Source organism: Amblyomma maculatum, chromosome 1 (genome assembly GCF_055883805.1).
Source record: "Amblyomma maculatum isolate TAMU_Amacu chromosome 1, ASM5588380v1, whole genome shotgun sequence".
Taxonomy (NCBI): domain Eukaryota; kingdom Metazoa; phylum Arthropoda; class Arachnida; order Ixodida; family Ixodidae; genus Amblyomma; species Amblyomma maculatum.
The window spans coordinates 406,206,294-406,468,962 of record NC_139344.1 but is presented as its reverse complement, the minus strand read 5'-3'; the positions used below and the strand labels follow the sequence as shown (position 1 = coordinate 406,468,962).

The following is a 262,669-nucleotide window of genomic DNA, read 5'->3' as shown; positions in this document are numbered from 1 at the left end:
AGGATGTCAAAGTATGCAAAGGATTAAGACAAGGCTGTCCTCTATCACCGGTGTTGTTCATGCTTTATATGATAAACCTGGAACGGAAGATACAAGACAGTAACCTAGGTTTTAACGTGTGATATAGATTAGGTGGAAAGGCGGTAGAGCAGCGCCTCCCCGGTTTGATGTATGCAGACAATATTGTGCTGCTAGCTGAGAGTATGGAAGAATTGCAAACTCTAGTTAAGTATTGCGGAGACGAAGGGGACGCTCTAGGCTTCAGTTTCAGCGCAGTTAAGTCGGGTATGATGATTTTCAACGGCTCAACTGATCAGGGTCTTAAAATACAAGGCCTTGAAATACCTAGAGTAGCAGAATATAAATATCTGGGGGTATCGGTAAACAAAGGATTGGCATACATTGGAAAGCATGAGCAATCACGTAAGGCCAAAGGGCGAAGGAATGCCGGGATAATGAAGCATAAGGCATTGTGGGGATACAATAGGTATGAGGATTTGAGGGGTATTTGGAAAGGAATTATGGTGCCCGGACTTACTTTCGGAAATGCGGTTTTGTGCCTAAAATCAGAGGTACAGTCGACACTAGAAACAAATCAGAGATCCGTTGGACGATTAGCACTAGGTGCCCACGGCAAAACTACAAATGAGGCGGTACAGGGAGATATGGGCTGGGCATCTTTGGAAGTGCGGGAAGCTCAGAGTAAAATATTATATGAGGAACGCCTGAGGAAATTGGACAGTAACAGATGGGCAGCTAAAGTATTTAAATACCTGTACATAAAAAGCGTTGACTCACAATGGAGGAAAAGAACTAGGAAACTAACTAGTAAGTATGCTAGTAACAAGGACGGAGAAATAAAGAGCATTAAGCAACAGGTGAAAAATACAGAAGGTAAAAATTGGATAAATTCGATGGAAAAGAAACAGAGTGTGGAATTATACCGAAAGTGGAAAATGCAGATCAGGAAGGAAGATTTCTTTGATAACTCAAGAGGCAGTGCCCTACTTTTTGAAGCTAGATCAGGGTGCCTGAGAACACGCAGCTAAAAAAAGAAATTTAACAGTGGAGATGACGCATGTGCTGTATGTGGAAACTACAGTGAAACAATTGCCCATATTATACTCGAGTGTAATGGTGTCCATCCGGAAGTTGGTGTAGGCGCAATCACTGTTCCTGAAGCTCTGGGGTTCCGAGATAACAGTGGCCGGGTGAATAAACCGGCGGTGGAAACTAGCAAAAAACGACTGGAAGATTGGTGGCTTAAAAGCAGAGAAGTGACATAATGTTAGTAATGTAGGAACAAAATTTAATAAATAGAATGATGGTTTAGTTAACCATTCTAAATCAATAATAAAGATATAGGAAGAAAAATGAGCATGATAGCTACTGCTACCACCCCGTTTCAAAGGGGACGCTCCTATATTCCATCCATCCATCCATCCATCCATCCATCCATCCATCCATCCATCCATCCATCCATCCATCCATCCATCCATCCATCCATCCATCCATCCATCCATCCATCCATCCATCCATCCATCCATCCATCCATCCATCCATCCATCCATCCATCCATCCATCCATCCATCCATCCATCCATCCATCCATCAATCAATCCATCCATCCATCCATCCATCCATCCACCCACCCACCCACTTACCCACCCACCCACCCATCCATCCATCCATCCATCCATCCATCCATCCATCCATCCATCCATCCATCCATCCATCCATCCATCCATCCATCCATCCATCCATCCATCCATCCATCCATCCATCCATCCATCCATCCATCCATCCATCCATCCATCCATCCATCCATCCGTGAATAAAGCGATGGTAGTGCCCACTTAAACTTTCGTCGACAGGGCGTGCTTTATTGTGCAATAGCAGCCTTGAGTGTGAAATTGAAAAGGACGTCCTCTAAGCAAACAATGCCTAAATACTGTCTGGCGAGTGAAATTTATATTTGTTTTCAGTACATCTTTTCGTCGACCACCAGTAGTCATCGCGGTCACTGCTCATGGTTTCCAGCAGAGGGCTACATAAAAACGGGCGCATGCACGGATCGAAAAATTTTCGGTAAAAAGTTTTCTATGGCGTTTCTACCAAACCAACAGATTAGAATGACGTTGCACGAAAAAATTTTGGGGGTAGCCACCGACACCATTCGCAGCCGCTTAGTGCCATCACGAGGCTTGTATTCATGGTAACTCCGGATATGTACCTCAGATGGTGCATTATTTCAGCCTTGAGTACGAAGCTACCAAGCGCATCTTTCAAGCCGCCTTACCTGGGTATGTAGATTCCCTAGACAAGTGCAAAATTCTGTCGATGTACACCACCGCAGCTGGCGAGAGTGACATGCACGTATCTTCTGCCACCGCAGCAAAACAATAAAAAGATTGCCTTTCAGTTCAGTTCCGTCGTTCAGTCGTGTCTGACTCTTCGTGACCTTATGGACCATGTCACGCCACGCTTTCCGGTCTTTTCACTATCTTCCTAACATCACATAACTTCATCTGCAGCGCCTCGAGGATGCCATCTAACCATCGCGTTCGCTGCCTACCCCTTCTCCGGCGATCCTCAACCTTTAACAACATCAAATCTTTCTCCAGCGACTCATCTCTTCTTATCAGATGACCAAAGTAGCTGAGCTTTAACTTTAGAATTTGATTTCATTACTAACAACTCGCAAGTAAGTGCTCCAAAAGAATGTTTCAATGTAGCCACTAGCCAGCATATAAAGGACTGAGCCAAAGCAAAATTTAAATCGCAGACAGTGCTGTACCTTAGCTAATTTGTCACAGGATGGCCACCAACGGCAACCATCGGACTAAGTAGCAAGATAGGCTGGGCTCACTATCCGCAACAGACTATGATTATGGTAGCACCTAAATTTTCGTTGCGAGATCGAGCATGTTATTCTACATTCTGCCGCTGGGCTGCGTGATACGCGGCATATCAACTCGTAGGCGAGAAATTGCGCGCTCGTGTAAAGAAAATGCAAGGGCGAACTTCGGAGTCTGTCACTCGTTTCGCTGAGCGGGCGCCAGCAGCTGGCAGTTTCAACAATGCACATTTAAACCGCGTTTATTATGCGCTTATTCATTCACTCAAGTGACGATGGAAACATGCTCTTTCATTACTGGTGCATATGGCAGTAAAGGAAGGTAGAGAGACAGAAGACCTTCAATGGGAAAACGAAGAATTTACACGGCGTTTGCATTCGCAGTAATAAGTGTGCCTATGTAGGCACGTTGTCACTCCGGTATTACTCTCGTTTTAGGACCCTCTACAAATGTAGCGGAAAGAGCAACTATCAGATCTCTTTTTTTTTTTATCTAGAGACAAAAAAGAAGCTTATATGCAGTTCTTTCTGGCCGAGCACAGTCAACTCCAATTTCACTTTTTTTTTTATGCAGAGAAAAAAACAGAAAGACGCGCACAAAAAAGATATAAACTAAATAACAAATAAGCCCGGAGAACAAGCTAGAACATCTAAAAAGAACAAAGTATACATAGGAAGCAAAAACAGGTTATTCTGCTTGCTTTAAACTAAGTAACAAAGAAAGCAACGAGCACGTTTTTTTTTTCTTCAGATAATAATAAACGGAGCAAATTGCTACTGGGCTTCCTTGGCTCAGCAGAACACAAAAGTCTATAGGACTTATTTGAAGTTGCAGGGAGGCACGGCTAATGAAAACGCGAGAATAACACTCATTTTCATAACGACATTTCGGTTACCCACGAGTGTGGCGGCGCTGCTGTCGCCGAAGAGAACGATGCTGCGTGGCTCTGCGTGCCATGTCCTATTATAATCACCATCGTCTGCAGAAGTGAACCCACACAAATCGAACATCCAAATCGAACCTCAACGACGGCAGAAACACTGCTATGGGAATCTCGGAGTATGTTGTTCTACCGCGGCGCCCTGTGTTACTGGCGCTGGCAGCCGCCGGTGCCGTGGCCCTGCTTGTGCTCTACGTACGACGAAAGCGGCGGCTGCTCGAGGCCGACGTGCTGCTGCTCAACAGCCGTACCTTCTACACCGTCGTCCTTCATGAGCGGCAGTCGCTTACGCACAACGTGCGCCTCCTGCGCTTCTCCCTACCTATTCCATCACAGGTAAGCACCGGCCTCATTCGTTATCGCGACCAGCGCTCTGTATCGTCTTTTCGATGGAGGTGAAAAGCAAGGCGCCCGTTTGCTGTGCGATGTCAGTGCACGGTAAAGAACCCCAGGTGGTCGAAATTTCCGGAGTCCTCCACTACGGCGTCTCTCATAGTCTGATTCGCTTTGGGACGTTAAACCCCACAAACCAAACCAGACCAAACCTTTCCTCGATTGACATAGTAACGGTTGCAGCTGGTGCCTTATTCATTCTATTTTACAGCGGCAATGTAAGGCTGGCAGTCATGAGCTTTGCGTTGATATAGTGGCAGTATATACTCAGCATAAGCGGAGCGTGATTGCCATGGGAGCTACTGGGAAGAGTTACCGCGATGGCAGGAGAGTATGACGAGTAAAGGGATGCGAAAGCAACGTGTCATCACTCGATGACCTACTCTTAACGTAGCTACTATGTGTAAACTATTCAGCAGCCGCTGGTTGGTGCATCCTTCGAGTGAATCCCTGAATGGCGCCGTCAAAGGCTTTTGGAGGGAGTGTACTCGAAGCGCGCGAGATAGCGCAGGACCGTGTTGCGATCAAAAAGCGTCTCAATTTCGTACGACAAAGTGCTGTTTCCTGTATCTACTTCCACGTGTGACTGTCAAAAATGTTTTTTTGCTCAACTATCCTTTCCGGAACTATCGACAGCAAACTTCAGTGTTTACAGATTGAATATGAGATATATATTGCCGAATGAATTGTGAATTTCCAAGTACGGCTGAGCTTCGTATCGACAATATAAAGAAACGTTCCAAGCTAAAGGCGACAGCGATAACGAATACTGTGGCAATTCTGCCTGTGCATGATCGCGTTTCACTCACTAGTACCCACCAAGGTAATGGCATTACGGTGTGAGACTTGTTGAACGTCCTTAAGGTAATGGACTATATAATGAAAAAAAAAATTGCCGACGAATACGTTACTTTCTAATGCGCCCACAAACCCGCCCCACAGCTCCGTAAAGCCGGTTTCATCGAAGCTCTTGAAATGTCTATACGCTCGTGGTTTATCGTGGCCACAGTGACGCGCAACGTAACGAGAATACCCCACCCATAACAAGTAGGAAGGGCGTCACGAGTGCGCCAAGGGTCCTTCAAAGAATGGGGCTGCTGCCTGGGATGGAAGGAGATTGCCGCAGAGAGCGGAATGGTACAAACCTGTTGGACAGGGGTCTCCTGAACGTGTAGGCCTACGTGAGCAGCAGCGGAATAGAAGCATTTAGCCCAAGAGGTGGCAGTAGTTAAGAAATTTGCCCTCGAATCGCAGACTGACAGTAGGACCAGGTAGGTGGAGCTCTTTGAAGCCTTTCAACAAGGGAAAGTTGTCGGAACCCCTCCTCGCGCATTAAATCTGTAATCTGGTCCAACAGCGACCTGCTGGTGACCGATACAGCGACGCTGGACAGCGCGTCAGACTGCACGGAAGGTGGCTGAACAAGAATGATTGGACAAAGGGTGGATATATTGGCGATGTCGATGGTATGGCTACGGGCGACAGCAATATGCAATGTGTCAGGCTTGATAACTTCAAACCCTGTTTGGTCTGGTCCACCTCTGGCACGGACCTATCTACACGCGTACGAAGATTCCTGGTGTCATCGATATATGCTTCATGAAGTATAACCCAGAAGACGGCCCGTTTCTTTGAAGTTCTACGTCCTCGCCCTTTTCGCTGTTGCAACGTACATGATAATCCAATTTGCCCGCAACTTGACTCTTGTAATCTTTCATACACGTGGTGAAGGAATCAGCTTGAAGCTGTTTTCGTCTACCAGCGCCCAACTGTAGCACAGGTTCGAATATGTCAGAAAAGTTGCATTATAAGGCAGACTAGCTCATTAAGCCTGTTTCTCACCGCTTCTGTACTGGAAGTTGACAAGGTCGGTCAGGCAAGAAACCACGTTCTTCAATTTTAGGGCGTCGTCACACCCCTTGCACTGCTTAGCCGCTCATGAGAAGTCAGCCAATCCTACACATTATGGTAAGGGGACAACAACTTTTCACTGTGAGGCACGAGCGCTGGCCTTGCTAGAAAAACTCTACAAGGGACGCACGATGTAGTACCTGCAGCAGCAATTCTCAGATTTTCGCATTTCTCCAGTGCAGACTCTGCAGTGCTCTCGGAAGTTGCTATTCAGGAAACCCTTTTATTTTTGTTTGGCTCGGCTTATGAGTGGCGTTCCCTGAAAGGGACTCTCCGCAGAATGCGCGACCACAAGACAGATTCAAAACCAATAAACGCAATCCACGTAAGTCAGATAAGAAAAATACCGAATCCAGTCATCACTAATCGGGTATAACGCCTGAATAGCCCAACATAACGACTAGCCACATTACACACAGCCCGCATTCGAGCCACATTCAAGAATGCAATCCAGAATTTATATAACAAGCCAATACGAAATCCTGTCATGATTAATTGACTTAATGGCTGAATGACATTGCATATTGACTAGCCACATTAGTCACAGCCCGATTCTAAGCCATTAGCTAATAATTCAGTCTAGAATCCACATAGCAAGCCAATACCGAATCCAGTCATGATTAATTCGCTATAACGCCTAAACGCCAATGCATAACGGCTTGCAACATTAGTCGCGTTCCGAATCCATGTCATAGCCAAGAATCTAATCCAGAATCTGCATAACAAGTCAACCAAACCCCAACACAAGACCCCCTGTGTGCTTTCGCATTACCGCACGTAAGGATACTTATAAGTGCACCTCTTGAAATTTTCGTGTGTCATCGCGCATCGCTGTGCGCAAAGTTTGTCCCATTTTTGCAACGCGAATGTTGTTAGCACCGCATTAAAAGTAGGCTAACCATCTCTCCAAGTGTCTGGAGGTACACTTTCCTGTAGAAAGCTTTTGTGCAGATATGATTGCGCGCCTATTTAAATACCACTGAGTGCATAATTCATAAACGAACTAAATAACAAAAATAAGGCTCAACTAAACAATACGTTTCGGAAAGTGCGAAGCTGGTGCTAAAATCGATGGATCCCATTGAATTTACAAAAATCGACCGTTGTGACGGTGTCAAGAGAAGAATTGTTAGTGACACGACACTAAAGGCTGTTGAGAAATATACGTACAAGGAATCTCTTCGAAATTAAAGAGCGATAGAGTAACATAACCACGTTACACATGTAATAACCGAGTATTCCCATTACGATCAGTTATTGAATACAACATACTATGCTGCTTTCGTTCACAAAGGTAAATAGATATTCAAATTTAAAGGCACGGAACGCAAGGCTACCAGATTTCCTTTTTAAAAATATCGCCGCCACGGTTGCTGCTCAGACCTCTTACCACTAACACTGACGCTTTTAGTGCCAATGCAAAGAATACCGGCATGAAATCTTTTATTTTCCTTTTCGGAGCCTTAAACATGCACTCCTCAGCACCACTGATTGCTTCAACAACTCAAATACAACATTCGAAGCATCTTTTTTTTTTTTAAACCGACATACCAGAAAGAGCTTAGGCTCTCGGTTTTACGGCAAGCGATTGGGGATTTGAATTTATTCCCTGATTATACTAACTGTTGAAAACAGAATGTATAGGCTTTGCAGTTTACCCATGTCCATAGCAAGCATAGTTTTTTTTTATTTTTCTGTTGCTTCGCTCTTTTTGCTTGTGTACTTTTTCGCTTTCAAAAGAACATGTGTCAATCGTGCATATTGTTATTCTTCGTTCTTTATGTCGCGTTGTGAGACATTTTCGTGTTCCAGGTACTAATACTAAGCTTTCCAAACTGCCGTCTTAGCGTTTATAACCTCTATGTATATACATAAGCAATTTTATGCATGTTTGTATTTCTTTCTTCGCCCAGTCCTGGAACAGCCTCGTGCATGAACCTAGCAGTATGTATAAATAATTAAATAAATAATGCGGAGGAAACTCACCCTGGGACTAGACTTAGGCGCACGCTAAACCAATATATACTTGTTGCTGCCGTGGACAGAGGCCTATAAGCGGAATCGGCGAGACCGAAGAGCCGCGGGCGACTAAGAGAAGAGCTCGCCTCAGTGAAAGCACTACTGATGACAACGCGTAGACCCAAGAAGCATAGGCCATCGGCCAAATATTGGATTTTGATCTAAGTGCACCGGTCCATGCAGGGCCGGACATTGCAAACCTACTACCAGTACTGACTGTTCGTGTTGTAGGTGCGCATTGTTTGTTCTGCCTTGCGAGGAGAGCCTTCGAGTTTGGGATCTACTGTCTGGGAAAAGGTTATTGTTGGAAAGGCCGCGCTAGGGTGACAACATCAAGCAGCTGTAGCGAATTCTTTTTTTCATTTGCGGTTTACTTGCGACACCAGCATTCCACAGTTATTTTATGAAATCTTGAGGGATTCGGTGCACAGAAATGAAATAAGTCGTTACAGGATGGAGTCTTTTTTTTAATTGCTATCAATAAATGTATTTATGAGCAGGATTGTCATTCACAGTCAACTTTGGAACGCCACTATAAGGGTAACATGCACCACTTAGATATTTGATGTCTATAAGGGTAACATACACCACGCTGGTATTTAACGTGCAAGAACTGTTTGCCTTCGACGTTCTTTTAAAAGGCAGCTTTCTCAGCACTACAATATACGCTAATTCTACATAAAGAGCATTTAGCCACACAGGAAAACTTGATTCTTATAAGAATCCAATTACGGTAGAATAGCTACTCATGGAGTACCCTATTATTTTAGTAGTTTCCGAGCAGACGCGATTAATGCTTTAACACGATAATAATGTTCCTCGGAGATTGACTAGTGTTAAGTATAAAGCTATGTTTCGTAAGTGCGTACCTGCCGCAATTACTCGAGATACGGCCGCTTTTCGATGGAGGCGAAAAGCAAGGCGCCCGTGTACTCTGCGATGACAGCGCACGCTAAAGAACCCCAGGTGGTCGAAATTTCCGAAGTCCTTCACTACGGCGTCTCTCATAGCCTGAGTCGCTTTAGGATGTTAAACCCCACAAACCAAACCAACCAAATGTTCAGCACACCTGTCCTTTCGCATTCCTTCAAACACCCCCCATTTTGCATCATCCCGGCTTGTTTTAATGCTCTAGCACTTATGCTTCGAATCTATAAAAAGCACATTGCCGAAGTGTGTGAGGCATCTCACCTTGAAATAAGTATGGCAGGAAACAGGCCGCAACTAGGTAATTATTACCCGCGGCAGTGCGACGGACTCCACATCGCCACTCCACCAGAGCACTGTGCTATCTCCACTTATTTGTTTGCCCCACTAACATTAGTGGGGAGGTTTGCACGTGGAGATGTGTCGCCAAAGGCGGTTTCAAGTTGTCGTTAGAACTTTTTAAATATCAGACTGCACACAAAATTTTTAAAGCAGACTCGAAAACTCAACAAGACCGCCTCTGGGGGTTTCTTACATTAGAATTTTACTGCAAGCAGGAATTCAATGCCCCTTTGGAGCCTTGACATATATTGTGAGCTACCAGTAAGGTCCTCAGTTTCCAATTTCGCCAATCGTTGCCTGAATACTGACCTTAAACTCTGGATTAAACCCGAAAGCAAAATTAAACGTTTCATGCTAGCGCACACACTTCGTATTAGGCCTACTCAGCTAAACGGGTTTTACTTTTTTTTTTTTGGCTCGTTTTTGTACACCGCAGTCAACTCTGCCGAAGGCACAGAAGTATTACGGTGGGAAATACAAAAAAAAAAAAATGGCCATACACCGCCTGCCGTCGTGGCTCAATGGTACGAAATGCGGGTCTATTTGTTAAATTTACGACTGTCTGAGATTCGACTGTCAGCCTGGCTATTTTTTCTTGTATTTTTGTTTATTTTTGTGTAAACGACTTCTTAAGTTCAAACTCAAAATGCGAGCTATATATAGCTGCCTATTTGTCATGAAACTGAAATTGCGGCTTTGAAAACCCCAGCGCTGTTTCTTTCTGAGGGCAAATGCAGTGCAGTTTTTTCACGACTTGGCTTTTTTGTGTGCTGCACTCAATGAATTATTATATGGGTACGTATAGAATTCGATATGACGTCGATTATTAAGAGCAGCCTCGGCAGGCAGATACGCGGCGTTGATTGGTGACGTGTGTATGTACTAGATGGCTTTGAAATTAGCGGCGTCTGATTCGAGAGATCTACTCTTTGAGGTGTTGCCTTGTCACACATGAAATTCGTTTAAGAGCTCCCCATCGTAATAACGTTTCTATTAGATGTCAGATTCAGTGTGTTATTGAAGTCAGCTAATGCTCTGAGATGGCGATTGCTTTGCCTTTAGGCCCTGAGCAGTGATTTTGCATGAGAGGCTATCGAATGCAACAATTTAAGTGCATGCTATTGTATGTTAGTGTATTTGTTGCTGTATATTGATACTGTGAGGAGATAACGACGATCTACCGTGGTTTGTGAAGAGGGCGAGTAAAGAGATTGATCAATCTCGCTGTTCATCCTCCTGAGAAGCCACGGTACTTTCTCTTCGTCTTCTTGCGGTAACATTATAAACAATTAAGAATTCGGGCTTCGTCTTGGGCCCCAGTCGTCTTGCCCACGATTGCTAGATCTCCACGCAGAGTCTTCTAAACAAAGCGCTCTCGTATGCTCGCGTTGACGTTGATAACTACCAGCTTGCAGTCACAAAACCTTGTGATACTTCAGCTTTGCAAATAGGCCAGCATGAGGTGTTTTTGAAATAGCGGGGGTGAAGAAAACAAGCGATTAGGAATTAGCAGTGCCATTTTCGCAGACTCTAAAATCAAAGCAAAGAACTGGCCAACCGGCCTAACGGGAAGTCCCTGATACAGGAGGAACCGGATAGAACCAGAATACTAAGGTGCTGTGATGTACATGATGAGCTGCCAACTTGGGTAGCGCTTTTCCGATGGGGTTCAAACTTATAGGAAGGAAGCCTTGCATCGCGAGTGTGACAGGCGACATTTGTTCCATGGAGGCACGGTCTTACCGCTATGGTAAAACTGGGGTTCATTTTATAGCTTGTGGACTGCAGGGATCCTAACGGGTGTGCACTGCAGGGACACCAAAGTGAGATTAGAAAACAGCGCACCTGATTTGCATTTTCCCCAACCACGCTAAACTGCACTGTTTTCATTTTTAGGCTTTAAACCCGGTGTCTCGCTTTGTTTTATGCATATTGTGCTGGTTATGCTTTTTTTCTGTGGTATCAACCGACATTATTTGTTACGAGTCCTGACACAATGCACTGAATTTACGTTTGCCATGCTTGATATCTCACGCGCTATTGAAATTGAATTTATTTTGAATAATTTATGCAGTGCATAACGATTTCCTTAGTGGCCAGGTTGTACAGACAAGCGTACTATTTTATCTCGTTCGGTACTTTTTTGTGACATATGTGACTGCCATGTCCCCCATACAAATCCCGCCGCTTAAACATGCTGGCCTTCAAATATTTGTAAAAACGGCCAATAAATAACTAATCTATTCATTTTTTTTCTGCCGAACGACAGATGCCAATGCAAGATTACCAATGCAATTCAAATTCATGCGCGGATCAGGTACTAGTAGAACAACGCACAACAGAGTCGGAAAGCCGCTTTAACAAAATATACTGCACGGACGTGTCTATGGGGTCTAGTATTAGCATCTCAGAGAGTTTTGTTCCGATCTCAAAAGAGCTGCTCGAGATGACAGCCCCTGTTAACTCGGCCATGTCATGTCGTCTTGTGATGCCACACAAAGTACTAACCAATCAGTGCCACGCCAGTCCACGCCATATGCCAGCTACCACCTTCCAGAGGCACAGCGCTGACCCCGGTACCGGATGCTACCGAGAACGAGGCCTTACTCATACCACGCAAAAGGTTTCATGATCAAGCGAGTGCTAGGCCCATGGATTTTGTTGGGTGCCCATGATGTAGTGTAATAGCCACAAGAGACAATCGAAGCCTCCTCTCAGCTCTGCATCCGTCTCCGCGCACTGTATACGCTAAAGCTTTGGTTTTGTGATGCAGCGCCTGGGCCTCCGTACCTGCCAGCATGTGTACCTCCACGCGCACGTGGCGGGCCGCGTTGTTGTGCGCCCCTACACTCCGGTTAGCCCCTGCAAGCAGCGCGGCACCTTTGACCTTGTAGTGAAGGTGTACGCGGCACACTCTTCGCCTGCATTCCCCAGTGGAGGCACCATGTCCCAGTACCTGGACCAATTGGTTCCGGGAGACGAAATACAGGTATGATAAATGCTGGTAGTACCAGCGAAATATGTCTTCATTGCGCGGAGTTAAAAGAGTATCTTACACCTGGATTGCTCGGTAGATCAGACGTTAGCCGTCATACCAATGTGACGGATTGAAAGCCTGCGATGAGTATTTTGTGGCACAGTTAAACGCGGGCTTGCATTTGAGTAAATGTGTGTCAGTTCTGCATTACGTCAGTCATGCTACTACCATGCGCTGCGCGAGGAGCTGGCGCAAACCGAAAGAAAATAATCTTGAGGCGGATCCAACAGCTATCTACATCAAGTAACGGAGGCATTTTACCTCGATATTCACCGATGTATTCCGGATATATTTGAAAAAGTGCAGCAGAGAGAAAAAGTAGTGTAGTGTTTGTTGACGAGAATAGCATTTATCCTCCTCCACGAATAGTTGAGCAGAAAGGTTTGTACATAGGAAAACCGACTAATGTATGAAATGGAATTCATACGTGATACCACTTCTGTACTTTTCTGCTATGAACACACACGGTCATTGCAAGAACGCAGCCGTTTATTAGATTTCATGGTATTGAAAGTGGCAGGTATCATCTCGATTTGGTCTCAAGCTATCAGAAGTTGAAAAAACCTAGCGCCATTTTCAGCAGCACCGTTTTGGACGCTCTAAAACAGCAATGAAGGACATTTGAGTGCGAAATACAGAGGCGACTTGCTGCTGTCTTTAAGATATTATTCATTTTACAATATTTGCAATCGCCAAAGCCTTAATGACGGAAGCTGCATTGAAAAGGTAATAGAGCCAAAAAAAACTAATACGCGGCGACATCGGTTATAACACTGAGCTTCCGCGAAGCATCTTGGTAGAAGACCATCGAGCTCTATGCTCAAGACTTTAGAAAGAGCAATAGTTATAATTAAACGAAAACAATGTTTGAATGTGCAATCAACAACCATTAGAAAGCACCGCAAATTATAATTTAAACACGGTAATATCTGCCATACATTCGCCAATATATTCCAATTTTGGGATTGTTGTAATTCTGAACCCATTCCCTTTTGTTCACAAATCAGTTCCAAGCTGTATCATGAAACATATGGCGTGTATAAACCAGTGCATAGCGCAGGCGCACCACCTAATCGCATCAAAATAAACAAATAAAAGATTATACCTGACATACTGACACATTCGCAAACTCATTCTTTCTTAAGACGGTACGTAAGTGGACTCCGCTCCCATCCAGCGATGTGGAATGCCAAACTATTGAATCGTTCGTGCAGTCCCCTCTAATACACCTAAAGGTGCGACATGAATGCATAAATGAAGATATGCAAGTTTAGGAAAAAGAGATAGTCAGTGATATCAACAAAATATCGAAATTTTGAACCATCGATGAAGACATGAAAACGTGTTATTGAAAGGAATAAGGTAGAGAGATTTATGGGAAGGTTGGTCGGATCCTCGGTCTGGAACTCCGTCGGCTAAGGCCGCTATTCTCGCTCTTTTCACGAGGACTCGCTGGTCCTCGAGGTTCGAGCTGGAGAGGGATGCCTCCCATACCTCCCACGTTGGATTTTTTTATATTGACAAAGGCTTTTCAGGCCCATACCGTATGGTACAAATCTGCTTTCCGCCTGCAAAATTTACATTCCACGGGGAAAAATTATCGCCCGATAGCGTGCAGCTTTATTGGATTGGTAAATCACATGGTTTGTAATCGGTGTAAATTACAATGATCTGCTTTTCTAATCTTTTGGCTGGGCACGGGAACTTAATTAGCGTAAGTGGTGTACACAGTGGCATCTGGAGCTGGATACTTAAGGGGAGAGGAAGAGGTCTCCGGGGGAGAAAAGCTCGGGCAGCGGCGCGTGCACGCTCACTTTATACTGATGATCTGGTACCCAAACAAGCTATTTGCGCGATGCACAAACTTCTGACTGTTTCGAGGTCTTTCTAGCAGCCTTGTGGCGCAATTTTGTCCCGCATATAATGCCTTCTAAAATTTAACAGAATTCACTAAACTTGCGCTCTGGAGTCCAATGAAGAAAACATTTTGGTTGAAATGGGTGGAAATTTGAGCGAATCGGTAATTGTGATCCATCACAAGAACTAGTGTGTAGCTCAAAAGGAGGAGGGATACAGAAAAGGTACACAATACAGGCTCCTACAGAAAGAAAGTAAGGCGACCAAGGCGAAACGTGGCACGTAAAACGGGCACATGCGTCCACAAAAACCACTGAAAAAACCACTGAAAAAACACACGAAAAAACCGCTCAGTGATTAACGTTTCTTAAGGATGCCAGCTCACGTTTGGACAGGGAGATATACGGCTTGCTGACACATTTATTGGTCTAAGCAGGGATATGCGCTGCTTCTATAATATCACGGGTTAACTGATCTCGGTCTTTAGTCACAGTCAAGCATTTGTCCAAAAAACGGTACACAACCACACCGCTTGCAGTGTCATCATCATCATCATTATCATCAGCCAGGCTATACCCACTGCAGGGCGAAGGCCTCTCCCATATTTCTCCACTTAACCCGGTTCTGTGCTAGCTGCATCCACTTGACCCCTGCGAACTTCTTAATCTCATCCGCCCACCTAACTTTCTGCCGCCCCCTGCTACGCTTTCCTTCCCTTGGAATCCAGTTTGTTACCCTCAGCGACCATCGGTTATCCTCTCAGTGTAGAGTCATATTACTGCCATTAATTGTATTCATGTTGTTTGCGTTCGCGAAGCCTTTCATTTAAGCAACGCCCGGATTGACCAACGTACTGTTTGCCACAGGAAAGTGGGATGTTGTAAAAAATGCCCTCAGTATATTCGAGAAATTTTGTTCGGTGCTAGTTGCTGCATAGTAGCTTATGCGGTTGTTTATCAATGGATAAGGTTTTTTTTGTTTTTTTTTTTGCACAGGGTAAAACGTTTCAGAAGTGCTGAAAAACCCACGCGAACACTCGTTTTCTTTCCAATTTTCTTAAGATTCTGCGACAGGCAATGAATGCAAGGAATGACGGCAATTTCGCCTTTCGTTCTTTCTGGGAGCACAGACGGCAGTTGCTGTTCTTGACACTTCTTTTTCATTGTTTTCGGAGACAGAAACACACATGTCAGCTGGATAGCCTGCTTCGAAGAACCTTACGACTTGCTCATGAAACCTTTGGCTCATGAGGTGGGGCCACGACTTTTTGAGGGCATTTTTCAGGCACACATTGATAATGCCTTGTTTTACGAGATTTCAATGCGCTGATTTGTTAAGGAGCAGAGGTTTGTTTTCCTCCTTTCCGGCTTGCTTTCGGTAAAATATATGTCTATTGTTGGAGACATAGCAACCGCGACTTGCCTTTTGCATTGGTACATTTGTACAGAATAAATTTGCAACGTTCGCTCTTTTTTTTTTAAAAGCATCTCACTTCTATCCAAGTGCCCATTAAATAGCTCAGCGACAGATAGGGCTGCGCTTGTTTTACAGCCCTTTTATGCTTTTCACATCTTATGCAGGATGCATGTATCGCGTGCTCACAAGTGTAATATTGCACTCGGAATGGCTAGGAAAGCGGAAGAACATAAATTTTTGAAGCAGTTTGTGACCACTGCTGTCTCAGAAGAACAATGCTTGAATATTGGTACGAACAACTTTGTAACAAGACCTAAATTTTGTATGCATACCATACCACAATTTTCCTACGCATAGAAGTTCATCAAAACTGCACATTGCTTCACGAAGTAGTAAGATGCAACCTGACTGTTAAAAAGGGTAAAATAATTCCTAAATTGTAGGCTTTTTTTTTGTTTTTTGTTTCTTTGATATTTAGGAGGCTCAGCATACAAAAATGTGCTGCACGAGGGCTCCACGGTTCTTTTGCTTGTAGTTGAAACTAGTTGGAAAAATGCGGCAGGTGCGTCCTGCAGAACCTGGAATAAAACCTGTTCAATCTCTACAGTCTAGCTTTATATATCGTGAGATCTTTAACCATTGCACCAAAAGCTACTAAGATATGAGCGGTCAGAGCAAGCTTCTGTTGCGGTGGATACTCATTGACGATGTCATCATCATCATCATCAGCCTGATTATACCCACTGCAGGGCGAAGGCCTCTCCCATATTTCTTCACTTAACCCGGCTCTGTGCTAGCTGCATCCACGTGACCCCTGCGAAATTCTTAATCTCATCCGCCCACCTAACTTTCTGCCGCCCCCTGCTACGCTTTCCTTCCCTTGGAATCCAGTTTGTTACCCTCAGCGACTATCGGTTATCCTCTCTTCGCACTACATGTTCTGCCCATGTCCATTTCTTCTTCTTAATTTCCACTAGAATGTCGGTAACTTGAGTTATTTCTCTGACCCACTCTGCACGCTTTCTATCTCTTAATGTTACCCCAACCATTTTGCGTACCATAGCCGTCTGGATTGTCCTCAACTTAAGTAGAACTCTCTTGGTTAGCCTCCACGTTTCAGCCCCATAGGTGAGTACAGGCAAGATGCAACTGTTGTATACTTTCCTCTTGAGCGATACCGGTAAGCTGCTAGTCATAATCTGCGAGTGCTTGCCAAATGCGCTCCATCCCAATCTTATTCTTCTTGTTATTTCCTTTTCATGGTCCGGATCTGCGGTTACTACCTGTCCTAAGTAGACATATTCGCCTACCACTTCCAGTATTTCGCTACCTAATATAAACTGCTGTTCCTTCCCGAGGCTGTTGAACATTACCTTAGTCTTCTGCATATTGATTTTCAAGCCTACCTTTCTACGTTTTCTGTCTAGGTCATCAATCATTATTTGCAGTTCATCCCCCGAGTTGCTTAGCAAGGCAATGTCATCGGCAAATCGCGGATTGCCGAGGTATTCTCCATCTACACTTATCCCTAACTGCTCCCATTCCAAGTCTCTGAATACTTCCTCTAAACAAGCTGTGAATAGTACTGGGGAGATTGTGTCTCCTGGCCTAACACCTTTCTTTATGGGAATTTTGTTGCTTTTTTTATGCAGAACTACGGTTGCTGTTCAGCCACTATATATATCTTCCAGCACTTTCACGTACGGCTCGTCTACCCCCTGATTTCGCAATGCCTGGATCACCGCCGACGTTTCAACTGAGTCAAATGCTTTGTCGTAATCAATGAATGCTATGTATAAGGGCTGGTTATATTCCGAGCATTTTTCTATCACCTGATTGATGGTATGAATATGATCGATAGTAGAGTACCACTTCCGAAACCCTGCTTGAACCTTTGCTTGATTGCAGTCTAAGGTTGTCCTTATTCTATTAGCGATTACCTTAGTAAATACCTTATACGTAACAGACAGTAAGCTGACTGGTCTGTAATTTTTAAGGTCCTTACAGTCCCCTTTCTTGTGAATGAGGATAATGTTTGCATTCTTCCATGGTTCCGGTACCGTCGATGACACCAGGCACTGCGTATACAAGGTGGCCAGTTTTTCTAGCACGATATCTCCCCCGTCCTTCAGCAAATCTGTAGTTATCTGATCCTCTCCAGCTGATTTCCCCCTTTTCATAGTTTCTAGTGCTCTCTTGATCTCGTCCTTCGTCACTGGTGGAACGTCTGACGGTTTTTTCCTACCGCCAATCTCATTACGGTCCTGACTACTTTGGCTACTGTAGAGATCTGTATAGAACTCCTCGGCTACTGTGACTATCTTGTCCATATTAGCGATGACATTGCCCGCCTTGTCCCTTATCGCACACATCTGGTTTTTGCCTATGCCAAATTTCTTCTTTACCGCTTTAAGGCTTTTCCCGTTCTTTACAGCATGCTCAATTTTCTCCATGTTATACTTCCTTATATCGGCCACCTTGCGCTTATTGATTAGCTTTGATATCTCGGCCAATTCGATCTGGTCTGTTGGATTGGAAGCTTTCATACTCTGGCGTTTCTTAATCAAATCTTTCGTCTCCTTAGACAGCTTACCGGTATCCTCTCTAACTATCCTACCGCCTACTTCTACCGCGCACTCAGTAATGATATCTCTGAAATTATTGTTCTTTGCCTCTAGGGTAATGTCGCCATCCTCAGTTAGAGCTGAATACCTATTCTGTAGCGAGATCCTGAACTCTTCTGCCCTCCCCCTCACCGCTAATTCATTGATGGGTTTCTTTCTTACTAATCTATTGCGTTCCTTCTTCAGATTTAGGCTAATTCGGGACCTCACCATCCTGTGGTCACTGCATCGCACTTCCCGATTACCTCTACATCCTGCACAATGGCGGGGGTTGAACACATTATGCAGTCTATTCCATTTTTAGTCTCTCCGTGAGGACTTTTCCATGTCCATTTCCGGTTCTTCCGTTTGCTGAAGAAGGTATTCATGATTCGTAAGTTACTCCGCTCTGCAAACTCAACTAGTAACTCTCCCCTGCTATTCCTAGAACCAATGCCATAGTCACCTACTGCCTTGTCTCCTGCCTGCTTTTTCCCTACCTTAGCATTGAAGTCGCCCATTAGTACAGTATACTGCGTCTTTACTTTTCGCATTGCCAATTCTACATCTTAATAGAAGCTTTCAACTGCCTGGTCATCGTAACTACATGTAGGTGCATAGGCCTGTACAACCTTCAGTTTATATCGCTTATTAAGCCTAATTACGATGCCTGCAACCCTCTCATTAATACTATAGAATTCATCTATATTACCCGCTATATACGTATTGACAAGGAAACCTACTCCTAGTTGTCGTCTCTCTGGTAAACCTCGATAACACAGTACATGCCCATCCTTCAGTACAGTATATGCCTCATTCGGCCTCCTAACCTCACTAAGCCCTATGACATCCCATTTCATGCCCTTTAGTTCCTCTAACAGCACTGCTAAGCTAGCTTAACTAGCTAGGGTTCTAACGTTAAACGTGTCCAGGGTCATTTTCCAATGGTGGCCTGTCCAGCGGAGCCAGGCTTTCTTAGCCCCCCCTGCTGCGTCACAGGTCTGACCGCCGCCGTGGTCAGTTGTTCCGCAGCCGCTGGTGACTGAGGGCCGGGGTTTTATGGAGCTTATCATAGGAGGTTTGGGCCAATTACTGCACCAGGGTGGCCAACTCCTGTTCTGGTGTGAGAGTGGGTTGCCGGAGGTGTTCAACGGCATCAGGTCGCACCCCAAACCTGTGTATGCAATTCCATCGACACGCGGATTTTTTTTTTTTCATCCAGTGGAGAATTGCGCGCCACCGGGATTTGAACCCCGGTCCTCTTGCATGTGAGGCGGATGTTCTACCGCTACGCCACCGCTTCCACGTCATTGACGAAATAGGCGGTGATAAAACCGGATTAAGAGTTCCTATCAAAATTAATCACATATTAGAGCATGTACGCTGCCAAAAGTGATATCAATGGCCGGCTAGACAGGGCTAGGACTTTGTTCAAGCATTACGTCAGAGCTGTTATATTGATCTCCCTCTCCACGGCAGCATACCTTCGTTGTTTCCTCCATCTCTTCTTTCTATAGTCTTCTGCCGCTTGTCTCGCTTCGCCTGATTCTGGATTTTCCTTAACGTGGAATCACCACCATCTACTTAGGTGTGAAACGAAGGCAGGACAAGTAAATCCAAGGATGATTGCTCCCTTTATGAGGTTTAGTATCCCAAAGCGACACAGGCTATGACGGACGCCGTAGTGCAGGGTTAGGGAAATCTCGACCACCCGGGTTCTTTACCGTGCACTGTCATCGCACAGCACACGGAAGAACTACCAATATAACAGGTATCTATGAGACGATGACTCAGTGTGGGATCGCAGTAACAGGTCTCGTTCTAAGAGAATGCTTAAAAGCCTTGTGTTCAGCAGGGACTGTCTTTGAGACGAGTTGCTGGGGATGTCCTCTTCTACGCAGGTTCAGGGCCCTAAGGGCCGCTTTGTGTACGAGGGCCGCGGCCAGTTCTCACTGAGCGACGGCCGTCAGCTCCCTCTGATCACGCAGCTCGGCTTGATAGCGGCCGGAAGCGGAATAACACCCATTCTGCAGCTGCTGCGACACTTGGTCGCCGACGAGGGTGACCGCACCGACGTCGTGCTGGTGGACGTCAACACCACAGAGGAGGACATCATCCTGCGAGACGAGCTTGACGGATACGCCGACCGGATGAAGTAAGCATCTTATGAAACGTGAAAGCAGCAGAGTTTCACACACAAATGCCGTAGGTGACGTTCTCCGGACCGCTTGTCAATAATTTGTGTGCTGGAGTAATCGGAAGAGCCCCTGCCTTCAAATGAGTTACAGACGTGCAGTCAGAGATGTATTAATGGCGCCGAAAACCAACATATGATACATGCAACAATGTGCTTAAGACATGAATTCCTGTAAATAACAGCCTTGATGGGCGGACGGCAAAGCCTACTTCATTGTAGTCTAGAAAGCAATGCGGCGCTTTCCAGTCCGGGCACACTATTTGATAGCTTTCTGTGGCAATATACCCAAAGCAAGACATCCGAATGGCAAAGCCAGTAAGTGTGGCGGCGTAGACGAGTATTTCTGTTCCCAACATGTTTTACAAACATTTTTTAAAACTTCTGTTTGTCAACGTTTCGCTCACATGAGATCATTGTAACGATGTGCATTTTTTATGTGGCTATCGCACTCACGTATGACCAGGCTGGCTTGCAGGAGTAGGGCCAATGCTTCCAGATTAACCAGGTGCCCGAAGCAGGCTCTGTACGGAATGTTCTTTCTGGAAACAGCTTGGCTTGCCGAATGCATGTCTTTCGAAGTGCTTCCATTTTCAAGGGCACTTGTTTACTTTCCAAGGGGACTTGTTCAACAGTAAGAAATGAAGGGAAGGAGTAGCCAGGCTCGCAAAAGACCTCAACCCAAATAAACAGCGCTCATTTCTAAGCAGGGTTACCCAGCGCGTTTGGAGTGAGAGAAATGAGCCTGTGCTTTCCGGCCTTTCCCAGATTATCAAGCGAGCAGTTGTAGCGAGCTGTCTAAATGCAGCAGGGGGAAAAATGTTCAAGTACAAAATTGCATACAGAGCTCAGTGTCAAATCGAGTTGTTTAACGCAAAATATTTAGGTACCCTACACAAGATTCCCATTGCTTGTGGTAAACCTCCCAGAAATCAAACTTCGACGGCGCGGATAGGATGACAGGGAAGAAAGAATAGTGACTGATCGCTGTTTTACCTTGTAGTCACCACCTATCACACCTTCTAAAGAATACGCCTAATAGATAAACAGTCGACGTTGGTGAATCTGCATTTTGCAATGGTGGTGTTTACAAGAAAAGGAACGGCACTCAGACAACACCGCAAAAATGAAGATAGTCTTCCATACTGAGCACGCCAACGATGTCGTATCGTAAGCTCTGCCTCCAAGAATTGTGGCCGCTAATATATTCGTCAAACACGTTACCAGGTGCTGCAAACATCTCAAGCAAGGACACCATGTATAGGTTAGGTAGGCTTCTCTGTCCGTTTCGCATAAAGAACATAGTTTTCTCTAAAGGATTTTTGCAGAGTAGGTTTTCCCTGCTCACTGCGCACCGCAAGAGTATTGTCTCTATGAGGCACTCTAGAGTCTTTCGCTTGTGCGGTTTCCAAGGTGCTCCAAAGTCTCTGTTTAGAAAGATAACTTTAACTCTAAATTATTGCTTGTCATCTCTTATTTGCTTTGTCTCTGGTTTATTGCGCCGATAGATTCTATGCAAACCTACTTTTGATAATTCTGGGTCCCATATTATGCACAAGCAGTTTTCGTATAGGTGGTCCAGGTCCTCTGATTAAATCTTCATTAAAACTTCCTGTTGGGCGAGTTGGTAGTTCATCTTTACGGGTTTTAGAGCGCAAACAAAAGCAAGGACCAGAGAGGCGACACACGCACACAAGCGCTAACTATCAACTGGCTTTGTTGGCAGAAGACAACACCTTATATAGGGCGAAGGATGAGAGAGAATGATGACAAAGCGAATAACAGTGAAAAAGAAAACAAGGGAATCAATTAATGAAATAAGCCAGCAAAGGAGGGGGTCCGTGAAACAACGTGACTGCCTGAAAAAGCATGACAAGCCGTTCGCAAAGTGTTCCAGTGGAGTGGTTTATTCCATTGCCATGTCTTGTAGAAAGTATTACATCGACCAAACTGGACGTCGTGTCAATGACCGTCTGGGTAAACATGCCCGAAACTTCGAAAATAAATATGACAACTATAGCATCTAGTGCTCAATTAAGTAAATGTCATGCAAGTGTGGCCCGGTTTGACGAGAAGAAGGTTCTTGGAAAAAGTGAAGACAGGACGGCGCAGGTTAGCCTAGAAGCCTACCACATTAAGAAACTTGGCAGCGAGTGCATCAGCGAAACCTCTTTATCTCTGTTCGTGGCTAAGATTGACTTGCAACTACCTTTTCACTCTCTGGTAAAAGTGTCCTTTCATGTGTTAAACACACACGCCCACACACACATGCGCCCTGCTTTTCTGGCTTTTTTTCAAGCTTTGCTTTCTTTGTTTTCTTGTTCATTGTTATTCGCTTTGTCTTCATTCTCTCCCACCCTTTGGCCTACATAAGGTGTTACCTTCCGCAAGTAAAGTCAGTTGTTAGTTAGCGCCTGTGTGTATGTGTCGCCTCTCTTGTCCTTGTCTTTGCTTTATAAAACTCTTAGATAGGGTTTGCCGGCATAGGGTTACTAACAATCTCTCATTGGAAGCCTACTGGAGGCATTCTCGTGAGTTATCAAATGGTCTTGGCCGACGCCGCCGGTGACCATGGACAATTTTTTTTCGACTTGGGATAACTCTTCTGCGTTAATAATAGCATTAAAAATGAATGAATCTCGCCTGCAAGTTTCACAACAACGCAAGTGTTGGCATTCAGTCTGGGCCAGCATACTGATGGCACAGCGCCAGCATGCATGTTGGCTGCGCCGAGTTTTGGTTTAGCTTGGTTTATAGAGTTTAACGTCCCAAAGCGGTTCATGCTATGAAAGACGCCGCAGTAGTGAGCTGCAGAAATTTCTACCTCCTGGGGCTTCTTAACGTGCGCTGACGACGTACAGTTCACGGGAGCCTTGTTTTTCGCCTTCATCGAAAAGTGCATCGAAAGCCTTCATCCCTCATTCTTGGGCACAACAATCGAGCGCACTAACCACTCCAAACCGGCAGAACTATTACCTTTTAGGTAGCATTTCACGGTGGTACTGATCTAATATCACGATTTACATTGTTTTCACACGCGCAGAGAAGAAAATCAAATGTTGGGGTACCTCACCATCAAGGATCATACTTACGTGCTGCAAGTTCCAGGGGAATTTCGGAGCCACGACCTTTGAATGGGTGTTCCGTGATCTATTTAGAGGGCATGTTATTCACATACAGAGCACGAGGCTGGAAGTCTTAAATCTCCTGTGCTGCGTGGCTCAACGCAGGTCAAATGAAACTTCGTTCGTCTGGTGGCTTAATTTTCATAAACGCTCTTCCCCTACCCCAAAGGCAGTTTCAGTATACACACTTATGTGTCATGTGCAATGGACCACATATCATTTTAGGAAACAACTTTAATTCAGTCCCCACTATTCGCCCAGCGAAGAAGCTGCTTGCGCATGACTTCGGGGAAAAAGAAACTGGGCATGCCGCGAGCTTGCTCTGTCACTGTCACGTAAAAGAAAGTAAGACTACGCACGATCGACACACTGCACAGTGAAGACAGTGATCGTTCTATATAGCATAGGTGTAACTGCTTTTTAATCACTTTGAGAAGCGTCTTTAATTTGCGAAGATCACATTGTTCTTTTTTTTTAGAGGGGGGGGGGGCGGCATTTTAAATATTGTTGTCAACACTTGTGACGTAGTTGCTTGATGCAAGTCCAAAACTCCGGCTGGCCGCTACCGCAATCCCTCCCACCTCCAACCTTCCGACTTTTTTTATTCAGAATGCAACCCTTTATGCCACCGACGCTAAACCTGCGTGTGAAAAAAAATGCATATCCGCAGTTTCACCCTCTGTAAATGTTAATTGCCCACTGGAGGAAAGAAACACGCAGCGTTAGCAAGGCATAATGAGAAGCTGCAAGCTCTGAACAAGTATATACGTTTGTAACTTACTCGGTTCCTTTTTAACTGGCTCTTAAATCAGCGCCGACAGAGCTTACTGCCGCCCAGTCGCTTACCTTTACCGGTTTGCAGAAGAATGCGCTCTCTGGTCCACAAGAGTCGGGGCGGATTAACATTCCATCTTTTGAATACGCCTGTATAAGCAGCAAGCTTATGCGTATGTTGGACTCAGACGCGTCGGTTGTGTTCGCAGAGCAGAATATTACTGGAAAAACAGCGCATAAAAGACTGGAGACCTGAAAAAAGGTGGACACAGGTAAACATAGATAGACAAGGTAGACACAGTTCGCATGCATCGTTGACACTGCCCGCACTGCACTCACTGTTTCCTTGATTCTTTGTCATCTGTCTAGAGTTGCTTCACTCTTTATTTAAGCGAGCTTTTCGTTTCTCTCTATTATAACTCTTGTCACAGTTGAAGCGAGGACTGTAAAGCTCTTGAGCGTTTGTTTTCGGGTGAGTCGGTTTAAAGAGCGAAAGCAGAGGGGTATAGACAGCGAGCGTGTCATTTCTTTGCGTTCCGTGTTTTTCGTAAAGTCATTTGAGGGTTTCTGTGTCGCGTTAAAATCGGATGGCGAGCGTTTTTGAAAATAGCATCTGCTTATTCTGATAATTGTACTTGCTTGCGCTACCGTGCGCACTTTATTTAACTTATTTCTTTTTAAGCATGAAGTGCTTTGATTTCATCACATAATTCTTTGCTTGCGTGACTGCTACGGTTGAAGCTTTTGATGATAAAACACTGCCCATTGTGCGCCAATGTTGTTGATAGCGGTGACATACCTCCTAATCCTGCGTGCGTCGTAGCCAGTTTTGTGAAATGGCTGTGGTTTAACTCTGGCCAAGCTAAAGATTTGCGGGAGCAATGTTTGGTTTAGCTTCGTTTATCGACGTAGACAGACTGTATCTTATGTAGTTACTTTATTCCAGTGAATACGCTCTTTTGATACACGCAAGCGAGTGGCAAGGGTAAAACTTGGTCATATGAAGAGCAACGTTGAAGGACAGGGGCTCTGTGCAGGATATGGCACGTGCTGAGCAAGATGCCGACGTCCGGCACGCCGGCCAACTTCCTCCAGGGCCGACTCACCAAGGAGATTCTGGCCGCTCGTCTGCCGTCTCCAGGCCCCGGAACTCTTATTCTCTGCTGCGGTCCCCCGCGACTCATCAGCGGGCTTTGCAAGCCGGCGCTCAAGGAAATTGGACACGACGCAGACCGAGTGATGCTTTTTTGATGTCCCGCTGCAGCCCACCGACCTCAGTTCATAATGGGCAATAACGGAAGCGCGGTGCAGTATAAGAAATTCGTAATAAATTTGGTACGTGTGATCTGTTCTGTGTAGTTCTACTTTATTTATTGAATCCTCAAAGGCCCCATGTAAGGGTTATTATAGGGTTATTATAAGAGCGATGGGCTGGAAGTACGGTAGATATAACAAAAAAAAATTATTTTGGACGGCAGTCTTTAAATGTTGAATATTGGTTAGTATGGTGATGTGGCCGGGAAGGTCATTCCAATGTATGGTAGAGCACTGAAAAATGATTTTTGGAATGCTGTCGTATGGGCGCACCGGGGCGTGATTGCATACGACGTATTGTCGATTGCTCCGAAACAAAGGTTGTAGACCTTTGTTAGCGGCACGTTGATAAAATATTTGTGGGAAGACAAAATGTAGCCATAGTATTTACTGCTCTTGATGCTTTACGTTAATAAAATCCATCAACCAATAATCAAAATCATTACACTCTGTCCAGCAAGCTGGTAGCGTTGTTGCTCGTTAAATGAGAACTGTCCAGCAGGCGCCAAGGAGTGAATGTCGAGGAGCACTTTGATAGTAGGAATACCTGCTAGTTTACGGGATTCCACCAATAATTTTTTTTAGTAGACGCTTTTGTGTTTAAAAAGGTGTTTTTCCTAAGGTGAATGTTAGTGCTTGCGGATATCAACAAAATCTGAATGAGGGTTATTAGCAAGCCGACTGACTACTACAAGCCAGCAAAAAGGGATCGCAACTTTGCTAAATTTAAAGGACAGCAGCGTACATGAAGAAAACTTTCAGATCAACCCAACACAGTATATCATTAATATATTTGAATGCCTCCTGGTGCATGTACATAATTTAATTAAAAATATACATAGTTTGATGTCAATTACTGGGGTTTTCCCAATACGCAGGCAGACCGCGAAAATCATCTTAATGTTAAAACCTGACGACTATAGCATCCAGTAAAACTGCATGTCTAATACTATTTGTATTATTTTTTCTCGAAGCCAATATTGCCAATTCCCGATCGAAAAACGTGCTTACTAGGCTTTATTTAACGATTCTAGTATAACGACTAATTTCCAGAACTGCGCTACCAAAAAAAAAAAAAAGAAGTAATTATGAAATATTGATTCCGAAACATTTTAATGTTAGAAATTTAAGTAGATGTGTGTAAGCTAGGCGTTGGATTCCTTGAAACAGGAAATGCTGCTTGTTAAATTACCCTCATGTAATATACGCGGGTAGCCTTGGACCTCACGGCATCTTACCTGGACCGCCGCGAACAATACTTGGTAGTTGATAACTTCTTGGTGGTTTCCTATTATAATATAAAAGTATTAAAATAGGTCGAAGAGAAGGAATGGCGGGAAGGTTAACCGGGAAACGATAGCGGTTTGCTACCCTTCGATGGGAGAATGGCGTGAATGGATATAAACGTGAAGGAGAAAAGCGAACACAAGGGGAAAAAAAGATTCACTAGGGGAATAGTGCTTACAGCTAGTTAGTTACAGAATAGTGGAATAGTTACAGCTTGTCGTATTAAAGCAAGATTGCCTCAAAGCAGAGTACTAATGTAATCTTTGTTTATAATATATACCGAGTGTCCCAGCTAAATATAACCAAGGTTTTAAACAATATAGTAAACGATAGGGCAGTGAAATATATTAGGAGCTGTTCAGAGTCGCCTATGCTAACATGGTATACTATTTTAGTTCAATAAAGTTAATTAGTAAAGGCTAATTAACTATTTTTTCTTGAGAGAAAAAGTGTCAGTGCAAAAGTTGTAGGTGCCAAAAAACAGATGGCTACGTTGTTTCGATCACGCTACGACTAACGCCGCCCTATTTATGCGCCTTCAAAGAATGCTGTCACGTGACCTACTGTTATTTTAAACCATGTGCCCAGTGCGTGCAACCTGTTTCATCGCACAGAGCACGGCCCAGAAATTCGGATTTTGTTATCTCGGATGCGCAGAGTGATGCCGCAGTCACGAGGGAGCTTCATTTTTTTTTTTGAGCCAGACGTCGTTTCGGCTCGAAAATATAATAAAAAAGCTGGTTTGATAGAAAAAATATAGCTAGCTGTTTTTCGAGAAGATCAACTTTTGCACTGACAATTGTTCTCTCAAGCCAATACTTAAAAATACCTAATTATTTCTTACTAATTAACTAACTTTAGTGAACTAAAAATTGTACAACTGATTATAATAGGCAATTGTGAACATCTCTTAATTGGTATGACTTCGCTATAGGCCACCAATACTTATATATATAGGATGGCAGCGAACCGGGAGATTTCCGGCCCATTACTGTGCGTTTATTTCACAAGATTTCGGCTACCCGACTGCAAACTGCCGTACGCCTGGACGTGCGGCAGCGCGCGTTCATTCCCATCGAAGGGAGCGCAGGGAATGTATACCTGTTGGCGGGGGTGTTTTTTGAAGCGCGGCTCCATTACAGACCATTATATATGGCTACATTAGATATCACGAAGCCTTTTGACAGAGTCACTGCGGATGCTATTCTCATGGGTATGCATGGAAAGGGTCCCGATTAGCCATTTCCAATTTCTAAGATACATAAAGGACATCAACTCAATAGTTTAGGAGCTTTCCTGGCATCACAAGGCTTGGAGATCAATGCCTCTAAGAACTTGACGGTGGCTATAATAGCGGACGCTACATTCCAAAGAAAGGCAGTGCCAAAGATTATTCCAACTACCACACGATCGCGCTTATTTCGCATGCTAGCAAGGTGATGTTGAAAATCCTCCAAGGAAGGCTGCAGCAGTATGTGGATCGGGAGCTTCCGGACGTGCAAGCTGGGTTTCGCAAGGGCAGATGAACTAGAGACCAAATTGCCAACCTTCGCTGGATCATGGAAAAAGCAAGAGAGTTCCAGAAACCCATCTACTTCTGCTTTATTGATTATGCGAAAGCGCTTGACTGCGTAGATCACAGCAGATTGTGGCAAGCTCTCCAAGAGATGGGAGTTCTAATTCACCTCATCTGTCTCCTCAGGAACCTGTATGAAGGACAAGAGGCCACAGTCAGAACTGGGCATGGTCTTACTGATTGGTTTCCGATTGAGAAAGGAGTGAGGCAAGGCTGCATACTGTCGCCCTGCCTATTTAACCTATATGCAGAGTGCATCATGAAGAAGGCCGGTCTGGACGAGTCTTCAGCTGGAGTGAAGATTGCTGGAAAACGTATCAACAACCTTAGATATGCGGATGATACCACTTTAATGGCAGAAAGTGAAGTGGAACTCAAGAGACTTCTGATGCGCGTACAGGAAGAGAGTGAGAAGTTTGGGCTTAAACTGAACATTAAAAAGAAAGATCATGGCGTCTTGCCCTATCAAGTCCTGGAGCATCAATGGACAAGAAGTGGAAGCTGTGACAGACTTTCTCTTCTTGGGCTCCAATATTACATCGGAAGGAGACTGCAGCCATGAAATTAGGAGACGCCTGCTTCTAGGAAAGAGAGCAATGGTTAGCCTTGACCGCCTAGTAAAGAGCAGAGACATTAGTCTGCCAACCAAGATCCGTATAACTCGTGCTATGGTCTTTCCAGTTGTGATGTATGGATGCGAGAGTTGGACTGTGAAAAAGGCTGACCGCCGAAGAATTGACGCGTTTGAATCGTGGTGCTGGCGATGACTCTTGAGAGTTCCTTGGACTGCCAGAAGATCAAATCAGTCGATATTGTCGGCCATAAACCCTGACTGCTCATTGTAGGGTCAAATTCTAAAGTTAAAGCTCAGCTACTTTGATCATCTGATGAGAAGAGAGGAGTCGCTGGAGAAAGATTTGATGTTGGGAACGGTTGAGGGTCGCCGGAGAAGGGGTAGGCAGCGAACGCGATGGTTATATGGCATCCTCGAGGCACTGCAGATGAAGTTATGTGATGTTAGGAAGATAGAGACCGGAAAGCGTGGCGTGACATGGTCCATATGGTCACGAAGAGTCGGACACGACTGAACGACTGAACTGAACTGAAGAGAAAAATATCTAAAGGGGACATTGAATCTAAATTCACGATTGGAGGGGAGGTGGTTCCTACAGCGTCTGCTGAGACGACATGGCGGTATCTGGGCCTTACATTCTCGCCACGGGGAATGGTCCCATCAAAGATCCCAACGGAACTAAAAACTTCCATCGTGTCAGTAAAGACTGAAGCCTCAACAGCGGCTAGTAGTATTGAGAACTTATTTGTTGCCACGATTCATACATTAAGTTGTACTCGGACCAACATCCGGACGTATATTGAGTAACCTGGACAAAGCAGTTAGAGCCGCCGTGCGGCGCTGGCTTCGTCTGCCACACGGCGCGGCCCCTCCCATCTTTCACGCCGCTGTGAGTGATGGAGGGCTCGGGATTTCTTCTTGCGTTGAACTATACCAGCCCTGCGACTAAAGCGCATAGAAACTTAGCAGAGCTCTCAAAATGTGGCTTACAGGGAGCTGAGCATCATGGACTATATCACACCGGAAAGATAAAAAACGGAGTGGTTGTGAAGATACAATGAAGTCACGATGGATAGCACGAAACTGTCGAGAGGATTCTGGAAAAGTGAACAATATGCAAGTGCTGATAGGGTAATGAAACTGAACACGCACTTCCTCTTGAACACTCAGCCATAACTTCCTCTTCTACTCCCAAGTACATCACACTCGCACACCTCTTTTTTCCCAAGCAGACGTCTAGCCAACAATAAATGTTAGGAAGTGCGTGTTCAGTTTCATATTAAACTTGGTAGTGTGCACCTGTGCTGTGTTTCTTTCCACGTGCTAGTGTAACGTTACGCCGCAGTTCTGGGTGCTATGTAGCACCAAATTGTCCCTCAAGATGTTTTTCTGAGATGCATTGACAAAATATTTAGATTACACAGAATGTTAACACAAGCGGGGCTATAACATCAGTAACAACTACATAATGTAGGCAAAGTATGCCAATACTCTTCACTCCAGACCTATTGCAGAGAAAAAAAGAAAAAAAAGTCACCGTCACCTTTGAAAGCTAGTAACTTCTGCCAGGCTGAGTACTCTGTCGTACAACGAACTAGACTTGTATGGAAGAGCCCCGCAAGCCGACCCATCGTTTAGACAAGTGGACTGGCTTGACTTGCGAGCTGAGGCTTCCCCTCTACCCTTGTTCAGTGCTCTTTCATCTGTGTGTAGTCATCTTCTTTCTCTTGTTTAACTAGCTAGGCGGTGTCTCTAAAGTAACGAAATTACAGGCGGTAATGTCCTGTGCGAATTCATGCAAACGCTTCAAGTTGTGCCTGTTTCAGCAGTGTGCCACGTTAGACAAGGAAAAAGGGTTGGTCTATGCCGTTATTAGCTAAAGAGCTTGCAAGTGAAAAACAAAATCAAATACATAGGCGCAGTCAGAGTAAACACTATATAACGAGATGTATCCCTGCAAAAGAATAAAGGTATTTTACCTCTCGGTGAAGGCAAGGTTGCTCCACTTGCTTTGGCAAAGTGGTGGTGGTGGTGGTGGTGACTATGGTTTATTTTTTGGGGAGGGGATACTGGCCACGTCTTATGTTGGTCATCTTTGTGGCATCACTCTTGGTGACCAGGGGGAAGGGGAAGTTGGAATTAGGGGAAGGTTGGGGAGGGGAAGGTTGCTGACGCCGTATATGTCGCCGCCATTTTCGCATGAAGCACTATAGGCCCATGCAGGCCTACAGAACAGAGCTGAGGCCAGACTCCTCCAGATAAATCAGGAGGAGCCGGTGAGCAGAAAGTTGGTTCCGAGCTGGGAAGAGCAATTGCCCTTCCGTATCAGCAGGGAGACCACGATTCCGATAGCCATTCAGAAGTTTCTGGCGATGGCCAGCGGAGGCTGGACACACGAGGAGCAAGTGTCCCAGTGTGCCAGTATTGCCGCAAGAGGGACAGGCTGGGCTGGGAGCTCGGCCACAGGCATACATGCGGGACGGAGTCCACGTGCAGCCTATTCGAAGTCGTAGGAGGAGGGATTTGTCCTTCCGTGGAAGTTTGTCAGAGAGCCGTTGGAGATGTTCACCAGCGGTAATACGGCGGTCAGGATGGAAAGACCTTATCGACCTTCTCAAGAGGGGTCTTGAAAAGTCAAAAGGTGTGACAGCCTCAGTGACTGGGGCGCCGTTGTCGTGCGCCGCTTTGGCCAGGGCATCCGCCTCTTCATTGCCCTGGATTCCAGTATGTCCTGGAACCCAATGTAGGGCCAGTTGATACCCCGAGTCCTGAAGGGCTAGGAGACGGGCTCGGAGAATGTTCACCGAGAGGTTGGTGCCTTGGTAGATAGTCAGGAGCTGCAGAGCAGATCTGGAGTCGCACAGAACATTCACAGGTCCAGGAGGGACACTGGAAGCGATGAACTGTGCGGCTAGATGTAGACCGGCCAGCTCAGCAGCTGTTGAACTGGCAGGGAATGACAGGCGGCAGGACCTAGACTGGTCTAGCTGCGGTGCTGTCATAGCAGCAGCTGCTTGCAAGGTAGCTGGTCGAACCGAGCCATCCGTAAAGAGGAGTGTAGATCCTCTACACTCCTCAAGGAGGGCTGCAGTTGTCTGCTGGAAGGCAGCTGCAGGGGTGTGACGTTTGGTGTGACCATCCGTATCCAAAAAGACAGGAATTGGGGGTCGATTGGGTGGAGGGGGTAGGACTGAGAAACCTGGGACAGGACCGATGATTTCTCTGTACACTGTATACAGCTTACCCATACGAGAATGGGATTTGCTGTGCAGCCGTGCTAGGAGTGAGGCACCATCTGGAGCATGGCTGAGGCGATCAATGTGGGTCAGTCCCCTCTGGGCGAGTCGAAGATCCAGAGGATCGATACCAGCTTCCGCAAGGGTAGCGGGAATCTGTGAGGATTGAGGGACTCCGAGGAATCTTCTAATCCAGCGCCTTCGAATCGTGTCGAGACGAATGACTCGAGTCGACCGAAGGGAGACGAAGGGAAGGGTATATAGGATGACCGATGTCGCCGCTGCCTCGAAGAGCTTGATTGCCCAAGTGGAAGAACAACCATTGCCATTTGCAAGGAGACGCTGGACTGCTCTTCCCACACAATCAAGATGGGGAATGAGGGCTTTGTCAGCTGGGATCCAGGTGAGACGGTCGTCAATTGTGAGACCTAGGTATCTCACCTGGCGTTTCCATAGAAAAGGGGTTCCTTCGATATGCAAAGTTGCAAGACGGCGGGAACTCCGTGCTCCTCTGGGATGGTAGACGAGGGCCTCAGACTTAGTAGCCGAGAGGGTCAATCCCTTGGATGATAGGAAGTACTGGACGCCGTCCAGTGCCTGTTGCATAGCCTTCCTAGCGGAGACAAAACGTCTCTTTGGAGCTCGGATCCAGAGGGCTATGTCATCTGCATAGATGGAGCAGGAAACTTTGTGGATTCTGATCTGCTGAACGAAGTTCGGTAGGCCAGCTAGGACGAGGTTGAACAGCCAAGGACTGAGGACTGATCCTTGGGGAACCCCAGATGTAACAGGACGAGGAGAGCTAAGTGTTTGCCCAACTCGAACTTGGAAGGAGCGATTGGAGAGGAATGCCGAGACAAAGCGACGCAGTTTCCCAGACACTCCAAGAGCATCCAGAGCCTGCTCAATGATGATATGGGGCAGGTTGTCAAAAGCGGACTGGACATCCAGAAGAACCAGGAAGACAACGTCGACCGCATATTTGGCTTCCTCAAGGGTGGAGACCACATCCGCTATAGAGTCTGCAGTACAGCAGTGCTTCCGAAATCATGTCTGCATCTCTGGAAGGAAGTTGGTTGCTCTGGCGATCCATGAGAGTCGTTCCAGGGCAATGAACTCCATAGTCTTGCAGGCTGCAGATGTGAGAGATACAGGACGGTAGGAGGATAGTTGTTTAGCCGGCTTACGGGGCTTAAGGATGGGAACAACGATGGCATTTCTCCAGTTGTCCGGTAGTATGCTGCTGTCCCATGTGTCGTTGAAGACTGCGAGGAGGCGCTTCTTCTCCGGGGCATCCAGATTACGGAGCATCTGGAGTGTAAGTCCGTCAGCGCCAGGAGCTGATTTCTTCTTCGAGCGGTTGAGGGCACGGTGAAGCTCATGAGGGGCAATGGGTTCATTGCAGAGGGCAGAGATGGTCTGTGCCAAAGCTGCTGGTGGTGAAGGGGTAGCCCGAAGGGGCGAAGGGGGATTCGCCACTGGAAGTCCAGCGGATGGGGGGGGCGTGACTGACTTGGAAAGGAAGTCGGCAAGTTGCTCTGCCAAGTTTTGAAAGGAAATGCCTCTGGCGATGGCTGCTCCCAGGACAGGTTGTCGATTGGAGGCAACCTGCAAAAGGGATTTGAGGATGCGCCAGGCAGCAGAGGACTGTCTGGCTGACTGTATGGACCGGCAAATGCTGGGACAGCTTTCCCGGGAACGACGATTGGCCTGATGACGGCAGCAAGCATCGATCCTGCGGAAGGCCTTCCGATGTTCGGGATGGTGGGTGCCACTCGGCCACTCGCTCAGCCCTTCGTCTAGAGGCCCTAAGTCCGAGTAGACGTACGTCCGGGACTGGTGCATGTAGTGGTACTGCGCAGGTTATTGTGGAGTTCTTGGCGCAACGTCCAAGAAAATCCAGGAAGTCACCTGCAAGTGGGATGTCTTTCACTCGTTCTCTGAACTCGGCCCATTTGGTAATGGGGTAGAGCTTTTCCCTGCTCCTACCCCTCACAGAGGGGTTAAGGAAGATGGGAAAATGATCCGAGCCCAAAGAGTCAGGTGCTCTGGCCCACGAATAGTGGCAGGCATCAGAGATGAGAGCCAGGTCGATGAAAGAAGATCGTCCTGGCCGAATGAAGGTTGGGGAGGTAGGCTGTAGGAAACGAAGGCCAGCCGCGTTGCTGGCGTCCAAGAGCTTTTTGCCTCGGGTGGTGCTGGATTGGTTGCCCCATGCCCTGTGGTGGGAGTTGAAATCCCCGCAGATAAGGACATCCTTACCTAGACGGGAATGAAGGGCAATGAGGCAGCAGGGGTCCCAAGGAACTCCTGGAGGGACATATACTGAAGCAACTGTAGTGTCCGTGTCACCCATATGGACGCGCACGGCACAGATCTCCAGTTGTCCTAGGTCAGGTTGGGCAACATCCATCAGTGTGTGGGGTATGTCACTCCTCACATAGATGGCTGTGCGGGGCCTGTGTTGTGGATGCGAAGGATTCAGGCAGGGGGCATCATTACAGTCCTGGTTGGAGCAGCATGAGCGGCCAGAGTACCCGGTGAATCCTGGTAGTCGGAGGTTCTCCGCTGGGACTCGGGTCTCCTGTAAAGCAAAGACATCAAATTCCAGAGATTTCTGGAGGATTAGATCTTTGAGGTCCGCGTGTCGTACTCGCAGGGAGTTGGTATTCCACTGCAAGACACGCGGTCTCCTGGGAACAGGGTTGCGTCTGTTCCTACGTCTGGCCATGATGGCGAGTGGTAGGGCTCCCAGTAATGAGAGCAGCAGCTTCTCCCAATCGGCGAGCGCCAGAGTTGGGTGGGAGCTGGGTCATGAGCGCTTGGACAGCAAGTCGTAGCGCTTCGGTTACCGAAGTGAGTGTGGCTTGGATATCCACCGCCACAGGTTGCTGAGGGGGCGCCCAAGCTGGTTCGCTGGGGTGCTTGGGGGCTCCGTGACTGGAGGGCCTTTGAGTAGGATTCGAACTGGGTAGACCCAGACCCAGTGGGCTGAAGAGGGCGGAGCTCGTTGAGCACTTCCCGCCGATCTTCAGGTGTTGTTGTCTTGCGGAGAGCCATGGTTAGCTGCTGTTGGTGTCGCCACTTGGGACACGAGGGATCAGCGGCCCGGTGCCGACCTCCGCAATGAAAACACTTGGGAGTGCTAGAAGTACACTTCCGAGTGTGGTGTGATCCGCCGCAGATGGAGCAACGATCAGGCCTGGTGCAAGCGGCGGAGACATGATTAAAGGCTCCACAGCGGGTGCACTGGAGGGGACGAGCTTTCAGTGGTCGAACAGCAAACTTCATCCCATTGATGTAGACATGGTCAGGTGGAGGGGCAGCGAAGCGGACGGAGACAGGGTGAGTCACGAAATATGCGACGGCCAAAACGCACTCTCCCGCCATACCGAGGCAAGGGCCTGCATCTCTTGCTACAGCTCAGGGGAGAGGCGATTTGTAATCTTACCGAACACGAGAAGAGCGTGTGCAAGCTGAAATTCTACAGATAGCAGACTGCGCGACTTAAGTCCGCAGTGCGCTAAAATTCTGGTTCCCTTGAACGTCTTGTTTCCAGTACTACCCCATTGCACTTACGCGTTCAAGTACAAGTCCATGAATTCGGCATTCCGACGAACATAGTCGCCTGCGATGAGTCCGTGGAGCGTTAGTTTGGTATCCCATTCCTGCCAAGTTTGGTGTTGCACGATCCGCGGAATGCAAAAGAAGCCGGGCAGGTTAGTAGGATATGGGTCAGCGTTCCTTTACGAGTTTGACAGTGGTGCAGGTTGGTGGTATTGGTTAATGAGACAATTAATAAGGACGGGGCTGTACTCGTTTGGAGTCGTCGCCAGAGGTGCTGTTCTTTGATGGGGTCAGTTCGGCGCCGAAGTGTGCGGTGAACTCAGCGAAGGCAAGCATGCGCTCCTTCGAGAAATCCCGCTCGCCCACCCCGCCATCCCTATTGCCACCTGTGCCCGATTTCTCGAATCTCAGGCCAAGTGTGAGTGGCCTCGTTGGCTGAGTTTCCCTAGTGCCCAGGCTACTGAGATTAGCGCATCGGTGTAGGTGGTGTGGCTAGTATACTCTGCTTCCAGCGTGATTCAAGCTTGCAGTATCGAAGTCAGTGATAATATAGGTGGCACTGAGGTGTGTCACGGTCACGGCGATGGCGGTGTCTTCAGTCCATTCTTCAGTGGTTCCAGATGGCAAATCGGTCGATACTGAGGGGGCCATATCGTTGTGGCGCAGTACGGGCATAGCTCTCCGATCGTCTAGAGCTGCGTCTACCCATAGACACTTTTATCATAGCGTTAGGACCTACTGCTACCTCGAGACTTCAATACGCATGCGCACATCGCCTTGAAGGCGCTACATGGCGTCCTGTGCTCGCCATATGCCGGCGGAACCGGCACGATGGAGCCCGTCAAAGCTTACGTCGCTGACGGCACGCGGTGGCAATAGACGGTAGTGGCAAACGGTAGCGCTGTGTCAAAAGTACACCTTTATTATCTAGGGCGTATCGATCCGCCCCACTGGCACAATGCTTTCACCCGCACAGTGCTGCGGCCCCGATTCCGTGCAGGTGAATGATTCGGGGTAGCTGTTTGTCTTAGAGAAATACGCTGAAATGGGGAGGGAGCTTACCTTGTTGTAGATCGCAGGCAGAAATCCGGATGTTAAAGGGCAACTCCGGAGGTTTTTTGACACACATATTCCGGTAAAAATTTTACTGCAAGTGTTCTTTTCGCTCTGACGCACTGTACGAAATTTGAACGCCGTACGAGTTTTGACGATTTCTGCGGGCCACATTGCGTTTGTGACGTCACCAACATTATGCCCACATTGTTGTCCGCCCCTCGCTTGATCATAAAGTTTTGAAACATTTATTAGGCTATCTCGGGCGTTTTATGTAGTGCGTAATGATTTCCTGATTTTATTTCCGTCACCCGAAGCTCGTACGAGTGTTTTTTTTTTTTCAATCCTGTATATGCGCCATCGTTTCGTCAACAAGAACGTCGTTTCTGGCCATGGAACTAGTTTCGGCTCAATTCGCTATTCTTCTATTTTGAAACTAGTTCTACTTGGAATTTCGAAAGGCGGTTTTGTGTCGGAGTCAGGACACACTGAGGAGTGTATGCAATCAATAACTCGAAATGATGAAATAACCATCGTAGTTGCTCCTTAAGTTTGTGATTATCTAGCTATGAGCGTGGCCGCAAAGCGTATGTGTTGGGCTGAAGATGTGCTGCACATAATTTGCGATTTTCCAGCGGCAATGCGAGCAGTTTTTCATTTCTGGTATATTCTAGAAAGTAAAGCGCAGTTCTCCATCGCCAAATCACGGCGTCAGGCTGCTGCATTCCGCCTTTGGTGGTTTAGAGCCCCGTCAGGAGGCAGGCCCCCAACCTGTAAAATGTCATCATCACCACCAGCAGCAGTCAGACTATACCCACTGCCGAGTGATTAAACCGGTCCTGTGCTAGTTGTATCCATGTGATCCTTCAAAAACTCAACCTCATCCACTCATCTTCAAATATGGACTCAACCAAAGGTTATTTTCTATTTGCGAGCTAACCCGGAGCCCGAGCATTCACGGCACACTGCTCTTGTCTGTTATTAATTTTTCGCCGTTCTCATCGTTCAGGAGAGGGTGCTGCTACAGTGGTTAGGGGTCCCACAGCGGATATATGAAAATGTGTGGGCGTGGAGAACGCATAGTGTATACCACCTTCTCGGAGTACATGCGTCCTCCCTGTGATTACTTTTATGAGTTGAGCGGTTGCGGCGAGAGGTAGTTTTGAGCATTTCAGTGTCGTTTTGTTATTCCTGCCAGTCTGCAACACAAACTCGAGCGTACGTTGGGCGTGTACATGCGGGACACGTCTAGCCTGGATGTGTGTTTCAATGTTTATGTAGTAGATACCATCCTTCGCAGGCAAGAGTGGGAGCAGCGTTTTTTCTTGAGAACATATTCGAGGCCGATGGTGTGTGCGAGTGACAATATCTACAGTTCCTACAGCGTTTTGTACGTTATTAACGCGATAAAGGCCCCATTTCCCAGAATCTCCAGTACGGCGCTGGCGTCAAAAGCGAAAAATCACGAGCATGCGTTGTCATGAGGTATAGCTGACGCTGACAAGACCATGTGCTGAGTGAAAGTCTAGGTAGTCTTACGTTACGTATGGCAGGGGCTGTCAACTCGTGCCTCTTCTTTCATATAAGGGGGTGATACCGAAAGCAACCCGCCAGGATACTTGCATTGACGGTACCCCTAGGCCACGCAGTCCCGTTCATACGGCTTGCTTAAAGCGGGACTATAGATGCGGGGTGGCAACTACGTGATCATGTCCTGCCCTTAAAGGCACAGTTTAAATCTCCCATAATGTTTTGTACTTGTCCTCTGAAGCCATGTGCTACAAAGGCAGTAATATCGTCAGCATGTAGTATGCGGATGAGTTGGAGGTTTGATAGTAGTCTATTTTGAAGCGGGCTATATTAGAAAGGAAAGGGGCTGGACTGAGGCTTGTGGTATTCTGGAGGACGGAAAACTGGGCGAGTTGGTTTGCGTTCAAATTAGACATAGTATATAGCGCGAGTACCAATGACAAAAAGAAGTGAGATAACACAACGCGGTTGTCTGATTTGTCAGTGTTGTTCGCGCTGTTAAACTATATCTCATTCCTTGTGATATTCTTAAGTAGGCCAGGGTTTGCGGCTGTGTTGATAGTTTCGACGTGTAGAGCGGCTGTTCAGTTTTGTAAGAATGCCTTTAAATACCATGCATCCTGCTGCCTAGGTTGGGTGCCACTGGGATGGATGGATGGAATATAGGAGCGTCCCCTTTGCAACGGGGTGGTAGCAGTAGCTATCATGCTCATTTTTCTTCCCATACCTTAATTATTGTTTTAGATTGGTTAACTATGCCAACGTTCTATTAAATTTTTGTTTCTACATTAGTAACATTATGTCACTTTTATGCTCTTAAGCCACCAATCTTCCAGTCGTTTTTTGCAAGCTTCCACCGCCGGTTTATTCCCCCGGCCACTGGTATCTCTAAACCCCAGAGCTTCAGGAACAGTGACTGCGCACTAAAGCAACACTAAAGCGCCACTAGTGGCACCTTGACCAAACACAGCAGTACCGACTGTTAACTCCGTGATGATGTACTCATCCATTGACGGCGGCAAGGCACAGCGCAGTCTTCACTTTGCACGTTGCATCAACTGGTCGCGCGTTCACGTTTCTGTGCTTTGTGAAAAAGCTACTGCGGGCAGAAAATCAGGTTTCTTAATGCGCGCCTGAGTAAGCACTTCAAATTGTTGAGGGGAACGAAACATTTGATTTGGATTTGCACAGCCATCCGTCAGACGCAAATAGAACGACGGCTAGCCTGTTCTTACCCCTGAGCTCTCTGATATTTCGGGTGTATAAAATCTATGAACAAAACTGCTGAGTGAGAGTTAATGTCTGCTACACCTCTATTGCAATATCCACATGTTCCACAAAGCTAATGTTAAAATGGGTTAAAATTTTGAAGAGCTGGCTTCTGTCGATGTGCTGGTGAAACGATGAGTGTCCCTTGATGTCAGCACTTTCACTAGCTTGGGTCATGTGCATGGGACTTCTTTCTACACGCCTTTTGTTTTGCTTTTTTCTTTAATGAAATTTCAGTTGTTGGTCAAGCTCCTGTCTTGTTTGCATCTCGTTCTCTATGTTGCATCTTTTCAGCTGGTTCTAAGATGAATATGGTTTAATTTGACACTAAGGCATAGGCCGTTTTATGGAAACACTTAAGTTCCATTGCGGCGGATCTTATTGCCTGCGTAATTGTGGTATGAGTGAGCAATATGTATGAAAAGCTTAGGTTTAAAAATGCTTTGCCACGGTGCCTAGAACACAGTTTGAATTGCCCCATAAAGTTAAAGGCAATAAAAAGTCAGTACACTGGCCCCGGGTCCTTCACGTTTCACTGGCTTACTTCTGCTGTAGTATAATATACACGTAAACGAAAACCGAGAGCTGATGACAACAGCGGCGCTAGACTGGCACTCTCCATTGAAGGCTATGCAGTGCAGCTTTAATCATGATTTCTTCCGCTATTCTGCACTATAGTTACACGCATTCTGATTTTTTGCCTCCTTAGTATAAGTGTTAGCACAGAGATTTTTGAATCTTATAAAAAAACATAACTAAAAAATAATGACCTAGAAGTAGTGTGTTTAATGTCTGCTTTTTTACGTACAGCCTTTCATGGAAATTTGGATGTCAGCCTGCATCCCCATGTGGCATTCTAATCTGGGACACCATACCAACACGGAGTTGCTAAGAGGGGATTTGCGACTCTCAACACGCCGACAACGACATATGTCGAGAAATGTAGTTAATTATATAAAACACAAGTAGCAGTTCTCTTTAACGACTCAGCATTTCCAATTTCAAGAAATATACAATCACGGAGTGTATACTACACACATAACCACACAGTGCAACTTGGAAACGCAAAAAATAAAAAGCGAATTTAGAACTTAGTGCACAAAACTCAAAGTGGGAGTGTTGCTTTTATGTGTTCCGTTCAAGAGAAGAAGGAATTTCACCACATGAGTTCATGTACCTAATACTGTTTCTTTTATTTTCATCAAAATGTTGGCCAACAGAAGGCTCATTTACATTCGCGTGATCAATGTGGCATGACAAAGGTCACCGGTTGGTCGACCTACTCGCACTATCAAAATGCAATATACAAATAGTTTTAAAATATAACACTCTCATGAAATGAATATTGTTCTGCAATTATTTAAAATTAATGCACACTTCTTCCCTGGAAACGAGGCAGCCTATGATTCAGCAGTAGACCACCCCTTCCTGAAAACGGCAGTGGCTCCAACTAGGAACTTCCTGTTTCCTACTATGAAAATACACATTAGTATCACCTTCTGTGAGGTCCCTTTCCCCTACACACAAATCCCTCACTAAACACCAAAATGAACCTTTGAGGTGCCTCCAAACTCAACCCCCTACTTTTTTCTTTATGAATTCACATATTCTGCCTTTCCCATGGCCCCTCGCCCTATTCTGTAAGCATTGGAGAAAACCAGCCACTCTGTCACATATGGTTTTTTTCATGCCTCAGAATCCCCCTCTGGAAACACCTGCAGATCTCGTGAGCAGCAGCCGAATGCGCTGCTCAGCCGGCCGAGCAGCTCAAACCCGTACCACAAAGCAAGCCATTGGCTCACCAAAGAACATGCCACACCTCAGATAACTAATAAGCAAAATTATGTTCTCATTACCTTCCTCCTCTGCAACATTTAGGAACATTGTGGAATCCTAGCCTAAATTATATTTTAAATTGGACAACGTAGTCACAAACATGTCGGAAAAGTACCAGGTCATGTAACATACGGCCCGGTAACCTAAAAATACACACCGAATAAAACTCCCATCACACAGAGTCGTATCACAGGTGAGTGTTTAAAACGATATTCGCTGAGATGAGTATTCACAGTGCGGGCCGCGGCGTCTTGTAGCAAATGCCGCAGGCAGATGAAGCACAAGGAATTCCCGATTCGCGCACATGGGAAAGTTTTAAACGGGTCTAACAACGTATTATGTGCGGGTATATATATATCAAGACATTTAACTATCATCTAAAAATACTAGACGAGCGACTATCCGAAATGCACATGTATGTTGTGTGAACACGGTGCATTCTCTCAATCGCCTCAGCTGCCTGCCACTAATGAATGCTCCCAACGTGCACATTCGACAATAATATTTTCATCACCTCCACTTGCGCAGCCTGCCATAAAGTGTGGTCTGAGGCCATTAGAGCCTGAAAAGTGCAATATGTACTTTCGCAAAGGCGTAACTAAGTACAGCGGGTAAAATATACAGCCATATAGGCAGCGCAGTTTTTGCATGACAGAACGATATCTTTGTGGGTCAGCTAACTTCGAAATACTGTGCCGATTATGACTACATTTCTCGAGCATCATTAACTATATATCTTTTAGCAACAGTCTTTAGAAAATGTTCTGTTCTGACCTCTATATTCATCTCATACTGTACCTGCAAATGAACATAAAATGAATCAGATGTCGCAGATTGCAGCGCGTACGTGCCGCACAGACCACTGGCACTCCCGAAATTCTAAATGTTTACGAACATTTCTCGGTCACACAACGTCGGTGCAGTGGTCTTGCACGAGGAAGTGGCGGAAACGTTCAAGTTGAGCAGTCCCTACTGCAAGTACCAAACAGGCCAAGAAGTATCATACAATCGACTTGCTCGTTATAAGAGTATTTGCTTCACCAAGCACAGGCTGGACACATCTGACGGCCGGGAATTTTACGCCGTCGTTGAACATTTCTTGTTTCATAAGATCGCTTCAGAGCAGAGCCAAGAGCGCGAAGACTGCGGCCAGAAGGCATCCTCCGAGCAGATCACCGAGGGCAGTGAGGAAAGGAATGGCCGCGTTATCTGGGTCCACGCCGCGCCTCCACAACGTGTACACGAGCACTCGGGCCACGTGTAGCAAGATGCATACCTGCATTGAAAAGGTGACAAAGCCATTCACTCGACATGCTGGCTTCGCTGCAGAATACGTCACCTACGTCGCCGCTGCCCGCGAGCGCTTGGCATCGCGATGGCACTCAGAATGAACAATCTCTCCGCAGACAGAGTATACAAATTAAACAGCGCCTAAATATAATATACGCAGTCAGTTGCTCTTAGCTCCTTCGTGACTTTCACGCTGCTGGTGTCAGCGTCCGCATGACTACCATCTCCCTAGGTACGAGCCCAGCCCCTCTCATTTCCGAACTCCCAGTAACCCCGCGCCGATCGACAATTCCATGCCTCCACCTATCCAAAATGCGAGGTGATGTGCATGAGATGCCCCTCAACTTCGTCCAAGACACCTCGGTCGACATGAGTGGCACATCTGCGGTACAACTGTAAAATAAACTCTTGGTCGCCTTTAACTATTTCAAGCCCGACGGGAAAGCTTAGGAAGCTGCTTATAAGGCTAAACTTCTAGGCGAGATGGTGAATTGTACCGAGCTTCCAGGTCAGCGCAGTTCAATTACAGATACACGGACGTAGAAAATATTTAGGGTGCACTAAAGTTTGTTAAGGTGCAGTAATTCGAAAGCATTTTGAGTTATGTCATGCCACTTGGTAGATTCACCTCACTTGGCCGCACTCGTCTAGACGGCTTATGTGCATGACATGTTTACATGGATAAAATGCAGGGGCGGGCAAATAGAAACGAAGTAAGAGGCGCAGATGCACGAAAACAATGATCACTGCACAGCACAATAGTTATAGTAGGAACTTCATGATGACGACGATGCTTCCTGCTCAGCGAGATAGTGTATTGCAGTTTTACATGAGGCGTGATTAACTGCAGTGATAGTAGCGCTGTCGAGCCTGTGTCAATGCAGCTGATCTGTTGATCTGTTCGTACCGGTGCGGGCTCTTTACTGACAGTTCGTGCGGATCCGCTCTGTTCATGCATCTTGTTCACAAGTGCAAATTCCGTTCATGCCACTCATTACGCAAGAAATGGGTTCGCACTAAAACGTTGTACTACGGCGCGCTTGGTGTCCTGCGTCCTTTCTACTTTTCTATCTTTGAATTCCGCTCGACGCTGTTCGAGGATACATTTTACGTCGATGAGATGTTGTTGCCCCACAGTTTATATCCCAAGCCACCATTGTTACCATTCCACCATTGTTACAACTCCAGACCGACTGTTCCCAAGGACGCGGGATCGAAGCCCGGCCTCGGCGGCAGCTTTTCGGTGGAGGCGAAAAGCAAGGCGCCCGTGTGCTGTGCGATGTCAGTGCACGTTAAAGAACCCCAGGTGGTCGAAATTACCGGAGTCCTCCACTACGGCGTCTCTCATAGCCTGAATTGCTTTGGGACGTTAAACCCCACAAACCAACCAACAAATAACGTTTATAAAAGCTTCCTCGCATTACAAGACATTGCAGACTGCATTAATAACCTGCAGTCGTCCAGTGAATTATTAAAAGGCAGGTGAGCAAAGGCCACACACAATCGACACGGCCAAAAGCTTTCATTCGTGTTTCTTGCCCTTTAGGCAACGTTAGATAACGAAGAAAAGGTCTCGAAAAAAATACAAGATTGTCCCAGACTTAAGATCGAACCCAACTTAACATTGTATCCGTATCATGTAACACACTCGGCAACTCACGCCCCTTAATGTGTATTATTCAGTATACCAGTGCCACAGATGCCAATTCCGTGCCCATTCTATTGTCGTTTCCCAATCGCGGTTAGCTCTTGCTTTAAATTTCGCTAAAAACTCATGCTCGCGTCCACGATGTAAAAGTTTCACATCCGCTTCCTGTGTATTTATTTAATCATAACTAGCAAAAATCAACTTCAATTTATTACAAAAACACAGATACTCATCTCGCGAGCTTATGAAGGACACTAGCGACAACAGAAAACCCCTGTCTATGTGTCATCGTTGGGGCAGCATTACGGGCGACATTGTTCTTATCCGCACTGCTTTAGGCTTTGTCGAGCTGAGTGCACATTAAGTTTTCTTTGCCAAGTTCTTGCTTTCTATGTGCTAGGGAATGCAGAATACTAACCCGTTGATGCGTTGATTAATGCAACGGCGACCCTTTTGTCCCCAGCAGCAGCGCTAGCAGTCAGGTTGCCTATATCAGTACAGTCGTCATCATTATCGTCCTCGCAATATCCATTGCTAAGACCGCTCCCTTGTTTTTCCGCCTAACACCACGCTTATCAGGAACAGTCGCCTGAAGCCCAAATAAACATTTTCTCAACTGCCCACAAATTAACAGTACAGTACAGCTAAGGAACAATCACAGTAGTAATTTGGAAAGTGGCGGAATCTACCTGGCAGAACGCAGCTGCCAGGTAGAGGCCAACAAAGGGTCCCTGAAAAGCTCCGCCGGATCCTTCGACGTTGTCGATGACGGCCACGAAAAGCAGCTGACCTGGAATCAAGAGCAGCAGCAGTAGACGTGCCGTCCTGGCGTGCGGGCCTGCGGAAAGGAGAGGAAACAATACAGACACGCTTTGGCTCCCAATGAAAGTGAGTTCCGCAGCAGCGCCCTGCCCCATTCAGAACAAACTGTCGGCCCAATATTGGAGCACGTTGGCAAGGTACTGCTCCTATACCTGTTTCGTTGTACTTAACATTGCCAATATTGGGCCAATGGTTGGAGCTGCCCGTGGCATGGCCAACACAAGGCATGCTATTTGCTTCTCGCAAAATGTGAAGGTGTTTGTTTAAGCGCAGTTGTCACATGTCTGCCACAGAATGTGATCTGCGGCGGAGCATCCTCACTGCTGCGTCATTTTTAAATAAAATGCATTACGGCAAAGCACTAGCGGGAAACCGTGAGCGCTATTAACACGGCAATGATGAGTGAGTCGCAACCGAGTTTGAGATGTCAAAGAGAAAGCCTTCAAGAGTTCTGAGGGAGAATTTTACCTCAGACGCGAAATTAGCAAACTTGCATGCATGCTCGATGAGCGAGAACTCTATCAACGCATTGACAGCTTAGGGAGTTTCTCTTGACGACGACACTATCCCTCGAGAAGACTTATTCCGGGAATGGCTATAAAAATTACCAAGGCGGATATAATAGCGCGTCATCGAATGCTCACTTTATAGTTTGAAAAATAAAATACTGAGTGCCGAATGAATCTAAGAAAGTCAGAAAACCTTTTTGTATTTTTTGAAAGTCCCATATTTAACTGAGAACACCACTGTTCTTCACATATGAAGACCGCAGCTAACCAAACGTAAATAAATATCTAGTTTCTCTTTAGATACAAATTATAGCTGCTAAAACTGTGATAATGATTCATTATACACATGAAATGCGGGGAAAATAAGCAACCGCAAAGTCTACTGAGCAAATAGAGCGGCTCCGCAGTCGTTCACTAAGCATTCCTTGGAGAAGTTACGAAAGCACGATATTGCGAGCATTCTGTTCCGCATCTATGTCGCAGGCTGGGTGCTGGCCTTTCACTCACACCCCTTCCATCGGTACAAAGCACTTTTTAGAGAAATGAAGCTGCTAAATTACTGCATCACAAGTAACAAATAATGTGTGCGTTTAAGGCTGTAAACATACACGTTCCGAAGAAGACTCCCATGGGCCCCACACAGCGCCGTTCACCATCGGGCAGACCGGGCCTCTCCGAGTTCAGATGCAGGTATGTGGATATTCTGCTAGCCTGAACAGCCACCAGGTTTCCACCAACGCCTGCGCAAGGTACAGCAAGCAGAAGTTAAAAGTTGCCACGTTCTGCAGGTCTCGAATGCCGCAAGCAACCACAGTCGCGAGTTCCGGTATGTTCTGGTCGTTATTGTCACCAGCAAATTTCGTAATAAAAGTAATATAAAAAGAAATATTTTCTGCACCTGCATATAGGCTCAAGCTTGATTGGCAAGTTTACTACCTAGGTGATTGTAGAGGGTCCGTTCTTTCTTTGAAAGGAAACTTGCCTCATATTTCTATTGGCCGTAATGTTGTAATCATTGGCTGGGACGAACGCCACGAAACAGGCAGAATGCTTTAATTAAAATGCTAAATTAAATCTTCTGTCAAATTCCTACTTGTTCCCGGGGGGCATCTCTTCCTGCGAACATTTTTAAGAGCCATTTTTTTTTTTATTTTAAGAGCCGTGATGAAAAATGCAGGATTTAATTTTGTTGCTCTAGCTATAACGCACACGAATGTCACGCCTATAGGCGGCTTCACACCGTAACACAACTCCGACCCGCGACACTCAATATTATTGGTACACATTTTCTTCGCGTTTCCTAGCGGCCGGCACCACCTTTCTGAAGGATATATCACAGGTTATGCGGCACTAGCCGCTACGGGACCGCGTTCAATCATGTGTTATGCAAGAGCACAAAGTCCTCATTAGCCTCACTTAAAGCGTTAGACTTGGGGTCGTTGGGAAAAGGAAGCCCAGCGCAAGAGGTTCGCCAGAGGCGTCTTTCAATTTCAGGGCCTTTATGTCCCACGATCGAGCAGCGACAGATAATGATCGTGTTCTTCTTGGGTACACTTTTATGTAAAATACTCAAACATCTCCAGAACAAGTTATGTAAGACGAAAATGTTAGGCTGAGCAGGAGAAAAGATGTCCAAAATGTTTAGGGAAAACGAGCTGTGCATCTCCAAATCTATCTCTGGTGTGCTCGATGATTGCGAGATACCCTAACGTAAACAAGAAGCTCTATATTACCCGGACCGCCAGGTCTCCCTGAATAAGCTCATAGCACGAACGGAAAAGATCAAATTGGTACAGTCTTCGACAAAAGTTCCGAAGCTAAAACATTTTCTTCTAGGTCGCAAAATGGAAAAGTCACGCTATCATTATACGCTAAAGGGCATTTAAAATGCAAGGAAAATATTTCTTATCATAGAAAGGAACTGTATCAAAAGCATTTTATGGTCCTTTTTTATGTAATGCTGCCAAGAAGGCTTCATTTTACGGCTTAGACCAATTTTTATTGGCTTCAGGACTTTTGACCAAGATTGTACATAAGAATATTCCTAGTAAATTTTTGTCGCGAGCAGTAAAATCCAGTAGCTTAAGTCGTAACGATATGCACACATATGTTGTCTATTTTAATGTTCAGGGGCGAACTCCATAAAACGAAGCACTCTGTTCGGTTATAAAACCAATCAATCCTACCCTGTCAGGAATGAAAAAAAACACCCATCAGAATTTGCAGAATAATCCGCTATCCAGGCGAATATAAAAACTACCAAGTTGAAGTCCGCAGTATGTGAAAAATATCGGGAAGAAAAAGGAACTTTTCCTTTATTCAGCCGCGATAGGCGCCAAATAGAAAACAGCACCAATAAGGTTGATTAGAAAAAACAATTTGCTATGCTCTATTATTTTCTCCCCGAACCTCGGGAGCCGGTTAAAAGCGGTTTGAACAACCGAATCTCGGAATAAACAGAAAGCCAGAACTTAACTCGGAAACAAGGAACCGAACGTGAAGAACCATCGGGACGTTCTAGTTCCCGTGAGCCTTTAGGTTTGCGTCTAGTTTAGGTTTAGCGAGAGATGAAAAGAATGAGTTTGGAAAGAAGTAACGACTTCGTGGCATCGAAATCTGCAGATTGAGGGACAAGTTCAAAAAGCGCGGATTATGAACAAAGTCTTATTTTCAAGCAGAAAAGCATTCACCTGCTCAAAGTTCGCGGATGATGTATTCTTCCACTGCCTGTTTTGCTTCTTCAACTCATTTATTTATTTACATATTCTGCAATGACTACACGGTGATTTTAGCAGTGCGTGACTACAATGGTTCAAAGCAATGGCATGTACAGAAAATAGCCCTGAGTACTGGTTATGCAATGGAAAGCAAAGTACACATGGCGCCATTTAGCTTAAGCAAAATTCAATATATATAAAGCATTTGACAAAACGAGTTAATTCCACATGCGAGTATACATAGGAGCAAGAAGAAATGGACATAAGCAAGGCATGTAGTGCGAAGAGAGAATAACAGATGGTCGCTTACGGTAACAAACTGGACTCTAAGGGAAGGAATGCATAGAAAGGGCAACAGAAAGTTAGGTGGGCGGATGAGGCTACGAAGTTCGCAGTGGTCTAAGGGATGCAGTAGCACAGGATATGGTTAATTGGAGGAATATGGCAGAGGCCTTCGCCTTGTAGTGGGTGTAACCCTGCTGCTGCTGATGATGATTACACACACAAGGTTACATAAAAAAAGCAAAAGAAAAGAGCGGCAAGTACGTTGGGTACGAGAAGAGGTGCTCGAGCTGAGAGGTGTCTCTTCTCAGCCCTCTGTTTTCGTTTTCTTTCATCTGTTCTCTGCCAGTTTGTCAGAGTGGGGCACTGCCCTCCCGCCAACGAAAAGCAATGACACCCCTCTGGAGAGATTACCAGCAAGTTGGGACAGTTCTCGCGCGAAAACTCAGTGCATATTCCAGCCGCCTGCTATCTTTAGCTTGGCGCTGATGAACTAGTTCACGCTGCACGCCTTTGGTATGAATGTATCATCGCTGGCAGGCCAGCGGCCGCTTGCGATCTCCACGTCGATGAAAGTTTCTGTGTCTGCAGACTTGCCCCTTGGAAAGTTTTCCGACGCTACAGCTTCGGCGTGTGATATGGAACTGGACCACCATCTTCGTGCCTCTCGCCCTAAACGCCCCCGAGGGCTGAGCGATGTCAGTGCACGTTAAATAAATCTAGCTGGTTGAAATTACTCCACTACGGCGCCTTTTATAACCCGATTCCCTTTGAGACATTAAACTTCATAAACCAAACCATCAAAGAATGGTGTCTAATGCCGGGCTGTCTTCCTTCCCAAAGCCAACTGCACTGACTGAGCGCCTGCCATTTCAGTAGGTCCCCCTCACGAGAGCGCCTGAAGTACACTCCCACCAGCTCCAGAATTATACCGCGTAATCATTAATGCGATTTCACGCAATTGGCATCCTTCGCCCTTATAATGTTCTGCTCTAATCTATATACTGTGCATTTGCCGGCCACCGCCATTCCAACACCATCGCGGCGATTGTTACCGGCCGCTGAGAACCAAGGGGTTTACATGAGCGAGCCCAACAAAGTCGGGTCGGGTGGGCCTGTCGGCCTGTAAACTGGCCGTCGAGCTTATGTATACGCTAGGGGTCGAGATAGACGACCATGGGATCGGACTACGTCCGCTCGACTGCAAGGGGCAGATTTCTCGACCCTACCCGCCGGGCAAGGAGCGTATACACGCTGACGCGTCGGGCCGGCGCCTCCCCTTTTTCCTCCTTGCTAGAGACGGGACCGTGAGCTGTTCGTCTGAGCATTCCTCCTCTTCTTCCTCCCGACCTGCCCCTGGTTCACTTTCGACGCAAGGTGTAGCAGTGACCTCTGCTCGACAGAAACGAGTTCATGTAAACCTGGACGGGTCGGGCTGGCTCAGCCAGACAATCGTCTCCCTTCTACTCAACCCGCTTGCGTCGGGCTCATGTATACAAGGCGAAATTGTGCACTGTTATAAATGTACCCCTGGACTCAAGTAAATATGTACATCCACAACCATACTTCGCATCCAGCCCTGACACCATCAAAAGCATCATCTATCATGTAGAGAACACTTGTCCTACTGCAGAAGCCAGTATCCGCTATTCAACACGCGCAGTACTCCATGCTTGGCCTATGGTAGCCAGAAGGAAACTTCTTCGCGCTGCAAGGCCCATCAGCAACCTGGAGGAGACTAGTTTACAGTAACAGCTTGCTGCATTCCCCTTCTTGAGTACGATTTCTGTCCTCATAGTGGTTCGGAGGTCTGCTTTTTCATTTCGGTTGCAGACGTATTATTCTTGACACATACAACTTGTTCGCACTGTGGTTCAACAAGCATCAGAAGGGCAATCAAACCCCTCATTCTGCACTTCAATCAGTCATTAACGATTTGTCGCCAGCATCAGGTTCCCCTCCCAATTCAGTTCTTTAACAAGCTGAACCTTCAATGTATGTGTCCCTTCCAACCGACGAATGCTCCGGAGCTCCATATTCATGCTACATTAGCTAACATAGTCCTGGTTTCTTTTGTCCAAGACCTAGAAAACTCACATTGTATTGGCGTCCTTTCGTATGTAGATGGTATAACATTGCCTCCTGTTACAGAGATGCGTCTGTACAATAGTCGACTATGCAGCAAACGCAAGATGCCTTAACGTTACGCCTCCCACCTATAGGTACAACCCTATCGTGTACTATACCATCTCTTAACTACAAACAATTCTGGCTTGCGAAGAACAGCCTCTGTTTTATGGCAAATAGGTTTTCCAATGTTTAAGCAGAATGTGTTCGTTCGATAAGCCTTCATCATATATCTGAGACGAGTATGGCGGGGCTGAACACAACCGGTAAATGTGCTCACGCTACACTCGGTCTCATTCGCCCAATAGCTACATGCTCTGGCGGTGCGCGTTCTGGTACTGCCTGTCAGCTTGTATGGGGCATCATCCTGTCATGGACAGTATGCCAGGATCGATTATTCGCCTCAACCACTGACAGTGGGACTTTCTTAAAGCAATGAATCGTGAAGCTATACGTGCATAACTTATCTCCCTCGTCATGCGCTCTTATCCGTCCTTGAAGAGTGAGCCCAAATAATAGAGCTACTATACACATGGACCAGAATAAGGCTAAAAGAGCATGCGGACTGGTTCATCAACTGCATCATTGAAACTCTTTCCTCCGCAATAATACTCGCAGCCCATAGACAACCGTTCCTCTCCTTCGCTTATCTGCCGCGCGTCTGCCTATAGGGAGCATAAGGTTCAGCGATGCATCATCCACAACACTACGCGGAGTTAACGCTGTTACAGACCCTCTAGTCTTCATCTTAAGTCCCGCATAACACATGCGTAGACAGTAAGGTGCCCCTTTGCCTCGCAGCTCCAAGCAAACCACAATGCAACTGCTTCCCTTCCGCACGTAAAAGCATTCAATATAGTTCACATTTGTATTGACTGCCTCTTTGGCCTCAAAAAGCTTCAAGCTGTTTACTGCACATTCCAAATTACACAACCCATTCATGCCCTTTGCACGAAGTATTCATGTCTTGTACGCTTGTGCGCGTATGTACAGATGTCGATTTAGAGACTGGATTCACAACCATGCTCATCATACATCGCATTTAGCAGACAGGGGTAATATCCCTAGTGAAAAAAGCCGCATGAGTCACAATAACCTCATACAGATTTCTCATACTAAACTCATACAAATGTCAACAATCTCATATATTTCTCATAAGTTGAATGAGATTTGTATGAGATGATATGAGATTTGTACGAGTTAAGTATGAGAACTTGTATGAGGTTATTGTGACTCATGGGGGTTTTTTCACTAGGGATTAACCGCTCTCAGGCTCCCTCCCCCTCTTGCATCCATGGTCTGTGCTCAGTGACCTGTCGTATGACTATCCGAGAGCTTAAAAAACGGGAACCTGCAATTTGCCCCTTTTCCACCACAAATGCATAAGGACGCCAGTAGGTTCTGAAAAGCCGTGTCTTAGCATTTTTAATTCTAATTGGCGGTCTTGTAGTGAAATTCATTTCCCAACCTGAAAGTCTTTCCTCGAATGTTTTCGTTAAACTGTGCAGGCGGCTGCACAAACAGGGCCATGACCTCCTACAGATCCGGATATAATACTGTACTAAGGGGACAGGTTATACAAAAGATCTAAAAAAGTCAATTTTTCCTTTCTAAATATGAAAGTGCATTCTTTTCTGAATTTTTTCCTGTATCGCACTTCATCCTGTGCAATAGATCAAACTAAAAAAGTGGTCTGAATGTAAAGCGGTCAGCGATACACCCCCTTTACGAACGGTGTTTTCTGGTTGCCAGTAAAAATCAACAAAACACGAAAGTTCCCTGAAGTTAGCTGAAAGAGAAGACCCTCTGGCAACAATCCAAATTATTCACATCTTGTTGCAATCCAATCTTGGGATTCAAGGTTGTTCCAATCCAGTCATAGAATTGGAGGCTTTATTTGCTTTTGAATAAGCTTGTCCGAAACAAGATCATTAAGGCGAAAGCCTTTAACAACTCATGAGTGGCGTCCGCAGACAATGTGCGCAGAAACTGTATGCAAGATCTGTGCGCGGGATTCCGCGCGATTCCGGAAGATATAGGTGGGGTTCTGGTATATATGCGACCAATAGTTATTAGTGGTAAGGACAGTCAGTGATGAGAGAGAGAAAATCTCCCGTCTCCTCCAACCACATTCTCTCCTCTGCTCTCCATCCCCTTCTTCATCTCTCCTCTCCATCACTCTCCAATCTCCACCCCTCCCCTTCTTCCTTCCCATCCTCTCCCGCTATAACTCTCTCTCTCTAGAGTGAGAAGCTCTCTTGCTCTCTCTCTTTCTCGCGAGGAATAAGGAGTTCCAAACATTGCAGCAGGGTGGCCAAACGTTTTCGCCTTGCTGCACATATAGGTAAACCAAGTGCTCCCCTAAAATTGTTTTTTGATACAGGCGCAAAACAAAATAAGCATAAATGTTGCACTGTCAGCAGATGAGATCTTGTGTGGTTATTGTGAGAAAGACAGCGAACTTGCTTATTTTATTGCAAGACAGATGCCGAGCTGAAGATTTTCATTAGCGCATTTGCATTAGAGTTTTAACGGAAATAAACTGAATTTGAATTTGAATATATTTCTGATCTGAATCACCATAGGTCTTTGCATCCACTTACGCTGGCATTTTTGCTGATGCTGCGCGATTGTGAATCGACGAGTAAGTATACGTTGTGGTTGGTTTTTATAGTCTGTGTGTGTTTTCCTTTCTGTGTAGGCGATTAGAAAAATTTAAGGGGCACTTTGACGATCTCAAGTGCGTAGAGGCGAAATCCTTTAACCACCACTGCCGCTGGCCTTTCTTTCGCCACTGCTTGGCCCCGTTGTGACTTGCTGCTGACTCTGGCACATTCTAGGTGCGACACAGGGCCTAACATCCTTGCGTCGCTGCGCTGGAAGGCTTTAAACAGACCTGTTTGAGAATTTCTTGACAAGTATCTATTAGAAGACGACGTTTGGGGTTGACATCTGCAACCACTCTTTTGTGGTCCGAGAAGTGGTTGGAGATGTACTCCACTCCGCATGCACAGGGCGTGCGTTTAATATGTATCAAAGCTTACGAAATAATTATTTATCATTGACTAATTAACTAAATTGTATTGTTAATTAACTCATTATCAGTGAATCATTAACTCATTCGCATTTGCTACTCACTAATCATCATTCAATAATTAACGAATTATCGTTAACTAACGTTATACACCTACAACTACTACATCATTGATTAATTACCTACCAGTACTGAACCCATCCCAATCCTTCTCTGATGGTTGACAGCTGCTGCAGACGCACGAACGGAAACGCCTGCGAGTCATGAGCCATAAAAGTCTTCGCCTAATAGAACGTCAGCAAGTCAGTGCCGTGAGGCATCCTTGTTGTCCCGTCTATAAAAATGATGCTTTCAGCTTGGAGCCATAAGAGCAGTGGGTCTGACAAAAAGCGAGCCGGCTTGGCATGCTTTGTTCTTCACTCTAACGTTCAGCGTGCCGGGAAAAACTGTCAGACAGTATGACCGGCAAGAATCACTGGCGCCTGAATGAACCAGCGACTGCGCTTCCTTCAGAATCTGGTGGAAAAACAAGTATGGCTGCATTCTTTATTGTTAGCCGCGGGAAGTACCCATAAGAGGATAGGCCTCGTTTCATTCTCATGTGAAGATGAAAAGGAGTTACAGCAATGCACTCAAGTCTGCTTAAGTTCAGAAATGCGAAAGCATTGCAATTTGCATGCCCAGTTCCGTTATGATTTCTGTGTTTCGTTCCTCAGCACCGTTCCTTACTTGCTGACACTTTGCCGTCATATTGTTCACGAAGTCAAATTTAGTCGGTCAAGAGACCAAATTTTGGAGGTTGCCCACAGATTTTTGGAAGTCATCATTGACTGGCTATATTCAAATTTAATTAGCTGCCAATTTTGGTTAAAGTCGAAGATTCGGGGGTCCAGAGAGGCCAAATTTCGGGGCTGCCAACCTAAGCGGAGGTTATCACTGAATTGGTCGCACTCGACTCCAAGTATGGAGGTTAGATATCGATTTTGGTTCTATTCCGATGAGGTCGAATTTTGAGGACCCAGGTCCCCCAATTTGGGGAAGGCCCATCTGAATTTAGATATCACCAGAGTACGGGCCATACTAGAATTAGGTCAGACATCAATCTTGGTAACATTCTGGCCAACACAAACATTTGGGGCCCGTGGTCCAAATTTTCGATGTGGCCCAGGCTAATTTGGAGGACACCACTGAATTGAACATGCTCGAATTGAACATCTCTTCTGGTCAAATTCTTACAAGCTCAAATTTTGAGGGTTCAATGAACCAGATATTGGGGGTGGCCTGTCCAATTGTTTAGGTGACTACTGAATTGACCGTACACAAATTAGATTAGACGTCGATATTGGTCAAATCCTGACGAGTCAAATTTGAAGAGCCCCAGGGGCAAATCATAATCTAAGAAAGGCTCTCGCCATAAAACCTGTCTAACGTTAGTATATGCTTCTCAGCCACGATAGCTATCCGTCGAAGAAACAGTTTGCCCATTCTGCTCGAGCTCAAGCCGCAACCGCAGCTGCGGAGACACCACTGCTTCTTTGCCGTCAGTCGCGGGATAGGAGCAATTTGTCATACTATGTCAATCTAGCTTGCATTGCTAAAGCTTAGGCTAGCGCAGGACTCTGCGCATAATGCACATATAGCAGCTTCCCCCATGTAACGGGGGTATTACAACGCTTACAATATAAGCCAGTATGAAACTGCACATACCTACAATCAATAAGAAAGCTTTGAGCTGTTACCGTTTTCCAAAGAAGAGAGAGAATACCGAGTGGAAATGTTCTGCAGCCCACATAACATTCAGCTCTCCATACCACGCCATGCAGCAGAATACGGTACGGGAATAATATAGAGAAGAGGATTCTGGAAAGCGGATAATATGATTATTCGCTTTACAATTAGAGCGTCATATACACCATTCCAGCTTGCAAGTTATATGGTATGTTTGGGTATGTTTGCAGAAAAATGTTCGAAAGGGCTGACCGTTTATTACTGGCTGGTAAGCTGCGAGGCCCTCGTACTTGCTGGCGAACTCCAGGATGTAGCCGCCCCCACTGAGCGAAAGGAAGAAAGAAAGAAGCTTCCGTTAACGACGGTAACTGCTTTTAGCGCTGCAGCTGCTGCTTAGTCTGCAGTTAGACTGCAGACTGCTGAGATTGCACTTAACGCATACACGCGGATTGAAGAGAAATGCAAGGACGTATATAACCTCCTAATGAATAGACAATTAGGAGGACGCTTAAGGTCCGTCTGAATAGTAGACGAGAAAGCGTGCGCACTCTCTGCCTCACTTTTGATGCTCCTACCTCGGCATCCCTCCTTCGCTAGATGCCTCATACCGAGCGTTCTCCGCCTCCTCGGCATCAGCTTACGAAGTCTTACCACACTCACGAGATGACACATCTTTAAACAAAGGCTCCACACTATTACACGCATCCGGTGTAATGACAGATGACTCTTCCGCACTGTACTAGGTACAGGATACATCACACGTGTTCAAGCTCAGCGACATATACACGAGATTATTCGTCTGCACCACACTGGTTTCATTCAATGTTCACCAATCACTACCCACTGATCATTCAATCAATCAATCACTATCAACCATCCCGCATCATGCGTATATACTCCATACAAGGCGTCCATCCTCTCCGCAGGTATTTCGTCCGTGCGTAGGCGCCATCTGTTGCCAAATGCGTAACAGGTATTGGAATCAGGTGACTGGGGCATGCCCGCCACCGGCGCCACCCAAATATTGGAGCCGACAACGTTTCTCTCGGCTAGAGTACTAAACTCGGCCTGGAAAGCTACTCTGAAACTGCATTAAATCTGTTTCTTTTTGGCACAGCGAACAAAATGGTAAAATTTTTAACACGCAATAAAAAAAAAGTTACAAACCTCCTGCTTCCAATACGCAGACCTAAAGCTGCGATAACGCAGTGGCCGAATGTTAGAGCGCGGAAAAACGTTAATCGGTGGTTTAAACCAGCTAAGCGCGAATGTACAGGCAGAAACAATGTTTAGCACTAGTTTAGCACACTTTTCTTTGTTTAACTTGGTTTGTTTCTTTCACCTCACCGTCATTATCACAAACCCCAGTAGGAACAGTAGAATAGCGACGACAATGAGGATCGTACGACTGCATTGCTAAAATGTTCCTCCTGTCCATGTGCGCCCCAGTTTTATAAGTGAACTGTTCTCGCGAGAAATCCGCATCAAATCATGAAATCAGAAACCGCTCACACATTCAAGCAAGGAGAAGACTGCTTTAGCAGTCCCTCAATAGCTTTAACAAAACATCGCTTAAATTATTTGAGAGAGATCCCATTTAAGTGTTTTGGCCTTGCCGCTCTAATTTTGACGCTTTATGATTTCAGGTCTCTGATTTTATCCTTATCTTAATTCTCATTAGCTTTTTTGGCCGCGTAAATTATTTTACTCACTACCGATTTAATGTCCTTTTAACACCCCATTTCGATATTTTATTGCAACTTGTTTTTATGAAGTTGCTGCATTATGTAAGCCATGTTTCTGTTCCATTCGTCATCATCGTCATCAGTCGGACTGTACTCAATGCAGGACAAAGGCCTCTCTCAATTATCCAAATAACCCGGTTCCGTTCTAGCTGCATCCACTTGACCCCTGTGAACTTAACCTCATCTATCCACCTAATTTTCTGCTGCCCCCTGCTACGCTTTCCCTCCCTTGGAATCCTATTGGTTACTCTTAAAGGCCCACTGTCCACCCTCCGGTCGAAAATATTTTCTTCCCCGGTGACTGTGAGACTTCGCCCCTGGAACGCAAGGCCGCAAAATGTTTTTGAAAAGAGTAACTAATAACGCAGTTACAGCCACCTCAATCACCCGATTCTATCCTGCCTCTCTCCTTCCGTTCCCTCGCAAAGGTTTTTCCCTCTCCTGCCCGAGGTCGTCTAGCCTCCGCAATACAAATTCCCCTTCCTCCTCCGCGTTTGGCGGGAGGTGGGGCGTGGCTCTCCGCGAGCGCGAAAAAAAAAACGGTCGAGGGAGCGCGCGCCGCTGGATTCAGTCTGGCCGTGGCGAGGGAAAAGCGCGCTGCGAGCGGTAGACACCCATCCTTCTCCCGTCAGTCAGCGAGACGGACCAATGGACGTCGTTCACGGTACGTACGTCATTATCGGGGCCCGTCGGGCCAGCGCAGGAAGCGGTGAAGCTGGCTTCTCAAAGGAGAGCATGAGAGAGCTTTGAATTGTATTTTCGATGCTTTGCGGCGCGCGTGTCGCTGTAGAATTTTGCACAGACTATCTCCGGTACCTCATTGAGACACTGGGCTCCTTTGCCTAAAAGGGCCTTCCCTGGACAGTGGCCCTTTAAAGACCACCGGCTATCCTCTCTTCGCACTACATGTCCTGCCCATGACCATTTCTTAGTTTTGCTGTCTACTGGAATGCCAGTAACTCGAGGTATTTCTCTGACTTACTCTGCACGCATCCTATCCCTTAACGTTACACCGACCATTTTTCATTCCATAGCCATCTGCGGTTTCCTCAACTTGCCTTTAACCCTTTTCGTTAGCCACCATGTTTCAGCCCATAGGTAAGTACAGGTAAGATGTAACTGTTATAGGCTGCTCTCTTGAGCGATACCGATATTCTGCTAGTCACAATCTGCGAATACCTTCCAAATGAGGTCAATCCTAATCATATCTTCCTACTTATTTCCCTTTAGTAATGCAGATCTGCGGTTACTATACCTATCCTAAGCAGACATATTCGGCTACCATTTCCACCGCTTGGCTACCTATATATTAAACTGTTGTTTGTTTGCAAGCTTGTTCAATATTACCTTAGTTTTTTGCATAATAATATTTAGGCCCACCTCTCTGCTTCTCCTGTCTAGGTTGATCATTTGTTGCAATTGGTCCCATGAGTTGCTTGACAAGGCAATGTCACCAGCGAATCGCAGTTTAATTGAAAAACACGTATCAATATTCTTCCTCAGACCTCATGCCTAACTACTCCCATTCCATGCATTTGCATACGACTTCTAAGCACTGGGGAGATCGTGTTAAAAATGAAGCTTGGGCACGTTGTTAATTCATTGTGTAGAACAGCGCGAAAAAATGACAGGGACGAAGGAAGACAACAAGACGAGCGCTGACTTTTAACTGACAAGTTTACTGCATGCGTGCATCCATATATATGAGCAAGTTCACACAATAAAAGAAGCAAGAACAAATAAACAATAAACCAGAAATCGTAAGATTTGCAAAAGAAACAAGTGTCATCCAGAATTTCACAACACATCATTTTCTCGTGTTCAAAAAATCTTGCTTCACGTTTCGATAACGCTATAGACGGGCTGCTGATACAAGTTTCCTTTATCTTGTTGATTTCTTTTGCTTCTAAAATTTCCCTAACTGTCTGGTCGTGTCTCCTTGCTAACACCTTCATTAATTGATATTTTATTACTTTTTTTTTAATGCAGAACTATGGTTGCTTGACGCCGTGCCGTTATTCCATTCTGTTCTGATATTAGCCATTTTCTAGAAAACGCTTTGCCCTATTGTCCCGCCGTTGCATTTTTGCTTGTGAGCAAGTGCAGCATTGTTACCTGGGCTCGAATTTCAAGTTTACGTCATTTTCAGCAGTGTCGACGCTGTCGCACTCATCTCGAGTGACCTGTTCGCTGGAAACACCATAGCCGGAAGTCAATTCGGTTGCCACTGCTTCCGGTTCCGTCGTTTCCACCATTCAAATGGTGGAGACAACGGCGAGAACGACACTTCTGAAAACGACACTAATAAGAAATACGGGCCCTGCGGTGTCTTTTCATTTCAACTTTGTTGCTTTGTGCCATGCAGCAGACTCAGCAGCTACTCCCTGTGCTTTCCCCGCCCATTTATCTTATATATAACGTTTGTCTCAGCACTGTAATTCCTTCGTTCATTTCCTTAAGTTTCCCTGTTTCTTAGCAGTCATGATTTACAAATTAGCCCGTTTATGCAAGCTTAAAAGATGACTAAGTTACTGACCAGCGGGGCGATGAATCAACACAAGAATTATATCAAACCGCACTGTTTTTCCACGCCTTGCCATTGTGATCTAAGTATTGAACGGGTGGGTTAAGCTTATAATTCAATGAAGGCAGTGTAATTACTGTCTTTCTGAAAACTCTGGTAAAGGAGATGAAAAAGATGAGAACGACATCCGAAGAGAAAAGTCGAAGACTGGCAGCATCCAAAGGCACGAAAACAATAACGACTGGTAGTATAGCACGTGCAAAAACCAGCTGTCAAGACCACACAGTGGTCGAACGTAGTGGTCAGCGAAGTCGATCTCTTCACCTCGGGCTTGGTTCGAAGCCTACTGGCAGCCAGGTTTATTAAGGCTGCGATTTGGCCGAGTTTGTACTAATTCATAGTGAAAACAGCGAGGGAAAACGACTCGTTTTCTCGCGCTTTTTTTCACTATGAACCAGGTTTCTACGGGAGAGCTTGAAGAGCTCATTCTGCGCCATCGTTGACTATCGTCTTCCGTCAGCCGGATAAAAATGGCAGTTTTAAACAAGGCTAACAACACTCAATGCATAATGTCAGAAGAAGCTTTTTTCAGACGTAGTATTTATGTTTACGAAACTATGCTTATCAAGGGCTATATATACAGGATACTTACAAAACAATGAGCCATTGTTCAGCTGCGCTCTCATGACAGAAGAAACTTGATCGGCAGAAATAAACGCCTTGTAAAAAGCGGATGCCAGTCTCGTTTATAGTTATTTTTCATATAAATGTCCTTCCGTTGGAGCATGATTCGGCTGACTTCTAGGTGAAACAACAGATTCAGCGTTGTTCTGCAATATCAACTTTAGTAAAGGTGATTTAAAGCCCTCGCCAGAAGGCATCGAACACTGCATGAATTTGAAACACAATCTCTTTTTGAGGTTTCTACAACACGCCTCAAAGAGAACGGCGTTTTAGCAACTAATCACAACGTGTTAACTCGTTACAGGTACACCGCCCAGTGGGTGGTTAATAGAGGTTAAATTTGTTTTTCCTCTGGAGCCGATTAGTGTTGTATTACAGAAGACTGTCTCTGTGGAAGACGAAATGGTCGTTTTTCAACATTTCCGTGTTCTGGTAAATTGCTTTCCTGTACGTTTACTTCTCCACCCTGACGCAATCTACAAACATTGTGCGCTGTGACATAATCCATTCGTGCGCAAATCAATTTTAAAATTTGCAATTTTCGTGGGAGTAGCTCCGAAAATTCCTGAGGACAACGCTGCGTCTGTATAGGCTACTTCAGGCATTTGATGAATTGCGTCATAATTTCCAGCCTTTATTTCCACCACGCTACAAGCATGCGAGTGTTTTTCTGATACTGTTTGTGACGCCATCGATTCGTGCACTGGAAGGCAATATCTGGCCATGAAACCATCTGCGATTTCCCGTTTCTTTTTTTTTTTGCTATTAAAAACACTTCTAGTTGCAATTTCAAAAAACGGTGTGTTGTTTCGGATTCACGACACACCGAAATATGCAATCAGTAATAAAAACGATCAAAAAACCACACTAGTTAAGTTTACAAAACGGTACAGCAATTGCGGGAATAGATTCTTTATCAATTGTCTGCAAAAACTAATCCATAAAACAGGTAATTTCTCATTCGAAAATCTAGCTGTTAAAACATTACCGAAGCAGAAACATCCTGCATAGATCATGGTGAACAGGGGAGATCAGTAAATCTGAATAAACCACTAAGTCGGAAAGCATGGGCATAAAGTGAACTTGCAAAAAAACTCGAGTGTGAATGATCGTGATGAAAAGCTGGCAAAAAAAATGCCTCAGATGGTAATGCACTATGGCCAACCCCACTACACAAACAAGACTCAATGTGTTATCACGCGGCATCGACTCAAATCTTCATGAACATATGAATGACGGAAATATTAGGTGAAAACGCTAGATGTTAATGTATAGCGCAACTGCAACCTAGAGTACATACCACACTTTTGTCGTCAGAAATATGTTGCAGGCCTGGACCCCACAAAACATTGAAAGCCAACAAGGGACAAGGTGTGCGAACAACGCTCAGCGACTGGAGCCCGCTTCCTTCTATAATTTTCCCTTGACTTAAATGCACGAAGATGGAAGCCTAGATATTTAAGGGGCGCACATGACCATTCTACGCTTGCATATACGGGAGGTGTTGAGCTCCATGAAAGCAACAGGAACTTTTGGAGCGATTAATTTGAGCACTACAGAGTATGGAAAAGTGTTCTACGCAGATACAATTAGTCAGTGCTGGGGTTGTGAACTCACAAAAAAGCAAGATCATTAGTATGTGCAAGCACGTTGACCGAGCAAAGCAGCGATGGGGGCAATTAGCGTGCACGGCAGGACAACTAACGTACACAGGGCAAGCGCTTGTTCTGTGTACGTTCGTTGTCTTGCTTCTGTCGCAGCGCACTATTTTACCAAAACATTGAGCTAATTCCACAGAACCGGGAAGCCAAGGATATTGCTACTGTGCAAAACACTCGAAGAAAGTATCTCGAGGTAAAGGAAAAAACAGCGGGGCCTCTTGTAGCATTGTTTGACTAAGGCTGTCCAGGCTTGGGAGATGACCATTTACAATCAGATAAGTCGAACAGTTTCCATACCAAAGTGGCACCCCTTTTAGTATGATGCTCTCAGGATTGGCTGGCTCTAGAAGCAAAACGACAATCAGTGGCGATCACGGCCAAATGCTTTTGCAAGGTCGGCCTGAAGCAAATAACCTGCTCTTGAGAGATGGGATATGACGAGGACTGTGCGCGCGACGCGTACAGTACCATTGCGATGACATCTAGCATGATAGGCGTGAGAGTAAGTTTCAAGCCTGTGTACAATTTTCACGAAATCTTAAAAATCCTATCACGACCAGTCATTTTTGAGAGAAGTAATCTAGCGCTACCTCCTGCTGCGAGAAATAGCCGTCAATAACGGAACAATCCTGTTCTGGTAAAGCCATCATCTGGAATGTGAAACGTGCGATACTCTCCTCGGAAACAACTAATTTATGCCAAGGAATACGTCACACACACTGGCATCACTTAATGTAGCACTCCTCGCCAGTTTGGCATCGGATATCATTCCGGGACTTAGATTTGCAGTAGCTTGACGTCACTCACTAGGCAAATCTTGTCAGGCGCTTGCAGTCCTAGCCGCGCTTGGTACGATATCAAGCGAGGGCACCACTGCATCATTGCGCATTGTGCCCTTTTAACTCACATTTCACAGCGCCTGCGTGATTGGTGGCACCTCCGTTGGTGGCGCGCACATCAGCCCGCTCAGGAGCCAGAGCTGCAAACCCAACACGCAGTAGCTCAGTGCGCAGCAGAATATAGTCCCTCAAAAAAATTAGCGGGCCTAGATCTGAAATATTTATACAGTTACGGAATTGGTCACATATTACATCAGAATTATATTACAATCGTAGCTAACACAGACATGATATCGATCACTTTAACGTTAGTGCGCATGCCGATCACTGCGCTGACTGTTGGGAACCTCCCGAAGCGTAGGTGCGGCCTGTCTGCTTCATATCCCCACCGGTTTCAGCGCGATTTCGCAATGCGTTTATTTTTACAACGTACGTCGTATGGGTAATTGATTAGTCGCAACTTCACTTTCACGTGCCCCTTCAGAAGTGTAAGGAAGTATATTTCTAGGTAACTGGTAATTCTATGTAAAGACAGAGCTGAATCTGAAACTATAAATGACAACGAACATCCCTGGACTATTTGCAATAGTAACATTGTGAAAGAAGCTCCGCCCCCGTAGCCTTGGCTGTACAACTGCAAAAAGCTGCCTGGAATATAGAAGCTGTCTGTCTGTCTCAGGATCCAAAGATATCCCGGCTTCGGTTCCCCTATCAACTTCCCATCTGAGAGCTACCGAGTTAGTAGCTGAACGTCTGCGTAGCAATTTTACCCCCTCCTTGCATGCAATTCGCGCGGTTTTCCCTCCCCCACGTCAGAGGCGTGCTGGTGACTTTTCATTCAAAACACCCTCTGCGGTGGCGGCTTCATTTAGTTTCGCCCACCAGGGGATTTGTAACTTGCACTGGCATCGCATGGCACATGGACGCCTCTTCGTTTCGCCTCTATCGAAACGCAGCCAGTGTTGTTGTTGTGGCTGTAGGAAGAAGGCAAATAAAATGCACGGGCCTGCTACTGGCTCTGTAGCTGAGCCACCTCCGCAGCCACTGTCGTTTCGGTTCGAAACCGGGTACTCCGGAACACTAGTCGGGCTCCTTAACCTCTGCGTCACTGTGGCGGGTCTTGAAGTTGGATTTTAAGGCGAAAGCCTTTAATGGCTCATGCTGTCGTGGACAAAATGTGTCCCGCTTTTGAGGTGGCTCTGATTGGGCGAGGCGGGATGACGTCGTAGAGGTCTCGACCAATTACAGAGCACCACCACAGTATGCGCGATTGCGTGCCTTATATGGCCATATGCCAATCAATCATCAATCACTAATTAATGCCTAATCAGATAAGTAATTACTAATTATGACTAATAATTGGGTAGTGAGTGTATAATTGATAATTAGGTAATTCAATATTTACCTAATCAGTGACTAATCAGTGTAATTAACGAATTCATTTTTAATTCCTAAGTAATTAATCATCATTTAATAATTCAATAATTAATTACTAATTGATGCCAGATGCGTACCAGAATGGGGCACTCATGATTTCGCCTTTCACTACTTTAGTCGCTAAGTCCCTCGCAGTTTGTGAGGAAATCGAGGCGCCTTTTACTTTGGAGTGGACACCGTGGAATGAATGATGATGAAGATGAAAACGTTTTATTGGATGAAGAAATTTATTTGAAGGATGGTCCTGGAGGTCTGAGCTGGACAAGGCTGCCTCCCATTCTTCCCACGTTGGACGCGCTATGGTGACTAAGGCATTGTTATGCTGGCAGCTCCATACCATATGCTACCAATCTGCAAAATCTACATTCAGCTCAGAATGATTCTTACTCGATAGCGTGAAGATTTATAGAGAGACTAAAGAGAAAAATGAATTGGGCTTGCTTGATAGAATGCCAATTCCTGATTACAAAAATCTACTCTTGCTGAAAACAGAGCCGTTAAAGGTAGTAAAGAGGAAGAACAGAAATACAGGTATCGCCGCCACAGCAGAAATGGCCGAAACGCGCAACTGCAAATCACGTGACGCGCTAGGGATGCTGGAGGCTGAGAAATGTGAATTACGTTGCCCGTTTGAATGCGGTAATGGGTTTTGTCTCGAATATGATAACCTGCTTTTATCATACGTAAACAACGGCATAAATACAACGTAAACGTTGCAAGGCAAATACAAAAATATACTTGGAGGCACCACAAGCGCCCACTTCAGTTTCGGTTATGTTCCGGCTCGGGCACTTCGTGTGTGCTCGGATAGTTTCATTTTGGACCTGGGGGCGCCTGAAATACGAGCTTGGAGCAGCAGATGCGCCTGGCTCGTTCACATGTGAGCATCCGGAGGCGCGAGCGAGCAAAATCCGCTGCCGCCGACACGTTCCTTCGTTCACACTTCTGAGCCAACATATCGCCGCCGTCGCCACTTCTACTGCGAGCTCCCGTTAACCCTGACCTGACCGCTCGACTGCACTTATGTACGTCACGAAAAGCATACATATGCTAAGTGCCGAAGGAAAAACGCATTATCGTTCAATTGTTCACTAAATCATGGCACATGTGACAAACATACTGTGGCAACAAGAGCTTCAACGTGCTATTTGCAGGCATCGTACAAAAAGGGGGCAGACATGCCGCTCCATACCAAGCAGAGCGTCGATCTGAATTAAAATGTCATTGTTCCCCTATTGCATCCTTTCCTATTGCTCTGGTCGCCCGGCGAAAAAAGGGCCTCGGATAAAAAGTAAAAACTAAAACATAACGAAACACCACAAATACATTAAAAAGGTAAAAACATCAATGTCGAAAAAATAAAGCGACACCACCAGAGGAATTCGAACGCACTACTACTCCGTAAGGTTCCGCGCTAACCACTCGGCCACGCCGAGACATAGGAAGCCGGGAAATATTTCTGTATATTATTTCATGACCGCATTTATAATGTAACTTCTTGCTTCGAGGTGTACAGGCCATTGCTGCCGGTCTACAAATTACAACTTTTTAACTGTCGGAGCATGTTGCCTGCTCTCGCGCCTTGCACTAATGTTCTGGATGCCTATGCGCACTATACTGTGCACTGGAATCATTTTAACATCTGGAATGTCACAGCGCTGGCAAATTTAGGAGCGCCGGCTTGTCGTTCATTCCCTGCTACAGTGTACGTAATTTTCGCTGAACACGGAGCTGTAGCACAAACCTTCAAGGAAAAAGTGCGACGAGGCTTTAAAACTGACAAGCGCAGCAGCGAGGACATTATTTTGCTGGTAACTAAATCTTATTTGTATGTAAACATTTCTGGAAGCACTGCGATGACCGAGGGCTCGGTTTATTTATACGCAGTGCAAGAAGGAGCGCGGGAGGTTGAAAAACACGTAAAGTATTATGCATTACATACGCTATGTTTTTTTCTTCATTTATGGGCCCATCGTTCAGTAAATTTCTCTCTTCATCGTTTTATTTATTTCGGCTGTGGGCATCCTTATTGTGAGCCGATGGTCGATTGCGAGTACGCTGTCGCCATGTTGGCCCCTGAGGGATGCTAACCGGTCGACGCCGCGAGCCTCACCTGCTCGCCAGCAATCACGAAGTCGCCTCTTTCGTCATAGTGTGCGTGTTTTCTCCTACTACTACGTAGTAGGAGAAAACATTTTTGAATTCGACTAGCGGGAACAAAAAAAACGTAAACTTCTTATCACAATATCTCAGCAGTAATTCGATTTTTTGCTGCCGGATATGCGGCAGCAATGTCACGAAATGCCGTTTATTAGATTTTGATAGTATATTTGGGTGTCTTTAGTGTCCCTTTAATGGATTGTTAAATGACATAGTAAATTGCTCTTCTGCCTTATTTAGTCCCTTGGCTGGGCACGGGAACTTTTCTCGATAAGCGCAAGTGCTTTAATAAGCCAGGATATGTTAACAATGGGATTAGGAAATCATGACTTGAGAGAGGGGGAGGAACCCCAGGGTGGAAGGGGTGGGGGGGAGAGAAAAGCTCTAGGGCGGAGTGTGCACGCGCATTTCCCTCTACACTCTGCTGACATCATACCCAAACACGCTCTGAGCGATTCACGAACTCCACACTGTTTCAGGATTTGCAGGCTAGCAGCGTGATTTTGCCCCGCACATAATTTCTATATATACACTGCCTCTGAATCAATGATATACTTTGAAATAGGATGAGAAGCTGTTATGGCAATCGCCACCTCTTCAATTTTCCCGTGCCAACCTACACATAACCAGGTCAAGGACATATCTTGTAATCTGTACATTGGTTTACAAGAATGGAAATGCGTCGTAACTGTCAACGTCACTTGCAGGTCAAATTATCAGCCGCGCGAAACGCGGCTCTGCATAGCGTAGTGAAGCTTTCGCTTGAAAAAAACTCTCCAATAAATGCAGAGGGTTATAACGTCCAAGATAAGCCATGTGTGAGGCTACAGCCAGATAGTCGGTGGCCGTTCCGTCCTGAAACTTCCGCCCCGAAGCCGAGGACGATCGAGACCGCAAAAAAGCCTGGCCTACCTGTGTGTTCTGCCGAAAAAGTAATTTACCACCCTGCATCGATCACTACTGCAGTGGAACATAAATTTATTTATCTGGAGATTCTACCATGTCTGAGCACTCATACCCCTAGCGGAACCTTGCGCATTCCACTACCATCATGGAAAACCTCCATGTCTCAGGTTCCGCGCCAACCAGTCAGAGAAACGGCCACGTGAAATTCTCTATGCAGACATATCCGCGTCGGCCGATGCGAGCGAGAAACGTGTCTCGTATGCGGAATCGCGTTCGCCAAATGCGAGTTTAAAGAGGAAAGCCACACTTGACTAGCGGATAAAAGACGCCTGTATGATACACCGGGGAGGTCTCCCCCGAACATCCGGATACGATGTGAAGAAAATGACTAGCCGTAGAAAGGATCCCCGAGCAGTCGAGAACCTTAATTCCGCCCAGACGCCGAGGACCATCGAGACCACGAAAAAGCCTGGCCCACCTGTGCGTTCTGCCGAACAAGTAATTTACCGCCTTGCATCGACCACTACTGCAGTGGAACATCTCAGCCTTCGAAGTGAGAATCTTCACCCGAAACAGTGTCAACCTATAGAAACCGCTCAAACGAACCTCAGCCCCCTAGGGTGAGCCGCACCGGAACCACTAGCTTGAGTAATTAGTTACTAAACAAACTTATTCATGTTACCGCCTCTGCCTCTTCGCCTGTCACTCTGCGTGGACCCCCATATGAAAGTGTGATCCCATTAATGGGCGCACAGTATACACTTATCTTTGTGGGTTCGTAATCACCTGCCAGGAAGGAGGGTTGCATGACGCCCATGGCGGCTCCATTCTAATGGAGCCTAAGCTGCCGTCACACATGATGGCTTTATATGTGATGCCAGCGCGAAATAAAGAAAATCACATAGGTGAAGGCAATCCAGGTGATGTTCTAAACCTGCAGCTTTGGTTTAGAAAGCAACACATACGGCCTATTCACCCTCTGAAGCAAAGTCTAAGGATTTAGGCTGAACTGCAAGGACATAGTGCCATGGTTAGTGGCATGAGTGGGACATACTGCTGCATTTAACTTCGCCGCCTATTGCACTTGCTGAAATTGGTAACTTTAAACAATGGAGCGGAACACACCTTTTTACGCTATTCAGGGCATTTCTGGGCAAGTAAAGTCATTCAGAACATGGACAAAGGAGTGCACTGCTCTTTCAGAATTGTTTTTTTTTTTAGTCAGCTGAAGGAAAGAGTAGTTCAAAACATTACGAGACACCAAGCCTTACGGAGCGATAGCGGAAGCGCGTTGGGCAAGATGCCGCCCTCGTCTCGCACTGACCATACTCATTATTAGCGGCATTATCGCAGTTTAGCACCATCAACATTGTGAGTGAAATCAGCAGCTGTATGCGAACGATGACATCCATTCATGTATTTCAGGTCGGCCAGAGATGACACAAGCTTACCCTAAAGAATTCACTGCTTTCGAGGCCTCTCTGATGGCACCGAGCATGTCCTGAAATATGGCACGCCACCAGCATTATAGAGTTGCCACACTAGCAGTGTCATTTTTATTCATGTATTATACAATTTTGACAACCTTTTCAAATTTTGCATATCCTTAGTTTTTCTCTGTACAAGCTGTTTATTGTACTTTTTCAGTAGTTAAAAATGGGTTAGTTTAGGTAAACCACGATGTTCTCCAAAACGCAAAATAATAATTGAAAACATTTTGTACCCACGCCGCCATGAAACATCCTGTATTCATGCGGAATAAAAACGTTAACACGTTTTTAAACCCCCCAGGGTGATCCCGGACGTTTGCTTACATAATTGCCCAGATGATTTCAAATATCGTCTAGAGAAGTTGAGAGCAACGTTGACCGTCGATGTACGCTGCCTATATTACAAGGGTATTGAATCCCTTTTCTGAATCGTGCAACAAACAACCGAAAATTACAGGCTGCATCAACATCGCAGTCCGCACCTGTTGCTACAAATAATGATGAACGCGCACAACGGTACGCTTGCATTCCCACTCTTAGCCCCCCGGCACTCCGAAACGCTCAGTGGAACTGGACCTAACATGACCATGTTCATGTTCATATAATGAAACAAAGCTTACGTTTTCAGACAGTTGCCTCTTAAGGTATGGTCTATTTAAGCAGTGTTCAAGTATTTCGAAGATCCACGCCAGCCTTGAAGAGTGGATCCAGCGGACCATTCTCATCTTGTCCAGGATTGCGACCATAGTCTCAAATTACGTTGCGCCAACTATACGCGCTAAGTGCGCAGCTAGTGCTCCTACCTGGAGACGACGATGGCGAGTAGAATGGGCAGCCAGCCTTGGCTCAGAACTTCGCGTGTGTAGACGTTGCGGTGTGCCAGAAACGCCCACAGGGGAGCCAGCAGGACCACCACCCCCAGCAATGTGGCCGCCACCCACTGATGTTCTCCTACGAAATAACAGGAAGCAATCAATGGCCAACACTGTGCCATCTAATCGGATCCTTCTAAAGCAAATCCTATGTTTCAGTACGGTTTTATGGGCACTTTGCCATGTGGGATGACACACAAAGATTTGACTGGCATCTCTTCAACGCAATGACCCCTCAAAGAGGAAGACAACAAAGACCGACACATCGGGTCTCAAGTATAGAATTATAGAGCTTAAAAACAGCAGGTGCTATATATAGGCCATCGAAGTGGCGGAGTGAAGATTATGAGTGCTGTTTCATTGGGCAACGTGCTCATTAAACCATGTGGCAAAATAAGCTTTGCTTTCGAAGCATCCAGCTATGGCAGGACACAACTCAAATGCTGTGACTGTCACATCCAATTCTTCCATGACACAAACAAGGTCACTGTTACAGCTTTCCTGCTTACCTAAATAAAGTGGTATTCCGCTGAACACTAAACAAATTCAGTTTGAAATTTTGCCGTGCCGAACAAGCCAGGGGCATCGAATTCTCGCGCTGATAATTTGATCAGATGCTTAGCATTCTATTTAGGTAAACAGAAAAGCTGTAACAGAGAGCTAGTTTGTGTCATGGAGGAATTGCGTGTGACGGTCACAGTATTTGAGTTGTGTCTTGCTATAGGTGGATCCTTCGAAAGTGAAGCTTATTGCAAAATGGTTTCATGAGCCCACTCCCCAGTGAAACGACACTCATAAGCCCCACTAGGCACCTCTTCATCGAAAATGAGCCTTCACAAATAAATTCAAAAACCGACGCAAGGACGTCTCATCTAGCCGCATTCATCGAAAGTAACGCCCATACATAGGTAGCTTCAAAGGTAGACTGTCATGCGTAAGGCCACTAATTTCGTTAGGCATCTCTTCATCGCTAAATACCTTCAATTTAACGCATTCCATCATGATGTGCACTTCGTAGACAAAACATAGTGAACGCTGACTGTAACGCATGTAATCAGATTAAATTTTTCATGGAATCTAACTCAGTACGCATTTGTGCTGAAGGTTGTTCCCCTGCCTAATCTAAAATAACGTATGAAATTGGTGAACGCTGATTATGGCGCTCTCCGCTGTTTCTAAATCGCATCAACGGGCAGCGTAATTTCCACACCACAAAATGAGATGGCTTCTAGTAGCCAAAAGTGTAAATTAAAATTAATTCCCATAATAACCTCACTGATGACCACCATATATTTTATGTCAAAGTACTTCTGTAACGGAATGACTCTGACGATTTTCTGATGTCGCTGAGTTCACGAGCGGTTGCATAGCTGATTCCGCAATACCTGGCTTCATTCTTTGTATTACGCAAACACCTTTCAATAAGCAAAATCTCTGATTTAAATCCAACTGCCGCACAAGGCCTGGAGGCCTGCTTTAGTGACGTCAGTGATGGCGCAAAAATGCGTCAGCCGCATGTGCCCTCCGCCGCCTTGCCGCGCTGCGCGAAACATGAATCGCTGTCGAAGCATTACCTCGAAGGATTTATCCAAACATTAGGGGGATGCTTAAGCTTCGCCGTTAATGGTATAACGCGAAAGCGTTTTGCACACACACAGACGATGCTTATTACATTTTCACTTTTATACACCAATACTTAGCATCAGCAAACACTGGCTTTCCATTCTGAGCAGTGTGACGCTTTTGAACGCATTTTCATTTCTAATTATTCGAAACAATTAGCATTACATAATACTCTGAAGTATCATTCTGAGCATTTTTGTTTTTCATTTTACACTTATTTCCGTTAATGAATTGGTCAATTACACATCCTGTTTTCACAATTACAAAAATCAAGTATTACCTTTTCAATCTGGGCATTTTGCCCAACATATTTCATTATTAAAATTATGTCACTTGTGTAACTGATGAATTACAACATCTAATATTTTATAATTAGCAGACTCAAGCAATGCTTTTTCATTCTGAGCATTTTGATACCTTTGAGCCTCCCTTTTCCGATATTTCAATTTTCATTTTTTTTCAATAAATTCACCAATGAAAGCAAAATCATTTTAATTAATATATTCAAGAATTTGCTTTTCATTCTAAGCGTTTTTACAGCTCTGAGCCCACACTTTCCAATTTTTCTTTTCATAGAGTTATTTCACTTAATAGATCAACTACACACTCTACATTTTCCTGACTAGTATTGTCAAGCTATTTAAGATTTTTTTACGCATTTGATCCAATTTTAGGAATATTTCATTCTTTTTCAATTCTTAAGGTCATCATTTAAATTGATTTCATTAACCTGTCATCGCGTATCGCACTTCAATGTATTGTCAATTACTAGAACCGCGACTTACCATACGATGTTTTTCAAGCAGATTATTTCCAACAAGTGGTGCCGACAACTACTATTACTACTACGAGGCCGACGGCTTCTCGGCCGAATAAGCTGTATAGTTATCGCTTAAAATGTGTGAATCGCATTCAGTGCCATTGGGAGGGCCAACATTTAGCTTCAAAGCAAGCGACTGCTCATTTCCCGTCGACCCGGCGCCTCGGCAGGTGTACGATAGTAGCTACGCCGCGCAAATGCAGCGCTGCGGGCAGTAACATGACCTTAACATGACCTGCGAAGGTCAAACCACCAGGTGTCAGGAAATCGGCGCACATTTTCGTCAAGTCAGCGCGGTGCGCGCGCGGCATCAGCGCATTATGTTCCAGATCATTGGAGAAACGTCTTTTCCTCGCGAGGAGGGCGCCTAGCCTTGCGCGCATCGGCGCCACCTCTCCTCACCCGACAACTCACTCGACGACTCACCCGGCCAAGCAAGTGCCGGATTTCTCCAGAAAGTTTTGTCGCGTCTAGCCAATGACGACGCGCGTCTTCGGCCCTCGGCCGGAGGAGAGGGGGGATGCATGCAGAGCAAACTTTACATGCATGTGCGCGCCGGTCTTGGCGCGTTGTAATAAACAGACGCGGCGTGCCCTATTTATTGAGGCCGCGTCGCTTCTCAAGACAACCAGTCAGCCAGTGTTAGAGCCTGTGTTGCTGCACGTTAACCCTTTGATGCCCAACGTTGCTCTCGGGCAACAATTCAAACATTTTTTTTTTTTTCTGTTGCGCATCTTGCGCTTTTGGTATGGCAGCGCCATCTAGTGTGTCTATACAGAAGCATTTGCTTCTGTAGCTAAAAAACAGAGGGCAGCACTCATCCAGTAGCTACAACAGCAGACAAGTTTTTGGACTCCGAGGAGCAACGTGTACATTGCTACGCGAGGTGAGATATTTTTATTTTGATCAGCAACTAGGCGCTATTTGCAAACTTTATAGTATGTGAAGCTCATCGATTATGAGACGGGAACTGTTTGTGCGCAATCAAATCGATAGAAAAGTTTAGAGTGGCCTGGCGCAAGGCGTGCAAACTATTATGTTGCTCAGGAGCAACATCGGGCACGTGTGGGTGGCATGTAATAATGAGCAAGCTTAGGGCGCCGAGCTCTTGCAATTGACGAACTGCTCACAGGGGGCAGAATTTCATTGGATTTGCCTTTTTTTGTGCTTGCATGAAGTGAGAGAAAAGAATAATGCCTTTATATTCAGATGGAGAAATCAAGACGACGGGCCCTCACGGACGAGGAGATCCAGGAGATAATTTTTTTGCCTGATGGAGAAGTGTCTGATATAGACATAGACAGCGACCCCGATGATCCAGACTACGAACCAACTAAAGAAGATTCTTTTCTTCATAACTGCCCTTTGGAATTTGTCACCAACCTTCGGAGCGACAATGCACCAGAAGGCGAAAACAACGAAGTTCCAAGCGCGTCCCCTGAGGCTCTGTCAAGCACCGCTCAAAAACCTAGGGGCACTAAGAAGCCAAAATAAAAGAAGCCAACGCGGAATTGGCAACGCAAAGACTTGCCACTCATGGATATTTCATGGAAAGGTGAGCTGCCACCCCCACCTGCTGATGTGCTGACTCCTTACGAGTACTTTTCAGCATTCTTTGACGCCCGAATGGTGGATTCTTTGTGCTTCCAAACGAATTTGTTCTCTACACAAAAGAATGGTACTTCTATTGGCGTCACACCCGAGGAGATGCGGAAGTATTTGTCAATCCTTGTGATATCGGGAACAGTACGCATGCCCCACTTCCGCATGTTCTGGCAGAACGGAACCCGTTTTGCTGTGGTGGCTGACTTGATGTCAAGAAATCGCTTCGAGGCCATTCACCAGAGTTTGCACATGAATGACAACTTTCTAGCGAAGCCGAGAGATGCAGAGGGCTACGATCGTCTGTACAAGGTGCGCCCCATTGTAGACCTTCTGAAACAAAATATGAAAAGGTGGCACCAGAAGAGCGCCAAAGTATTGACGAACAAATTATCCCTTTCAAAGGAAGATCCCCTCTAAAACAATACATGAAATCAAAACCCCACAAGTGGGGATACAAAGTCTTCACGCGCGCAGGTTCCTCTGGAATTATTCACGACTTCCGAATTTATGAAGGTAAAACCACAACGAATGAACATGGATTCGGCATATCTGGAGATATCGTAATCGACTTGGTACAGGACTTGGAACCGCATGTCAATCATAAATTATATTTTGATAATTGGTTCAGCAGTCTGCGGCTTGTGGAGGAGTTGAAGTCGAGAGGATTTCACAGCGTTGGAACAGTACGAGCTGACCGGACAGAGAAATGCCCTCTTGCCGCCGAAGCAACACTGAAGAGCCAAGGCAGAGGATCCGTCGATTTCCGGACAGACTCCAAAACAGAGATTGAAGTCACAAAATGGTATGACAACAGCTCTGTTACCCTCGTGTCGAGCTACGCAGGGGTTCAGCCGACCGACACATGCAAACGATGGAGCGCCAAGGAAAAACGCACCATTGAGGTTCCTCGACCTTTTTCAGTCAAAGAATACAACGCCTTTATGGGTGGTGTGGACCTTGCTGACATGCTTATAGAACTGTACCGCACCGACCACAAATCAAAAAAATGGTACATGAGGATATTTTTCTGGTTCATAGGCGTCTCCATTGTGAATGGGTGGCTTCTCTACAAGCGGCACTGCATGCAATTGGGCATCAAGAAGAGACTGCCTCTGCTCGCCTTCCGCGGACACATTGGGCAAGCCCTGGTTCAAATAAACACAAAGCCTCTGAAAAGAAAGTCCAGCATGGCAGCAGGAAGTCAACATGCACCTCCGAAGCCAATCACGCGACCTCTGGCACCACGGCCAGTAGCGGATGTCCGTTACGATGGTACGCACCATTGGCCTCAGTACGGCAAAAAGAAGAACAGGTGCAAGTTTTGCAAAACAGGCTACACCTACCTCTTCTGTGAGAAGTGCAGGATGCATTTGTGCCTGCTACCGACAAGGAATTGCTTCCACTCCTTCCACTCCAAGTAGAACCGCAAATGCCCGATGTTGCCCAGGAGCAACAATTCATTACGAAGTAATGAATAAAGAAATATTTTTTCTTTCACCTGTTTCGTGCTTTTGTATGCTATTTTAACTTGTATTAGCAAAATCAGCAGCCTGAATTGCGTGCAAGTTTTGCAAAACAGGCTACACCTACCTCTTCTGTGAGAAGTGCAGGATGCATTTGTGCCTGCTACCGACAAGGAATTGCTTCCACTCCTTCCACTCCAAGTAGAACCGCAAATGCCCGATGTTGCCCAGGAGCAACAATTCATTACGAAGTAATGAATAAAGAAATATTTTTTCTTTCACCTGTTTCGTGCTTTTGGATGCTATTTTAACTTGTATTAGCAAAATCAGCAGCCTGAATTGCGTGCAAGTTTTGCAAAACAGGCTACACCTACCTCTTCTGTGAGAAGTGCAGGATGCATTTGTGCCTGCTACCGACAAGGAATTGCTTCCACTCCTTCCACTCCAAGTAGAACCGCAAATGCCCGATGTTGCCCAGGAGCAACAATTCATTACGAAGTAATGAATAAAGAAATATTTTTTCTTTCACCTGTTTCATGCTTTTGGATGCTATTTTAACTTGTATTAGCAAAACCAGCAGCCTGAATTGCGAATTGCAAGTTTGGGCATCAAAGGGTTTTAACAAGCGCTACTGCTCGGCTCCCGGGGTCATCCCGCTGCTCAGCAAGCCCACTGATCTGCGAGGGAGCGGAGCTCGTCTACAGGTCGGCCACATCGTGACTCTCCAGATGTCGGTCTGTGACAGTGCGCGGTGAACAATTTGGTGCATATTTGTTCTGACTCTCCCGTGTATTGTTCAGTGTTATAAAGCATCTGTGTATATTGAGAGCCTGTTTAGTTGCATGCTTTGGATTGCCTTTCTGTGAACCTCTTGTCCGAGTACTTCATGTGAGCGTTCCTGTGAGTTCATCTCTATCGTCTGTTGCAGTATAAAGTTTGTTTTGCTTGTTAATTCAGACTCCGACCCTTACTCTTGCTTGAATCGGCGAAAGCTGAGCACCAAACGTCCACCCCCTTCTGTAGTTGCAGGTAGCTCAATTTCGGCTCAGCTAGCCACGCAAATCGAGGGCATCTCCTTTGAGATTGGAACAGCTACCTCCACGCACCCCACACAAAGGTGTATGGGAATGTGGGCACCAATAGTGGCGCATCGTTAATAAATTATAAACTCCGATTATGTAACGGCCAAAGGAGTATATCGTTAAATTCTGCACTGTAGCTGTTGTGCAGCTTGTAACGATTGCCGTCGCCAAGAAATAGAGCACTGTTTTGTCTGCTAAACATCGCTGTGTGCTGGCCGCGATCATTTGCATCCGTCAACACCGACGGCACCAGTTGTTGTGCGCTGACCGCTGCAACTAAAATACTGCTGCAGGAAGCATTCGATTATATTTGCGAAGCCATTTACGCTCTACGGCACTTTGATTCGAGAAGCATATTTAGTAAAACAACGATGCTGTGATTGTCAAAGACAAAAGATCACTTCCAGCCCACAATTCTTTTAGCTTGTTGATATCACCTGAACCGCAGTAGCGCAAGCGGATTAGGCGAAATCCTTTTATGTCCCACGAGAATGCAAAGCCCGCACCGGAAGTTTATGCATGATGTTCGCCGGAAGTTGGGGTCCCAAAAGATCACATTGCGTTGAACGAAGGAGTATGTCATCCTATCTGTCATACATCTTTCTTAGTAGTGTAATGCTCTCATAGAGCGTAACACTCAGTCATATACATTATAGGAAGTCAAATAATCATGACTAATCACGTGATGCCAAACTATAAAGCTCACAAAATGGCTGAAACTTTTGATCTAGCAACACGTGAGTAATATGCAACTTCATGCTAACCATGTAACGTCATAACTCAGCCATGATAACACATGATTCAGAAGTGAATGAAAAAGTTATGGCGCCACAGCGGAGTCATGTGACAAAGTCTCATGTGATTCACAATGACGGCGATACTACTGAGTACGAGCTCCAATTCTGCAAATACATCGTAGTCCCTAAAGTGAAAACGTTTAACCGCAAATTAACGTCTAGGTAATTAGGAAAACTAATTAGCAGACCAACTGAATCAGATTGCCTTTTACCTTAAGCCCACCGTAGCCTTCAATTTTGCCCCAGCAATAAGATAAACTTAATAGTCATTTGCCCTAAAATGTTGAACCTTTTAAAGAAACACCCCGTATAGTATGGCATATATACTTAATAAAGCCTAAGGCAGCGCTTTCGTAAACAGCTGAGGCAAATAATATCCGTCTACCGCTGCATGAAGTCCCAATCGTGACTGAAAGTAGGGCAGCCATTTCTGGCATTTGTTTTGATTTCCCGCCTCCTGTGTCACGTTCCCGCGTATGTCTGTTCGGAAGCGGCTATTGGTCGCATACTTTTGGACGTCACGCGGCTTCCGTAGCCCTGGACAAATAGACGCGTCGCGCCGGTGCGCCGGGAAGCTCCGCCGCACGGGGAATTCCCGCTCCCCTCGGCAGCCCAGCTGTATGGCATTATGGGTAGGACTACGTAAAAAGGTACAGCCTCGGCCTGGAAGCCAGAAAAAGTGCGCAGAAAACGTAAAATGCGCGAAGACATAGAAATCCATTATTTGCTTGCTGATAACAAATCGGCTCCAAGACGCATTACAGAAACTCATGCTTCAGGATATGTGTGGAACAGATCCCATGTAGGTTGCAAGTTCACTGAGTAGCGTTACAGGGACCGCCTAAACCGAATCCTCTAAGAATATTTCATCGCCTCCGATCAAGTACCACACAGTTAGCATTGTCGCGGACGTCAGCTTGGAGAAATAACAGGAAGAAATATGGCGCTTGCATATAATCGACGAGGAAGAAGTGTTCGAAAGCTTGGTCCTCGTTGTTTTGTTTCTTGGCTCTCGCTCCCTGCATATATTTTAGGTAAGCTTTTGTAAATACATCTCTTTCTTTTAAATCATTGGTGGAGGTGCTGGGTTACACTACAGCCAGCTTCAGTGAGCAAAGTTCCATGCGTCAGTCGCTGCTGTATTCTTTAACGGCTGATGAAGCAAAGTATATTTTTGAAGCACAATGTATTACGACAAGCAACAGTTAAGTTAACCGCAGATATGGAAGCCAGTTCGTAGCATCGAATTGCATGGTGAAGCATTCCGTGCGAATCCCTTCCCATTACTGTACGCGTGCTGCGCTTTTAAGATCAACACGGCCGGTAGTTAGGAATGGTTTCCGCTCCCTATTCCACCTTGTCAGAGTGTTCACGAGCAGTGCCAAAACATGGTGAGAACCGGCGCGCGGGTAGCCCACCCAGACGAGTTTTTGAGGCGCAAATATAGTGCTGCGCGTGTTCGATTATGCTGAAAACGCAATAGCATATCTCACCAATATAAAGTTTGTGTTTACCCGAATGGAACTATAAAGGCTCAAAATATTTGGTCGTTAACAGTAGTTTTCAAAACTTTATATATCTGCCTCGCCCCAGTGCCGCAGTGGTTAGAAGCCCTACTACTGCACCCGGGTTCAAACCCGGCGGCTGCCAAACGAAGAGGCATCCGTGTGCTGTGCGATGCCAGTGTAAGTTGAAGAACCCCAGGTGGTCGAAATTTCCTGAGCACTCTACAACAGCGTCTCTCATGGCCAGGGTTCCATGGCGGTCTTGGAACGTAAACCACAGCATCTTGAGCGCACAAGCATGATGTAGAAGGAATGGCGCAGTATCTGTCATATATATCTTTCACATGTGAACATAAACTGACGTCCGGGAAGAGAAAAATTTAGTTGGGACGAAATTAGCCCAAAAATACTGTCATATTGGGCTACATGTATTAGAAATGTATGTGTCGGTCAGAGCTGCTTCTGCTGTTTTTTAGCGCCGCCGCAGAGCCTGAAATGTGCAATGGTGGCCAGCCATCACAGTTCGTTAGACAATATCGACCACTAGAAACCATGATATATACAATGTTGGGATGCCATCAAAGCTGATGGGACAATATTGACCATTCTATGTCAAGATATATTCAATGTTGACAAGCCATTCATATTGGCAGAACATTATTGCCCAACCTATGCCATTAGGGTGCAATGCTGGCTAGCCATCACAGTCTATCCAACAATATTGAACAATATAATGCGATATGTATACATTGTTCGCAGGCCGCCATGACAGGCGGGTCACTATTGACCAATATATGCCATGATTTATTTATTGCTGACAAAACAAGCATAATGGCCGGGCAATATTAACCTATTTTATGCCATTATATGTGCAATGCTGGCCAGCCATCAAACCTCATTAGGCAATATTGACCGCTATAATCCAAGATATATACAATGTTAGGATGCCACCACAGCTGGTGGGGCAATATTGACCAATGTATATGCCAAGATATATTCAATGTTGACGAGACAACCATAATGGTCGGAAAATATTATCCAAGCTATGCCATTATATGCGCGATGCTGGCTAGCCATCAAGGCTCATTAGACAATATTGACCACTAGAAACCAAGATATTACAATGTTAAGAAGCCGCCAGTTGGTTGGACTATATTGACCACTGTATGTCTAGATATATTCAATATTGAGAAGCCGTTGTTATTGACCCCACAATTGTTACCAGGTTATACCATGGTGTGGAAGATATCGGCAAACCATTGCAGCTGGTTGGCCAATAATGACCAGGTAGCCCCAATGTGTATACAATAATGGCAAGCTGTTCAATATGCACGGGCATTACTGACCGCTGTTAGCCGGTTGAATGCCAATAACAGATATGGGTGAAGTTTCCTGGGCCAATAATGGTTGTGGCATAGCGTGGCTGCACATTATTAGTAGCTCAATGGCACCATTGGGCCACTTGTGGCCCAGTAATCTCCAATCAATCCCCATTATTGGGCCGATGGAATGTACTGCCTGGGACTTCTGAGTGGACATCTGAACAACATCGTAAGAGAAGAGAGGAAGATAGGGGGAAAATGGAATAAAGTGGTTTTATAGAGAAGGGCTGCGGAATAAGTTCGACCCCCTTGGGATCTTTAACGTGCACCGACATCGCACAGCACACGAGCGCATTTGCGTTTCGCTGGAGCCGAAACGCAAAGGCGTCAAAGCAACCTAAATGTGCAGACCGACGTTAGTGGACGTAAAAGGAAACTGTCGTTTTGGACAAACTGCAATTACTGGCTGGTCTGCGCACTTACCATATCTTATAGCCATTCTATTGAAGGTTAAGACACATGCAATTCTGAAACACCACTTCTTGCAATATTTTTGACTAAAATTTATATTCCTGCTGTCGGTAGCGGTGCGGCCCATCATGCTCAGAGCGCTCATGGCGGCTTTAAGTGTTCTTGAAGACACTCCCGTGGACATTGGCGCCCATGCTCTCCACAGGTGCATCGCATTTTTGCAATTCTATCCTTTTCGCTCAGCTTGGAAGACCTCTTACTCAATGACACGTGGAGCAGCGTTGCCAGTCCTGCCAGCAGCGCCAGGGTGGTGATGTCTCCCAGCGAGGCGGCCACGGGCGTTGCGACGTTGTCCGGATTCACCCGCAACCTCTGACAGATCACGATCACCAGCACCATCACGCTCGCTGCAACAAAGAGCAGATAGCGTAAGCACCACTGTAAAATCATAAATTACTTAACGGACGTCTCACCGATACTCAACTGAAGCCATGCCGATAAACTTTTGATATTTCCTGGAAAGGGGCTACAATATATGCGTAATGCTTTCACACGTATTGTATAGCTTCGCGATTTCAATTAATAAATTCGGAGATCTTCTTTCGGACGAGTTCTGATTATGTAATTATTTTCAAAAATGCACCCCATTGCTTTTATCAGGCAGGCATAACTGCCCGTTATGACAGCAGGATAAATTCCATAAAAACCGCTAGTTGAAACCATTTATATCAATATGTTTGTACAAATATCTTTAAATATTAATGAATCACCTCATGAAATTGTTTAAAGATCCAGCCCATTGGTCTTTAATATGGCTATCATAATTACTGATTGAAAGCGCAAGGTAAACTACAGAAGCGAGCTTTCGGGGCGCTGGCGGCGGCACCGCATTACTGATGTAGCAAAGGTAATTGGTGAAGCACACGTCCTCTGCGCGGGTTAGTGCTGCGCGTAGAGTTCGCGGAACACAAACCACAGAAATACGATGTCCTACCATTTTCCTACCATTGTCCTACGTCCTCTGCGCGGGCGTGTGCCCGCGCAGAGGACGTAGGACAATGGTAGGAAAATGGTAGGACATCGTACTTCTGTGGTTTGTGTTCCGCGAACTCTACGCGCAGCACTAACGAACAGTGAGTCGGTTGCGAATACGGATGCCTCGGAAGTACCAGGGTTCCATGGCGGTTCCGTTAACCGCTTGAGTGACTCTGTCAGGCGTGACTACAAGGGATGACGGAGCAGTCAATCAAAAGAAGTCGGATGTTTTTACTACATGCGGCGACGGCGAAGCAAAAGAAACCATCGCCCCAACGCTAACACCAGAAGCGACATCTTGTAGTTTCCCCCAACTCTCACAACAAAACAAGAGGCACCGGAAGATGGGATGGATGGATGGAATATAGGAGCGTCCTCTTTTCAATGGGGTGGTAGCAGTAGCTATTATGCTCATTTTTCTCCCTATATCTTAATTATTGTTTTAGATTGGTTTATTGTTGTTTTAGATATAGATCGTTTTATTTACAAATTTTTTTGTTTCTACATTACTAACATTATGTCACTTTTCTGCTTTTAAGCCAACAATCTTTAAGCAAAAGAAACCATCGCCCCAACGCTAACACCAGTAGCGAAATCTTGTGCTGTTTCCTTCAACTCTGTCACAACAAAACAAGAGGCACCGGAAGATGGGATGGATGGATGGAGTATAGGAGCGTCCTCTTTTCAATGGGGTGGTAGCAGTAGCTATTATGCTCATTTTTCTCCCTATATCTTAATTATTGTTTTAGATTGGTTTATTGTTGTTTTAGATTTAGATCGTTTTATTTACAAATTTTTCTGTTTCTACATTACTAACATTATGTCACTTTTCTGCTTTTAAGCCAACAATCTTCCAGTAGTTTTTTTGCTACCTTCCACCGCCAGTTTGTTCACCCGGCCACTGGTATCTCTAAACCCAAGAGCTTCAGGAACAGTGACTGCGCCTACATCGACTTCCGGATGGATACCCTTACATTCTAGTATAATATGGTCAATTGTTTCAGTGGAGTTACCACATGCTGCACATGCGTCATCTTCATTGTTAAATTTTTACAGATTGTCTTGCAAAGCTGTCGAAAGACCAGCTTCGGCTGATTGAACGGGCCAGCAGGGCGGCAAAGGCCGCGGTAGTCCTGGACTGAGGACCCAAACACGGGAGCTCTAGATTATTTTTCTTTTTTGCATTATATAAAATTTTCTCTCTCTCTCTCTCTCTCTCTCTCTCTTGCAGATGCAGCGTTTTTCATTACTCACGCCGTGTTCACAGCCTGAGACGCACAAAACGCTCCAATGATCCTGCAAGCCTAGTAAAATTTAATAGAGCAAAGGAGGAGCTTCGAGTGCTAACTGAAAACCAATCTCCGCACATTTTTGCAATACGTTTTGCCCTAACAGTATGCACCTCATCTTTCATCGTCAACAATGAAGCCACTAACGATCCATAAAAATAGCTAATACATTAAATGCTTATTTTCGGTCTGTATTCACACCGACGAAGAAGTTCCTTCCTTTTGTCCTGCTTACACGGCAACCTCGATTGGCGATATCACAGTCAGCGAAGAGGGCGTCTTTACCTAATAATAAAGCTGAACACAAAAAAAAAGTCAACCAATTTATTTCTCGTTGGGTATTCATTATGGACTGCTCGATATCTAACCATCATCTTTCGATAATCACTAATCTCTGGCGTCATAGAATTGTCCTGGAATTTATGCGAAGGTATTTCAATTGTTCAAATCTGATACCAAGCAGCTTTTACCGAATTACAGACCTATCTCATTAACATCGTATTCATGTAAAATGCTGGAGCACAAATCCACACACATATAACAGAATTTTTGGAATGTAATAACATGTTATTTCGTTTTCAACACTGATTCAGACAAGATTTCAGCATCGTAACACAAATAATTGAATTTTCGCAAGACCTTTCCTGTACCCTGGATATTGGAGCCTAGGTCTATTCTATATTTATATATTTTTCTAACACTTTTGACACTGTACTACAGTCTAATCTCCTATGGAAACGAAACGCTATTTAAAAAATCTTCACTTGGTTGACTGGATTGTTAATTTTCTTTCGCAGCACTCACAGTTATTTTCTCATATTTCAGTTAGTTCCTGTACTTAAAATATATCACCTGGTGTTGCTCAAGGTTCAGTGCTGGCCCCTTTTTTATTTCTAATATGCATTAATAACTTACCTCGCAATACTACGTCCCAAATACGCCTATATGCGGATGACTGTGTTCTACATCACGTAATTAATACACCCAAAGATCATTTGCAACCAAAAGCCTCATTTGTTAGTTTTTGTGCTCGGTGTAATACCTGGAAAATGAAATTAAATTTTACGAAAACTGTAGTGATGTCTTTTACTAACAGCACGTCCCCTTCAGTGTTTAATTATGCTTTCAAACAACTCACCATTGCTCAGGACTTCCGAATACAAGTATCTATGTGTTATATTTACTGCTAACTTGTCCTGGTCAAAGCATATTAATTTCGTTTGCTCTAAAGCACTCAAATCACTTGGGTATTTGAGAAGAACTTTGCTTAATGCTCCAAAAGGGACTACGCTACTAATATATACATCGTTAAATCGTCCGGTACTTGAATACGCATCTATAGTCTGGAATCCTCATAAGCATTGTGAAATTGACATAATCGAGAACATTCAAAGCAAAGCAATCAGGTTCATATATCATCGGTGCGATTGCCATTTCTCATCTTGTGCCGCGCCCAATTTGAATATACCCACCCTGCCCGTGCGCCGTTACGTGGATTGATTAAGGCTATTGCATTGCATCGGTAATTCAGTTTACCATTTAACACCTATAATGTGTACCTTGACCCATATATTCTCCGATCAACCAGGAGTCATCCTTTAACCTAAAGCCATACTTTGCACGAACTAATATTTTCAAATACAGCTTTATCCACAGGACAACTGAAAACTAAAAAACAATTCCAGCCACAGAGCGGTCTTTTCCATTCTGAACATTTCTATCAGCCATCGATGCCACATGATTATTTTGTGTGTGTGCGTGTGCGTGTGTGCGTGTGCGTGTGCGTGTGTGTGTGTGTGTGTGTGTGTGTTGGCTCATTCTCTTTTTCAATTTTTTCTTTGTCTGTACCATATTATATCCACTATGTAAGTTAATATGCTAGCTACGTTTATTTTGAAACTTGCTATTTATGTATTTTTATTAAGCCTCACTCCTGCAAGAGCCTCAGTAGGGGCTCCAGTGTGTACAAATAAGTCATCGGCTAAGCAACCGGTCAAAGCCATTTCAAGTCAGAGAAACTGTGACTGTTTGCATTTCATGCTTGGTATCACTGCTGCTTGTGTGTATGTTCACGGACAGATAGCTAGGCCGACTTGCGCGCGGTGCAGAGGGTAAAGTTTGCTGGAATCACACCGAGTGCCATGGCTTGCCCTCGCCGGCGACGCGCGACGTGGTGAGGCAGTAAAGCGGAAGCTTTCCTACCTCTCCTCGAGCGAACAGCCAAAAGGTTCGCTGAAGAGCACTGCTCTACCCTCTCCATGCCGTCCCCCCCCTCCCTCCCCACAATCCCCTGAAAACACACACACACACACACACACACACACACACACACACACACACACACACACACACACACACACACACACACGCGCGCACTAGAGTCGAGCGCGCCCTCCACCACGACGCCATGAGTCCAGCCAAGAACGGAGAGGGAAGACGGAGACCTACGACTAGAGCACATAAGGTAATATGCCTTCCGCGTTCCCCCTTTGTTGTCGTGAGCTTGCGCCGTCAGTCGCATGACCAAGCCAGCAAGCCAGACGGCGAGGCCTCGTGTGTCATGTATCCTGAGCGAAGCCAAATAAACAGGAGAGTCTTCTTTCCACGCTCGCAAAAGAGACGTTCGTAAGGGCGATCCGCCCGGCACGGGATGCACGGTGTGAATCGAGTGGCGACGCGGAAACGGCGCCCAGAATAGAACAGAACAGTCAACATATGGTGGACCAGTTTGGAGTACTAACGACAAAGCAGGCGGGCGTGAAGAATCATTACAATCGCACTGCAAACAATGCCAGTGTGAGCCAGTGCTAAGTGGTATGTACAACTATCCCAGGGGTCACTTGTCAGGCCTCCCTGTTTAAAAAATAATACATAATTGCTCTTAGAAGAAGCTCTTAGAAGAAACTAAATTGAAGTTCTTTCTTTTTTCTTGTCTGGTAGTAACCTGGACGCTGCCCAGCTAACCTCCCCGCTTTTCCGTTCTGTAGTCTCTCTCTCTCTCTGTCCATTCTTGATATCTCTTGTTACACCTTCAGATAACATCGAGATAAGGCAAATGCAAAAAGCCTAGAACATGCTAGATTATGGGAAACAACAATTAGGTTACAGAATCTACTGCGTTAAAATAAAATGCAGCATGATGTCGACTTGAACAAAATATCGACAGTAGGTCGATAAAGACGCTGGTCACCCAGAAAAATATCGCTACGAATCACGTCCATTTTTTTTTTCAAGTGCACGTAAACAGTGCCATCAGCTCATTTACTAGGCTTAAAGTGACCTTGCCTCTTTCTGACTTGTCTCTCGATATGACTGAGACTGTTTTTTTTTCACCCATTTTCTGTATATAGCAATAGGCCTACTATGCATACTTCAGAATGTTTTTTTTTTTTTTTTTTTTTTTTGTGCGCGTAATGCATAACAGACTGCAGAACCCAGAGCTGCGCGCTCTTACAGTACTCGCTTTATCAACGACTGCATTTTCCTCATATTACGCATGCTGCCGAAACTGTATGTTTGGTTTGGTTTGTGGGGTTTAACGTCCCAAAGCGACTCAGGCTATGAGAGACGCCGTAGTGGAGGACTCCGGAACTTTCGACCACCTGGGGTTCTTTAATCTGCACTGACATCGCACAGCACACGGTCGCCTTGCTTTTCGCCTCCATCGAAAAGCGGCCGTCAAGGCCGGGATGCGAGCCCGCGTCTTTGGTAACAGTATAGTCTAGCGCCGTAACCACTGCGCCACCCCGGCGGGTATGTGAAGGAAACACGTTATCGGTAGTGATGCAAAACTATTTATAGTACTTATCGATACTATCGATAGTTGGGTCACTATCGAACTATCGATTGTAAAGAAAACTATCGATAGCGCTATCGACAGTACTATCGGTAGTAATTTTTGTAGTGCTATCGGTAGAATAATATCAACCGTGAGAACTCATTGCAGCAAAACTTGATTACCTGAGTGCATGGTATGATGGCGGAGGTAAATATGACAAGACTCTCCATTATCGCAGCCTACGCATCACCGAGATCTGCTGATGTGCAGTCGAGTTGAAAAAAAAAAAAACATTAGCACTAGTGACGTGTTTCCGAAGCGGCTGACGACAACGCTCGGCGCCGATAACAAAATTGCCAATCCTGCTCGCAAAGCACGGTGCAGTGCCAGCCGCGCCAGCGCGCGGTGCAAGTTTCGCCGCTCTGGTTACGTAATGTTATTAATCTTTTTTTCAACACATCTGTACCCTAGGTAGAGTTGCGGGATAGTGTTAAGTGTCACAAATTTCCTAGTTGTGCTGGCAGCAAGCACCCGAGACGCACCATTTGGCGTGTCTGCTTCTGAGCCGAAATCGGTTGAAATTAACAATTCAGCGGGTATGCTTGCCAATCATGAAAAACTTTTGTTGCCGAGATCCGTGCTCTCTGTAGCATAGCTTCTGCTTTCAAAAAAGTAGCAACTGCACACTGTGCCAGGTAAGCTTGTACAGAATGTTCAGCGTTTCGACGCAGACTATGTCGATTACGGTAGTGTAATAATTGCCAACTCTTCAGAACTCGTAAAAGCAGCATTTTTAAAAACCGATTCTATTTTCATAGTCGACATTTTTGCCTGTGTTGTTCTGGGGCGGTTCAAAATTACGAGATTCCTCAAAAATAAGTAATCGATATGCAGAATGCAGTTCGAGTAATTTTTTCGCTGGATGAGGCTGGCAGCACCCGAACGCATGCTACTTCGACTCGGGTGAAGTAAGAAAAAAAAATATGTTGATAGGAAAATTTTGGTACGATCAGTAGTGGTGCGTGAGAGGCGATTTTTTTCTTTTTATTTCTTCTTGGAGCATCAGTGCACTCTAAAGACATTATGTTCATCGATACATCTATGTCTATGTCTAGTTTTTTGTCTAAGAGACTTGAGAAGCATACGCATGTTAAAAGCCACACCGCGGTCGTCTTCCACGAGCTTGATTACTTGTGCAATCGAGACTGGCAACTTTGTTACAGCTCGCAACAAACTGCTTTCTTTGTTTTTTGTTTCTATCGTATATAGTGACATTCTCCGCCGGTGTACCAAATTAATAAATTTTAATAGATAGTAAATTATTAAAGTATAAAAACTGCATAAGTATTGACAGCACTATCGATAGCGTGCAATCGATAGTACTATCGATAGTACTATCGACTGCACTACCGATAGTTTAAAAAAAAAGCTATTGATACCATTGATAGTCAATTTACCGATAGTTCTGCATCACTACTTATCGGGCTCGAAGCCTGCAGCTTTCTCATCACTTCTTTCCTGTGCATGGAATCAACAAACCTCTAAAACCAATAGTCGTCGCCGGCTGTTCTTCAGGTGCGGGACTACAACAGGTTGGTTGCCTGTTTTTTTTTTTTTCTTTTTTTGCTTTTGCTGAAATGACGATTTCTTTCTTTTTTTTTACATCTTTTACAGCTTTGCTGCTAAAGCTTTGTGCGGCATTGGTTTCTCCTAGAGATTTATACTAGTTTATGTGCGTAAAATATTCAGTTTTTTAATCGCTGAGGATGACATGATTCCTAATCAGGGTCAGTGTATTTTTTTTTTTTTTTTGCAGTATAGGTTAAAGTGTTATCGTGTTTCCCGCTTGCTTGTGGGCGATTTAGTGATAAATCAGCCATGAGCTCGAAGTTGGTGCCCATATCGCAGCATGCCCTATTTCTGCGAAGTTAGGAGCTGGTAGTTTACGCTAATGTTGTGTTTCTAGTGCTGTTTTCGTTGCGTCGCCTTCTCTAGCATCAAGCGTCTCCTTGACCCTTGATGCTTTGAGATGACGCTTACAGTGTGCATTTCAAGACGACGTTCACTTTACTAGCTAACGTAATGCACCGTGAGCGGGATCACACTGAGAGGCCCCATGCATTTCAGCCGCATTTAATGAGCACCACAAGGAAACCATGTAACCTTAACCGCTTTTAAATAATTCTTCGCAAAACTTCAACAAGTATATCTTTCAAGATGTAGCGTTATTAGCGAATAGTCTGGCCACGAGCAGTAATCCCGTAAGTAAGGGAGAGACAGTCCAGCAAGGCTCACCGAGCAAGATGCTGGCTAGCTCAGCCGTGAGCACAGCGCTGGCGGCGAGTGTGAGGACGTGGCCACCATGCACGCTGCCTTCGGAAGCCAGCGACTTGATGATTGCCAGCAGAGCCGCCACCAGACCGGCCACGATGGCCTGGCACTGCGCACCACAATGACTGAAAATGAGTGAAGCCATTCTAGGCACCTTTCGCTCTCGTGCCATCAACCTATGGCAGGACACAACCGGTGACAACGGTGACAAGGTTATCGAACACGGACGCCACCCAAGCGTCAGAAGCGGCCAATTTGCATAGAGAGTACAAGTGGTAAATACGCTGAGGAGATCCCAGTGTATCGTCCAGAAGTTATGTTTTTAGTTTGTAGCAAATGAAAATATTTGTTTTGTAATTTCATTAGTGCCATGAAGTCGGCAAATGTCTGGGTCTCGGCAAGCTGCATCAAAGTAAAATGCAATAAAACTTATTGTTTTGTTGAGGAACTCCACGACGAAAAGCCCTCGTCTTCCTATCCAACTTTGTAGCTCTTAAAAATCGCGGCAACAAATAGCGGACCCTACCGACGTAGATTTGACCGCGCAGTACATTACATTAAGGGACAGGCGGCCACCAAATAAAAACAGAATTATCCGAAAATGTTCTACCAAGCTTAGAGCCAGCAAGTTGAGAGCGCCAAAGAATGGCTGTACCTGAATCAAAGCGAGGTTCCCACCGGCAATAGTCAGCTGCTCCGATCGAGTATTCATGTTGCCGAGGTTCGCCTGTTAAGGTAAACAAAAATTAAGTTACACAACACATCTTGTTTAAAGGAGTTGACAGTCTACGAGTCCAAAACAAACGTTGGTTTTTTTTTATGTTTTGTTGCTGGTATTTGACAAGAATTGTTCTTATATGGTGATTATCGGGATAAAGAATATTAAATGCAAAGCGGAAGGAAAAACAACGCGCCGATGGTGGCGCGTTGGTATTTGGTATTGGTGGTTGTTGGTATTTGACAATTCTTGTCAAATACCAACAACAAAACATTAAAAAAACCAACGTTTGTTTTGGACTCGTAGACTGTCAACTCGCTTAAATTCTGTAATAACGAGCCCCTCATTTCCCTTTCAATTGTCTGCATAACAACACATCTTGAAGGTAGACAGAAAACAAATATCTCAAGAAGGCGAAAAGCTCTGCGCATCCTGCTGCTTTAATCGAGCAGTTTGGAACCTTTTTACGCGAACAAAAATTGCCGTTTTCCACAAGATTACTCGGCCCTCTCTAAATACATGCTTGATAAATGACATAATTTCAAAGAGGCACCTTAAGAGCATAATTCCGGACTCTAACTTTCCGACTTGTGTTGTCCTCTATTGAGCCCTAAAAAACGACGGTCTGGCATTTTAGTCTGCACCACAGCGCAGTTGCAGCGGTCAGTATCGCAACATATGCTGGGCAGCAAAGCAGGAAGAAAAGCTTGGCAGGGTTAATCTCTTTTAAACCAGTTATACTTTCAAGAACGGGATTTTTCCTCGTCGTACTTGTTTTGCATAGTGTAATTGCTGTTTTTTACGCGTACTGCTGTCTGTTGGCCTAGTGCGCTGCAGTTTCAGCTCTTTATGTGGCGCCATCTGGCAGCCGCCACGTCAAATGGCGGAGGTTTGACGGAGGCCTCCGCGATAAGCTCATAAGCAATGACGGGTTTGATCGCGAAGGTCACGGGCTTAAACCTACTTCTGACGCCATCTGGGATCCGGCGCTCCAATTCGCGAAGCTTTAACCTAGTCTAAACCTGCAGTTTAACAAGCCAAAGCACCCACCTGGAGGATTTGCGGTTAAGCTGCTTGGCTACCTGAATACCTGCATTCAACCCTGACCCTTTAGAATCCGCTGCGGTATTTGTTTTTTGTTTTTTTTTTTAGTTTTTTTAGTTTGAAAGCGCCACAACAAGCTAGTCACCGGCTTCATCATTCTCTCTGTTGGCTGGCGAACTTGGAAAAACCCGCCGGGAAGACTCGCGCGTTGAAGCCACTATACCGAACCTAATTTGAATTTCCAGCATTATTTCGCTAGCATGAGACCACCTGATTGCAACCTCGGTAAACAGCTTAACTGATCACAACGACGGCACAAACAAGGTCGGACGAAATTTTGGTCGGTGTGATGGTAAGCGTACGTGTGTTCCGCACAAAAGCTCGACTCGCGCTGGACTAAACTGCAGAATTGCTTCAGGTGCAGACAGATTTTCCAAACGGATGCGGGGCAGTGTGCTTTTGGTAGCGTACAATATGTTAAATATCTAAAGAAACAGAACTGTGCTGGAAGACAGGACCGAGGAGACATGACATGAGCAGATTTTCCAGAGACATTGAAAAACAACATTATTTCGCTAGCATGCGCATTCTTTTTTTATAGCCACAGAAAACCGTTAAAAAAATATACAGGGTGCAGAAGGCGCAATGGCACATTTATAGATTGAAATCTGAACCTCTAAAATTATTCTCCCTCCCTGTCTCTGGCTGACATTTATAAGAACAAGCACACGTGTTCTCTTTAATAGCCATTGACCACATGTGCTGAATGCTGCATCCGCTGCAGCCAGATTCGCACCACGATCAGAGGTCAAACTGTTCTCGAGCTCACGGAGACGATTACATAGACAAACACTGGGCTTATCCATATAACGAATTTTTTACAGAAAGGAAGTTCTGGGGCGTACCTATTGTTTGTCATTTAGGGCACAGGATACAGTGCTTCGGGTTCTTACAGTTTCCTTCCGAAAATGCATCGTCAATTGCCCGCGGAACGTACTACGTTTCAGAGTTCTTCAGCACAGGAATGGGTTCTTCGAACATATCAAACAAGCACTGTTTTGCAATAGGACGCAAATATTATCGTTACATTAAACACTATAATCAAAGACTCAGTCACAAATATATTTGGAAAACCGAGTTTTCTACACACTTTCGGTTGAACGACCGACCACACCCTGTCCTAAATTACGGATACATTTTAGACGGCGCGTGGAAAAATAACCGCACATCTTCTGCAATTCTTGATGAAAGCTGAATCTTTCAAAGCCTCCTGCACGGAACGCAAAATGCAGGACTGTAAGACGTTTTGTTATGTCGAGAGGCGGAATTGGGCTGGATTGCCTGGGAGCTGCGGCAGCAATGCCCAGACTGTTGAGAGCTTTTCCCGTTCACCAGTGTTCAGAAAGATCACATTAACCCACAAAAGCTGCGCCATGAAAGCTTTATCACTGACTTAGCCGCAATCCAATGCGAAAAATTTTTAATGGGACTGCAGACTATGCCTGCTGCAGCAAAAAAAAAAAAAAAAAAAAATGAAAGCAGAAGAAAACCGCTACGCGTCTCACCTGCGTGGACATGCGGCACGCCAGCGTCATCTCGAGGTTTCCCTTGAGTCCCAGAAGCGGAGGAACCATTACTATCAGCTCGGGAATCTCCATGAAGGCTGGCCACCTCTGCGCAAAGAAAGGACCAAAAAAAAGTTTATGGTGACAGCGCTGCAGTACTGTCCTAAGTCCCCCAACCACCACGACTGAAGACTGCCAGTAGCGTTGGAGGCAGAAGAGGAACAGTGAGTTACCACAAGAGCGAGACGGCGCGAGTGAGGTTGGGGAAGGAGAAATGAACCGCGTATCCGTGCAGGCGAAAAGAATAAAGCCAGTTTGGAGAATTTTACGCGGCCTACTCATACGCTTGACTCACCATCCAGTAACGCCTAATGGCTAGCGCCTCTGCCGTTCCCTTCTTGCATGAATGTTTTGCTGCAAAATCTTCCAACCAAAAGGAACGTGTTGTGTTTCCTTCTGAGCACAGACACTACTGGCTTCCGACTTAAGGGAAGATCCGGTTGTGCCTCACAGTCAACTGGCCGACGAAAACAGAACAAATCGGCTGTTTAATTCGTGCTATACCAACAATAACCCACTGCAAGAATTTTGGGTGTTCAACGTCCTCATCCATATCATCCGCAAGGAATGTCACAAAGAAGGCTTTCATTAAAGCAATCTTTGTGAACGCTTTCATTTCGCCCATTGTAATTACCGACGCACAGCAGCAATGACGCAGCGTGTAGCGAATAGCATCATCGCCAATTAGCATTTCTGTCCAAGCATTCATCTTTTTTAATGTCTTTTTTTTTTTGCTATGCAATTGTGTCACGTGTTCCAAGTGGGGTATGTCCTGCCGGATGCAAGCAATGAGGAGAGTGCAGGTACAGCACGGGCTACGTATAGACATTTTATGCACGCGGCAGACTACTCAGAGAGCAATACGCTTTTATTCGGAGCCAGAGAGAACTCTTCGGACTACAGGTGGGCAGCCACCTAAAAAGCCGTGAGCCCGACTCTCCTCCCGAGTCCGGCCGCTTAGACAACGCTAATCATTCAGGCTGAGGTTCAGCTAACCGTGCACACGGAAACAATAACACCCAGAAAACACATGCGGCCGCTGCGGTCCCGTGAGAGAGCGGAAAAGAACGTACGGAAGGGAGGCTATGAGCGCGTTCCGATATGCAACAAAGAACGCATTATAAAGGCACCCTGAGCATTTCACTATGATACGTTTCCTAGAAATTTCTGTTTTTTAACATCTCGTAAAAATACACTGTAATCGCAAAAGTATGAAATCTTTATATCCTACGGTGTCTACCAATGCTGGATTATGATTTAAACGCATTTGATTTATCGGTGCCATCCCATTCGCAGCGCGCTTTCACTAGGTTCACCATTTGCTGATCTTGAACCAGCGAGCTTCTGTGAAAAAACAGTTCCATGTCCGGCCTAGAATCAGAAAGTCTAAGGTTTAATATTTACCAAAATTAAGGCCACTGTCTGTTCAGCTCAGTTATTTTCATTTGGCTACATGAACCATGCTTAGAAAGTTGGTGTTCAAATATTTTATTGCAGGGGCATTACTACCGGCATTAGATTTTTCCGACCTGGCTGCGGAGCGTCTTTAGCGAAACCGTATGGAAACTTTACCGCTAGTGGATTTGGAACCCAGACCGGGACAAAGCGAGCAGTTTTGCTGGCTGCTGGGTTTCACCAATATGTCAACATGATTTTACATGCCTACATTTTTATCAAGGGAACCGTGGCGGAGATAAGACCAATCTTATACTTTTGATTAGGATTCTCACTGCCGTTATTTATTGGAAAGATATTCAATACCGTCTTGATGGCACATTCGGCACTCAAATGCGACTCCTTCATAGCAGCCATGATTAATTTGCTGGTTTAATCCGGATTACAACGTACAACGGTGCAATCGGAAGACCGCATACCGCGGCTAACAATTCTGCCGAAAATAGCGAAACTCACATATGGTACCAGCTTGCACTTCGCTGGAGTGTTGTCGCTGTCGGTCGTTTAATTAGGAAAAGTTCCGTCCGCACAGTGAAACTGTTGCCACGTGAGAGCGCAACATTATGAACTACACCCCTGACGCAAAATTACCACACGATGACATATGTGATGCAATAGGCATTAGTTTACGTGGCTTCCAAACTTGCTGGGAACCATATTCACACTCGCCCCTTGCCGTAAACACATGACATGGCCGCACATGTGCGTCACCTAAATTTCCCTTGAGAAGCTGTTTTCAACACTACCAATGGCAAGGGCGGCACAAGCACATCCTGCGTAAATACTCACAGTACCCGCTCAGTAGTAGATGATTGAAATAAAGGGGACAATAAAGGACTTACATAGTATTAATTCAAAGGAATTCAGCATCACTGACACAAACTATCAGTATCACTATCGTGAACATGGACACCTAATTGTAACTAATTATAGATTAGCCGTTCATGGATGATTGTTTTATAAATAATCATTCACTCCTGTATAGTGACGTTAAACTCAGTCGCCACATTTGCTGCAACGCTGTCATTTTAGTGACGCCGCGTTTTGTTCCCAAGGAACAGCTGACGCTACCGCATTGAAAAATCATTAAAGAAATGTAAAAATGTTCTCGAGTAACAATTCGAAAATATTACTATGTGTGGCTGCAGTTTCAATGCAAATGTTCATAAATTAATTAATCTTTCTTACAACGTGTTTGCTTGTTTGTTTGTTTGTTGTTGTTGTTTTTTTGCACACCTGAACGGCAATGTTCGGACCTTGGTGTTACACAGCGACGATAATCTCCTAGTTTGGACGGCCTGGCAACAAGGCGTAGTCGAAATGCATTAGAGAATTTATCTTTGTTTATTTAATGCAGTGACTGAGTGCGTCAGGACCTGTCATCGCCTGTCAGTGTGTAACGCGCAGTCACCGTGCTCCCTGGTTGCATTCGATTATGTTATCAGTACGCATCGCAAATTTTTACGTAAGGCATACGTACCAAATACGTCACGCACAACAACAGTCCCTTTAACGCGCTTCAACCAACCATCTTTCATGACCTATGCGTTGCGTACCCACCCGCCGCGCAGGAGGCCTGGTTCGAACCCCAATTACGGCTAATTTGTTTTACTGAATTACTGTATACTTTCCCACCGTCCCACTCATTGCAATATTTATGGGTACCATCGAGTGTTAACAGCACCAAGTGGAACAACAACGCCAGACCGAATTTCACAAATTGAGCCTCGTAGTTATTTCAGATTAAAAACTCAAATTATCTAGGTGCGCCAATCTCAACGCGGCGATAGGTTAGGCATAGAAGTTTTTAATCATCAACCGGTCATATAGACGGGGGCCCTGTGGCTCCCCGCGTGCCTGCATGGCTGCGTCGTCCACGTACACAAAAGTTTCAGGCAGAACGAGCACGAGCGCTTGAGATCGCTCTTGGACATATGTGGTCCGACTGGACACTATCGCCGCCCCTCCTGCGATCGCTACATCGGCTAGCCCTCAGTGAAAGTGGCCGTGGTCGCCTCTCACAGGCTTCCTGCATGCACACCTCCACGTAGTTGTGGGCTGCCGGTGACAGGGGACGAGCGGCTCGGACTCGAGGACAGAGACTACACCTGGGCCCGTATTCTGAGTTTGCGTCGTTATCGAAGTGTCTATCTCACGTGACCTCGAGTGATCTGATTGGTCGAAAAGCCGGAAACACTACAGAACCGAAAGAGGTGGCAGCATCATTCTCCGGCGTTTCCACCGATCAGATGGCTCGAGGTCGGGGACATAGCGACACTTTCGATAACGACGCAAACTTGTAATACGGACCCTGGTCGTAACCTGGGATCTCCGCCGTGGAATCCGTGGCTAGTAGGGCCCGAGGCTGACCCAAAGACTGAGGTTTCACATTTGATGAGTGCGGAATCCAAGGAATTTGGCACTGCCGAAGCCGCCAATTGAACTGGATCAGGTGTTTGGAGGACATTGCATGCCGTGGTCGTCTGAAGCCGATAGTCATTTTCGGCCTCGCAGCCCGCCTGCTCCGTCATTTCCGCCTTGCTGCCGGGAGTTTGTGCGGTGTCTGCGCGCCTGGGCCTCCACTGGAGCCGTAGGTGTACTGCGGACTCCTCAGTGATGGACACCAATCTCATGCGATTGCTCATCCACGACTTATCCGCAAGCACAGGCATCGGCCATGAAGGAAGAAGCACAGATATGCCCTGGCACGGCAGTCAGCATCTTCGACAGTAGAGCTAAGTGTGCGGATTTCAGCGTGTTCCTGACACCTCCACGGCCAAGGCGAGTGTGCTACCGAACCGTCAACACCCTCCTAGAACTTTCAGGTCGCAACCTTTCAGGCAATGCACACACTCGACATCAGCCCTATACGAAGGTCTATACGAAGGCGGCGTGAATATGAGCCGAGCAGGGCGGTTTCGTGGCGTCTGCGCGGCTAAGGGCACCTCGCTGCGTAGGGAAGCGGGGCAGGTTCCTGGACCGCATCGAGGGGTAACCAAATGAGCTCCATGATGGTAGACGCCAGCTAGCAAGCGCGTAGCATGCAAGCGACGTGCCGGAGAAGTGGCGATGAAAGCCGGATACTGTTCACTGTTTCCTGCCAATAGTCGTGAGGGTTGAAGCACTCAGGGCTCACTTGTGCTGCGTGCTCGCTGCCATGATTCTTCTATTTTAGCCGGAATGTCGACGCAAAGTAGAAATCTTCGCCGCTCGTGCGGCGAAGCGGCTCGACGCCGCTAAGATGATGAGGACTACGCAAACACGAATGGCGTAGACGATGTCAGGGCAAAATTTCAGCAGTCATTTGCAACGCTCACAATTTTCAGTCCGCTCGTGCCATTTCTCTTTATGTCGTGCAGGCAGATTATCGATCTCCATACAACACAAGAAAAAACGCGCCACGTAGCTAGCTGGAAGATTACAGCGGAGCTCTTAGTCCGGCTGCGACTCGACTTTTATCGTAGGCCCGCTCGTTTCTGCATAAAGCATCACGTTTGAGGTCGCATATGTGCACTGGTCTGTCGGTCGGCTTTAATTGCATGTCCTCGAGCGGTACAGGCCACTTTGGCTCTAACGATGCCACAAACTATTCGCTGGCGGCGGTGAGCAGTTGCCGTCGTCAAAGCAGTAGACCGCCCACTTCTTTCTGAACTGCCTGATGAGAACGGTTGTAGTTAGCGCTTTCTAGTGAGCTCTGACAGTGTTCAGGTTACGGCCAGCCTTGCGTATGGCTTAAGTCCTATTCACGCGCAACTGCGTCGCGTACTCTGAGTGCTGAGGAACCCAATTGGGTTCATGAGCATGTGACATATTTTAGCTGGCATGCCCCTGCGAGATGTTACCAAATACTGTTACGTACAATTGGCAGAATGGCTACCTTTCGGGTGCGTGAACAATATTTGTTTGAAAAGTGCTTCATGAGCTCGCAATCAGTTGTTATAACTGCAACAAAACAACGGGCTCGGTGTGTTTTAAATAATTGTCACATAGGTTTCATCCACAAGTCTATAAAACCCAATAGGGCTGTTCCCGTTAACAGCGATGTGGCTGTCTTCAGCGTAAAACCCTCCAGTATTGGTGATATGACCACCTTGAATGATTCGCATGAGTCCATCTCGGAGGGGATGTAGCTGAGCGGATCGCCAGCAAATAAGAATTCGCCAACCTCACAGCAGCACCAGCTCTTTTCTAAAGCTCTTGCACTGCCAGCACTACCAACTGTATCCATGCGGCTGAAGCGCCACGCTGCTTCCAGGACCATAAAAAAACTTTCCTACGAAATATATTGTTACGTTGTGGCAGAGCCTTCAGCAGCTCTTTTCTGCTGAAACATGATCTCCGGAACTAAATTAGACCACATGGTTCACTCCTTTGTCAAAGGTCAACTGTCGGTCGGCTTCCCTTTTTAGAATAATCGGTACATAACTCTCGCCAGCTGCGATACGGTCGGTCGTGTGACCTTCGTCACTCTGGACTGGCGCTCGCGAGATTACATCGGCCGAACCATTGTTTTCGTAGCAATCCATCAGTCGCAGCCCGCGATTAAGTGGTAAGGCAGCAGTAGTAATATTTATCGTGCTAGGCGGGAGCTATAGCTTCGCAATGCAAAAAGTAGCCTTCCCTCTCTGTCACTGAAAAACGAACAATACTCGAACGCCACTGGACAGAAATCACTCCGTTCCCCTGAAGTAATATTGTTCCTGGGCTCAGACCGCTTGTCTCTATTTGAATTGCAGGTGCTCTATTGAAGTCATAAAACTGGAAGTGAGCTATGTCAGCCGACTTAGGCGGGGCTGCGTTGGGGTCCCTCCTGTTCGTGGCTCCGATTCCCATGCTCCCATTTTTCGTAATGTTTGGCAAAGGGCCCTGCAACGCTGTGCAGTATGCTTTGGTTTATAGGGTTAAGCATCCCAATGCGGCTGACGCCGTAGTGAAGGACGCCGGAAATTTTGACCACCTGGGGTTCTTTAACGTGGAGTATGGGATGAACTGTTTATAAGAACACCGGCCATAGAAAGCGTTTAACGCGCCTAAGTCTGTCGGCGATGTTTTACTTCAGCAAACTTCGCGGGGTTAACCTAGCACAGTCAAAGACGGCGGTTGTCGATCGTGAACCCGAATGATGCTATTCCGATTGCTGCCATCTACACCTTCTTTGCATTCAATGCGCCTCTTGCAGACCTCAGCCACTATAGAACGTTCTTGAGGTAGCCAACGTGTTCTGATACTGCTTGGAATTTCATAGTATTCAGATCGTTTAGGTGCTAATCAGCGGATGCTCCAATTAAACCTAACTGTATACACTCTTTTGAGCTACAATAACTCTCTCTCATAACTGAAAGCAGTTTTCCATTTTATGTGTTCGTGAATTTTCACTCTAAAGTATCCCTGACAGGCACAGAACATCGCAAAGTACTTCGATTCGCCAAGGGTAGAGCAAATATATTAATCGCGGGAGTATGCGTATTTCTTAGTAAATCCATTTATTCGGCAGTAGCCTATAAAAACGCTATGCGTATCGTTTTCATGCAAAACTACCGGGAAGCACCACATGCAGTTGGACTTCTCAACAATTCCTTCGTCAATGAGTTCGTCTAAAGCTCTCTCCAGTGCCCTATTAGCCAAGGGATTGCACTTTCAGAGCAAAGCATCGCCGGTATCAATTCTGTCCCCGACTAAAACAGCAAAACCAGGGCCCGCTTGCACAAAACAATCTTAAGACTGTCTTAGCTAAGTCCAGACTTAACTGGAGTCTAAAGAATAGGCCACTAGCATGGCCGCTTAAGACTGGAGTCAAGACTGGGCTTCAGTCCTGACTTGAATAAGTCGCTTGTATGATTACGACTCTAGTGCTGTCTTGGTTAAGACACAAGGACGCCAGGTGTCTAAGTAGAGAAATTAGGGAAATACAGGGATGCGCTGGCACTGTCCCTGCTGTAAGATGTACACATTCCGTCAATTTTGCGTTGAGTAAAATCTGTTCCATTGCTTTTTGCGGCTTAAGGTTGTGTTACGAGGAAAAATGCCCCAAGTGGTAGCTGAGGCCGTTCTGGGAAGCCACTCTGGTGAACTTGAACCCGAAGCGTTCGGCATTCGGAACACAAGCCGTCTTAAATAAGCTTGGTCTTTCTAAAGACACCATATAAGTCTGGACTTAGCTCGGACTTTATCGTGCAAGCCGGCCCAGGACAATCCGTAAGCATCGTGTTGTAGTCGTGCAACAGTGACGACAGTCTTGCTTTTCTACGGTCAAGCACACGCAGAAATACTCATTATAACACGGGCTATAAGTTTATCAATCTGAATTGATAAGAAAGTGTGCAAACCACACATGGAATTTTTTTCCGAAACCGCCAACACACGTGCCATTTCATATCTTCGATGGTTACTTTCTGTTCTTTTTTTTTCAATGCAACAGGTTATCTTATTTTGACACTATCATAGCAAAACTCAACGCGTGCTCTAAAATAGTGGCTACTGTCTGCGTCGCTGCTTTAATTGTACATTGGTTGATTTCCTGCGTGCAAGTGTTGAGCAGCGTATGTGCGGCAGGCATAGATAATAGCTTATGTGCCATCATTCAAGGTAGAAACGGTTTTGGAAGGATGCGTAATTATTAATTAAATCTAAATCAGAATACATTTTCACACTAGCTTTGAAGAAAAGCTTTGCCAAAGATTTGACAGCAAATCAATTTCGCCGTTAAGAGAACCAAAAAGATCAATGCTTACAGTTACTTGGTTGAGTAGGACGCCGGCAGCAACCATGCCAAGCCCAGCCAGAATGAAAGGAATGAAGACTTGAGTGAGCATGGTCAATGGTGTTTCCACAACAGACTCCTCCTCCACCTTATCTACCACTGTCGGCTTTGCGGGTGGTGGCGGCGGAATGCCTCCAATGACAGCGACGACCTTCGCCTCCTCGGCCTCTATCAAAGTGGGTAGCACGGGCGGCTGCAAATCCTGAATCACCTCGAAGAGGGAGCCACGGGGACAGAAGCTCAGTCGGCGGGAGCCCCGCCGACGCCAGTATTCTTCGGGAGGTTCACTGACGGACACTGTGCGGGGCTGGCGAGCGATCCGAGGCCTCGAACTCTCGACCATGGTGACCGACCGCTGAATCGGCGGCCGAGTCCTATCCGAAGAACTGGGCGGGACCGAATCTGTCGAGTAGCGCCGGTCTGGCACGCTAGAGTCCTCGACCATGGCTGTAGCCTCGAAGGCCCCGTTGGAGAAACAGTTTTCAGCCGCCGTGACACCGGCACCCATCGCAGGCAGGCTTTGCCTCCTGGTTCCCGGTGCGCCTTGAGACATGCTGACGCGCACCGCTGGCCGTGGCTCGTGTGTTGCTTGCTGCGGCAGGGCGGCTCAGGCTGCGGGGCTGTCCACCTGACGGCGGCTCGCAGCCGCGCTGCTGACCGCTGCTGCTCCAGCCCAGTTCGCAGCGGCAAACCTTTGATGGTAATGTCTTCCAAGCGAGCCCTGCAGCGATGCAACACGAATAAGGTAAAAACATTGCTTAGGGTTGCTGGTTATTAACTGGTCAAAAACAACCGTTGGAAGCGGGAAAAGAAAGGGATATACAGGTGAAAGAAGGGAGCTTACTGTCTCCCTCTTTTTTTTTTTTTTTTAAACCAGCGCAATATATACCAACACTGGACCATGCGGGTATTAGGCATCAAAATGAGACAATGTACAGAGAAATGCGTCAGCATATTTACCAGTCGAAAATCAAACCATAAAAAATTGCATAAGCGAACAAAGTAGCAGGCGCGAACAGACATAAATTCTAGGTAAAGGGGAAATCTTTAAACCGGGTGGTGTAGGCGAAACCAAGTTTGAGCACAGATAAGAAAATTACCTATTTTAGGACATTGTGTTTAGGAACCTTCTTCCTAGAACACTGAATTTAAAGTATAGTCCTTAGATGACAATGAAGCTTTTCCCCATACGAGGAGCGGTTAATGAAACCTTGACACAAGGAGTAGTGGAATACAGGTATCATTTTTAAAACCGCAATTAGCCGACTTACCTAAGAGGCGGAGAAGTTGCCTATACGCCATGGTGTCGAGCGTAAAGAGAACATGGTTTATTATCTACCTGGGCAAAATAGTAAGGTTCCTTTAGTTATAATTGTATCACGTAGTTTAATTTCAAGTGGGCGCCTAGTTTTGTTATTTGGTGTATCAGTCTATGTAAAGCAAGGGGGGTGGAAATCTAGGCTACTAGGTGAAGATCAATTATGAAGCAGCACAGGACCGAAAATCGAAATGAATGAACAGGGCTAAGTGAGAAAGAGAGAGAGAGGAAAATCTTTTAGTTAAAAACAGTTAATTTAGCCGGCGTTCGAAATTTCCTGCCATGGTACTATGCGCATAGGAATGGGAATTGGAGAGACAAAGGTTTAAATACCGCGGTGTGTTAAAAAAGCACAAATAAATAACCGAAGGGATAAGGTGCGGCCATTATAATGAGTAATAAGGTGTTCAAAGAGTAATTTTATGACATGAAATGATGAAGCATAGTCGGGTGAAGTGCTTTGCTTCTTCTTAAGACTGATAGTCAAAGAAAGAACTGATGAAAAAGTAGACATCGTCAGCATGGGTCACCAAATGTTCGTCGGGCATGCAAGCACGAACGCGATCGATGTGAACCTCGAGGGCTTTTCTTTCTTCTGCGCGATGCCAAGATCGTCACAGTGCTGAGCGTTCTTGGACGTTAGGTAAGTTAGAAAAATGCGAGCACGTTTCATGTTAAATGATACGTAGCTACTGGTAAGCAAACCTTCGCGGAATCATTGCATGACGCTGCAAGCTGAAATGGTTCCCTGTGGCTTAGCTTCCGGCCGTTGTCAGCACGAATTCCAATCCGCCTTTTGCGCGAGTTTTCTGCGCATGCGCGAAGTCGTAGCGGCGACCGGTGGAAACACATTGGACGACGTCGACGCCGTTCCTCGGCGCCGCCAGTGCACGGGGGCTGGCGGCACCGGGAAGCACGGTGACCGTCACAGGCCTGGCAAAGCGATGGCAACCACATCTGCCGCGTACGGTTGCCGCTCTCTAGGTGTGCCGGGATGCAAGACGCGGTTTTTCAGGTTTCCTTCGGCGAGCCAACAAAGCGTGACCAACAACGACGTGAAGCTTGAATTAAGACCACCAAGCGTCAAGATGTGAATGGCCGACCTTAGCAATCGACTGCGTACTCTCGACTGTGCTAAAAACACTTCGTTACAGGTATGTATGCATCTAAAGAAAATGTGTATGATGAAAAGTATCTAATGGAGTTTTCATCAAGCCTGTAACTCACCAGTGATAGCCGTAATGAACATTTGTTCGGCGCGTGTTCACTTTATGTGCGACGGAGCCTGGTGGCGCTGTATTTTGTCGTTTGTTTTCTTTATGTACGAAGGGACCAGATAGCGCAGATATCACAGGTGGCTGTGTGCGCTAGACCGTAATATTTAGCATGTTTTATCGCGACTGCCGCCTGACTAAAAAGAACAAAAAATTGGGCGTTTGTTGTGATGCACCGCCGTTCGCGGGCCGAATGGTTGAGCTGGTCATGAGGCTCGCGAATGGCAGTGCATTAAAACGCCGTATTTATTTTTTCTTGTTGGTGAGGTGGCAGTCACGATAAAACATGCTAAATATTACGCCCTAGCGCACACAGCCGCCTGTGATATCTAAGCTACCTAGCCCTTTCGCACATAAAGAAAAGAAACGAGAAAATACATCGCCTTCAGGCCCCGGTGCAACTGAAGCAATCACGCACCGAAGAAATCCTCATTGCAGCTATCACTGGTGCGCTACAGCCTGGGTGCAAACTCCAGTAAGTACTTTTCATCATGCATATTTCCTTTAGATGCATACATACCTGTAGTATCTATGTTTTTGCCGCTCGGAGCATATATGACACACTTGACAGCTTTGCACGACGCACAGTATTGTTTTTTACCTTAAAGGCTCGCCTTTGTGCACGCCAAAGCATTCGGATTTTGTTCCTTCGCAATCAGATGCACTTCGTTAGAGAGCTTGATAATCGTCTTCGTCCATCTGTTTGCAACGGCAAGGAAACCGCCCGGCACAGATGAGTCTCCTGGAGGGTTAATGCTCGTTCACTTGCAGAGTGGATCGCTTTGGACATAGAACAGCGTTGGTTCCGGACCGAGATGCGCATCCGATATGTAGGAGATGCACATGTGTCACCTAGTCGTTGATTCCGCAGAAATCACAGCGGAGGCAGAAAGGTTATGGATCCTTTCACAACAGAATGACCATTCTCTGTGCACAGAGAACCTTTTCACCACTGCGACCACACCCGTTCGGACTAGAGCAGAAACCGGCTACCGGCTGAATCATCGGTTGCCAGAAAAATGCCGCTCGTTTCCTGGAGGTGTGCATTCCGGCCGGGACAATGCCCTTTTCAGGGGGTGTGTATAAGTGCCTCTCTGCCGAGCTTCGTGGATGAAATCCTATAGCTGCACGCTTGTAGATGACGCGAGGAAGAAGCAACGCCCATTGCACCATGCCGCGGTGACCGCATTGGCCGCTGCGCGGTTGCTTTTTAGACCCGCTCCGCAAGTGCGCGGGCGCACGTTTTCTGTCCGCTTGCAGACGTGGTGCGGAAGGGGTGTTGTACGATCGTTTTGCTGACTGCCGTTCAGCCGGACGGTTCCAGCGTCCCGATTGGCGCGCCCGGGCATCGCCTTCGGTCCAATAGCATGCTCCCTCAAATGACATTCAAAGCTGGCGCTCAACCCGTGTTGTGGGGTGCCATCGATTTCGGCACCTAGGCGCTATTCGCTTGCCTCAGGATCACCATGGCGTGCTTTTTCTGTGATCATGGGCTCTCGTCAGCTGCCAAATGAGTAGCGCTTCACTACAGTTCTTGAGTGCTTACATGGCCACCACTGTCAATTTGAATTGACCTTTGCTCGCACGGTTCGTAGCCGCCGCATCGCCTGTCCATTTTTCTGACTTTTCTAGTATGCCTTCGCTGATCTCTTTAGATGTTTCTACGCCGAATTTAAATTGAGCACTGTCGAATGAACGTGCATTCATAGTTCGACGACCGATGAGCAGATTGCTACTATTGATGAAGCCGTTTTGTTTTGTGGGCCCAAGTCAGCCCAGTATATATATATATATATATATATATATATATATATATATATATATATATATGCCAATGTATATGCGTGCACTAGGGATAAAAGACGAGAATCTGCTATGGCGACATTCACTAGGCGTTAAAATCACAAATGCTGAAAGAAAAATTCAAAAAGGGATGATATGGTCGACGGTTCCAGCATACAGCTAAAAAAAAATGTAGTGAAGACTGAACCAGCGCAACCCAGGAAAGATACCAATTATGGAATAGGATCTAACATTGAATAGCCTCTAGTATGAACAAATGCAAGCTTTCTTACGACTCCCACCCAATCCTCCTAAAGCAAAATTAAAATGAAATATGGGACACAGGTGTGAAAAGGAAATGGAGACTCAACGGCATTACCTGAAGAGAAAAACAGCTCACTCACAACTGATTGATTTCGGCATGAAACATATGTAGCTATTGCTATGTGGGACTAAAGCCGGGGTAATTATTTCCCAGGATGGCAGTTAATGTATTTACATTAGCTGCAGTTCGCCGTTGTTACTACTTGTTACTAGATGTTTGTTCCAAAGAGCTCTCTTAGTGCTGCTGCTTTATGAAAGCATTGATGTGTGCAATAGAATACATTCTTTTAATCATAGAGTTCCGGAAACCAGATCCTAGCATATTGTGTTATGTACTTTAAAGCATTTACTTTGTTTGCCATTTATCGCTCAACAACAAAGCGCATGGTATTGTTTGACAAATAGAAAAGTAAACAAGGAAATTGTTGCTATTCTTTTTGGGTTAAAAGGAAGCCCTTTTGCTCCCCCTAGAACCAAACCCTGGGGCTGTCACCACGTGATATGCAAAAGATTGATTACTCCGCACATATTATATTACATGTTCTGCATGTCATGGACCATGTCATGCTCAGCCAGGTCATTTTTACTTGAGGTGTAGCTTTAAGGTTGCTATGCAAGGAAAACAAATGTTCACTTTGGTCACATTGAACATTAGAAACACATACAACAACATGTAACAATGTTCTCCTGAACAAACTAGCAGAAATTCTGCAACCTTTTCATCTACGACAGAACCTTTGCTTCCGGCATCTGCTTCCACTCTAGAGAGAGGCCTCAAAAACTGCCTTCATCAGCATTACTGTTTAGAATTTTGTTCAATATGCCTCTTCAGTGATGTGAAGAATGTATATTGCATTTGTCATTGCTGTTACATGGATTCAAGCTATCTCTAGAAATCTACTGCACAACATACATTGTGCCCAATATGAAACGAAGTGCCATCTTTGATTGCCAATGTAACACATTCTTTATACAGGTTGGCAATGCATTGAGACTGTACATTGTGCTCAATATGAAATGAAGTGCCATTCTTAACTGCCAATGTAATGTATTCTTTATGCAGGTTGGTAATGCATTGAGACTACATAAGTAGAGGCAGTATAAATGATGTGTGTGTCATATGCAATGCTCAAATAGTCGTGTAGTCTCTTATCAGATGCTTTGCATTGGAAGGGGGTGCATGCTTTTGAGGTCATGATGAGAATAAGCAGCACTTTGAGGGCAATGTATATGAGGTGGCTAACTACAGTGTGCATAACAAGTACACATATGCATGCTTCCTGTACTTTGTCTTGTTGCCATTTTGTGTAAACTCTAAAAAGCTTGATCCGAGTGCACTGTAGAGATAGCTTGTGGAAAAAGAAAAGAGGAAACTGCATGAAGGAACAAGAACAAGAAATGCTACCTAGTACAATGGCATTTATTCTTTCCTACTGTCCTTGTCCTTTAGCAGTGTTTTTTCAAGCTCCACAAAACCCATTTTAATGTTAAAAGTTTTAAGAGCAGGTTAAGCCGACATATTTTCCACTCATCACATTTTTTTTTTCCATGAAACACAGTATTGTAATTATCTTGCACACACGTTCCAGACAGAAATGTCCTTCTTGAGTCCGACAGTTTAAAAACACAAAGCCTGGCTGTTTGTGTCATTACCATGACTAAAAAATAAATAGGTTAACATATACAGCAATGCCTCGTTAATATGGACCCTGTTAATAGTATGGACATGTACGACTTATATTGCAAAAACATTTTCTGCAGATGAGCCTTGCAATGCCTTTACACTTCATTGACATGGAAGTTTGGTACTTGGACAATAAACAAGAGCATATTGGAGCCTTGTGACCCATGTATTCTTCATTAATATGCACGGCAATGCTTGCAAATAAAATCGGCAATGTGGTAGTGAGGTTCATATTGTAGAGTGTGTGGTCTTTCAATGCTCTTTTGTTTCAGTAGGAAAGTAAAACAGAAGGAATCACATTGGCTGTTACTCTGTGAAACTGCCATCATACCGTTCCACTATGGACAATATTTTTGTGAACCCATGAACTGTACTCACCTATGGGGCTGAAACGTGGAGGCTAACCAAGAGAGTTCTACTTAAGTTGAGGACAACCCAGAGGGCTATGGGACGAAAAATGGTAGGGGTAACATTAAGAGATAGAAAGCGTGCAGAGTGGGTCAGAGAAATAACTCAAGTTACCGACATCCTAGTGGAAATTAAGAAATGGACATGGGCAGGACATGTAGCGCGAAGAGAGGATACCCGATGGTCGCTGAGGGTAACAAACTGGATTCCAAGGGAAGGAAAGCGTAGCAGGGGGCGGCAGAAAGTTAGGTGGGTGGATGAGATTAAGAAGTTCGCAGGGGTCAAGTGGATGCAGCTAGCACAGAACCGGGTTAAGTGGAGAAACATGGGAGAGGCCTTCGCCCTGCAGTGGGTATAATCAGGCTGATGATGACAAACTGTGAGGCACACTGAATCCTTCCAATTACACTGTCTGGCTCCCGAATCATTTCTCACCTAGGCACAGTTCGCTTGCCTCGGGATCACTATGGCGTGGTTTTTGTTGTGCTCATGGGGTCTCGTCAGCTACAAAATGAGTAGCGCTTCAGTAGAGTTCTTGAGTGCTTACATGGCCACCACAGTAAATTTGAATTGACCTTTGCTCGCACGGTTCGTAGCTGCCGCCGCATCGTCTGTCCACTTTTCTGACGTTTTTAGTATGCCTTCGCTGATTTATTTAGATGTTTCTACGTCCAATTTAAATTGAGCACTGTCGAATGAACGTACATTTATGGTTCGATGACCGATGAGCACGATTGCTACTATTGACGACGCAGTTTTGCTTTATTGTTTTGTGGGCGCAAGTCAGCCAATAAAGAGCTATTAGTTGCAAAAGTAGCACGCACCGGTCCCTTTGATGCCAAGGTATATGTGTGCAGTGAGGATAAAAGACGAGAATCTGCAATGGCAACATTCACCAGGCGTTAAAGTCATGAATGCCGAAAGAAACATTCAAAAAGGAATGATATGACAGTATGGGCATGTATACAATATAAAAAAGGCTAAAAAAAATCTAGTGGAGCCTGAAGTAGCGCAACACGGGAAAGATAACAATTATGGAAGAGGATCTACTAATGATTAGCCTCAAACAAATGCAAGCTCTCATTTGCCTTCTACCACAGTCCCCTAAAGGAAAATTAAAATGAAATATGGGACAGATGTGTGAAAAGCAAATGGAGACTCAAGGCGTTGTCTGAAGAGAAAAACAGCTCACTCACAACCGATTGATTTCTTGGATGCAGTTCAGTGCTGTAACATGCGAACTAAAGCATGAGGATTTCGGCACGAAACATGTAGAGCTATTGGTGATTGCTATGTGGGGATAGAATGCCAGGGTAATTAGTGCCCAGGACGGCAAGTATTTACATTAGCTGCAGTTTGCCATGTTACTACATGTTTGTTCCACAGGGCTCTCTTTGTGCTGCTGCTTTATGAAAGCATTGATGTTGGGTGAATGTAATTTATTTTCATTTGAGAAATGTTTGTGCAATAAAACTCATTATTTTAATCCTACAGTCCCTGAAATCAGTACTTAGCATATTGTGTGATGTACTTAAAACAGAAGGTGGCTATGACATTAAAACAACTAAAGAAAAAAAAAGATCATCATGCAGTGTGTTATATACCAGGTGTCCTAGCTTTCAGAAAATCGATGTGCCCTAGCCCAGTGAATTAATCCAGCTGCGGGCTGTTGAAAGTTGCCTGGCCTAGGCTGGTGTTTCATTATTCACCCTTATAATGATTAAGGCTATATAGTTAACATTTCAATTAGTGGCTTCAAGAAAAATTAGTATCAATAAGCAAGTAGTAAACTGTCTTCCAAAACAGCTGACAGAAATGTTTGCACAAAGGTGCCTTCTATTTTGCTTTTTTTTTCTCTGTCTTGAACGGCAACAAACTCAATAAATAAAGTGTCTGCGTGACAGCAATTCCTCTTCAATGTCCCAAAACGTGGCTCAGACAATGAAATCGGCTTTTGTCTGAAGTGCTCTCCATGGTGTGACTTTGCATGATGTGGGTGAGAGATATGTGTGAGCAGCTAGTCATATGGTAGCTCGATTTGGAAGCCAGCTATGGAAATCATACCATGAAGCAAACATTGCGGGTAGCTGTTTTTCAGCACTATCTACAACTTTAGAACTAATGCTTTGCTCCTGGGGCCAATAAATAAGTCACTAAATAGTCTTTACTACCTGCAGAAAAACCATGGCAAATGGAAAGCCACTGGAGACTAGGGCAATCAACTCTGAATAGTTTTCGGTTGGTTTCACTAGCCTAGACCACTCTACCTAATTTAAGGTTTGATTAAATTTAGCCGGGATACTTGGTATGCATGGTTTGCTGGCATATCTTGTGGTCAGCTTCAAATGAAACAGTCGTGACGCAGCTGTGGTTTTAACTGATATGGTGGAAGCTGTCTTGTAGTCTCTTATCAGATGCTTTGCATTGGAAGGGGGTGCATGCTTCTGGGATCATGATGAGAATAAGCAGCACTTTAAGGCCCAAGGTTTGATTTGGTTTGTGGGGTTCAACGCCCCAAAGCAATTTGGGCTATGAGAGATGCCGTAGAGGAGGACTCCGGAAATTGAGACCACCTGGGGTTCTGTGACGTGCACTGATATCGCCCAGCACACGGGTGCCTTTCTTTTCGCCTCCATCCAAAAGCGGCTGCCAAGGCCGGGATTCGATTCCGCATCCTTGGGAACAGCAGTCGAGCGCCGTAACTACTGCGCCACCCCTGCGGGGACTTTGAGGCCAATGTATATGAGATGTCTAAGTATAATGTGCATTACAAGTACACATACACACTGCTTCCTGTACTTTCTCCTGTCGCGACTTTGAGTAAATTCTAAAGGGCTTGATCCCAGTGCACTGTGGGGATAGCTTGTGGGAAAAAAGAGGAAACTGCATGAAGAAACAAGGAGAACAAGAATTGCTACATAGTACAATTGCATTTATCCTTTCCTACTGTTCTTGTCCTTTAGCAGTGTTTTTACCAGCTCCACAAGACGCATTTTAATGTGTTGTGTAAAAGTTTTAAGAGCAAGTTAAGCCGACATATTTTCCGCTGAACAAATTTTTGTTCCATGAAACACAGTGTTGTAAACATCTTGCGCACTTTCCAAAGAGAAATGTCCTTCTTGAGTCCCACAGTTTAAAAACACACAGCCTGGCTGTTTGTGTCATTACTGTAACTAAAAAAGAAATAAGTTCACATATACAGCTACACCTTGTTAAAATGTATTTTTGTGACCCATGTATTTTTCATTAATAAGCACAGCAATGCTTACAAACAAAACTGCCACTGTGGTACCGTGGTTTATATTACAGTGTGTGAGGGCTTCTAAGGCTCTTTGTATTTGCGTAGGAAAGTAAAACAGACTGAATTACATGGCTGCTACTCTGTGAAACTGCCATCATACCGTTCATTGCACTGTGTACAATATTTTTGTGAATTCATGAATTGTGAAGCACACTGAGACCTTCAGCTCACACACTCTGCTTCCCAAATCACTCTTTCTTATGTTGAAATAGTTAGCAGTTAGTCGCCACTGCAAGGCTTGGCAGCTCATTTGCTAGTCATTGCACAAAATGAATTAAGCTGCCCGCTTAGATTGTAACCATTTTGTTATGACCTTATCCTGCAAAGCTAAGGTAACACTCTTCATAGATGCAAAGCAGAGTAGTGAATCTGTGAATGCAAGCAGCATATCCAATCCAAGCAGAAAAGGAATGAATTCAGGTTAAGTTACATGTGACCTCAGTGTCAACAAGTCAGGTGTTACATCCATGCCTCAGAGCTTTCATAGTGGATCAACATCAGCATTATAGAACCAATACCCATGTGATAATGCCTAACACACGATGAAAAGATAAGGTAATTAATCTTTGCAAATGTGGTATGAGACCATGCACAGTGGTGGTCATACAGCAAATGTAAACTGATATGTGAGAAAACCCAGTTGATCACTTTGCAAGGTGCAAAAAAGTTTAGGCGAGCAGCAAATGTAACAAGGACTAAAAAAATCTGTAATGCATCCTTCATTGTTGAAAGGTTCACACACATACATTATTGATATCACTCAGTAGAAAAGTAATCATGGGCTTCACAGCAAAATGAAAGCAGCAAATAGGCACGGACATGAGCATCGACAACATCTGATTCTGATGCCATCGGAAATATCTCAATTGGTACCCCTTAGCAAAGAAATGCAGCTGAATAGATGCTTAATACAATGAAATCGAGTTGTCATACAGTCTGGCGAGAGTACAGCTGTCAAAGCAACAAGTATGGGATGTAATGTGTGCAACTCCATAACAGCATCATGTCAGTATAAAGCCTATATACATCATTTGTCTAAGCAGTTGTCCAATGAACTTAACTCACCCAAGTTATGCAGGAAGAAAGCAGACTGTAATCACAATAATTTCTTCAATTGTTTTCTTTCTTTTTAACCAAATATGTTTTCATGCTCAACATGCCTTAGGTACACCAAAGTGTCCATATCATGAGGCACAGTTGCATATGGTGTGCCTTTTTTTCATAAGCATAACCTCCCGCCATACTGTACTTTTTTTTGGCATCGCGTCTAAATGTTTTGTTTGTTTTTTTAAGACCTGATGTGGTGATAAAGTGTTTAGCCCATCACATGCAGAAGTGTTCAGTCGACCGATTCATCGCACAGATACTTATTGCAGACATAGGTGCACATAGCTAGCAGGAAATAAAAATAATCAGGAAGATACTCTCAAAGTGACAGCTGCTGTGAAAGTACACGATATTTTCACAGTCTGCACAGTGCCGTCGAGCACCCATATCAGCACAAAGCGCAAACCGCGGCATATAGTGACATATTAGTAGCCCAAAAGCCGTGCAGCTAACGTCGTCGAAGGGCTCGGCGCTCGCACGGGAAGGGCTCGGCAAGCGCAGCACACGCACGGACCGCGACCAACACAGGCGATCGACACATCGAGGAAACAACGTCGTGTTCTCGTTTCTGTTGCGGTCACTGCGACCAGCGGAACGGGTGCCAGACTAGCTGTCACCAAGTTAATTTCAGCATTAGGAAAACACAGTGTGTGACGAACTTTGCAAACATGGACAGTCCTCTTCCTTGCTAGGTGGCAGTCGCTCAAGTCGTAAACACTTTCGCAACACACGCACGGACACTTTTCGATGCGCTGAGGAGCCAATTCCTGTGCATGAAAATCACCGTGAACTACTGTTGCTGGCTGTCGGCCGTGAAGATCCTCGCGGATAGCGATAATCACAAACACATCGTGACACCGGTGCGACCTAGTACACTTCGCTGGTTGGAAGATCACTGCCTTCAGCTCAGCGCAGATAACAGTGGCGCGTATGATCAGACTTGAGGGGAAATCACAGTCGATAGCAACACTAGTATTAGCAATGCGCGCTAAGTATATCGGTTTTTGCGGCAGAGCAACAACTACCATCTACGCCTCGCTCGTCGCTTTGCTTCACACCGCTGGCGGCCATGTTGCCTGGCAAGATCGAGGAGGAGGAGCCAGAGGCGTCGCCTACAGCGCAACCAATAGCTGCAATCCGGTCGCCTTGCTGATCAGCACGTGCGGGCAAAAAGTTGAGATTGAGTCAGCTTTTCTGCGGACGAAGGATGCGGGTGTGCGCTATTGTATGCCCCTCCGAACCGGTAGTCTCGGTGCGGCCGCATGCGTGCGGAACGGGTCTAAAAAGCAACCGTACAGCGGCCGTAACTCAAGACACCCGCGCATATGCGCCGCTCGTAAGTCACAGGAGACGATTCCACCTAGCTCTGCAGCATCAACAAACCCCTGGCGGCTTTGCCCTTTGAGATCCCTCTCTCTCTATCTCTCTCTCAGGGGGTTTACATGAGACCGACAAAAGCCTTGTATACATGAGCCCGACGCAAGCGGGTCGGGTAGGGGGGAGCCGGTTGTCGAGCTGAGCCAGCCCGACCCGTCCGGGTTTACATGAGCTCGTTTCTGTCGGGCAAAGATCGCTGCTACACCGCGTGTCGAGCAAGAGAACCAGGCGCAGGCAGGAGAGGAGGAAAAAGAGGAATGCTCAGACGAACAGCTCACGGTCCCGTCCCCGACCAGCAAGGAGGCAAGAGAGGAGGCGCCTGCCCGACGCGTCAGAGTATACATGCCCCTCGCCCATCGGGTAGGGTCGAGCCAACCCACCCCCTGCAGTCGGGCTGGCGGGACCCGACCCGACGGTCCTTTAGGTCGACCCCCTAGTGTATACATGAGCCCGATAGCCGGTTTTTAGCCCGACAGGCCTCCCCGACCCGACTTTGTCGGTCTCATGTAAACCCCCTGAAAGTCGGGTCGGGGAGGCCTGTCGGGCTAAAAACCGGCTATCGGGCTCATGTATACGCTAGGGGGTCGAGCTAAAGGACCGTCGGGTCGGGTCCCGCCAGCCCGACTGCAGGGGGTGGGTTGGCTCGACCCTACCCGATGGGCGAGGGGTCCTCCTCTCTTGCCTCCTTGCTGGTCGGGGACGGGACCGTGAGCTGTTCGTCTGAGCATTCCTCTTTTTCCTCCTCTCCTGCCTGCGCCTGGTTCTCTTGCTCGACGCACGGTGTAGCAGCGATCTTTGCCCGACAGAAACGAGCTCATGTAAACCCGGACGGGTCGGGCTGGCTCAGCTCGACAACTGGCTCCCCCCTACCCGACCCGTTTGCGTCGGGCTCATCTATACAAGGCTTCTGTGTAAAGAATATATAAAGAAAAACAAGAAATGTCGAGCTCTTGCTCCCGAAAGAGCAGCCAGCAAAAGTCAGCGCGTTCCTAGGTATCAAGTTACAAACCGAAGACGGCATGGTCCACTTTCCCGGAACGACCGGGGAACGCGCGATTGGGAACAAGGGTCGGCGTGGCACCCCGCTGAGGAGAAGGAGGAGCCTGGGCCGGCGACGAGGAGGATGTGCGCACCTGCGGGGTGCGAGTGCTGCTGGGAACGACTGGCCGAGAGAGAAGAGGAGACGAGACAGTGTGGAACGCACCCTTCGTCGGAGAAAGACGCGTGTAAACTTAACTGAATATATCCAGTGTTTTTGTTACCGTTAAAGAGTATTTGTCCGCGTGTGATTTCATCACTTTTATTCGAATCCCCTAAAGTTCAAAGTTGTAGTAACAAAGTTCAGTCTAATATCAAATCAACAACTATTACACTCTGCCTCCGCGCTCTCCTGTCTGCCGAAAATCTGCATGCTGAGAGCGTCTCATTCTGTCACGTCGAATACGGCCCGCGCTACACGACTTTACAATACGAAGATAGTATATGCGTGCGTTATGAGTGAATTGTGAAAACGCTGTAACATTCCCCCGTACTACCTGAACATGATATACTGCAATCACTGTCACTACTTTCCGCCCCGAGGCGAAAAAAAGGGGGAGCTTTCGCTTTCTACCTGCGTTGGCGTGGCCGTTTCGTACGGTGCGCTTTCGCGTCGTCTGCTACACTGCCGTCCAATGTGTTTCTCGCCCGCTCCCGCATGATGGCGCCACATCCTCCTGAAAAAGGCGGATTGAGGAAGCTGAACCCCAGTATCGCTTACGCTTGCCAAGCAACGTCGTTGGGATCTTCTGCTTTCGACTGCCGGCAACGTAATTCCGGCTCTTATAAAGTTCCCGTGCGGCGTGTAAAACTAGCTTCGCGATGGGTTGGGTTCACCTGTATTGCCGTTTTAACTTTTTTGTTTTTCTTTGTCGAGAGCTCTTGCTCACGCTCCTCTCTGAAGCTGCGGTCTCATCGCTTTGATGTTTCATTAACCGGTACGTGTAACATCGGTGCTTGGGAGAAGCAAACACCAGCTCTTAATTTTAATATGCAGAAAAAACAACAAATTGCGCATTAAATGCAGGTTTCTTTGCGAAAGGGTAGAATTTCGCCAGTGTAACGGTAGCGTCACAGCTTCGACTATTGGAATTAGCCATGCCTAGTACCCTAGTCCTTCCAACAAAAGAAACAATAACATACCAACCATTGCTTGCCAAGAATAAAGAGGCCGTCTCTCAAAAAATACAACGAACCCAGAACCACGGGCACCGTGACTAATCTGCCTATACGCGATGTGTGCTTTCAAAGCTGCTTCCTCTTAGGACTTCCGGAAGCGAGCAAATGATTGATACCACTCCGTTTTGATACCTCTTTGACGTACGAATAGGCACGAACCATAGAGATAAAAACGTTTTAGCGGGCGAAACTGTTGGCTTTCACGGCTTTCGAAGGTGGTTCGAAAAAGACTCAAAGGAAAGAAAGAAAAGACTCCGGTTTCCGTTGTGTTTAAGAGAGTTTAACAAATGCCTTCACTGCGACGCCTCCGATGAGCGCGCTATTTTAATATTGCTGGCAGATCGAATACTATCACGAAAGGAAAAGTCAAGCTGTTTTGCTTATCTCTCCTCTTGCGCCTTAATTGCATGGGCACCGCAGGAGCAAGGCAGTGAAGTGAAACCACAATATTAATGCAAAAACGTTTATCGTCTCATGACTGGCGCGTATACATCGAGTTGTCACCACAGCATGCCCTCAAAAACAAAATAGGAAAATTAAGTGAGTCGCACCCATAACAAGAATCGAACTACCAGCTTTCCGTTCCCAAGTCACGGGCGCGAACCCCTGGTCTACGCCTAACTTCCTGAGAGTCAGTCCATAATTATCCTTATTTAGCAAAAGGACGCCGGAGGACCCTGATGCAAAGGGCTATAGCGGCTATACGTACAAAATTGAAATGAAATAATAAAACAAATCAAAAGGCAACAAAAATGAAAGAGAGAGGAATAAAATTAACGAAAAATAAATAAAAAGAAAATGCAAGAACAGTAAACAGACAAGCAGATAAACACAAGTAAATTTGCAGACTTCTCAAAACCAACCAAACGCAACGCGACCTCATAAAGGAACTATTGGCATGGACCTCACAATGCTTTCGTATTTCCGCTCGTAAGGAGACTTGACTGCATCCGTGTAATTATTTTCTTCTAGAATTTCATGTTAGGCGCTATTGATGCTGCGAGTGGCTTGCAGTGGTCCTACCAAAACAGAGCATGTGCACTGAATAGATGGAACAACGAACTCTAAAGCGAGGTTTAGTAGGCTATAATACCTGTACTGCACACCCGCCGCACATTTTGAGAACTGCGTTTGAGGCTGGCTTTCAGGAACTGGAGAAGTGCGCACAGGTCACGGACTGTAGATAAATAATTATTACTCACTTTTCAGCGCACACAAAAACATGTTTCCAAATAAATATGGTGCAATGGAGGAATTTAAAAATAAAGAAAATGGAAGAAAGTTACTTCAGAAAATAAGCCTGACCTAAAAACGTTGTAATTAGCAGATTAACCTTCAGCAGGCTGAATCATTTAGCTTGCTACAAGGAAATGCCGTGTCCCGCGTTAATATTACGCACCAGTGTTTGCAGACGCATCTAATAATATCCTACATATCAAATTTCTCTGAGCAATTATGTCGCTGTCTATGTACGCCTGTGTTTCTTGCTACATACACAGATATCTGACGCAGTGATGTGCGTCACATTCTGCCCTTTAGCTTCACTACCTACGAAAAAGGCCCCAGTGCCTTATTGACGTCAGATTACTCCTTTTACAAGCGTAAATACTCAAGACAGTTCAACGAACCATAACGCGGTTGGTGAAGAAAATAGAATTGGGCAAAAAAGGCAACGGCCTTATTTTATATATACTACATGGTTTATCCCTTGCTATTATTTTTCGACAGCTCTGTCTATAGTTGGCCATTATAGGAAGATTGCGCGTTCTTTATTAAGGTAATAAACTAAACTGAACTGAACTTTGTGCACTACGCCGCCTTGTATGTGACTAACAGGTGGCTGCCGTTGTATTTCCATTTTTCTCGAGAATATTTCTCCTCTTGCAGGCGAAAGCTACGTTCTTCCCTGCACTCTCGTGTAGCAAGCTGTTGTACGATCACTGACATGGGGGTATACACCGAAAGACAGGACGAGGTGTCTGAAGAGGCTGTCGGTTCACCTCACGCACTGGAGCTCGTTCCTGTAACTGCTGTTACCTTGGATACGGGATTTTTATAATGGTCGGACATTCTGGCCACAAAATTAAAAGCGGATATTTTATCCTGCCAAGCGGCACGACCAGATTACCAGCTATTTTATTAAAAACATTACGAGGGACTTTAGCGACTATTTTAGTGAAAGGCGAAAGCCTGAGTGCCGCATTCTACTACGCAACTGGCACTAATTAGTAGGCAATTATTACGTCATTAAGTAGGTAATAATATTCGTGTAATTAATTAAGCATTATTAAAGAATTACTTATTTAGCTATCAGTTAGCGATTGATTAATTAGTCATTAATTAGCACGTGATCATTGATTGACATGTGGCCATATAAGGCAAGCATTCGCGCATAATGTGGTGGTGCTCTGTGATTGGTCGGGACCTTTATGACGTCATCCCACCTCGGCCAATCAGAGCCGCCGCAAAAGCGCGACACATTTTGTCCACGACAGCATGAGCTATTAAAGGCTTTCGCCTTAGTAATTCCAACCGCTTTTTGGTAACCAACGGCTAGTTACAACGATGCGCATCGTTATATGCATTGCGATCTTAATAAAAGTTCAAAAAAGATGAGAACAAAAAATGTGCTACGAACTATGTTACTAGAGGAAACGTGGGTGCAAATTAATCACGAATGAGAAAACTACCCTTGTAAAAAGGACATGGCAACAGGTAATAAAGAATCGATTTTTCAAGCACACTACCTTACCCGCAAGCCCATTGTATTAGAGCGCCGTTAGAGTCGATGAAAAAACTGATAAGTAAAGCACTGAGGCATGTTTTGTTCCCTGCTTTTAGGAGTAATATGTTAGATTGCCTGAAGTAATAAAAATGCACTTGTTTTAATTTTTGACAGCACTGCCTCACATCCCGACCTCACATCAACTCGGCGTATTAATGATGTAAGTGCGTCTTCTATACGCATTAAAAATAAATCAAGTGCTTCCGTTTGTCAGTATCTGACACGATGTATGTATGCTTGGGAAGTGTGATTTCCAGACGACATCTCCAAATACCAGTATATGGTCGTATTAGTCCAATGCATATATAATGTGTTAACGTTGTTTTACTTAAGCAGTATTTTGAGACAGTTGCCGGTCTGCCACCTTTGAACCTGTGTGCCCATCAAGTGAGCTCCAACATAGGTTAATGTTAAAAACTGTATTCCCAGATATTTGCATTCGTTTACAGGGCTAATAGCTCCGTCGATAATTGTATTTGTATACTGAGAAAAACATTTGCTGCAGGCTATCCATTTTTGAAAACTCAGAGCTTCTCATGACGTCAGCGCTGCCTGACATCACTTGGCAATATGCGGCAAGTAGTGGCTCAACATGAAATGGACCTCGTGTTTTTGAATAAGTAGGTATTTATAACAGTCGTCTCTAAACAACGGCAGCGCCGTAGCATTTGAGAGTCAATTCATGCGTACAAAATAGCAGCCAGCAAAGCACGGCGCCCTGGGGGACTTATGGAAGAGCTGGAACTGATAACCGGAAATCCGGTTGTACTGGTTTCGTACATAAGAACCATAATCAATAGGCGCTGGACAAGGGGCCGATTTTTCTCTATATGTCGGAGTTTTAACATCACCTTACAGTACAAAATGAGATGAAAGCATTTCGCGAAATCTAGGAATAGTGTGTCTAGATAAGGGCAACTAGCTCTCATTTAGAAACCAAATATTCACCGGTCGAATCAATTAGTACAGTCAAGACCAACAATCTACGTCGAAATCCGTGCTGGCTTATAGAAAATATTGCCTACTTTCCACTGAAGGGACTCGAATTCTCGAAAATGAAATGCAGCCTAACCTTACCGGAAGTGCGCGAAAGCGAAACGCGCGTAAAGTTGATAAATCAGAGTTTGCTACTGTATTTGTGAATGGCGACTACCTCTAGAACTCCCAGTCAGCTGTAACTTCTCAGTTTTGAAGGCTTTCAGTTTAAATATTGAGAGGGTACTAAAGGGAACCATTACGCGCAGTGGGAAATAAATGTATCCTTGAAGCCGTGTAGGTCCAGAGACCTCATTTGTTTAAATTAGGTAGATCAGCAACCAATCCTTCCGCAGATATTAATACGTTCGCCAAGTTAAGGGATGGCGCCTACACTAAATTCCGTGACTGTGGTGTGAGTTGAAAATACAGAAGGAATGTAATCAGGTATAAATTATGTAATACAATACAAATCATTTATTTCACTTTAGTTCGAAGAACGTTTACTAATTGGGTCATTCGGCTATGTTAGGTATGACCACCTATGGTCGTTCATTGAGAAAAATGTTACTCATTTGTAACCCCGGACACATTTTGAGCTTAGTGAAACCGGCCAAAGAATCACATCAAGCATCGGCAGTACTGAAACCTGAGGGTTCCTACAACATTTGCACGCGGCGTTGCCTTAATGGCTTAAACTTGGCATTATATAGCGTCCCACCACTGCAATATGCCCCATAACCAAAATAAAACGAATTGGTTTCTATTTCCTCCCAGAGTGTAAAGAGGGGCTGCAGTACTCGCTCACCAATGTGCAAACTTCCGCCAGATGGAAGAAAAATGTCGGCGACGTCTAGTAAGCGCAGCAGTCCAACTTGGAGAGCACCTCCGAATCCATTCTGTTTCCGGCTGCGCACGCGTATCGAGTCAAATGAGGGCTTTGCGATACATTTCTACTTATCAGTCGCTGTTATCGGCCACTGCTTTCGTGACGCAATTCTGGCATGCCGAGCAGCGCGGGAAACCACAAGCTGGAAAGGCCACGGGGGGAAACCCGCACAACTATAGCGCACATCTGGACGAACCCAAACGCGACTACTGTACACAGCAGTCCCGATCGCCGAGGCCGATTGTTCTTCGAGAGGACGGGCGGAAATCGCTGGCGGCGACGGGATAGATAACCTTCTCGACGATACACCGTGCCGGTTCTCTTGAGGTCGAACAATAGAAGACTACGCTCGTGATTTACGTCACAGAACTGAGCAGACGTTTACAGTGCACTCTGCCTTGAACTGCTGAGCAGCTGGGCAATTTTTTTCGAACTGAGAAGGATCAACGAACTACAACAGACGTGAGGCAGCTCCCATTGACAGTGCAACAGCTGAAAACGTTTTTCTTCTGCTTACAACGTTTAACGAACAAAGTAAACTTTATCAACTACCAAGTATCGCAAGTCTATAGACAGCAATACTAAATTAACAATGACACACAGCAAGCTTCCAAAATGTTGCATATGGCGAAGACAAAAGGTCCCCGTCAAGACCACTGAACACAGCGATGTCGTGTTAGTGAAGCGCAAATGGCAAAATGTATACTAGCTATACGAGTCCAGCGCTAGTCAGAAGAAGCAGGGCGAAATAACCTAGATTCCTCCTCTACTATGCCCTCTCGAAGCCTATGTGCATACTACACGTCATAGGACCCTCGATAACGGCCTTAGTCAAGGGATTTTAAGAGTAAATGATCAAATATGGAATAGCAGTAAAAATGGCAAGCATCGATATTGCCATGTGGTGATGGCAAAGTCGGTGACACAAATGAAGAGTCTTGGAGTACAGTGAAGAAACTTTTTATTGAGCTGACTTGCGCCCGCAAAAGAACTAAGCAACTCGGCGGTGGCGATAGCAACGAACGTGCTCGTCAATGGTCGAACTAAGAATGCCCGTTACACTTGTAAGCACTGAATTTAAAGGCGGCGAGCAAAGATCCAGATAAAGCCGCAAACGGTACTACCATGACCTGGAACATTGTAGAAACACACGCGAGCGGCTGGAATCTTCTAGATAAGTCCCGACACATCTTTCGCGACATGGATGAATGAAATATAGGAGCGTCCCCTTTGAAACGGTGTGGTATCAGTTGCTATCATGCTCATTTTTCCCCCTATATCTTAATTATTGTTTTAAATTGGTTAACTATACCATCATTCTATTTATTGAATCTTTGTTTCTACATTACTAGCATAAAGTCACTTTTCTGCTTTTCAGCCACAATCTTCCAGTCGTTTTTTGCTAGCTTCCACCGCTGCTTTATTCACCCACCCACTGGTATCTTTACACTTCCGAGCTTCAGGAAGAGTGACTGCGCCTGCATAGATTTCCGGATGGATACCATTACATTCGAGTATAATATGGTCAATTGTTTCAGTGGAGTTACCACATACTGCACATGCGTAATCTTCATTTCTTTTTGTAGCTGCGTGTTCTAAGGCACTCTGATCTAGCTTCAGAAAGTCGGGAACTGCCTCTTGAGTTATCAAAAAAAGCTTCCTTTCTGATCTGCCTTTTCCACTTTAGGTATAGTTCCACACTCTGTTTCTTTTCCATCGAATTTATCCAATTTTTACCTTCTATGTTTTTCACCTGTTGCTTAACGCTATTTATTTCTTCGTCCTTGTGACCAGCATACTTACTGGTTAGTTTCCTAGTTCTTTTCCTCCATTGTGGGTCAACACTTTTTAGGTATAGGTATTTAAATACTTTAGCTGCCCATCTCTTACTGTCCAATTTCCTCAGGCGTTCTTCATACAATATTTTACTCTGATCTTCCCGTACTTCGAAAGATGCCCAGCCTATATCTCCCTGTACCGCCTCATTTGTGGTTTTGCCGTGGGCACCCAGTGCTGATCGTTCGACGGCTCTCTGATTTATTTCTAATGTCGACTGTACCTCCGATTCCAGGCACAAAACCGTATCTCCGAAAGTAAGCCCGGGCACTATAATTCCTTTCCAAATACCTTTCAAAACATCCTACCTGCTGTGTCCCTACAATTCCCTATGCTTCATTATCCCGGCATTTCTTCGCCCTTTTGCCTTAAGTGATTGCTCATGGTTTCCAATGTATGCATATCCTTCGTTTACCCATACCCAGAGATATTGATATTCTGCCACTATGGGTACTTCATGGCCTTGTATTTTAAGGCCCTGATCCGTTGAGCCGTTGAAAATCATCAAACCCGACATCACCAGAAATCATCATCAGAAATCATCATCAGAAAGAAAAGGATAAAGCGTCGTCTCGCGACAAAGAGCATGAATAAACACGGAATACAAAATCGATAAGCGCGCTAGAATCACAATGATAAGGCCGCATGCCAGCGGCTGTCGCATAAGAACAAATAAAGATTTAAATAGTTGGCGGCAATATCAGCAAAAATTTTAATGAAGATAGTGTTGGGCACTTTCATATATTAAAAGTCGCAAATTAAGAAGAGTAATTTAGTACCCGTGTCAGTAATGTACAGTGGTGAGCAGCCTTGTCTAGAGCGCGCCGATGGCGCTCTGCGGAGCAAGTCAGCGACATCTAGCGTTAGGCTCTGGCAAATAAGAGGGATGCCTGCTCGTCGCTTCCTTGTCCAGCCAACGCGTTGCGAGTACCGTTATGCCGCTAATGCCGCGCTGCCTTTATTTTTGAGGCTGTGACGGTGGCCAGAGCTTCGCGATGCCGCCATCTTTACCGAGTGAAACGAGACGGTCAACCAAGCAAGCACGAGCGATAGCGGATTAACGCGCGTTCGTGCATTCGCACCACTCGCCTCCCCTGTGCTTTCGCGTGGAGGGAGTCAAGTTCTTATATCTGTACGGATGTGAAATGCAGTGTCCATTGTAGCTGATAATCCAGCGCTGACACGCCATCAAACAATATGCCTGCAATGCGTGATGCGTGGTGGTAACCTAATATGGACAAGAAGAAAACAGAAACTAAACAGCCAACTTGGCCCCATTCTCGCACTCTTAGATTGGGGCCTGCTTGAAAGATGCGATCACCCAATATCACTTGCTCTTGCTTCTGAACCGAGCGGTGACCCGATATCACCTGCACTTAGTTGGCTAACCACTTGGTGATTAGCGCGAAAAGCACTAGTTTTCCTGTCATTAAGCTCGCATCTGGCGACATGAAGCGCAAGCACTGAGCGGAAATGAGGCCGAGAACCAAGTGAGCAGGCATGAGGGATAGGGGAGGAACGATTCTGTAGCTGCACCGATGTAGTAATTGTAAGGGGTCGTTGTAACTTTTTGTAACGTTCAATTTTGTATGTATTTTTAGGTGGTCTGCCCCTAGCAAAGGGGTTCAGAAGCTAAACTCGAATATATTCACCCAGATTCGAAAGCACACATTTAAATTTTGTATCCTGTCTAATAACACGTCCCCTGCGCACCGGCTATCGTTTATTGTCGAGTCTTGACTCTGTCGAGCCTGTGTGAACTATGCATCACAGTTTTTGTGTTCGCAGTAAATTTTCTTTTCGCGTAGGCGAACGTAACCTGCCTCAACGCACCTGTTTTATTAAATATTGTCCTTTTTGGGTCTGATCTTTTCAACGTTTTCCTCTCAGTACGTGGCAGGGAAAGTGGTCTTGCCGATATGTCGTTCCCTCGCAGTGTGGGCAGTCGGTCGAACAAAGGAAGATAACCATGATGTAGATAAGGGCGTTCCTGCATCAAAGCCCAAAGTGAGCTCAGTATGAAAGATCCAAATTCGTTCAGAATTAGAACGATATTCTCCTAGCCTCTCCAAAGAAGGAAGACCTGGGGATATTGGTGAGTTGCTATCATTCGTCCCATATCCTGCTGGAAAAGGACCAGGCAATGGCAGTTTTTTTCGCGTGCCCCATTAGTAACTTTTTTCTCTCTTAGATCATAAAAACCTTGGTTCTGTTGTTTCTACTGGGATATGTCATTGCTACAAAGAATGTCCCGCACGCTTGATTGTAAATCGTCGCGTTTTACAAACAGCCATCATCCAGTCATCTGTAATAGTAGTGTGCCCGCCGTCCCCGCTCTTGTTCACTCTGTGCTTGGAGCCACATTGCGCAAATCTATAAACAGCACAGCAATCAATCGTTTACATACAATTATCATAAACTGAAGGTATTAGCATATGCGGACGACCTCGCGTATTTCCGTTATAACAATTCGTTCTAATTGTTCAAAAGAGGACTACGGTTCAGTATCAGATTCCCAGATTAATCGTTCCAGGAGTTGCGGTCTATCGTTTGGCATGTGGGGGTCGATAGCTGTTGAATATCCTGGTGTGGTATGGGCATCTAGGCTACAGTCCCTCTGAGCGTCTAAACTGTAGTGCGCATTACTCAAAGATCATGTGTCAAGTCTTCAGCGCTACGTACAGATGTTTGACCTTATGGTTTCCCTAGTTTTTGCTGGGCAACTCACAAAAAATGTACTAGTTTCTCCAAATAATTCATTGCACAGGGCTTTATGTCCAGCGTTTCCACAGTGTTCGATACTTTTGTGTATGATACGTATTTAGAATCTAAGAGGCTTGTAACCTTTTGTGGCCTGTAAGCGCAAGTGGCTTAACCACCTGTCCAATAGTTTCGCGTTTCATGCTTTTCCGTGACAGTTCCCACCCATATTTCACGCATTTTTGCAAGAAAATGTATTTCATGTTTTACCTAATTCGTGATCTAATGTTCTAATGTTCGTGATCGTCCCTATTGATGGAGTGTAATGCATAAGGTGCATGTAGCTGCTCGATTCCTACTGATTCGATTTTCCCCTTAGTTCCTACTTTCAATGTTAAGGTAAGGTTTCGACCATAATTTAGCTTATATCCTCTTCGCGCTACCCATGTATCGTAATTTGTATTTTGGTTTCCCCGGACATGATTTACTTCAAAGAGTACGAAAAATAACTATCACGTCAATAAGACTTTACAAGCTGAGACTGCCCGTTATAATATGGTTAGGAAAGAAGGGCATTTTTGTAACGACGGTAAACTGCCCCCTTTGTGATTCTCCAGAAGTAATTGAGGATTGTTTCATTGATTACAAAATTGTTATACAGTTCTTGGATGTTATGCAACGAACATAGCAATAAAGGTCAATTTCACACTACATTTTGTACGATATCTCAGTACGACATCTCGCCGCTACTTTCTTCACGTACATGCTATCCACTCTTTCGATAGTGCCTGTGGCAGGCATTATCCACTAGCGCAATCATTTACCTGTTTTCACTATAACCCGCTCCGTGCTAATGCTATAGGTTTTGTTACGGTGACATTGGGAGTTTGACGGCCCAACGTGCTCAGCTCCTTATACACGATTGGTGAGTCTCCGCAACCCATCTACACAATGAAAGCCCGTAACCTCTTGACGCCACCACTCACGCGATTGTTTGATTAGTGTATGTCCATATGACGCAAGATAATTTTAAGTTCAAATGTGAATATCAATGCACAAAGGTCAGGTTGAGCGATCAATGTCAAAGTCTAAAGGTCAAGGTCAGATATCGAAGTCAGGGCTCAGCACTGATGCTAGCGTGGTCTGACATCGAAAATTCACCTGCGGGTTGGCTGAGGTTGAAACTGCCCAGAGACATCAAAACAGGGCTCTTGCGTTTAGCAGAGCTACGTCTTTAAAACATGAATACAGCAGTTTATCTAGGCAGCTGCATCGGCATTAATACTCAATTCTTACGGAACTGACAGTAATGTTGCTCCGAAACTTATTTGGTTCTGTGCGGTTACTCTGGGTGAACATGGCTTTCCTCCGGAAGTGGTCCTCGCTCTGCACACATTTCCATCGCATGAAGGCGGCGCTTGAAGTTGCACTCGTAACAACATCCACCGTCAAGTGCGCATTTTGTTCTTTTCTGGCATTCTTTCTCGGCCATTTCTCTTTCCCTTTTTTTGCTCCCTTCTCTCATGTGTTGGAAGCCGTTGTACCACGTACGCTGTGAGCGACCAGCGGGTAACCCTCCAACCAACTTCGTTCGTGCTGCAGGAGCTAGCTGAAAATCTCTTCAAATCTTCGTATGTGCATCAACATGTAGGCTGAGCTTTACAAACGCCCTGCTTTAATATTCGAGTTGGTGACAATATCCAAAAGAAAATAAAAAGCAATATACCTGGTTTTGCTGGTGCTCATTGTACATATGTCCCTCTTGTACAACGAACATTGCATCTGCGTGAGACGTTTTTATACTCAAGCTTGTCTTTTTCGTTGCTTTTCTACGTTGAGTTTTAAATATAATTTTATAAACTTTGTATTGCTGCTATCACCACCGCCACCGATTTTTTGTTTTTTTTTTCTTGCTGGGGCAAGTGAGCTCATTGAAGCTTCGCTTTAAAAAGCGTTTTGTTGTTTTCTCGAGTGCTTCACTAACTTTGCAACTATGTGAAAACATGGCCTTGCAATAGCATTATCATGAATAAGAAATGCAATCTTTCCGAGAGCTCAACCTTGTGCACTCTCGCCGGGTCTGTGAACCACGCTTCTCAACTTGCACATATATATAGCGTATTTAAGCCGTGTTCAAATGAATTCGATTTTATGAAATGTTTATTAGGGTGACGTGGACCTTTTGTGGTCACTTATTATGAACCATTTTATAAAGGTCTTGACATCGTCCAAAATCAAGCATCGTTATTTTTTTTGTTATAATCACAACTAAATATTTATCACAATTTCATTTTTTCATTTACAAACACTGCGGTGTCAGAGACAACGAAGGTGGGCAGAGTGCACGGAACAAGAGATGACGTGTATTAAAAAGCACCTAATATGCAAGAAAGAGCTGTAAACGATGCCAAACCCGAGGTGATTGCAATTTGATTCCTTTCAGAAATGCCAACTGCCGGTCGACTATGTAGCTAGCACAAGGAAACCAGGCAGCAGTAGAAATAACAAAAGTAGATTTGAATAAATAATGGGAGCACTCCTCCAGTATGACGAAAGAGTTGACAGGGAATGAATTCATGCATATTTTACGCCTGGCTGAAATGCTCGGGGAACACCCTTAAGCGTACGCAGAACTCCAACACTGCTGCCATAGTGCTGCCTACTACGATGTAGTGGCTTTATGGCTTCTGTCATACATTTTGCACGGGTTCAAGGACAACTGGGCACCCATATAATATAATGTTTGAAATCGTTTTTATGCATTAGTGACGCGTTGGATAAATTTACGACAGATGGCTTCTACGTTTCAACCCAGCCGCTGCGGCCGTATTTTGATGGACGGGAAATAAATTTAAAAAACGCAAGCTTTCGTTAAAAGAACGCCTGACAGTTTAAGAAAACTGCGAGTACTTCACTACGGCGTCCCTCAAAGTCCATATACAACTGCCAACGTTAAGCAGCTCGCATCATACAGTTTACCCAAGGAGCGCAGATGCATGGTAAACCAAAAGAATGATATCAGGTTGCAGATTAGGAGCACGAGACTGATAAGTAGGAGGATGCGCGGTGCGTAGATTAGACCTTTGTTAATGGCTCTGCTTTACCTATGAAGCGCAGCTGTAGGAAGGCATCGAGCATGACGGAAATTTCACTTTTTATGCGGCAGGCAAACATATATGGAAATCGAGTGACTCGTGAAAGAGACACGAAGGAATCCACTAGCCACTTAAAAAAAGGAAAGCACGGGAGATTATTGTGCTTCTGTGTTGATCAATGCGCAACAATAACGTATGTACGGAGTTATCAGATTAGAAAGTAGAACAAAAATAACCACGTGCCGTCGGCGGGACATAAGGTAGCGCAGCGGTCTTGCCACAGGTGAGCTGTTCACAGTGTTTACGACGGCTGTGTTCGCCTTCGTTTGCTTCACCCACTTGCTGCACGCACCGTAATGTTTGGTCAATTTTTTTGCCCCTCCTTTCTTTTCTAGGTGAAGAATGTCATTGACTAAAGAAAGATCGCAATCGTTTCACCCGGGAGCTCATAATAAAGCGGCAGCGCCTATGTTCCGAAGTGATCGTTCTGCGCATGTTCCGAAGAGAGCAGCCGATGGCGCGCAGAGAATATAGAGAAGGAGGGGAGAGGGCACTGCAAGAGAAAACGAAACAGGACAGACGACATCATGCTGCAGGTCGTCTGGCGACGCTCATCACAGGAGGAAGCGTGGGAATCGGGCGTAGCAACGCGAGAGAGCTTTAGCCGTCTTAGACATAGCCGGCGTAAATATCTCGAAACTTTTGTTTAACATTGATTCACAGCAACCAAAAAAAAAAATCCCCTATGTTTTTTCTAGTGCAGGCGGCTGTTGGCTGCCTTCGTACTGTTTCCAGCGCACTCATTTGTCCCACGATGGCAACACCGTTCCACGGCAAACAAAACAAAAAACAAAAACAGAAAATGTGTCGCTGGCAACATATTCAGAAGCCATGGGAAAACGCGATTAAAAATACTACACACAAGTGAAGGACACAGAACAGCACGTGCGCAGATGATCACACCCGACAATTCTGGTTACAGCGCATCCAGTTTGTGAATTTAGTCGCAGGTTACACCTGGAAGCTGCTGCATAGTGATAAACGTATACGGTGGCCGCTGGCCGAACATTCGAGAGTCAATTCTGGATCGTTAGCTACCCGGACGAATGGCATAAAGTAGGTACTCACTCGTGAATTGTGAATCATGTCCAGAGAAGCTACTTCCCACGCGTGTGCACTATAGGAAACATCGAGACTCGGCAAAGGTATTATATTCTCCTCAGCATCGGCCGCGAAACGCACAGTAATGTACAGCAACTGTGGCCAACTAGATCTGCACTGCGACGACGGAAGCCAACTGGGCGACAGTGCAGTCACCAAGGTTGCAATGGTTGCGGACGCCGCGCATCATTCCAAAACCGGAAAGCTACCACTTGTATTCGGGGGTCGTCGAAAACGACATCCTGTGGCATACTACGTTTCATTCCTTTTTATTTATTTAGGCCCATTTTCAGTAAATGGTCGGGATCAAGATAACAACTGATTGTTTGCAGCTTGAGGGGTCCTTGGCCTCATTTAAAAATTGGCGAACAGCTGACAGAGAAACGCATTAGACAAGAAAAATAAGAAAATATAGATATATTTCCACGTTAGCATTATAATTTAAGCAATAGATTTCACAAGGAAAATGAGCTCCGATGGTGTTAATGTATGACTGTCTATGCCGGTCTGTAGGTAGGAATTTCAATCATTTGATGGCCATATTGGTAATCGAAATAGGGTTGAACCATTTTTGATGGCTTCGCGTATTATATTTTTGAGTAGCCTGACATAAGCTTGGTGTATCTGTTTATAAATTATTCGTACGTTGTTCTATATAAAAATAGCAGGAACGTAAGAGATTTCGATTGTACACATGATTACTTCTCGGAATGTTGTACTTGATGAAAACTTTCGGTGTGTGAGGTGCAAAGCATGTTTGCAATAACACTTTTTTTTCCTTTGCAACAATAGTAGTAGATTCAGCACAGGTATTTCGCCCACATTCAGGACTGCTACAAACAACTCGACTTTCAGGAGAAACAAAATTGTGTTGGTAAAGCTTTTCTAGTAACTTGCACAACAAGGCAAAAATAATTCGAAATTATAAGCTCAGGAACTCTGAGCATCTCTCTCGTTTCTCTAGCCAAGCATTCAGTAATTTATTTCACTTGCTGTTGCGTCAGCAGTAGTACGGGACAGTGTGGACTAATGCCCATTGTAACAATTTGCTGTTTCTTTACTTTTCACCCTATTATATTTGCGTCATCCAGCCGAACCCAAGATAACTTGCCGCGTGCCGAGAATTGGATAACAACAGGCCTTTGGCAACAGAGTACAGCGATAGAAGCAAGTAAGTAGAACGCGTCATGGTGGCGCTCGTTTCGTCGTAGAAAAACAAAGCTTCAGTTCAGAATATTACCGAATTGTGGAATTACAGTCAACATGAGATTTCAGAGTGAAAGACTAAACTCTTTTTGGCGGAGGACTTCTAACAACAACGTCAACTTGGACTAGTTATTTAATGCCGGATGCTTATTATCTTGAACATTTCTATTTTTGTTCAGGCGAAGAAGACATCAGTTTGTATTTGCGCAGATTAGGCGGCATGGGCCATTTTTCACACCATATTACAATCGCTCTCATGTCATTTCGTAGCGTAATGATGCGTTCAGGGGGCATGGATTATAATATAGACAATGCAGTCGTGCGCAAAAAGACTGGCTTTGTTTTTTTGTTTCATTTCGAGACCGTTTTGTAGAATAATAGCAGCAGTGCTATGCTACGTCTCTGTGACGAACACATGATGTAATATCAGTATGTCATCATCATTATCATCATGAGCCTGACTATACCCATTGCAGGGCAAAGGCCTCTCCCATATTTCTCCACTTAACCCGGTTCTGTGCTAGCTGCATTCACTTGACCCCTGCGAACTTCTTCATCTCATCCGCCCACCTAACTTTCTGCCGCCCCCTGCTACGCTTTCCTTCCCTTGGAATCTAGTTTGTTACCCTAAGCGACCATCGGTTATCCTCTCTTCGCACTACATGTCCTGCCCATGTCCATTTCTTCTTCTTAATTTCCACTAGAATGCCGGTAACTTGAGTTATTTCTCTTACCCACTCTGCACGCTTCCTATCTCTTAATGTTACCCCTACCATTTTTCGTTCCATAGCGCTCTGGGTTGTCCTCAACTTAAGTAGAACTCTCTTGGTTAGACTCCATGTTTCAGCCCCATAGGTGAGTACACGTAAGATGCAACTGTTGCATACTTTCCTCTTGAACGATACCGGTAAGCTGCTAGTCATAATCTGCGAGTGCTTGCCAAATGCGCTCCATCCCAATCTTATTCTTGTTATTTCCTTTTCATGGTCCGGATCTGCGGTTACTACCTGTCCTAAGTAGACATCAGTATGTGGTGAGCTGAAATAGTTGGCAAAAGCAAACTGAACGCGCGGCCTCTTGAAAATACCTGAGCGGGATAAGTAAGGTTCACGAGATTCAACGCGCGACACGTTTAGCTAGCAGATGATTATGCGGCACCCCATCCAGGACCTCGGAAACGTCGAGAAATATGGCATCATCAGCTCGCATCGAACTTACGTCATGAAAGGCGGAGGGCATTGTCTGCGGGCGGTATTGTCAGTATGGCGGAAATCAAAAACTGATTTTGTAGCTCTCTATAGCACACAGACTCACGCGCAGTTAAATGTCATCTTCACGGCAGATGTGCAATGATACGCGGCTATTAAAAGCTAAAGACACGCCTCAGCTTTTGCAGAGCCTATGGCGGCAATATGCCGGATGTTTCTGCAAAAATTAGAGATTTAAAAAACAAGGATTGGTAACTTCAGCTAGGATGTTGGTTCTTCCATAGTAGTTTTGTGCACGTGTCGGCCAATAATTGTGTCACAAAGCAATAATATTTAAATTCATTAGTAAAAAAATGCTGAAATTCACTTCTACACTTTTGGTTTGGGCTGGCTATTGTCGGCATCATCATCAGCAGCAGCAGGACTACACCCACTGCAGGGCGAAGGTCGCTTCCATATTTCTCTAATTAACCCGGTCCTGTCCTAACTGTATCCACTTAAACCCTGCGAACTTCTTAACCTCGTCCCCCCCCCCCCCCCCCCTAACTTCATGCCGCCCCTGCTGCGCTTTCCTTCCCTTAATCCAGTTTGTTACCCTAAGCAGGAATCTATTTATAGATGGCTATTTATACACATGACTAACACGCTCTCTCCATATTCAGCACGGTGCTTATAAAAAGAACGAGGAAAAATAGCACCCGATGTATGCTGCTGCATTTCGCGTGTCTGGGCATCAACAAATTGAACCTGAACGTGTAAACAGCTCTGACTAGCACTGCGATAAATGTAATACTCTTATCAAGGGCCTAGTGATAATTCTGCTCCATAAAATAATGTAGTCGATTCAGCGACACTTCCAAGAGTAATGCTAGCAGGCGCCAGCGAGCTGTACTGGGCATCAACAGCAAACAAGCAGCGGTGGGATCAACTTTCCTTATGCGACATTTATCACTTTTGCATGCGACTCGATATTAAATCAACGATCCTCAACGATGACTTCTTTTTCATGCCTTCGTATCCCATGGCTTACTACTTTCGCAAATAACAAATTTTAGCAGGTTTTTTTTTTTTTCTACTCACGCTGGCTGTCGCGGTCAACGCAGGTTTCGCTTGGACACCTTGGTTATGAATATTACTGGGCCTAAACATAAACAGCCTTCATAAATGCAGCATGCGTATGCAATGACCCCGTTGCGATATCTCGGTCGTAGTGCACTATTTCTTCTGTCTAAAGGAGCGCCAAAGGCTTCCCCCTGCTTGCCTTGCGGGTTCGAAACTTGTGCACGCTTGTAGAAATCTGCGTTGCGCGCTCGCAAGGTATTCTGGGATTAGCACGAAAGAGGTCTTTTGTCTATTCTACCTAGGAGCCTTCAGCCGCGAAGGTTTTCTGTACGAAATTATAAACAAGTACTCCCTCACACTACAAGTCCAAAATATTCGAGAAATTATTGCGTGAGAGGAGCATTATGAATCTTTGGACGTCGGTATATTAGCATTATAAACATGATGCAATTGAAATAATAAACACGCACTTAAATATTAGAAAATTTCTACGCTGAATAAACGCCGTTTACAGACTTCCTTTACTGATTACTCCTGTTCGTAGAGTGGGAACAAAAATTTATGAAATTGCAGTTTTCGAATTCAGCTTATTGAACTTAAATTTCCGCTTGTGAGCTTAGCGGGAGGATAATGACCGTGCATTTCAAAAATTATAACAAGTGCTTAACATAAGTGTACAGTGTGATTTCCTCCGCATCAAATTTCTTGACGAACTACTTTTTACACTCCGTGATGGTATCGATAATAGCATGCGTTTTATGCAAAATAAGGCATCACCAATTTTAAAAGCTTCAAGAACAAAATTATGTAAAAGCGGCGGATTAAAAACCGGTTGTTAAAGAAGCTATCGCTGCAACACTCACAGCTTTCCTTCTATCAATAGGTTCAAGCCATGCTTGAGCCCCCACAATTTTTTTTTTTCATTTACATGAACGAAAAGGGTGTAATGTGGAATCTACACTGCAGAAATGCGAAAGCCTAAGCGCTGCTGGTGCACACGGTGCTTCACCTTTGCTCTCATTATTATAATAACGAAGTGCACCGCCATAATCATCGCTAATGTCATCATTGTCATTATCACTAATTGCAGCGTCATTTTCATCGCTACTACCATCCTTACTGTAGACAAAGAGAATTATGATGTGTTTTTCGGTTGATGACATCATTTGATTGACAGCTTAGTGGGACAGGACGCCGGACGCCGTGAGTATGAGCCATTAAATTCTCTTGCCTAAAAGAAAGAAAAAAAAAGCTAAAGCCCTAACATTTACGCCGGCAAGCATTTTCCGTTCGTGAATGCGTGACACCGCGCCGAGTAGAAAAGTCCATGAAATTGCCAATCGAGATCATTTATGTGTTTCTCCCCGTTTGCAGCAGCCGATCGAATGTCTGCACGGCGCTCCTTCGACTTTGCCCAGACGAACGGCGCAACGAACTCAACACGAAGGGAGCAATACAACACTGGCGCACACTACCGACTGTAATACAAAACGGAACGCAAACTTCCTCTTTCACACTCAGCCACAAGAGGAAGTTTTTATTCCGTTTTGTATTACAGTTGGCAGTGTGCGCCGGTACTGTATTGCTCCCTTCGTGTTGTCTTCGTTCCGCCGCTCTTCTGGATATCACGCACCAACTCGCCCCAGAAGCCGTTATTCTTCGATTTTTCCTCCAGGAAGGCGCTAGAAGCTTATTATGATCTTCATTTTAAATAATCTCAGCATGCCAGTTTGGCTACTACATAAAGCGCCCCTTCCTTTTTTACTACCAATTTTTTCACGAGCGCAGAAGAGTACTTTTTCGCCACCGGTCTATTAAAACACGTATTAAAAATCCTAGATTCCAACGTGACGGAAGCACCTTTTCTCATAAACCTCCTTGCTCATCATAGCTTCAGCTCTACGAAGGTGGCACAATCCGCGAGTGGAGAGTGAACCTCATGCTTTAACCTCGGACATTGATGGTGAGGTCCTCACCAAATGCGTTCCGGGCAGTGTATAAAATGAATCAGTGTGAAAACACCAAATCACAGCATACATTGTGAAAATAGGGTGTCTCTTTGAAGTCTCGACGTTTGAGCTTTGGCGCTTCAGGGGCAGACAATTCAATTTGCCACACGCTAAAAATTCGTGATTAGTTTTTTTTGAGATGGCAGGGTGCCATCGGAATGCAACATATTCCAGGACCTTTCATAGCCGAATCACACATGCACCGCAAGCACGCTTGTATGGTTTGGTTAAAGCGGGGCTTTATATCCATAGAGTTTCTTACTACAATTAAAGGCAAAACAGGCGGCTCCACCCTTCATTCACCATGGACACCCAGGGCACGCTGAGACGACATGGATTCGGATGTGGCTTGTTCACTGTCCTACGGATTGGAATGTTTTGATTCTTCAGCTTCATTTTAACCTCTATTAGTGCGATTTGGCGTCATGTGGTTACGCACCCACGCACGGAGGTGATTTAAGATCCAAAGCATTAGATGGCTGTAGTGATCACCATAAAGAATGCGCAGGTCCACTAACTGTTCTGCGTGGTAACATTTGGAGAGGGAATCTAATTTCGCTGTGATGACTGTTAGTGATTTCACGTCATGTCGCGTCCACATGTTCTGTACATCGATCCAGGCAGCAACCGAGGATTAAAGAGCGACATCGCTTTATCGTACTGCGTATGTGCACCGACATGCCATCGCAATGGAGAGCGGACTTAACAGCGGCTCTGGATAATCACCGGAAATCAGCGGTCTTGTGAACTGTATTCCACGTCGTTCCTTTCAGCCCACAGGGCGAAAACACGGTTCATGAGGCGTGAGCCTGGCTAGAAGACGATACCAGTGAAACGTTTCTACTTTTTACACTGACAAAAAGTGCACTATTTTAGACGCTAACACAATTTTTAACAGAATATCTAATATCATTTGGCGACATGAAGTAAAAATTTTTCGTATTTGCTTTCAAGCTCATATATTGCAAAGGACAGTAGGAAAATTTGACTTAAGCATCTTCTAATGGTGAAACAACTTTTTCGTGAAATGTCCGTTTTACAAGTACTTATATTTTTTCAATCGTAATTATGGTTTAGGGTCAAGCCAAGTACCGGCATTTCAGCGGCAGATGAGGTGCCCTCTTAAGAAACTCGCATGAAGATGGTTCCAGCTTTCTCTCTGGGTAATGTTTAGAAACTTTATGTGACCATCAACATCGGGTGGCCTTTAATATATTCTAGTGAACTGGGCTAATTATTATGCATGCGATAATGAAAAGTTGTTCGATCCCGACAGCCGGCGGCTGCATTTCTATGAAGGCGAAACGAAGGGGCATCCGTGTGCTGTGCGATGCGTTTAAAGATCCCCAGGTGGTCGAAATTACTCCGTAGCCCTCCACTACCAGCACCCTTTTCTCTGTTTCCACTTTTACGCCCACCGTCCTCCCTTCACTTCCGGCGCAGTTCAGGTGTCCACAAAAGGTGTGACAGATACTGCGTCTTTCTTTTCTCGTGAACTTTCAACCCCCCAGCTCAGCCCCCCTCTTTCTGCGTGGCGGCGAGAGTGCTCTCCGATTGCCGAAACGCCGGATCGCTATCAGCAATCACGGTGCGTGCATCCCATGCCGAAACGCAGAGTCCCGTTCTCTTCACTCGCTAGCCGCGTCCGTCAGTCGCTGCTATCTGTTCGTCGCGCAACGTTCCTATGGGCCCATGCGCTGCCCCCCGCAACCTCCCGATAACATAATTCCTCTCTTCGTTTCTCCGACCCCAAAGTTTCTTTCATGACAGCCAAGAGCTGTTCGTGGAATGTTTCTTGAAGTTGTCTGTAATTTTACATACGTGTCTTGGTTGAAATCTTTGACTCAATCTATCGAAAAAGGGGAAACAGCTGATGAGCTGCGCTCAAATTTCGCATTAGTAAGTAACGTAATCGTCGGCTATTTTTTTATTTCCACAACACAAGCACTTGGATTCTTACAAAAAAGGTCAGTTTATATTGTTCTTATTTGGCACTTATATACTTCAGGTGCTCATTTGCCTGAAGGTCAATTCTATTGTCAGATATCGCAGCCTTGAGTTGTGGTTTATCCCAAGACACACACAGTTCTACAGCTGATGTGGCTAGCGCAGCGCGGATGAGAGGGAAACTTTTCAGAGGTATGAACAACAGATGATTGAGACTTGTTCGCCTTACACGAAGAATGTTTTCCTCGACAACTTAGTTTGGCGTGTCCCGGTGGAAATCAAAGAACCAAACATTCTCTGAATCTGCATTGAGTTGAAATGGGCAAAGCTGGCGAATGAATTGCTCGGGAACAAATGTAAAGCTCATTTTACTTGCTCCTGGATTTCTGCTCCCGCATTACAACCCACTCACGCGTCCTGGTATGGGCACTTTACCTCCTCCTAATGCTTATATACAGAAGCATTAACACATGCATCCACAGAAATATTCATTTGAATATTATAGCCGGTTAATAGTATTTCAATGTCGATAGATAATGAGCAGAACTAGAAAGGCTCATGACATACTACCTGATGCAAATTAGGCCCCAACACCACTTGGCGGATGAGCAGTGCACATAATTTTGAATTTATGCGAAGAAATCGAAACAAAAATGGCAATTGTTTCAGACTACCCTCGTACCACCTTCAAAGGCACTGCTTGGCCCTCAAAATAAAATTCTAGTCCTTATGCGCGGAGTAACCGCAAGGGTGACATACGCTCCATCGCTGCCCAGAAGCATGTTGTCGAGAGTAGGAACGCTAAGAAGTACGCGGAGATGTGATGCTAGACAGGCAGTAATTCAACAAGGTGTCTAACGATATCCACCGTTGGAGGTAAGCTATCGCATTCATACACGGGTGCCTTCAAAGTAGCAAAAAATGGATGTCGGAAATGATTTCTGCGAAATGACGACGCCTATAGAGCAGTCACTTTTCAAAATGACTCTGGAATTTCTGCAGACCATTTTAAAAATTTACTGCTAATTTATCTTCAGTCCACCTATGCAGAACGGCAAGGGCGCGTTTTCATTCAAAAGAATTGTCATATGAACTTGTAGTGTTCCGCTGGGTCGTTTCGTTGCCCAGCTACATCTTTCTAGCAGAGCTTGACAGTACACTCGTCTCATGGGTTCAAACGTTACAAGAGTGTTCCGGTTTGTAGATTACATTACGATTGATGATTACGCAGAGAGCTATGGAACGAAAAATGGTAGGGGTAACATTAAGAGATAGGAAGCGTGCACAGTGGGTCAGAGAAATAACTCAAGTTACTGGCATGCTAGTGGAAATCAAGAAGAAGAAATGGCATGGGCAGGACATTTAGAGCGAAGAGAGGATAACCGATGGTCGCTCAGGGTAACAAACTGGATTCCAAGGGAAGGAAAGCGTAGCACGGGGCGGCAGAAAGTTAGGTAGGCGGATGAGATTAAGAAGTTCTCAGGGGTCAAGTGGATGCCGCTATCACAGAACCGGGTTAATTAGAGAAATATGGGAGAGTCCTTCGCCCAGCAGTGGGTATGATGATGATAATATTGTACTCAAATATGATTCGAATAGTCTTGGTACAGAAGTGAATGGCCCTTGATCTACATTTTTTTCTGACTTCCTTTCGCGATTAGAAATGACACAGGAAGTACATCACAGTACAACAAATGACACAGTTCAAGACAACATCAAGTTCCTTGGCCTGACATCCTATTTAGCTGCTTTTGATGTATGCTGATAATTTGACCTTCGAAGTAAGAAGAGGTTGCTTCCTTACAGCTGAGCCCACTAGAAACTCGTGAAAAGGGGCATTGCGTCTTGAAAAAAAATTATGTACAGTTACTGGTGCCTACAGTATTTTACTCACAGGTTCATAAGATAGCTAGCAGATGAAGGATTCCTCTTCGTATTTTTACACCTAAAGTAGAAGGGAGGCTAAAAACTGAAGGTTCGCAATCCAGCCGACCATTATTACAAATAAAGGAAGCTGACAATAAAACCTTACACCCGCGTGCTGTCACATAATTCGAAGATAATACGAAAGAAGGCTGTAGTTGATGTGTTTCGTGAAACTATGATATTGTGGGTTGTACGCGTGGGCAAATGGTCACGAAAAAATCTTGAAACTGTTCCCCAGTGCAAGATAAACAATCGGGAAAAGTATGTGCCCGACTAAGATAACGTAGTCTATCCAATCCCTTTGTCTCACAGTGGTTCATATATCGGTCAAACGGTCTTTGTCTGAGCGACTGGGTTAAAGAGGGTCGCAACATGTCAAGAATTCTTCCGCAACATCGGTATTCACTACCGCAATCGATCTTCTTTGCCCGAAAGTAGCCTGCATGGTTGCCCCTAATCACAAAGATCAATTCACTAAAAAATTAATAAAGGCATATGATGTCATGAAGCTGGATGCGAAAGCACAATTACCTGCTTTTCGACAATCGCTGTACTCACAAAACATCTGCTTGCTTAGAGTGATAGGGTGTGACCTACTTTTAACTTTTTCATTTTTCTATTTTTTTATGCTAGAGCATATGCGGCAATAGCGCCATGAATGAACTTCTGTTGTCAGTACAGCCCTATTTTTGTCCCTTTGTCTCCTCTAGGCCTCAGGCAATTCCACTGTTTCACTTGTGAACAGTGACATATATACTGGCCCGGAGCTTCAGACATTGGTTCTTAACATTTTCGCTCGACTTTTTTTTTCTCTCTGCACATATGTGAGTGATTAAAGCTAGGCTATATACATCTGTTGAAATGCTGCGTGGTAAGATCTATACAAAAGCAACTGGTTGCTCCTCAAAAGCTATTAGTTAGGACCATCCCCAACTCACGTTTCCTAAAGTGCACTGAGAATGACTCCATCAAAACCATGATCAAAACAGTAAAACACTTTTCGGGGCATGTTGGTGCATTGCTTCTAATAATTCAAGCACAACGACGTCCTGTAGTTTCTCTATCTGTTTGCAGTCGTTGCATGCGCTTGAAATATTAGAAGAATCCATCAAAGCGGTTCTTTCAGCGAAAATGTATTCTATTACTACTTCTGCCTGCGTTCGCATTTCTAAACAGTTCCTGTTGGGCTCATTGGCCTTTCGTGATATCAGATACCAGCGCTTCTGTCTGCGTCGTTCTCGTTGATACTCGTTCATTATCTTTTTCGCGCTTACTTATATTAGAGAATGTTTACATTTATGGAAAGATTCAAACTCATGGCACAAACATCGGATTCAAAGACCTTCCCGACAGTCGATTCAACGGTGTATGAAAGCTAAGAGTCGCCATCATTTTGATGTGAACGACGGTGTTAGGATTCGCATCCCAATATCGCTATATTGACGTCAGCAATTTGCGTGCGAAATCGATCGGTGATGTTGACGCCTGCATTTAGTCTTTCTTTTTCTTTTGTCTTTTCTAGCCTACAGAAGCTGAGACTTCGATGGGAGTGGCATCTTTGTGACTACAATGCGGCACCCTTTCGACGCGGGCCAAGTTTTTTGGGGGGCTCAGTTTCATTTTACGTTTCGTTAAAGGCGGCTGAAACCGCTGCTCGAGCTCTCTCATCCAAGGACCTTTGGGCTGCGAAGTCGAAGGTGGATAAGGCAGCCTCGCCATCCGCACAAGTTCGGATGTGGTCTGGTTGCCGTGGTAAACCGACACCATCGAAAAGTTGCCTGTGGGAACCTCGGCCTTCGTCTTTCTTCCACGCCACAAAGACTGGTTGGTTCGAGCAGAATGAAGCTGGATCTAGCAAATGCGCGATTCAGTCAGTTTTCATAATAAGTGATAGTGAACAAGAAAAAAAACTAACGACAGTCACGACGAGACACTAAATTCACTGTAAGTGGCCTATTTCGCTCCAAGTCAACATGAAAAATAATTGCGTCCTTTGAGTCTATTTTTCAAACTTTTATGTGGCCAGCACTTCTGATTTATTAACACACAAGACGCATGCTGTTAGTGCAGGTATTGCTTTTTTGAGCGTTCGGTGAGACAGTTGCGGTCATATTACCATTTGGACGCCTGAATCTGGCAGATTTTGCTTGTTTATTGAAATCGAGCTTGTCAATGCTTTTTTTTTTTCTTCTTTCTGCGCACGTAACGCTGCAAGACCTCCGCCCACTTGAACGGCTTTCCCTTCTCAACTGCGTACTAAATAAGGTTGACACACTAGATTGCTCTATGGTCCACTTAACCCATGACGTGTTTTGAGCCACTTACGGATCACGTAGTATTCCTACTATATTCTAGGAAAGAAATGAAATAATTTATTGTTTCAGTTACACACATCATTGTAAGGCTTCGATCAGGCGTTTATTAAATTTTACACTCGAGTTAGTGCTTTACTAACTTCCTGATCCTTTCAACAGCTGAGCCCCGCCAATCAAGCGTGGGTTTAGTTTGAACAGGGTTTTATATGTAGCTTTGTTTCGGTCTAAATAACCAAAGTGATGATACGCAACTGTTTATTGAAACACTATACAAAACAGAGAATAAAAGCCAATCGAAACCGCCACTTCCTTTAGAATGAGTTTTTTCCATCACGGACTATTACGCGTATATTTGTCTGACGCTACACCTTTAAGTCGGCGGCGACCATTTTCACGAGCTTCGCACTGAAGTCACGCAGTGCGAAACTTTTGCTCTAACCACATGTTTCTTAATTTAACTATCAAAACATCACAAACTTTTTTCTCTTGAATTTCTAGGTGAGTTAAGAATGACTTAGCTGCTGCAGTGTAGTCCGCCTTAGCCCGCAAACCGCTAATATGCTTTGATTACGGGGCACTTTCGCCAGTCGACATATTCAGCATTGCTGGAGCTGATCGGGGCGCGGGCCTACTAGCGCGAAATTCGTTGTTTCTTCCAACGAATGCCGAGTATCGGTTACCTGCTACACGGAAGCAGAGGGTATCTCTAGGGAGGAACGTTTAGTTAGACGCATCGAGATCCGTGGGTGAACATCAGGTCTAACATTAGTCTGCCTCAGTACGCGTGCCGGCGCGGAGAGCATGGAAATCGCTGCACCCTGCGTCGCCTTTCTTCGGTCCCAAAACGGATCGAAGAGTTTGCTGGAACCTCTTTTGCAAAAAGCCACTCACTCTGTTGTCTTCTGGCCTGCTTTCCCAACGTCACCACAACCGAATGAAATCAGAGGTGGTGTAAAAGCAGGGAGGCCAAGTGCGCCGAATCAGAATGCACTGCAAGCGGACAATCCGGCAAGGGCAACACACAGCTATTGGGCACCGATTGCGAGGTGAGAGCCAAAATGCGTAAGCAGGTGTGCCACGCTAGTCTAGCATCTTGCGCAACCTATCCGAATAGCCCTTGTCCGTCTCTTCCTTCCGTCCTTCGTGTACTTTTTCGCGCTTTTTTCCATCATGATCATTATATCCGACGTACCCTTCGCATCGTATTGTCGAGAAACTTGACGTTGCATCAAAAGGCCCTTTCCATCTCCCCTGCTCAGCCTAATGTGAGGCCGCATCTTGTGGCTTGCACTTGATCTACTGCCGCTAGTGCTACACGTGGACTTGCACCGAAGAAAATTCAGTGCGAACCTCCATCAGAGTGAGCAGTGCCGGTGAGCGGGATATCCGCGACAATGGCGCTGCTTCGGGCATTTACTCACCGCCAGGATGAGCCCCACTGTACGTAGTTAGTGGACCTGCGGCGTGTGTAGAGCGGGTTGTGGTGCGAACCTTCCGGCGATAAAAATGAAAGACGTTGCGCCCGCGACTCGCAGATAGGAGGCCGCCGTCTCTCGCGTGTGGCACGTCCGCCGGTGCGTCGCTTCCGGCGTTCTGATTACACCCACGCAGGTCACGAGCCTCTCTACATTTACTCTATCCTCTTTTCTAAAGCCGCAATCGCGCTGCGATGCACCTTGACGTCTTTGCCGCATAAAGTTCATGTTAGCAGAAACGTCTACAACTCCCGAACGCCCTTTTATTTCGCCAAACACGTTAACTCTAAAGTATTGGGCTAGCACGGGAGCCAACCCGTGCGAGGCATTTGCCAAGCCAGTGCAGTGAATTATGCACAACTGGCTCTCCGGCAGCGCACAGTCTTGGTTGAGGCGAGAGAGATCTCTGTGTAGGGCGTGTAGGAGAGTATCCACAGTCCAGCCGGTAAGTGGGGCAGGTGGGTGATTTGTCTCTCTCGGTGTAGGTTATCAGGGTTTCGAAGGGGACAAAAGGCCGGTTCTGTAGAATGCTGGCCGGGACGACGACACAGCGCTGACAGATGAGCCGGCAGAGAAGACAGGCACATATGTGCTGGCTAGCAACGATGTGATTTATTAATGCGAAAGCCTAATATGTCTCGCGAGAATGAAAACCCGTCAGTAAAAGTGGTCCGAAAAGGTCACAGGACGTAGTACGAAGGTGCATGTCCTGTCACCAGTCATATATCATCGTTAGCAGTGTAATGCTAAGTCATATAGCTTAATACTCAGTAATATGACGCTATAACAGGTTGTGTGATCAAGATTAGACATTCGAAGTCATTACATGATGCACAAAAATAGCGAAATGGCCTGTGTAGCATAATGTCGCGTATATGTAACTTCATAACATTATGTGACCTCAAAAGTAATTATAGGATGTCACATGTAAATCAGGAGGAAAAAGAAGTGTCACGTAATTCAGAATGATTTTCAAAACTGATAACATTACACCGGAGTCACAAGAAACAAGTGTCACGTGATTAAGGGTGATGCCGTCACGTTGGAGTCACGTAAAAGAAAGCGTCTCGTGATTTGGGATGACTGACAAAAGGGGAGGACATCACGCAGCAATTACGTGACGGTTTATCATGTTGTTCGGGATGATTTACAAAAGTCAGAATGCCACACCATAGACACGGACAGTGTCACATGGTTCAGGATGACCTGCAAAAAGCGATGTCGTCAACCCGCAGTCACGTGGCAGTCTCATGTGCTTCATGATGACTTGCAAGAGCGACGTGACGTCGGAGTTACGTCACAAAACGTGATGTGATTTAGGATGGCTAGCAACAACAGCTCGTAGTATCACAGTCACGTAACAATATCACGGAGTTATTGAGGGCCTGGTTAATTGGAGGAATATGAACAGGCCTTTGCCCTGTAGTGGGCATAGTCCGGCTGATCATGAATGTATCGGATTATTATCAAAAATTGATGATGCCTTAGAGGAGTCACATAACAAAACCTCATGTCATTCATAATGATTTGAAAAAATGATGACGCCATGCCAAAGCTGGAGTCATGGAACTAAGTGTGACGCAATTGAAGATAATCAGCCAGCAGCAACAAATGCTAATGCTTTCGTATTTCCCCACTTAAGCAGAGATCAGAGCGCTCAAAATTTTTGCAAAGCAAAGTTCAGCAATAAAAAGGAGTCGGGAGAGCAAAAACACAAATGGGAAACGAACTGGAACGCAGTCATGATCGGAACATCAACAATGGAGTTATCAAACACTGACACTGATTAAGGAAAGCCAGGTTGGCTGACGCATGTGTCACCAAAATTGTCTGTCAAATGCTTCAGAAAGCAGCCGTGAGGCTTGAATTTTATATTTGGTGACTAAAATGGCCCGGCTCGAAAACGCCTCAGTCTTTGCAATTAAAACAATAGGTGACTATGTTGGTTCGGCGTGAGTGGACTTCGGTTCGCCTAGTCGTTCACTGGTGCAACGAGAGTTGAATGCCACTAAACACCACAACAGCACCTAGCAAATCTGTTCCCTGTTTCTTGCCACAGGGTTTTTGTTTATTGAATTACTTCTATGCATACCACCTTAAGTCATCTTTACTGGCATTTTTTTTTTCAGATTATACCAGACTGTGCACTTAGAGCATACACTCAGTGCTCTACTTATTGGGTGGTTGCTCAGCACTGCTGAGCGCAGTCTACTGAATTGTACTGCTACGTCTTACAACACCTTCATCGGGTAGCCTGAAGCAGATAGCCTTCTTCCCTGCGCGTGAAAGCTGTCTCAGGGTTTTATGCACAGATAACCTATACAAAGCGGCTTTCATACAAAGCTTTGCCACCCCGCGCTTGAATATTTTTGAGTGAACTAAGTGGAATGGAAGAACGCTCTTCCGGGAGCGCCGGGAGCACTACCAAAACATTTGGTAGTTGTAAAGCACAAGTTCCAGATCTAAAAAGCTCGGTACATTGTTAACAATGTGTTTTATCCTCAAGTGTTCGTGAAAACACATTTTACCAAATGAATGAAACTATTTACTATGTTCACAATAGTATTTATTTAATTAAGCAGCTGTGAATCTGTCTTGCGACATAAAAAATCATCCGCGCGTTTTGTGCAAGGATTATAGATAATATTTCAGCTGTTGGCCATTAAATAATTGTGCAGGAATTTTACCTCTTTAAGCCTGCATTTTATTTGCTTCCTCTTTTTAAGTACATTACAAGATTTCATTTGGTATTACCAGGAAGAGTATTATTTGCTTGCAATTATTTTTGACATTGTGTATGCTCCGCCTTTAAGGATGTGGTACTACAGCAATAATGGGTCACGTCAAAGGTTCCTCTTGTCTACGAAGACACGGAAGCTCTCTTTTTTTCTCAATCACAATTACTACGTAAAAGCCCACAATACTTACACATAAATCACAGCATTAATCGCGCCATACGAATGCGACCCCGGGGCCTAGAAGCAGCCTGTCCCGTACCCAAGGTCAAGGGATCCAATCACGACTAATTATCCTAATTTTCTTTCCAGTTCATTTCGTCCACTTTACATACATGCCTTAATGACACATAAGTCATGCTACAACCTTCCAATCACCAGTTGTTGTTTTTTTAATCTCTGAATTACTTTTCGACCAATCGCTTCTGTATTTTTACTTGGGCAACTTCATTGCAGAATTTAAAGATTAATAGGCTGCGAATTGCATCTTAAAGCAAGTTTGAAATAGTTTTCATTCAAATATCTCCTTCAAACCGAGTTCAAACAATTTTATCACGTAGAAAATATACCGGACAGCCGACGATGCATTTCATAATTCGCGGTTCTCTTGCACCGCTTATGAATAAATGATCAATATTGCATTTATTAATGAGGAAGTCTAACTTGGCTCATGGCTGATGCGTGCATACAGACCAGTAAGTAACAACAAAGATAAATGTATAACGTAATTTCGTACAAAAATGATGACGTAACAGTTTGTTGTGCCGCGTTTACGCTCGTGTCATACAATTACGCTGTCCATTCTGAATCTATTTCCAAGTCATGTTGGAAGCTAGCAGTCTTAAGCGTCTATATCAAATTTTCCAGCAGTTTCCCCCTGGCATCTGTTGCGTAGAGATCTCACTCCAATAATGTTAAAAGTGTTACTCGGAACCATGAAACCTATCGTTAGCTCTTTCGTTGACGCTCACTGCTCAAGAAATGAAAAGCTTTAAGAAGAAAAAAACGAAGCTTACAAGTTGCCGACATAACAAAGATCAGGAAGGTAGCTGAAGCGCCGTTGTACTCCTTCTGTCTCAAAACTAAAAAAATAAGACTCAGCTTTGCATTTGTGATTAAACTTTGTCTTGTTAATAGCGCGAATACCCTCGCTCCAGGAGCACTGTTGTCCTTCTCTGGAAAAAGCTGTTTATTTTTTCTTGGCCTCGGGAATGTCTGCGGTCGCATTCTGAATGAAACTGCCAGTTCTTCAGTACATCGCGGTACTTTGACATGGCTGACTTCTCACCCACGAAAATATGGAAACAAGAAATGAGCACTCTGGACCCCTGCCGGGCTGTTTTTATAACAAGAAACCTAAGAGGCAACCGTAGGAGCCTTGTTTGTGTTTCCGCGCTCGCTACCGACAAAGTCGTAGCATCACTTTCCAGCACTACACGGCAACCAAAGCAGAGCCCTTGGATGTTTTCCTGCAGCAGCGTCTTATGTAACAGGCTCGCGTTGCCAGCATATGTTATTAGCTTAAGAATAAGTGTTTATCCTTCTGGCTTCTATTCTGCCGCGCCAATCCTTGGCTAGTGAAATTGTGCACAAACCAGGCCAAATAGGCAGCCTTGTAACCCTGGGAGACTGTAAACACTCGCGTACCGAATACGCTCACCAAGATGTCATGATTAAAAATACTATAATTGGGTCGCCAGGCGCTATTATAATGTACCCTCGATCCCTACTTGAGCTTCAATTAAATCTATCGCACCCGCGATCAGCCTTACAGACATAGTCTCAGGCGTCCTGTCAATAAATGAAGTCCATTAAGCGCCTCTACGGGAGCCGAGGCTTCGGGTACGTTTCACAGTGATGCACAGCGAAACCGCCTCTTTCGTGCATGCCATGTTGTTCAAGCGCCCAGGGTACATGTGAAGGTCTTCTTCGGTCCTTTTTAGCTCCCGTGGCTGGTACTACAACACGGGAGCCCCTTATTGAGACGCTTCGGAGCGGTGCTAGAGCAGCACATTACAAGTTTCCCCACTAACGGCGCTGAGTATCGACACCAGTCAAAACAGGTCCTACACAAAGCGCAGGCGCGGACGTAGTGTGACGTCCATGATTACCCTTGGGCGTCATCTGCACTATATGTTTCATTAGCGCCAGAATTAGAGATAAAGCAAGCGGCTGCGCCAACTATATATTGTTGTTCCTGGTTGCTTTATTGCGACGGCATCGTGTAAACCAAAACGCTTTTTTTTTTTTGGCATATGTGAAAATTTGAGGCACACGTAAAGTCCAATGAGACACAAGAAAAAGCGAGAAAATTTAAAACATTTGTGCCACTCTCAAGCCTCACCCGCTGCGTTCGTCCATACGTCACAAACACTCGTTATGAGGCATCCACTGTGGTAAGACTTTTGCAGCAATAAGGACAAAAGAAAGTGAAAGGCTGTCAAGGCTCCTGATTAGCGCAATATTTAGGCCACCTAGTGGACCTGTCCCGTGGAAGAAAAATTACGAGAGACTTTAGCGACTAAGGTAGTGAAAGGCGCAAGCCTGAGTGCCACATTCTGCTACGCAACTGGCACTGATTAGCAATTAATTAGTCATTAGTTTATTAGTAGTCATCAAGTATATAATAATTTACTTAATCATTATTTATATATTTATTTATTTGCATAATTAGTTATCATCATCATCAGACTGAATATACCCACTGCAGGGCGAAGGCCTCTCACATATTTCTTCACTTAACCCGATTCTGTGCTAGCTGCATCCACTTGACCCCTGCGAACTTCTTAACCTCATCCGCCCACCTAACTTTCTGCCGCCCTCTGCTACGCTTTCCTTCCCTTGGAATCCAGTTTTTTACCCTCAGCGACCATCGGTTATCCTCTCTTCGCACTACATGTCCTGCCCATGCCCATTTCTTCTTCTTAATTTCCACTAGAATGTCGCTAACTTGAGTTATTTCTCTGACCCAATCTGCACGCTTCCTATCTCTTAATGTTACCCCTACCTATTTTCGTTCTATAGCCCTCTGGGTTGTCCTCAACTTAAGTAGAACTCTCTTGGTTAGCCTCCACGTTTCAGCCCCATAGGTGAGTACAGGTAAGATGCAACTGTTGTATACTTTCCTCTTGGGCGATACCGGTAAGCTGCTAGTCATAATCTGCGTGTGCTTGCCAAATGCGCTCCATCCCAATCTTATTCTTCTTACTTCCTTTTCATAGTCCGGATCTGCGGTTACTATCTGTCCTAAGTAGACATATTCGCCTACTACTTCCAGTACTCGCTACCTAATGTAAACTGCTGCTCCTTCCCGAGGCTGTTGAACAATTAGTTATCAATTAGAAATTAATTTATTATTTATTGATCATTGATTGACATATGACCATATAAGGCACGCATTCGCGCATACTATGGTGGGGCTCTGACTGGTCGAGACCTCTATGACGTCATCTCACCCCGGTCAATTCGAGCGGCCGCAAAATCGGGACACATTTTGTCCACGACAGCATGAGCGATTAAAGGATTTCGCCTTAAAACGGTGAAAGAACAGAGGTACTGTGTGATCTCAGTGACGACTCATCCTTGGGACATCAGACGTCAGCTAGGTTTTGTAGCATGGCAATAAAGGTTTGGTTTGGTTAATGGGGTTTAACAACTCAAAGCGATTAAGACTACGAGAGACGCCGTATCGCAGGACTCCGGAAATTTCGACCACCCTGGGTTCTTTAACCTGTACTGACATCGCACAGTACACGGGCGCCTCGCCTTTCGCCTCCATCGAAAAGCGGCTGCTGTGGCTGGGATTCGATCCCGCGTCCTTGGGAACAGTAGTCGAGCACCCTAACCAATGCACCACCCCACGGGGCAATATTGTCGTGAAGGCGTTGCAGGTTTTAACTTTCTTTGTGGGCTTTATGCAAGGCAACGATCACGTATGACAGAAACGCGTTACGACCAGAGGGCCAGCAACAACGCGCACCAAGAGTATAAATAAGCTTCGGCACGATCCTAGCCGTCGGTGCGTAACACATACCGGAAGACCACTCTTGCAGTCACTGAATAATACAAAATAATGAGCTACAGATGCGTCGATAATGGCCTTTAGGACAACGTCTCGCAACCATGCCTATTATGATAACCCTTACTTCTGTGCAGGCCACCGCTTAAGAACACATCAACAATACTTTTGTTTTTCAAAAACACCGCCTCTGTCAGGGCTCTCACAGACGAAGGCACAACAACATACTTTAAGAAAAGAAAACTCACGAACTAACCTGCAAAAAAGGCGACCGGAAGGCTCACTGGTGCTCAGTTTGCACTGGACAGCTCTGGTGATGTAGCTGGTGCCGAGGCATCACCGTGCACAGAGGCGAAGGCAGTGTTCCGCGTGTCTGGGTGCACTCTTCTTGTAGCTATGCAGCAGGGTTTTCTACACGCCGGGATCCCATTACAATTCTGCAAAAGAGGGAAAAGACACTCTCAGGACCGCACCTGCTGCGCCGATAATTCTAACACAGGGACAAACGTTATGCGGACCAGAATAAATATGAATGTATAATAGCAAATACAGCGACTGTGCGGTCCACCTGCATTTGTCATCTTGCAGTATATTTGATTGAAATGTATTATAATGTGCTATTCCTTTATATAGTTACAGAGTTTCATGATAACTGTTGTTACATTTCCTAATGTTTTGATATTTGCACGTGTCTGAATGCGTATTTTGTATTGTACTGTGGTGATGGTTGTAACTCGATGTCTCTTTTTCTTTTTTTTTCTATTTTAATTCGTGAGTATTTATATACAGTGAAGATTGTTGCATTCAGCCTGCATGTTCACTGTGTGTTTGTACTTTGTCCCCATTGCTGTTCCGCCCAGTGGGGCCAGGACCTCGACAGGTCGAGGAGACTAATTATCTCCTGTCCTGCCCCACGGGCAGTACCAGTACACAATCACTGAATGAATAAATAAATAAATAAATAAAATTCAGTGAAATATGGAATAGCTCTTCTCGTTTCGAAGAGTTAGCGATGAGGATAGCACATGGGGGCATTTCGTTCTCTGGGCTCCTGACCGTCACTGGCAGGTAAGGAACCTATTGCTCTGAACCAATATGGTCAAAGTTCAAGGGAACTAATTTTCCACGCCCTTTCTCATTTCAGTGTTGAGATTGTCACTGTCTATACTTAAACACATGCAACTAGCTCCGGCGCAGTCCTTAAACGCTTGACCATGCTGCTCGCTGACTGAATGTGCGCCTGCTTTGTTCTTCAGCGGGTTCTTCCCGATCGGCATCATGCGTTTAGATGGCACGCGTTTTATCCGAGTTCATAGTTAGTGTTTAGTTGACTGCCGTATTACTGCGAGTCGCGTATTGTCGCGAGCTGCGTATTACTTTTTCCAATGTCTGCCACCAACTGATCTCTTGTGCGCCTCAGGCTCTCTCTTTACTCTGTTTTCATTATTAGTATGTTTTCTTCATTCGTTCCATTTCTCCTGACCCTGTCCTATGGGACGGACCAGCGTGCCATGAGTCATGTTATGGAAATTTCCCAAACGACAACCGAGCATGACGAAATGCTAGTTAGCCCCCAACTACCACCATGAATATTAACGCAAATGACGTCCCATGCAGAACTAATTGAGCTCATCGAGAACATATCCACACACTCTGCGCAAAAAAATGCTGCTGTAGCGAAGAGCGTTTCCGAGCTGCATTACACCAGTTCAAAACTTCACGAATAACTACAAAACGAAAAACAACAACATTCTTCATTGTAACTCGGTGCAGTGGGATAGTTGGTGGCACATACTTTGAATAAAGGTAGTGCCAAAAAGACAACCACAGTGTCGTGTTGTGTCGTCTCTTGTCTTGTTCTGTCTGCGTACTTATGAGCTAGATCACTGTTCAAACAGCCGACAGGGCGAATGCGCCTCACCACTTTCTTTTGTGTGAGAAAAAGAAAAAATCATCGACTGTTCTTGCGAATTGAGCTTTTTTGTAGGTCAGTTATTCATTTGTACAGTAAGAATCTACTAGCTCACAACAAGCAATTTACGTCACGCGGTACTGTGAGAAACGGCCCGGGCCGGGCTTCGCCTCGAGCTTTGCGGGTGGGGCCGGGTTCAGTATAGCAGTAATTTATCGGACCCTGTCATGTTCTGGGTTTAAAGCCGCGGGCTTGGGCTAGGCTTCAATTCCTTTAATTTGGGCCCGTGCAGTGCTCCGATCCGGCTCGCTACGGCTCCCACCCGGCTAATTTCAATCCTCATACGATATAGACAGTGAGCACCGCACACGACCTTGTGAACACTCTTTCCGGCGCCCAGCCAGGCAGCCTGTACATACTCTTGACTGCTCACTGCAACTTACCTCATCGCAGTCCTCAAGGAAACAGGGTCCCCGTCGCACCGCTCAAGTGTGCCATCGCTGCGGCATCGAGGGACACATCATTCGCTATGCTACCGCAGCCATCCATCGACATGATATGAGCGGCCCGTCAGCCCTGTTCCGCCAAGTAATATCTCTTACAGCTCTTCATAGCGATCGCCCGTCACATCGTAAGAAGGTTACCAGATCGATGGGCAACACAGCCGCTCTCAGAACTCCGACCAAGGGTCCATCCCCTCCCATCTCACTCCCTTCGCTTCCTTTTTCTACCCGCCACTCGCCGCTCACCGTCACTACGGCTGCGTCCTCAATCGCCTTCTCTGGGAAACATGTATCTGTGTATTATGTGCGATGCTGGAATTCAGACCACCGGAGATAGTGGACCGCCTTAAGAAATTCATCGGTTTCTTATTACACTGAACAACACGACTCTTGTGAGTGTGAATGACGCGGCTACAATGCGTTTAATGACATCTCTCTCATTTTTCAATTTAGCGCTCAGACTCTAGTTAGGCCACAGAGTGATATTTCTTTGTGGCCGCGATGTAAACTTTCAAGGCGGTGGATGTGTGTTGTTATTCACTCTGGAGGATATGCAGTGGTGCAGTTTACTGGGAGTCTGCATGGGAAATTTATACACTTTTCAGGGGGGGGGGGGGGGGGGGGGAGAAGGCTTATATATACACTTTTCAGCGTACATAGACGCACCGGCCGCTAGTTGCGCTGGTTGTCTGGAGCGTCACATCCGGCGTTGTCATGACAACATTGAAGTTTAAGGGAAACCCGGAGGTTAAAAGCCTAGCAAACTCATCTAACGTTTGCGTATCCACAAACTGGCGGCGCCCTCTCGGTCTCGCCTGGACGCCCAAATACTCTGCTGCGGGTGCTTCCTCTAGTTACAACAAGTTTCAAGATGGGCTAAACCTCTGCCATATTTTCAGTGATCAACGCGCAAAGCAATTATTTGGTACTGATTTTAGCAAGTGTGTGCCGCTGGCATCTATATTGTTGCTTGAGGAACTATGTGGTGTTGGTTCCCTTCCCTTAGGCCTCTCAGAGGAGCCGCCAGCTTGTGAGGATGTCTCTACCAGTTCTAAGGACGCCAATATGGCCTGCTGTGTATTATGTGCGTCCTATTTTCGTGCTCCAGCCCGGATCCCTATACATTCGATGCTACGGTGGTGCCACAGCTATTCTAGCCGCGTGTCTTTGTTTCAGGACTGACAACAATTGTTCCCCGGGCCGCCGCTACCTGTTGTCAAGATAGCATTGAGTCCGTGGCTAGGGTCCATATGCATCCTTAGGACAAGAAGCAAGAACCGACTTTTCCGTACCCGACCACTACTCTAAATAGTGCCCTGTCGGCCCTGCAGTGCCCATGAACATTTCCAGATTTACGAATGCAATTGTACGTGACATAAATTGAAACATCTATATGTGTTTCCCTATGATTTTACTCGATAATTCGAATACCTCTGGGTTTCGTTGCTTTTCCGACGTATGCAAATTTGTTTCACTTGACTTGCGTAACTACCTGATTTTATCACTGTTTTCTTCCTTAACATTTCCTTTCTTTTTCTTTCTTTTTTTTTTTCGTCAAGGCTATTTTCACGCACGCAGAGAATTGTTCGGAAGATACACGGCAATGCTCGTAAAATTGGAAAGTGCAATCGAAATCTAAGAGTTTCCACAGCGAATCGGAAAGGTTGAAAGGGAAAGTGTATTCAATGAACGGCATATATTAATTCGATAGCTTTACAGAACCCGTTCTCTATAAATTTCGGTGTCATGCCTTGTAGGCGAAAATCACTTGCATAGATCTGCGAAGTGGTAGCCGGCAGGTGTCATGACCATGCATTGACAGGTCGTCGGACTGTGTCCGCGAGCAACGGGAGGCGGCAAACGGAAGCTATTAACACTATAGCGTCATACCCTTAGAGGCGTATCTTGCAAGGCATCACAAACTATGGGACTCATATTGAAGGGCTGTTGGCGATGCTCAAGTCCTATGCAGAACCGGACATCGCCAGCGCAGTATCAATTTTGGGCTAATGGTTGGCTCCGGCCGCATTGAGTTCCCTCATTGCTGATATATTGTCCGATAAATGGAGCTTTGTCATTTCTGCAGCTTAACCGTCCGCCTAGCGGACAGCTGAGCAGCATCCTTATCGACTTCGAGATGATTTGTGCAAAACTTCACCACGTAATCGACTTAATAACGACAGGAAATTCTGCATCGATAAAAGAAGTTGTAGGAAACAGAGTAGGTAACTCAGCAAATTTCAGTCTAGAACATGCGATCACTGCTGTTATGCGCAAAGAAAACATAATGAAAAACTTACAAGGTTGTGCGTTGACCATACCTTTTAGAAGCAACATATACTTTCATCTGGTATAATGAGTTAAAAATTGGTGCATGGGTAAAAATAGGTGCATCGTTAATAAGTCCTAACAGTGCTCTTAAGCTACGGTGCCTTCGAGGCCGCTAGTGTGAGCACGAGCGAATACGAAATTGTTGATATTGAGCCGATAGGAGTTTAAATGCAGAACTACAACTGAAATTTATTGTGAGACGATTAGAGATGCTAAATTTTCATTAATTTAGGATGGTCTCAATAAACAGATACAACTTTTCATTCTGGGAAAGAAAATGAAACACGGTTCAAACAGCGTGGATTTATTCGTTAAAAGCCAGGGGGGTAAAGAGACGTTCCGAGTTTCGGTTTGCAAGTTCTGTTTTCGGCTATCTCTTCAGCTTCAAGTTGCAAGATCAAAGCATTCAAAATAAGAAGCTGTTCGTAACAAAGAGCCGCTTGCGCTCTCATGCATCCCGATGGAACTTTCATGCGTTGTATGAAAGGCCAAATCTCCAAAAAGATTCGCCATATCGCCTCACGCACGTGTCAGCAAACGCGCCGCATTGAATTTAACATTTGAAAATTTTATGGCAGGTTTTTCTTTCAACTACGAGAGAACTATGGAAAGCAAGGCGTGCGAACGAAAACATCCCGAGAGAAATGACACCAAGCGAACTGAACATTTTATTTTTATTCGCCGATTTTCTTGCGAGAACAGCTGAACTGGTTCGGCGCCACGGGTTTACCACCGTCTTAGTTAGACCAGAACACGCTGCTCTGCTCAGAGCATTCTCAACCGTCATTTACAAAAAAACACAGGGCAGACAAAGTGCATTAACCACACATGCGATCACTCTTTGTCGTTTACTGTACGGAGCGCTGGCCAGGCAGAGGGTTAGATGTGTGTGTGCTCGACGGAAGAAATGCACGCGAAGCGCGTAACAGTCACAGAGCTAGCTGGCTTTAAGATCACAACACAGAACAATCTTGGCGCCTATAAGAGGTTACAATAGATGTGCGACGCAACATACCATCACAAAAGCTCCAGACGCGACGATTTTGCCGTTGTTTACAGTAGCTACTCTACTGCAGCAGTCAGTTAGCTGCGCGTCGCCATCTTCCAACGATCTATGTTGCCAGGTTCAAACCTTGTCTATCGGCCAGGTTTAGCAAGCAAAACTCATCTGGCAACCATCAAACAGTTTGATGATGGCGGCAATCACGCGGTCACCGCTCATATGCATTGGCTTAATGACAGCTTTCCCTCTAGAGTTTGTGTATTAGCTGTATGCTAAAAGCAAAAACATCGCAACAACGAGCATTAGCTTTAAGATAAAGCATTCATAAGCAAGATGTGGCCCACACCAATATCAGCTAATTACTTGCAAAACTACCAATGGCTGCTAGCTTTCCGGGACAGACGCCACAACTTTATCGCTTCCAATCGTGTCAGTAATTTTCCACTCTCTTCCCAGCAGCAGATATGTTGCTGCGTATACTGCCCTGAGTGACATTTATTGCTTGTTTCGACTGATCATCACGGCTCAGGGTAGTCACTACACGAGCGGCGCACCACGCATACTGGTCTATCGTTTGTCAAAAGAACCCAACACGAAGTATTCAATATCTTCTCTGCACGACGCTCTTCAGTGATGGCCCAGAAACAATGCAGCTCGAGGACCCGGATTCGATCGGGATAGAGGATGCAGGAAAGAGGTGAAATAGAGGCGAGACGCAAGGCATCCGTGTTCCCTGGGATCTCGGTGCACGATAAAGAATCCAATGCAATCAAAATTACTTGAACCCTTCCACTGCATATTCGTAGCTAACGTATGTTATGAACGTTAAGCAGCATAAAAACCTGAAAATGCGCGATGTTAATCGCAGGTCTACTGTTCCATCGAACGCGTTGTAGTGATTTTCAAAGCAAAAAAAAAAAAGAAACTAAATTGAAGGCAAGCACCAATAAAATCGTGGAATCAATGATTGAGTTATTTCTTTTTTGTTTGTTTTTCTCCACTGAAAAAAAAAGTTTTTTTTTTTATTTTAACAATTTCCGGGTTCATTTTTGACATTCGCGGCTATAGAGCCGCTGATCGCGCAAATATATATCGCATGGCAGCAAAGAGCATTAAAGAAATATCCTCAATTTTAAAAAGTAACAGGAAAACGCAGAAAAATGAAAAATAAATCAATCAATAGCAGGAACGCTTCAGAGCATGAACTTATTTAAGACAAAATTTGCGCAAATGTACTAACGACAAAAAAGTTAGGGAAAAGTTTCGCACTCTCCGTAGCCATGATAAATTGAATTAATTCATGTTTCTGTGTAAATATTGTCAAAAAAGTGATAATTTTCTAAAGGAACAAATCTGATCATGCAAAATAATACAGCAAACAGACATGGACATGCTTTAAAGAATTAACGGCAGAGAATGCAAATATGACCCTCCAAAAAGACGTTTGATGACTCTCAAAGGTCGCCTGAACTTACAATATAGAACGTCGTTTTTCAATTCAGCCTAAATTGCTAAAAAAATGCACACTTAAGGTTGAAATCATTTTTAAGTAACCAGTAGCACGTTCTCTTCGCGAATACCTCAAAACACTTGTTGAATCGCGTGAAATTTAATGCGCAATTATTTTTAATAACACACCTGAACCAGGCGAATTGAGGCCAATTGATATGGTGATCGTAGTGAACACCTTTATTAACGCACTGTTAAGTGTTACATTTTGAGTGGTGACTTCAGCTTCCCAAGCATCGACCCAACATTTCTAAACCATGCAAACGGAGGTTGCGCACAAGGCAAGTGTTGTGAACCAGACGGAAACACCGAACAGACACACATGTAACGGCTGCAGGTCTCCGTCTCTCCAGCCAACAGCGACCATCTGAGAAAAAGCGGAGCAGACAGGGATCCTCGAACAAGAAAAGGGCGTTCCCGGTCGTAGGGAGGAACGGGAGCGCTTTCCACGAAGGCTATACTCACCAACGCCGCTCTGTAAACAGCCGCGCTCATAAATTGTGAGGTCGCGGCGCCGGCGCAGGGCTGTCGGAGCTGAAGAGGCCAGCGCCGACAGTAACAGGGAAAAGAGGAAGACGGCGGCCAACCGTTCAAGTCGGCGACACAAGCCAGAAGCTCTTTGCACCCCGTTCTTTTCGGACGTACAATGTATTCGAATGTGTAATATAGTCATCTGTTTGTTTTCCTCAAGAAACGCAGTTGTCTGTTCACTTTTGTCTAATGTCGAACTCAAGTTCAAAAGGTATCTCACCGTAAGTTCGCAAGAGAGGACATTACGCGACAAGCACGAATTTTCACCTTAGGTTTAATCGGGGAGCACTTGCAAGCGCATATTTTTTTCCAGTACACGAGCAGAATGGCGTCAGGAGCAGACAGGGAAAAGCAAAGCAGGTCACGTCAGAGCGTTTTCGAGCAAGCGTACTTTACTCATTTGCTTTGAAGGATTCTGTCTGAAGTGTACAGATTCAGCTGGATTAAAATGCGCAGCACGCATTCCTTGAGAAGGAAGCTCGGGTCGCTGTCTTGACAGAGCTCCAGGAAGATGAACAAGCCCAGCCCAATCTCTTTTTCTGCTTGCAGCACAGCCACATGTAAAGATGGGGACGCGTTTTGTTACCGCGTTTGAAAATAGGAGACATTCAGTGGAATTTCTGAGGGATGTACACAACAACACCCATGACGAGATGGATGCTGACCTAAAATATGTCTGCTGAAATGCACACCTTTTCCTTTTCTCATAGTCTTCACTGTAAGAAAATTAAATGACGCGCTCATACTTAGAACCATTGTTGCGGTCCCGTCTCGTGCGTCCGTCCATCAAAAACACCAGAAAAGCGCAGAATTTCTTTTCACTGTAAGAACAATGCGGAACACTCTCGCTACCAGCCCATTTATTCAACTTTCCATACAGAGGAAGAGAACCATGCCTCAGGTACTATGTAACTGTGCCAATAAGCACTTTTAAAACGCAAGTAAAAGGCCACTGACTCTACAAAGTCATTCCTTAAGATTCAGCTCGGGCTATTAAAGGCACATTCAGTGTTGTCCTCAGTGATACGATATGTAATATACTGAGCGCGGAAGCGAGTATTGTAGAGGCCAACAGTATCAAACACTAAAATCACAGCACCTAACCAGGTTACTGTCTGCCAGAAACTATACCACTGCTTCGTAATTCTTCTTTCAGAACATTACTTCAACGTAGAGAGTAGTACGGTGCTTCCCCAATTACAACAATGTTTGTACATCCCCATTTCGCTTTCCTATACAATCAGGCGAAACACAGTGATGTGCAGAATCTATTTCTCGTTGCGATACAGTTCAAAAACCCTCAAGATGCCGGTGTCAGGGGCGCAAGAGTAGGTCAGTGGTTCTGCAAGTTTTCACTTATCACCCTGAGCCTTCATTGAACTCTCCCTCTGTGCCCTCGGTAATCTTTATGTTTTGTCCAATTTTACTTTCATTGACAAGTGTCTTGTTCAAACAACAGCTTAAAGACATGTTGGCTACAAACTAGCTGGTGTAAACGCTCATAAATGCGTGTAGTGTGTTGCCATACTTTTGCAGGCACAAGCTACTCCTAACGAAAGGGGTGACGATGCCAGCGTCGCAAGGCAAGCTTAAGTACTACAATGTGCCGGTGCCTGAACAAAGGCCCCGAGTGGAAGCATCTGTCTTTCGTCGACGTCACGCCTGTCAGCGCTGCGGAAAATGAATGTCCCGCTGCTGAAAAAAGGCGCGCCGCAGAAGGAATCCATCCTTCCGCGTGTTTACGCTGGCGTCTGTCTGCGAAGCTGGCACTCAGACGAGCTAGCACCGCTCGGCAAATAGGCAGTGCTAAGCACGAGTCCCGGTTCTGTTGCTCTGCGGATGTAAGTGCGCTTTGTCCTTTCGTCAGTGTTTGGCCTTCTGGGTTCTTCGATCGCGTTTACTCTTTCCGACAACGGTAAGCGCGCAGGCGTGCTTTACCTCTCCTTGTCGACGGGCACAGAGAAACTCCAAGATTTATGATAATGGCTTCATAAGCATTGCAAACTTACAAGAAAAATATTTTATTGGGATAAATTATTATTATTGAACCAGTGCCACAGTGCTAGCAGCGGCGAGAGTATTCATAGCAGATAACTACAGCATAGCGCAAACACGAAGGCATCGTAAAAGAAGGCGTGCTAATTAATAGTTTCTTCGGCATCTTATGGAGCACCTTTAAAAGCGCCGCTAGTAAGGCCCCTACGGTAATGCGTTGCCGTTGAGATTCGGCGACATAATTTCTATCTTTCAACGGTGCCCCTCCTCAACTTGCCATCCCTATTCCATGGTCGCCTGTGAGCGTTTTCAATGTCACATAAATGATAATGTCTCCTAAACTGAAATGTCACTGAATGCCACATAAATGATAATGCTCAAGATGTTACTTCTCTGTCGCAAGCTCCTGGATGCAACCTTCGAGAGAACGGAAGCATACTGTGTCCGTGCTTGGCTAAATTTGTCGTTATGGGGGTAGCTTCTGCGTATTCAGCATATTTACAGTACAAGAATGGTGAACCCTTACTGAAGATACCAAAATACTCCCAGCATCCTGAGGTTGTACTGCCGTCAACTAAAGAAATGCGAGCTTGGTGAAGCTGTCCTACTGATTAATCAAGACGCACACCGGCAAAGCACGAGTCTGGAGCGGTTTCAGCAGGTAAAAAATAGATCACCAGAGCAATTACCGGATATAGAGAAAACAGCATCAAATTATTAAAGCAGTTCGTAATCAACATAATGACAAAGTGAAATAAGCAATTTTAAAATGGGAAAACAAGGGATTCAAGCTGAAATAAACCACTTATTCTCTGCTGTAATAAATTTTCGTAAACCCCATCCACCAATGAAGATATTTACAACATCAAGAATGCTGCTGTTTTGTGTTGTTATTTTTTTTTAATCAAATACCCACGCTATTTCAAGAAAGGCAAAATTACCACTCCCGGCATATTAGGAAAATCAGCGGCAGCTATATTTGTATTCACGCAATTTTAAGCTCGCTCACAAACGTTCCCAGTGACCCATGTATCGCAGTTTATTTACACCATTACGCTCTAAATACGTCCTTTATTTAGAAACAGATCTGCAAGAGAGCGCCCTCCACGTGCGGCCTTATTCTCTGAAATCAGCCTGCATTTGCACTTGAATCGGGATCTACTTAGGCAGACGCAACGAAGCTATTAGGGTCGATGTAATGTAGTAGAGGCTTTGAAGCATCGCGTTGCTTTTAGAAATGTTTGTAACATCATAGCGATCTGTTAGAAATAAGTCTCAGTGTCGTTTATATGACACAGCCGATAGGTGATTGCGTCTACTATACTTACTTCCCTATTGCCGAATTTTCGAGCATGCAAGCTGTTTTCACAGCATTCATTCCCAGGTAACCTACTAACACCATCGTGCGTGAAGGAACGTTTGCCGCGGGGAAAGAGCTTAGTTTGCATGCCTGATCAATTGACACCGTAACGATTAATATTTAAGATCGGCCCCTTCATCAAACCGAGGAGGCAGCTACATTCGCGCAGTCGCACTGCTGCCATTGCAGCACGCGCCGCAGGGATCTCTTAGTGGGAGAGGTGCGTTCTTTGCCGCTGCCGTCGACGCTGCAATTGTCTTTGCCCGTTGCCTATACCTGTCTAAAGAACTATTTTCTCAATACTGGATATTAGGTTTTGGAAGAATTGGCCGATTTCTTCCTGATTACACCTTATTGTTCATGAACGCCAAGCTTTAAACATTCCTTCAGTACCAATAAGCCCCTTAGCCATAGCTGTGATGGATGACTAGTTCTTTGTGTACAGACGCATTTGCTACATGTTGCAGTGCCCCAAAAATACAGAGTACTTTCCTGGCCTAATAAGATCGCACACTAACGTGATGACTTGGTAATTACGAACCGAAGACAAATATTCTAATTATTTGTGTGTAATGCTGGCGACCTTTGAGTGTTTATGCTTATTTGAGAAAACTTTCCTTAGTAATGGCTTGTTTGTTACGTTTTCTTTCAGCGCTATTTTGTATATTTGTTCGCATCGCTTGCAATCTTAACATCTGAACAAAATAAAAACCTATTTTGATGCCTCAAAAGTTTACTTACTGATACTCTCTATGATGCTGCCTTGTAAGGGACCCGGTACTTTCAAGCTATTTCTCAGCATCTTTTCCGTCTAAGAAAACCCCACAAAATTGTCACAGAAGCCAGTACAGCTAGGTAAGCAGGTTTACAGGCACCAGCACCACTGGCGAAAGAAGACACGGCTGGGCTAAAAGACTCGCGAGCGAGCTCCCAGAGCGAAGAAGGCGAGCACTTGCCAGTCTCCCGAGCTCGACCACATGGCGACGCCAGCATTAAGTTAAAAAAAAAAAAAACGACGCCAGCAATATGTCGCAAAAGAACTCAGTAGTCCATCTTCCGTTCATCAGTCTGTGATGACGTTTAACAGCGTGCTCCTCTCACATGTCACCAATGCAGTTATCTTAATACATTTCGCACGCACGACCTCGTCAGTGCTTTAGTGTAGAGCCAGCGTCGCTCTGCACGACACAATTTCTGATTGGTATTGCTGCATAGTACCAATAGCGCAATTACGCAGCGATAAGCATTCATTTTCACTAGCCAGACTTAAATTTACTAAACCACGTTTGGTCTTCACTAGAATGCGTAAGGGGTGCTACGGTAGAAGACAGAGCATGTTATAAACAAAAGATCTAAGGCTGCCGCCTACCAGAGGCCAATAACAGCACCAAGAAGCGTGATATCCGGGTAGCTGATCAAGGTCGGAAAAAAGCAAATACCCTTGCTCTATGATAGCCACGGCACAAGCCGAAGAGGCATATGACAAAGTACACTGCCAGAACAGGAGGTTGACATCAGCACGGGGTTTGCCGCTGAAGCAGGTGGGAACGGTGAGCAAGAAAGAGACAAGGATGGTGCCTGTCTGAATTTACAGAAGAACCGATTTTGGGGTGGATGCCTAAAAGGAAGCGCAGATAGAGAGAGAGGCAGTCCACTGCCGTGCTGTAGGCGTGACGATGTATTTTGGTCGCATGCGTATCTGCAATTAGGCACGGCACGGTGTGAGGATGAGCGCGTTACTCTATAAGGCATCGTTTCCAGGGATGCCGCAGTGCGTGGGGACTCAAAGCAAGAAAACATAGGGCCCGTGTTCGTGGAGCAGGCATGCCTTTTACAGGAGTTATGCAAAAGCGTTGGCGTTTGAGCGATAAGCACCCTCTAAACTCTGTATACATATCATTCGTCAATCGGGTCACTTTCAGACCAAGACACGGTAACCGGTCCCAAACAATCTAAGGCGGTCATTTTTCTAATCCCGAGCACTGCACATCGCTTCTGCGGATATGCGGTGGCATTGGCCCTGACATTCTGTTATTGGGTCGCAACACGCCTTGGCATAGCAAGCGCGACGGCTGCCTTAGGCAGGAAATACAGCATCCGTGCATACTACACGTTCAGTTAAGAGGAGTCAGCGCATGGCCTTGACATGGCTCTTGGCATAAGCAAGGCGCCTCATTCGTTTACGAAGATTCATATGCAGTACTGTAGAAGTGGCTCCCACTCGGTGAGTGCCGTAATTTTCCACGGCGGCGTTTTGGTTTGCGAAGTAGGCAGTGTACCGGTGGAGCAAACGTGTGCGGATTTCTGGCGCGAAGTCTGGCGCCATCCGTGTTGATGCGCATATAGAGGAGCTTTGACGGGTGATTTAGCTTGCTGCAGTTCTTGAGCGCTTCAAAGTCTGTTTACTTGAAAAGTCACGTTAGGATGTGTAAGGCTTCGTTAAATAAACGATCAAGCGCCAACAGCCGAACAGAATTGGCGGCATGATGCAGCAGCCCACACATGATACGGGAAACGAGGAAAGCTCGTCAAAATTGCCGCATTTCAGTTTCATTTCCTTCACCGGTGCCCTTACTGATTCTGCGTAAACCACATGGAATTTGTTCGGTAGTTTTTGTAACTCGTCTGAACCCAGCTTTCGTTGTACAGTTCTCGTCCAAGGTCATATCGAGTATTCAGATGGTAGGTTTCCGTACGATCGCTCGGCTGCCGATGGAAAGCTTAAAACGCCGCATCTCTTCTTGTTGATAATACTACAACGCTTCATAGGCCACCATTAACGACGACGAAGTCTACTTTACAGAGGCAGAGTGCGTGCGTGCGTGCGTGTGTGCGTGTGCGTGCGTGTGCGCGCGCGTGTGTCGGATTGGATACAACTGGCGTCTTTACCAACATGAACCTGATAGCTTCACCTGCTTAGAAACCAGCTTCGCGGTACATTCAGATTTCGCTTATGTCGAAGAGCGCGAACTTTGGTGATGACGGTGCTATTTTGGGACGCCGTCAAAGGCCTTGTTTATACCACACAAAACAAGCCTGCTGGTGCACATACATAGGAAAGAGGACGTACTTTTTGAAACGGCAGTATCACCTTGGTAGACGTCAATGAATTTCTACAGGATTGAAAAAACTAACAATAAATAGCGTGTTAACATTTGGCGTTAAATTGTGCCATGAAGCTATGCTATACAACACTCAGAGAAACATCAACAGTGAATGAGAGCGAGGAGCGCCTCGCCTCGTTGCAGGAGCTTCTGCTGCTTTGGTTAAGGCTCCGTCGCGTCAGTATCGGTGCGTTTCAGGGAACACACTTAGTCCTGAGGTTGCTGCTTTAACCATCCCACTGGCTTCTTTGTTCATTAGTAAAGTAATAATGAAGCGAGCGCAAATTGCTAGAACTTTTTTGGGAAGTCTTATTAAGCACACCAAGAAAAGTTTTACCCATCTCGTTCATTGAAACATTATCTGCCGATCTTCCCGCTTAGAAACAGCGGTAGCTTTCAAAGCAACCATTTTTTTTTTCAGTGGCCTAGTATTGCGCCCCGGCCAGGGTTTGTTGCGTGCGAACCACGCGCGTGGCCAGTCCGCATGGACAGCGAAAAAAATCTGCTCGTTAGCCTCAATGGAGTCTCCATTGTCGCTACTTCCTTTGTGGCCAGCGACTGCACGACAAAGATCGTTGTTTGGCACAAACAAGCAGCCAATGTGAGAAACGCAATGAATGAGCTTGCACAAGGCGGAAAAATCCTTGATTGCCCGCGGCAGAGAGAGAGGGCAGGAAAGCCCAAACATCTCTGTCCGTGCATTCAACCACCGACACGAAACTTTGTTAGTGGAAACTGAAGGGCTGCAAGAATGGGATGCAGCACGCAAACATGCCATGCCTGTAGAACTGCGCCGGCTGGGGCGCTTTTTATTTCCGCGCCGATTTGCCTCAGCAGTTTTAAATGTCGCATAAAACCAGAAACCTTAACCTGCATGTCGATTATACGCTGTGAAAAGAGACCTTTGTCCGCGCATAAGCCCCGTACGACCTCGACGCTCGTAAACCTCAACATATTATTGCGAAAGTAATACTACTCGCACTTTCAAGCCTTTGCGTGACCCGGCCGCAGTCACGTCTTGCCCACGTGACGCTGTGACGTCACAACCCACGTGACACACGGGCTGGCAGGAGCTGCCAACTTGGGTCTCTCGTTTCATATGGGACGGTTATGTTAGAATCAGCCTGCTAGGACCCTGGCATTCACGTTACCCCTATAGGCCACTAAAGCACGTTCATACGCCTTGGTTATGCGGGGCTTTATATGTGGGCTGAGGAAGAAGAAAAAGAGAAGAAGAAGAACGCTCGGTCACCCGCAGCTAATGCTTCAGCTCAATATTTGGTTCAGCAACGTTAAACATCAGTAATGTTTTGCACTATTTTACGCTACAAAAACTGTAGCCTCGCAAATTCCACATTGTACTATATATATTGTTACGATGAAATAGCAAAGGGGTGTTTATTTACAGTGATATGGCAGCGGGATAAGGTGAAGCCTACTAACCCCCAGGCACCAACGCTTTTTCCTCTTCTTCTCCCAGACCTTCACAATCCTTCCTCGTCGTCAGTGGCGTGACATTTCCCCCCTACTCAGCCTGAGCCCTCTGTACGTGTTCGTGAGCCGTGCGAGGCTGACACGGCTTCAAGCGGGCAACATGACATAGTTCGGTTTTGGCAGACCGACGACCCGATGCTTTCAGGCGGGCTATTGCATAAGTTAAGTCACTGATGCGTTTGACAACCACATATAGTCCATCATAGTGGGCCAAGAGTTTTTTATGTAGGCCACGGCGCCGAATTGGACGCCACAGCCAGACTAAATCACCTACAGAGTACGTGACCCGCCGGTGACTGGCATCGTATCGCACTTTAGAACGTTCTTGTGAAGCACCAGACCGTAATCAGGCGATTCTCCGAGCTTTTTCGGCGAGACAGAGGGTTTCAGCCAGGCAGGGGTCTTCACGACTTGTGAAGGGCAGGGTAGTATCCAGGGGGTAGTGTGGCGGTCTGGCTTAGAGCAGGAAAAATGGACTGCACCCAGTCGTCTCATGCGTGGCGGTATTAAACGCATACGTGAAGAAGGGTAGTATGGTGTCCCAGGTCTTATGCCCTGCGTCCACATACATGGCTAGCATGTTGATAAGCGTTCTGTTGACGCGCTCAGTCAAGCAATTTGTCTGATGATGGTATGGCGTCGAGTGTCGGAAAGTTACGGAGCATAAACGCATGAGCTCTTCAATAACATCAGCAGTGAATTGTCGGCCCCGATCAGTGATGACAATTCGTGGCGGCCCGTGTCGTAAGATGACTGAGTGCAGCAAGAAAAGCGACACCTGATGCGCCGTAGCAGATGTAAGAGCGGCGGTTTCACAGTAACGTGTGAGATAATCCACGGCAATCCAGCGATTTCCATCCACGGACTTCGGAAACGGACCTACGAGGTCAATGCCTACTTGATCAAACGGAGCTGTCGGGGTCTTCACAGGGTGCAGCAAGCCAGATGGAGTTGCAGTTGGACGTTTGTGGCGTTGACATTGCTTGCAACTGGCAACGTATTGTTCAATCGTCGAGCGCATTCTAGGCCAGTAAAATCTTTCTTGAGCACGGTGGAGTGTTTGAACCGATCCCAAATGCCCAGAAGTTGGATAATCATGCATAACAAGCAATAAGTCCGTGCACAGCGTTTGTACACCACGGCAAAGTCATATTCCTGTAACCGGAGGGCCCAGCGTGCGAGGCCACCACATGGGTCTCGAAGGTTCCGCAGCCAACAGAGTGAATGATGGTCAGTTACGATAGTAAACGACCGTGCGTACAAATATGAACGGAAACGCTGCACAGCGAAAACTACAGCCAGGCATTCCTGTTCGCTGACTGTGTAGTGTCGCTCCGGCTTGCACAGGGTACGACTTGCGTACGCGATAACATGCTCTCGTTCATCGTGCCGTTGGACAAGGACTGCCCCGAGACCGATTACACTAGCATCCGTGTTAACTTCTGTCACTGCAGCAGGATCAAAGTGACGTAGGATGGGTTTCGATATTAAGAGAAACTTCAGTTGACGAAATGTTGCGTCGCAGTCTGGTGTCCAGTCAAAAGTGGAGTTTTTGTTGAGAAGGCACGTCAGTGGGTGAGCAACGTCAGCAAAGCGATGCATAAAGCCTCTAAAATACGAACACAACCCTAGGAAACTGCGCAACTCCTTCAATGTCTGCGGGGGTTTAAAAGACTTGACAGCGGCAGTTTTCTGGAGATCCGGCATTACACCATCACCATTGACAAGGTGTCCTAGCACCAGCGCTTGGCGCTCTCCAAAGAAGCTTTTTTTCGAGCGGCGTTGTGCAGACAATTCAAGACGCGTACTAGACGGTCATTGTGTTCTTGAAAAGATTTCCCAAATATGACGACATCGTCCAGATAGCAAAGACAAATGTCCCATTTTAAGCCGCGCAAAACTGTGTCCTTAAAGCGTTCAAATGTGGCTGGCGCATTACACAGCCCGAATGGCATAACATTAAACTCATAAAGGCCATCTGGTGTTACGAAGGCTGTTTTTTTCTTATCCGCAGGGTCCATTGGAATTTGCCAGTCGCCAGATCTGAGATCAAGACAAGGAAAATAGGACGCACCAGAGAGGCAGTCGAGGGCATCGTCTATGCAAGGAAGAAGATAGACGTCCTTTTTCGTAACAGAATTTAGACGCCGATAATCGACGCAGAATCGCCACGAACCGTCTTTCTTGCGTACAAGAATAACAGGGGCAGCCCAGGGGCTAGATGACTCTTGTATCACCTTCGTCCGTAGCATGTCCTCCGCTTGCTCATGAATGACTTTGCGCTCAGATGGGGACACACGATATGGCTTTTGACGAATGGGACGAGCCGAACCAGTGTCGATAGTATGATGGGTCCGATGTGCAGGGAGAGAGGTCGGTCCATCTGTTTGAGAAAAGTCAAACATAGGCGAAAAGGGTAGAAGAATATCCACAAGAGTACGGCGTTGAGGTGAGCTGAGATCGGCGCTGATCATGCGGAAGATCGAAGTTTCATCAGCAGGCAGAGGTGCGGTGGCACTCGTAGCATCTGTGACCAAAGCAACGATGTGGGGCGCGTCGGGCCCACAGGAGGCAAGCTTCAATCCCGTTGGTAAAACTGCGGGCTCGGACAATGGATTGATTGTCCATAACGAGGCACTACCGTGATGCACGGAGATCATACAGTGGGTAACAATAACATTTTTCTTCAGGCGTGCTGAGTGAACTGGGTGCACCACGGCCTGAAATGAAACCTGGTCAAGATGTGGAGCGGACACGGAGACGAACATGGCATACAAAGGTGGAGTTACTGTGTCTTCGGTAATACTAAAGACTGTTTCTTCATTACGGCCACTTTCAAATAGAGTCGGCAGATGCGAGCCGTCAAAATTAACCTCTTGACTTCGGCAGTCCACGGTAGCGCCACAAAACTTCAAGAAGTCCATTCCTAAAATGATGTCATGCGTAGAGTGGGCTAAGAGCACGAATTCGGCTTGAAAAAATTGCACCACCCACAGACACTTGCGCACTACACACACCCAGTGGCCGCAACGCCTCTCCACTCACACCACAAAACGTTGAAGCACGGTCATATTCAAACATCCCTCTGCGTCCCAACAAGCGCCTAAACTGATTACTCATCACAGACACAGTCGCACCCGTATTCACCAAAGGTAATGTACACACACCATCAATGAATACACGAATTTTGTTTTTGAGCATTATAGTTGGAGAGATGTTGGCACACAGCACATTTACAGCGGCCTCACCCCCATTGGTCGCGCTGGTTAGTTTTCCTGCTGAGGATGCTGAGGCGACATGGAGCGCCGTCGCGGTGATGGAGAACGACGCGCACGGTAGGCGGGTGATGGAGTAACACTTTTATCAGTGCAGGGGAGTGGTCGCGGAGATTCTGGCTATGGATGTTACGGTAATACCCACGCTGAGTATTTGATTGTTGAAAAACGGGACTGTATTGCCAATTGTTGGGGTACTGTTGGAAGCGCCGGACGGTTATAGCGAGGTGGGAACCTACTACGGCAGTATCTGGCAATGTGACCTTCGACGCCGCAGCGGTAGCATATCGGCGGGGAAGGTAGAAAATGCTGTTGTGGATAAGAGCAAGGAACAGCTGGGTGCGTCGTAGGTCTGGCTGAATGCTCATACTGCTCAAGAATCCTGGTAGATCGAATGGAAGATATATGTGCATTTGAGGCGACGTCATACCTTGGGGCGTCTGGCATCGACGCATTCCGGTTGGCGAAATGCATAGGAGGATAGTCAATAGAAGCTGCAACTTGAGGAGCTTGTGGGAAAGGCTGCACTGTAATCGCTTGTGGTGGTGAAGCCGGCCGTCTAGATACCCTTTGGACAGAGACCTCAGCAGATTCGTGCAGGGGAAGTGGGTTGAGCCGCAGGAGTTCTTCCCGCACGATTTGCCGGATCGTCGACGGAAGATCTATTTGGGCGTGGTCATCAAGGCTGGCCACGGTAGGCACATTGGCCAGCCGTCCAAATTTTGGCGCAGTACGATGCGTTTTGAGAGCTTGAAAAGCGCGGATGTGTTTAATAACATTGGAGACGGTTTCAAGGGTGTCTTTGGCGATTAAAAAGTTGTACACGTCAGCTACAATGCCCTTCGAAATGTGGCCGACTCTGTCTTCTTCGGACACGTTGGAATTCACACATTTGCACAATCTGAGGATCTTTTCTGTATAAGTGGTACAAGTTTCAACCGGCAATTGAGCTCTGAGCAAGGGTCTGCTCAGCCCGCTTTTTGCTCGGTACAGAGTCACCAAAACGCTGTTTGATCTCGGTGGCAAACCGCTCCCAAGTTGTCAAATTGTCCTCGTTATTCTCGAACCAGGTCATAGCCGTGTGAGTTAGAAAGAAAACGACATTTGTGAGCATGGTGACAGGGTCCCACCGGTTGTACCGACTAACTCTTTCATAATGAAGGAGCCACTTCTCAACGTCCTCACCTTCCTCTCCTGCAAAGGGTCGTGGTTCCCGGTAAGGCTGGCAGGGAACAGAGCTGGAGGGGCAGGCTTGTCACCAACCTGGCTTGCAACGTCGCGGCTGTCACGGTTAGATTCGGTGTGGTCCATGATGGTTGGATGCGGTGGCAGTCCAGCAAGGCGGCGACTACGTCGAAACTCCAGTTAGTCTTGCTGCGCCGTACTTAGGGATCGAACGAAGCATCTTCCACCAAGTTGTTACGATAAAAAAGCAAAGGGGTGTTTATTTACAGTGATATGGCAGTGGGATAAGGTGAAGCCTACTAGCCCCCAGACACCAACGCTTTTTCCTCTTCTTCTCGCAGACTATCACAATCCTTCCTCGTCATCAGTGGCGTGACAATATTACGTGTTTCAAATTCCCCGCAATAAAGTTGGCTTTCATTTTTGTCGGGGACAGCAACCGCGACTTCAAACAGGAGGAAGACGAGAAAAGGCCAGTAGAGCTCCATACCGCTCGTCCTTTCAAATGTATACCGTTTGTTCTGTCCACTTCTCGTCTTCATCCTATTTGAAGTCGCGGTCCGAAGAAAGGGCCAGTTCAGCTGGACCAGTTCAGCTGGACCAGCTGAACTGGCCCTTCCTTCGGAGATCACATCAAATTCCGTAAAGTGCTACATTCAGATCAAATCTAAACATTTACTTTATCCCATTTAGTCCTTCCTCAAGCAAGGTAAATTGCACAATAATGGAGCATAGTTCATCTATTACTAACGTCCCATCCAGAGAACATGCTACCCATTTTAACATCTTCCGGGACTAATTAATCAGTCGATAATCCACGCCAGGTTTCTCAACAACTTACCAAAACCAAAAATGCAACCAAAACACTCACTCTTGATTATAAAGACGATTACAAAAATATTTATCGTTAACTTGAACATTTCTGTACTTTTTTCCTCGTTGGTTCCGAACACTGGTATACCGTGACAAAATCGTTACTCTTTCAGTATAAAATGAATTACCCCCCATGGCTCATTATTACCTTAAAACCCCTTAATTACAAGAAAAGGTGGCCTGTCAGACGACACAACAATGCGAGAACGTGGCAAAATATTTAACTTAAGCAATCGTTATTGATTACTGCACTTTTCTAACTGCGATGCATAAACCTTCGTTAATTTTGGAAGGACATCAATTGTGATACCAGCAAAAAACATGTCCCGCTTTTCGATGGCAGATCTAAAAGCGCAGAACCGAACGTAGCTGAAGTGCTAAATAGGAACTATAGCTATTTATTCACTCGAAAATAAGGTAGAAAACTGTTTGAATTTTCGCCCTTCGGTTTCCCTGCTCTGCCCGATATATCGGTCAAATCTCATGGTACTGTTAAAATAACAGGTTTTTGAAACGGTACCTCATCAGAAGTTATTGATGACAACCGCAAATGTACTAGAAAAACGCAAAACATGCCACACGTATCCTGCTTTCGCCTCTCTTTTTGGGTCTTGTTTATGGGGTTTAACTTCCCAAAGCAACTCAGACTATCAGAGACGCCGTAGTGGAGGGCTCTGGACAATTCGACCACCTGAGGTTCTTTAACGTGCACTGATATCGCACAGCCTACAGGAGCTTAGCTTTATTCATCATTCATTGTACCACACTACTGGAAGTTGGCAAAATCATTCCCGAAACAAAAAAAAATCTTAGTCATAAATACCGTCAGTTATCCATTACTATAGCGTTTCATTAAAACAAATAGGACATCTAATCTTTCCATTACGAAATTTAAGTTTATATCAACCTCTTCCACGGTTTCACGGTTTCATAAAAGCTTTTTTTTTTTTCTTGACAATCTCCGCGCTATTTATCAATGATCTAAGCTCCAACCTCGATCTCAACATTTTTGTGGACGTCCTCTTTTCATTTCGAACATTATTCGGGCCAGTTCCCCACAAACACCTTTTCTAAAACGATCACGTCTAAAACTTAATTACTTCTTCTTGACTGGTTCGAAACTTTCTAACTAACCAGAAACACTTTGTTCCCGATATTTCCTCCTTGTCTGTTATTCCTGAGGCGCCTCACGGCACAGTCTTGGGGCCCTTTTCACTTCTCTATATAAACCGCCTACCGACTGCTCTACGCTCTAAACATACGCTTACTGGCTGATGACTGTGCTGATTATCACCCTTCAATTACTAACAGTGATCACTAGCTTCTTCAATCCGACATCGATTGAATACTACCTTAGTGCAATGAATAGCGAGTATTTCTTTGACAGCGAAAAAAAAACCTCTTCCAGTACCTTTCACAGGCGTAACTCTGAACTACCTTCAAAGTACTTGATTGCAAAGCTCAGGAATTATTACTGCAACGAAGCAGAGATAGATGCACAGACCTTCATTTAATGCATGATCCTTATGTGAAAATACCACGTAAAACAAACCACAAAAGAGCAAATCGCTTTCTCGGTATTTCCGGCGAACACTACGTTTAGCACCACCACCTTTGAAATCATTAGCGTATGCAACGTTTCTGCGGCTCACGCTCACCCATTTTTCGCGATAATATGCAAAATAACCGTCTAATATAACAGAAGCAATGCAAAGCCGCACCGCAAGATTTATGTCTGCTTATTCTTATCACGAAAGTGTCACCGAACTAAAATGCAATGTTAATCTCGGAATCTGAATAACCGGCGTCGCATCGGGAACATCACAAATTCTCGTACCGTGTTGCGCACTAGTCTGCTATCATTCCTACCTAGCGCACCTTGAGTCGCACGAACCATGAAAAGAACACTTACCATCTGCCTGCCCGTAAATCTACTTATCTGTTTTGATCCTCTAAGCACTGCGAAAGACTGGAATGACTTTCCCGGCGACGTCATGCTCCATACTGACACACTACTGTTCTATCACCAACAGAAGCAATGTTATGCATGTTTTTGTTATGTCCGGTAACCCATTCCCTGAAGCAAAGCCCCTATGGGGCATTGGAGTTCCCGGCAGGATTCCGATAGGGTGAAACAGCTTTCTGCCCGCCCTTTCATTTGAAGTACGCCTCGGTGCTACCCTTCGAGCAATTTCACACAGATAAACGGCGTGCCTAAGGGGTGCATCTTCAGTACTAGAACCGTCATAATAAAAATGAACTCCATAGCAAAAGCAAGTCTAAAGTCCATTATGCATTCTGTCTACGTCGATAACCTCCGAAAAGCGTTTCATTCTCTTGCGTATCGAGATGCGAGAGAAACTTCAGCTCACAATAAATAAACTAGCAACACGAGCTAATAAAAACAAATCACAATATCCAGTAATAAATCAGTGGCTGTTCTTTTCTCCCTTGAACGAGGTCGACAAACCGATCCTGTCCTCTACTCAATGACATTGTGCTACTAGTAGAGCACGAACACAATTTCTCATTCGTTATACTTCAAAAAGAATTTCGCATTTATGCATCACATAAGGAGAATCAAATTTAAGAAAGCCTTCCGATCTCCGAACACGGAAAGGTACTTTTACGGAAACGCAGGCGTCTGACAGGCCTTGCCTTTTGAACATTCATCGCTCTATTGTACGCTATTGCAAACGTTATGGTTGCAAAGCGTATTAGCCCACAAGACCCTTACCCGAACAAATGGATCCAGTACTTAAACTGGAGTTGGAAAGTTCAACCAGTCAATACAGGGCGCCACACATTAACAATAATTATGTTGAAAGCAATTAACCTTCACTTGCTACAAAAGAGCCATGCTCACATAAACATAAGTAAACATAAGATCTGTGCGGAGCCGAAGAATCACTTTTATCCGAGAGTCACAAAATTTCCATCAAGAACGCTGTTTAACAACAAAGCCCTAGCAATCAGCCCACTCCTGCGTCCTGCTCCACTTTGAGGAGAAATGCACAGAATTAAAAATACTAGATATAATTCCCGGTATTGCCCACAGACTTGAGCCACTGGCACCATGGCAAAGCTTCTTGTCATTATGCTATCACTAATGAAATTTTGACAAGGAGGAATAGGAAATCGACACATATGGCGAAGGTCCTGAGCCCTGGATTTAAAATACAAAAATTACGCTGAATGTTACTGATGTGGTCTTATACCAACGCCTTATAATAGTCTACAAACTTCAAATCGTAGTGTGGCTGTTTCAGTGTGCATACCCTTTGCTTGCTGAATGTTAAGCCATTTTGCGTGGCTGCAGAAAAATAGTAAATAACGACACTGAAAACAGTATAACTTATTCGACCCCATCAGCGTAATCAAACCACCGCAACCACTTTATGTAACAAAGCATTAGCCGGAGATATATTATATAACGTAATATCACCCGAAACGCAGTGACGCAAAGTTAAATTCCTCTAATTAAGCGCCTGGCAACGTAGGAATCAGTACTAAAGAGAGCTCATGTATGTCCTGCAGTCACCGCCGATGCTAAAATAGAGAAAGTAAATTCAGATCTAATGTAATACGTACGAACGTAAACGGGCTGAAATGACAGGCTTAGCAGAAGAATGAAATAAATTACTGCTGGTAGATCCCCTCTTCAAAGAGTAAAAATAATGCAGTCACCAAAACTGTTTCATCAAGGCAATGTTATTTCAACGTCGCATTGGGAAAGATAAGCAATGCATGGGCGCAGAAATGAATAATAAACCACGACTTACTCTCATGTACTAAACTCTAGTGAGTAAAGAAGCAACAGTTCTTACCTGAAGCTATAGGCGAAAGTTCCGCTTGCGAAAGTTAGAAGTATATTCCTACTAAATATGCTTAGCTAAGTTTAGCTATGCTTAATTAGGCGTAGAAATGTATATTTACGACCAATGTAAGTTCAGACAGCAAAGTACTACTGTAATATGACCTAACAGACTTCCAGACTATGCTAGGCCGACTAAACTTCGCTAATGCCAATGTGTGCTGAGACATGTTCTGTCTTCACTTCCTTTCCTGTGATTTGCAGACGTTCGAGTAGTTTCATGCGTCCCTAATTAGCTCTGACCTTCACCTTGGTTATGGCACTATTGTAGCAATGGTCACTAATAAAAAGCCGTAGTGTAACTATGTAAAGCAAAATAGGCTAGGTTGTTGCCATAGCAATAATCAGATAGGCGAACCGAGTCAGGGAATCGGCGAAATTCACCACGTTATAGTTTAAATGTGCTTTCGAGGTAAGATATTGCGCGCAGTTTTACAGTGAGCAGATTCATATCCATCCCAGCCTGCTCCTGGGAACATTGTACGAGTCGAAATATTCTCCCTATTTGGCTTCTAAGAAGCAAAGCTTCTAAACGAGGCGTATATTCTATAAACCTCCATATTTCTCCTAAAAGAAGCAAACAAATTAAACCTTGTTCTTGGTATATGACAGCCTTAGTCACGTGTGCTCCAGAAATTCCAAAGCAATGCAATACAACTTAGGCTCTGTGAAAAGGGGGGCACAGCTGCCTATAATTTTTCCGATAGGTGGGCTCCATTTTTGTGTCCTCACGTGAAAAGTGTGATTTCTTTCTGCGCGCCGTTTTTTGTGTTCGGCTATGCCACTAATCAGCCAACTTTCCGGTGTCCTCTAGAAAAATAAAGCGCGGAAGACTGAGCGAGTTTTACGGTGGGATTGTGTTGGCCTTTAACATATTTAAAGTGAAGTTCTAATGGGAATACCTATGTGCTGCGACTCAAAAAGAGATCTACAAATACTTCTATTATGCCATGTAACCAGTGACTTCTAACCGTTTTCTGTGCTTCAGAGGAGGAGATAAAATTTTTTGAAAAGAATTAGAAACATGTGCCTCTACGATCATTAGTAAAATGCTCCCTCTTTTCTGCATATTCGTGTACATGACCTGCTAAGCTATGCTAGAAACAAAAAAGGCTTATTTGTCCTGTGGTCGGTAAATTGCTTAATTTGCCCTGAACCGGAACTGTACAAAACATTATCCTGATCCTTGACCTGTGGGATGCAGTATGTCTCCGGAACATCTTGCAAAATACTTGAATAGAAGACTTGCTAATTACACAATACGGTACGCGATTTCTCGCTGTCGATAATCAAGAAAGTCTGCCATATGAATTATGTTACTCTGCCTCGACGTTGTATGGAATAGAAGAAAGGCCGATGTGGATGCTCGCACTGTAAATATTTCAATCAAGATTTTAAACGGCGTTTAGGACGCTCTAGGTACTTAACTTGAATGGATACCATCTTTGATTGAGCTGAAGGGCCTAAACACTTTTCTAGGAGGAATAGACGCCTCAGTTTCGGATCTCTCATTCAGTGTTATTGTTTAATTCATTCTTTGGGTTTTTTGGCCTCTTATCCTTTTTCGCTACGAACGTAATTTTAAAACGTTGAGCGATTGTTTAGTCGGATTAAGCACGGACACACATGAGGAAGCATTATTTAGCACTCGTTTAACTAAGATTTGTTTCACTCAGCTTTGCTGCGCCACGTCTTACCACATTCACCGAAGAATTCTTGGGCATTTCACGCTTTTATTAGGACGAAAATAACCTAATCAAAGTATACAGTACAACACTGTGCAGAAGAGGTGACCTGTTTGGTTGCTTGGAAAAAATTAAGGGAGTTTAACCTCAAGCGCTTATCTCGCTTTTTCGTTGTCCTTTGGTGTAATTTCAGTGTTAGACAATGCTAGTAATACACGCCGACTTCGCAAAGAAACCGACGTGGACGCTGCATTTCTCGTTGTAACCGAATAATTCCTATTAATTCGAGGCGACACGAGACCGAGCGACGTAGCCTTACGTGTTACGTGACCGCCAAATGCTTCGCGCCGGAAAGGAGACAGTTGGCAGCAGGGCCGCTCGGTTCGGCCGTGTGCGGACGTGACGAGCTCTCCGTTCACACAGGGTCAGAAACAGTCGCGCGCTGTGGGAAGTGCCCACTCAGAAACCATCGCACGGAGGCGCTATGCTGTGGCATTTATGTGAATTCTGTGTGATATTTCACGCAATGATCGGGAAGAAGGCAACGGATTCAATGTCAGCGTGAGAACCGCTCTGGCGGAAGCAATCAAAGTTGTGACGTAATACTCTTAAAGGCGACGCTGAAGTTTGCCCCGAATTTTTATTCGCCGACACAAACGTCTTGTGCCGTAAAAGCAGCACAGGTTGAGGACACGGAACAACTAAAAACTGGACACCATGCAAGGGCTAGTTGGTAAATCACAGCGCAACTTTAGGACACGGAAAAAGGAGACTGGAGACCATGCAACTTTGTCTGAATGGGCTGGTTGATGAATCATGTCGGGTAAAACAGAGCAACTGAGGACACGGACACAAGAAAGACTGGGCCCCATGCAAGGGTGGCTGAACGAGCTAGTTGATAATTCATGCCTGCTGAAAGCAACGCTGCTTTAGAGCATATATGAATGAAATACTGGACACCATGCGAGGGTGGCTGTCGGACAGGCTAGTTGAAAATCACGTCGGCGAAAACACCGCAGCTTTAGGATATGGTCAATGAAGTAACGACTGGACACCACATAGCTATGGTGTCGTGAAGTTGAGCTGGTTTTACCAGACATATGATTTAGCAACTAGCCCGTTGAGCCACCTTTACAAGTCACAAACCTCTTACGGAGACCTTAATGTTACTTTACATGAAATAAAGCTTCAGGAACCCAACGAAAATGGAGTACCGTCATCTTGGACGTCACGTACACATTGGAACATATGATGCTACTTCGGCTAGGTGTCTCTGCTTGCTTTTTAATTAATTGTATTGTTACGGAGATGTACTTAATGCAACGGCACTGCGATGGGCTGAACTCGACGCTAAGACTTCAGTAGCCGTGCAGTATTCACTCTGTCAGCGTCGTCCTCTTTCTCAACGCTTCGTCGTGTCCGCGTTCCTCAGTCGTCGTCTTTGTCAGTGAGCACATCACTTTGGCCCCGCGTTTCCCGGTAACACTACCCCCCTCAGCAAAAGGCAACGTCCCGGTGCGTATTAGGCGTGCGGTGTGGAGGGGGAGTAATATAGCTTGAGACGGGCGGCATGTACGATTTCGGAAGTCGGTGTAGCAGTCGGTGACTTTGGGTGGAGCGGTGCAACCTCATAGGGCACGTCGGTCACTGGGCGTAGTACACGGTAATGACCTGTGTAGTGGGGCAGAAGTTTTTGACACAACCTCACATGACGGCACGGAAGCCAGAGCTACACTAGAGATCCGGGAGGATAGTGCACATCGCGGTGGTGAGCGTCGTAGCGGCGTTTTTGAGCTTCTTGAGATATGGTGAGATTGTGACGAGCAATCAGGCGAGCAGCGTCGGCTCGGGCGATGGTATCGCGGGCATAGGTTGTAACGGGGCCAGCGGCGGGAAGCAAAGTGTCGAAGGGCAGTAAGGGGTCTCTTCCAAAGAGAAGATAGAATGGAGAGTACCCAGCAGTGTCATGACGCGAAGAGTTATATGCAAAGGTGACAAATGGCAGACTAATATCCCAGTCGCGATGACTGTCGGATACGTACATTGCGAGCATGTCGGTGAGTGTGCGGTTAATACGCTTCGTAAGGCCGCAGTGGTGAACTTGTGCCGAACGGAGCAAGAACGAAGTATTTCCTCAACAACTCGGGAAAGGAAACAGCGGCCACGGTCGGTAAGTAGTTGACGGGGAGCACCATGGTGAAGTATGACGTCGTACAAAAGGAAGTCAGCAACGTCTGTGGCGCAGCTGGTTGGAATGGCGCGAGTGATCACGCACCGCGTGGCATAATCGGTGGCCACAGCGATCCATTTGTTTCCTGACAAGGAGTCGGGGAAGGGCCCTAGGAGGTCAAGGCCAACACGAGAAAATGGCTCAGTCGGGATAGCAATCGGCTACAGGTGTCCAGGTGGTAGTACAGGGGGTTTCTTCCGGCGTTGACAGAGGTCACAAGCGGCTACATAACGTTGGACAGCGCGGTAGAGTCCAGGTCAGAAGAAACGACGGCGCACGCGGTCGTATGTGCGTGAGAGGCCAAGATGACCAGCTGTAGAGAACGGCAGAGCGTAGGTGTTGGGGAAATACCAGCAAGTGCTCAGCGTCATCAGGTCGTATGTTGCGGCGGTATGGCGTAATCCCATGAAGGAAGAACAGGGCGAGGGAAGAGTCACGGCTGTGTGCGCGGAGGCGGTCGATAAGAGAACTGAGGGTTGGGTCCAAGCGCTGTTCGTCGGCTATGTGGGAAAAGTCCGATATAGAGAAGACACAGGGGTCCGACTCATGGTCAGTAGAGGAAGGGGGATCGACGAGATAACGGGACAGACAGTCTGCATCCTGGTGGAGCCGACCGGATTTGTATACAACGGAAAAGGTATACTCCTGTAAGCGCAGTGCCCAGCGGTCGAGGCGGCCAGCAGGATCCTTGAGGGAAGAGAGCCAACATAAGGCGTGGTGATCGGTAATTACAGTGAAGGGTCGGCTAAACAAATAGGTCCTGAAGTTTCCAACGGCCCAAACGAGAGCCAGGCACTCCCGTCCCGTAATAGAATAGCTCTGTTCCGCTGATGACAGGAGACGACTGGCGTAGGCAATCACGCAGTGTTGGCCGCGTAGTCGCTGTGCAAGAATGGCACCAATCCCGTGGCCACTGGCGTCGGTGCGAAGTTCCGTCGGGGCAGACGGGTTGAATTGGGCCAACACAGGAGGATTGGTGAGAACAGCGATGAGGGTGGAGATTGCGTTATCCTGCTCTGGTCCCCATGAGAATGGAACGCCTTTCTTCAGCAGATTGGTGAGAGGACGAGCAACAGCGGCAAAGTGATGTGCTCACTGACAAAGACGACGACCGAGGAACGCGGGCACGACGAAGCGTTGAGAAAGAGGACGACGCTGACAGAGTGAATACTGCACGACTACAGAAGTCTTAGCGTCGAGTTCAGCTCATCGCAGTGCCGTTACGTTAAGTACATCCCCGTAACAATTTTGATTCTTGTATCCTGAACTACTCACTAATAGCCGTAGGCCTCTAACAGTGGCGCAAGAAGCACAACAATGAGAACAAAAAGCATAACAAATGGCAAACACGCCATAGAGCCGATGATAATAAACGTAGAAGCAGTTAAAACTTAAGTGAGTACCACAGGCGTCTCCAGAAAGAGTTGAAATCCTGATCAGAAATGTAATGACCGCATGGTACCATGGCGATATCCGTGAACATCAATTCCATAATGGGGCTTAGAAGGAACGGCGACACATGCAACATTTGGCTTTTTCGCACAGACCATTCAGGCATCCGAGGCTTGGCCAAAGAAACTTGATCGGTGCACTTAATGCACATCTTAACGCGATTAAAGAGGTAAGATGCATATAGTCAAAGTGTCCACGCAGGGTCTCGTGATATCCGCCTAGTCTCAATTATGATATTTTTAAAGCGCGCAGGGCAGCTCTGGAATCGTTTGGGCAGCAAATAAGCAGACCGCTCGGCCCGTAGCATTCCTCAAAAGCACGTTCTTCACCTTTTTAGGGAATTCCAAAGAGTTGATGAAGACGGAATTACCTACCACAGAAACATGCCCAAGTCTAAACAAAACAAGGCTTCGCTAAAGAGCATGCAGCATGGCATACACCACTAAGGAAGACCCTGCATGCCCGGCTCACCATGGCAAGCACGCGCAGATTTCTGCACCTGACCCCCAGTATGTGAGGTAAACAGCATATAAGTGGGTGCCTAAGCCACGAACAACAGACAGCCCCGTAATTCCCTAACTGTTGAGACAGTAAGGAAACTCAACGGGCTCGGTCCCGAGCGTGAACGATATTACAAAAGTCTTATCTGCATTCAATTACTGCGTATTTAAAAAACGCCACTTTTTCATAGGGTAAACATCCTTTTCAAAAAACTGCGCTCATGAGGAGAGTGGACAGCATAGAATATCTATACATCGTCAGCATATCGGGACGTCTGGAAGTGAAACAACTTCGTAAAGGTCACTGTTGAAAAATTAAACAGCGTGACCCCAAGTTGGAGCCCTGTGTAACCATGGAGGAAGGAAAAAAACTTAGGAGAGGCCCTGACGCCACTTTTTTCAAGCCGGCATGGCCGCGCGGCCGCGCCGCGACCGGACGCTCACCTCCTCCTTTACCCTCCGCATTTTCTATCTCCGCGACGCTTACGTAGCTCGGGCCCTTAGCAACGCTGTTGCTAGTGGCCCGAGTTTTCACAGCAACAGCGATGCCGTTGCTAATGGCCCGAATTGGCTAACCCTAAATTTTGACGTCACTTCCGCCACACTTTCTCCAATGCATTCGGAATGACAAGGGCCTCTCCTTAGTTGTTTCCTTCCTCCATGTGTGTAAGCGAGACCAGAGTCATTCAATACTCCTAATGGTCATGAAACTCGCGCTGGCCGCTGGCGCTGACACCTCCGATCAGGGAGCCGCACCAGCGGGGTGTGGCACGATTGCACCTGAATGTCTTGCCTTCACGCCCATGCTATCATATCATATTTTCATTACTCTACGCGAAATCGACGTCGAGGCTTATTTGCTGCATATCCAGACTTTTAGATTTGTCAGGCTAAAATATTGCTTTTAGGTAGTGGAATGCCGGTTAACATACACAAGTTACAACATACAAGAGCATGTGCGCAATAAAGCAACAGTCGCGTTAGGAAACAGCACTCACTGGATTCTTACTGCACTTACGTCGCTCACCCGGCTCGCTCAATGGTTTCCCAATCTGGACATCAGTTTAACAGCACGTCGACGTCGCGCAATCGCCGGCGTGGGATTTTACTGGAGCATTTAGTGCATTGCTAAATGCCTGCGACTAGTCGGCGAAAGCGCTAAAACGTGACTTTGGTTACTGCTATGCGTGGCAAACCGGCATTGACCTTTCGGAAGCACCATGTATTCAGTGCCGCTCGTTATACTTGCGGAGTACGAACATTGTCACTTGTCGACTTTTTCATTTTATTACTGTGCATTTCGAGCGCATAATTTTAACATTTTGCTAGTACATTGCTACGACCCGACGTGGCAAACTGCCTGGGCCTCTACCGGATAACACAGTTCTGATTTTCGACATGCTTATAAGTACGTGTTACGCGTAGCACCGCTCTCTTTACAACTGCAATGTAAATTATTTCCGCCAAATTCGGCGTACACGTCCAGATAAAAACTAAGCACCTCATGCAAAAAGAGCAATGTAGTCGCTTAAAGTCACGTGATGGTGACGCACTCCAGAAGTGAGGAAAATACAGCGAATTACTTCAAAACGAAAAGCTTTGTGGGACGGACTTGCGTCCGAAAAGAAACTTACACACCGCGACACCAAGAGCAGCAAAGAGTCTGGCGATATTCGAAGACCAGAATGGTTGCCGTTCTCAGCCACGCTCAATTTAAATCTGGCAGGGCACCAAGAGGTGAAACAAACTATAACAATGCGAAAGCAGTCAAGTGTGGCTCCAGTCGTTCAAGGTAAATCAGGTCGGACCTGGCGTCGCAATGTGATGAAGCTGCGCGTCGGTAGATTTTCAGCTTCAACAAACAGCGTCAGGGTTCGCAGCAACACTACAAAATGCACAAAGGCAAGTCAGAAGGTAACTGCACTCGACTCTTCGCCTCCGCTGTCTGCAAATTATCATGCACAGTCGCTCTGAGGGGCCTAAAGCTTGCATGAATACATGCGGCATTTAAGACAGAATGTAATAAGGCATCCTTCGGAGATGACCGAGTTTGTGGTTTGGTGAAAATTAATTAAAGTGAGGCTTCTTATATATTTTTTTTAATAGTTCTGGGATTCAGCATGGGCAGCTTTATCATGCACAGTCGCTCTGAGGGGCCTAAAACTTGCATGAATACATGCGGCATTTAAGACAGAATGTAATAAGGCATCCTTCGGAGATAACCGAGTTGTGGTTTGGTGAAAATTAATTAAAGTGGGGCTTCTTATATATATATTTTTTAATAGATCTGGGATTCAGCATGGGCAGCTTTATCATGCACAGTCGCTCTGAGGGGCCTAAAGCTTGCATGAATACATGCGGCATTTAAGACAGAATGTAATAAGGCATCCTTCGGAGATGACCGAGTTGTGGTTTGGTGAAAATTAATTAAAGTGGGGCTTCTTATATATATATTTTTTAATAGTTCTGGGATTCAGCATGGGCAGCTTTATCATGCACAGTCGCTCTGAGGGGCCTAAAGCTTGCATGAATACATGCGGCATTTAAAACAGAATGTAATAAGGCATCCTTCGGAGATGACCGAGTTGTGGTTTGGTGAAAATTAATTAAAGTGGGGCTTCTTATATATATATATTTTAATAGTTCTGGGATTCAGCATGGGCAGCTTTTCAGAGAATTTCACTCTTGACTGCAAACTGATCGTACTGGTCGATGTCAATGGTGTCGAAATATTTCTTACACACAGTCATGTTTGCAAAGGCAGATTAAATGTCTCGAACTTCGTTATCAGACGGGAACCGAGAATGCCACCTCTTTCTGTCTTTGCTGTTGTAAATGCAACGGTAGCCATTCACATGAAAAGCTGACGGCACAGTTCCCAGAACGTGATGGCTTTGCGAAGCCACATACATCCGCATACTTCGACACTGCACGAGATTGAACGCCACAACCCCATTCCGCTTTTAGAAGGCCACCCTTTCCATCGCCACCAGTCAAACCAGCGTGCCGTATATTTGACGCCAACCTCACTATGCGGCAGCATTGGACAGCGTGCAAGGCTCTCCCATAGTTTGACAGAGACGTTTCACGACCATAACGCTGTATTGAGGGTGCCTGTCGAGACTTGCCTGCTTTCACAGCTTTCTCTAGCATTCAGGTAGCTAGCAAATAAGCAGAAATATGACTTACACAGACCATAACTCGGCAAGTTTCCAAGGAAGGTACGGCAGTCTACTAAATCAATGGCCCTGCTTCAGTAAAAAGTAAACGCTGTCCACGTGATTACTCAAGGAAACTGAAGGAGAAATACAGATTAACAACTAAGGGTAGTTTAAACGGAAATGCCTGTTCGAAAGCGATGCTAAGATTCAGGTACCTAGTCACTGCAAATAAACTAGTTTTAAGTGAATGAATATCTCGAACACTTTATCAAACGACAACAGAAGCGAGATAGGCCTATAGTTGTCGAGAACAGTGTGCGTCTAAGCCTTGAAAAGAGGTACTACATGCAAAATATTTCCAAGCGGCGGAGAAAGTTGACATATCGACAGAAGATGTAAATATTTTTCAGTGTACGCGGTGCCAGGACATCGCAAATACACTTAAGGGTGAAAATGCGGATACTACCAGTGCCTCAGTATGTTTGAGGGGTTAGATGACAACGTAGGTATAATATCTTGTATATAATACCTCTAGTATATAAAATCTAGGTATATAATAACTTTGATTTCTGTGGTCTGACCATGGAGCCTGAAGAACTCGCGGTTACTGAGCCGTTGGTGTAGATGTGCAGATGGTTTTGCATAGTGCTCCGCGGATACAGAAAAATTTCAATAGGGAATCCGATCGGTTTCTTATGGTAAACAGTGTCTTCTGTTTGTAGGACAGGCTTCAGAAATCCAACAATGTAATCAGTGCTCCTTTTCAGGCATAGCCTAGAGAAGAACATAACTTTCTTTAGAAGAGGTCGGGGAACTCCGGATACTGTCGTAGCACTATTGGTTTCAACGTTGACAAAGTGGCTAATTTTAGTGTGGCCGACTTTGGTGTGGTAGATAAGCTGGAGGCGACTTCTCACGACCGACGCTGCCTTGACCATGGGTGACAGGTAGACGGCACTCATCTCTGAGCTCATTCGCCGAGAGAGCGACGGACCACTTAGGAGTAGGCTGCATTCTTGTTCTCTGCTTCTAGTCGTGGCAGCTTGTTCTTCACGCAGCACTTTGACATCGCCTAAAGGATACGAGCACGCACTCATTGCTAAGGCCATTTATTTAAAAGTAGAGTGCGCTGACCTGAGGAGAAATGGTGTTCAAGACAGACGGCGCAACGTCGATGCCGGGCTCTCGGCTAGGCCTACCGGTGTCTACAAATTGATATATCGTACCTGTCCATCGAAAACTTTCCTCGTCAACAGCTCCTTGGCAATCGTATTTAACGAAGAGCCGCACAGCAAGGCTCGCGGTCAAAGACGGCGGCCGATTGGCACTGCCGTCCCCAGAAGATGGCAGAGGCGAGACGAAGAAACTCTCATTCGCCTTTTTCTCTGCTGACGCTACTCTGGAGCATAAAAGACGTTCACAAATAAAAAAAGCTTAGCATAGCCAATTGTCAGTGAAAAAGAAGAGCCCTGCATAAACTTGGAATATGTGACACCAGTGCAACACAAAATAAAAACTTTCACTTTTTTAATTATGCCATGCGCTGCAAGACATTTGCAAGCTTGCTAGCTCCTAAGCTCGTTTTGGCCAAAGTAAAACATGTCGCATAAATTCGCCTTTTTTTTTCGTTTCAGGTATTCTTCACTACAAAAAAAAATTAAGTCAATATCCTCTGTGAGCACATTAGAGAAACTCTTCGTACACTTCCTGCTATTGACAAATCCCTCACTACACCATGAAAATACGAATTCTACCACGCACACACCTAAGCACATCCCTTACCCCTCTCAGATTTTTTCTTTGTATCAGACATTCTCCCGCATTCCCTAATTGACTTGAACCCTATCCTATAATTTATAGCACAGCCCTTTCACCTGGTGCGACGGCTAAGAGTGAGGGGCCAATGTGATCAGTGCCCGATCCCACCTGTAAAAAATGTGCCAGCAGTTCCGCGTGGCTGAAATCACTCCAGGCCAACCTGGTGGTGAAAGCCTGGGTCGGCTCATTTTTACCTCATCAAACAAACAGTAAAGAGCTTGGAGGCATCACACCGCTCTGAAGAAAGCACTGAACCAATGGTTTAAAACATAACATTGGTCCAAAAAAACAAGGGCCATGCAAAATAAATAGTCAATTAAAATAAAAAGCATACTTTAGCGCACTGAAAGACTGTATATGGTTGCCAGGTTGCCTAGTCTAGGAAGAACCTTGTACGAACTGGAAGAGTGGCGTTTTAACACCATAGCTTTAAAGGCCCAACTCCCAAGAAAACCCGGCGCCGGCGTTTTCAACGTTGGGAGCGAAACATTGCGGGCATGGTTCCGGCTGGTGGTAGCTGGCAGGCCAAACGGCCATGCACTGACTGTTCCTCGGTTTGTGTGACTAGACGAGACGGCTTAACATGGCCAAAGTGGCAGGCCCTAATAACTTGAGTTTCGCTAGTCACAGTGGGGCTGATATCCGAATTCAGCCCTACACGACCCTCGGATACCGAGTTCGACAAACTGCCCTAAAGCACGCAGGCACGCTCGTACGACCTGCACACTTACAGCGGTGCTTTATGTCTCTGTTGGATCGTCTTTATAATGTGGTACATAAAGGTTATATGCTAATGGGTGACCATGAGACAACAGAGGCATAACTTTAAATGAATAGTGAACAAGGAAGCAGTCAAGCGCATAATATGCAAATGAGGACCCGTAAGGGAAGCAGGCAGACAGAAGCCATTAACGCTATCTCACGTTAGCCTTGAAAGCGGAGCCGTAAGTGCCGCTCCAATTTCTTTTTCACTTATTCCGCGGCGACGGATTGGTTCAGTGTCCCAGCTTATAGTCCGCATTTCGTATTCGTGGATTGTAGCGTCTCGTGTCGGAGATGAGCAGTCGGAAGAAGCCGTCATTCTTCTTTTGCGCGCTGAAGGCAGGAGGCCAAATTTAGGTGGCCTTCATTGGTGACGTTTGGCCGCGTGGCATCAAGCGTGATCTTGGCCTGTCTTCTATGAAAGTACTTAAATTATGTTACATGGGTGGTTTCATCAGCTTCGGTGTTCTAAGTAATGACGAGGAAGGAAAATATATTAGGTCTTCTGTTAAAGCGTGGACGTACACTGAGGACAAAAGCTTCTAGGACGCATCATCTGGAATCTAAGCCAATAGTTGTGTTGCAGCGGTGTCCGCCGACCAGACTTAACGGTCTGAAAGTCGGACTCTCATGTTCTGACATCAGCTAGTGAAATCAACAGATCGCCAAAGAATGTGACGCTTGTACACCAGATTTGATTTTCTCGTGTCCCTAAAACATTTGTGCTCAGTAGTACATGGCCAGCATATCGATCATTTTGTTTAAGCATTTGTTTGCCTTAAGTTTTATTCGGTAGGTGGTATGCAACCGTCTTCATGTGGCTCGTTTCGATAATGTGTAGTATCACTCGGGAGTGCTCGGCGGTAAACGCATTTCCTCTGTCCGTGACTAGCACTTCCGGAGCGTCCAGACCATGTTTTCAACAAAACAAAAATTTGACAAATTCTAGGTCAAAACCACAGGGCAAGGCTTTTGCTTCGGCTCAGCGGGCCACATAATCCGTTTCGAATGTGGTCCATTTGCCACCGAATATTGGTTTGAGACGATTCTAAGCAGATTCATGACAACTGATGAAAAGTTCGATGGCGGTTGAACTCACTAGGAATTCGGCAGATCCTGGTACCGGCATTCGCAGTCCCAACTCTTTACGTAGTGTGCGATGCCAGTTGACCAGGCGGGGCCAGCAATATTTACTATGAATTCAGCAAAGGGTACGAGCAAAGCCAAGAAGGTCAGTTGCGCCTGCGAGGCCAAGCGAACATGTTTATGACTGTTCGTAGCCGCCACAGCAAGAGTGTTTTTGTTTGGTGCGACGTTTTTGTAGACAAAGACGCCGTCATGATTGAAAAAAAGATAATCGACATTTCTACGCTATTAGAAGTGAAAACGCGATGCCTTCCAGGTACTCGACGAGGTGCTGCTACTCCGTGCACGTGCATAGGTGCTGTCCGAAATCAATGGTGCTTATTGCATAAAAAAGCACCCTGATCGACAGCCATATACTTCGGCGGCTTGTCGACAGGGGCTCACAACAGGTAGCCTCCGTCGTTGTGCTTGAGTCCAGCCTCGTAGATGACGGTGATGCTGAACTCCAGGAGGTGCACGCACCATCGAGCGAGGCGGCCTAAGGGGTCCTTCAAACTAACAAGCCAGCAGAGTGTTAACAACCTTGAATAGCGGTGCGTGGAGGTAGGCGAGAAATTTGGATGCAGTTCAGATAATGGCGAGGTACTCATTTTCGGCCATAGGATAGTTAGCATCGGCCTTCAACAGACAGGCCTAGCTTACGCAGTTACTATTTCCAGCCCATCTCTTTTCTGACGAATACGGCGCTAAGGCCCACGCTGCTTGCGTAGGTATGAGTTTCAGTCTCGGTGGTTTCGTCAAAGTGGCCGAGGAAAGAACGAGACTGTAAATGCTGCTCAGTTTACTTTACTTGCAGTGTTTCCCATTTAAATGGCACGACTGCCTTGGTAAATGGGTGAATGGTTCAGAGATAAACGAAACGTTTTTTCGCAGATCGTCGGTGATAGGGGCACCGCTCAAGCATTCTTCGTAGAGCTCTTTGGTCGGCTCGCCAAGGGAACTGTGCGATAGCAGCCCCATTCTGCGGGCCTCAGCGAATTCCATCCTTGCTTACTGCATGACCGAGAAATGTATACGCTCTTTTCAGCTGATGTGACACTTTTCTCGTTCAAGGGTTAGCTCTGGCTATTTGATTATACCGAGCACTGTTCGATGCATTTTAAAGGAATTTTCGTAATTCGATCTGGATAGAACGACGGTTTATAACTATAGCAGGCACAATTACCACCTCAGCCCTGCTACTATAGCATCAATTACTCGCTGGAAACCATCTGACGTTTTAAACGGCATCCTTCTCACGATATCTTCGGTTGATATCCGCTTGTAGGTAGCCGCTTGTAGGTAGCCGCTCTTCCAGTCGAACAACGAGAAGTACTTCGCGTTGCAGAGCCTGACCACAGTTTTGCCAATTTTGTACAAGCGTCCATAATGGACTCAAAACCGAAGTATGCATTATTTGTTCTTGCTCGAGCAACTGGCGCCGCACAGCAGCTTTTAGATGCCTGGATGAAGTCGTCGCGAAGAAATTTTACATGTAATCTCGAGTGGTTTGTCGTTCTCGTGGCGATCCGCCGTGTGCTAGTAATTGGGACGCCTCTTTGTTAGGCGTACTAGGAAACATTATTTGTGCTGCTACGTCAACGCTTTTAAGTATTATCATGCATACACGTTTGAACATTTTTTTTATTGGCTGGTGAGTAGACAAAAACACTGGCTACCCTGATCCCAGCGTAGCCGAACTACTCCATGTTATGCGCTCAATGGTATAAATCCATCCAGGCCACCTTGACGCTAAGTCCCCACACTTTCAACGAACTGAAAACACGGCTAATGAAACTCAATTGCGCATGCGTATGCGGCGTAAAATCTGAGGTAGAAAGCCGGAAGGCACCGGCTAATGCATTGAAGGGTTAATTTTCGTCTCGGGGCTGGCAGCGTGGGTTGATTACTCAGAGAATCAATAACGCCACTGCAAGTGAATATTCCACGGCTTGAAATACAAAAGCAAAGAATCGTGGGAAGAATGTGAGGCACTGGTCATCGATATATGCAGCCAGCGGTTCAAAGAAACCATACAGCCCTGAGATATCGAGTGCGCTCGTCGGATAAGCACCTTCTAATAAAGAAAAAATATATATTTTGCTAAATTCGTACATTTCAAAGATGTAGTGCAAATAATCCCTGCCAGCGGCTGTAAAACACGCCGATTTAGGTTTTGCCGAGGAATTCTTTCTCTGAACCCGCTGCGCTCGCGACATTTATCATGAAGAAAGGCTTAAACAACTTAACGTGAATAATAAGACAAGTTTTTGAATGCGTCTGAACGGTTTCGAAAAGAAATAGCAAATAGTGAGATAACGGATCAAGGTCTGTCGTAATTGTCCTATACAGCCTGACATTTTTTAAACAAATATTCCTTGTGTTATTCCAAAAACCAAATCAAGCATGCGGCCTAAAATCACTTCCGCCGACTGGTACAATTACTTAAGCATTTAATACCTATCTTTCCCGAACCCTAGCTAAGACTCATCATGCCAATCACATAACTAACTAAGCAAACAGCGTCATTGGCTGCCTGCGATACAACCTCGCCTTAGAAATCGGCACTATTAAATCACTTTACTACGTAACCTTCGCTGTACCAAAACGTGAATACGCTATTTGGTATCCATTTTAAACTAACCTGATTTATGCCATTGAATCCATTCAGAATCGGGCCGCCAGATTCACCTTACCTGACCACTATCGAATCGGCATTTATGACTTAATTTCGGTTAGGTTTACTAGACTGGTCTCTCGTGTCATCGTTATGAACAGTTATTTGTCTATTCCACAAGTCATTTCATGACGTTTCAACCACGAACCAAATCATCCCACGTGCACATCGCATTTCCCAGCATGGAGACGCGAATTCCGTTTACCCTGAACGCGGCAGTATCACTGCACTGCACAAATCATTTCCCATAACGACAGCCCGAGACCGGAATGACATTCCGAACGAAGTGGCAACAATCGCCAACACTCAGCTCTTGAAATCTACCATCTTATCAAGGAATCTAATTCGTTTCAACAATTGTGCATCATCTTATCACTTATACTACTTTTTGCCGTTTTGATCTCCGCCCCTTTTATAATCTACCGTGTAGAAATCCTTGAGGAATAAAAAAGGTATACAAAATGATACACTGGAAGAGCTTTGGTGAGGAGATAGGATGTGTTCGTCAGTTACAATGCAGCGCTCAGCAGTGTTGCAGCTCAAAAAGTGAGCCCCATACGGGCATGGTAGAGAGCGATGCGACGAAGCGACCAGGATCGCCGTCGTTCGCTCTGTCTCTGAGTGGGAAACTTCATGCCAGCACGACATGCATCAGTGAAGGTGTACTTGCGGTCGTCTCACGCACATTCCGGTAATGCAGCACCGAGTGACAAGGAAGGCGACACGCGCAAAACACTTCGCGAGGCGGTGCCACTCGTCACTTGAAAAGCTTGCGGAAACCTTTACGGTGTCAAGCACAACGGTGTCAAAAGTGGTGCTTTTGTCTGCGATTTGTAAGAAACAAATGTGAGGCGATCTTTTCTATCTTCGCACTGTATACCACGCTCCAGGGATGCGCTTTTGACAGGCCCTTACAATTCAATCATCGGGCCCCTTCGCGACGAGAAGGCCTAGTGAGTCCGCATAATTCGCGTGTGTGATTTCGGTCATATCAGAGAGGAAGTTCACAACTATTCTCACGGACCATTTACCCACTACAGTAGTTGCAGTCATCTAAAACGGAGGATTGCTTACATCACAGGAAGCGCTTACAATACGGGGGAAGTGCCGATACATGGAATACACTCAGCCAACGATGCTGGAGGCGGCCGGCAGCAGATATCGGCGTAGCATTGCAATTTGACCGCGTTAGCAATACAGGCGGTCCAACACGTGGTTCTAGATAAAGCAATTCAAAGTGGAGTGCTTGTGACACGGAAGAGGGCAGATGCGATTAGCAGGAAGCGCTGGTCTCACGCGATATCAACACCCCATGCAGCTATCAAGCTTTTCTCAGGCGGGCCATTTTTTCATCAGCGCTTGTTTTATAGTTATTGTAGTGTGTAAATGAGATGGAGCACTAGGGTGTAAACTATTAAATATAAGCACGAGCCAGTTTGCATTTTAAGCCATGCAAACGAGCCTTAGCTGTTTGTACGAAGCTGTGCAAACAAATGGGGAGCAGACGTACTTAACGTTGCATTCCTGGAGGAACATCGTGTGCGCACAATACTGCTAAAATGACGTAGTATGCTTGAAAGGCTCGCTTAGTGTATGCAGGTGCTATTTATTTGAGAAGTAGCAGAAAAGGCCTTACGGGCTGCACTTACATTTCATACGGGCTGTGAACTCGAAAGCGTAAATGTGTCACAGTGAGTTCTGTTGGCAGGTTCATTGAACGCACAGCAAGCATGCAAATTAGCACTTGTTCCCATTCACTAAGGACGTGCTTTGCGTGTACTAGTCGCTAGCACATCTGTCTCGAAATCAAAGGGGGTTAAGCTCGAATAGGTGTAATAGAAATTTACCTTTATGCAAAATTAACTGGATTATGCGGTTAAATTTTTTAAGACATGTGGCAGCATGTAATTTGCATTACTTGCCGTGTTTTGCTCACTTACATTCTTTTCGTAGTGTCAGATTTAGCATGCGCGTTGGGGGGCGTTTTGGAATTCCCTCAAAAGTCCGAGTAGTTCTGATGTGACTGGTTTTCTGCAGTACGTTTCACTGCTTCACCCCCTTCATTCATTCCCACTAACGAGTCAGCCTCCAGCGAGATCAGGAATGACAAACAGCTTATATAATGCAGTTTTGTACGCTCCACGCGACCTCCACTCATCTGTAATGACCACGTAATAGACTGTCACATATTTTTTATTAGTACCTCGAAGGGCCCCGATGGGTTATATATGGTTTTGTGTTTATTTAGATACCGAAGGTACAAACCGCAGGGTCCATAATTCACAGATTCATACTCCAGCAATCACCTCAGTCATTCGATCAATTGTATACCAATCTCCTTGTACGGTAGTTACATATAGAGGATATAGAGGGTAGGTAAATAATGGCGTCAATTCCATTACCTTTCTATACTCCCCAGTACTACACATTCGATGCAATTTGCTCATTGCTGCGGATATATTTCTTTCATTTTTTCCCTCTTTAACGATCCTGAAATGAAGGATTACAGCACCAAAGTATAAAATAAGTTTATTGTAATGCTCCGGTGAGAGGTGATATTATAATCATTTGGTCATTATGAATGAGCCTTATAAATTGTGCTCAACAACGCCGTCAAATATTGTGGTCATTACTTTTACGAAATGCCTGGTAACAAGGTATATACGGAGTTAAATTACAGCGCAACTCTGCATTTCTGTTCTTTTTTCACTCTGACACATTAGAATCTACTGCATTTACGGTTCAAGACAGGCGAGAGAAGCGGCTTTAGAAGTTGGCAGCACTGTCCAGTGTTAAGGAATGAAGGTTCATGTGGCAAGTACGGATTCACTACCGCGCACCATACTACATTCCAATGTCCGAAAGATGCCGCCATCTTATGAAAGAATTGTAGCTATATCGATCACAAGAATTTTGATAGCTCTGAAGCCGGAGCAGCGAAAACGATAAAGCAAAAATGGAAAAGAAAAAAATTAGTCACTGGAGATTGACACCCGCAGCAAGAATCTTGTACGCTGTGCCATAACCAGTTATGCAATCTATTACAGTAAATAGCGCAGAAACAAGAAGCGTCGTAAGGCATACTTCAGACCTCACGCGGCGCATACAATGACAAGGTTCTCTCGCGCCACTGACCGGGTTGCCCGCAAAGTGGACGCCAGCCGCGCTGACACTAATAAGTGGCACACTGCACGCTCCCATCGCTGACGGCGTCCCACTAATGCGGGATGGAGGTGGAAAGTCACAGACACAAAAAGCATCGCTTCGCTCAGACCGGTAATTTCTTTCTCTTGACAGCGTCGGTCGTGGCGATTTCTCTAGTTCCGAAACGCTACCGGGCATAGTTTTCGAAGGATTCTTTTCGGGCCCAATGAACTCGTACCCGGACGAAGACCATGGCAGCGGCACTTGAAGAAGCTCTAGAGCACGCTGCTTTTCTTTCTGCTCACCTTCGCTGCGCTGTGGTGTTTGACAGTCGTCTGCTATCAGCTTCCGTACCGACTGCTGACAGCGGCCCACCAACAGCAGAAGTGCCAATGGCTGTCAAGAAGCCAATGCGATAATCCCGATTTTTCTGAAAACACACGCATCCGGCGCAGTCCTGAAGACACGCAACTCAACGACGCGACGCACGTGCGGAGAATACGCTTTCTATTCGCAGCGGCGCAGCCGCCAGACGCCGTCCGCGGCGCCACCAGCGGCTGGCCTCGGAGCACCTTCCTTCCTCCTCCTTCTTCTCGTGTGCCCCTTGTCCTCCTCCCTGGAAGCAACGCTTTCGCGTCGGCCCCAACAAATGCCAAGCGACGACTGCAGCCGCAGCGCCACTGCTGCTCCGCCTCGAAGGTCGAGGCCGGTTGATCTCGTCAGCCGCCGCCTTGGCATTCGAGGACCGCTTTGCATACGAAGAAATAAGGAGGACGGTGCATTCAGGCGGCGTAAATTGCGGAGGCCGTCATTCCCGGCAAAAGCCCAGAATTTGGCCCTCATTCGGGGATAACTGCACGGCGTGGAATTTTCCGCGCCTTCCGGTTTGGAGGATGGTCACGTTTCTAGGTCAGAGGAGGCAGCGTTCTCGCCAGAAGATACGCTCAGACCATTAGATGCCCATTAAGGGAGTTTCCCTTTTTCCACAGAATGTCCCGTTCAGATTCACAGCTAAGAGAAGTGTTAGGCGTTTTCGTTGGATTTTAAAGGATTTTCTGGGAAATCAAGAAATGCCGGGAACGTTGCAAGCCGCGATGGAAGATTGACACCGCTTGAAATCAGCGCACCAGCAACAAGACAATGGTTTCAATGGGAAGCAAAATGGGATAAAGAGGAAAAAGGCTGTATGCAGTTCGTCATGGCTTTGAGCTCAGCAGCTTACATCTTCAGGGTAATCTAGGGGCCCAATAAGAGAAGCACAATCCTTCGAGATAAACTTGCACTGATAAAACCGCAACGCGCGCGAGGCTATCCAATTGAGCTGATTAAATTTGAGCGATTCCTTTATTTACTGACGGTACCTTCAGCCAAATATATTGAAGCATGTACATAGTGCGCCTCAAAGTGTAACGCTGTATTATGCAGGGCGATGCTTAACTGTCAGAGCAGTAAATAACCAATAACAGTTACTATTTCAGTTAGAAAGGCAGTAATATATACGCGCATTACAATAGAGTGAAAAACTGAGCAATAAAAGAATCATATTGTTAGAACGTTATCAAGGTGCACGGATAACAATACGCGTATCCTTTACACAGGGGACCAAATGCGTCATTTGGCTTCCTTAATGAAAATTTACTTCTCAACGCATGCTGTTGCAGAACATGTACAATAAAAGAACAAAAACCCTTTGTTCTGTTCTTACCCTCTTTCTATGATCTCCGCTAAGGGATTCATACTGTTTGAGAGAGGCAACAGCATCTTGTGACCAATTAATACTTTTGTTAGTTCGAATTGGTTCATTTCGAATAATGTACGTAACTGTGCAAATAATACAGGAAGCAATGAAGAAACACATTTCATGTTTTTTTCTCGCCAGAACGTATATATCAGAACATCTTATGACGAATATTTCGCCAAACACAAACAACACTGTATACATATTTAAACCTAAATTGTTTGTTTGTTTGTTTTGTGAGGTTTAACGTCCCAAAGCGACTCAGGCTATGAGAGATGCCGTAGTGGAGTACCACGGATATTTTGACCACTTGGGATTCTTTAACGCGTGCACTGACATCGCACAGCACATGGGGGCCTTGCTTTTCGCCTCGAGCGAAAAGCGGCCGCCGAGGTCGGGATCCGATTCCGCACCCTTGGGAACAATAGTCGAGCACCGTAACTACTGCACCACCCCGGCTGAGCTTTAAACCTAAATTACATACAGCCTCATGGTGAAGGCCTGAAAACCCGTACTTGATTTGGCATGCTTTAGTGTCACGCCCTTTTTAAACAAAACAAACAACTGCTGCAGGAATCTTGCAAGTGCGCAGACACAGCAACTAGCCCGTAGGACCTGAGGTGATGTGGACTGGCCAATTTTATTTTTGTTTCTTATTTTCTGCCCATACTAATTTGTCATCAGCATTAGAGAGCCTGTCAGTGAGGCATGAAAAACTATAGGCGAACGTGACAATCGGACTAACTGATAATTCGTGACGCATGAAAATATAACACAGCTCCGATTGAATACATGAACGTACAATAGCCAGGCCACCAAAACGCTGACTTCAACTAGCGTTTTACATGACCAACAGGTGCTGAATTTTCTACGCGGTGCAAAATAACGTCGGAACGAAACATTTGATAACTATGCTCCCCCAAAACACAAACTAAAACGCAAGAATGGAGGAAAAGGGTGAAATCGCTGGGCAGTAAATAACAAGAACTGAAACACGAAAACAACTGACTTCATGCAAAAACGTCATAAGAGCAAGATGCAATAAATGAACCGGAGGAGCATTAAATATTAAACAAACAATTAAAGCCAAAAGTGGCGAATAAAAGTTAAAAGCTTTTCAGCAATCGGCAAATTCAAAACATTGAACACGTCAAAACCAAGCCGAAAATTCACATCAAATCACAGCCTTCGGCTCTTTAGTGCACCTAAAGTTCTAGTGATGTTGCCGCATATTGCTAGTTATTTTCATTCACCCGGCGTGGTGGTGCAATGGTCATGGCGCTCGACTGGTGTGCCCAAAGATCGGAACAATATCCGGGCTGCGGCGGCCGCTTTCCGTTGGAGGCGAAAAGCAATGCGCCTGAATGCTGTGCGATGTCAGTGCACGTAAAATAACCCCAGCAGGTCGAAATTTCCTGAGTCCTCCACTACGGCGCCTCTCATTGCCTGGATCGCTTTGGGACACTAAACCCCATAAACCAGGCATAAACTAATCATGTTTCATTCCTTGGCATTTGTTACGTTCTGAATTCAACCTTTTTCTCCGTCCTTACATATTCGTTCGTACGCGAGTGCAACAATGTTGCCTAATGTCTCTTCTTTCCACAATTGCTACCATATGCCACGTAGCAACTTCAGAAGCTGTTCCCCATGTTCCTCCACCCATCCCTCCTGTACACGTCGCTTCTTTCTGCAATAAAAAAGCTAGCTGAAGTCAAACCTGTGGTGTCCCGTTTTTCCTTCGCCTTTATCATAAAGGTGCGCCATGCTTCATTTTTAGCACAAAGATATGCGCCAGTATAAAAAGTGCGCGCGGTTTACAGGCTAGTCTATTTATCAGTTCACCACGCAAATGATGGCAGTACGTCTTATGTACTTTATAAGAGCTACAAACCAGACATTGTACGGCGGGGTGACAAATGTCGAAGGCCAAGTTTGTTTCCTTGCATGGTATGTGTGTATTCTGGTGAAAATAGTCAATGTTTTATATGACCTTTTCCTTTCATGTTAAATGGCGTGATGTAATCAGCTGTCTCAAGTGATCCGGGTGCAGAATGAACACGTCGTGCCTTGGAGTTGATGAATCGGTCGCTTATTCCAATTTGCGTCATTTTTCGCATAACAGTATTAACACTGCGACAAGTTGTAGATGTTGGTGCCCGTAGGTGAATGCATGGCATATAGGCGGATATAAATTATGGGGAGCACTTAAGCTCCCCCTTTATGCGTATGACGTGAAATTGTAGACCACCACCGCAAATATGAAGCTCCTTGTCTGCGTGACCCATGGGGGTAAAGCGAATTTAAATGTCCTGCTTGAAGCATTTCAACAGCAGGCCTCTTTCGGAAGATTTACTACTACTGCACGCTTGGCAGGACAAGTAGAAAGCTCTGCAGACAATGCGGGATTTTCACCGTTAATTGCTCGACACGATACTGGACTCGCGCGTGTGAGACAAATTACTGTGACTGTATATTTATATGTCATACCTCTTCTCATTACACCGTCACCTATCATGACCCTCTTTCTTCTCCCTTTCTCCTTATCTGGTGCAGAGTAGCAGGCCAGATGGTCAACTTTCCGGCTGCCCTCTCTGCATTTTCATTCAATAAACAGATCTATATAATGTTTTGGCAGGCTGATTTTGATATCGCACTCCTATTTGGAAGGAGAGGCTCGAGTGGGCAGTTCAAGCAAACTCAGGCTATGCGTCTATACTCGGGAACACCTTTTCTCGGCAATGAAGCCAAAGCTACAGAGCCAAAACGCACCATCTTCCTACGCAGCTGAATATAGTCCCTAGTTACATGAGTAGTTTCTGCAAAAACAAACTGAAGTCTTAGCGCTAGTTATTTACGGTATATTTTTTTATAACAGAACTGATTTTTCAAAATGAAGCTGTTATGCCTAAAGCACTTGTCTTGGTTCCACCAGGTTTTCTTCCGCGATGTCTGTCGCGGGTTTTAGAAACGCCCCGACTTTGCAGACAAGATGGCGGCTGCCGCCTGTTCGGATCGTTCCGGTTCTGGTTCGTTCACTCCGCAATGACTTGAAGCGTTTTCACCACACAAGATTCGAATCAAGGTCAAGAGACGCTGGCTGTCGAAGCAAACGAAAGAAATGATCTGCAACGTCTATGCAGGCCGAAAGCCGCGCGGTCGGACTACATGGCGGAGCGACACGTTTAAAATTCCCGCCTCCCTACCTTTGCGCCCAATGCCAAGGAAAAGTGTCCCCGAGTATAGACAGTGCGCGGCAATGTCTGCTGCCAGCTACAACCTGCAGCGCCATGTTCGTGATTTTGCGCTCACAACACCAACCCTGACAACAACGCCGGATTTTCTGGTAAACGGGGCCTTTAAAAGAGTAGGAGGTCGCCTCTTTCCGTGAGCGAGAAATTTTCTTCCAAAGGACCATGCGACACTCCATTTTGTTTTTCTTTTTATACGCGTAGTGACCCAGAAAAGCATTGCGAAAATAGCAGCCTCGCCAACCGACCCCATAAATCCGCCCCTAATGCCGTTAGTGGCACGCATATCGTCCATCACGGCTCGCTATGGTTATTGCGGCGTGCGCTTTTCCCTTCTGACTCTTTGCCCTTCTTACTGTGTATGGTGCTGCTAACAAATGTCCGTTATGTACACAGAGCCGGTCGGAAACAAGATCAATTTTACAAGATTTATATAAACAAAAATGCTATTTTCTTTATCGGTCTCCAGATTCGTTTGTTTCTTTCTTCTGGTCTGACTAGATATTGAACCTTTCTCATCGGACGTATTACATCTTTTTATTGCAAGCGCGCAGATTTTGTCAAGAAAGCGAAGTGCCTTTTTATGTTTCTTTGTTGTTGTGCTTCTGTTTTTTGTTTACAGTGTGGCTCTTAGCCGCCCCTTCCTGGCTAGAGTGGTGTCGCCGTCAGCGTGGTTAGCTCAATACTTCTTCGGTGTAAGCTACAGGGCTCCTCAGGATGCCCCTTTCACAGTTGGCACTGGCCAATCTGGGGCGCAAAACTCTGCTCGACCTCCCACAATCCAACATGATCATCCGAAACAAAGATGTTTTGGACACTGCGGTGCACCACATGTGATCCTGAAAGACCGCTAATCACTACTCCGTTCCACAGTTAAAGGCGAAGCTTAATCGTGCCTAGGATAAAATGCACCGGCTGGCCATTCTACTGCAAGTGCCAGTTTTGATGGAGCTTGGTCAACCCTCCGTGGTAATGCAGAACGCCGCCGGCTGGCCATTCTACTGCAAGTGCGAATTCTGATCGAGCTTGGTTAGCCCTCCGTGGTTATGCAGAACACCGACGTCTCCAACAGTTTGATGAACGAAAGCGTAGGGATCCTGAAAGACCATGCACTTATCACTATCGAGTTCTGCCCCTACAGGCGAATCGCAAACGTCACCTCTCCCCCGCTAATTTTGTTGCACCTGCACTACAATATCCGATAGAGTAACGCAAAAGAAAAAAATTAAAAGAACAAAAAAAGGACAGAACGAGTCCATTAGAACTACGGCTTTCGCGTGAAAAAATGCAGCGCTAATACATTTCGCGAGAGATCCCACCCAGAAATACCATTAGTATACCTTGTCCTTCGTTTTTATAAAACTTCTCCGATTGGTGGCTAGCTGTCGCAGCTCAACCGGAACCTGCGGGGAACCGTGCTTTCATTCTCTGGTTGAACACTACGTGACGCTGCTTAGGCGGGAACACTGCGGACTGTGCGACTGTATATATACCGTTGACACAACGGATGCATGCGTCTTGCAAACTCGCGCTGCTGACGACAGAAACTCTAGATTTTCTGTAACGGGAAGAATTGTGATCCCATTTACCATCACTGAGTATCGTTATTATTGCTCTAGTTTCTCTCATGACTGTTTTGTGATTGATCTACATGTCCTCTGAATCCAAACTTTGGAGGTTTCCTTTATGCCTGCAGTGCAGAGGGACGATCCAGTAAAGCAAGTATATTGCTCCTTTGCGGCGCGTGCCTTGAGGAGTCCGATTCATTTTAAGGGGGCATTGAGGATATGCTGTGCAAGATTTCTTGTAAAAGAAATGACACTCACCCCCTTTCTTTCTTACACCACATTCCACGTTTATCTCAGCGCAAAATACACTCTTACAACGCAGTCTGACCGGTGGCTGCTCTCAACGCGATTGTTTCGTTCCGTCAATCGTGCCTCTCACCGCTTCTGTTAAAGCTACCTCTAATCACTCGTACTCATAATAATTGGTTATCATCAAAAAGGCTATATCGTTGTGACTGTCTACCGCCGAAAATGTGGCCGCAATAAAATGTAAAATGTTACAAGCGTCTCTAAAACCGACTCAGAGCAGCAAATTCAATCGCCTGTCATTGATACCATTACGAGCTCCTAATTAAAGAAAACATTTAAAGTCAAGCTTCGTGGGAATCCTTTAACCTTTGAGTCGAGTGTACAATCCTAGCTGCCGTTCACTCCAACCCGCGGATGGGAACCCAAAATCGTCTACTTCCAGCGACAGGACACTCTTCAAGCCATCCACCGCGGCGCTTCACACTTCTCGGGACATAAAAGCCGACAGCGAGCTACCAGTTACCAAAGGGAACGGCAGCACGGCTTGTACGCAGATGGCTCATTCGTTCGTCTTCTTTCCGCAGATCATCGCCAGCCTGCTGCTGATACCAGCGGAACATCAAGAAGTATATCAGTCTTTCGTGATCTACCACGCGCATGTGCTACAGAACAGCTGCTCTTTGCCGTCTCCTATCTTGCATCCCGCGGATGGGAACCCAACATCGTCTACTTCCAGCGACATGACACTCTTCAAGCCATCCACCGCGGCGCTTCACACTTCTCGGGACATAAAAGCCGACAGCGAGCTACCAGTTACCAAAGGGCACGGCACCAGGGCTTGTACGCAGATGGGTCATCCTTTCGTCTTCTTTCCGCAGGTACGAAGGCGCTATGGAAAATGTTTTCGCTCCAGTGAGCGTTGTCTCGTCGTGCTGCCGTGCCCTACGGTACTTCTCGGTTCTCTGTGCGAAATAGTGTATCTTGCAAATTGACAATTGCTTGGTGGAGATGTAGAGACCAATCTCGGGCCCGACTTGTCAGACCTTGCCGAACAACTTAGTCAAATCACCGCAGACATAAAGACAATAAAAGAAGTACGACTGACATCTATCGATAAAAAACTAGAACGCTTAGCATGCCTTGAAGAGAATTTTTCAGCCTGCACTGAACAAGTCGCTAGCTTGCAAAAAATTGTAACTTCCTTAGAGCTAAGATTAGACGATCTAGAGAATCGGTCTAGAAGATCGAACCTTATTGTGTACGGCATACTGGAATACGAGGAAGAAAATTACGAATCATTGGAACGCGCAGTAACTGAAAAGGTCGTTAAGCATACCTTACAATTAGAGGAATTGTCTATTGAACGTATACATAGGCTAGGAAAACCAATGGCAAACAAAACTAGGCCAGTAATATCTTTAAATTGTTAGACTTCCGAGAGAAAACTAAAATTTTGCACAACTGTCGCAAACTCAGACAGTGCCTACACTATTAGCGAGGGCTTTTCACCACGTGTTCGAAGCATTAGGAAGAAGTTGTGGGAATATGGAAAACCAAGGAAGGATTCCGGTGGTAAAGTGTCATTGGTGTACGACAAACTAAAAATTAATAGTTGTCTTTATTTTTGAGACGAGGAAAAGAATGACGTGTCATCCGTAACGTCAAATTCAAACACAAAAAACCAGGACATCGGTGCACGGACCCTCCGTCCGCGCCGCACACAACGTCCAAAATAAGTTTCGCTAATATTAATGCTCGAAGTGTCATTAGTAAACTCGGTCCCCTCGAATCAATATTGATAGCTTACGAACCGGCATTTACAGGCATAATAGAAACCTGGCTAAACAAAGACATCAAAGATTTAGAAATTACTCCCCCGAACTACGTCACTGTTCGCATAGATCGATCAACTCGAGGCGGAGGCGTTACTTTACTGGTAAAAAAAGAAATCCCTTTCATTACACTGCCTGAGGTCGAAGGAGTTGAAGCCGTTTTTGCAAACCTTGCCTTACTAATAGCACCTTCATTCTGGGATGCATTTACCGTCGTCCTTCTTCTGATTTGGATGTTCTACAATCATTGCACGTGTATATGCAGCAGTATGATAAGGGAAACAAGGTGACACTATTAGGTGATTTCAATCTACCCGATATCAACTGGCACACACTGCACCATGGCTCACCTTGCGCAGATATTTTGTTTGACATCATGCTCTCTTTTAATCTAACCCAGATAATAACTGTACCCACTCGCGTACAAGGACCCAGCTGTAACATTTCAGATCTAGCATTTCTAAGTGATCATTTTCCCAGTCATAAAGCTAATATCGAAGTGTCATCCGGCCTGTCGGACCACAAACTAGTATTATGAGCGGTATCATATCAAGATTCGCTACCTTCACAATCAACAAAAACATACAAAGACTACAGAAGAGCTGATGATACAAGCATCATTGATACACTGTCTCATGAACTATCGTCATTCAATGAATTCTCACATGATGCGAACACAAATATAAAAATTTTAGGGCAACGGTTCAAATCAGTTGTGTCACATTGCATCGCTAACTACGTCCCATTGAAGACTAAGAAAACGCATGAACACAACCCCTGGATAACTCGAACCGTTATTCACGCAAAACGAAAAGTTCGCCGGCTCAGAAGAAACCAAAAAATCCATCTGTCGCAACGCACAGTACAAAAATTACCTCCCGCCATTGACGACTTGAAATCAAAGATTAGGAGAGCCAAATTCCCCCCCCCCCCCTCATACTACTTTACAAAAACACTTCCCAATTTCCTGAAGAATGCTCCCCAAACATTCTGACGTTATTTAAACCTAAAAAACGAGATGAAAAACAAACATCTACCGAAGATAACAAACATACTGCAATTACTCTGAACAAGTACTTTTGCTCCATTTTTACAAGTGATAATGGAAAACTGCCCACAATGAACTCTAGCACAGGTATGAAGATGGAACCCATAATTATAACAGAAACTGGAGTATTAAATCTTTTACTAAATTCAGGCACTAAGAAAGGACCAGGGCCAGATAACATTCCCAACATAATTTTGCATCGATATGCTGAGTGGGTGGCTAAATTCCTTGTTCTACTTTTCAACAAATCATTCTCCACTTGCACCCTTCCCATGGAATGGAAATCAGCAAAAAGAAACCCAATACACAAATCGGGAAATAAATCTGATCCCTCGAATTTCAGACCGATATCATTAACCAGCACAGTATGCAAGCTACAAGAGCATATTATCTTTAAACACATAAATGCCTTCCTAGAAGTAAATTATATTTTAACCCCCTGTCAACATGGATTTCGTAAGGGCCTTTCCACCATTACTCAGTTAATTTAATTAACACATGATATATCCTTGAGCATCGATAACCAGAAACAAATAGACCTCATATTTCTAGACTTTTCTAAAGCATTTGACCGCGTATCACACACAAAACTTCCGGTAAAACTTGAGATAACTTTGGGAACTGGTCCTGTTCTAGATTGGATTAAAAATTATTCTAGTAATCGCACTCAATTTGTTGAAATTAACAACGAAAATCTGCTTTAACTACTCCCAAGGAAGTGTCCTAGCTTCAGTATTATTCTCAATTTTTATAACTGACTTACCAGCTTACGCTTCAATAATATTAAACTTTTTGCTGATGATTGCGTTCTTTATCAGAAAATTAACTCCATTGATGATCATCTAACTTTAAACAATACCATAACGGCAGTATATCGGTGGTGCCAGGACTGGCAAATGAATATCAATTTAAAAAAGTCTGTTCTTTCATCTATAACAAGAAAAACCAGTCATCAGCATTTCAGTACACCCTTAACAACATTCCCCTTGAATCTGTTCATGAGCATAAGTATCTTGGTGTGACACTAACTTCTGACTTCCGGTGGAACTCTCACGTTAACATCACGTCAACCGCCCTAAAACAGCTATTCTTTATTAACAGGCGTCTTAAACTAGCACCACCTGAAACAAAGTTACTTGCATATAAAACACTTGTCAGACCGGTACTAGAATACGCTAATACCGTTTGGTTCCCGTTTACTAAACAGCTCATTAAAAAACTGGAGGCCGTACAAAGAAAGGCACTAAGATTTATATACAATAAAGACTCCATTACAGACTCACCAACAGAATTACTCAAACGTGCAGAACTTCTTAGCTTAGAAAACAGTGCCTATCTTGCAAGACTTAAAATCATATACCAGATAATACACAATCAACTAAAACTGGCTATTACAAAGTACATGCCGACGTCCTTGAACAGATTAACCCGTTAGAACCTTACGCGTACATTACGCGAATTCTCATTTCATACTGATATTTTCAAATACTAATTTTTTCCAAGGGCAATACGAGAAGGGAACAATCTACACACACGCATTACTACCAGCACGTCTTTAGCTGAGTTTGTTGAAATTCTTGTTTAGCTGAGCTTGTTGCAGATGAATTATACATATTGCAGTAACAATTGTATTCCTTATTTTTATGATTCCTTGCTGTCTTGTTATCTTTACTTGCCTGTTTGTGCCTGATTCAAGTTGTGAATTCATCATAGTCGATTTTCTCCTTCTTTAGTATTTTAAACCATGATTGTGTCTTGACTGTCAATTACAATCAATACTGATCCCCTCGCTGACATTGCGTCTGAATTTTTTCTTGCCATAAACCTTTTGTACTAGTTATCGTCCGTAATCATGTAATTAATATATGTGATATACCCTGTGTTTTTCAATTGTTGTAAGCTACATGTAACAGTCTACACCAAGTATTATTGTGTATGCTTTTATGCTTTAGTATAATATGCTCACAGCCCTTCCTGTTACAATCCCTGATGGGATTCACACTATCAAATAAAATAAAAATAAAAATAAAATAAAACCCCGAGAAAAAAAATGGGCATGTTTTTAAAACTAAATCAGGGATGCTTTTATCATTAATCATACAGATGCTGTAAGCTTCCAATGTGGGGCAAAGTTTGCCTTGCGCCCATAACGAGTAACTAAGCACTAGACTATAGAGAACTAATGTGGTGGGTTTTTTGGAAATAATCCTCAAAAATCTAGAAACCCTCTAATGGAGCATATAGGCTAGGTGGATATGTTTATTGCTGTTGTGCTTATGGATAAAATGCTACAAATTTCTCCTCTACGCCTCGTTAAGCCCACGAGCTGAATTTAGCAGCGTTAATTAGATTCTCTCTCTAGAGGCCTTCCTATCTCTTTCTCCCCTACTGCCACGAGGTACTATGAGCGCAATGGTCGTGTTTCGGCGCACCGGATACACCGTGGACTGATCACGCGTTGCGTGGCACTCTCAGAGACGCGCAATCCGATCATGCTTTGGAGCGTGCGCCTGTCACCATGGCAGCTGCGTGCTAGGTTCTTTTCCTGTCCTTCTTTTTACCCCAACTGTCCTGCTCTGCACTATCATCTATGCGCAGGCGAGACAATGACAGGAGTTAATTAGTTGCCCGTGTACCTTCAATGTGGCAATGCAAAAAGTAACAATAGTAAAGCTGTTCAATAAAGCTTTTTGTTCGGTTAGTTGGTTCATACTGTTCGAAATGCATGTAGTGCAACAAAGTAATACAAACGAAGAGTAGGATGGGACAAGCGCTACTCCCAAGTGATCTCATTCATCGAGGAAACACGCATATTCATAAAATTCTTCCCAAACGCAGACACTCGTGCAAATGACATTTTGAAAAGCGAGACACTTCCATCAGATAAGTATATCCAAAAAACTATACTCACTAGAGAAAAGCTTAACCGAAGAGCTGCTGACGCAATCCGCCTCTTCACATTCGTTGAAAGGGGCGGAATGCGTCAGCAGCCCTCTTTTTTAGTGAATATAGCTTTTTGGATAGACTTATCTGATGAAAGTGTTTGGCTTTTCAAATGTCATTCGCACGAATGTCTGTGTTCGGGTTTCCGTGCATTGGAAGAAATTTGTGAATATGCGTATTTCTTGGATGAATAAAATCAGTTGAAAGTAGCACTTGTCCTGTTCATCTTGTCCTGTGTGTTTCTATGTCACGCTACAAGCATGTCAAGTGAACAGTAAAGCTGTTCCTTTGAAAAAAACAAAAATAAAACAAAAAATAAAAAACTTTGCAAGCTCAAGAAAAACATATTTGACAGAGCCACCGGCTGCCAGCTCTATTTTGGTGCGCTTCGGTGCCTCGCGTCATTGAGTTTTGCATGCCCGCATAGTTTCCTTTTTTATGCGCCTCAGTTCAGACTTCATGAGCCGCAGAAGGAATCGAAGTTGCATTTTAGGGCTCTTGTACGGAGACCACATACACGACCTCGAACGCTTTAGGCGCGTAAGCACTATGTTCTGATTTCCGGTCGATCACTTGATGTCCTACGCAGTTGATTATTAAACATAGTTGGAGGAGGAAAAAAAAACGAAAAAAAAACGCTGAACATAACTCCCGTTGTTACGCTCGAGCTGACAAGCGCGATCAGTTTCCTCTAACGAGGAAATTTGGCTGATTCTATGTGGGCATCAGCAGGATCTTTTTTTTTTTATTATTTCTTTATGCGGTCAGCCATTCGCAATACTTTTACAGTAGTGGTAACGGTAAGGAAAGTGTAAGAAAATTAATACATCCCAATGCAGGCATACATAAAACAAAAAAATAACAATACATGCTGTTAACAACGCTTCGAGGAAAGTACAAATATATTCCAGTCAGCACAATGAATCGATGAACGAAAAGAATGTATAACAGGTATACGACGCTGGATGCACTCGAGGTTAGAACAAACTCGTTAAATGGCGGAAACAAGAACGTCGTTGATTCTTTTTACAAAGGCTGCAAAGAACGAGCAGTGTTCGGTAGCGTTATGTATTTCTACTGATTGATCACCCTTGGAAGCAAGCTACCCTTAAAACAGTCAGTGCGAAGAAAAAGGGCTGGAATAAAACGACGATGCCGCAATGTATTGTCTTGCAAAAACATAAACTTGATTGTGCGCAATTAGGCACAATCACTTTAGGCAATAAAGAAAAAAAAAGGTTTAGTGTTTAGTGCTTTTGTTCTTGAATGCAATGTCGAAAAACCAGTGCATGAATAGAGATCGGAGGTTGAAGTAGAACGTCGGCATTAATAACTACGCAGCAAGTATAGTTGTAGCTTTTCACTCTTTCAACTATACCGAACATGGCGGCCAATTTTAGATGGAGGCGAAAAACAAGGTGCCTGAGTCCTGCGCGATGTCAGTGCAGTGCGCGATGTCAGTGCAAGAACCCCAGTTGGAGTTGGTCGAAATTTCCGGAGCCCTCCACTACGGTTTCCCTCACAAACTGTGTCACTTTGTAACATTAAACCCCAGAAACTATACTAAACTAAGCTAAGCTAAACTACGTTTTAACTACTGCTTTTCATGCAGCGATCCTAGAGGAACTTCGCCTAATTATGATGAGTCTAATCAGTGTTTAATATGCAAAAATTCCGTTTAAGGGTTTGCATACTATATGGGCTGCCTAGGTCTCCACAGTGGGTTTCAAGCTCTTAGGCACACAAAATCTATGTAGGTGTTCTAGTGAACGTGTGCAGTAAACACAAGAACCAAGTTTATGTATATATATTTATATGATTTAATTATATGTTTTAGCAAATATTCAGGGTGCTTTTCAGAGGGAAAGAATTATTTCACGAGGTTCGACCGGCTCACTAGTCTCTATCCTCACGAGAGCGCATGTCATGTCCGAATCGGCGGGAGCTGTCAAATAAGGTGTTGAGAGGGTGCAATCCGAATCCAGCATTATATGACCCTTGGTTTCCGAGCTGCACATGCAGGCATGTTCTTATGCCTTGGTTAAAGTAGGTCGTCATTTATATGTTGCTCCTGGCAACTTGGACAGCGACCATGATTTTCTTCACGAGCTTGACACTGGCAGGAAGTAGCCGGCATGGCCGGACCCTTATTAATGCGAGAGCATTGCTTCTCTATCTTCCCAGATTTCTGTCCGCAGACCATGTCCACAGACCGCGTCCGTAGAGTGCGTCCGCAAAATCGTGTCCGTAGCGGTTGCGAGTGTCAATCGATAGAGTGTGACGTAAAGTTGCTGCCTAAAATACATAGGCGATAAGTAATTAGGAAGTTATTTACAAACAGAAAATGCAAGAATTGTCCGCTGCAGTTGCGAGTATTTGAGAAGTGGTATAGGTTAATGAGGGGTGTCAATCGATAGAGGGTTACGTAATGTTGTGTACTAAATAATAATTAGACAAATAAGGTAATTAGGTCATTAATTAGAGGCAAAACACGCAAAATCGTGTCTGCAGCAGTTGTGAGTAATTAAGTAGTCGTAGAGGTTAATGAGAGGTGTCAATCGATAGAGGGTGACGTAATGAGGTGCGCGAAAAAATATTTAGACCAATAAGTTATTTGATAATTAATTAGAGGCAAAAATGAAAAAGACAGCGCGAAAATGGTCTTATTAGCCAATGGCTTGGCGTCATATTTGAATGTATCAAATACAAAAATAGTTAAGTAAATCAGTCGATTAAGGTGACGTCAAGGATGTTACTTCACGCAACCAGAAGTAGAGCCGAAAAAGGGCATAGGAAGGAATTTGCGCACAACTTGAAAATGCCAAGGACTAAAATGAATAAACAAGAAGTGAATTAAGCAACTAGAAGCAGCTAGAAGCAACCAGAAGCAACCAGAAGCAACCCGAAGCAACCAGAAGCAACCAGAAGCAACCAACAGCAGCATCCGAGTTTTCGCGTTACTCCAACGCAGATTCTGCACTGCCTACCTTGCAAGCGCCAACCCCGCACCTCCACTAAGATTATAACGAGCTTTATTGTAAGGCGAGCTCATTTGCTAGGGCTAAGTCGAGACTTGCAGGTAGGCGCTTGCAAGGTAGAAGCTGGCTCGAACAACTGGTGCCCGCGTCTCGTGCCGGCGCGCTGGCTCCAGGTCATCTTCTTTTTTACATACTGTAATTTTTTTGGCTGGCATTTTCTGCGCTATAGCCTATTTTAAATTTGTCTTGTCTTTGTGTTTGCTTACTTTAACATGCGGGCGAATTAAGCTTTGACGTATCAGGCAGGCACTTGAATAGTATACGAACCGCATGAATTCAGTCAGCTTTGAAATTGATAGTGAGCCTGATCTATTGCGGCAGTTATTGGACGTTGACATGCGCTATGATAAGCGGCATGAACAAATACGGACAAGATGGTAGTGGCAACATTTCCTACATGTACATCAAGCATATATACTTCGCTAAATTAGGGGATGCGCATGCTATACTGGGTTTACTTACGTTAACTCGGCTATTCTTTCTTTAATATTGAGACAAGGGCATTCTTCATGTTTCAGAAGCATTTGACAGTTGTCAGCAATATTTCTTTTTTTTTTTTTCAAGCTGCAGTTTATTTTTACCTCATCGCTTGGTGCTTTGATGGCGCTGCAAATTATGTACTCTTCAGCAAAATATCTGACCTGTACGTCAGTGTTTTCAGAGAGGTCATACGCCAACAGAGGACCCAGAACGCTGCCTTGGGGGACCTTTGAGGCTACGAATGAGACAGTAGATTGGGTTTCTTCAAACGTAACACAGGCTTGGCGACCTAGCCCACTTATAACGAACTTGACAGTGACGCTGATTGTGTTCGTTATATCCGATGTTCGTAATAAGTGGGCTACCTAAGATACGCTGAGAAAGTACAAATAAAAATAAAGACCAGCTTTTATTTCTCAGAGCAGTCTGTTATATGCATTTGCGCTTTAATGCACACGTTATCACAACGTACTTTAACCTGTCCATGGTGGCTTATGCTCGTCTCCCAGGCCCTTGCTGCCAACGAACTGTTTCAACAACGCGATGTAGCTAACCGCTAATGAAACACTCATCGCAACTAGTAGTTGGTCGCTATCCTCGTCATTTTGTCGCAATTATCGGCTTCAGGTGTTAGCACTTGACGCGCTATGGCTTCGTGAGTGCATGGCTCTTCTATCTCGGTATCATTGTCCGCACCCATGAAGTCATCCCGGGCAACATCAAGTACGGCCAGTGGCACGTCAATGATGTGTTGCCAGAAATCCTCTAGTATTAGATCGCGAGGATGTTCAGCAACCCCCTGTGTCGTTTACGGGCCCAAAAATAACGGTCTACGGGAGCAATTCGCAATGTTTCGAACAGTTACCTCACTCCAGGCAGCCTTAAACGTTAACACAGCGGTAGACAAAGCGATTCGCAGTGGGACGTCGGCACCAGGTCGCTGTGCAGTTATCAGCATCCACTGGACTACGCACCGCCGATAGGCAACCTTGAGCGCGTGAAGGGTGTCCATGGCCAGCGGCTTAATCTCGTAGCTGCGGGTCGTATTCGGCGGCAGGAAGTATGCCGTAACCGCAGTGAGGGAAGGATGTACGGGGTGCGCCGAACAGTTTTGAACACGAGTATAGGGCTTTTTTGCTTGCCTTCGTCATGTCGCGGTCGTATTCCATCAGCTATGCAATCGGAGAACAATTCGTACGTCATCCTGGCTTTTGTGTTGTGTTTGTAGCGCACTGCAACGTAACTCTCAAAGCGATGCGGCTTGCGAGACTTCCCTATGTCAAATGCAGCCGCGTGTCCCTGCCATCCATATTCGTGCGCAACAGTATACGTTAACGCAAAGGTTTCCGGGGTTGCCCACCAGCACAATTGTCTTTTAAAGCTTGGGTTTTCGGCGGAAGCATCTGGCAAAAGTGCGCATTTTCTTCGTCACTGTAAACGCCCCAATGAGCGTATACCTCGCTATCATTAGAATATTCTCGAAGAGACACGCATCGATGTTCACATGCACGCTGAGGCTGTTCGCCGGCGACAATTTTGAAATATTTTCAGTAGCGAGCTTAAACCGATGTAGCTAACCATTGACAAAGCTGTAACTAGGGAAGTCCAATAGGGAAACAAAGTCCTTTGCATTGAAAAGCATGTCTGCGGTTCACTGATGAGAATGTTTCGTGACAGAGCGCAGCAATGAAAGATTTAAGCAACACCTCGCTAACATCCCCATATATGTTGCTTTCCGAAGACGCTTTCTTGTCGTCGGGTCAGCGTGTATGTTTCCAATTACCATCTTGTCCTTGGCACCAGTCAAAATGGCCGATTTTGACAGACCGTATTTTTTCATCAAGTGGTGGTTCCTCATTCCTTGAGCAAGTCTCTCAACTACAGATTTCTCTGTTGCGAGGTCGACAGCCTTTCCTTACGCAGTCGCTGTTAAACACGGCACAAGGTCTGCCTCCATACTTGGTGGATTCGCAACACTCGGAATCTTGCGATCAAGGTCCCCTGAAGCTTTCGATTCTCCGCAAAATTTCAAAGATGCAGCGACGAGTGTAGTACCAGCAACATGCACCGAGAACGTAACTGTACAAGGGAACAAAGCGTCAGCTACGCGCTGCCTGTTTATGGTAGAAGAGCACAAGGTGGAACACTGTTTAATTGATCCATGCCACGTGAGCAGCTGGGCTAGCAAGCCATATTACGTAACGACGCCGATACGCGCTTTGGCACGCAACAGGCCTACCGTCTGCAGATCAATGTGCTCCATTTTATTGCGTTGTAGGTCACCAGTTTTCTATATGTAAATAAGGCTAGATAATGGACGAAGAGAGAGAGAGAGAGATCGGGGGGGGGGGGGGGGGGTTGAGTGTCATGAAGCTGGGAAAACTCTTCTGTCGCCGCACCTCCACGTTCGCTCTAACAGAGCTCTGTAGCACCGGTTGTTCGTAGTATATGAGACCACGGCCGGTCTCGAGGGAGAGAGCGCTTCTCTTCTCTTACGGCCTCTCCAATGGGGTCTGTTTCAACCGCCCGCCGCGCCTCGGTGGGGTCGCCACCGCCCCACTGCTGCTCCTCCGCTACAGCCGTTCACGCGCAAGAGAAACGCGCGCTCGCTTTTAGCTTCGCCCGCGTCAGTTGCAACTGGCAGGTCCTGACATTTCGCCCCTTATGGTTTATACAAAGTCCGTCATCAACAGCGAACATTTATCGTGTACGAGGAATAAAATAGTCAACAATCCGCTCACGCGCGCGCTCCTTCGTCAGTGCGGCCGTGCACGGTCGAATGAAGCTTCGGGTACACTTCAACATTTTTTACCTCTAAGTTTTGTACAAAAATAAATTTATCAGGCTATGCAATCTGCCTTTGAATGTTTTAAGCAGGTGTAGCGCAACCTGACGTGAGTGCATGGTGAACTGTTGGGTGGAGATTCTGTCAACCGCTACCGTTTTCGTTTAGATCAGAAGGCACCGGCAAAAATTCATGGCGCGTCTCAGATTCAGAGTAAAGAACAAAAATTTACCCATATAGTAAAAATTTCATTTGTCTAGTGGACTGGGCTGTTCTAGCTTCGTTCAAAACGTATCAGTCGGTTGAAAGACCGAAGATATATATGTAGTCTCGCGACTACTTTTAATCAATGAAATGGGCAAACAATAAAAAAATTTTCCTTCAAAGTTACACATTGCACTATATATTCATCAATTCATCAAAATGTGACCTGCGTCTAGAAAATTCAGGCTCAAAATCTTCCTGCACGGCTTGTGCACATAAGGAGTTGGCCTTTCGGTCTTCTCTGTCACTTTCCTGGTATAATTAATTGAGAAGAAGAATTCTGAGAAATTTTTAAAATATCAAAGAAACGGACCTAATAACATAGCTGTTGTCAATTCCTTCCTGGCAACTCAGTGTTGAGTTCTGAAATGCTGACTGAATCAGGATCTTAAGTACTTCGAAAACATTTGTGTGTAGTAGGTGCACGGCAGCTTTTTCGAAAAAAAAAATGTTTGTTCAATAGGGCAACAAGCTCTGGTTTCGGATAATGCAGTCCACTAGAGCACTGTCCTCGTAGAAGAGCGTACTACATGGGGCTGCTTCTTTCGCTAGTTTCAAGAAGAATAGCGCAAGCGTCAGACCCGAAGTTGATTAACTAAACGATATATCCAGCGACGTAAGGGGAACCGGAATATGTGACAGTGGAAAATGGGATGGTAGGAGATGCCATCACTTCCTTCCGTGCCTTGATTTTGCTCTCAGATCGCTCGCTAGCTGCTGGCATATGTCATTCCCTTCCGCACATTAACCTTATTTTCCCGAAGAGAGCCTCAATGGGTCGCTATATAAGGCTTGACATGAGTCTTCAGTGAGAGTGTCCTTCTTTAACGCTTTAGAAGTTCCCTGCATACTTTCGATATAGCTGGTGAACTCATTTGTGAGTCACTGCATCGAGTATCACCTTCATCATTTATTGGCCTTTTTTTACCACTTCGAGCACAAGTGGTGTCATGAATATCAACCATTTTTTGTTTCCATATTAAGCATAATATCATGTAAAAGTTCATTAAAACAATGTTTATTTGCAAAATTAAAATAATACTTATAATACCACACATTGCCAAGTATATGAATTGTAATAACACTTAAAACTCAACCCTACAACGTTTACTTTGACTGTTATACTAATACTTTATATCATGCAAGCATTTTGCTATTTACATTACATTTTTATGAAATTATTTTCATCTTCGGTGCTACCTGAATGGTTTCGCATCTAGCGCTGAAAGACGGTTTCGCTGTTGCAGACGAATTGCTGTCATGTTAGCCTTGAAGAAGCTTCGATGTGATCACTGCTCATTAAGTTTTCTTTTTGTTCCCATTCGTGTACAGGCTTGGGAAAAATTCGGATTAAAATGAACAAAAGTAGCTACCATGCCGCAATGTATGCCATGCTTGTTGAACGTTTGCTGAACGACAGTGTTTTTTATATCCGTTCATGTGTGGTACGTTGACGACATGCCGCTGCAGCATCTACCTTCTGTGCTCTTTAATTTCGGGGCTGCACTCACCACGAAACTCGCGAGCGACAACACGAAACCAGGCAAAAACCACCCGCCGCCGCTGAAGCAGACGCGGAGCGAACAGTGAGCAGGTCGCGCCCCTTGCGGTGGCGGAGAGCGTAGCTCAAGGAGAAAAGTTCCCATTGTTCCCGCAGCGATTGAGAAGGCCGTAAGAAAGAGCGCGCGCCCTCTCCCTCGAGACCGGCCGTGATGAGACGCAGTGCCATTACCACAGTACCCACTTTGACTGTCGCTCCACCCACATTATACTGCTATCGTTATAAGTGGGCTATTCATGAGCTGAACCATTTCATATGCACTCATTCCTAAATATATAGCGTTATGGTTTGTTATTTTTGGGTGTGATACCTTATGATACCTGTTATTTTTGGGTGTGATGCCTTCTAGAAACGATCTGGCCATGTATATCTAGTTTTGAAAAGGCCATGTACTAATGCAATACGCTGAGAAGTTGTCAAACCCTTTCCAGAAACCATGCTGGACTCTCTAGGTAACGAATTATGTTATGTTTCGGTATATAAAATCGAGATGTTTGATACTATCTGCTCAATTAGTTTCAATCAAGTAATAATTGGTGAGATACGACGATAATCTGCAGCGTCTACTGTTGTGCCACTTTTAAACACCGGAATAACTTGTTTCCATGAACTATAATATGAACCATTACTGACTGAGTATTGAAAAAATAAGAGTAAAGTAATTTAAGTTTCATTGTGTATCGGATATAGAAACTCATGTGACACGATGTCGGAACCTGTTTTTGTTTTTCTTTATCCGTAATGTTAAGAGGTTCGGTGCGCCTTCTTATTGCTAGCTTACTGGTCGCTCCTCCTCAGGATACGTGTAATTTGGTGAAAAACATCATTACTGGTGTAGAGGGAAGAAAATTATGTATTAAAATTAAAGATTTAAGCAAATGACTTGTTATTCCCGAATGTAACCGCTGTGGATATATCCGACCGGTTAGAAACCTCCAGAATTCTTTCACGCGCCTCGGTCAGAAAATTTCCTGAACATTAAAAAACTTCCTTCGGCAGTCGTTCAGGAGATGTTTTGGGTCCTAACTAATAACGTGCATGATCTTTCTTAGTTGCACGCTAAGATTAAGTGCGCAGTAATTACGCTTTAGCCGTAGCCTTCGTATCTTTCACTTGTGTTATTTCTCGCACAATGCAGGGATTGGTATCTTTTCTAGCGCATGCCGCAATATTCCGCTCAACACATAACGGGCCAGTTTAAATACATACTCCAAAAGCGCATCAATACCACAATATGCTTCCCACAATTCTTTAAAATTTTCGAAGAGCCTTTTATTGTATTATTGACAATATCGGCTGCAGCAAAGTCTAAAAGCATTATGGGTTCAGGAGACGGAAATCTTTTGTACGTGGAAGGATGCTTTTATATTATGTGGTGAGGCAACATTATTTCAGACTTCACAATTGGCCGGAAACTGATCTAATGCACTGAGAAGTTGATCGGCGCGGAGTTTATGTGCTGGTGTGATTTGTTGTAAATTCCATTATGCCATGAAGCGTTCCATTTGGTCCTCAAGTTATTCTGCTTAGACTTCGAGCAGTCATTAGGAGGCATGTTGATATGTTTTATATCACCTTACAGAGCACGTGCAGCGTATCGCTAAGCATTCTCGTTCCCGCTGATTCCACTGAGTTCTGAGGTAATCGCATTGTTCTTTTACGATTTGTCCTAAGTCAGTATACCTGCGACGTACGTAGTGCACCGTTTTTACCATTTGTTTAAAAGGCAGTTCTTTTATCGTGTAGTTCGCAACTTAGAGAAAACCTTTCTCAATATGTGTTCCCAGAATTTTCCTTTTTATGAACTTGTTAATGAGAAGTCGCAATAAGGAAGCAAACTGTTGCAGTGGGCTCGGTCTCTGGAAAACACTGAGAAGAGCATCTGTGGTGTCCAATTTTCTACATTTTACTTCAAAAAGGAGGAGCAACGGTATCATTGGTTGGGGTGTAAGCTTTATTAGAATTCGGGATGGCAAGTTCGTAACAATGGAAAAACAGAGGTAAGAAAAGCAGCAATGGGGGCTAGTTGGTAGAACATTTCAAACATTGAAACATTGTCCTGTGTACGTGTTTTCCTGCTTCCTTGGTGTGTCTGCGCCCTGTGTATAGCGTAGCGCTCAAATTGCTTGAAAACAGAGGTGTTTCGTGAGGGATTCTATTTTCAGTGTGTGTGCGCACATGCAAGCATGGCTCTTCTGTTTTTGAAAGGCAGTTCTTTTGTGTCAATATAGAGACTGTTTATTGGTGACGATCGATCTGTATGCAGGAGTTCAGAGGCAAAGGACTAAGTTGCGTGTTGGGTCTAGTCGTTTCAAGTGTGATGGCCTGGCTGAACGTGCACTGTGCACCCGTATCCTAAAAGAAGCTAACAAGGGAGCAAAATATCCGCAGGCATGTGTTTGGAGCACCAGACTTTTCGTGACAGCACTTTAAGGACTTTAAGAGGTCCAGCAGAAGTTTACTTGTTTAGGTTGTTTATATGGAGTAGGAATGGGAGCTCCTAATCAAAAACGCATTGAAGTTTATATTCTTGTTTTTGAAAGTAGTTCGGCTTCATCTAGATAGAAAGTGGGGTCAATCTGAGACTCTCTTTTGTGTCAATAAAGGGAAACACATGCACAGTTTTTTGCTGCGAAGAATTTAAACCCGCTTCTATCTGCTCAAAGAGAAAGTCTACTTAATGAAAATGTAGTTGTCTCTCGCTGTTGTCTGTAGGAGGTTGTGCAAGCTTTTTGCAGGTCATCGACATAGGCTAGCACGTAGTATCCGCTGGAATTTTCTTAGCGATTGAGCGCATTTTTACAACGAATAGTGGCTTAAAACAGTGTCGCGACGCCCCACACTCTAACTTATTGTTATGTCACCTATATGTGCGGAAACGAGCATGTAATGAGCGATCGAAAAGGCTGTCGCACAAAATGTTTAGCGTTGCCCCGCAAATGCTTAAGTCTCCAAGTCATGTATAGGATTCCAAATCTCCAGGTTGTGTCATAAGCCTTTTAAACTAGAACTGGAAGGCCGCACTGTCAGTATATAATGCTTTTCTCAATGCACGTTCTAGGCGAAAAGGTTGGTAATTTTTGAACATGCTTTGCTAAAACCGCATTGATGAATATTTGTAAGTTCCTGATTTCAAGAACACACATTAATGTAATAATCGGAATGATTTCAAAAGATATAGCAAGGCAGCTCGTATGAGCCATTGACTTGGAGATGTTGGCGGCCTTCCAGGTTTCAGGAACGGCGCAACAACGGCTTTTTCCTACGCCTCAAGAAGTTTTACGTCCCCCCATACATATTTAATCCGTTTTAAAAACGCACCTACACGCTTTCCGGAAAGACGAGCCAGCATGCGTATGTATTTCGTATGTGCCTGCTACGGACGTTTTTGCATCAGATAGAAAAAAATGACTTTAATGGAATTATATACAGTGGAAATAAATTTCTTGTACTGCATGTAAATAAATGAAATGGCCCTTTCTGCCATGACTTATTGGAAAAGCGTACTTTTGAGCTATGCTTTTACATCTTAAAAATGACTCTGGGCATTTGAAAAGCTAGAAGCCGTATTGAAATGGTGACCAAGTATACCCGCCGCTCCTCTAAACTTGTTTGCAGATCCGAAGCTCTCAGAAGAGGAATACCGAAAGGGGAATACGTGCTATTTAATTAGCGAATCAGCTTCCCTATATTTATACATGACTGGGGAGACTATAGATAATATACACCTTTTCTATGCTTTTTCAGCATTTCGGCTGATATTCCGCAATTTTGCTTTTCATTTTTGAAAACTTGCGAGATTCTGATGCGTTGGGTATCTACGAAAGACAACTCAAACATTTTTTTTTTTAGCACGGAATCACTACTTCACAAGGTGAACTACAAAAACGGGATGCGTATTCTAAGCATTTATTTTTCGTCATTTGAAGATACATTTGGCACGTGCTATAGTTGGCAAATGAAATGGCTGGGCGTTGATTCTTAACCGCTTTCTATGACATTACGAGACCAAGTGGTCGGCGGCTTCTGCGACGTCATCTTTCTTAAATTAAATACTCTTTGTAGTTGTTTATATCATACGTGTAGATGGAATCTGCCGTGAAGGATGCGACACATGGTTTGAACGCATAAACTCAGGTAATGATCCGGGCGAATTCAGTCCTAAAAACAAAACCGAACAAACAGGGCGGAGACAAGGAGACCACACAGACCGATACTGACAACTAAAATTTATGGAAGGCGCACAATAAGTAAAGTGCGTCTCAATTCAGGGCTTATGAAGACCTCTAAGCGAAGAACCTTGAGTGTCTGGCAGCGCAGCGCGCACAAGCTCGTATAACGCTCATTTACTGTAAAGTCACCAAGAGCATTATAGCTACAGATAAGTTGCGCTTAGCCCAATAGTGACATAGCGTTGTGTAACTCTACTATATTGCCTTTCTCTATAGCGAAAACAGTCACAAATAACGTGCACTGGGGAACTTCGCTGTACGACCAGAATTTGTTTTGGATAAAATATGCGGTAGGTCTAAGTATGTTTGCATAGATTATAAAGAACTGCTTTTATATCTCAGAAAAAGATTTCTGAGGTCCGAAGGAGGCACAGGCGAAAATCAACAATGCTAGCTTTCTAATAACACTTGGCGAATGCGTCTGTACACCCTGAAACAAAAAGCTCCAGCGGACATCGCTCACGTTCAAGGGCAGACTGCAGATATCCAATAGCTATAGCGCGGCGCCATAAAAATTAAACATAACAGAAAAAGGAAAGGCGCCGCCGCAGTGGTGCGCGAGCTTTCTGACGAGCATCGTTTTTCAATCATCCAACATCGATGAGCTGCAGCAAAACCGCGGGAAAGCGTTCAGTGCGCATTGTAGAAAGTTCTTTTGTTAGAAATTTAGTAGGTATTGCTAAATCAGGAAACAGTGCAGAGCAAATGACTATGTGTGGCAAGGTTTTCTGCACTAGGTGATACCGCTTCGACCCAGTCAAGCTATCTGAAGTGTCTAAAAGTACGCTTGATGTATCCATTCGACTTCGGCAAAGGTACAGCGGACGTCAATACACCGCATGCCCAAACTAACTTTAGATAAGGGCTAAAAGATAAAATATTTGAGATAGGCCAGAGAAACCACACGTATACAGCTGCCAGCCATCTGACGCACAACAGGAAATTTTTCCTTTATTTTGTAATTACACGATTAGTAATTAAGACAACCTTTCTAATTTTGCTAAGTATTGCCTTTATACAATAAATGTGATTTGCAAAGTTAGAGAGGAACTTCCTAAACCCACATTCCATTTATTTCCGATAAGGAAAGCCACGCGTGTATTGTTTTTTCAAGCTCAACGAAATACTGCGAAATACAATATATATTACGTGGATATCGCATTCGTGCGCCGCAATTGTGGTGCTGTCAATCGTTATCCGAGTGAGCGAAATTAGCTGCGACCGTGACTGGGCAGCCCAGTCTGAGCCGTATGCTTATATTTTGGTGATAATTGCAACCAGCGCAGTGAATTCGCATTTATTGTCTACATGTAACACTTAGTAAATTAGAAGAAGTATCGTAATTACTAATTAATAAATTTCAAAACAAAAAAATTCCCTGTGGTGCGTCAGATGGCTTGCAGCTGTATACAAGTGGTTTCTCTGGCCTACGTCATTTGTTTAATTTTTGAACCCTTAGCTAAAGTTAGCTTGGACACCGTGTATGCATAGGCTCATATATCTAAAATCATGTTAATATATGCCTGCCTTCCGCTTGCTGCGCGTACTTCACCGCGTACGCGCGGTCAGCTAGCTCAGTCGTCACGCCTCTTGAGGAGGTGATAAGAAAGGTTCATCCATTATTATGTAGTTGCATTTTCACAATGGTGCAGATGATTGTCTTCTCTAAGGGATGTGTGCGGCGAACAGCGCTTGTCACGCGCACAGGTGGCACGCAAGCAACGGCTGCAGGTGAGGCGACTATCAACACAGGTAGAACCTTAACGATCAAGCAGTTTTCGTTGCGAACTAAACTGTTAAACTGTCACCCCGATATGTTCGTAATAATCGAGCTATTTCTGGCGTCTGCGTTGTCTTCGATCTTGCACCGACCTCCGAAGATCGAGTGCCAATACAACACCAAGATCACGTGCAGAACACCTGTCCGCACGTTGTGATCCATATGAAATGCTACATGCATGTTCTTTGAGTGCAGACGGCGTAAACACGTTTCTCATTCAATCCTTCCTTTAGAGTCTACCTCACAGGCATGAAAGCATGTATTCCAAATCTATTGGAGGCCTACGCTGGTACAGCGGCTATGATCAGCTGGCCGGCGAGTTTGTCGAGACAAAGACGAGCTGCACCGTTGCACATAAACGTACAGCCGGAAAGCCAGAAGCGCGATTAGTACGCTTCCGTACGAACAACGATGCTCTTTGGGTATTTAAGGGAGGGCTAGCCATTACGTGCTCAGCTTGAAGCTTTTCATTCTCGGTAAATTTCGCTTACATGGCGTTTAAGCCCACGTATGCGTTCGAGACTAGCACGAGTTGACAGAACGGCCACCGCTGCGTGACAAAACGAGAGGATGATATGAGACGCCGGACTTCGGTACACAAAAAAAAAGTTACATAAGCTTGCATGGAAATTATAAGAAGTAAATTTGAAGTTCAATGCGGCTCCCAGAGACATTTTGCAAGCAGTATAAGACCGCGTGCTGAATACCTTAGTAATCTGTGATTTGCTGATGACATTGCCTTGCTAAGTAACCAGGGGGATGAACTGCAAATGATGATTGATGACCTGGACAGGAAAAGTTGAAAGGCAGGCTTGAAAATCAATATGCAGAAGACTAAGGTAATGTTCAACAGCCTCGGGAAGGAACAGCTGTTTACGTTAGGTAGCGAAGTACTGGAAGTAGTAGCCGAATACGTCTACTTAGGACAGGTAGTAACCGCAGATCCGGACCATGAAAATAAAATAAAAAGAAGAATAAGATTGGGATGGAGCGCATTTGGCAAGAACTCGCAGATTATGAGTAGCAGCTTACCGGTATCGCTCAAGAGGAAAGTATACAACAGCTGCATCTTACCTGTACTCACCTACGGGGCTGAAACGTGGAGACTAACCAAGAAGGTTCTACCTAAATTGAGGACAACTCAGAGGGCTATGGAAAGAAAAATGATAGGGGTGACATTAAGACATAGGAAGCGTGCAGATTGGGCCAGAGAAATAACTCAAGTTACTGGCATTCTAGTGGAAATTAAGAAGAAATGGGCATGGGCAGGACATATAGTGTGAAGACAGGATAACCGATGGTCGCTTAGGGTAACAAACAGGATTCCAAGGGAAGGAAAGCGTAGCAGGTGGCGGCAGAAAGTTAGGTGGGCGGATGAGGTTAAGAAGTTCGCAGGGGTCAAGTAGATGCAGCTAGCACAGAACCGGTAAATTGGAGAAATGTGGGAGAGGCCTTCGCCCTGCAGTGGGTATAGTCAGGCTGATGACGATGATGATGATGATGATGATGATGATGATGATGATGATGATGATGATGATGATGATGATGATGATGATATGACCGCACAGTGGATACGGCGCTCGACTACTGTTCCCAAGGACGCGGGATCGAATCCCGGCCTCGGCGGCCGTTTTTCGATGGAGGCGAAAAGCAAGGCGCCCGTGTGCTGTGCGATGTCAGTGCACGTTAAAGAACCCCAGGTGGTCGAAATTTCCGGAGTCCTCCACTACGGCGTCTCTCATAGCCTGAGTCGCTTTGGGACGTTAAACCCCACAAACTGTCTGCTTTACAAGCTGTTTTTCGCGCACGTACGTAGCACGGACTAAACAGTTTTTGCCACACTCTAAACATATTCACATCCCAGACGGCCATTGATGTACAACGAACGACCGACGGACGTCCTTTTTCGGATGTGCGGACGTCCGACTGAAATCCGTTTATGTTCGACATACGTACAGCGGGCATCCGTCGGACTATCGTTTGTGGCTCCGGATGGACACCCGAAGAGGGACATTCCCGGAGCTTGCTCGCCGGGTCCCCTATTGCGTCAAAATTTGACAATAACATTCGTGTAGAGCTCAGCAAGCATGTATCACCGAAATTTCAGTCACATACTAGAGCTCAATGCATTTGCCGTGAAAGAGTTAAGCAGACAATAAGCTATGCAAAAGAGGATTTATGTTTCCTGTTGTCTGCTTTACTTGCATTAGCATAACAAAGCTCTGAACAGCAGTGTGCAACTAAAACTTCCATCCAAGAGGCGCATATACTAGCTGATCTTTGCGCAAATGCACCGCCTCTGAAACCATATAAAGTGCATAAGAATACCGGCATGTGTGGTTTTAAGAACAGTATTTTCAATTATTTTAGGCTTTATTGTAAAAACTGCATAAACAGTCTACAATAAGAATAATTCATGTTAAAATTGCGTGTAAAAATACAGAATGGCATTATAAAAATCAGGTCAACTGGAGTAGTAAGATTATATTTGAATAATTCTTAAAAATATCCTTGGGCGTGACGGCGCTTCCTTTGAGGAGATGAAGGAGGAAAGTGTATTCACATATTCAAACTAAGAGTGGACGACCATGTCAACATAAAATACTGGCTATTTCCTTTAAGGGACAATGCCAAAATGTAATGGTGGAAAATGTAAAAAGAATTGGCTCCATAAGGAATGTTTAAGCCAGTGCTACATCCTACATGTAAGCAAGCTATACAAATTTTATTGCTCAAGGGATGCCCTGCTTAAAATTTTATGATGCTCAAACAACTTCAACACTGACAAACATTTTTTAATATTAATATTATAGATAATGATGCAATGCTCACTTTTAGTCACGCCAACGCATAAGCCACTTTGCCTCAAACGATTGCATATCGGTGCGAAGATGCAGATGACATTAAGCTGCAGCTGCTGGTCCCTCTACACACAAGCCACTTAGCCTTGATGCACAGCTGCGACGGATGCAATGCCATTTCGTAAAGAGCTTGCCACACATTCACATATTCAAACTAAGCGTGGACGGCCATATCAACATACAATACCAGCTATTTACTTCAAGGGACAATGCCAAGAAGTAATGGTGAAAAATGTAAAAAGAATTTGCTCCATAAGGATTGTTTAAGCCAGTGGTACATCCTACATGTAAGCAAGCTATACAAATTTTACTGCTCAAGGGAAGCCCTGTTAAAAATTTCATTACGCTTAAACAACTTCAACACTGACAATCATTGTTTAATATTAATAATAAATATAATGATGCAATACTCACTTTTAGTCATGCCCAACAAATGAGAATGCAAAGGGACGTTTTGTTTTAACCAGGCACGGCAGTTTAGCCAACGGAGATTTTGCCCACATGCTCACAGTGCGCTTCATGCTGGTCTACGAAATCGGCTACTGCAAATGGCATCTGAGACCATTTATAGAAGCCACATGTTAGTCTTCAGTGAGAAAAGCATTGTCATTCACTTTTACAACACACTAAAAGCACCAACTGCATATCTGTTTGTAAGGTGACTAGGTACAGGTTTTTGCGGTACGAAGCCAAATGTTAGCCTTCAGTGAGAAAAGAATTACAAACACTTTCACAACACACTAAAGGTATCAATTGCACAACTGTTTGTAGGATTACCAGGTACAGGTTTCTGCTCTAGGCCACATCATGGGTCCAGCGGCTATCAGAAACCTTGGATGTGAGCATGATGCTATAGATTCAATTTATGGCTATGTATTATGGAACAAGCGTTTAAACCTACTTTAATATCATAATTTAAGAGTATGAGAAGAGCTTCCAGTGAGACAGATAAGTATATCGCATTATGTGCTACATGGCTCTAGTGTCACATTGGCGTTATCTCGCTATCAAAATTGCAGTGAAGTTCTGAGTACCCTCTGAATATCTGTAAGGACACAGCAATAACAAATTTCTTTTCATCTTAGTTTTTCTTAGCTCACAAGTCGTTTTTAGAGCCTGAGACCTGCATGACCTGCCAGTATGCCTGTTTCGAATAACATAAGGCAGTGCAGTCCGCAAAGCTCGCAGCCCAACTGTTTAATGGTGGCGGTATGTCTAATGTGTGCCAGAACAGCGCAGAACAACGGATCAAGAAAAAGACAAGCGCTGATTTTTTTTTTTTGCCTTTTTGGCGCTTGTCTCCTTGCCCCGTTGCCCTGCGCTTTTGTGCGCTGTTCGTTCATATACGCATAACCAACATGCCCAAGGCGCTGTCCTGGTTTGTCAAAGCTGAAGGAGAGCACGTAACCTTCAGTTATTTAGCAGCTACTGCATAGTGTATACAGTCACTTCTTTTATAAACTGTAGTTGCTGTCAATCTCAAGAGAGAAAGGTCAAGCTGCCCATTAAAAACAACCCTCGCGACGTTGTCAAAAGTGTAGGCCAGTCGCATGGTGCAGACTCGAGTGCAAAATGTTTGCCCTATAGTTTTTACAACCCAGCACGTATGTGCATAGTTTACAAAATTACCTCCTGATTTAAATCAGTCAATTAGGGTGACGTCAAAGATGTGACATCACGACATGAAAGTAGAGCCGAAAAAGGGCATAGGAAGGGATTGGTGCTCAATTTGAAAGTACCAAAGACTAAAGTAGTTAATTAAGGCAGTCAATTAGGGTGACTTCAAGGATGTGACGTCACATAACTGGAAGTAGTGCCGAAAAAGGGCATAGGAAGGGATTGGCGCACAATTTGAAAGTACCAAAGACTAAAATGGGTAAACAAGAAGTGAATTAAGCAACTAGAAGCAACCAACAGCAGCATCCGTGCTTTCACATTACTCCAATGCAGATTCTTCAGTGCTCTAATTATTATTGCCAGGTCGCTAGGCTCAAATTCTTTCTTATGTTCCGCAGCAACAAATCTCGTTTTTCACGCACGAGTAACATGCTAGGCTTACCACCAGGCAGACATCTCCTGTTGTCATTAAAGTATCTCTCTCTCTCTCTTTCTCTCTCTCTCTCTCTCTCTCTCTCTCTCTCGTTTTTCACGTGATACCTATATTTCTACAGCAACTCAGAGATAAAGTAGACTGAAATACTCCAAATTACTACGCACATATGTCACCAGTACCAGATTTACTACAATACATATTTTCCCCTCACAACACACCAATGAAATTATTGGCCTCCATTTACAATATGCTAGAATAAAAATATATGTTTGCTGAGCTTTAATTGCAACAAATGTAACTTTTCCCTCTCCTGTCTGACCAGCACTGCCGCCTGCAGTATTTGTAAATATAGATAAATAATAAGTCTCTGCCGCACATTCAATACCTGCCCATGTTTCCCCGAGTGCGAGAGATGGTTAAGGTCTCAACACCTGCATGAACTCGACAGCACCAGGTAGATTCGGCCTACAGTGAAAAGGGCCTCCTGTCTTCACGCAACCTTTTAAGGGAAGGGATTGTAAGCCCGTTAACAGGAGGATGTTTTACATACACCAGGCCCCGAGTCAATTGATAATTAATCTCCTTCACGCATGGAGAGAGCAGGAGCCGGATTGTTTCGTTCTTTTTTGAAATTCTGGTGCGTTGTGCGTGCTATTGTCGCTTGGTGATGGCAATTCAAAGTAGAAAAATGAAGGGCCTGGCACTGCATTCGAATGAATCTCTTATCGGGCTGACCTGCACAAGAAAAAGCACTAAGCAACTATGCGACGGTGATAGTAGCAAGCGTGCTCGGCGGTCGTGAACTATGAATGTTGTGGTTTCTACGGGGTCATAGGCCAAAAACCACCGCGGGTTCGAGCGTCGCGCGAGCCGAAGCCCCGATCAGCCGTCATCACGCGCACACTGAAACACCGCAGCGTGCACTCAACCTCCACCAGGAAGAGAGCACTTCGCTGCAAGAACACAAGCCTCCAAGTTCACAAAGGAGACATTTATTGAAACGCTATCCTCCAGCGGCACACACACACACACACACACGCACACACATACACAAATATACAAACGCATATACGCACATATACTCAGTCACCGCGTCCCGGGAGCGCGCGAGGAGCAAGGCTCCCCTGCGCTTACGAAGTGACACGGAGTGCGCGCCGCAAGCACGCAAGGGCGTGCTGTGATCTCTCTCTCGCGGTGACCAAAGGGTTCCTTTGAGAGAGAGTGGGAAACCACCGCAAGGTACGCCTGTCGCGGACCGCTGGATCCCGATCGACAGGCTCGAGCTGCGCTCTCAGGTACGACCCGGAGCAGACGAATTCGAGTACACACTGGTCTGCGCGCACAAAGGCCGCCAGACAAGAACAGTAGCGTACGCACTTTGCGATGTCTCGGAAGGGTCTCTCCTGGGCCCCGCTCGGAGGGTAGCGCGAGCGCGGCCGTTGAAGCGGGGCCGTGTTCCCGCCAAAAGGCTCCAATGAGAACAGCCACTGGGACGCCAGGGCGGAGCTGTGGCCGAGCGACAGTGACAAGTCGTCCGGACATCTCTACGCCGCCTCAGGCGGGAGAAAGGGAACGAGGAGAACAACTGGGAAGCGGGCGGCGGCCGCGCAAAGGGCAGCCGCAGCAAGCCCGAATCCCTCAATGTTTGCTACTTTTTCTGAAGCTAGAATATGAGCTGCTCTCCCTCGTATTCAGTTTACATTTTTTGGCAGTCGGAGTAAAGTATATAATTCGGCTTATTATACCTTTCATATGATACCAATTACAGTAAGTGATACTCACTGGAGCTTCTTATTGTTTAAGTCGAAAAAATGTTTTACGGGCAGTTGCACGCCTCCAGGTCAGATAATTACACAGCACTACAGGCAAGCTCTTGCCAGTACCTGGAGGCAAACGCTGGTCTCTTCGCGCTCTTGGCTTTTGAAGCTCAAAAACCGGCAATTTCTTTCCTGATTGAGTATAAATTTCGATGTCAGTATTGAATTATTGATTATTTTTTTTGCATATGCCTTTTCGCTTGCCTGGAAGTGTTACGTAAAACGATCTAGCGCAGGTGAGGCACTGCTGGCGGGTTCGTATAGCAAAATGTAGTAGCGCTTTGGGCATTATAATTCTAAACTCAAAAATGATTTCCTTAAGACTGTTCCGTATAGTAATTGCGCTTCAGTTCAGAGCTCGAAAGACAGACGCAAAAACCGCTTTGGGCCAGCGGCAGAAATAAAGATCTTTTGATCCAGCCATGACTAATGCACCGCCAATTTATTCGTGCCACCTCGATAAACATGGCGCAGTAAACAGCAGAACCATTGTGTCCACAAAAGGTAGTAGCTTTGATGCCTCCCCTTGATAGCTGCAGCAGGCTGGCTGTCATACACAGCGCATTTCTACAATTCATGAAGATTGGCTAGCCAGCTTTCAGTGTCCAAGCCTCAACCAGCCATTTCCATACTGTATCTGCTGTCCTCGACTAGTACGATGTTTGGAAAAGTTGGTTGGTTTTGTTGGTTTGTGGAGTTTAACGTCCGAAAGCGACTCAGGCTATGAGAGACGCCGTAGTGGAGGACTTCGGAAATTTCGACCACCTGGGGTTCTTTAGCGTGCACTGACATCGCACAGCACACGGACGCCACTCCGTTTCGCCTCCATCGAAACGCAGTCGCCGAGGCCGGGATTGGATCCCGCTTCCTTGGGCACAGTAGTAGAGCGCCGTAACCACTGCGCCACCCCAGCGGGGCGTTTGGAAAAGTGTACTTGTAATCTGGTATTTTTTAAGAAAAATATTGAGGGTGCGAGAATTTTGTTCAACTCATAATGTTTAGCGCATTAGCTCTTTGATATCTAATGCGATGATTATAGAATGCAATTAGGGATTAAACGGGGATATACAAATTTTTAATCAGACCTTTCCTAAAATAATTGTATGTCTCATCAGCGTACTTAACTCAGCGCTGCATTGCTGCACGAAAATACTTTATTATTTGCTTTTGCTATTTATTTGTGCATCCCATCTATTGTGTTTGAGGCATAACTTAAGCTAAATTTTAAGGTGGCCGGAGAAATTTGTCGACTCCCGGGAAGATAGGAGAGAACAAGATCGCCTGATTGAATCAGGGCGTTTGAATACTAACGACAGCTAGGCCTGAGTAAAACGCAGCTGAGGATTTAAAGATGTGGGGCTACGATGTCGTGCGGTGCAGCATCATCAAGTGAAGAAAATCTTTGGCGGTTGCGGGGTTCACCGTTAAATTTTTGCTCTCTTAAACCAATATTCTGTTGAACGTTTACTCAGCATAACTGCAATTATTTTACATATGCAAAAAGTGAGATGTTTATTTGTACTTGACTTCTTTCAGACCTCTACACAGTCCCTCGCAGTAAACTAGTACTGAATGGCCGAATTACCGGCAGCTTTCCGATTACGCGGGAAGTGCGTCAGGGGTGCCCGCTCTCGCCAGTACTCTTCATACTTTCGCTCGACCCGCTGCTGCGTAGGGTTGCCGCGGTCAGGCGTATTCGATGTTGCCCATCAGTAGGACAGGGGACTGTCGTTGTATCTGCATACGCGGACGACATATCACTCTTTGGGCGTGACAATGACAGTTCCGTTGTTTTTTTGAACATCTTTAAGGAATATGCAGCTTTATCTGGAACCCAGCTCAACACGAAGAAAAGTGAAGCCCTCCGCTTCGGTCAGTTCAGGGGCCCTTTGCCACTACGTACCGTTTGTGGACGCAGTGCGTGTACTTGGCTTGCTGTTTGAGCCAAGCGGGGTTTCTCCCCGTACCTGGGACTTAGTTATCTCACGAGCAATGCACGCCCTTTCTGACGCAGCGACTTTCAACCTCACACTCAATGCTAAACTCAATGTCGTCAAGACACGAGCGTGCGCTTTCACCCTTTATGTGGCGCGTATCGCGACAATCCCGCGCCGTGTGACGAACAGACTCGCGGGCCTTACTTTTGTTTGGGAAGGCAGGACAGCGCTAGTCGCCCGTCACATCCTGCACCTTCCGAGGAGCAGGGGAGGCCTTGGCCTGCCGTGCATCCCGACAGTGGCTCGAGTACTCGCGTTAAAGCTGGTGGAGAGGCTATTGGCTGACGAGTCTTACCCTGGTCGCTCGCTCATCCTGTACTGGATGAGCCCGGCGAGTCGTGTGCTTACACCCGAACATTATCTCGGTCCATAGGCGGACAGACCTCTGCCTTTTTACCGCGAGGTTGCCGAAACAAAGTCGACTCTCGATTCAGACCTGTCAGATGTTAATGTAGGCGACCTGCCAGCCATACGAATCAGCGAACTAGTTGCCGTTCGCAGGCTTTCAGCTTATGAGCAACGAGAGACCTCTGTCCCCAAATGGCTAGCGTGGGCAGCTTGTCGGTTACCAAATGAAGTGCGAGATTTTGACTGGCGTAGACGCTGGGGTGTCCTCCCCACGAGACAGCGCCTTGCCAGATGGGGTATTGTACCCAATGACCAGTGTGCCAACTGCGCTGCTCCCGAGAGCCTCTCGCATGTTTTTTTTTGTGTTTTTTTTTCTTTTTCGAATGTGTAGTTGCGAGAACAATGTGGCGGCTCACATATAGGATGTTTAACGTCCGCATGAACCTCGGCGTCAGGCGCCGGCGCAACTCTTTTGAACACCTTCTGTTCACTGAGGTTCTGTTTGAGTTGTGGCGTCGCAGGCGCCTCGCTGAGGCGCGCCGCACTCCCGCCGGCGCAATGTACCCAGCCTTGCAGAGGCTGCGCCTCGTCGTCTGGAAGTATCTGTCTGGACAGTTAGAAACGGACAGCGAGACGCTGTTTCAGCGGCGCTGGCACACGCCCTTCTATGTTGTACGGGGGAGCAGACGTGAGATGCCTGTCGTCCTTTATTAGAACCCCTCCCCCTTCTTTATTTTCCCCTCTCTGGGGAATCATGTCTTTCAGTTTATTATGTGTATGTACCATCGACTGTTTTGTATAGTGCTTTGGTCTGTAAGTAATGTTCGTTTTTGTATGTATGCATGTACCCAATAAATTCTCTATACCAGAGAGAATGTTTATTTTGGCCGCTCTCTATTGTGTGTGCAGTTTTCATTGGAGCTTAGCGGGCGTTCCTACGTGTTTAACGTTGTGGGCGTCCCGTGATTTCGTCACCATAGCGCCCTTAACTCCGTGGAATGCTTCGAAGACTGTCTTCGACATAGTCGTCCCTGCGGGGACCAGTCCCGAGACTGTCGTCCACGCGGCGACCTCAATATTGGGTTTACCTGAAGTGTATTGCGTCCAGCATATGGACGCCCAGTCTTTTCAAGTTACAGTGAAGAGCATGGCGTTCATGTCACTAATCGTTGACGCCGCCTGCCTCGTCATCGGCAGCGAGCGTATAGCAATCGTCCCTGTTAGGCATCAAGTTACCACCGTGGCCTGCCTTTTCCTGCCGTCTTACATTTTCAAATAAACGCTCATCCAGGTCCTGAGACAGCATGGCAAAGTCCGTCACGGCAGGCCAGATGAGCTCTCGTAAGGGTGTTCTCACTGGGACGCGGTATGTACAGATGGAGATATCTGCTTCTTCACCAATACCCAACTATCTACGCGTCGCTGGGCATTGCGTAACCTTTGACTGCAAAGGTATGCAGCGTGTTTGCCGGCGATGTGGCTCCTCGGAGCACTTTTGAGCGCAATGTTTAGAGCCTTTTTGCGGACGCTGTGGTATCCACGGTCACCAAGGTGAAGGCTGTGCCCTGCCCTGCCGACGTTGCAGTGATGTTGTTGTTGTTGTTGTGGCTGTAGGAAGAAGGAAAAGAAAATGCACGGACCTGCTCCTGGCTCTGTAGCTGAGTCACCTCCGCTGCCTCGTGCAGATAGAAGAGAATATAGATAAGAAAGAAAAGGAAGAGGGAAAGAAAGACGTACGCCGCAACAACAGCCGTCGTTCACCACCAGCGGTGGCGTGTGCAATGACGGCCTAGAACAGATAAATATTCGGTGCCAGGCAAGCCCCCGCCGCAAGGGGCGGTGACCCACCTGTACCAGCCCCATCACCACCCGACGGTGACGTTCCCGACGGTGACGTTCCCGGTGCGTCGTTCCTACTTGGACGCAGCGGCAAGTGCGTTTCCTGCGCTTACACCCATGAAGCCTCCAGCGCCGGCTCCATCTGCCAAGCCAGCTGAGTAGGCTAAAAGCGAGGAGAAAGTACAAATATACCCTTTGGAAGGCACGACATCAAAAAATTACGAGGGACTTTACCGACTGAAGTGATGAAAGGCGAAAGCCTGAGAAGCCTTATCTTGTCTAGCGTTCCAGCCATCTGCAATGCCACACTTGAACGCGCGCCAAGGAACGCCTCGCGACAGGAGCAATGGCGCACCATACAAACGCACACTTGTCGGAGACAGTGTGACAGGTACTGCGCCTTTCCTCCAGAAGTCTCATCATGTCTAGCGTTCCTGCCATCTGTAATCCCACGCTTGAACACGCGCCAAGGACAGCCACGCGACAGCCGCCGCAAAAGCGGGACACACTTTGTCCACAATAGTATGAGCTATTAAAGGCTTTCGCCTTAAAATTAGAGGGTCTCTGAGAGCGTATCCTTTCTATTATATAATTTGCCCCCCATCGTTAGCCTCTTGTCGGCATTCGTAGCAGTGCTACATATAATTATAATCGGTTTACAGGAAAGGAACGGCGCAATGTCTATCACACTTTTTCCGGAGGAAGAGGAAAACTTTATTGTGCGAAGAATTCGAGGCACACAGGCCTCCTGGGTCAGGCCTCCTGACCCCACTCGCGATCTAAACGTTCATGTGATGTTGATCCATGACGTATGCGGCTCGGCTGACAACGGTCTTCTGCCTGACCGGGTCCGCTGACCGCAGTGAGGTCTCCCAGTCCTCCCAGGTTCGGAGAGGCACCGGCCCGGCGGGGGGAGGAGACGCCGGGCAGGATAAAAAAATGTGTGTAAAGGTGGCCTTTAGGTGGGAGCACACAGTGTATATGGGGATATCGGCTTAAATTTAGAAAGTAAGGGATAGGTGGGGTAATGGATAGATGAGGCGCTCAACGCTCAACAGTCAACTGAGCAAACGAGTGCATACGCTCTTCGAGAAGCCCTCACGAGGTCAGCCTGTGCCCGGTTTATAGACCCTCGGGCTAAGGAGTCGGCGGCCTCGTTGGCGGGATTTCCCGAGTGCGCAGGCCCCCAGATGAGCTTAACACGTCGAGGGAGGGGGGGGGGGGGGGGGGGCATGTGCGCCAGGGCGCACATGCCCACCCCCCCCTTTTTTCGCCACCTTTTTTCAGGTGCTTGTTGGACGGCGCCGTTTAGTCAGACGCACGTACACTCCGCCACCGAAGAAGGTATACGTTTTCACACTTCGCGTACAATTCCAAAGTGCGACAACTCGAGATTGTTTACAGAAGCGGAGCTCTGGCTCCAGGACTGGGTTGTGCAGCGATGCTGGACAGACAAGTGACGTCGGCGCGCAAGCCTGCCCAGATATGGTAAGTTTATTCTCTTATCTTTCTTAAGGTCCAATGCCCAGACATTAGTCCGCTGGCTCGGTGAATGCGCGGAGCAGCAACGTCGTTGTTGTTGTTGTTGTTGTTGTTGTCCAAATAACTTATGGCACATACCCACAGAGGGGGATCGGCCAAGAATTGGGTAGCAATGAATTTTTTTTTTTTAATATACTTGCATAAAAAAAATGATTTAAGGGGTAGAGCAAAGGAAACAAAACGGGAAATAAGTGAAATATAAAATGAAAAGTGGTAACACTCACGGGAGATTGACACTACAATTTTAGAACAAGTGATGTTTAAATATTTAGCAAGGCAAACGATTTGCAGCAACGTCGCGAGCCGGCGAAATCAGTCACGCGGAACCCTTTCATTTGCTTCGGGAAGTAGCTTTTTTTTTTCTTTTTTTTTTTGCTAGCATTTGTGACACAGCGCAAGCGCAAATTATGTCGAGAATACCTCGTTGACTGAACCTGCATGTCAAAAGACGACATCCTCATAGCAGTCCGTACAGTGGTCTTCATATTTTTCCGAAGCTGCAATGGCGTGCTCTGTGCCAAATTTGTGACATTCATTGGTGTTTACACGTATCATTACCAGCTTCAAATGAAGAGAAGTGAGGTGGCATTCAATCCTTAGACCACTTAATTGAGTGTCAAGTCACAGAAGATACTTTGAACGCTAACCGAAATGTTTTGGAATTTTTTTTATATTTGTCTGCAAAATAACAATGCAGCATTAAGCAAATGCTCTGAAAATATTTGCTCCTCCTGTTTATATGCATGTAGGGGCTTAATTTGCCTATCCGAGTGTATTGCTATTTTTTGGCATGGTTACGCTACCTAACGGTGCTTTAAGAAATGTTCTTGCCTTCAGCTGAAATCTCAAAAAGTAATACATCTAGGGTAAAACTGGCATGTTCAATGATGTCTTTGCATTCACGGTGAACATGGCTGACAATGCATACACCAAATGTTGTGACAGGTTAAATGTTTGCTGTAGATCCATGAGGAGAGCACTAAAAGGTCAAATTGTTATTACTGTGCAGTCTATGTTCAGTGATGAGGACACTGAAAGACCACTTGATGAGCATGGTGCTTGTTTGGCAAGTGCAAACCTAGCATGCCATTTAATGTCCAACACTTTCTCATTCCGAAGCCCATTTATGTGCATGTCAGGGCATCCACTGATAGCCCTAGAGCTAAATCACCTAATCCTAAATCACCAAATCATTCCCTTGTCGGACACTTTGAATCAGTTCGGTATAAAGTAAACCAAATTAAAGCTCTTCAAAAGATTTTCAGCTTTGTAGAGAAAGGAGAACTTAAGTGGCCATGCTAAGGCACATGAAGTAGGAACAATCCCTACAGCTGCTGTCAGTGGTGTCATGGAGGCAGCTGATGAAATGGCCGAGGAGCCGAAATCAGATGAAGGGGCAGCTGCTGCAGTAAGTGCCTTCCTAGCATCAGCTCAGCCTGTTCCCAAGTGTCCATGTTATCCCTAAGTGGTACACAAATTCTGCAAGTGAATGTGCTTAATGACTACGATCGACACTTATATGCATTTTTCTTTATTGCACTCATAATGTAGACACCATGACATTTTAAACACTTGTAGACCTGTACATTTGTGTACATTTGTGTAGAAGCACTCAGTGATATGAAGGTAAAAAGTGCTTTAGTTATTTGTCTGGTAAACAGCACTTGTAAGAGTCTTGGTGCAACTTTTTTTTCGGGTTCAATTAAACCACGCAGTGTTTGCTGATTCGCTTTCAGACAGCTGATGACACGGCAGAAGAGCCGAAATCAGATGAAGTGGCAGCTTCTGCGGTAAGTGCCTTCCTAGTACAAGTCCACTGTCTTCTGATGCCGTGACACTTTCAGCGCTTGCGGCTCTGTGCTGTACTAAGAACAGTTGTGCTTCAACTTGCGTAGAAGCACTCAGTGATATGGAGGTAAAAAAGAAAAAAGGGCTTTAGTTCATTGTCTGGTAAACAACACTTGTAAGGGTTTTTCGGATTCAATTAAACCACACAGTGTTCACTGATTCACTTTCAGGCTCCTGACGACATGGCCGAGGAGCCGAAACCAGATGAAGTGGCAGCTGCTGCAGTAAGTGTCTTCCTAGCATTAGCCCAGGTGCCCATATTCCCACTAAGTGCTACATAAATTCTGACAAGCTAATGTGCGTAATTCTATGATTAACAGTTTACATGTATTTTTCTCTATGCAGGTAGTGCCCCACATGCCTGAGGAGGCAATTCCAGACGTAGTAATACCTACTATGGCAAGTGCCCTCCTATCAGCTGCATTTTGTCTCTTGTTTCAATGCTGATCAGAGTTAAGCGGTAGAGAAAGTAGTGTAATGAAAAGAAAGGTGGAGATGTCAGCCAGGGGTGAAGAGACCCTGGCCTGCTACTCCACTCTGGGGAAGGGAGAATAGGATGTAAGAGAGAGGGTGTGAATGGAGGGTGATGATGGCACAGTACAGTGATGGATGGGAAAACTGTTTCGTCAAAACTGCATGTAGTTTCTACTTGTGGCCCAAGTTATTGAGGACAGCCCACACACACTTGGTAGCACTCATCTCACACAGCATGCTACACATCTTCCACACACACCACTTGTCATTGCCCGCACACTGGTACAGTTAAAAAGAGCTCTCTTCTCACATGCCGTCTCCAATACACGCACACATACCGTGCAGTGCACCAGAAAAAGCTTGAAATGCACAGACATGTTTCAACACAAAAGTATATGTATGTGTGGTATGCTCTGTAAAGTGTGCACTTGTACACAGCACAGTTCACATAACTGTCACAGGCAGGAATCTAGGCCTGTTTCACCTAAAAATTCAAACAGAGCCTTCATCGTACGCCAGTTATCAGAGTTAAGAGGTAGATGGCTGCTCTCAGAATGCACATGCTGTGACATGTTAAGCACTTGTAGCTAGCTCTGTGCTGTACTAAGGACAGTCGTGCTGTAGTTTATGTCACAGCACTCTGTGGTAACACAGACTTTTGTATAATGTCATGGCGAACAATGCTTGCAATGGTTGCGACTTGAAGTTTTGTTCAGATTTGATGCTGGGCAGATCAAATTGTTATCATACCAGTCTTTCAATGCTTTGGGAAAAAGCTGCAAGGTCCCCATGCATATTAGAAGCCATACGGAGTGAAACTGCGTATTACACGGCAGCTGACACTAAATTCAGAATGTTTTTCTATAATGCAGGCAGCTGCTGAAATGGCTGAGGACGTGATGAACGATGAAGTTACACCTGCCTTAGTAAGTGCCTACCTGCCTCCAGCTGTGGGCTATTCTTTTAACGTTAGCCATGGCTAGGATAGATGGTTGGACCCAAAATATAATTTCTGACAAACAAGAATAGAGCATCTCTGTGAAAGGCCCACGACTGATGCCTTAGCTTGTGTAAAACCAGCCTGTACCTTGGAGATAAAAGGGATAGGAGCATGTATTATGACAAGCATGCAGTCAAGGTCAAGCATCAGACTGCTAGCAATATTGACACACATTGTTGTTCCATTATTCAGGCAGAAACCGAGATTGCCGATGAGGGGATCCCAGATCAAGTGACGCATGCCATGGTAAGTAGCAACATGCATATGTGCCCTGCATGGTATCATTTTAGCATTAGTGGTAATGGGAAGTGGTTGCATTCATAATGTGCAAGCTCTGACGCACATAATTATGTACTGCCCCACTCCGGTGGCTCACTGGGTATGGCACTCGACTGCTGAATCCTAGAACGTGGAATCAAATCCTGGCTGCGGCCGTCGCCTTTCAAGAAATTTCTGAAGCCCTCCCCTACGGCGTCCCTCATAGCCCAAGTTGCTTTGGGACATTAATACCTATAAATCAAATCAAAAATGTGTATCAGTGGCAAAAAATAGTCAACACGTGTATGGTTTGCAGGTGCTAGAGCCGAGTTTGAGTATAATTCACCTCTGTTCATGGTGATGACCTTTTAGAGTGCTAATTATGATGTGACATGGAGACGGTGATTTTTGAGACTCGTATGGCTCAAAGTAATTCTCGAAATCGTATCACAGGCTTTTCAATCAGTACATTATCCAATATCCTCCATCATGTTCGCATGATGTGAAGCGTCAGTCTCCAATGTGTCCCACCATTGTTTACTCCTCTGGCTCACCGGAAAACATTTTACCAATTTTGTGAAGAGAATGTTTGGCATGTTCAGAGAAAATTAATGATTCTGTTGTCAGATTTTTATGGCTGCTAATGATTGGGTCCACCACAAGATGAAACTAATGTTCATGTAATGGAAGTCCAAGCGGCCACCACTAGCTGCTGTGTAGCTGAAACACGTAAGGCAATAGTTTCTTGAAATGCAGAGGCCATTTTATAAACCATCTACTCCTGTGATTCAGCCGCAAATGCGTTTGTTGCATAGGGCAGCCATAAAAACTGTGAGAAGTTTAAGGGTGTGTCACAGCTTCAACAAAATGTGGCAGGCTACAAGCTGCAGTCAGGAAATGCAGCTCTGCATAGATCCTCCATCCACATCAAAGTCTACACCTGGCAACTTATTACAAGTTTTTCTTTTGCAGTGAAAAGAAATTCCTGTTATGGGCAGATTTTCTTTCGTGTCCAGTCAGGAATGTGGCAAAAAGGTTCCCAACGTTGGAAAAAGATCTGTTTCTAACTTGAGGGCATTTATTCTCTAGGAGCAGGGTGCATCGAGGGAGACTGAGAAGTTGTAAATTCGATGTTTGCAGAAAATATGTTTCATATTCAAGTAAAACTTGTGTAGTCATACATTTGTTGCACATTGACCTTTATGCTTTAACTTGTGCACAGCTAGCGTTCATACATGGAGGTGAAAAGTATTTTAGTATTATTTCTGGCAAATGTATAATGCAGTTTGGATAATCACCAGACTCTTGCCACTCTATTGGTACATTGTTTTGTAACTTATTTGGGGTGCTAGTGACTCTCGCTACTTTTATTTTTTATGCAGGAACAACCTGCTGAAATGAAAACAAGAGCAACTCAGTGGGAAGATATGTATAACGACCACTGTTACAACAGGCCTGGGCTGCAGACTGGGTCATCTAAGCAGCAGCTGTTTGCTGCAACATTAGGAGAAGACGACTGTGTCTTTTATACCGGGCTAGCCAAGATTCATTTCCACAACTTAACTGCAGCAGTAAAAGTAGAGTCAGAAAAGGCATTCACAGTGCTGTCCTATGGCGATCAGCTACTCCTCACCCTCATGCGATTGCGCCTTGGCCTTCTCTACGGGCACTTGGCCAGGATATTTCAGATATCTGTGGGAAGTGTTTTTAACATATTTGAACATATGTTATCAGTGCTCTACAGCATCATGAAAAAGGTTGTGGTATGGCTGCCAAGGTCAACCATCCAAAACAGTATGCCACAGTCATTTATTGACAGTGGCTACGAAATGACCACATGTATTGTGGACTGTTCAGAAGTGAACTTAGAGCGGCCAAAACAATTGATGGCGAGGGCTCAGACATACAGCAGCTACAAGGCTCATAATACTGTAAAGTTTCTCATTGCTATAGCGCCAAATGGCTATATAATGTTTGTGTCGCAAGCTTATGGAGGACGTGCGTCAGACAAACATATTACGGCCGACAGCAAGCTCGAAGACCATCTCGGCCCTGGAGATGAAGTCATGGCCGATAGGGGTTTCACGCTGACCACAAGCATGATAATCCAAGGAGTGAAGCTAAACGTGCCTGCCTTCACAAAAGGTAAGGATGTTACATAAAAATTTCATAATAAATATCTGGATTATCTCATGGATATGTCATTTTACAGGGAAGCCGCAACTCAGTGAAGAGGAAGTAACCAGAACAAGACGGATAGCTTCCGTGCGCATCCATGTGGAGCGTGCCATAAATAGGATAAAGACCTACAGAATATTTAAGCAGGCCCTACCCATCAAGTCCAAGAAGATGATTAGTAAAATCATTTTTGTTTGTGCAGGGCTTTGCAACCTGAAAGGCCCTTTAATTGCTATCAGGAAGGAGCACACGTCTGATTAAATTTTTGCAAAGTGCAACAGCTGAGAGATTTTGAGGACATTGTTCAGTTAAGGGCAGAGTAGGTTTTGAAAAATAAAGAATCCTTTTGTCCACTGTATCTGTCTCCCCATTGCTTTTTTTGCATTCACATGGTGAATGCAATGGTGAAATATTCACGTGGTGACAACCTGGGAAGGTGCAGAATCACACTTGTAAAAACCTCGCTCACACGTATGCTGCAAGCTGTTTTCACAAAATTAAAGCTGATTCTAAATGATGCAAGAAATTAGCTGTGGCACCTGCTAATAAGCAAACAAATGCAGGGAAGATGAGGGGCTTTGTTATAAAATACAGAAGAAAGGAGCTAACAGCCAAGACTCCAAGGAAAGCATAGGGGATTTTTTTTTTATTGTGATGTAATAATCGAGGAAGTGACTGGCTAGAAAGTAGAATAAAAAATAACCACATGTCGCTGGTGGGAACCGAATTCAGAGGTCGTAGGTTTGGTTCCTAGCGGCGACGTTATTTTTTTCTTCTACTTTCTAGCTAATTACTTCCATGATTATTCGTTCAGAATAAAAAAAAAAGTTCCCCTGTGCTTTCCTTAGCGTCAAGTGTTGTTAGCTCCTTCTGTGATATTTGCATCATTTTTGAAAATATAAAATACTTTATGTAATCAGCACCATTAAGTAAAGTAAGCCTCCATGTTTTGCAAAATGGCAATGACTGCCACGGGTGGCACCATAAATAAAACATGCATTAGCTTGAGACAACGTTTTGTCTCAATGCCGGTCAGGTACAGCTAACTGATTAATGAAGGTTCTCTCCTGCCCCTTATTACTCTCTCTTATCAACCTGCCTTTGTGCCTGAAGGAAAAGGTTGTGGCTTGGCCAGCTTCCTACTGCAAAGCTGCAAGTTTGCCTAAAGTAGCCACACGATATATCTGAAGCCATATTGCAGCAATGTTCTAAGCCTAAACTTCCAAAAAACACCCTTTCACAGCAGATGATGTGGACAGATTTAAAAAAAAAAAATTGCCCTTGCACATGCTCAAAACTCATCACCAATATGTTGAACAAGAGGCCATGATAATTCATTAACCATTGTGCTATGGAGCAAAGAACAGCAAAGCAAATGTGGGGACACGGAACAAATACATGTGGGTTTACTTTGATGAGCATTTTCTAAATTGGATTGGTACTGATTGCAGCTGTCAACACCAAAACATGCAAGGTATTTGAACTTGAGAGGCATTCTGTACACATAGATTTCCAGTTTATAAGTGCACAAAAACTGGGGAACTAGGTGGATGCAGTTTCAAATATAAGGACTTGTAGTGGTGCAAATCTCATTTAAATGAGTTAATTCACCTTGTAATATCATTGTGCCATTTGTGCAAGCAATGCAATGTGCACTTAATTGCAAATATTTCACAAATGATAAATACTGATGCAATGTACACACCAAAAAGGGGGAAACAGTTGACATCATTACACATAAATAGCAGTATATTAGTCATGGAGATACTGGCACTGCACTTAGCAGATCTGATGCTCAACAGATCACAGAGGGCAACAATTGTGCTGCAATCAGTGTAATACCCACATTGAGCCTGCAATAAATTAATATGCAATAAATAAGCAGACCAAGAATTTCTGCTCTTGGAGCGCTTCCTTGTAGCTTATCAAACTTGCAGTTCACACAATCTTGAGTATTCTGCAGAAATGATGAGCTGTCCTGACACATGGCGCGTTTCCAATTCAGGTAGCAGGTGACAGAAGTAGAACTTTTGCAGTCGTGGCAAGCTTGAATTCACAAATGTGGGTGAAAAAGGCACTTCAACAACAATTTCAGTTTGTACACTCCACATGTAAAAACAACAGAGATCACGGCCTGTGCATAGCATCTGGAATTGTACTTGGGCATAGTAACCGTTCGGCCCGTTTTCAGAGAGGATGTACTTTCCATCCTTCTCTTTTACGTCGTGCCTTCCTGACCGCACAAGTTCCAAACAGTCCATCACATGCGGACACTTGATTTCTAGTATGGCAGGAGCTGTCTCAAGGAGGCCATCGGGAGACGCAGAGAGCCAGGGAATATCTGCACATAATATTGTCCCGCACTGTGTCACACTATGTCCTGTTTTTCTTTCAAATTGTGTACGAGCTACTGCTTTATACTTCTGGCCATGTTTCGTAGCTGCATTACCAGAAAACGTGGGACTGATGATAGCATTCACTGCTTTGGTACTTGGTGTGCTGCTTTTCTTGGGCACCTGTTTTATATTTGATGCCGTCAATCTAAGGCACCTTGCCATTGCCCAAAGTGGGGAATTCTGGCCTCTGGTTTCTTCCTCCAGAGCTGCTGTAGCTTTTGCTGATAGGTTGACAAACTTGTCATAGAAGGCACAGCATCGAAGGCAGCTGGCTGGCAAATCACTTATGGCTTCATGGCTGCCATGTGGTGCAGCCTTTTCTGAAGGTCTCCTCAGCTGTCGTGGTGCCGCATTGAAAGTTGCATAAAGCTGTGTGCCTGGAAGGGCAATGAAAATACACTACATTGAAACAAAAATGGTTCTTTAACCTCCATCCAGATAAAATACAAGACTTTAAGCTTTATTTTATGTGCTCCAAATATGCAAAAAAGGCTGATGTGCTTGTGATAGCAAGTTAGACCTTGCGGCCTGTACTGACAAACTTTTTAAATATCAGAGAAATTGTAGAAATGAGAGTAAACTTGAGAGAGCAGTTCGAAATCAAGCATGCAATTATCTTTTCACAAAACTGCGTGGGAACATTTAGCATAAGCCGTTTCCACAGCAGGCAGCCAAGTAAAGACAGAAGTTAGAAACAGCTGAGCAGTTGTGTGCACAATAACAAAGAGTATAATACCTGGACTAGTGAACAGCTCAAGATATCCTGATTCCTGATGCATTTTTTTTATTTCTTCCACCGATAGTGGTGGTTGAATGGGCCTGGACACAGCCTGGACTTCAAGTTCGACTGTCGTTCTCTTGAAGTTTATGTGGTCAAGTGTACTGGGCTCAACGTTGCGCTTCGTTCCTCTATTCCACATTGCGGCAGCATCTGTGCAGGCTCTTCCAGTAAAACCACGAGACACAGCACAGTCCACTTTCCAGAGTACAGCTCCCACATGGCTGCATACCCTGGCCTGTCCAGCCATGCAGGTGCAACCAGCACGGAGCACTTCACCCGTACTTTGTGCCGACACCCATACTTGATGCGGCCTGCTACTTACAGCCTGTGAGGGCGTCACTTCACATTTCAGTAATACGATGTCATCGTTCAATTTGTGGGAAAGTACTTTCCCCACCCACCCTGCCTGCAGGTAATTGTATGATTCTAATGATTTATATGCCCTTACTTCACGTAGGTCACATGCTTTTGTCTGTACCAAATAGTAGACAATATCTGGCCCCCTTATCTCTGGCCAGTCGCGCATGTCTTCCGACCAGTCTTGGATGTCATCTGGGTGGGTGTACATCATGGTATCTGCAAACAAAAACAGCATTTAATTATTGCCACATTTCTCTTGCATAATATAATTTTCAGATCCTGTATCCAAAACCTCATTTCGACTAAGCAGTGCAAAAATCCGTCTAAGGGAGACAACAGTTAAACTACTGCCGATTTCTCAGTATGCCTTATGGCACACTTCTTGAATCAAAAAATGCATACAGCCAATCCATATTGCTGCCTGGATGTCAGTAAAATGGTTAAATGCCCACTGCAGTAATCTGAAAATAGAATGAAATGGAGCTATGTATCAGTGCACTAGCTACTAGCAACCTTTGCAGTGAAGAAACTTATTTAAAGCCATTTTTCAAGGAAGTCTCACTCACGCGATGCAGTTCCTTCACGTACGCACTTTCGCTCCTTCAGTCGCACGGGCCACGGAACGCGAAGAATGGAAGTAAATGTAAACACGCTCTCATGTCGTAATAAGCATTATCATTGTTACCACATGCTAAACCTGCACCGAGACTATCACTACCTGCTGTTACTGAATGAGCAACGCGGATTAACTTTCCTGTCCGCGGGAAAAGCGGTGGTTTTTGGGTGGTGTCTTTAATATTTCTTTTTTTAACAAAATTTGCTTGGTACAGGATTGTCTAGTACCAAATGTAGAGGAGGAATTCCTCTTTACAATGGTGTGACAATCAACATATTTATTGAATAAGTGACGAAAAAAAAAAAACACGCACTATCAGCAAAAGATTGTAAAAAAACACGCACACAAAAGCATCAAAGCTGCTTAATACAAATAAACATAAATCTTTTTCAACATATACGATTTTTACAACAAGGACCAATGCAATATTGCAGCAAATTCTAGCTTTCTGTGTACAGTATTCGCCGAGTTAGAAAAGAAAACAGTAGTCGAGGTTGACCCCTGGCTGTCGTCTGCGAAAAACACGACTCCCTGCGCTGCCGGCGGCAAGTAATATTAACCATAAGACGTTGTCACCCAGCAGATAACAGTTGTGACCTTCAGAACAGTGATCTCTTCCGATCAACGCGCAGCAAAACCGGAAAGTTTTGGGGAGCGAACATGAAACTTGTTGAGCCATGGCTGTCGACGTTCCAGGTCAATTTGACGTAGTTTAGCTGTCAGTGTTAAAATCTGAAGAGCTGAATTCGTCTTCCGAGTCATCACTGCTGCTGTTCGCATCCAAAAATTAGCTCTCCGATGCGTAAATTTCCGCGAAAATGCCTATTTCCGCGCAGCAGCCATGATATAAACAAGGAGCGCCGATCACCTGACTCCGGAGACCATCTGGACGGGCGCGGCACGATGGAAAAAATTAAATCAAAAGCAAAACTGAAAGAGGGGTTCCTTTATTTCCCATTCGATGACGCCACTTGTCAACGAGCGCTACTAAAGCGGGAAAATGCGGATCGTGAAATCATTGATCGCGGGCTATCGATGGGCGCGGACAGGAAAGTGTTAAGTTGCCCCGGAAAATGCGCACCTCCGCAACTTGATGGAGCGTTGTTGCGCACTAACACTGCTGACTAAAAAGGAATCGGTTCGCAGTAAACACACTCACCATTGACCAGCACACTTCGCGACGATCTCGATGCAGTCGACGACGACTTCGACGAGGTGCAGGCACCGCGGGCTTCGTTCTCGTCGCTCATCGCGATCGTATAACTAGATGCCACCTAGCTTCTATTTATGCCCCGCGAAAGGCAACGAAAGCAGACAGCACGGCAGCAAAAACAAACAACAAAACTCCAGAGGCGTTGAGCATTCACACGAATTTCTGTTGTACAAGCGAAGCAAGGTACTACTAGGCGCAAATTGGTCGTCTCAGCCCAGTATGGCGCTCATTCTTCTTTGCGCCGTTAGGCGGCGCCGAAGTGCTAACATGGCGCCGTGCGGAGGCGAATTTTGAAAAGGTCTATAGAGTGGGACCGAGGTGAGGGATTTTCTGTAGTTCTGTGGTTAAGGAGATAAAGGTGATGTTCAACAAAAAGGACAGCACACGATCGCGCCTGTCGCGTGGCGTTCCTTGGCGCGCGTTCAAGTGTGGCATTGCAGATGGCAGGGACGCATCCCGCCTCGGCCAATGAGAACGCCGCAAAAGCGGGACACACTTTGTGCATGACAGCATGAGCCATTAAAGGCTTTCGCATTAAAATGTTGCCGAATTCAACCCCTGGTAGTCTGGCGAAAGGGACGGTCAGCAGTAATGACGTGCCGCTGAACAAGCATACGACTGGTCCATCCCAGCCTGAGATAGCTTGCGCGACCGCTGCTAACGCCGCGGTGGCCCCCAGATCATCGTGTGAGTCTCCTGCTATCGCGGCAGCTCCTACCACATCGTCACCGGAACCTCCGTGCATGTCGAAAGTTCGCGGCGTCCAGGCCAAACATAGAATTCGCGGAAAGAAGGTGCAGTCGGTATCTAAGGCTTTGGCTCCACCGAAAACCCACGGTGACCTCGGAATGCAGGCTGGTTGTAATGAAGGTGGCGGCGACGCCGCCCACTGCTGGCGTTTCTAAGAATCGTGGAGCCTTGGACAAACAAACAGTACGCGTTAAGAAGCTACCGGCATTACAAAAGTATTCAAAGGAGTCTAAGGTTGTAAGCCAAAAACAATGTGGACGATTCCGGCAGCTCTTTCTGCCTTGATGTAGGACACCCCGCCATTTTGTATGCTTAGTGAATGGGATATGGACATGGAGCTCCAGTGAGAAGGGAATATGCGCTACGTTTCGTCGCCGACCTCAGATCGGACATAGCACAAGAAGGTCGCCCGGAGGGACACCCTCCCAAGAAGTCCTGTCCTTCTGGAGGGCCGGGAAGCTCCGCCTAATGTGAGTTCAAAGCACTTTCGTGGTGCAACCTCAGGACGTCTGCCTTAATGGCATTCCGAACTCAATACCCTATATGGCATTACAACTGAAAATGCTTTCTCTAAACGTCCAGGGGTTTCGTAATACGCGCAAACATACAGAAATAGTGAATTTGGCTATCAGAACAAAGCGCGATATATTGTGTCTTCAGGAAACAAATTTTACTACTATTTCTTATGTATTGGCCTTTAAGCGCGGTTTTCATTTGGAGTGCATCCTTTCGTTCGCCACTTCGAGCTCGAGTGGCGTAGGAATTGTGGTGCTAAACTGGGCTCGATTGATTGATTAAAACTTCATTTTCCACCGATTTAGCAGGCCCCCTACTCCCAGCTCCTGGCACGCAGGCCTGAAGAACGGGGACTGGAACCTCCGCGACTAAGGACTGGCGAATATACATTGGTTATTCGCGGCCTCTGCCGCAGGCGGACGGCTTTTTGCAGGTCAGCAGGGAGGTCGCTTCGCAGCAGGGTTACCCAGGCTTCTTTACTTTTAATGTTGTCCCTAGCGCCCGCAGACTTACGGAATTCCCAAAGTATATGGTCGAGAGTCCATCTCCCTTCGCAGGCATTTACATTTATCATTATCCCCAGGTGGTAGAAATTACTCCATAGCCCTCCACTATGGCTCCTCTTTTTATCTTTCCACTTTCACCCCCACTTTCCTCCCTTCCCTTACGGCGTGGTTCAGGTGTATTCAGAAACAACTGTGACAGATACTGCGCCTTACCCTTCCTGTGAACGAATTATTATTCATTATGGATAGACGAATAACAACTTTTATGGTCCACTTTAAATGGAGGCCCCTTACTTACCACCCCCGGCACGCAAGCCTAGGGAATGGGGGCTGCAGCCTCCGCGACTAAAAGCTTACAAAAAGATTTTGTGTCCTCGCGGCCTCGGCCCCCAGGCGGACGGCTTGTTGATGCCGAGGGGGTCTTCGCTCCGCAGCAGAGCTTCCCAGCTCTGCTATTGCTATTTTCCTCGACTCCAGGGAAGTCGACGCTTTTCCATATAATGTGGTTGAGAGTAAACCTCGCCCACATGCTTGACAAAGGTCATTTTCCTGTTCCCCTGGTAGTACGTGTAAGGCCAATACTGGGTTAACGAAATTGCCAGCTTGCAGTCGCCGCCATGCGGTCGCCTCTCTTCTATTTAGTGTCTTATCCGGTAATGGCAGTAGTTGCATGTTTAAGGTATAATTCTCAACGATTTCACAATGTTTTCGCACGCGTTCATCAAGGTACTGGCAATCCGGCGGTTCTACGGTTACCAGGAAGTAGATAGCTAGGGCTAACTTGTGTGCCGCTTCATTGCCGGGGAACCGACGCGTGCGCTGGGGTTCATGTTAGCCTGACTTTGCAGGTCAACTCTTTGCCGGCCAGGATCAATCGCCTGGTGACTTCATGACCAGTCGTGACGGTACACCGCGTGCCCCTTGTCGAACACAATCACCATTTCATTGAAGGTGGTGAAGGGTGGCTGTTCATGGCCCTACGGGGCTGGGACTGATAGGTCAACGCTGCTTGCAACGGGGGCTGGCCTACCACCGAATTTGTATCTGTTGTAGGCCATCATTGCACCCGTTACCACTTTGGTGGTGGTCAACGTTCTTAGATCTAGTAACGGCGGTGGTGGTGGATGACGGTTCTTGCGGCGCGCGTCTTTCTCTCCCGCTTCTTTTTCTTTCTTGTCTATTTTCTTTTCTGTCCGCATGAGGTAGCGGAGGCGGTTGTTGTTGTGGCTGTAGGAAGAAGGAAAAGACAATGCACGCCTGCTACTGGCTCTGCAGCTGAGCCACCTCCGGTGCCTCATGCAGACAAAAGAGAAAATAGAGAAGAAAGAAAAGGAAGAGGGAGAGAAAGACGCGTGCCGCAACAACAGCCATCGTCTACCACCGAAACGGTGGCGGGTGCAATGATGGCCTACAACAGATAAACATTCTGTGGCAGGCTAGCCCCCGCCGCAAGCGACGGTGACCTGCCTGTCCCAGCCCCATCAAGGGAGTACCAAGACAAACCTTGCAGAGGAGGTGGCTCAGCTACAGAGCCAGTAGCAGGCCCGTGCATTTTCTTTTCCTTCTTCCTTCAGTCGCAACAACCAGCATTTCATTGAACGCATCTAAGTTCACCGGCGTTCTAATTTTTTTTACATTAAATGAAAGTCCAGCATTTTTCACTCGCGGAATCCTGCTATCATCCTCACGGTAGACAAGGGGAATTACACTGTTTCATGATCGGAACGTGACGCTCTAAGCGGCACCATGGAGGGACCTGGCCCTACAGGGCTGGGACTGGTAATCCATTCCGCTCCGCACACATTCCGCTCCACCGCAAGGAAGTTTTCACGCAAGCCTGTTTCATGAGCTAGTTCACCGCACAGCCATGCACCACGCAGTTCTTTAACGATCGAAATTGGCATCTGAACTGTTCATCCGACATGTGGATCGCGCCTCGGTGGTTGGGATGTCATGGCCATTGCCGTCTCGCAAGAGTGACCACGAAGAAAGAACCGTCATAGTTTTCACACCTGGATGGGCTTCTTGAAACGACTGCAACGGATAAGTGCATTTCGATATTATTGTTATTGCTGAAACGTCATTTCGTCGTCATACATGTTTTTTAGTTTCTCGTGACGTCGCCCGATGTCGTGCAACGCAACTTCATAATAATAATAATTGGTTCACAGGAAAGGAAAGGTGCAGTATCTGTCACACTAAAAAAAACTGATTTATTTATAGGAAGGCAAAGGCGCGGTAACTGTCTCACTTGTTTTTCTGTGGACACCGCAACCGCGCCGTAAGGGAAGGGAGGAAGATGGGAGTGAAAGTGGAAAGAGAGAAAGAGGAGCCGTAGTGGATGGCTACGGAGTAATTTCGACCACCTGGGGATCTTTAACGTGCGCTGACATCGCACAGCACACGACGCCTCTTCGTTTCGCCTCCATCGAAACGCAGCCGCCGAGGTCGGGTTCGAACCCGGGTACTCCGGCACAATAGTCGGGCGTCTTACCACTGCACCACCCAGGCGGGGCTCTGTCACACTCATGTGGACACGTGTACAGAGCCGTAAGGGAAGGGAGGAAGGTGGGAGTGAAAGCAGAAATACGGAAAGGGATGCCGTAGTGGCGGCTCTGGTGTAATTTTGACCAACTGGGGATCTGTAACACTGACATCAGGAAGAGTGGCTGCTCATGGCCCTGATGGGGCTGGGAGGTGTTGGCTGGGACCGATAGGTAACCGCCGCTTGTGGCGGGGGCTAGCCTGCTATCAAATTTTAGAGCGCAGCTTTTTGGCGCTCGTTCCTCGGTTTCGCGTCGGCCTCGTAACCAGCGCCTCCCCACTTTCATCCCCCCAGTTCGAGCCGGCGCTTGGCAACCGAAGCCTCCCAGGAAGCGCGGAGCAGCCAGAGAACACAAGGAAAGGAAGGGGGTTTGGGGGGGGGGGGGAGGGGTCGCCGGAGGAAGCGCTAGCAGCGACTGTCTGATGCCGCGGCCGCCGCTAGCGAGTCAAGACAACGTGACCGCGTAGATAATAATAATAATTGGTTCACAGGAAGGGAAAGGCGCAGTATCTGTCACACGAGTTTGTGGACACCTGAACCGCGCCGTAAGGGAAGGGAGGAAGGTGGGAGTAAAGTGTAAAGAGAGAAATAGAAGCCGTAGTGGAGGGCTACGGAGTAATTTCGACCACTTGGGGATCTTTAACGTGCGCTGACATCGCACAGCACACGGACGCCTCTTCGTTTCGCCTCCATCGAAACGCAGCCGCCGAGGTCGGGTTCGAGCCCGGGTATTCCAGACAGTAGTCGGGCGTCTTACCACTGTACCACCCCGGCGGGGCATGACCGCGTAGAAAAACTGATTTACTTTTTATAGGAAGAAAAAGGCGCGGTAACTGTCTCACTTGTTTTATGTGGACACCGCAACCAAGCCGTAAGAGAAGGGAGGAAGGCGAGAGTGAAAGTGGAAAGAGAGAAAGAGGAGTCGTAGTGGAGGGCTCCGGAGTAATTTCGACCACCTGGGGATCTTTAACGTGCGCTGACATCGCACAGCACACGGACGCCTCTTCGTTTCGCCTCCATCGAAACGCAGCCGCCGAGGTCGGGTTCGAACCCGGGTATTCCGGACAGTAGTCGGGCGTCTTACCACTGTACCACCCCGGCGGGGCATGACCGCGTAGAAAAACTGATTTATTTTTTATAGGAAGGGAAAGGCGCGGTAACTGTCTCACTTGTTTTCTGTGGACACCGCAACCAAGCCGTAAGGGAAGGGAGGAAGGCGAGAGTGAAAGTGGAAAGAGAGAAAGAGGAGTCGTAGTGGAGGGCTACGGAGTAATTTCGACCACCTGGGGATCTTTAACGTGCGCTGATATCTCACAGCACACGGACGCCTCTTCGTATCCCGTTCCTCTCGCTCGTAACGCGTCCCACGGCTGCGAGGCACTTGTATAGATCTCGTCTTTGAGAATCAAGCATTGGTGTACCAAGTAGAACATATATCAGTCTATTTCTCCGACCACAAAGCTTCCTTCATGACTGTCAAGAACTGTTAGTGGAGCCTTTGTTAAAGGAATACGTGTGAAAAATAAAAAAAAAATTCTGTGATAGCACATATATGTGTTGCTCGATTTCTTTGCCTCAATCTATCGAAAAGGTGAAACAGCTTATTTGCTGCGCTCAAATTTCGCATTAGGAAGTAACGTAATCGTCGGTAATTTTTTATCTGTTGTGGGCCGTCATTGCGTCGTCGTCGTTGTGGCTGTAAGAAGAAGGAAAAGAAAATGCACGGGCCTGCTCTGTAGCTGAGCCACCTCCACTGCCTCGTGCAGACAGAAGAGAAAATAGAGAAGAAAAGGAAGAGAGAAAGAAAGACGCGCACCGCAGTAACAGCCGTCGTCCACCACCGGAGCGGTGGCGGGTGCATTGACGTCCTACAACATATAAAAATTCGGTGGTTGGCAAGCCCGAGCCACAAGCGGCGGTGACCTGCTGGCCGAGAAGGAGCGGAGACATACAAGACGTAGGGCTCAACAAGCTACTGAAACGACGGAAGAGCGGGAGGCTCGCCATGTTATACGGCGACAAACAGACGCTGAGCGTCGTTTGAGTGCGGCGAGCACGACAACTAACGAAGACTCTGAACGCAGAAAATCGCGATATAATGAGAGGCGTCGAGACAAACGAGCAGTGGAGACCCCTCAACAAAGAGACGAGTGCCTGGCGAAACGACGACAGCAAGAGGCTCAAAGACGGCTTTCAACTACCACCAGTTTTAACAGCGAGCAGAGTGAACGTGACGAGGCCATCGACGACGAACTGAACAGTCGCCGGTGTAAAGACCAGACATTGAAAGTTTGTGAAAGCGCTGGTGCTACAAAGATGTTTAAGACTGAGTTTGAGGCCAATCCGGATGTTCGGTCATGTATGTGACGTCTGCGAAAGATTGCGGCATCTATGAAATTCAACACCGGTAAGTAATGCCATGCGCGTAACATGGCATCGCCGAAGCTTTTCGCTTCTGATATGCGGGCTTGACCGAGCTAGGCCCCAGCCAATTTTTTCCATACTTTCTCTGTTCAGTCTGCACGAGGCAGCAGAGGTGGCTCAGCTACAAAACCAGTAGCAGGCCCATCCTACCGCAACAACAGCTACAGAGCCAGTAGCAGGCCGGTGTATTTTCTTTTCCTTCTTCCTACAGCCACAGCAACAACACTAACATCGCACAGCACACGAACGCCACTTCGTTTCGCCTCCATTGATCCCGACTGCCTCCATCGGAGTCGGGATCAAGCCCAGGCTCTCGCACAGCACAACCTCATCATCATCATCACTAGCCTGACTATACCCACTGCAGGGCGAAGTCTTCTCCCATATTTCTCCAATTAACCCGGTTCTGTGTTAGCGGCATCCACTTGGCCCCTGCGAGCTTCTTAACCTCATCCGCTTCTACCGCCCCCTTCTACGCTTTCCTTCCCTTGGAATCCAGTTTGTTATCCTAAGCGACCATCGGTTATCCTCTATTCACACTACATGTCCTGCCCATGCCCATGTTTTCTTCTTGATCTCCACTAGAATGCCAGTAACGAGTTATTTCTCTGACCCACTCTGCATGCTTCCTATCTCTTAATTTTACTTCAACCATTTTTCGTTCCATATCCCTCTGCGTTGTCCTCAACTTAAGTAGAACTCTCTTGGTTAGCCTCCACGTTTCAGCCCCATAGGTGAGTACAGGTAAGATGCAACTGTTGTATACTTTCCTCTTGAGCGATACCGGTAAACTGCTAGTCATAATCTGCGAGTGCTTGCCAAATGCGCTCCATCCCAATCTTATTCTTCTTGTTATTTCTTTTTCATGGTCCGGACCTGCGGTTACTACATGTCCAAAGTAGACGTATTCGCATACTACTTCCTGTGCTTCGCTACCTAACGTAAACTGCTGTTCCTGCCCGAGGCTGTTGAACATTACCTTAGTCTTCTGCATATTGATTTTCAAGCCTACCTTTCTACCTTTCCTCTTTAGGTCACCTATCATTCTTTGCAGTTCATCTCCTGAGTTACTTAACAAGGGAATGTCATCAGCAAATTGCAGATTACTGAGGTATTCTCCATCTACCCTTATCCCTAGCTCCATTCCAAGTTTCTGAATACTTCCTCTAAGCAAGCTTTGAATAGTACTGGGGAGATCGTGTCTCCTTGCCTAACACCCTTCTTTAGGGGAATTTAGTTACTTTTTTATGCAGAACTATTGGTGCTGTGTAGCCAGCACTTTCACGTACGGCTCGTCTACCCCCTGATTTCGCAATGCCTGCATCACCGCCGAAGTTTCTACTGAGTCAAATGCTTTTTTGTAATCAATTAATGCTATGTATAAGGGCTGGTTATATTCCGAACATTCTTCTATCACCTGGTTGATGGTATGGATATGATCGATAGTAGAGTACCGTTTCCGAAACCCTGCTTGATCCTTTACTTGGTTGCAGTCTAATGTTGTCCTGATTCTATTAGCGATTACCTTAGTAAATACCTTATACGTAACAGATAGTAAGCTGATTAGTCTGTAATTTTTGAGGTCCTTAGAGTCCCCTTTCTTATGAATGAGAATAATGTTTGCATTCTTCCATGGTTCCGGTACCGTCGATGACACCAGGCACTACGTATACAGGGTGGGTAGCTTTTCTCGCACGATATCCCCCCCCCCCCCCCCCCCCGTCCTTCAATAAATCTGCAGTTTTCTGATCCTCTCCAGCTGCTTTCCCACTTTTCATAGTTTCTATTGCTTTCTTAACCTCGTCCTTCGTCAGTGGTGGAACGACTGACTGTTTTTCCCTACCGCCAATCTCATTACGGTCCTGATACTTTGGCTACTGTGGAGGTCAGCCTAGAACTCCTCGGCTACTTTGACTGTCTTGTTCATATTTGTGATGACTTAGCCCGCCTTGTCCCTTAGCGCATACATCTTATTTTTGCCTATGCCCAATTTCTTCTTCACCGCCTTAAGTCTTCCTCCGTTCTTTACAGCATGCTTAATTTTCTCCATGTTATACTTCCTTATATCGGCCACTTTACGCTTATTGATTAGCTTTGATATCTCTACCAATTCTATCTGGTCTGTTGGATTGGAAGCTTTCATACTCTGGCGTTTCTTAAACAAATCTTTCGTCTCCTTAGACAGCTTACCGGTATCCTCTCCAACTATCCTACCGCCTACTTCTATAGCGCACTCAGTAATGGTATCTCTGAAATTATTGCTTATTGCTTCTAGGGTAATGTCGCCATCCTCGGTTAGAGCTCAATATCTATTCTGTAGCGACATCCTGAATTCTTCTGCTCTCCCCCTCACCGCTAATTTGTTCATGGACTTCTTTCTTACTAATCTTTTGCGTTCCTTCTTCAGATTTAGGCTAATTCGGGACCTCACCATCCTGTGGTCACTGCATCGCACTTTTCCGATTACCTCTACATCTTGCATGATGGCGGGGGTTGAACACAGTATGAAGTCAATTTCATTTTTAGTCTCCCCGTTATGACTTTTCCATGTCAATTTCCGGTTCTTCCGTTTTCTAAAGAAGGTATTCATGATTCTTAAGTTATTGCGCTCGGCAAACTCAACTAGTAACTCCCCCTTGCTCTCCCTAGAACCAAGGCCATAGTCACCTACTGCCTGGTCTCCTGCCTGCTTTTTCCCTACCTTGGCATTGAAGTCGCCCATTAGTACAGTATACTGTGTCTTTATTTTTCGCATTGCTGATTTTACATCTTCGTAGAAGGTTTCAACTGCCTGGTCATCATAACTACATGTAAGTGCATAGGCCTGTACAACCTTCACTTTATACCGCTTATTAGGCCTAATTACGATGCCTGCCACCATCTCATTAGTACTATAAAATCCATCTATATTACCCGCTATATACTTATTGACAAGGAAACCTACTCCTAGTTCTCGCCTCTCCGGTAAACCTCGATAACACAGATGCATGCCTATCCTTCAGTACAGTATATATGCCTCATTCGGCCTCCTAGCCTCACTAAGCCCTATGACATCCCATTTCATACCCTCTATTTTCTCTAACAGCACTGCTAAACTAGCTTCATTAGCAAGGGTTCTAGCGTTAAACATTGCCAGGGTCAGTTTCCAATGGCGGCCTGTCCAGCGGAGCCAGAAATTCTTAGCACCCCTGCTGCGTCACAGGTCTGACTTTCGCCGTGGTTAGTTGTTCCGCAGCCGCTGGTGACTGAGGGCCGGGGTTTTATAGGCCTAATCATGTGAGGTGGCGGCCAGTTACTGCACCAGGGTTGCCAAATCCTGTCCAGGTGAGGGAGTGCGTTGCCGGAGGCGGCATCAGGTCTCACCCCGAACCTGTTTATGCAATTTCATCGACACGAGGTTTTTTTTTATCCAGTGGAGAATTGCGCGGCACCGGGATTCGAGCCCCGGTCCTCTTGCATGCGAGGCGAATGTTCTACCGCTACAGTCTTGTACAACCTCATTATGCCAGTATATTAAAATTTTGGCCGACCAATCGCAAAGACAGTAATAGCGCACAATCGTTTCCAGGTGGCATAAAATCGGTATTTCACCCCAGATTCTCACTTGTCTGGATAATGGAAAAGCATTATCTCACTCCGCCCACTACGGCCTCCCCTCCCTCCGTTCTGTATGTCCACGGACAGCCTGATGACCGCATGTCAGTAGCTCTGCGGCCGCTAGCGCTCTATTACACTTATTTACACAAGGTACTGTATATATTTCTTTTTATTTTTACCTACCCTGTCTTTTCTCTCTGTCGCTCACCTCTGATTTCATATACCCCTTCCTCGCTATTCCTTTATTTCCGCCGCCCCAGTTCAGGTGCTTCAGATATCAGATAGCAGATACAGGGGCTGGCAAACATAGTTTCCTTAGTTTTGTCACCCCGCCGGAGTGGCGCAGTGGTTACGGCGCTCGACTGCTGTTCCCAAGACGCGGGATCGAATCGCGGCCTCGGCGGCCGCTTTTCGGTGGAGGCGAAAAGCAAGGCGCCCCTGTGCTGTGCGATGTCAGTGCACGTTAAAGAACCCCAGTTGGTCAAAATTTCCGGAGTCCTCCACTACGGCGTCTCTAGCCTGAGTCGCTTTGGGCCGTTAAACCCCACGAACCAAACCAAACTTTCATTTTGTATATATTGTTACTGGGATGTATTTGATGTAACTGACGCTGCGATGAGCGAACCTAGGCGCAAAGACGTCAGGAGCCGGGCAGCATTAACTCTGTCAGCGGGGTCTTCTTTCAGACCACTTTGTCGTGCACGCGTTCCTCGATCATCGTCGTTGTCTGTGAGCACACCACTTCGGTCACGCGTTTCCCGGTAACACTATCCCCCTCGGCGAAAGGCAACGTTCCGGTACGTATTAAGCGTGCGGTGTGGAGGGGGAATATTACGGCTTGAGGCGGGCCACATGTATGATTTCGGGAGTGGGTGTAGTGGACGGTGACTTTGGGCGTAGCGGTGTGATCTTGTAGGATTTTCGGTCACTGGGCATGGTACACGATAAGGACCTGCGTAATGCGGCAGACGTTTTTCACGCAACCCCACACAACGGCACGGAAGCCAGAGCAACACTAGAGTTCCGGGAGGATAGTGAACGTCTCGGTGGTGAGTGTCGTAGCGGCGTTTTGCAGATCCTTGAGCAATGAAGAGCTTGTGACGAGCAATCTGGCGACCAGCATCGGCTCGGGCGATGGTATCACGGGCATAAATTGCGACGGGGCAGCGGCGGGAAGCAAATGTCGAAGGGCAGTAAGGGGTCTCTTCCAAAGAGAAGATAGAATGGAGAGTACCAAGCAGTGTCATGGCGCGAAGAGTTATAAGCAAAAGTGACAAATGGCGCACTAATCAGTCGCGGTGAGTGTCGGATACGACATGGCGAGCATGTCGGTGAGTTTGCGATTAAGGCGTTCCGTAAGGCCGTTCGTCTGAGGGTGATACGCCGTGGTGAACTTATGCCTAACGGAGCAAGAACGAAGTATTTCGCCAATAACTCGGGAAAGGAAACAGCGGCCACGGTCAGTAAGTAGGTGACAGGGAGCACCATGGTGAAGTATGACGTCGTACAAAAGAAGTCAGCAACGTCGGTTGCGCAGCTAGTTGGAATGGCGCGAGTGATCACCGCGTGGCATAGTCGGTGGCCACAGCGATCCATTTTTTTCCTGAGGAGGACTCCGGGAAGGGCCCCAGGAGGTCAAGGCCACCACGAGAAAACAGCTCGGTCGGGATAGACATCGGCTGCAGGTGTCGAGGAGGCAGTACAGGGGGTTTCTTCCGGCGCTGGCAGAGGTCGCAAGCGGCTACATAGCGCTAAAGTCATAGCGCTGGACGGAGCGATGGAGTCCAGGCCAGAAGAAACGCCGGCGCACGCGGTCGTATGTGCGGGAGAGGCCAAGATGGCCAGCTGTAGGGGCGTCATGCATTTGTTCGAGAACGGCAGAGAGTAGGTGTTAGGGAACGACCAGAAAGTGCTCAGCGCCATCAGGTCGCATGTTGCGGCGGTACAGCGTGTTCTCATGAAGGATGAAAAGGGCGAGGGAAGCGTTACGGCTGTCTGCGCGGAGACGGTCGATGAGAGAACTGAGGGTTGGGTCCAAGCGCTGTTCGTCGGCAATGTGGGAAAAGCCGGAGATAGAGAAGACACAGGGGTCCGACTCATGGTCTTTAGGGAAGGGGGATCGACCGGATAACGGGACAACAGTATGTATTCTGGTGGAGCCGACCGGATTTGTGTACAAAAGAAAAGGTATATTCCTGCAAGCGCAGTGCCCAGCGGCCGAGGCAACCTGCAGGATCCTTAAGGGAAGACAGCCACCATAATTCATGGTGATCAGTAACAATATTGAAGGGTCGGCCAAACAAGTAGGGTCGGAATTTTCCAATGGCCCAAACGAGAGCCAGGCACTCCTGTTCCGTAATAGAATAGTTCTGTTCCGCTGAAGACAGGAGACGACTGGCGTAGGCAATCACGCAGTGTTGGCCGCGTTGTCTCTGTGCAAGAATGGCATCAATCCCGTGGCCACTGGCGTCGTTGTCACGTTCCGTCGGGGCAGACGGGTTGAAATTGGCCAACACAGGAGGATTGATGAGAGCAGCAATGAGGGTAAAGAATGCGTTAGCCTGCTCTGGTCCCCAAGAGAAAGGAACGCCTTTCTTCAGCAGATTGGTGAGAGGGCGAACAACCGCGGAAAAGTTTGGGACGAACCGGCGAAAATACGAGCACAGTCCTATAAAACTGCGGACACCACAGGGTGAACGGGAAGATGGAAAAGCACTGACTGCGCGACCTTTGTCGGGATCGGGTTGCACGTCGGTGGCATCCACCAGCTGGCCAAGCACATTAAGTTCGCGGCATCAAAACTGCATTTTTTTAGTTCAGTTGGCACGGCGGAAAAGTCCCAATATGGAAGAAAGGCGACAGAGGTGACTTTCGAATAAGGGTGAGAAGGCAATCACGTCATCCAAGTAACATAGACAAGTCGTTCATTTGAAGCCGCGGAGTAAGGAGTCCATCCTCACTTCAAACGTGACAGGGGCGTTACAAAGCCCAAAAGGCATAACTTTAAATTGGTAAAGTCCATCGGGTGTGACGAAAGCTGTCTTCTCGCAGTCTTGTTCGTCAACAGAGATGTGCCAGTAGCCACTTCGAAGGTCGATGAAGGAAAAGTAGCGGGCTCCATGTAAACAATGAAAAGCATCGTCTATTCGCGGAAGCGGGTAAACGTCCTTCCTTGCAATCTTGTTCAGATGTCGGTAATCAAAGCAAAAGCGCCAGCTGTTGTCTTTCTTTCTAACGAGCACGACAGGAGATGGCCAGGGGCTGTTCAAAGGTTCGATGATATTGTTGGCCAACATCTTGTCGACCTCCTGTTGGATGACTTGGCGCTCAGAAAGGGACACACGATAAGGCCTCCGATGTACAGGTCTTGCATCGCCGGTGTCAATGCGGTGAGTCACAACTGATGTTTAGCCCAGAGAACCGACGGCAAAGTCAAAAATGTCGATGAAAGACAACAAAAGGTTGTGCAGGTCCTGAGCGTGTTCGGGGCTGAGGTCGGAGGCAATCATCGCGGAAACAGTGTTGGTAATTGTGGTGGGGAACATGAGTGTTTGAAGGACGCTTGAAGGTGGGCCAGGAGTGGGTGCACAAATGGTGCAGTCTATGAGAGGGGACAAGGCAACAAGGGATATTCCTTTGGGGGAAAACTTGGGGCGACAGACTGAACTTCAGGATAGGGCGGTAGGTGCTTATTTGCATAACGTGTATGATGAGGTGAGGAAGAGCGACGTTGGGGTTGAGAAAGACCTCGGTGATAGGGCAAGCAACATAGTCACCATCAGGCACAGGCGGGAAAGGTGACACAGGTAGGTAAACAGCAGAGTCACAGGGCAGGCGAGCGAGCTCGGTGGAGCGAAGGCAGGTGTAGATTGATGGTGTTCTGAGCAGACAGGTAGGTCCAAACGAAGAAGGCCGCTGGAGCAGTCGATAAGGGCAGAGTGGGCCGTTAAGAAGTCTAGGCCGAGGATCACATGCAGTGCACAGGCCAGTGACGGCAGCAGTACTGCCATCGGCAACACGAACGGTGGGCGGCGGGGTCTGAACTCTTTTGATTTTGAGGCGGCGACAAAAAGATGCGCTCATGATCGATACCTGGGCGCCAGTGACAATGAGGGCAGATACAGGAACACCATCCACGAACAAAGAGAGGAGTTTACAGGGCGACGAAATGGGCAGTAGAGAATTTTCAGGTCGGGGTACCAATGCAGCGTCACGTCCGGGACCTGCATTGGCTAGTTTCCCATGATGCGGCCGGTGTTGGACGGTGAGGAACTGCGGGGAGGAAGAGGTGAACGGAATCGGCGGGCTGGCGGGGAACGAGAGCGACTGGACACAGGAGGAGGCGGAGTGGTCTCGGTGCGGGGCAGCTCATAAAGAGGCGAGAAATGGCGGTGGCCGTAGTCGGAGTAGCGTTCAACGTAAGTGAAACATCGAGGTGGGGAAGACCAGCGGCTGCGGCAGTTGCGAGATAAATGGCCAATACGCGAACACGCGAAACAGATCGGCCTATCGTCAGGGGTGCGCCACTCATCAGGATTGCGGTATCGGTAGCGTGGCGTATTATTGCGGGGCGTAGCAGAGGCGACCATTGGAGGAACGGGGCTCGAACTCTGGTGTTCCACGGTGCGGCTACAAGGGACTCCCAAGTTGGCAACCTCTTGACGGACGACGGCTTAAATGAGAGATATCGTTGCTAGGTTGCTATTCGAGGAGGGCGGGTTAGATGCAGCAGGAGCGAGCGCTTCTAAATCACGCCGCACGATGCAAGTCAGGTTTTTGGTGTTGGAAGGCTGCCTTAGGGTCGGCAGATTCTCGCACGTGGAGCTAGGGGCGATGTTGCGGAGCCGGTCGATGCGATGTGCAATGCGTTGCTGTTTGGTCTGTTCGAAACGTCGACAAACGTGCAGAATGGAGTCAACTCTAGAACAGTCCCGACAGAGAAGAAGTTTGAAGGAATCGTCGGCTATGCCTTTACGGATGTGCCCCACCTTATCAGGTTATATCATGTCTTTATCAACCTTTCGGCACAGGGCCAAAACATCTTTATATGTCATATACGGCTCGGTACATGTCTGGGCCCGAGTGGCGAGGTCCCTCTTGGCGGCGAGTTGACGGCCAACAGGCTTTCCGAACAGATCACGCAGTTTTTGTTTGCAAACATTCCAGGAGGGAATATCTGCTTCGTGCGTTTCGAACCACACACGTGCCGTGCCAGTGAGGTAGAAGATTACATAGGCCAGCATCAGCATGGCGTCCCACATGTTGTGCGCGTTAATATGCTCATAAAGCGATTTCCAGTCCTCTACATCGACCTCATCTGTACCGCAGAATGGGCCAGTATCACGGGGGTGGACTGCGACGACAGTTGTAGTGGCGGAGGTAGATGAAGCCGCGTCGGTTGTCATCGTGATGGTTCCGATGTAACGGCCACTGCGGAGATCCAGCGTCAAATCTTGTCGATCCCGTGACCTCCACAGATGCTACGGGGATGTATTTAATGTAACTGACGCTGCGATGGGCGAAACAAGGCGCAAGGACTTCAGGATCCGGGCAGCATTCACTATGTCAGCGTCGTCTTCTTTCAGACCACTTCGTCGTCCACGCGTTCCTCGATCGTCGGCGTTGTCTGTGAGCACACCACTTCGGTCGGTCACGCGTTTCCCGGTACCAATATACTAAAATAACCACTACAACAACAGATGAGTCTAAATGGCCGCCAACGAAGGAGGTTTAAAAACTGCCTAAGACGATATGAGGCTAAGAGGAAAATAACTCCTGTGCTGTGGCACACCAACGCAAAAACGCCGCAGTTCATAGATTGGATGGGCTGCGTACTAGCCTAAGAATTTTATTTCTCTTATCAAGTTCCACAGGGGAGGGAGCTTCCTCACGCGTGTGTCTTCCGTTGGCCTAATGTAAATGGGTTCAAGAATTTATTTGCCACTTCTTGTGCTTATCCTTCATTTGACTACAATTTCATTTCATTTTGTGCGCAAGCTAGTATGTGAGGGCATTCTCTGCACTGTTCGGCCAAGTCGCCATCCAGCACAAGGACTTATACCTTGATCTGGTGCTCTTGGAGTCTCTCGTAGAAAACACGTTTTCTATCTCAGGTTCTCAGGTTTTCTGGAAGACCGGGTGACGTTATAAACAATGCCTTGCTGACACCTCAAACCTTTAGTTTAGTTCAGTGCTTCTTTCTACAGACACTGCTCTTCATGCCTTCGTTGATGACCCAGCGTAGCCTGCCGAGTTTAGTTGGTGCTGTCAATGCGACCGAAACATCGTTTTTTTTATGCGATGGCACACGCTGTGCATGTGCAGAACGGCTGCTGTCTGGACGGTTGTATGGCTTGTCAGACGAAGACAAGTCCACTTGTCGAAACGTTGGCTCGACTTACGAACTGAGCCCCCTCTACCTTTGTTCAGTGCTCTTTCATATTTTGCTTGTCTGTGTCATAAAGACGAAGCCCGCTTTAGGCTTCTTTTACGAGGCCATCGGCTCGGACGCAATGGCATCCATTATGTAGTGCGAGTTTCTCAGCCGTGGCACCTACTCGAACCGGCGCCAAGATCTGGGCACCGATTTCTCGCCATACGGGGGACCAAAAGGAGATCATCGATGGACCGAACTATATTTATTGTGACAAGTTATTTAGTGCCCTGATATGAGAGGGGCGCTTTCATGCCACCCTCAGTGATGGCGCCACTTCCCCACACACTCATTACGTCACTGTAGTGAAGCCTTGGGTCAAGGCATCTCCCTTTTTGACAAGCGTATGCATACGTGCTCGGAGAGCTAGCACTCAGATTTGGTGCTTCCCCCTACATTCTTCACAGGCCTGCACCGCGTCGCCGCCGCGTACGCTTCTGCAACGAGCAATGGCGTCTCATGAAAGGAAAGATAGAAACCGTCATACGGGCAGTGATTGCCTTGCGAATTATGCGCCATAGCAGAAGACTACTTACTCCTGCCGACAACGTGTTATGGACAGCCACGGGAGAGGCAGTACGTTTTTACGCAGCTATATTTCGTTCTATCAAACTTTTGCGTCATACTAGACACAAATCCCATGTGTTAGCCACGTGTTACGTTTCTGCTATTTGTGTCGGCGTTCAGGACGCTTTCGCGGTGACGGTGCTGCCAAAGCAACATGCTCTATGAAAAGCTCTTTTTCGCTGCAATTCCGATTACAGAGCCCTCATCACCATTTTCTGCCAGCCATACCAAATTACACATACCGAGCTGTGTTGCCACCTGCGTGGTGATGCGCCAGCCAAATCAACCAATTATCCTTGTGATCCCTGTTGAATTGGGGGGCTAAACAAAGACAATTTTTGTGGCACTTTATTTATAAACAAACCTTCGTTAGAGCTCTATCATTGCGTTTAAACTATTTAGCGCCTATCGAGCTAATGTACCTGCGTGCAACCAGATGCATGTTACATCTTTTCAAAGCCTGAACACACAGAACTGCCCATGCCAAAGACAACATTAGCGAGGGAGTGCCAGCTAACGCGATTAAACAAGGTTTTGGTTTTGTATAACGAGCTTAACTTTCCAAACTGAAATCGCTTATTACTGAAGCCGCACTGGACACCTCGTAGAGTGCAATAAGACTGGAGAGTACACTTGCGCCTTGAGTTTCGCCTCCATCGAAACGCGGCCGTGGCGGCAGGGATAGACCCTGTGTATTCGTGCCCGCCAGTCGAGCCCCCTAACCACTGGATCACCTTGGCGGGGTGCTACATAGTTTTACCTCAGTGGATTAAATTTGAAATAAACGTTCGCAGAGAAGGCAAAAAATTCAACTTTTATCCCCCCCCCCCAAACCACCCAGCAAGAATACGAGTATATTCTATGTCGAAGCTACTGCGTAAGTGCGAGAGCGCCACAGTGGTCTTTGGGTCGATATGTTATAGAGTTTAATGAAATCATGTGAACTTTGGAGCGACTCATACCGAAATCATCAGCTAGAAGCCTCTACGGTCAGCCGTTTACCACAACTTCCCCGTCATATGATGAAATAACAAATTCAATTGCGAGCAGCCGTCCTTGATCATCATCATCATCATCAGCCTGACTATACCCACTGCAGGGCGAAGGCCTCTCCCGCATTCCTCCAATTAACCCGGTCCTGTGCTAGCTGCATCCACTTGACCCCTGCGAACTTGTTAACCTCATTCGCTCACCTAACTTTCTGCCACCCCCTGATACGCTACCCTTCCCTTGGAATCCAGTTTGTTACCCTAAGCGACCGTCGGTTATCCTCTCTTCGCACTACATGTCCAGCCCATGCCCATTTCTTTTTCTTGATTTCCTCTAGAATGTCAGTAACTTGAGTTATTTCTCTGACCCACTCTGCACGCTTCCTATCTCTTTATGTTACCCCTACCATTTTTCGTTCCATAGCCCTCTGAGTTGTCCTCAACTTAAGTAGACCCTTTTTGGTTAGCCTCCACGTTTCAGCCCCATAGGTGAGTACGGGTAAGATGCAGCTGTTGTATACTTTCCTCCTGGGCGATACCGGTAAGCTGTTAGTCATAATCTGCGAGTGCTTGCCAAATGCGCTCCATCCCAATCTTATTCTTCTTATTGCCTTTTCATGATCCGGATCTACGGTTACTAGCTGTCCGAAGTAGACGTATTCGGCCGTCCTTACGTTCCTGTAAAAATGTGAATTCGATTGTCCGGAAGCTACGCACGTGGATGCCGAAAACGGACCACTGGTGAATAAAAACGCGCGTCCACTTGGACAGCCTTCATCCCACACAACGCCGATTCGGCTATCTCTTGAATATTACTAAACCGTCAAGTCAGATAGATAATTGTACATTTTACATCAACACCTGAAAACAAAACAGGCACGCATTTATCATACGTAAAACGCAGCGTATCAATCTGCTTACAAAAGCTGATTTCCAGTTCTTAACCTGCCTGTTCGCCTTCTCTCAGATGACGTGCGGATGAGAAACAATGTAAGTGCAGTGCCTTCTGGCCCAAAGAAAATGCGAATAGTGATCCACAACACACACCTTCATACATAAATGGTTTAGAAGGCATGCCCCAAGGATACTCATGATGATAGAAGCGTACCAGTTCAGCGTCAAACCTTTCTAAATTCCCGTTTTCTTTCCATATTGCTGACACTAGAGCATACAAGCACCCGGCGCTTGTATGCTAATATTTTGGAAATAGGAAACAGCTTTCAGAATGTATGTTCCAGCAGCAATCTGGCGACAAGTTCCGACTGCACTGGCAAACCGCTTAGGCAGCAGGATGGGTTCACGCATGGGTGGGCTCACGCATGGGTGGGCTCACGCCAATACTATGTCCTCAGCTCCGTCGCACAGACGCTTCGATTTCGTGGAAATCGCTAATCTTGCAACGGCCAGTCACATTTTAAAGAATTAAGGTTAAGTTAAGTAAGGTTAAGTACATACGCAAGGTGTTCCACGGTCGCCACTGATACGAACCTCCCACACTTTTGAGTTGGCTCCTGGCAGGA

The 262,669-nt window shown here is 45.7% G+C and overlaps 4 protein-coding genes across 9 annotated transcripts; 2 read left to right on the top strand and 2 right to left on the bottom strand.

Annotated features, from left to right (window-relative positions):
• Positions 1-3,785: 3,785 nt before the first annotated feature.
• On the top strand, positions 3,786-25,733 carry LOC146208814 (NADH-cytochrome b5 reductase 3-like). Its single transcript, XM_084587322.1, has 4 exons — positions 3,786-4,133; positions 12,163-12,378; positions 20,204-20,457; positions 25,433-25,733. Exons 1-4 carry the CDS (start codon positions 3,903-3,905, stop codon positions 25,644-25,646), a joined length of 915 nt encoding a protein of 304 aa, XP_084443448.1. The 5' UTR covers positions 3,786-3,902; the 3' UTR covers positions 25,647-25,733.
• A 15,236-nt stretch (positions 25,734-40,969) lies between these two features.
• LOC146208813 (solute carrier family 41 member 3-like) lies at positions 40,970-192,989 on the bottom strand. Of its 5 annotated transcripts, XM_084596147.1 has the most exons (13): positions 192,778-192,989; positions 171,456-171,518; positions 149,226-149,406; positions 100,807-101,556; positions 92,561-92,668; positions 89,889-89,960; positions 89,198-89,342; positions 81,061-81,207; positions 70,044-70,191; positions 56,047-56,117; positions 46,515-46,646; positions 45,265-45,413; positions 40,970-42,913 (listed from the first exon to the last, which is right to left on the bottom strand). In XM_084596147.1, exons 4-13 carry the CDS (start codon positions 101,386-101,388, stop codon positions 42,755-42,757), a joined length of 1,713 nt encoding a protein of 570 aa, XP_084452273.1. In that variant the 5' UTR covers positions 101,389-101,556; positions 149,226-149,406; positions 171,456-171,518; positions 192,778-192,989; the 3' UTR covers positions 40,970-42,754. The 5 variants fall into 5 exon arrangements, with proteins under 5 accessions (XP_084452273.1, XP_084452270.1, XP_084452284.1 ...); XM_084596144.1 differs by lacking the exon at positions 171,456-171,518; XM_084596158.1 differs by lacking the exons at positions 149,226-149,406; positions 171,456-171,518.
• A 38,445-nt stretch (positions 192,990-231,434) lies between these two features.
• Positions 231,435-237,804, top strand: LOC146208812 (uncharacterized). Its single transcript, XM_084596140.1, has 9 exons — positions 231,435-231,500; positions 231,561-231,644; positions 233,435-233,488; positions 233,717-233,770; positions 233,892-233,949; positions 234,897-234,946; positions 235,213-235,266; positions 236,661-237,423; positions 237,491-237,804. The coding sequence occupies exons 2-9, from the start codon at positions 231,642-231,644 to the stop codon at positions 237,715-237,717; spliced, it is 1,263 nt and encodes a 420-aa protein (XP_084452266.1). The 5' UTR covers positions 231,435-231,500; positions 231,561-231,641; the 3' UTR covers positions 237,718-237,804.
• A 1,415-nt stretch (positions 237,805-239,219) lies between these two features.
• On the bottom strand, positions 239,220-243,063 carry LOC146208811 (uncharacterized). Of its 2 annotated transcripts, none has more exons than XM_084596132.1 (3): positions 242,769-243,063; positions 240,589-241,209; positions 239,220-240,229 (listed from the first exon to the last, which is right to left on the bottom strand). In XM_084596132.1, the coding sequence occupies exons 1-3, from the start codon at positions 242,857-242,859 to the stop codon at positions 239,382-239,384; spliced, it is 1,560 nt and encodes a 519-aa protein (XP_084452258.1). In that variant the 5' UTR covers positions 242,860-243,063; the 3' UTR covers positions 239,220-239,381. The 2 variants fall into 2 exon arrangements, with proteins under 2 accessions (XP_084452258.1, XP_084452262.1); XM_084596136.1 differs by having other exon boundaries at positions 240,089-240,229; positions 241,082-241,209.
• Positions 243,064-262,669: the final 19,606 nt, after the last annotated feature.

Excerpts from the sequence above, each read along its gene's own strand:
- LOC146208814 (XM_084587322.1), top strand. The coding sequence starts at position 3,903 with ATGGGAATCTCGGAGTATGTTGTTCTACCGCGGCGCCCTGTGTTACTG. Across the intron at positions 4,134-12,162 it reads CCCTACCTATTCCATCACAG|CGCCTGGGCCTCCGTACCTG; the intron begins GTAAGCACCGGC and ends TTTGTGATGCAG. Across the intron at positions 20,458-25,432 it reads GGATACGCCGACCGGATGAA|GATATGGCACGTGCTGAGCA; the intron begins GTAAGCATCTTA and ends GGCTCTGTGCAG.
- LOC146208813 (XM_084596147.1), bottom strand. The coding sequence starts at position 101,388 with ATGTCTCAAGGCGCACCGGGAACCAGGAGGCAAAGCCTGCCTGCGATG. Across the intron at positions 81,208-89,197 it reads GCTAGCCAGCATCTTGCTCG|CGAGCGTGATGGTGCTGGTG; the intron begins GTGAGCCTTGCT and ends TCTTTGTTGCAG. Across the intron at positions 42,914-45,264 it reads TGGCAGCTGCGTTCTGCCAG|GTATGCATCTTGCTACACGT; the intron begins GTAGATTCCGCC and ends TTTTCAATGCAG.
- LOC146208812 (XM_084596140.1), top strand. Across the intron at positions 233,489-233,716 it reads ATGAAGTGGCAGCTTCTGCG|GCTCCTGACGACATGGCCGA; the intron begins GTAAGTGCCTTC and ends ATTCACTTTCAG. Across the intron at positions 235,267-236,660 it reads ATCAAGTGACGCATGCCATG|GAACAACCTGCTGAAATGAA; the intron begins GTAAGTAGCAAC and ends TTTTTTATGCAG.
- LOC146208811 (XM_084596132.1), bottom strand. The coding sequence starts at position 242,859 with ATGAGCGACGAGAACGAAGCCCGCGGTGCCTGCACCTCGTCGAAGTCG. Across the intron at positions 241,210-242,768 it reads GCGAAGTGTGCTGGTCAATG|ATACCATGATGTACACCCAC; the intron begins GTGAGTGTGTTT and ends TTTTGTTTGCAG. Across the intron at positions 240,230-240,588 it reads TGAGCTGTTCACTAGTCCAG|GCACACAGCTTTATGCAACT; the intron begins GTATTATACTCT and ends TTGCCCTTCCAG.